Source organism: Dryobates pubescens, chromosome 3 (genome assembly GCF_014839835.1).
Source record: "Dryobates pubescens isolate bDryPub1 chromosome 3, bDryPub1.pri, whole genome shotgun sequence".
Classification (NCBI taxonomy): domain Eukaryota; kingdom Metazoa; phylum Chordata; class Aves; order Piciformes; family Picidae; genus Dryobates; species Dryobates pubescens.
Window position 1 is genome coordinate 28,298,589 of NC_071614.1, and position 288,358 is coordinate 28,586,946.

The 288,358-nt window shown below is 41.3% G+C and overlaps 7 protein-coding genes and 2 long non-coding RNA genes across 11 annotated transcripts; 4 read left to right on the plus strand and 5 right to left on the minus strand.

Moving 5' to 3' along the window:
- Nucleotides 1–33,713: 33,713 nt before the first annotated feature.
- On the minus strand, nt 33,714–188,317 carry LAPTM4A (lysosomal protein transmembrane 4 alpha). 2 transcript variants are annotated; one of them, XR_008463173.1, is made up of 8 exons: nt 188,110–188,317; nt 181,018–181,138; nt 178,809–178,885; nt 178,599–178,721; nt 177,349–177,444; nt 175,758–175,853; nt 174,726–175,334; nt 33,714–33,727 (listed from the first exon to the last, which is right to left on the minus strand). XR_008463173.1 is itself a non-coding variant. In XM_009909455.2 (7 exons), the coding sequence occupies exons 1-7, from the start codon at nt 188,206–188,208 to the stop codon at nt 175,260–175,262; spliced, it is 687 nt and encodes a 228-aa protein (XP_009907757.2). In that variant the 5' UTR covers nt 188,209–188,317; the 3' UTR covers nt 174,521–175,259. The 2 variants fall into 2 exon arrangements, 1 of the variants encoding a protein (XP_009907757.2); XM_009909455.2 differs by lacking the exon at nt 33,714–33,727 and having other exon boundaries at nt 174,521–175,334.
- Nucleotides 86,137–92,116, plus strand: LOC104308313 (uncharacterized). The gene is made up of 6 exons (XM_009909495.2): nt 86,137–86,191; nt 87,784–87,911; nt 89,267–89,413; nt 90,685–90,756; nt 91,736–91,903; nt 91,994–92,116. The coding sequence occupies exons 1-6, from the start codon at nt 86,137–86,139 to the stop codon at nt 92,114–92,116; spliced, it is 693 nt and encodes a 230-aa protein (XP_009907797.2).
- Nucleotides 99,383–101,060, plus strand: LOC128899909 (zona pellucida sperm-binding protein 2-like). The gene is made up of 7 exons (XM_054180168.1): nt 99,383–99,539; nt 99,662–99,762; nt 99,859–99,980; nt 100,236–100,286; nt 100,381–100,564; nt 100,647–100,770; nt 101,025–101,060. The coding sequence occupies exons 1-7, from the start codon at nt 99,396–99,398 to the stop codon at nt 101,058–101,060; spliced, it is 762 nt and encodes a 253-aa protein (XP_054036143.1). The 5' UTR covers nt 99,383–99,395.
- LOC128899897 (uncharacterized) lies at nt 101,768–103,017 on the plus strand. Its single transcript, XR_008463174.1, has 3 exons — nt 101,768–101,857; nt 102,032–102,134; nt 102,909–103,017. It is a non-coding gene; the product is annotated as an uncharacterized LOC128899897 (long non-coding RNA).
- TTC32 (tetratricopeptide repeat domain 32) lies at nt 108,324–110,191 on the minus strand. The gene is made up of 3 exons (XM_009909458.2): nt 110,041–110,191; nt 109,796–109,950; nt 108,324–108,689 (listed from the first exon to the last, which is right to left on the minus strand). The coding sequence occupies exons 1-3, from the start codon at nt 110,175–110,177 to the stop codon at nt 108,562–108,564; spliced, it is 420 nt and encodes a 139-aa protein (XP_009907760.2). The 5' UTR covers nt 110,178–110,191; the 3' UTR covers nt 108,324–108,561.
- On the minus strand, nt 111,259–152,367 carry WDR35 (WD repeat domain 35). 2 transcript variants are annotated; one of them, XM_009909456.2, is made up of 28 exons: nt 152,251–152,367; nt 151,591–151,708; nt 150,721–150,792; nt 147,183–147,275; nt 144,670–144,798; nt 144,318–144,451; nt 143,367–143,532; nt 143,125–143,270; nt 142,016–142,141; nt 138,402–138,587; nt 137,789–137,821; nt 135,631–135,691; nt 127,783–127,927; nt 126,661–126,730; nt 125,457–125,510; nt 124,957–125,066; nt 123,181–123,391; nt 122,523–122,603; nt 122,260–122,396; nt 121,089–121,292; nt 119,264–119,410; nt 117,956–118,088; nt 116,681–116,791; nt 115,475–115,639; nt 114,364–114,504; nt 113,344–113,500; nt 112,481–112,721; nt 111,259–111,435 (listed from the first exon to the last, which is right to left on the minus strand). In XM_009909456.2, exons 1-28 carry the CDS (start codon nt 152,272–152,274, stop codon nt 111,288–111,290), a joined length of 3,543 nt encoding a protein of 1,180 aa, XP_009907758.2. In that variant the 5' UTR covers nt 152,275–152,367; the 3' UTR covers nt 111,259–111,287. The 2 variants fall into 2 exon arrangements, with proteins under 2 accessions (XP_009907758.2, XP_009907759.2); XM_009909457.2 differs by lacking the exon at nt 137,789–137,821.
- On the minus strand, nt 157,025–172,232 carry MATN3 (matrilin 3). Its single transcript, XM_054180169.1, has 8 exons — nt 172,127–172,232; nt 169,843–170,412; nt 165,145–165,267; nt 164,571–164,693; nt 163,160–163,282; nt 161,920–162,042; nt 159,485–159,592; nt 157,025–157,528 (listed from the first exon to the last, which is right to left on the minus strand). The coding sequence occupies exons 1-8, from the start codon at nt 172,230–172,232 to the stop codon at nt 157,473–157,475; spliced, it is 1,332 nt and encodes a 443-aa protein (XP_054036144.1). The 3' UTR covers nt 157,025–157,472.
- A 29,136-nt stretch (nt 188,318–217,453) lies between the features above and the next one.
- On the minus strand, nt 217,454–231,724 carry LOC128899437 (nucleoplasmin-2-like). Its single transcript, XM_054178455.1, has 3 exons — nt 231,293–231,724; nt 218,072–218,131; nt 217,454–217,771 (listed from the first exon to the last, which is right to left on the minus strand). The coding sequence occupies exons 1-3, from the start codon at nt 231,587–231,589 to the stop codon at nt 217,649–217,651; spliced, it is 480 nt and encodes a 159-aa protein (XP_054034430.1). The 5' UTR covers nt 231,590–231,724; the 3' UTR covers nt 217,454–217,648.
- Nucleotides 231,725–260,529: 28,805 nt separating this feature from the next.
- On the plus strand, nt 260,530–264,702 carry LOC128899439 (uncharacterized). The gene is made up of 3 exons (XR_008463104.1): nt 260,530–260,592; nt 261,009–261,093; nt 264,211–264,702. It is a non-coding gene; the product is annotated as an uncharacterized LOC128899439 (long non-coding RNA).
- Nucleotides 264,703–288,358: the final 23,656 nt, after the last annotated feature.

Consider the following 288,358-nt stretch of genomic DNA (forward strand, 5'->3'; position numbering starts at 1 on the left):
CTCACGATGCAGTGAGCCTCACAGAAGGCAGAGGAACCCAATCATGCTGGGGACAAGACATCAATGAGCTGAAAAATGGAGCATGTCTAGTCTCTCCAGGCAGAGATGCTTGACCCAAGACTGTGCTACTAGTTGAACAGCGTTGCTGATTCATCTCAATTCCACTAGCACATGTGAGTCATCTGTCCACCCTGGACTGTTCACTGATGAAAAGTTTATTTTTAACAAGTACTGGCTAAAAATAAATTTATACATCATACAAATGTGTAAAGCACTCAGCCTCAAATTGGTATGAATGTGTCCTGAGAAAAATTAGCTAGCTCCAATGCAATAGGAAACCTGAGAAGTAGTTCTTTTCTTACACTGGCATAAATCAGGAATAACCCCACTGAGATCAGTTACTGTTTCTATAAGGAAGCATTTTTAAAAGGCTCTGATTGAGACCATGCTCCATTAACCTAGTAGGATGACCCCTTCAGAGGTTTTATTATTATCTAGTGTTCACAAAAAGTGGACTCTGACAACAAGGATTTAAATTCAGGGTTTGTATCACTTTTAGTGCTATAAAAGTTAGCAATCTAATCTAAGGTTCTTGCTCAACCGCCCTCTAAAATAAAATGAGATTAACGGTCATGTCCAACCCATTCTACCACAGGTCTCAACAACTGGGAAAAAAAATGCCCCCTGAATGTGCAGATGTATCTACACTGACTACAGACACAATCTGAATAACTCACTTGGACTAGACATCTGAAGTGTGGCTAGATGAACAACACCTCAGATGATCACAGGCTTCACAAAAACTGAGCTCTGCTCCTCTCAGCTCTAATAAGAGGCTGAAGTGGCTGAAGGTTAAAAGATTTGATCTTTAAAATGTCACTAATAGAGCCATATGGGTAAAAGTCTATAGTCTGGGATGCATAGCAGGACAAACCAATAGGCTTGCCTGGCCACCAGTTTCGGAAACAGCACTTCAAGGGCCCCTACTCTGAGCTGCATTATGGGTTACAGGAAAACTGCATGATCTCAGCCACTGTATTTAGTCTGCTTCAGCAAAAAACACATTTGCACCACATGGAACCTGACAACTGCCCTCCCTGGGTTTTGTCATGGACACTGTGGTCCTTTTACATTGGAACACATTCACAAGCAGAGCAGTGCAGCCACATGTGGTCTCCTACCCCAAAAGCTGACATCCCAAGAAGATGTTCCGTGTAAGAAGCATGGAATGGTGGGAAAAAACCTGAAAGTGTCTGCTTCAAAATAAAACAAATAATTGGCACATACATACATTTGGATCACAGAAACAAGGCAGAAGCACCGATAATTTCCCTTGTGCATTTGTAACAAGCAGATGGGATGTGGTAATTTGGTGGTAGGACTTTGAAGTGACCTACTTTTTCAAAACATGATACTGAAACATACATTTAAAAGCAGAGGACTTCCTTCCTGTTGTCTCTAATTTGAGGCAAGCAGGGCTGCAGAGATGTGCTCTTCGTCCTCACCAGCCATTAAAAAAGGCCCAGCTGTGTTGTTCTTTGCATTAAAGCATTAGTGTGGGGAGCTTTTCAGGGCAGGCACTGTCTCCTTGTGAGCTCTGCCTCCTCCCCGGGCACACAGCCCCACAGCACTGTCACACCCAACCTTGCACCGTAACCAACCAACATCAAACACCTCTCACTGCGGGACAGAGTGGCTGGTGCTTCCTGTTGACCCCAGCTGCTTCTGCTTTCCACGCTGGAGGGCAATCCGTTCTCTCCTATCCACTTCTGCTATCTTTTGGCAGCCCCAGGCTGCTTTGAACTGCACACAGGAAGATAGTTCTTCTGGGGACCTGCATGCACAGATGCAAGCACTCCTCTTACCATCAGTGTCCAAGGGAGTAAACTTAACACACAGAAACTATATGAGAGGAAACAAGAAGGTTTGTGATATGGGCAAGGAAAGTCTCACAGGCCCTTGGTATTGGACCTGCTCTTCTCTAAACAGGGGAGAGGGCCACAGTTTTGACGCAGGCTGCAAGTGCAGACATGGCAGGCAGTCTCTTGAACGCTTGCTTCCCTTGACCAAATTGCTCCATATTGGACAATACCTTTTATGTTCCTGATTCCACATATGCAGATATCCACAGAGGTCATTCAAGATTTCTCTTACCACAATACAATGGGTGAATTTCTCCCACAAAGAATATGCCTAGTAAAATGTTTTCTCAATAGAAAACAAACCAATCCCCAGTCTACAAGGTGGTTAGTAAAGGCATATGTCCCTGATCTACAGTACACCAAAGCATTAATTTGCTATTGTTAATTATTTAATTAAACATTTGGTCCTTAACTACCTATGAAGAGTAATAACCAGCAACTACAATGTAAAAGGAGGCAACTCTGGATGAAGAAAAAATGTTCTTTATAAAGCATTTCCTGTGTCCTTTTGAGTGCCTTATCTGATCAGCATCTTTCACTTTTATTTACATTTTATCTTCTTTAAGAACACGTGGTATGGACTGAGTCATCAATAAGAGCACAACATGAAAGGAGGGATGAAAAATAAGCTGTCTTAAGAGCACTACTCTGCAGGAAACTTATTAGCATTTATTGTGCAGTATCAGGTTACCGGAGTTGAATGGAAAGAACAGAGTTTATTTAAGTGGCACAAAACACAACTCTCTGGAAGTCACATTCAGTATTTTGGAAGTACATGGTTGAAAAGGATGTATCAGAAACCTTTTCAATTTTGCAGACGTCAATAACAGGTACAGGTTGAGGAGGGGGAGATGTTAAGGCTCAGGAGAGCCTTAAGAAACAGCTCTTGGATAAGGGAAATGACACGGAATTAGGGAAGAAGGTGTAATTTACAGTGGGAGAAATCCCAGGGCTATCACATTCATAACCTACTTGCACAAAGCCTACATCTTGTCATTCCCCTCAATTCCTACCTCCCCACCCCACCCCCAATAAGCAAAAGAGACGTACTTAAGAAACAGCTTAGTAGATTTCCCAAACTGATTGCTGCATCTGGAAGACCTCTGAGCTTTTTCAATAGCCAAGTCACAAACCTCACTCCCACATTAATAGAATCTGATTGCCACTGGTGTAGACTGTAGGAAAACCTTCGAAGCCTCTCATTAAAGCAGGATATATATTTACAGATGATATGCATGTGCTGCCATAAGCAAGGCACACAATTAGAAATAAGGCTAGATTTGCAGTTTGGAGTTCACCTTTCCTTGGGTGACGATAAAGCATGCACAACTGGCATTTCATTCTGAGACAGCAGAAATATATGCAGAGAAAGGACTTCACCTTGCTGTAGGAGAAGATCTTATTCCTCCCTGACTTTTTTCTCTCAAAACAGAAGGTCATGATTTGAACTGCCATTAAGGCTGTTCAAAAACGCATCAAAGGTTCAATGGATAAAAGAATGTTATTTTCCAAAACCGCTGGGACACTTCCTGTCAGTTCACATAATTGAGTATTACAGTATTTAAATTACAAATTGAAGATTATTTTTACAGGTGTCATTTTAAATATAATATGAAATTTCTTGACATTACCTCAGCCATGCTACACAACCCAGCTGCACTCGGACTTGCATGTGTGATGCACATGGCTGAAATTTTGTCATATTACATCATGGGCTACAAAAACACACAGTATAAATAGACGATGTAATATTTGAGAGAGCAAAAACATATAGTCCTGGCCTCGCTTTATGGAATCCCAGATCTAGTACGGACGTGGAAATGTAAACTGTTATTAAGAGTTCAGATCAAAATCCTTTAAAAGGGGTAGCGCAGAAGCTTAGGCGGGGTCAGATAGACGGTGCTAGATTGCCCTCCAGTGGGCTCCCGCCGGCTCTACTTTCCCATCCTCAACCTGTCCCAGGCAGGAAAACCAACCACACGGTTTCATGAAGCTACACGAATGAGACAGCTGCAGCCCATGAGGAAGACACACGTTATTCATACTGGCAGATCTGCAGACCGACAAGAAAAAATGTTAAATTAATTAAGAAAGGGAACTTTAAAAATCCTTTTGGCTTTCTATCCACAAGTTGGCTTTAGTGGCTGCAAGGAATTTGCCCTCAACTGTTCTCATTTAATGTGGATTTTTTAAATGCTATTATCTCAATTCTGTAATTTGTTATTTCATGTTTATGGTTCCCAGCAAATGCCATGTTTGGAAAGGAAAATTCCACCTTTTCTTGTACTCTGTGGAGACTAGCAATTGGCTTTCATACTGCATGAAAAACTCAGTTCCCATTGAAGAATGCTAAGCAAAACAAGAAAAATAAAGAAAACAAACTGTCAGCAACTTCCTAATGTTGTTAACAAAAAAAATGTCAACGATACTCACTAGATAAATTGAAACTCCCCTGCCCTTTTGCTACCCTCTTCCTAAAGAAACCAACATGAAGCTTTAAGTCAGCTCCAACCTTTTTAAGCAGTTCCAGATCCAACACACAGTGACCATAAACTACGTTGAGTGTCTGGGCACTAAGTCACAGAAACTTCCAAACTCAGAAGCAAGGAGATGACATCTCATCTGTAGGCCTGTCCACACACTTAAAATAAGCGGCTGATAATTGTAGGATTAACTGAACAGCTTTCAGGGGGCTTATGGCTGGCCTGATACACAAAAAATGAGAAAAACTTCAGTGATTCAAGGAATAGATTCATAGTAAATAAAATGGGAAAAGAAGAGTGTTTCCATTCTATACTGAAAGACATTTTCAAGAAAGACTGCATGGCTTGCTGCTAGGCAGTTTGGGTTTTCTCCATAAATGGAGTTTACTCCTTAATTGGAGACAGAAATAAAAACTATGGAATAATAAGAGAGTGAAGTAGTCTCTTGTTGTGAAAGGAAGGTAACTCGAGGCTATCCTGGATCTAACCTGAAAACCGAGTAGACTGAGATGGGTCTGATACTAGGAAAACCCGGCTGGCCAGATGTGGAGGTCACAACCAAGGCCAGAGTCTGAAACAGATTATAACAGGAGGGGGAGCTCTCACCCAGCCTGTCAAGCCAGGAAGGTGCTCCCAGGTACTCCAGACTGGGAAAAAAAAAAAGTCATGAACCCTTTAAACAGGTCAACTGTTTATATCACAAAGCTGAAGCACTGATTTTCTGGGCTTGACAATTCGTTGTCATTAGGCAACTACTGATGTGAACATCTACATCCAGTTGATTTTTTCCCTCAAAACAAGTAAAATTTTGTTGGTTTTTTGTTTGTTTGTTTGTTTGTTCCAGGGATTCCTAACACTGAATCACTGGAGCTAAGTTTGAGCTTTGTGATGTTTGGTTTGTTCACATCTGAAACTCAAAGTAAAAAAATACCAAGGAATGGGAGCTTGCATGGATGAAACCCAAAGCAAATGTTTGCAGGAACCTCTGAGAAATGGAAGTGCTGTGTTCACATAGTTCTAATTATAACGCTGCATTTGCAGGATTCACATGAGCTAGGAACTGTGGAATAGAAACATAAAGGAAAGCTGACTTAAAGGGAAGGCAAAATACCCTATGGAATTTGAATTGGAATCTTGTAATATGTAGGAAATCTACTGCATGAAAGTGGGAACTACTTAAAAAACAGCTGGAGAGACCACAAGTGAAATTCATCCTGGTTATAATATAAACACAGAAAAGAGTAACAAAGGCCAGTTTGGTTAAGCAATGATATAAAGTCTTATACACCGTATGCAAAAAGTCTAATGAAGGGTTTTTAAAACATAAATAGCACTGGGAATTACTTTAAAAGTGCAGGAGCTAGTTAAAAAGAATAATTAAGAGAGGAGGATTCTAATGAAAAGTAAGCTGTAAAGAATACTTCAGCTAATCATAAAAGCTTCTTACATATTCCTATGTCAAAGAGAAGGCAGAAAACCACAAATTTTAAAACTACAATGAAAAAAACCCGCAACCAAACCCAGTGTATTAGACCCACTCTTCATGTTGAAATGACATTTCTCCTAATTTAAAGTAGAATACAGTTTTCAATGGTCTCCTGCACCAATACACTTGTTTTCTGTTCATGGTATGGAGGATTCCTCTCATCAGAATGTCTCCATGTGAAAAAAGGACAGACTGTCTAGCTACTTGTTCAGACACCACAGTCAACGGACGTGGGCAATTCAGCTAAGATGAGGTACTTCTCTTGAGGCACCTGCCTCCTACTATAAGAAACCTAGGAGCCTAAACTTAGGTGTGAGGACATAACACTGTGTCTTCACAGACATAATTTTAACCTAGTTACAAATTTTCAAGGAATGACTTTAAATCAATGAACAAGTTTACAGAACTACAATTGCAGAAGTAAATTGCAGGGGGAAATTTGTCCCCAGATGAAAAAATCAAAAAATTCTTCCTATAAATGGCAACCTTCCACAGCAAACTGATGAATTTCATGTATGAGTCATTTTTCATGGAATGATAAAGGTACCAGGGTTTGTTAGACCGTAGACATACTCAAACAGCACAGCTCAAAGGAAGCTGTTAGTTAGCACCTTTGCAAAGGTAATGGTTAGTTCTGGAGCTTTCTCTCATTATGTTCAACTGTTCAGTGTTAGGCACTTTCACAACACCAGCTACATACATGTCAAAGAATAATAATGCCTTTACATGGTAAAGTTCAGCCTCCATTTTTTTTCTTCTTGTATTTCAGAAGCGCATGTATCAGTTACACGAAGTGCAATCAACACGATTTGCAAAGAGGACCTTGCAATTATCCTCTCAGAGTCCACCAGCAGGAAATGAATCATTAGGAAACACAGGCTAGCACTTAGTCCAAACTCTGATGAAAGTAATATTTTTTTATTAAATTCCTCTATGGCATTTCAGTGTGATAATGAAATGCCTCTTCAAAGCAAAGTTACAAGGGAGTTTGACTTCTGCCCCAAACCAGAGTCCATCCTGCAGGAGTGGACTTCAGTTTTACGGTGAGCCAAAAAGCTTTTATTCTGAATTGATAACACTTGAGATTTTTTACCCTTGGCTTTCAGTGAAATTGAAGGGGTATTTTGCACTTAAGCAGGGTTTCCCACAGAGTTGGATTGGGGCAGAAGTGTCTGCATGGTGTGGGAGGTGACACTTTCCTATCCTCTGTAGAAACTGTGCTGTGGTGTATGGTCAAAATGTTCTCCGAATTAATTGTGGACAATTTTTGTGAGGTTTTATTTGTTAGAACTCACAAATCTCAAACAAACAGTGCAATTAGTTTCACCCAGTGCAGTGAGACCTGAATCTGACCTGGTAATCCAGAACCCAAAAATCCAAATAGAAGTAAAAAAATTCTTAAATATTCTCTTCACAGGCAATCATGGCCTAGCTGGGGAGCTCCCTAAATGTTCAGCAGTGTTCTCAGAAGGTCCTTTCAGAAACACAGCCATTTTCAAACAATGATATTATTGCAATAGATTAACACAAAATTCAGTTGTTTTACTTGTTAGGTGTCCATATCAAAGAATAATAAATATTGCTTATCAAGTACCTGCTACCAAAATTCTCAAGGTTCTTAAAAACACATCTGAAGTAAAAAACCTGGTTTCACAAAAGCTTTATTTCATGACCTACCAAAACAAAATTATTTACTTCCACTAAACAAGAGTTTTGAGAGTCCCTGTGTGTTAGGTCTATCCTCAAGTCCTCAAAGTCTGTGAGAAACTTTCCACTGACATTCAGGTTCCTACCACAGAGCCCGTGGAACAGAAATGTCCTAACTGCACAGGCAAAGCTTGTGCTAAACGAACACAAGAAACAAAATGTGCAGTTATGAAGACAGGAAGAAGAAAGGCAAAATTCAGGGCTACTATGTCACAACTAAGATGATGGTGTCTCAAAATCACTTCAACTAATAAGTCAAACGGGATACATTAGTGGTGTTTGCAGTCCTGTATCTACATCTTCAAATGCACTGTTTGCAGCACAAAATCCTGTAAAAGACCTTTCAGGTGCCATGTGATTTTTCTTTTTATACAGATTTTTTTTGTATTTGTTTTGAACTGCCATCAATCAGATCAATGGAGAGGGGACAGGGAAAGAAAGAAAAAATAAAATAGCAATCCACAAAACCAAACTGCACCAGAAATGAAATATCACTTAACAAGCCTGCAATTAGCAGGCTAAAAAGTTTGTTATTTTTGTACTTTTTCCCACTTTATGACCTAACAGAACACTGGCAAGCATTAAACACGCCACAGCTCTAGGAAGAGCTTTGTGGTCTTTCACAGTGTGCATAACTGTACTGGAAGTCTCTGTGAATTTGGCTGTTGTAGTGCTAAAACACACTTGATGTCTTGTCCATCTCAATTTGTCATGAATTGGATACCAAGAGCTCAGTAGTGATGAAGACAGCATATGAGAAGTCATTTGCTTAGACATATTCCAGAGTTTAAGCATAATAGGAATCTTAAGGAAATTAGTCCTATCTTGATATTGAAGAACAATGCAAATAATATCAAATTTCAGATCCATAAGAAATGCTTAACACCGAGCCAAACCAGAGAAGCGCACAGGTGTCTTTTCCTGAACATTTCCAAAACCACTCTTTCCCTCTGCATTTCTAGTTTTCCCTCACTGGAGAAAAGAGAGGGAGGATGAAGACTTTTTGATTAGCAAAACTAAGAATCTGTGCAACAATGCAAAGGGAAAGTCAGAGTTCAAATTCAACGTGCTGGATTGCTTGTCTCCCTCAATCTTACTCACTAAATCAGCAGTGCTCAATTGCTATGATGACAGGAAACATTTTTAAGGGAAGGGGAGTTGTGCCAGTATTGAAGAAAAAAAAAAAAAGAAAAAAGAATAATCTATAAAATTATTTTCTCAATCTCTTTCCATAGTCAGAAGAATCTGTCCATTAATATTACTATTACTCCCAGTGAAAAAGGAAGAATTTGTGTTTTAAGGATCAACTATGAATATACATTGTTAGGTTTTGTTTGATTCTAACCCCAAATCTCTGATAGGAAAATTTTCCAAGCAATGAAATGTTTCTCACATAAAGTATCCAGTAAAACAAACAAGTATTCTCCCTGAATGTTTGGAATCTGAATAACAACAATACAAAAGCTTGCCACAGAACAATTACAAATTGACTTTTCTCAGTGTTGCTTGTATTGAAAATCAGAAGCTTAAATCCTTCTGAATCCCTGAACTCAAAGAGACTGAAACTGTGCATTTCTTGAAACTATATCAATTTTCAGAAGCCTCAGCAGTCATCAAGTGCTAGAACTCAGTAGTAATGTGTCCTTGAAAATACTAGGTACAGTTTGCAAAAACTTTTTGGGCTTGCAGCCAAGCTGCACACTTAGAGCACTTAACATGGACCTAAAAAACAGACTCCTGAATCAGAAAGAGTTAAGTTAGAAACTGAGGTTTAGCAGAGATACTGAGATTCCTCTGGAGTTTCAGAATGACCTATCTTCTTCCATGAGTCTTAGCAAATGTTACAGCATGTTTTAGTGTACCTGGTCCTGTGTGGGGAGGAGATGGAGACAGGAGCATGGCTAAGTGACCTTTCATTCAAAACTGCAAAATAATGACCGTCCTTCCCATAGAGTGCCTGGTGTAGGACAAATGGTGGTGAAATTGATCTCCTCTTTCTCTCAAAAGTGGCTCAACAGGCAGTGAAGACTGCAAGACCTCTGTTGGTGGGGTAGCAGCTGGTCCTGCCATTAATTGCTCCCATAGGTCCATCATGTAAAGAAAGTTTACTGGTGTGCATGTGGGTGTCCTACGGCAGGGAACAGTGTCAGCACACAGCTAGGCACCTTGGCTGAGATTTACCCCCACTCATTTTAAACTCTTTAAAGTCATATGACTAGTCTCAACCAGACACCAATCTCCCTCCTGAAGTCCCTATGAAGAGATAAACTGTCCAGGGAGGAATTTGCTCCATTTTTCCTAGAGATTTCTCTTAATTTATTTTCTGAGAAATGGGTTGTGTACTGTTTTGCAGGAGTGAGGTCCTATCTGTTACCGCTGCTTCAGCTCCTGCAAATTTTAGAGCATGACTACTGAAAATATGTTTAGCTACAGAATGCACAGTGATGTTTTTAAACCACAAGCCCATGATATTTTTTCTGACTGCCAGCATATTCTTGGTGTAGTCCCACATCTGACCGCACATTGTTTGTGAATTATCAGCAGAATGAACACATATGAACTCATAGCTCTAGAGTTAAATATATTTTCTGTGATCCGTAAGAATCTGTTAAGTTTTAGCAGTCATTGAAAAATCATTCACAGAATCACAGGATATATCCGGTTGGAAGAGACCTTGAAGATCATCCAGTCCAACCTTTGACCCAGCACTGAAGGGTCAACACGAAACCATGTCCCTAAGCACCAAGTCCACAAGCAGCTTGAACACCCTCAGGGACGGTGACTCCACCACTGCCCTGGGCAGACCGTTCTGATGTTTGATAACCCTTTCAGTGGAGAAATATTTCCTAATATGCAGCCCAAACCTCCTCTGGCACAGTTGGTAATTATTTCCTCTGGTCCTGTCGCTTGTCACCAAGGAGAAGAGGCTGGCCCTCTCCTTGCTCCAACCTCCCCTCAGGCAGTTGTAGAGAGAGATGAGGTCTACCCTCAGTGTTCTCTCCTCTAGACTGAACAACCCCAGCTCCCTCAGATGCTCCTCATAGGTCATGGCAAGAAAAGTAAAGCTCCAATTTTTGTGAATAATTGACTGTTTCCTTTCTTCCAGTGAAGACCAGAGAAGAGCTAGAAACCTGGAGATGCTCTTGTCCCCAAGGTTACTAAAAAGCAAAAGAATGCACAAGAAAGCACACTCTAAGAAAAAGAAGTTAAAAAAAAAAAAAAACCTGAAATGGAGCACAAGGGTAATCCAAACAGCATTTTCAGTACAAACCCTGACAACCTTATATTGTCTTACAGTGCAGTCTTTTCTTATATACGCAGCTGATATGCAATTCATAGTGTCGTTTTTTTGGATGTGATAGCAAGAAATTCCAAGAATCGTTCAGCCAAAGGTAACTGTAAGTATAATATCATATGTGGGTATAAAAACTGAAACCCTTTATTTTGTGAAGCACTTCACAGAAGATTTGAAAAATCCACCTTCCGTTGGAGCCAAATTCCAACCTCAGATACATGCTTAGGTTCTCATTAAATGCACTGGAAGCCAGAAGTACTTTGTTGCGGGCAGACTTCAACTGATTTTATTATTCAGCCTTACAGAGCCACCTCTATTGAAACCCTGATTAGCCAAATGGAACGAACATGAAAGCAGTTTAGAGTAACAGTGTTTTGATAAGTAGGGGAGGTTTTAGTGTTTTGCTGTGTACTTCAATAGATGTGACCTTAGGCTACAAATCAGCAAGGCTCCTGGGCACATACAGAACATTAACTGCGTGAGTAGCTGTGCAAAGTCAGTGAACTATTTGTGTTATTAAACATAGGCACATGTGCAAGTACAATGTAAAACTCACCCTAAATTTTGAGTAAAAGGAGGGTGGTGATAACTAAGGATTGTGTGTTGTTCCATTTTACTTTTTACCCTAAACACAAACCTAAACCAAGCACCCTGAGACAGAGGCAAACAAGCAACCTATTCATGCCAGCCAAGTAAATGGAGCTAAATCAGCTAGTTTTTGGCCACAGGTGAGAGAAGTCTTAGACAGAAACTACTCAATATCACTGCCAATAAAGTTAAGAGGGAATATATATATATATATATATATATATATATCAACAGGTCCCAAGGTTTGCGCTGACATGTCCAGAGGAAGTTCATTCTCCTCCTCAACCTTCAGATCAGAGTAGTGAAGTCACAAGGAATTTTATTCCCATTTACAAGGAAAAGGAGCCTATTAGAGGATCTGTCTATATTCCAAACTCACTCCAGTAACCTTTGCACCAAGATGCAGAGACAGCATCACTAAAATCCTGAAAGTTTCATAACAATGTGAAATGCTGTGATGATGGAACAAAAAATTCTTTGCCATTTATTTCAAATTGAAGGAGTCTTTTATCCTACCTCTCCTCCTCCCCACCCCCCCACCCCCCCCCCAACTTGTGATTCATAAATATTTCCCACATTATGAAACATTAAGAAGATGCTGCATGTGCTAGCAAAGGTACATGCCAACCCTATGAAGCCTAAAACAGGGATAATACAGAGCTGCAACAAATCAAGCCTCCTCCTAGCATGGGCAGGTAGATTTTCCATGCAATAATTAATAATTGTTTTTTGTTTGATCACCTGGCTTATTCACATTGACTCTCTCAAATATTTTGTAGGTAAGTGCAGAATCTCTGCATGTCAATTCACAGCAGTGTGCATAGTGGTTCACTCCTCCCCACACCATGCCATGGGATGCACCTACAGTCCCTACCCATACGTAGCACTCAGAATATCATAGATGATCCAGGAGAGCCCATCATGTGGACATGAGACTGGGGTATTACAGGATGGATAATCTTGATTCAGATTTTTTTCAGCTTCATCTGACTGCTAAAAGGGAAAGAGATGAAAACAAAAGGAAAAAAAAAAAAAAAGAGAAGGAAGGAAGGAAGGAAGGACGGGAGGGAGGGAGGGAGGAAAGAAGGAAGGACGGGAGGGAGGGAGGGAGAAAGAGAAAGAAAGAGAAAGAGAGAAAGAGAGAAAGAAAGAGAAAGAGAGAAAGAGAGAAAGAGAGAAAGAGAGAAAGAGAGAAAGAGAGAGAGAGAGAGAGAGAGAGAGAACTCTTTATGGACATTTCCATTTGCTAACAAGATAGATATGTGCAAAAACTAGCACGTCAGAACTTTGGAGAAATGGATTTTTTATTTTTTTTTCCTATTGTATTACTCCAGTAATGCAAAGAAGAAGAATCTTGCATCAGTCTATTTTGGAAGAATAAACATCTGTGCCATATGCGACACATGCATCAAACTTGATTCAGCTGCATGAGAGTGGCATAGTCAATCTGCCTTTTCAATCTTAACTCCCACTGTGGGGCTATTGCTGAAAATGAGCTGGTGAGAAAGGCTGTCCTTTTTTTGAGGGAAGGCAACACTGTGTTTTAACAAATATGGGGAGACAAGAAGTAAAGGGAAGTTCTCTTGTTGAATACCCATGAGTTGAGCCCCTATATAAGGATCTTTTCTTGAAGCAGAAGTGTATCAAGGGAATTGGGTGCACTGCAGCGAAAGCAAGTCAGCTGGGACATGTAACAAATTGATGTTGGTAACAACAGAACCATAACAGAGAGAGTCAATGCATGCCCTGCTTGTGCACAGCCTACATCCCTTACTGTCTTCGGCAGAATCTCCATATGAAAATACACAGGAAAGTGGCATGCCTGAGCTAAGCTGAAAATTGTAAAATATCCAGTGAAAAGTTCCTGAGGTTGCAATGAAGAGAGAATGGTTAAAAAGGCATTAATGTTGTGATGAAGGGGAGAAGCAGATGGCAGGGAACATCATCACCCCAGAAAAACAGTGGTACTTAGAGAAGTGTTCTGGTCCTGCACTGATTTCATTGCTTGTTACTGTCACTGAACTCATACATATTTGTCTGTCACAGGTCTCTATCAGATGTAAATCTGTGACAGGTCAGCAGCCCTGTGTAACTTGCTAGGGAATGAAACTATTGTATCCGCACGTTTGTAATCTTTCTCTCTCCACATCACAGCTCCCCTTGGGTCTATTTGCATTACTGATTCTGCCTCAGGTTTTGGGGAGAGTGACAATGAAAGAAGCAAGAATTGAGTCTCTGGAAGTCCTCTCAGGCTACTGCAAAATCAGTTCTAAGGAAGAAAGGGAGCACTAGGTGAGAGACATGAAAGCAACCCTAACTCAAAAGCCATTTGCATGAAAGGCTGGGAAAACAGCTCATTATTTTTGTCGGAAAAATATTTGCGCTAATCTACACAAAAAGGGTTTAATTTTCTTCATTTTACATATCAGAAAGTACTTTGTGATGGAAAGCGCTGGTTGGGAAAGGCAGAAACTGGGGTTTTTCAACTCTCAGTTTCTAGATAGGGATTCTGAGCAGCAATGTTTGCAAATCTTATGGTGAATCTGCCCTGTGAGGAGAGGCTGAGAGCCCTGGGGCTTTTTACTCTGGAGAAGAGAAGACTGAGAGGGGATTTAATAAATGTTTATAAATATCTGAGGAAAGGGTGTCAAGAGGGAGGGGACAGGCTCTTCTCCGTCACACCCTGTGATAGAGCAAGGTGTAGGGGATATAAACTACAACACAGGAGGTTCCACCTCAACATGAGGAGGAACTCCTTCACTGTGAGGGTCACAGAGCACTAGAACAGGCTCCCCAGAGGGGCTGTGGAGTCTCCTTCTCTGGAAATTTTCAAGACCCATCTGGATGTGTTCCTGTGTAACCTGTGCTAGATTCTATGGTCCTGCTCTGGCAGAGGGGTTGGACTCAATGATTTTGAGAGGTCCCTTCCAAACCCTAACATCCTGTGATCCTGTGATCTGACCTTCTGCTGATGATGATGGTACCTCAAAGAAAAGTCAAATGAAATGTAGGACATCAACCCCATAGACAGCTAACCAAATCTCTCCAAAGCTGGATTTTGGAACAGCCTCATAGAAAATTAGTCAATTATTGGTCCAGATAATTCTGTGACACAATCAAAAAATGCCTGTTAGTTCAAGCATTTATTTCCTAGATAGGAAAAAAATACAGCATGCATATATTTATATAAATATTTAGATATAGATAGATATAAATATAGATATAACCTAAATAGTATTTAAGAAACTGGGGGACTGATAGAATAGTATGCCAAAAAAATATCCAACCTAGGCAAAAATGTCAATGAATTTTTATGATATGTGCATAGCATGCAAGATCTTAGATTTTAAGGCTGCACCTGTAACATTTTACATATTAAAGGTACCCTAGACTGTTTTCTAGCCCAGGGGCCAACGGGCACAGGCTGCTCCATATACATCTTCTCCAGATCTCCTGCCCTCCAGATCAAGATGGCTACTACCAGACTATCTGCTGGGAATAATCCTTTCCTAATTGCTGAAATGCCTGAGAATTGTTCAGGATAGTGCTAGCTGGTATGGGCTGAAAGCATGTGAGATGATACTATGTAATACTAGGAGTGGTAAAGTTCCAATGCACAAAGAAAGTTCCTGGAATGATTTGATTTACTAGTATAGACATATCTAAGGAAAGTTCAAATTCAGGACCATCCATTAACTTCACTGAATAGAGCAGTTTCTAAGAAAGGAAACATCATAAGATTCCTGAATCTCAGACTGAAAAGGCTGCTGTTTCGCTGAGGCTTTTGTGAGCTTCAGGAGGAAAACCAGTTGCACGTTAATGATAAATCTTCTATAACTGGTTCTGTGGCCTCCAGGGTAAAAGCATATTGATGTTTCACATAGCACTGTGTTTCATGGATGTAGTACTGCACACTGCTGACCACTGCTAGTGTAATATGTGTAGCTAAACTACAATTCTTAGACTGGCTATCTACTGCAAACATAAATGTACACCTGTGCTCTTCAGTTCTCTCTCAAGGAAGTGCTGTCAGTTTCATTTCATGGCAGAAGAAACTGAAGAACACACTAAGCTTTGTGCACAGGAATTCAGAGGCCTTGCCTCCATGTCACAAGTGATGTTGGAACCCTCAAACTCCAGTTCCAGTTGAGTCTCTGTCATGGGTTAAGTTGAATCTGCTGCTGATATTCAACACCATGCTGCTGTCATGCCAGCTTCAAAATGAAGGTGTTGTCTGGAGCAAAGTATCATAGAGCTTGAAGCTCAGATTGTAGCACAAGAGGCTTCCTGTTCCAGTTGCTGCTTTTGGATTCTGGGTTTGGAATGTTTTGGGTTTTTTTAATAGGTGAGCCATGGGCTGGGGGGAGGTTATTGGCTTCTGCTGCTGCTTCTGCAAATAGGCTAAGATAATTGTGAATCTTATCATCTCATTAAACTCACTTTATCTCAACACAGAGGGGTTTTTTTGGTGTTATTTTCCCTCCTGTCTGTGTGCAGAGAATGGTGCTTGTGATACTGCACTGTGTTAACCCAGGACAGTCTCCAAAATAACCCTGTTACCCTCAGATGTGTGATTTGCATCACCTGTGTAGAGCATGTCACATACAGAAGCAGTAAAGCCAAACCTCAAGCCTGAGCCTTAGCTATAAGACAAGCTTCCTGCTAGCTTCTTCTCTCCAAGAGATTTCAGAAGGAAACAGGTGTCACAAGTGGTTTGCAAAGACATGTTAAACCTTGTCCTTTCTAGTGTTTTCTACAGCTGAAGCAACGCCCCAGAACTAGCTTCAATCCCTGTCAACTTCCATGAAAGAAATGGCACTATAGAAACACGGTCCTTCACAGCAAGTGTGAAAGTCAGGCTCCCATATATAAGATCCTGTCCAAGTGAAGCCTCATCTTGCCACCTCTCATCCATCTCACCCAAGAACACACAAGCACTGTTTGTTATCCTCCTTTTCAGTCTGCACAGCTATGTTTTTTCTGGCACTGTTTCCACAAAGGGAAAACATAACAAAGAAAAAGTCAAAGACAGATTATAGCTCTGAAGGAGATTTAACAACTAACATATTGGCATTTTTTAATTATTTTTTAACATTTCATTTTACCAGCTTCATTACAGCATTCTTCTAGGTGACATGATGGACTTTGTTTAGTACAGACAAACCCCATGATGTGCTCCTGCAGTACTGTATTGGTCCAATACCTCTCAGTAATTTCCTCCCTACCCTGCCTTGCCATTCCTATTTGACTTTAGAAACAAATGACCAAGCTTTATAAAAGAGTTCATGCTAATTGTTAAAACTCCTTTTTTAGAACAATCTCCTCTTGTCTCCCACTCCAAATGTACTTGGAAGTGTAGTGGGTCTCATTAGTTTACAGGGAAGGTACAGGTAACAGATGTGGCTGAGTTTCTAGGAAAGGTTAGTTCAAGAGGAGATTGGACGTGGCACTTGGTGCCATGGTTTAGTCATGAGGTCTGTGGTGATAGGTTGGACTTGGTCTTTGAGGTCTCATCCAACCTTGGTGATTCTGTGATTCTGTGATCTTGCCTGGGAGGCTGTTCTTTTGTCATGGAAACTAGGATTATAGACTACTCTCCTGCTTCATATTGCATTATTTCAACATTAAAGTGAGATTGGAGATTATTTTTCATCTATAACCAAGAGATGCAGACAGGCACTGTCATTGCTTTATAGAGAGCCGAGAAACCTAGCAAGTTGGTCTGGTGCATAAAGTTAGATGGAATGAATTCAAGTTGAAGGTCTTCATTTTGCTGACCACATTATTTTAATATGATTAAAGCTTCTAAGACAGAGGATACTTATTTTTTTTCTATTTTCCTGAAAATGGGAATAAAAGAATGGAAAGACAATTAAATCTTTTGAGATGTGAACTAGTGGACATGTAAGAAAAGTTCATAAAGTCCTGGTGACACCATCCAAAAAAACTTTGACAAAGTTTTGATAAAGAAAATAAAGTTTAAATAAAAAGAAGGTATGGGTGGGGGGGAACTGTAAGAACATTTGGGGGTCTGGAAAATACATTTTTATTAAAAGACTTCAGAGCTCATCAAGGAGCTATGCTACTACTCATTTATGGCTGATTAAAGCTACAATAAAAGCAGAACAATCAAATCATAGAGTGAATAGATTATATTATACTTAATTAATTTTGGAACTCTCTAAAGAGTATTATGAAGAAAAGAATATGTGATGGCATGGAACTGTATTATGAATAAAAGTATATGTGAAGGCATGGAACAGAAGCTGAATGACAGAATGAAATGCTTGTGATGAATCTGAAGCAGGTTATTACAGACAAAATTCATTATAGAGATTTCAGTAATTTTTAGGTGCATGCTTGTTTAGTTGAAAGTAAGATTATAACTTGGGGGGAAGCAATATGGTGGGGAGAAGGAGGGGAAAGATCCCTTAATTTTATTCGTCCACTGAGCATTCTCAAGGATAAGTCTTGAGACTTGTTTTATTTCCAATATTCATTAACAAGATGAAAGCTGCCTTAGAGTCACAGGCAACAGCATGGGAGATTTCACCAATTTTCCTACAAGGTGACTCTGAGGAATAGCAGAAAAAGGATGAAAGTCATCAGTAGCAAGTTTAAGTCACATATGGGCAAGAGTGCTACTCTTGGTGTACTCAGATTAACCAAAAATTCAGGATTCTGAATCATCTTGGGAGGCTGCATCTTCTCTTCATTCCCTAGATTACACATTCTAGGCCCTAGAAACAATTTAAAGCCATCAGTATGACTACCATTATTGGACTTGTGTAGCAAAATCTCTTGCTTGAAGCTATAGGCCCATTGGCTGGAAATGATTAAGATGAAAAAGGCTTGGATGAATTGTTAAACAGCAATATAAAAAGCCTAGGATGTAGAAGGAGAAGTATTTCATGCAAAGATAGGGAAATATAAACACTGTTGTCAAAAGCAGAAAGAAGACAACATTTACTGTACTGTCTACAGTTCCACTGATCCAAAAACATAGTTTTACTTCTTGACAGTTGATTTATGAGTAGAGGAGAGGAAAGGGGAGTCATTAGGACATTAAGAGGAAAAGAAGAACCTGTCTTAACAGAGGAAATTAAAAGACTTCATTTGTTTAGTCTAGCAAATAAAGTCTGAGAGTGGCCTCCTCCATAGATATATCAAAAGAGTAAATGCCAAAAGGAATAAGTACTTGTTTAACCTGAAAGTCAGGGTTCACACAAGAAATAATTACCAGCAAATGCATTATATTTGGCAAGTAGAAGGTCTGTAACTGGACTAGGATTCTACAATAGTCTTCCAGTAGCAAGAAAGCTAGCTGATTTTAAGATGAACCTTGATACACTTCAGAAAGGTTGGCTAGACTAATGGGGAGTGAGACATCAGGAGCCTGGAGTTTCTTCCAGGCCTAATTCTTTAGTTCCCCACTACCTAAATCCCAAGTGGTTTCTTTAAGATTCTTTGAGTGTGATGGGAAACTAATGGATAAAGAAGAAACAGCTTATATTATATATTTAGATGTTCAAAAAGTTAATGAATGACCCTTACAGAAGGCTACCATGTAAGTTTCATATGTAGAGCAAAAGATTAATAGTAGGATATTCTCAAATTCTGGGTTTCAGAATGTAGTTTCCCATTTATGTTCTTTCTCTTTTCTATCTGAAGTACCTGGCACAGGACATGTTGAGAAACAGGATACCAGACTAGACAGGCCACTACATTTGTAACACTTTGCCTATATGGCAAGTCCTACATTCTTACATTTCCAAAGGTTATACAGCTGAAATGTATTATCTTAGTCTTAGATTCTCTGCTCTCTCTGTTGTGATTTTCTCTGACATAAACCATAGCAAAAGAGCCTACATGATTTCAACACTAAGAGATTGCAAAGTAAACCATTTTTACATACCATGTCTGGTAACACTTTAAAATAATAGCCCAGTTAATTAATGATGAACTACAGTGAATATTCTTATACAAGAACATATGACATTCCTATTAGTGCCAGATGAGTTCATCATGATTAATGTTATTACAGTACATACCAGTGAAATTCATAAAGGCCATTATGCTGAATGGTTCCCCAGCACCAAAAAGCTCTCCCCTCCAGCCAACAGCCCACACTCAGTAAGGATGATGAACAAACTTCTATTCTAAGATTCATGGAGCTGCATTATTATCAGTTCAGTATGAGACACAGGCCTTTAAAGGCGATCTTCAGAGGAACCTTCAGTTTTAGGAATTCATTCACAAGCAGACATGGCAGCGGATGGGCTTAAAATTCATGCAGCTAAAGTTCAGTACTGCAGGGCTTAACACCACCAGTGCAGGCAAAGTCTATGGAGCTGTACATGCTCATCCTCTTTAGATAATGCTCTTTTAATCATAATATTTAAAATAAAGTGTGCCTGACTTAGAGAAGAGGTCATCATAAGACCTGTGTGAAGAAGGATGCTGAGTTTCAATGCCATGTCTTTCTATCAGCTGCATGGCAGGGACAGGCAGCATTGCTTCCTTAGGACTGGATGGTGATTAATGTCCAGATCTCACAACAGAAGCCAAGCCATAGAGGCAATGTATGCATCAATAAATTCAACAGGGACAGTGTATGGCGCAGAAGACTGACACACATTCCTTCATACCACTAGCCAGAACTGCTCCCTGACAGATTATTGGCCTGTGCCAGCTGAGAGTCTCCCAAAGACCACACAAGCATGGCTCATGAATTCGTGTAGCCAAGAACAGGCAGTTTGGATGCAGCAACTCTGTTTTAGGGGAAGATCAGCAGGTGTAACTGTGTTCACACAAGCTATATGGCACCCACTGAACTTTGTGCCAAACTCATTCCTCCACCTCCTGTAGATACAAGGAGAAAGGCTGTCTGTCTTAAGACCCATACCAGCCCTGATCCACTCCTGCTGCAGTGACTACTTTTGGCTTCCCCACACTCCCAGCTCATCGTAGAACTCAAAAGACAACCTCTTCTGGGAGTGGAAATGTGGACAGTACCAATGCTGCTACAGAGAGGAAGGGACAACTACAGGAAGAGCTGAAGCTGTAGGAAACAGGGTGCAGTTGACAAGCAGAAGTGCCAAGTTGCAATGTTAACACCTGAAGGGTATATTCTTTCAGTTAATCTAGTAGGAGGTTGTCTGTTTTACTACATGTCCTGAGCCATAGCTCTCGTGAGTTCAATGTCAGAATAGTTGAGATATGCTCTGTTGGGCTCTAAAGTCACTGATAGAAGATCTACGTATGTAAACTTCTGACATTAAAACTGAATCCATTGTGTTTTAATGATAGTAAAGGTCAATGGTTAAGTTTTTTGAAACCCAGAAGGACTAATTTTCCATCTCAGCATTTCTGAGGCTCAGGAAATTTATTTTTTTTTCCTGTTCTCAAGCCATTATTAAAAGCATTCTGTTAAAGGACTGAAAATGAAGATGGAAGAGCTTGGAAATAAAGATATTTACTTTTGAAATAGCTAGAATTTCACTAAAAAAATTACATTAAGTCTTTGATATTTTAACTGGAAGTGTTGCCAGTGATATTAATTGTCCCCATTATTTAAACTGAAGTGTAATTAAGATAATTATAAGGGTAGTTTTCTCACTATAATAAGCAGAATAAAAAATTTAAAAGTCTCTTGCCGAGTAAAAAAGTAGATGGTCTCAAAATTGTTAAGCACAGAGGCAAAAACAACCTTTAGAAACAAATCTACTACTAAAAATGCTTATTAAAGCAGTCTTGTAAATTGCTGCTCATTACTGCTTGTAGCTTTCTTACCTTGTTTTGCATTCTGAAACACCTGCCATTCATACCCTAAAGTCACTTATCTAATCTAATTTTTTTCCGGTTTAACATAACCTCTGGTCTTGTGCAGAGTGCCCTATACTATCAAACGTTTAAGCATCAGTTTGGCTCTAAGTTTGTGAGTTGTTCCAGTGACATCTCTAGCTTTAATCATGCTAGTTTTGAACACATGCTTAAATACCCAAGTTTTGGTGGTTTCTCTTCAATCTTTTCTGCATTTCCTCTCTTTCCAGGCTGAATCAAGACTTCAGTTTCTCCATACCCTTCAAACTTTCCCTGTAGGCCTAGATGCAATGTTGAGAGTCAAACTCATAAGAAATATCAATATACTTTTTAAATTCCAAGAAACAGTATTCTTTATGTCATAAGCCACTTATCACCAGTTTCAGAACCTCTTATGTTGCAGCTTATTGAAAACACCAAGTGTCCTTGTTAATATCCTGTTAAGTGGAGAAAAAAACATGGTGTCTCAGGTCAGGAGGACCAGCATAACTTAGTGCTTTGTATGTCAAAACCAAGAAGCAACTTGCAACCAAAAGTGAAACCACAAGCCATACAGTTGGCTGTATGCATTCCCAGAGAGGTATTTTAAAATACAGATGTGAACAACCAAACCTTGACATACTCAATGCTGCTGGAGTTGTGCACGGAAAAGCACGACAGCTGGGGAACCTGATCTAAATTTTCATCTTGACGCAGTCACTGATTCATTCTAGCCCATATGTAGCTCAGTTTTCTCAAGGGAAATACATGGGTGATACTTTTCCATTTAAGTAAAGTGCTGGATGATCAGGCAAATGTATTATTTTTAGGATATACAGCAATGGTGGAGTCACAGAATTTTCCACACTAAAAGAAGAATAAAACCCAAAGAATCTCAAAGGAGGGGCACACATTACCGGAGTCAGCTCTGGATTAGAGTCTGACTAGTTGCATGGCTGGTGATAGTGCCTGTTACAAACTTGCTCCCAGATTTGCCATTTTATGCCTCTGTCCAATGGCCCTCAATCACAGTTTAAGAGTTTTGAGTGGCTGTTCTATGTAACAGGTGTCCATCACAAACTTCCTTTAACATTCAGCTAAGATAGTTAGCAGTTCTGGAAAAGGAAAGCATAGGGGGAAGTATCTGGCAACTCTATTTCAATAAAGCAGTAATTCCTTTTTGCATTTAAGAAACTTGAAATTTGGCATGAAAGAGAGCTTTGCACGTTAGCTGCGTGATTTTGCCCTCCCAAAGAATCACAAATGGTTAAAAGAAATAAATAAATTTAAGAACACCCTGTGCATTTGAAGCATACCTAGCAAAATTTAGCCTCACTCTTAGTCTTCATGCTTCATAATTGTCTTAATTTTCTCATAGTTCCCGGATGCAAGAAGCAAGGTCAGGGTGAACTTTCTTCTCACTAGCACAACCATACTTGAATTTTTATGCTATATGTTTTACAAAACATTTTAGCTCTGTGCCTGCTATATGAGGGCTATGTATTCAAACGTTACTTATGCAGTTGCTGTTAGTGTAGTCTTCTTTGTGTGAGTGACCAGATTATTTCAATATCTGCTGAGGACTCACAACTCTCAATAAAAACAACAGGACCTGTATTTTGAACATATACTGTCATATGCAAGGTTGAAATTTGCAATAAATCAAACTCAGGTCCTCTTGAGTTAGGTATATAAATTTTGGCATATCATGCTTTACCTCAGTGCCTCCCCAGAGCCTGGACATACGAAGTCCCAGATTTAAAAGTCACGGACAAGATGGAAAATCCCATGAGGAATGTAATAATTCTGACTCCACGGTTTGAATAGATATGTAGCCATATGATAAAGAGTATTCTTCCCTAAAACAGCAATATCCATTCCTTTCCCTAAAAGTGGCAAAGGTCCCTCTGAAATAAAACGTATTTGACCATGCAATTAGTGACTGCATCATATACACATGAGATTTTAATTCACATTGCATGAACAAGCAATTTCCAAACACTGGGATATTTGACATTACAATCTGAATAATATATTTGTAATACTACTTTGGGCAGCTAATTTGCATTTAAAGACTCTGGAGAACTTGGGAAAATGATGGATTGACAAATTGGTGAGGCTTTTCCTTGCACGAGTGGAATTTTATTTTCTAGTAAATACAGGTTTAGCACTGTGCTAGCATTTATTCTCCATTTTTCCATACTTACACCTTTGTGTTGAACCACTTTCAAATTTATTTCTAAAGGAAAGTAGCCCAAAGTGCAAACACAGCAAGCTTTATGAAAAATTTGTGGAAAGCAGAAATTAATTCTGACACGTCTGATCAGCAATTTGTGGCATCATTCATCTCAAACTCCCCAGACAGCTAAAACCAACAAAAGATGATAATAATTTTTAAGTACAATCTTCAACTGGAAATAATTTTCTATCTTCCCTATCTCCTCTACTCCCCAGCCCCAAAATATAAAGCATTTTACACAGTAACATCTTTAATCTTTTCTTTTGTCTCCCTAGCTCATAACACAGATGGGCTGTGATAGGAAAACCTGGCCACGGTCCACCTCTTTCCTAAAGAATGAGAAACAAAAAATGATTGAAACTAACCCAATTTGCTCAGTGTACTAGTTTCAAAAGAAAAGACTACAAAAACATTAACCTTTCTAATTTTTGGCTGGTTTTGTTTGTGTGTTATTTTTACTTTTGCTATTGACATTATAATAGTATAAGGCCCTGAAATAGATCAGAACAGCTTCAGGCTAGTCTCCATGGGAGAGAGGCTGCCCTCCCCTCAAAGAAATGTGATATACTATAGTCCAGCCAAAGGAATCTTGTAATCACAATCACATTATGGAAATGGAGGGGGTGTGCAGGTGAGAGCAGTGGAGGAAGAAGAGAGGGTAAGGAGAAGTGATGCAGGGCAGAGGTACTTATTTCTTTCCCTTGAGGTTAAATGCATAGGGGGTGATAAATTGGACATAGGTATATACTTCTGAATTCTGAAATCAATGGGATTAACAGTATCTTATCAGCTTTTTGCAAAGAAGGATATGTGATGAAATTATGACTTAAGTAAAAATCAATCACTTGGCAACAGCGAGTAGAATTTCAGAAAGAACACAATCCCCCATGAATACAACAAAGTCCCTTGGTTTTAATTACCTTTATATTTATCTTTAATAAAGAACTCTTTTTATACTGAGCTATTCCTTTCTTCTTGATAGATAGCACAACGATTAACATTCCTTGGCAGTTCTTACAGAAGTTCTGGTGTCAATAAAGTCTTTCTAAATTGAGTTGAGTTCAGATGATAAATGTCTCGTTCTCAGTTCCGTTATCAATCAGGCAGAACTACAGCTGGCAAATAACTTATCTCAGGTCAAGACGCCAAGTTCCCCAGCTCCCTTCACCTTGGAAGGGAGTCCCTGGCAACGTGAGTGAATGTACCCCAAAGTACTGGGATACCTGGTTACTATATGGGACCTCCAAGTTTTAATGTGACTTACGTAGCATAGGCCAGTTGTACAAACAAGCAAGTAAGATTTAAAACATATTCTATTTTGAATACCACAGTTTCCTTAAGGGCAGTTTAATGCAGCATATTTTTCAGATTTCCTGTGTGTTGCATGCCACTGTGATGTAATCTAGCGAGATGCTCCAAACTGTGACAGACATTTTCAAATGTGAAAAATATGTTTCCCAAAAACAAGGTTACTATCACATCAGACTTCAACGACCAAAAAAAGCTGGACTGAGAGGTCTGAACTACATCTTATGCCATCTGCAGCCTCTAAGAGTGTGTAACTCTAGTAACGTTTGAGATATAAGAACTTCATTGTGCTCCAACGGAGACAAATGAATATTCTGAAGAGATCATACCCTGTTTTTAGGAACAGTGGTCACTATCTGAACATGACATTAAAAGGTATGTGTCAATAGGAATACATTCAAAAATTAAGTAATGCTTCATCAGTCTTAGCAAGGCTATAGTTAGTGCGCTTTGGAGAGCTCTAAGGAAAGCTTTTGAGAAGGGGACTTACCAGAGGTCAATCACCTGCAAGGGAAGATTGCCAGACCTATCATTGTTTAGTATAAGGAAGTTTGAAGAAGTCACTAGCTTATGATATGGGAATGTTTGAGGCACAAAGGGCAGTAATAATATGCTCTCCCTATCTTCAGGGAAAAAAGTAAAGGAATTTTAACTGCAGAGAGGAACTTGCACTCTTTCCAAGAAAATACCTATCATTAATTGCTGCTGCCCCACTTGAACTTAAATACTAAAGAATAAATAAATTTTAAAAACTCCTCTTTTATATCAATTCAGTTACCAAATTATTATTTTTTTCCCATCATTCTTATGGCTGCTTTTTGCTCCAAAACCTCCAACTCAGTGTCTCTCTTCTCAGAAACAATAAGCTGGTACTAAGCAGAGGAGAATGAAGAGAAAAAAATATCTTCCTATCTCTGGTTCAGTTACATTATTTTTTATTAGATCAAACAATCTCAATTACCCTGTGTAATCATTATAAGAAATCACTTCTATAGTGTTTGTGTCTTTCATCAGTGCTCACAACGACAGAGCCACACTTGTTTCCACAGCATTGAGGGACATTTTACATGCTTTTGGAGGCAAGAGCCACAATTTTGGAGCTTTACTTAAAAGTATTTCTATTTAATAAATGTACCCACTGACAGGTCATCTCAGATTTTGTCAGATGGATAATGATACACTCAAAGTTCACCTTGCTGGTATCATATAGTGCTGATATTTTAGTCAGAATAACACCTGGTACAGATTAAAACTCTCTGTAACACACACTCTGTCTGTACAATTACCAAAATTGGTTTCATTTGTCATTTTAAAAAGTAGAACCTAGATTATTTCTCCAAATAATTTGCTCAGATTTTGGTTACATTCACATGAAAATTGATTTCTTGTCAATTGAATCCTGTACCAGCCTATTCATTACTTGACTAGAAGGTGATGCCAAGTAAATGAGCCCACAACTGTCTGGATTGGCTCAATTTGGCTATTTGATTGCTGTCACAATATCGCACATCTTCCTCTGTTCCGGAGGTTCCCCAGGATTTCAGGACTTATTAAAAATGATCATCTCTTAAACCGAGATGTCCTCAGACCACGCTTTCAGAACTCTCGGGTACTAGTTAGCCAAGACAGTTGTTATAAAAGTGTTTATCCCTAGCAGGTCTCTATTGCTTTCCTTTGGTACCAATGAGCTAGGAAGGTGATAAAGTATGCCACAGTATAGATTTCCAAATGGAGATGAGAAATCCTTATTACTTCTCTCTTTATTACTTCATTGTTGGTTTTGTCTTGCTCCTCTAGTATACAGTATACAGTATACTCTTTCCAAAGGTTTCTTCTGTTCCTTTCCTTTTGCTGTCACCAGGGATTGTATAACAGGTTAAATTTCTCTTAACAATGTGGTTTAATTTCTCTTTAAAATGTCACAACTTCTACTTCATATAGGTTGCTTTCAACTTTCCTTTTTTTCCTATATGTCAGGTATTGGAGGTGATTCTAGTCTCCACTGGACCAGAATTTGTTTTAGCAAATTAAGTGCTTTAAATGTGGAATCAAGACTTACTAGCCAAACAATAAACTCTTGCTGAGGATCTCCCTGTTTTTATTCAGATTTCTCCATCTCCATTCCTTCTCCAAGGCAAATTTATTCATCACTTCTCCCTAAGTTCCACAAAATTAATTCATCACTCCTCCCTAACTTCCACAAATGTGCTAGTTGTTGAGACTGTTCTCTTTTAATATATTATGTATAAGTTACATATTACTTGCAACCAGATCATGATCATCAGACCCACAGTGACTAAAGGCTGCTGCATAGTGATTAGTTCATCTATATCCATCAGAACAAGATCCAGCATAAAATTACTCATTGTCAAAACCAGTATGTTTTGCATTAGAAAGCCATCATCTATCATTCATCATTTTTAGGAGCCTTACTACCCTCTGCATGAAGTGGAGCTTCCATCGTTATATCCTGGACACAAGTCCCTCATGACAATTATTCTTTCTATGTATTAAAGACAGGTGTTGCTTTGGCTGGATTCAGTGGGCTGGAACTAACTTACATTAGTGCATAGTCCTGGCCTTTGTTAATTGTTCATAGATTCATAGGCATTCAAGGATGCACATTTGAAGTTTTCCTGTACCCTTTCAGATATCAGAAATCCAACTCACCAGATTCAACCTTTCTACTATTTACACTTGTTCCTGTATTTTTCATGTAATTCTATAGACAGCTGTAATCAGAGAGAAAGGAAAATGATCTTGCATTAATGAAAATATTAGCCATTAATTACGGAAAGACACATTGTACACCTCCAAATGAGTTACTTTTAATATACTTCCATTAATACACTTTGAAGCCTTAAAGGACTATTAAGATTCTCTCTCCAACTTGCTGAATAAGACAGACTGTTAAATGCCTATTCTTTGGATCAAGTTTGCTCCAGACTGAAATATTTTAAAAGAACTGATGATCCTGGTATTGATTATGAACACTTTATGCCAGCTATATCTCCATTCTGACATGAAAGATCAGACATGAGATCATCTGGTGAAAGCTTGGCAGCCTTTCTTTAAAATCATTATCAACCAAAAGCCTACCTGATTATTTTAATCTGGAGTTTCTCCCCTCTAAGCACCCTTTGTAACTAGTCTAGATTAAATATATTTGTCTTTCCTTGCATGATTCTAACTGTGAACCATACTTTTTACCTACATTATGATGAGGATTTTGTCCCCTTCTACTATAATGATGGACAACAAAAGAGTTCCATTGTAAATGAGTAATTAAATGTAACCTATGAAAATAATTTCTCACTAAATATCTCCAGTGTTCCTTAACTTGAATTACCATAATTCACATGAACGTTATTTTAGTCATAATATAATTGCACAACAAATGCCTTGGATCCCTACATTCAAAAGAACATATTTTTTTTTAATTCCATGGATCTGTGAATTGGAACAGCATATGTATTTGACAGACTTAATTTAAAAAGCCTGAAAGTCTCCATCATTTCACAACTAAAGAGCAATTTTCATAATTATAATTACACAGAAGCATGCACATAAACTTGGCAATCCCCATCTAAGCAACTAGCTCAGACTAAACTTAAATTGTTAGTATTCCTTTGCTTTGAACCAAGCCAAAGATTGCTGTGAGGCCTGATTTTGCTACTAACCCTATTGTCTGAGATAGCACCCATTGAAACACCAACTTTTGCTGCAGCTACAAAGTTCATTAAGGGCAAGAATATACATAAAAAGTCGCCAGAAACTAGTAATGTTGATTAAGAACATTTTCCCTGTTGGGAACCTATGCCTGAATGGCAACGTACCCAGACCCTTTAAACCCAAGCTAGAATCACTGAGGAAGTAGCAAGAAGTCATCTTGATTTTGCTGATAACAAGCAATGAGGTCTAAACAACCACCATGAGCAATGTTAAGGTGTTCATATCATGAATACATTCCCAACTTGTGCTGCCTAAGAACAGGGAAAGGAATGACACTGAAGACTCCACACCAGTGCTCCATGTCTGAAAGCACTGATGTGATGGGCCCAGATATGCTGGCTTAGAGATGCAGGCTGCACTACAGGTTCTGCACAAAACATCCAGAGCACCCCAGGGAGTCTGGCTGCAGTTATCTTGCTGTGGGACTCAGTCCAAACCCTAATGTTATCCACACTTGTACTGTGGGTATGAGCACGAACTGCCTGCCCCCTCCTCCATGCTAGAATAGGTCAAGTCAAAACCTAAACATCTGCAAAGCTCCAAAGCTCTGCAAACCTGCACAGCTTTGGGGTAAATTAAGAAGTTTAAACTGTTGCCTCTGCATAACAGAGTCTTTGGTAGTGGTAGACTTCAGGTTTGAGTCTTTCTGCTCTAGCACCAGATTATGTTACACCTATCATCTATATGGTATCAATGCAATGTGAAAGCCCCTAGTACTCAGAGGTCACAAGATATGCAGGTACAGGTGTATCACAATATGTAAAACATGCTGGCTGCTCTGAAAAAACAAATAGATTTTCATTTCCCTTCTCACCCATGCAAGGAGTAGGTTTTGGCTCTCTGAGTCCCCAAATTTCCAGTGAACAACAAAAAAACCCCAAAAGTTTAATTTTCAGGAAAAAAAAATCACAGCACTCATTTGGGCCCCGCAAGTAGAGCAAATCAAGGTCATAGAACACTGCCAAATGGGTTTTTTACTTTTTTACAGGTAGAATGGGTTTCAGAACTGATCTTGGAAGGAGAAAGGCTGCCAATGAACCAAATTCACATCAAACAGATATGGAAGCTAAAGATCCTAATTTGCTGTACACAAACTGCACTACCACAGAGAATATCTCAGTCAGATTCTCTCTACAGCAGAACAATCTTCCTAGATGCTTTTCTGGCCCATATGCATGATGCAGCATATCCACTCCTTTGTTTTGCATTGTCTTGCTTCAGGAACAGACAGCCAACCTTTTCATCAGAATTCCCAACCAACACTTGTGTACATTGATTAGTTTTACAGTTTCAAGTTGGCATGTGGTCTGCTTCTAAAACACACATCCTCAGAGGGTTCACAGGGTGAGTAAGCATTGATAGAACTGGTATTTTGTTAGAATATAGGTGTTTGAATATCTCTTATGGTAATACATGCATGCTAACATATTTTAATGACTTTTATTATTTCCAGTATTTGGAATAATTGCACCATACCACAGTTAAAAACTGTACAGTCCACTTTTTGAAGGAGATGATTGTCATGGGATTTTTTGACACAAAGTAATCAAGTCAATCAAGAAAAGGGTCATTTCTATCTCCTGAAACACTAGCCATTATCAATAGCTCAGCAATACCTCACTGATTTTTAAGGCATTCCCTGAAGACTTCATCATTCTGCAAGGATCAATTTTCTCTCAGACAGTACAATTAAGCTCAGTGGGGTGAGCACTTCCTGGGTAGCAAGAAGCCATCAGGTTAGTTAACTTGTAGCTGTACTGTAAAAAGGATGGAGTGGAATATAAAAAATACAATATTGTATGCTCACAGCCCACAAACATACAACAGTGTCATGGGAACACACAGATGGTTGCAGCTGATACAGCATAGCATAGCATAGCATAGCATAGCATAGCATAGCATAGCATAGAATAGAATAGAGTAGAATAGAATTAACCAGGTTGGGAGAGACCTTTGTTATCATTGAGTCCAACCTAACATCCAACACTACCTAATAAACTAAACCATGGCACCAAGCACCACATCCAGTCTCTTCCTAAACACCTCCAGTGACGGTGACTCCACCACCTCCCCGGGCAGCACATTCCAATGGCCAATCACTCTTTCTGTGAAGAACTTCTTCCTAACATCCAGCCTAAACCTCCCCTGGTGCATCTTGAAACCGTGTCCTCTTGTTCTGGTGCAGGTTGCCTGGGAGAAGAGACCAACCCCTGCCTGCCTACAACCTCCCTTCAGGTAGTTGTAGAGAGCAATAAGGTCTTCCCTGAGCCTCCTCTTCTCCAGACTAAGCAACCCCAGCTCCTCCAGCCTCTCCTTACACGTCTTGTGCTCCAAACACCTCACCGGCTTTGTTGCCCTTCTCTGGACACATTCCAGCAAGTTGACCTATAAAGATTCACCTGCATTTCACTGGGCTATTTTGGGTGATGCATGGTTCAAGATCTGGTTGAAGGTCTCTAAAGCTCTTGAGAATCTTTTTATATTAATCATGTACTCGAAATGCAGCAGCAGCAGCATCCTAATCCTGCACGTGACCTAGTTGGGTGATTTGTATTTCTGGTGATTTAACTGAATTTGAGGCAACTGCAGCTTGTGTTTTTTCTGCAGCAGGTTTTTGGGGATTGCAGAAATAAGCCTTCCAAAATCGGATAAAATAATTCAGAAATCTGTTTCTAGTAAATTAGTGTGTCTCATTGCATGAAAAAGACGTTTTAGAAGTTCATGAAGACAGAACTCATTGCAATGCACTGTTGGCTGACCTTCATATGCTTCTTCTATTCTGTGCCCCAAAAGGCATTATATGCATGTAATTTCCAATGTGGGAACAATTTGAGTTGTAATTAGGCAAATCTCAGAAGGTTCCACCACTGATTTGTTCATTCTTTCAATATTATTCTATAGGACACACCAAAAACATTACATTAGGTTCAAGCAGGGGACAATTAAGAAAACTTTAATCCTGTTACAAGGGTATGTAAACATATCATCACTTCATAATGCTGTTATTATACTTTATATATTGGGCAGATGGGGCGCATTGGTGTTCTGGCATTTAGTATTTCACATGCTGTCTCCAGATATAAGTTGTCATACTAAAAGGCACATTTTCCACTATCAGATCCATAGGATGACAGTTTTCTGCTAGAAACTGTAACAACAGGTATGTACCTGCCAAAAGATAGTGACAAAGTGAAGAGACTGGGACAACCTGTTTTCATATAAACCTTTTATTATGATGAAAAAAGTCAACAGACTAATATCATACTGAGAACAGATATTGGCACGGGATAATTTTTATGTTTCAAGTCCTTTCTATCATGAGGGGCAAGTGTCATCTGCCTTCTTTGTCTTGCAATAATTTTTTTCATTTTCTTTTCAGGTTTGCAGTTTATATACCATTTGTATACCATTCATATACATGTAGTGCAGGAATAAAAAAAAAACATATTCATGTGTTCCCACACGTGAATACCTATACAAATGTATACATGTGTATATATACATTTATGTGTGTGTGTATGTGTATACACACATAAGTATGTATATACATATAAGAGATATATAGGATATGCTGAGGGAGCTGAGGTTGCTTAGCCTGGAGAAGAGGATGCTCAGGGGAGACCTTATTGCTCTCTACAACTACCTGAAGGGAGGTTGTAGGCAGGCGGGGGCTGGTCTCTTCTCCCAGGCAACCAGCACCAGAACAAGAGGACACACTCTCAAGCTGCACCAGGGGAGGTTTAGGCTGGATGTTAGGAAGAAATTCTTCATAGAAAGAGTGATTGGCCATTGGAATAGGCTGCCTGGGGAGATGGTGGAGTCACCACCTCTGGAGGTGTTTAGGATGAGGCTTGATGGGGCTCTTGGTGCCATGGTTTAGTTGATTGGATGGTGTTGGATGATGGGTTGGACACGATCTTGAAGGTCTCTTCCAACCTGGTTAATTCTATTCTATTCTATTCTATTCTATTCTATTCTATTCTATTCTATTCTATTCTATTCTATTCTATTCTATTCTAATATATCACTGTATGCACTAGTTGAAGACTAGTTGAAAGTCAGACCTTTTGTATATCAGCTAACATAGTTGATTTTAACTTAAAGATACTGTGAAGCTTTATAATATTTGCATGACATCCATTATTGTAGAATGTTTTCTGTATTCTTTAAACTCAAAAAAAATAAAATAATTTCTTCTTTGAACGGCATATAAGAAAATTACCCTAAACCAATTTCCACAATAATAATGAATTAAAAATAAGTGGCAATCTAATTGCATAAATATTATGTTCTTTTTGTCAGGCAATCACTTACTATAATATCATAGTATCATAGTGTCAGTCAGGATTGGAAGGGACCACAAGGATCATCTAGTTCCAACCCCCCTGCCATGGGCAGGGACACCCCACATGAGATCAGGCTGGACAGAGCCTCATCCAGCTTGGTCTTAAACACCTCCAGGGATGGGGCCTCAACCACCTCCCTGGACAACCCATTCCAGGGCTTCACCACTCTCATGGTGAAGAACTTCTTCCTCACATCTAGCCTGAATCTCCTCACCTCCAGCTTCAGTCCATTCCCCCTAGTCCTATCACTACCTGAGATCCTGAGAAGTCCCTCCCCAGCCTTCTTGGTGGCCCCCTTCAGATACTGGAAAGCCACAATTAGGTCACCTCGGAGTACATGTATTTCCTAGGTTGTTGTTTCTCAAGGTGTGTCTCTTTGCTTAGGGCTGTGGTCAAAGACCAAACTTCTGACAAAACTGATAGCAAAGATATTTAATAGCACCACAGCATGGTTATAATTCCAAGTATATAAGGCAGACCTCTGTTCATTTATACAGCACACTTACATGACAACTGTCAGAACTACTCTTTTAGTAAGAGAACAGGTTGTAGATTCAGCAGCTGAAACCTCCTCTGTAACAATTGTCCTTCAGGCAGAAACCAGCCAGCAATTTAAATGAGACACTCTCCTCCTCCACAAAGTGAATCATGTCACAGAGGTATTATTTGGGCACCACTGGTTAAAATGCATCTGTTTTTCCAACTTGAATCAAAGTCAACGCAATGGTAGCCTTCAGAGAAGGCTAGCACAAAATGGTGAGAACAAAAGAACACATCCTCCCTACCAATCAAAACAAAACACAAACAAACAAACAAAAACCTGTTATTCATTAGGCTGATATGAATCTCAGCATAAAAATAAATAAAAATAATGTACTTCAAATTTCATTGCTGAACTCTGACATGGGCTGTCACATGTTTGAATAAGCATTATTTCTCTCTGCAAAAAGAAAACCCACTATCTCTACAAGCCAGGCTTGGAATTAGTTCTGTGTTTCTCACTTTTTTGCTTTTTAATACACAGCTCCAACTTAAATGTATAGAAAAGTTCTCCACTGCATTGATTGTAAACAAATGGGCTCAGGGTAAAACCTAGACTGGAGCAGACACAGTATGGAAGCGATTAAACTTTTGCTCTTATTCAGCACATAATGTTGAATTACCAGCTTTCAAGAGCAGAAGCAGAAGGGAAAACCTTTATTCCCTGAACTACTTGGGACTGGGGTCCCTTGGGTGCCACAGAAGAGATGTGCCCTGAACTCTGATCAGCAAATTGCAGTTGCTTCCTTTGAGCTCTGCTTCAAGTTAGTTGGTGTGACTAGAGGATGTAGATGCATTAGATGAGCTCTCCCGGAGAATACCTTTGCTGGGAGTCAAACCTGCATGCTTGGAGCCCAGCCTGAACTTCAAATGTGTCCTCTTTCTCATTCTGTGGCTGCAAGTGCCAGAGATGCTCACTGGCCAAGTGAGCATAGACCTCATAATCGTGATGTCCAGCCCATGGCTTGGCTATATCTTTGACATTGTCAGAGTATCAAAGTGGTCCAGTTTTACAAAACTGGAATAATACAACAATGACCAAGTTATGAGAGTATCTTGGTAAACAAAAAATTTCCTGCACTGATAGTCACAGCCACCTGCAAAACCACACTAGTGAAGTCATATCATTGTTTGGTTGATTCTGTGGTTTTTTTCAAACTGAGCAGAATACTGAGTGTTGTGTACACACAGGGCTTGGTCATCAGAGGCATATACCAAAAACAGATCTTAATTAAGACTACACAGAGTGCAAGATTAACAAATGCAAGAGATTTATTGAAGCTGTAGTAATTAAATGATATATTATTTTTTTTTTCTTTAAAGAATTAACAATTACCCTGACTGCCACAACAAACACAAGACTAGTCCTTCAGCATGTATTGTACCCAATTCAGCAGTTTGTCCCATCAATCTGATAGTAGATCTACTCCATTTAAATTTGTGGGGTTACTGGCAGAATACAATGCACATACAGTAGAGCTCAGGAATTAATACCTATTGGATTAACACTTTTAGACATGTTCATATGAATATTGACAACACATTCATTTGTAAAACTGACTTGAAGGTTCAGAAGATCTTCCAGACATGGTGTATCAAACATGCAGACTTTTATACATTGGCTTTCTGTGGTTTCCAATTCTTTGCAGTTTTCTTGAGTATTTTTCACACATGCAAAAGATTAATGGCCTAATGTAGTAGATTCACCTTTCTTTGAATTCCTTGGACATTGAAATTACTTTCCCTTACACACTACTATGCAAAAGTGTAACTTTTAAAGGCTTAACCTCTTTTAAAATGGTGTCAGTGCCCAGCTTGGTCTTATTTCATCTGCTCTTTACATCACAGTAGAAGAAATGAGCCTCACAGTTGTAGGAGGCTCTCAGACGCAATGATTACAACCCTGCCAATAAACCAGGCAGCTCCAGGCCCTGTTCTCTGGCCCTGGGAGCAGAAGCATGTTGTCATAACAGAGCCACATGCGTTTATTAAACTCTCTTGGCCTCTAAAATAAGAAGGCCACATTCAAACTGCCTGTTTGATGGTCTTTGGCCCAGGGCTAACTCCTGAATCAGGACCAGAAATAGTACAAGAGGCTTTCTGTAAGCCAAATCCAAAACCACGCCAAGGATGGTTCCAAATTTAATGACAGAAACAAAGGCACTCAGAGCCAAGGCAAGACCTTTGGCAATGCTAGGTTGTTGGTATAGACACCACAAAGGGATACAGCTAATTGCCTAAGAAAGATAGGTGATACTTGGCTGTACCCTGAAGCCAACACTAACATATGTAGACCTTTGAGTAGTGCAGGTTTCCCTGGAAGCGCTGTACTACAAACCCCAGGATCCTTCTGCCCTTGGCACACTGTGCCTTTAATCCCACCTCAGGTGTGTTGTTGTGCACTCTTCTAAGAAGTGTATAGAAACATCACGAGCTTGTCACTGACCCATTTTATTTCTTGATCAGAACTGCTGTTTCTCCCTGTTTCCTCTGTGCCCCCTCCCCCCCCCCCCAAGCCTATGCCATTACCTGCCATGCTCTTCCAGTACCTCTAAGCCTACAAATTTAGGCTAACAGAGCCATAGCACTGCACAACAATTAACAAAGCTGAACGTATTATTCACAGTATGTGGGCACACATCCCACTGAAGCCAAGAAGAACTACAGGAGAACAACCAAAGAAAGAATTCACTCCAGCAAGATTTGGATCTGCAGCATAGTCTATTATGGCAACATCACTAGATTATGTTACTAAGAGTGCCTAAAATATCTGCTGCTGAAAGATAGATTCATATTAACAGCATGTGCCATTTGCTGGGAGCTTTGTGGTAGAAGCAACTATCATGTTGCTATAAGTTTCATGCTTTGTAAAGGCTGTATGTCATGCAGCAGTCGCATCATCAGTGTGAGAGACTGAAATGATATTTGGATTCGGAGAGGAAAGTTTAGAACTTAAACTGAAAAATGTACAATTTCACCATGTAATATCCACATTTTTTGTCTTCATTCTTCTGTCTTCCCTTGTCTGCTGCTGACACCTGTCCTTTACCAGCTCATGAGAACACACCTGATGAAGCTGAGGTGAATGAACGCATCATTGCTGTCATCTAGGGGTGTCACAAGTCTTGCCAAGTACCTGACATATCTGCATAGCCCCCCCTTTGCTAACATGACAAGTATCTTGAACCCTACAGACCAGTTCACACCCAGGCACTTCGGGGGGGCAGTACCTCATTAGGGGGCAACTGCCAATGGACACTAATCAGAGTGACTCTCTACCCAAGTAAGAAAGGCATTTCTGTGGGAAGAAAAGGTGTCTTCTGAGTCCTGTTCACTGCTTATGGACTTCAGCACAAACTTCTGCAACAGTCCATGAAAGAACAGGATGTGCCACCTGCTCTCTCTCCCACTTTAATCTTTTCCTGTTGCATTCAGCATTTTTCTTTCTGCCTCTAGGTGCAGTCTCAACACAAGCAAATATGACTTTCCCTTCTTTTTCTGCTTTTCCAAGCAGCCTGGTAGGTGGGACGTTTTCAAAGAATGGAGATGTGTGTTCCTCTCTGAAGAAGGAGGTCATGAAACCACAGTCATTCACAGCATGGATAACTTGCTCTTATTGCTGCAACAGACAGCATCACCTTTATTATGTATTCTCTAGTTGAACTGATTGTGAAAACTATATGGGTTTTGTGGCAGATTATGGGCAGACTCTTGAGCATGCCTATGGGAACAAGTATGTCCTCTTGGCCCCAGTATCCAGGCTGGACTGAAGTAGAAGGTTTTCAATGGGCCACTGTGGCATCTGCAGAATGAGCTATTTAAATGCATAGGAGTTTTACTTTTTAAATCCAAGATGAGTACCTCCCACAAATGTTAGATATCCATCTATTTCAGAAGTGGCTTTGAGGCTTACACTTTTAAACTCAGCTCCAAATTTTCTGGCAAGATCTACTCTACATGACCAAGGTCCTTGGCAGTTCTGGCCAAATAAATACAAAGTGCAACAGTTACTCTGTTTACTTTATTGAAAGTAATACTCAGGTGAGTAATTGGATATTTACCAATCAAAATCTTCCAGACAAGTCTAATTTTGGCTAACACAGTATTTCCCCATATTGAAGAAAATCTTTCTCTTTTCTACTTATCATAATTCATATTTATTGTGGTAGTAATAAATAAGAATTCTGGACTCATCACTAAATTATTTTGTTTGTTCTTCTAACACTTTTTTCACAAGATTATTAAATAGTGTTGTGGGTTTATTCATATAGCAAATCCCTTCTCCAATGGTGACCATTTTAGGACTGTCTTCTCTGTAAGAACAGTGCAGATCTAAAATTTAACTCACTGCTATGACTGCAGTTTGGCTTGCATTGAGAATCAACAGCCTTTAACAGCAATCTGATTGGAAAGACAATCTACTGAGACAAAGGCTTTCAAATTAAGCACCCTCCCAAGGACTAGAAAGAATTGCCCGGTGACGTTCTTCAGAAGTATCAAAAAGCTACCATTGACAATGGAAAGCAGTAAGATGCATCAGTTGTCAACAATAAATGAGAACTGCCAAGTCTCTAAAACCCCTTATATTTTTGGTTCTGTTAGCCAGCTTGGATAGTTTGCCAGTCTTCTATTCAGACACCCCTCAGAACCTCGGTTCTCGTTGTTGTTCTTTGCCATGCCACAGTTCTGTACCATACATGATTTCACGGTTCTTTTCCACTAATTAACACAGTACCAAAGGGCAAGGAGTGGTTGTGACTGAAAATTAATGCTATAGCAAAGGCCCATTAATCACAGCTTTCTACAAGCCAAATTAACAACAGAAGGTTGTGCTGATAACCTGACAAAAATTAACTACAGAAAGCTGCTAAAAATATGTAAATACAGCCAAAGCCTTTGGAAATTTTGCCTTAAAAACATTTTGAAAGAACAAAACAATTATTTTGTTTGGTTATAGAAAAACAACTCCTCAGCTTTTTTTTCCTATGCAGTATTAGAAACAGAATATCAGCCCAACAATATCTTAGCAGATTTTATTTTCTGTTTATTGGTTTCTAACCAGGATCTAATCTGTGAAGGGAAAAAAAAAATGCTTTCATTTCTGATGTAATCCTGTGGCCTACAGATGTGCATTTATTAATGAACAATTATTGACTGCTAGACTTAAGAAACTAGAGTAATAAAAGAAACACTTCCCCAGCATAATATAACTGCACTACTTTTGAGTTTAAAATCACAATGTCCTTAACATTTGACATCAGCTTGTACCTTTTGAATAATGGAAAATTTCTCTTTGGGGATTTTATTCTAAAAAAAATCCTAAGCACTTTTTTACCATAGTTCAGAAATTACTGGAGTCAGTGGAAATACTTGGACTTAGGATCATGTTGCAACTTTTCCCAGAAGGATCTCTCTTCCTGAAGTGGAAGAAAGCAAACACCAGGTATCAAACTTGCTTCTAGAGCAGGCATAAAGAGAGTGTGCTTATCTCTGAAAAGAAGCCACAAAGCACAAAGGATCTTAACCCTCCAATTTCATGTTTACAAGAATTTCATATAATAACCAAATAAAAGAAATCAGTTCATCAAGTGGAAGACATAAGCTAATTCTCCCAGGAAGAAAATTAACTGTTCCAAGGACTTTGTGTAAGATTCATCTGCCATAGCTGAGATTTAGTTATCTAAGCCTGAACTAATCCCTAAGTTCCCTTTAGGTTCAAAAAGAGAAGTAGCCACAGAACCTATTTATCTTAACCTACTGTAGACACAGTAGTCAGGGCTAGATCCTGAGGATGCCCAATTCTCTGTCCAGGAGATGGAGGTGAGTATTTAAGTTTTCAGATCCAACTTCAAGTCTGTGCAGCTGGGTTTGAGTCTCATTGTAAGACTGAGCACCATGATAAGATCAATAAACCACAGAAGAATGTATCAGGAAAAAGGCAACAGATCAGTGCTTTTCACTGACATACAAAGTGAGCGAGAAACAAAACCAAAACACTTGAATGCTTACTATTTACATAGGTTACTCTGAGGAAAATGATTAATAAAATGGAAAGAAAATGAAGAAAAACTGAGAAAAACAAAAGCAAGATCTTCTACAGAACATTTTTACTTTTAGAAAGAAACTCAGTAGAAGTCAGTTCTCCACTAAAATTAATTTAACTGCGTAAGAAAGCAAACTAAACTGCAGACATTTAATCAAAACCCCAGCATTCCTTCAACTCTTCAGACATGTTAGCATAAAGCTAATTTCTTAAGTGGGCCAAAGTATTTTTATAAAATTTCTTCAAATTAAAGATAAAAAAACCACCACCAATGTAGTGAAAGTTTCTGAAATCCAAAGTAGATACTGCATGTGCGTGTGAGAGAGAGGGAGAGAAGGTCCATCTGCCTTTATCAAAAATTATGAGAGATTCAAATCAGTCCTTGTCATGAGAGGCAAAAATATGTTTCAACCCACAAAAAGCTTTTCAGAAAATGTTTGAAGCTTTGTTTTACTTCTAACACAAAAACAAAAGTAAAGAGAAATATTTTGAGTTGGGGGGGGAGAGGAAACCGAATCCATAAGAAAGGCTTTTTTTAAAACTGTTTTTCTTCTTGTATCACAGGCACTTAGATCCTAACAAGAACAGGGATGATGAGCAGTGGGAAAAAACAAGCATCACTGGAACCAATGGATTGTTTAACAGCAGTCTTTGCCCAGTGTTATCAAACATGAATAGTGAAAGCAGGAAAAGGAAGGGAAAAACAACCTGGCAGAGTCCTCTGTTGCTCACCCCGGTGTGAATGCAGAACAGCTCTCCTGCCCTCAGAAACATTCCTCTAGATTTACACTGGACTAAATTAGAGAAGAATTCACTGCAATAATATCAAACTGTTTACAGTTTTAATAGGAAAGAAAGTTAAAAATACAGAGGGACCAGTGAAGCATCTTTTTCACATTACCAGTGTTTTTAAAACTTTATCAGACGCAAATTTAGCTTTTAAATGTAGGTCAGAATCAGAACCAGGTTTCAAGTTCACCCACCCGCCCATGTTTTGCACTTTCTGCTACAAAGAGGGGCAAGTTTATTAAATCAGAGTTCATGGAACTGGAATTTATAAACCCAAACTTACATATCCTGGTCATTGTTCAGTGTTGATTTGTTTTGTAATGATTTAGAATCACCACAAGGCAAAACAGTGTCTGAAAAGAAACACTGAGGAAGAGCTTTAAAAAAAAAAAATTAAAAAGCTTACTACTCCCAAATGCTACAGGAGAAAAATGTGTAGAAATTTATCTAACTCAGAGAAGGCTTATTAATCCCTGGAGAAGGGAACACAAGGGCTATATTTCTGCAGAATTTGGAGGTGACTGGATAACCTCATGCTGGACCAAATACAGACCCATTAAAATTGCTGGGAATCTCTCCATTGACTACAATAGGCTTTGGATCAGGTCTCTTTTCCTTTTTTAGGCAAGGCAACACAAGATGGGGTGAAATCCTATCCCCACTGAAGTCAACAGGAGTTTTGCCACTGACTTCATTTGGACCAAGATTTCACTCCTCCTCCATTATCAGAATATAAAATGTGTTTTCCGGATCTAATCTGCTGGTTGTAAAAGAAGACAGGAGCAAAAAAAAAAACCCCAAACAGCAACACCATCCAAAAACACAGCATACATCTTGAAATTACAGTATTACTGTGTTTCTTAGGGATGTGAAGTTCTTAAAAGAAAAATGGCCATGGAATACAAAGCAGCAGTTCTAGGGGCTAAATTACCTGCCAATAATTAATCATATTGCAAACTGTGACTTAGAAACTTTGCTGCAAATAAAAAATCAGGAGTCACACTTCTAAAAAGACTGACCCATCTATCTTGTCCTGCTGGCAGTTCCGTGGTCAGTTATCTTGTTAAAGTTATACAAAAGATCTCAGAAACAAAAGGCTTGTGTCTGATTTTCCATGATTGGTTTTCATTCTCCATGCTCAAATAAAACATATATATAAAACCCCAACCAACCCCTCAAGTTGTTCTTAGACCTGCATACACAAGAAAGAAAAACACAGAGTAGATGCCTATCCAGTTTTACCAGTTGCTAGGTCTGGTGTTTTTTGGGGGGAGAAGTAAGTTTGTGTCTCTTTCAGAGCAGCCCTTGCACAGCCTCCTCACAAGGTCACACACTCTGTTCTGGGATAAGGGAGGCAGCAAACTGGGGCATGTCTATTGGAGCTCCTGTCCCATCAATGTAGTGCTCTTGTGAAAGCACAGGTCAGACCCAGGCACCACTACCAGGAGATGAGGAGTTGCAGCAGTGCCTGCCTCACAGGACACCCACCTCTACCTCCCAAATGAGTTTGAATTTGACCTGCTCATTCACTAGGAGGCAGCCCAAGAAACACACTGGGAAGTGAAAATGGTACATACCAAAATTAATAATTTGAAATTTCTCTCAGTCCAGAGGCAGGCACACAAAATAGGAAACAATAAGGATTGCTGTATTTCTCAGCATAGACTGCATGCAGATCAGAGCCTCAGGACTGGGCCCCAGATGAGAGCGGCAGGATGCAGCTGATGATGTACTGACTCATGTATCCACTGACAAGTAGCAGTATTAAAACAGAGCTTAAAGATGCCACAGCTCTGCGTGAGTGATTCGTCAGCCAAGGCAGACACAAATGAGAGTGTTAGCAAAGCCAGCAGTTCCCTATTGGTAAGGCACGAGCCTAGAGCAGATGCAGGGCTATATTGAAACTGGGTCTATCTCTATACTTGTGAGGGGTTTGGAACACAAGCCCTATGAGGAGAGGCTGAGGGAGGTGGGGTTGCTTAGCCTGGAGAAGAGAAGGCTCAGGGGAGACTTTCTTGCTGTCTACAACTACCTGAAGGGAGGCCGTAGCCAGGTGGGGGTTGGTCTCTTCTCCCAGGCAACTTGTGACAGAACAAGTGGACACAGTCTCAAGCTGCACCAGGGGAGATTTAGGTTGGATGTTAGGAAGAAGTTCTTCATAGAAAGAGTGATTTGCCATTGGATTTCAGGGATCAAGAGAGTCCTGAAGGTGTGGTGGTGACTTCAGTTTTTTGTTGTGGTGTAGTCAGACCCTCAGGGCTCACAGACAAATCAGACTGAAAAAAATCCAGAGGAGAAAAAGCATTAAAAATTTTCTGAGATGGTAAGTGGTACTAGGACAGGCTAGCAAGTACTGTTAACAAGAATTATGTCTTCACAGAAAAATAAACAATGGTTTAAATAACAAGGGCCAGAATATGAGAGATGTCAGTCATCTAGAGGCTGGCCCAGCCCTATCCCTTGACAGATTTAGGAGATGGAGTCTGCAACTGGATTCAGGAACTCAGAGAATGGGATCAATGGCAGAATAGAGAGAGTCATCCTCAGATGCCAGCCACTGAAGAAGAGAGGGGAAGAGAGCTTTATACCAAATATGCTGTATATGGAAGGAATACCTAGTTGGTCAGTTTAAAGTCACCTGGACTATCAGCTCCTCACTGCAGATGGAGCCTTTCACTCTGCATCTCCAGTGTGGTACACAAGACCAATGGGGCTGCACACCCGTCCTTGGTGCTAACTAGAATCACTGAGTGTTAGTGTCTGCAAAAACATGCCATTAACTGCAGAAAGTACAGTTACTTTGAAGAGGCTGAGCTGAAAATTAAAATCACTGAGCAGAATTTGTTCTGTTCTAGCTCAAATCAGGACAATGGGAATGATTCAGACACTGTCTGCAGCCAGCAGACAGTGAGCAGAGCTAAGCACTTCAATTAGGAATCACTCAGGTGTAAAGCAGACACAGATGGACTGGGAATGAGACAGGTGGCACAAGGGGCTGCTGAGAAAGCTGTCAGCACCTGATCCCTCCTCCACCAAGACAGCAGACACAGTGTAGAGCCCTCATCTAGTAGTGCCACAGAACCTGCTGGCCTAAAAGTGCAATGAACAAGCAAGCAGCACAGTATTCCAACAGCTCCAAGGCACAGTAGGACATAGACACCTGACTTGCAGTGCTAGGTTCGGCCTTCCACCAGTCTCATGCCCTGGGCTGTGACAAGGGAGATGTGAGTCAATGTACAAGTGCCTGAGGAACAGAGGACTGCACAAGTCTGTCCAAGGACAAACCAGCAAGCACAGCACTTTGCCAGTATCACTAACCGTGGATTGACAAATATGAAGTCCAGTCAGAAAGCTTTCTTCCCCCTACACTTTTTTCCTGGATGTGATTTTGGCAGCTAGTTTCCTAGTAATCAGATCTCTTAGTCACTGTCACTACTAAGTCAGTGTTCTTTCACACTGTAATTACATGCCATATGTAAAGTTACTCCTAAAAAGCTGCTTTTGATAATTGGGGATTTTTTGGGTTTGGGGTTATTTTTTTGTATCAGGCAATCATTAAAGACAGAGGCACAAGTGAAACAACAGTCTGTTAGGATTTCTTTCTGACGCACTCGTGTGGATGTGATCCAGTTGGCCATTCAAAGTATTTTAAAGACACTGTATATTTACCTACCCAGCTCAGCTCCAAGGTAAGCACCTACACTCATTGCTAGAGTGGTGACAAGCTTTATTTACTTTTGCTGTAATGAAGTGAGTTCTGCCGCAAAAATGACCTTTGCTAACTGCAGGGGTATGCACAGGGGAAAGATTGACATCGCAGAGGTGGACTGTGGATCACAAGAATCTGCAAGAGGGATCATCATGTGGCAGCAAAAAGCAGGGGGTTGAGCTGAGGAGGGGGGCAGAAATTACTTTAATTCAATGCTAAAATAATAATAATGCCTTGGGTTAAACATAGCAGTTTGCCTCCACATATGGTTTGGTAAGAACTCTATGCAATGTGTCCAGCTCTGGAGCTTGCACTTAAGAGGGACGAAAAGTTGGAAAGATTCTGGAAAAAGGATCTTCTAACAAGTTTAAAGAGTTCTATCAGTTCAAGCCCTCAAAGAAGTAGAGACCAATTTATAATGCTTCTGAAGTGGAGAGGCATGTTATGAGCAACTCCCTAACTGTAGGAGAGAAAGGCCCTACAAGATCAATTGGTTGAAAGTGTAAAGCAGAAAAATGTAAACTGAAAATAAGACACGAATTCCTTACAGTGAGAGAGTAATTAATCACTGAAACATATCACCCGGGGAAGTGGTAAATTCATCATCATTTGGAGCCTTTAAATGCAGAGTGGATGTTTAAGTGACATGCTCTAGCAGTTCAACAGCAAGTTAACAGCCACAGTATCATTCACTTGCCCAAGCGTAAAACAATTCCAGTTCTTTGCTTTGCAAAAAAATACTGCCTGGAATTACATGGCCCTTATCACACAGTAGGGCAGACAGTAACAGTGGCCCCTTTTAGCCCAAAATCTATAAACCCCAAATCATATTAGCCTGTGAGCAATTAAAATTCATTATTATTATTCTTATTAATTATTTATTTTGCCATCTCTAACTCAGTTTTATTACATATCATGCACCTTTGATGCATTACAGGTATGCTGTGAGGAAAGTTTGCAGGTAAAGTGAAACTAGAAAATAAGATGCATGTATTCAGGCAAAGAGAGTTCAGTTCCAACGCCAGTTCAAACCATGGAATGGCTTACCTTCTGAGTGTCAGCTACTCAGTGTTAGCAATTCAGTAACTAATTACAGGAAGTTTTTGCTTACTTTATTTTTTAAACCTATAAATCATTTGTTGGTGAATTCATAAATCTCAATGCTTCAGCCAGTAGAATGTAAAGGTTTCTGTACTTCGTTAATCAGAAACACCCAACAGCCTTAACAGAGAAATCTTAAATTTAGCTTTCCCTAGGCTGAGTACATTGCCTTAAATGGGAATTTTCAGTCTGTGAAGCTGCAGTCCCTATTGACCACACCAGAAGAAAGCCATTTTATAATAGAAGTATTGCTGGATAATATTATAAGAGAAATCAGATAAGCTAATGCCAATCTCTGATAGCTCATAACTGAATTTTGATATGTCAGAAATGCAGGATCCTGAACACTGATGGTCCAATGAAATGAGCAAGGTCCGAAGGAAGTTTTTGAGGAGAGAGGGCAGAAGGCTCTGGGCAAGTAGAAATTTCAAAGGTAAAGGGGAACGACAAAGCAGCTGTTAAAGGGAAACAAAGCCATGAGGTTTGTGGTAACTCTTTATGAAGGATAAAGTTAAATTGAATTCTAAACAGTAAAACAATATTTGATTGGGAACTTCAAGGCATGACCAGTTTCTATTTGTTTCACATAGGCAAACTCAGGACAGTCCAACTGAAAATACTTGTGTTTTTCCAAACAGTTATATTCTGACTTTGGGAAAATATGAGAGAAATTTGTTAAGAGGGAAAATGTAAACAAAAATACAAAAGACAGTGAAGAGTTCTTGAAGAATTTGTTAGATCACTAGGCAGCATATGACCAACCAAAAAAAGATAACATTGCCTGAAAACTTCCCTTGGTTCAGTGATATTCTGAATGCTTGGAATTTCAGAAGTGTCATTCAAGAAATGGGAAAAGACACCAAAACCACACCAGACCATACAGATTAGCAACTCTAAAGAGTAAAAGGCGTATAAAAAGAGCAAAAAATCCTGAAGGAAATAGTCAGGGTTGGCAAAACTTGTTGTTAAAAGAAACTTAAATATATTGAGAAAAATAAGATTATGGCAGATTTCTCATTAACAAAGGCAAAATTCTTCATAGCAATAATGAAAACAAAATCACAAAAATGTTCAGGTTGGAAAAGACCCTCAGGACCACCAAGTCCAACCGATAACCCTACTCTACAATGTTCATCCCTAAACCGTATCCCCAAGTACCAATCCAGACAACCCTTAAACACATAGTCTGCCTTCTGTTTGACCATGATGTGTTTTAATCACCTACATATGATTAAACATTTTTGTTGTTGCTGTTATTTCAAAGAGGGGGGGGAAAACATTGAAAAGAGAGATTTAGATAATATGTACCAAGAATGCATATTTTAAAGCCATCAGCTTGGATAATTTAAAAGCTAGAGTCCTAAAAGACTTGCCTAAAGAAATTGCTGCTTGCTTGGTGCTTATTTTCACTAAATCCAAGAATACCAGAGAAGCTTGAGAACGGCAGATGAATGATCACCCTGTGCAAGCAATTGAGAAGAGCAACCTGCACTTACCAGACTTACAAAACTGATTATCCTGACATCAATTCAAACAAAAGAATAAAAAAGCACATATGGAATTTAACTGATAACAAAATAAAGGAGAATAATATAATGAATACCAGACAACATGAAATGCTTTATGGTAACCAGTGTTACTTAAGGAAACTTGGGTTCAATCTCTAAGAAGTTGTTTTGGTTTTTGATAAATGTAACTGTAAATGTAAAAAAATTGTATAGGGTGTTTGACTTGGTACCACCAACCTTCTGAAAAAAAATTCAGCAGTATATAGGATTAGGAAAGTGCATACAAAATGTATTGAGAACTAGATAACTGATGTAACTCAAAGTACTTTTAAGTAATGTCACTGAACAGGGCTGTTTCTAGGAGGGCCACAGAATGATGGCTATAAACCAGAGATTTACATCATACTATCATCAAATATTTGAAAGGAAATATGAAACTCCTGTTGATGATTTTTGTGGGTGATGTAAAGACAGTTGGAATGGAAGACGAAAGTGGGGAGAGGACAACCAGAGTGAACTGAACTGCTGAGTAATTTGGTTCTCCTCAAAGCAAGGGCTTTTCATAAATTCATATGTCTAATGAAAAAAAAAATAGGCAAAAAATGGAAATGATCTTGTGGAAAGCAATACTTCTAAGACAGAATTTAAAGTCAGAATGGGCCAGGTGGAGGTTCTAACATGAAGCTGTGGCAAAAAGTGCTTCTGCACGCCTGAGAAACCTGATGAGGGAATGTTTTCTAAGATTAGACTGGTGACACCAAAGCCACCACACTGAATAATACTCTAACACTTTCAAAGAACACTGCACTACCCTTTTCCCAACTCCTTCCATTCCCAACAGGCACAGGCAGAGACTGAAGAACTCTACTGCATGTATCTTCAAAATAGCGTTAACAACTGTCAAAGTTTTGGTACTTTGGTGACAGCATACCACAACCTTGCAAGAATAAAGTTTAAATCTACCAGAAACAGAAGGACAATTTTTGCCAATAGCTAAATTAAAATACATTTTCACTTAAATATTTAAATAATTTTAATGCTCAGATAGGTAGAATAACAAAAGAAACCACACATGAGAAAGGTGAACAGACTGAAGATACAGTTTAGGCAGTTTACTGATATCTGTGATTCAAGTAATCACAACTTTGGGGCTTAGAAAGGGGTTGACTGAGTTATACATAATGAGGCCAAACTAAATGATCTCATGGTCTCTACTGATTTTAAACACTATGGAAAAGGACTTTGCAGTTGGAATGAGGTGGTCTCAGATGGGCAATCCCAAACAGAGGCATTAAAAATCCATCACTGTAGAGGTCCTAACAAGTATATGAAAAGCTGCTGAATGTTAACATGTTAACTTTTGCAACTTAAAAATTATTGATCCAAATATCTTAGATTTTTATCAGTTTATATTATAGTCCCTTTGAGGCAGAATTATTTCTCACCTTTCTATAAAATACCTCATGCTGAAGCTACTTGGAATTTTATTTTCTCACCATGGAAAATTATGACTTTGAATCAAAAAATGAAAAACACAAAAAAAACCCCATCTGTTTTCAGCCAAAATGCTCTTTTTTTCAGGGGAAACTACTTCCTGAGAGATTTTTTTTTTTTTCACCAAAATAAATTACTTTGTCAAATGCAAAACTTTCATCAAAAAAGAATTTTGACCAAAATTTTTTAGCCCACCATATCTACAACACTGATGTTGCTATAAACAAACACGCTACACCCACGTTGACTTTAATCAGTTATGTGCCAGATCAATGTTTTCTTCACTTTAGCCTGAAGCTTACCAGAGTTGAGATGTGTAGAATGGTTTAAAAAAATAAAATAAAATAAAAAATAAAGGTTCTCTCTGGTTTGTACTTTGTAGGTAGGGAACTGGATCACCTTTTTATCTCCTGTCTGTCTGTAGTGGTGATCAACATTTTGATTTTAGATTAATCTAAAAAAAAAAAAAAAAGGAGTAAATGTGATCTGTTTTCTACACCTCTAAAAGCTACATTGTCTAAGCATGTAAATCTCAGCTGTGATTTCTTGCTGCTATGGTTGGTTTCCTGAAGAGCAGGAAGACTTTAAGTTGTATCCTATGCCATGTGGATGACCACGCAACTTGGTGCCAACTGGAGACTGCTCTTGCAGGCGCTGACATCAACTGCATTCACTGACTATACTGCAGGTTGAAGGTATCTGCTGTCACCTGCAGAATGAAAAGAACAGGACTAATTTCCAAATTTTATTTCCAATTACTTTGCCTTGAATAATTTGTGTCAGAATACATATTACTTACTGTATTCTCAGCCTTGCATTTCAGTCTACACCAGATCATCCAGTCACAACACAGTGTATTTCCAGACCAGTGTTTATAATCATAATTTTTTTCCTCCTAAGCAATACAAATTGCCTTATGATCGTTTCCTCTATATAACAAAAGCCTTTCTAACTTGAAGAGTGGCAAGAATTTTCTAGGACATCAGCTGCTTATCCTAAGGTCACACATTCATCTGTACAAGTGAGTACAAAAGCATACAGGTCATGCGTGGCATAATGCAGTGCACACAACTGTCACCTGTTGGAAGTCAGTTGACCAAACCAGTCTGGATACCACGTTTTGTTGCCATAGAACAAAAGTTAATACCAATCTAAGAATAATTATTCCAGGCTCCAAGAAAAACCCACAGGAAAAATAATTAGAACTTCTGTAGACATCTCAAGATTTCTAGATAATGTGCTGCTAGATTTCATAAGATAAAAGTATTGCAGTTGGCTATCAGGAAGAAGATTTCAATTTAAGTAAATAATAACTCTGGTGGAAATCCAGCTCTTTTCCTACCAAAACACGGTTTGTACTTCAGTGGTGTGTGAGGTCTAGTGATTTAAAACAAATTTCTAAGTAGCCAGGAGAAAATAGGTCTGGGCCTAGGATTTTCAGAGTCCAGTGTGGAAAGGTGAAGAACCAAGCCCTACCTCCAGTGATAACTCCATCCTGCAGGTGTAAGTCATTGTTCCTATGATAGATGAGGGCAGACAGGCTCTGAGGAACTCTGGGACAACTACACTCCCTGAACAGGTGTCTCTGAGTTTGGTCCTCTTCTTTCTTACTCTTCCTCTCTGGTCTTTTCTTCATGATTTCCAAAGCTATCTTATTTTCCACCTGGTGTTCATTGCAGGAGATCCAGGAGCCTGCAGGTTACACCAAAGAAATTATTAACATACCAGACCAAGCTCTTATTGATAGCATTGCCTTTAAGTGTTAGCTACCCATAGCTGACACTATACATGCTGCACTCCCAGAAGTCAGAGCCCACCACAAAATTAATCCCATCCACAAAATTAATTATCCCTGAAAAGGAAAATAAAAAGTTTCAGAAAGGCAGCAGAGAAAGGGTTTCTGAAAGGAGGAGAAAGTATGAGGGGTGAAATCCTGGCCTTCTCATAGTGGGAGCCTTTCTATTAGTTTCATCTCTTTCCTGGGCTGCAGTGAGCAATGCTTGCTGAGCCTTTGCCCTTTTGAGGAAGCAGCTGCCCACAGATGAGCACTGAAAGCCTCAGGAAATCTGGTCACACTGCTCGTTCCAACTGTTTTTTCAGGTGGTAATTTTTTCTTCATGAAAGATGAAGTCCTGAGGACACAGCCAGCCTTCAAACAGTGCATGAGAATATGAAACAATGTGTGGCAGTAAGTGAAAGAAGTGTCTAGGACCTGGGATGGTAAAGCTAGAAGCCAGACTTGCAGAGGCACACCTGGTCAACCACAGTCCTTCCATGCCCCTTGGCTAACAGTCTGGCTATAGGCCCAGCGTACTCCTCCAAATTCAGACTGTCATTGTAAATTCAGAGATGAAAGCTAACCCAGTCACCACCCATGAGAGTCCAACAGCTAGGACAGAAGCATCAGTGTTATCACTGCTACTAGTGCAAAGGTGTGGAGAGGTGTTTTCAAACCAGCCCACACTCGTCCTTCACAAGCAACTTTCACCAACAAACCAGTTTTTCTGCATTACTTCTGTGAGGGATTTCTTTGCTCAAGAAACCAGAATAAAGTTCTTAAAGTTCTCTCTGCAGTTACTCTACTGCCCGTTAATGCTCAATACAAATTACAAAGCTCAGAATTCTGGATTAATGCAAAGACTCAAATTCAAAGTAAGGGGGAAAAAAAGCATTCTGGCAATCGTATAGCCACCAGTGAAACTGGAGGAAACCCTATCATATGAATCATTTAAAAATAAGATCAGTCTGGACACAGCACTGGAAAATGTACCATGGGGAACAGACTTGTATTGGCGGGGGAATGAACAGGATGAGCTAATCCTGTAGGTCTCTTCCATCTCTAGTTTCTGAGGGCCCAGTCCTCAAGGGACCTTGCAGGTTGGGCTCATGCCATGTCAGATTGCTTCAAAGAGTATTAATACCAGAGGTGCATTAAAACTAGGACCAGCATAGATTCGCTGTTAGCACAGATTTACTGTTTAACTTGATGCACAGTAAGCACCTTTTCAAAGATCTCCCAGTCAATAAGACCTAGCCTAAAAGGTCAGAGTGATTTTGGAAACAATTCATGAAGGATATTTGAGAAAGCATCTTTTCTTTGACCAGACCAGAGGCTCAAGGCTCAAAATCCCTATCTGATACTGTTTCTGTTTGGAGCTGGGATTTTGGTACACTGTATTGTTAGAGACAAGGTCCAGCTGTGAAGTTTGGAGCTGGAGTCCGTCTACTATGGTATCTGTTTACATCCAGAAATTTGGGTTGGGATGTTATCTAGTCAGAATATACTGGCAACCTGCCTCATTCTATTCAAAACAAATGCTCTGGATATTCCTAAGACCAAACAACAATAAGGAACCTTTTGGGGAGAAGATGATGGAGTAGAAAAAGACTCTCAGCCTTCTTTCCAGTCACCACTTCAATAAACTGAAGTGTCAAGGGATTGCTGTGATCAGTATTAAAACCTCAGATCTGCCCTTCTCTTCTCTGCTTGTTTTCAGTTCCCTGTGTATAAATTTGACTGGAGAGGTGAGAAAAGGCCTTTATCTACAAAGGCCATGAAACAAGTTAGGTGATGTGAGTGTTGTGCCCGGTTCTAGTCATCACTCACTTTCTCTTCTAGCTCCTTAACTTCTTTTTGCAGTGGCTATGAAGCAAGCAATAGAGTACTTTTTGCAAAAGGCTTTTGCATTCTCAGCTAACTGGTGCTCTAGCAGTGTGGAGTTAGTGCTACTAACGAGGAGGAAGGAGAGGAACTCTTGAGGGTGGTGCAAGTGGGTAATGGGACAAAACTAGCAAATGGATATTTTAGGCTGGAAATCAGGAAAAAATTAACAATGAAGACCATTAGACTGTGGAATAGGCTCCCAGAGGGAACTGCTGGCAGCCCCACCACTTGAGTCATTTCAAATAAGACAGGACAAAGCATTAGAAAATACACTGTAGGGAACAGCCCTGGGCTGACCTTCAGGGAGTGGAGGGGAGGCAGGGGGGAATGCACTGCATGACCTAACGGGTCTTTTCAATCCCTAACTTCTATGAATCTCTTACTGGCTAGTGAAAAAATCTGATGTAAGGGCAGCCCGCAGTGATTGGCAGACTAAATGAAGGTCAGGAGTAATTTTTTGGATGCCTTGAGCACAGTGCATGTCCCAAGCACTGACCACACTCACTCGGCATGTTTAGCCACCTGGCAGCTCCGCTGTAGCCAACCCAAATAGTTCATATAAAATTGAAATGAAATAGCAAACAACCATCATTCTCAGAAATGTTCACTTTTCCTGGGATTTGATTCTTTTTCTCCTTTTTTGTGGTTTTCTTTTTTTCTCCTTTTTGGTTTTGGGTGGGTTTTTTTGGGGGGTGGGGGGTGGGGGTGGGGGGTTTGGAGGTGGGGGTTGGTTGTTTGTTTCAGGCAAACCAAAACCAAGTGACTGAGCTGAGGTACTTGCTGAGGAACTCAGCCCAGTCAAGGCTGATCAATGTCTGATAGAACCATCATTGAAAATAAATAAACAATTACAAGAGGAAAGTCCACCTGCTGCATACTGGATACTTACTCAGCCTACTCTTGGGGCAATGGGCTACTCCTTGAACTTGATAAACAAGCCATGGTAAACATGAACAAGAAAATCGTGCTTTTCCCCCTGCAGACAGACATGCATCACCCTAGGCTAGCCATGTTCCTCCCACAGTGTCTTCTTTTCAAGGAGCCCTTCAAAATAAAGCTGTGTTGCAAGCACCTGGAAAACTCTGACTAGACATCATTCCCCTACACTGCCAAAAACACTTGGTCTCTCATGATTATTTGCACTCTTTCATTTCTGGGGCCAGCATTTGGTGGCAAAACTGTTTAGTGATTCATATGTGCTAGTTTTGTGTGTTTTCTTGGTGCGCTTGGATTGCCATTCCTGATCTTGCCTTGGCCCCTTTCCAGGTTCATCTGCTGGAAGGAGGCAAAATGATTGTTGGGCTGTGCTAATGAAGAGAGCACTCTAACTGGCAAAGGATCTTGGTAAAGCACCAAAGGAAAGAGGGGGTGAACAAACCCATGGGCAAGAGGAGGTGGGGGAAGTGGAATCCACTAATAAAAAGATGAACTGCTCGCTGAGGTAAGCAGAGAGGAAGGAGCAGATAATTGCCAATGAAAGGAGGATCTAGTGAAGCAGTGAAAAAAACATAGGTGTAGAATTAATATACAAGTTGTCACACACAGCTGAAATGCAGTTCTTTGCTTTGCTTTGCCCTTAGTTTGGAAGGTTGCCCACAATTCATGCCAGTTTTTATGGAGGCATTTTTATGGGCAGTAAAAGCTCACTGTACTGGAAGCATTCAGCACTCAAGGGGACCTGAGGGACCTACGTGATCCCTGTATACAGCTTGTCAGGCCCTTGATGTACACTGGAGCCTCTGTGCAGGGAGTCAAACATTACGAGGAAGCAGCAACCCTGAGCTCTCACTGCACAATCTGAGGGCAACCAGGAATGCAGCCCCCGTTTCATTCCCCACCTAAAGCAAACATCACAGCTGGCTTCACATCACATCTGGAAGCTGAGGCACCTCTCACTGATAGTCTTTTTCAGTGGTCCTCAAATATAGGCAGGACAGTGAACATTGCCCCCTTTGATTATGTGCTGTAAGATGCTTCCCCTAAATCACAGGCCTCTGAAAGTTTTTCTTTCAGTTACAAAAAGAGCAGGGATCAGGTCAGCTTTATGTTTCTCCTTTGCTTACATGGCAAAGTATCTGAAAGTTTACTTTCTTTACATGGGGTTTTATTTGTCCATCCAAGTATATCAAATCAAACAGAGGTTTTGGTCAGGACAAATCTTGAAAGGAAAATGATACTTGCTCTCAATATTTTGGTGACAAGAAGAAATTAAACAATGGCTGTAATTTCAGTGGAATAAGCAGCAAGTGATGTGGGAAGAGGGGTCAGATGATGATGGACAAAATTAATTATGTGCAACAAGATCAACAGGCCAGAGGCTCCTACAGGAAGTAATGAGCCAATTTGCAGTGCCACCTACTCTGCAGGATTCTTCAGGAAAAAAAAGTACATAATGGGGCGGTGTGTCTGAGTCTCGACTACCACCTGCCAATGTTTTTAACTATTTGCTTGTCAGAGAGTAGCCAAAACCACTGAAGTCTACATGAAGTCGTGACTTAAAGTATATTCAGTCACTGCTTAAAATTAAAACTGACAGGTTGGACACATGCTGTTAAAAAAGACTTTTCAAATACCCTCACAGGGACAGAGGATGAAGATCTCTTTTTGGTTTGTGTCTTTTATACCTATGCCTCTGAATTACAAGGGGGGGGAAGTCTATAAGCACTTTATTGGTTTTCAAGATTTTGTGACTTGAAGATCTTGAAAACCCTCCCAGCAAAGGCATGGATCCCGTGTAGGAAATATATACCTAATGTGTGACCTCTGGCAGTCTGCAGAGAGGAGGCCAAAACCCACACTGCTTTAGGGTGGGGTAAAATGGCAGCTGTTTCCTCACCAAAGCACACCTTAAGCGTGAGCACACTCAAATACTGCTCTCAGGTTTATTGCCATTCCCAAAGCTGACCTTCATTTTGTCAACATCCTTGGCCCACACCTCAGAAAGCAGCTTGCACCTTCTTTCATGCTCGACATGACTGTTTCCCATGGTGTTCTCTTTATACCTGAAGACAAGACATTTTGATAGCAAAACTCCCCTTTTTCATTTTCAGTCAACTAAATGTAAGCATGTAAGTCTCTTGCTCATCGATGAACTATGTTGATGCAGGCTGTTTTGCATTTGATAATGAATTGCATACCTTCTTTAGATAGAGATCTTTTGGACTCATTTTTGGCATCTCTGAGGAAATATGCTCTCCACCTGCTGCTCTGTCCCATGCCAACATGCTCCCCACAGCACATTTCACTGTCACAGGCAGACCCTGCCACCTAGTGTGCATCCAAATGCATACTGGCCCTACGGCACTCCTAAACCAGCTGGTCAGACTTCCACTCCTCACCTAGTATGACCTGATTTCTCCATACTACCCTTCCCTTCCGTCACTGAAGGAAACACATTGCCAAAAGCAGCAGTCTTCCCAAGAACTGAAACTGAGCAAATATTCTCCCAGGACCTGGATGAGTTTTCAAAAAAAGCCATTTTTATTTTCATTTCCTTTTAGAAAAGTACATCTCTATATTTCTCTGCTATTAAGAAACCAGGTAAACAGACACAGGAACATGTTATTTTGTTCTCTTCTACTGCTTAGGTTATATCCCTGGCTTGCACAATCAAGCATCCAACAAGGAGTAGCATTGTCTAGCTTTACAGCCTCTTCTTGCCACCTTATTCTTTGGGATTTGCTCTGTGTCATGAAATGAACAATCCTTCAGAAGGCCCTCACAGCCCTTCAAAGTGGGTGAGCTGTAATGAAAGTCCAGCGGGAAAGGGTTCCTATAGTGATCCCTGCCTCAGGTGGCAATCACTTCAAACTTCCCATTTCTCAATCCTTCTCCCCACTCATACCTCTCCCAAAAGTTTCATCACTTCCATTTCCTCCCTGGAAGCCATAGGTCACTTCTCCATCTCCCACCTGAAAAGCTTCTACCTCAACTCATCTGACCCTGTGACCTCCTCCTGAATCATACACTTGCCATAAAATAACCTTAATCACGGGCAATATCTTCTCTGCAGTCCTCCATGACTTTTCTTAAGCCTCTTTGACACTTGTGGTCTCTCGTGCTCACTCATCTCACAATTACCAAATGGAGTCCTCCTGATCAATCCCAGGATCCTCACCCTCATCTCTTGAAATCCTCCAACTTCTTCTCACTCTTCTCTTTTTACAACCCATTCTTCTGCTTCCCTGAGAAGAAATTTTGCTTACACTGCCAAAAAGCCTTCAGCCATCTCTGATCATGATGGAAAAGTTTGTTCAAGTACTCTCTCTCCCAGCTGCAGGAAATCCTGTGAGGGCTATTCAGTGACCTCCACAATGAAATAGGTCAGATTAGATAACCACAATAAGCTTTCCTTGCCCTAAAGGCCTCCTGGAAAACAAATTGCATGATCTAGCACACGTAAGGACATGGATTAATAAGGACAATCAGGAGGTAAAAACCCTGTCCCCGAAACTACAATTCTCAACAGCAGTCTAAACCTATATATTTAAAGAGGGAGGAAAACAAGTGTAAGTGCAAAGGAACAATCCATGCAGCCCTGATGGTGCCAGCATTACACTCATATAATTTGTGTTGTACTATTAGACAAGTTACACAGACATCTTGTATTCCCCAGTTTGAACTAGCAAAATGCCAATGGACAAGGGGGGAAAAAAAGCATGAAAGTTTATTTTTTTAGGAATAATGTGATGACACATTTTCAGCAATATATACTATATTGTCAAGCCCTCACTAGACAAGCCAAATATTTTTGTGTAATTTCTGCAATAAAATATGAAAGCAGCAACATTCAGATGGAGAGGCTGGCTTTTGTTAAAGTGAGGCTCCAAGAATAACAGCTTGTGAATTACCAACACCATTGTTTGGAGGAAGAAAGTTGCTTGATATTAACAAACTCATTAAGCCAGAACTGACACGTCTGTTCAAGCAGCCGTTAGCAGTCTCAATCTTCGTGGACTTGCATCCCAAATGTACCAAGCAATGCCAATCATGGGTATTGTGTCAAGTGCTCTCACAGAGTAACCTACAGCCGCTGGGATACAGATATGTTTTCCAGCAGATGTTAATGATGATTTATGACTCACATTTCTTCTGTGTACTATGGCACTCGTACAACTCATTTGTGCTACATGCTTGCAAGAGTCTTTTCACCCATCCATAACACTAGTGAAATGCCTCTAAGGAAAAAAAGCAAGCAAGAGATGGAGTTATTACAGTAGCAGCGTACAGGTGTCTAGAACTGAGGATGAGGAAAACTTTCATCTGCTAAAGCCCACCTCACCAAAGAGACTTCACTCCTCTCTCTATTTAATTCCCTGATCATTCATCCCAAGTTATCAGCCCTGTGGACATCTGACCCACAGAGCATGTCAGTGCTGCCTTTCACAAACAAGGACCGTGCACAGAGGCAGAGAATGAACCCAGAACTAAGTACAGTCTAGGGCCTCAGCAAATGGCAAACCTTTTTTGTTTTTCCAGTAAAACCTGCCAAGCTGATTAAGGAAGATAGACAGTAGTAATTAGCCCAGGAGAAATTTGGCAAGGATGCCAACCCCTCTGATAAACTTTGTACCATATCACAGCTTTAGACACAAAACATCAGTGTCCAGCTATATGAGTGCAAAGTTTATTTACTTGTAGCTTGACTTGCTGTTTTCTTCATCCAAAGGACAGTCTCTCCTTCTCTCCATCCCATCTCCTTGAGAGATCTGATCCCAGATAACATGAGAAAAAAATGGCTTCCACAGAATTTTCAAAGCAAATTACAGCAAAACATGTAGAATGTGAATCAAACCATTTAAGGCTCATGTTATCCTAACTTTAGCACAGTTTGCCAAGATGTCTCTCTTAAAGCTCAGATAAATCTGTTTTAGACAAGGGTTATGCTAATTTTCACCTTCTTCTCTATCCACACACTTTTCATTTCTCTCTGAAATAGCACTTCAGTGTCAAGAGGTCCCATGAGTATTGTAGAGAGGTGCAACTCTCACCGCAGATAACCAGCATCCTACAACACCATTTATGGAGCACTATCATCTGGAAAACGTTGCTTCCCTGCAGGAGTTTATAGCTTATATAGAAGAAAAATGTCAAGTTTGGAGTGATGGAGACCTTTAAGTAAAAAAGAAACTCAAGGTTCACTTTAATCCCTAGACCCCTGTGAAATTCAGCTGCCAAATATCTGTCCTACCCAACAAAAAATCCAAAGAAGCCTTACTCCTACGTGTCACTGTCTTTTACCAGTCAAACGAAACTAAGCTTTAGCTGGATTAAAACAAGACTTTACAAACCACCAGAGACACATTATCAAAAAAATCCTTAGACAGCATGGAGACTACAATGGCAGGATCAGATAGGAGAGGCAGGTCAATGTATGAGGGTTTTATGTAACCAAAGAGCACTACGAAGCAATAGCAAATCATCTGTGTTATTCTTTCACCCTCCTAAGGAAATGCATGTCCCAATGAATCCAAATCCACTTCTTCTGGAGATCCTTCAAACAGCCAAACCTGCTTCCCTTCTGCTTTGTCACCAGTGACATAACTGACATGAAAGCACTGACTTCTCTAGCAGCCTGTGGCAACAGCAGTAGATGAGAAACAGGAACAGCAGGCAGATATCTGTCACATTAAGCCTGCCCTATACCCATACTAACTGATAACCTATGTGATGTGCCTGTGATTTGTATACAGATCCTTGTGCCCACAAAAAACCAGCAGCCTATTTACAACTTCTGCTGTCACCATCAAAAGAATGACATAGCACCAGAACCCAATCCACCGTAGGCACCATTAAAAATCCATCATGTTTTTTTTTTTTTTCCAAGAAGTGCTCTGTTGCAATTGAGAACAGAAAGATGAGTAGATAATAAGCCACAGTCCCTTATGCTACATAACATTACACTGTCAAACAAGGAAAATATTGTCATGGAAGGAAGGTCATGCTACCCCTGACCCTTTCCAGCACTTGTTCTGTGTGCTCATGGCACACAGCTTACGGCAGACAGAAAGCTTGGTCGAGTATACCTCACTAGCATAAACTCCCTCAAAATAACACCATCAGTTACAGTCATACTAGAAACAAATGAGCATAAGAGGAAAGACTTTTATGAAACAACTGAAGATGATGCTCTGGAACTTCTCAAGAGCATACAATGTGTAGCACTGAGCTGAAACAGCCCCAGAAAATTCTATTTGGAAATGTGGGTAGAGTTCCTAGTTTGTCTCCCACTTTACTGAATCCCTCCATTTACTCACTCTCTCTGCTCTCGGTCCCACGTGTGGCCTGCTGAGTTCTGGCACTCTGTCCAAGTCTCCCCATCCTGGGAATACCAACCCCATTGGTTCTGGAATCAGAATGACCACACGGCACTTATAACATTTCCAGACAGACATAAATACACAGATTAGTCTTTTCTGCATTTTTCCTCATAAAAACAACAGCAGCTTCGAAGCACATTGGCACAAGCACTGAGATTAAGTATTGCAACCTGCTATTGTTGGCAGGGTTGCTCTGGCTTCTTCTGCTTTCCCCACCTCCTTGTAATCCTCTCTCCTCTTGGAGAGTAGTTAAATGCTATGTCCATTCATGTCACCACGGAGTAGTCTTGGCAGATACATGCCCCAAGGCTGGGATGTTTTTTTATGAGAACCGTTTTCATATTTCACTGTTTGCCTGGCTGATCCTTTATCTGTTCTAGCAGTTACACAACTAAACATACTGAACCCTCTGTCAGATGATTACATGTTCCATGCTGAATTGGAGGATATGGAAATACTGCCAAACACAGTCCTGATCTAACTGTCGACTTCAGTGCATGGCTAAGAATTAATACAGCCCTTAAATTCCTTCACATTAGCCTTTGAGAATAAATAGAAGAATATCTTCAGTAATATGTCTTGCATTTTGTTCATCTATGCCTTTCTAGACCCAAAGGCTTCTGTGGATACCCCCTAATTTTCAGTGGCACACTTGTATATACTGCTCAGAGGTACATATTTAAAATGTTAGAATCCTCCAATCTAAAGCTGAAGGCATTTGAGTCTAGAAGCAATAGTCATCAGGCTCCTAATGAGAAAGGAAAGATGGCAGTGGATGGAGCCCTTCTCTTCATTCTGCACTGTTGACCTGGCAGAGCTGGGAGGGAGGTGGAGGTGAAAGAGGCAGAAGCAGAGAGGAGCTTGTTTCTTTTCTCCACTTGACAGCAGCCTCCTCATACAGCCTGCTCCCGGCTGCACAGCAAGAGCTCTCCATCCCAGAGGCAGCTGCCTGCAGACAATCATTTGCTTTTTGTAGAAAAATGCAGGGAATTTTTCAGGTTGCTTTTAAACATCCCCAAGCCCAAGAAAAACATGAGGTGTTTTTTTTTTTTCATCTGCAGAAGTTTTCATTACTTTTTAAACTCATGGTTCTCTAGAGAACTCTTTCAGGAGAAAAATGCTGATCTGATCTGTTCCCATATAATTGAGCTATTGCTACTGTACCAAACCATCAATATAGCTTGAGGGTCTGGTTCACACATGATCAGAAATTAAGCAGAAGACAGATGAGTATGAGTTCAGAAAGTGGTTTTCTGCACAAGGGAATCCTAAGAGAGAACTGACAGGTGGAAAGAAGGAAAAGCAAACGTAATGTTCATATGTTTGCAAAATAGGTATCAAAATGTTCTGTACCTTGGATTTCAAGGTATTTTCAAAAAGTCTGTGAGTCCTCCTAATATTGCCACCTGGACACCTCGCAGCCCTTTTAGCCAGTTTTGTCATGCATTTACCTGCTGTTTTCAATGCTGTTACTCTGATCACAGCTGCCCATACATAACCAACATTCTTTTGCATTAAATGCTGGAAGGTTTATTAACTTACTCATGTGTTTATTAACTTATTAATGCATTTTGACAAGAGCAGCAGCCCCATCTCCTGCTAGCAAAAAAAACAGCATAAAAGAATCCAAAGGCAAAACATGATCATAAAAAGGTGGAAATGAAAGTTTTCAACAGAAAAGGACTTCACAAATATCAGAGAGTGGCTGAATAATCATCTTTGGCATCCCTGGGTGACTCATAAACTGAATTTCTGGGTGGGGAGGGGGGAACAGGTCCTGAGGGGTTTGGAGCATAGGCCCTATGAGGAGCAGCTGAGGGAGCTGGGGTTGTTTAGCCTGGAGAAGAGGAGGCTCAGGGCAAACCTTATTGCTGTCTACAACTACCTGGAGGAAGGTTGTAGCCAAGTGGGGGTCGATCTCTTCTCCCAGGCAACCTGTGACAGAATGAGAGGACACAGTCTCAACCTGTGCCAGGGGAGGTTCAGGCTGGATGTTAGGAAGAAATCATTCACAGAAAGAGTGATTGGCCATTGGAATGGGCTGCCCATGGAGGTGGTGAAGTCACCATCACTGGAAGTGTTTAAAAAGAGACTGGATGAAGCACTTAGTGCCACGGTTTAGTTGATTAGATGGTGTTGAGTGATAGGTTGGACTTTATGATCTCCAACCCAGTTAATTCTGTATTCTGCATTCTGTATTACTGTTTCAATTCCTCAGTCCCCACAGATGTACAGCCCCTCACTTCTCTGAACCCTAACAATAAGTTCTGTGCACAGCAGATTTAATGAGGACTGCACGTTGCTGTTTAGTTTGCTGTAGCTATAATTAGAGAGCTGACAAAGACTGGCTTGTTGTGCGCTCTTTTTTGCTGTGATTACGTATCATATTTGGTCTATGTGCAAGAGGAAAGATGATTTTTCTTCTTTGTCACTCTTCAAACTCCTCAAGGGATTTGATAACGGTATTGGCTGGTTTCTGCCACTTACGTCACTAGTAGTAATAAGACATTGTCATCATCAATAAGACATTACTAAGCTGATAAGCGCAATGAAGTGACATGTCGAGGAATTCAGTCAGCCTCCTACCTATGCCAGTGTTTTTCCCACTTTCTGGAAAAGTGTTTCTTTTGGGGGGAAGAAAAACCCAACAACCTGATAAACATTTTAATTTTGAAATGTTATGTTTGGCTTGTTTCCTGGTGATAGCTGGTTGGATTGTGTCTCCCAACACATCATGATGTCCTCCCATGGCAAAGAGAAACAGTGGGATGTCAGGCCTATATGAGAAAGTGAGCACGTGAGGGTGACCTGAAATGGCACTTTCCAATGATGTTTTTCAACCTGCAGTATTTCCTGGTTCTGCTAAAACCTGTGCATTTTTCATACGGGAGACTGAATCTTCCCATAAAGTTAGAGCCTTTTAAGGAAAAAGTCAGTGAAAATGTTTTCAAACCGAACATGCTAGTAGAACATTTGTGAAATTCACTAAACACACTATTTTCAGTAATCACTGACAACAATAACTTTGACTCAAAACAACCCAGAGCAGATACTTTGAGTGCGAAGAAAGCACTTCCAAGACTTACTGACATAGTTCAGGACAATACCAACAATAACATTCTCTGAAAACTATCTCTGTAAATACTTAAAGCCGTTCTTCCTCTGTAACCAACTTAATTTAACCTGCTAAATATTTTCTATCAAGTTGCTGCTGGCAAGTGAGAAACAGAAAGTAACTTACTCGTTTTAGCAGCTGCCACCGACTTCTAACTTTTTTCTCCTGTCAAGAATGTCCTGGTTATATTGCTTAGATAGTACATGAGAAGCTTTCCCACTGTCTCTCCTGCTTCCTTCCCCTGCTCCATAATTCAGCACAGCCCAAGCACCTCGTAACTCTCAGAAGGTGTACCAAGGTATAATTTCTTGCACCTTACCAGTCCCCAAAACTGGCTGCCCCCACTTGCCTTTTGGGCAAACCTCCTCACAAGTCAAGCAGGCTGGTAAAAATAGTTCTCCTTGTCTGTCCCACTTCTGATTCATGGTCCACTTAGGTAACGTCTCTTTCAGTTACAGGGAATGGCTAGGGCCTCCTGGACCCCAGGGACATTACATCTTCATAAATAAGGAGATTTATTTACAGATATAAATCAAGACACAACGTTTAGAACATGCTACAGGGAAACAGTAAAATGTAAGGAGAAAGAAAAAAGAATAATCAAAAGTTGAGGATTCTGGCCAAATTCTTCTTAAAATAGCTCTTCCAAGACATAGTGAACATTGTATCAAACTCATACAGGATCTCTAGCCAGCATCTTGGCTTTTTTCATGACTCATTTCACTCAGGCTGGGGAGTAACAATTTCCTCCCTAGCCACCAACTAAAATGGCTAAGACGAGGTATATAGAGCTCAACCCACAGTGATTTTGATCAGGTCCCTTCTTTAGGGGAAACAATGCATTTCATCAAACGCTACTGTACATCAAAATGTCAGCATTAGGAACATCATCCTCTATCATACACGGCCCCCGCACACCCCACACATATGTGCACAGTTAGCCTGATGGTCAGATCATCACCTGCTAGTGTTAACAAGCACACAAGCAATTACAGAGCAGACATCTGTTCAGGATGTTGCTCATTGGATTAGTATCTTCGCACTGAGATGTCTGCAAGTCTTTGAAGCGTTTCTATTCTCACTCTGTGCTGTCTACTAGTGCAGGATGGTTTGTCTGAAAACGTCCCTCATGTTGGCGCAGCATTCATTGCTATGATTTTTCCTGCTTCAGTGCTAAAGCAATGATGCTAATAAGGGTAAGTCAGCCTGGTGCAGATAGACAATGTAAAGCCCACTTCTTTCAACTATTGCTAAGCGAGAATTGTGGAGTCCTACACGGGTCACCCACATGGGAGAAGGCTTTAATGATTTTCCTATAAGTACTGTATGTACCATGCTGTGTTTGGCAAGATGAACACCATTTCAGAGAAAACAAATAATTAGTTTGGAAATTAAAAAGAAACTTCACAAGTCAGTTACAGGGTCCCATCTCAATTATACTAAAGCTTTAAAAATGTTCTTTGGAATAAATGCCAAAGCACAGTTTGAGTGCTCACTGTGATTACTGAATACATGCTGATGCAACTACCACTGAGGACATTGGTAATATCTTGAGATTGGCCTCAGAGGTAATTAAAAATTAAACTGGACAGTGATTGCCAAGAGGTGGTAAAAGCCTTTGCCAAGTCCCTGATCCTCTGCCCCTAGTGTTGGTAGAAGAGGAACACAGGCCTGGCCAGGACACTGCAGAGATTATCACATCTGGCTTCTCACAGACTCCTACATGTAAGGTAGACATTATCCAGGGCTTCCCCATGCTGAATCTCAGGTGGCCATGAACAATCCACAGGTATGCCAGCATCTTCATACATTAAGCCTAGTGGGCCCATCTTATATGAGCTCAGCTCATATAAGCATCACACAGACACATGTGACTTTCAGCATAGCCTGTCTGTGCTACTTGCTGAGCTGTAGTACCTTCTCCATACCACTCTCACTACACTATTACAGTGCCTTTGTGGGTGATCTTGGGGTGCAGAGAAGTTATTGCAAAAAAAAAAAAGACAGGCTGGGAGGGAGGGAGGGAGGAATGAGGAGAAGAAAAGAAAAGAAAAAAGAAAAAAGAGGAGAGGACAACACACATCTCTACACAGCTGGTTAACTCTGCCCACGGAAGGAATGAAACACAGGTGCTGGGGTGGGATGCAATATTAGGCTACACCATCCTGCAGCACCACCACAGACAATGCAGCCATCAGCAATTCATGTGCCAGGCAGGGCTGGGCAGCACTTCACCCAGCCAGCTGGCACAGGTCCCACAGGAGGATCTAAACATCCCCAGGATGCCCCAGGAAAAGGTTGTTTCCCCACAAGTTCTTGACCAAGCAATTCCCATGCCTGGGAATCCATGCACCAGAGTGTGCAGTTACCACACGTTTGCTCGTACATAGAGACAGAGGCAAAGTCTTGCAGCCAGAGCAAGGGCAGCTGAACTGGCTGCTGCAGAGCACCCAGGGCGCTCTCACATTTATTGCTCATGCTGTATTTTTATGCTGAGAAGATATTTCATGCTTCCTAGCCATGGCCATCACGCTGTGGTGGCTGTGGTTTGCAGCTCACTAGGCTGCTGCGGAGCCGGGAGCACACTGGGAGGAGGGATGGATGGCCGACACTTCATTCAGTGATTGCAGGCTTCCTTCAAGGCCTAGACTTTGAAACAAGACATTGGCAGGCCCTTTTAGAAACATGATTTCATCCATGTATGAATAAAGCCAAAGAACACAGTACTTGTGCCTTTGGTGTTTATTTTAAAATAATTATTACATGATCCTTTTTCTTTCAGGATCATGAAACACAATGCTGCACATTATTTTGTTCAGGAGGGTTGCAAATAACTGTGATGAGGGAAAGTCAGTGGCAAATACTGACATATGCACTATGGCAAGTGCTCAAAAAATAACTTCTCATTCCCTTCAGGAATAATGAAGTCCAATACCATTTGGGGGGAAACTAAGATCAATAACAGCTAGCTGATTTATTTGATTGTTGATTTTTCTAGTGCTGGGCCACCAATCCTGTTGCATTGCTACTCTTTAAATCAAGTGCAGACCTTTACAACAAAGTGCTAGCATTTGGTAGCAAGATAGGCTTCCCTCAAGCAGCTGTCCTCTGAAAAGCATGCAGTGGTTTGAAAATGTGGTTGCAAAATGTGGACAGTATGCACAGGAGTTATTAATGTTTGCAAGAAAATGTGCTGCTTGATCTCCATTCCAGTCATTAACCACAGCTGTGGTTTTCCAAGCATGGAAGACTACTCTCATTCTTAGAGGTCAGATTTGAATGTTCATAAACAGACACACAGGTATTTCCTAGAATTCCTTTCCCAGCTTCAACAAGAACATATACAGACACTGGAAAAAGACTTTCCTTTATCTTAATAGGCCTAGCACGCAGAATGCAGAGGAATTTAAAACAAGGCTTTAATGTCAGATGTTTCATATGGACCACATTTCTCATAGTGAAAAGGGAATAAAAAATATATAATTTTTTTTTATTCTTTAAAATAAAAATAAAATTTTTTGAGAGTAAAATAAAGACAATACACTGTCCAGGAAAACAAAGCAAGCCAGCCAGCTCTACAACCATTTGACTAGGAGACAGCTCCAGAGTCATTCCAGTACTGGCAGTACAGCTAAGCCAGAGTTCTCCTATAAGCCAGATGACACAGTTGGAAAAACATATTCCAGACCTTGTTATCCATCCCCTGGTCCTGCCAGATGTGCCCATATGGGGACACAGGTGTTAACTCAACCCAAGGAGAAAAAGGATGGAAAAAGGCAGCAAGATGAAGAATATCAGGAACTTGAGCAGTATCATCAAACTGGTGCTGAAGTTGCTACAAATGCCAATTTCTGACAGCTTCATAAAGCCCACCCAGTTCAAGTAAGAGTGTGCTTGTAGATAGATGCATGTGCAGCTTTTTAAAAAGTCCAACATGTAACTTACAAACCCAGTCCAAAATGCTCCATTTTTGCACATGTATGAACACAGCAGTTGTCAAACATTTGTCAGCACAGCATGCTAAAAAGAACAGCCTTCAGCTTCAGTCACAAAGGGCCTCTTTTTGGCAGTTTACCATGAAGAAGCAATTCCCTGAGCACTCTTAAGAGAAGTATACTTACATTGGTGCAGACAGGCCAACGCGCTCTACCCCAAATTCCAAGCTGGCCAGATGCAGTCCAGCCCCTGTCTGGGAGTTCTGTGGCTGTATTAGTTCAGCAGAGTGCCCAAACTACCGCACTGAAAACCTGGATATATTAACTGAAGAGCAAGGCTCTGCTAACATGGCTGTGTGGCTTCTGGGGTTGAGACCAAAGGAGTTGAGGTCTCCCATAGTCATGCAGATGTAGCCAGGGAGGAATTTGTGTTGCACCTGCACAGGTTTGATGTTTCTTCCAAAAGAACAAAATAAAGAAGTATTGTCCTTGACTAAGTGCGAAATACCTGGATTTCAGTTTCACAGGCTGGCTGAAGGCTGCTGGCTGCAGATAAGACAAATTTTGAGCAGCATAAAGATCAGCAGTGTATTTGTCATCAGGAGTCAAATGGGAATTCTAGCATCAAAAGTACAAAAGCCCAGCACTTGAGCACGAATAATGTCTCTTACATTGTTAGTTTCAGCCATTCAGAAGTTACAGAAAGATTCCCATACTCTTGAACTTATCTTTACATAACAATAAGAGCATAAGATAGGGTTTTAATAACACATTTGTGGTTGACTGCATTTACTGCCTAGGGTTTTAACCACCAGGATCCACTTCTAAACACTTTCACAACAGGAAGGCTCAGAGTATGTTATTTTATATTATTTTTCAAACGAAAGCTGAGGTTCTTATGCATTCATCTTAACTCCAGGAGCTGTGTTTTGAAAGGCACTCACGAAATGTCGAGGGACCCACAATAAAATCACAAAAATTGGCAAGACTGACTTCGTTGGCTTTGGGGAATGAGCAGGTTGTTGTTGGAGCCACACATTAGAGGGAGACATACTCACATGTTCTTAACCAGTGAATTATGCACAGAGGTATAATGGCAAACTGCCCAGCACTGACATACAGCAACAAGAACAGGATACACAAAATTCCCAGGCCTCTTAAGCTAATGGCGAAGCTTTGTTAATTTCCCTAAGAAGGGAACCAGTGACATAACCTGTCATACACATGTTGGGGCCATCATATACACAGACATGAGATATATTTGAACTATAAAAACCAATTTAATAACCAAAAAGACAGCTGTGCAGTCTGCACATTGCACTCACAAAGAGGAAATAAAAGTAAAATGAACTGGAATGTGGGTGTCTGGAGAGAAAAGAGGTGAGAGACTTTTGAAAACCTCTTGGATAAATTCTTCTAGGACCTGCTCCAGCAGGAAAGCACTCCTACTCTCCTTTCTCTGTGGTGCTCTGTAGAAGGCATGTTTCTTTTTAAAAAAAAAAAAAAATTAATTGAAGGACCCTCACACTAACAACAGGAAAATGTATATGCAAATGAGTATGCATCTTTGTGTCCAAACTAGCCAAGTACCATCACCTGGCAACAAGAAAAAGTCCAATGAAAACAATGAACTCGTCCTTATTTTTCTTGCATTGAAGTGCAAACATTGAATAGGCAGGCACGATGTGGCAGAAAGGAGGGATCTGCTCTCTCTTTCATGTATCTCTGCTTTTGGTCTTAAAGTCACTGCAGATTTATGTGCAACATGAAAACTGACTCAGACCTATCTAACTGGGCCTATGCTTACAATGTGTTTGGGGAGTGAGTACTGCGAGGTATAGATGTTTTTATAAATCACATCACTTCACTTATGTTTTGCCATCTCTACAGAGGACATGTTTATCTGCATAATAATTCATGGAGCTTTTGTCAGGATCAATTTACATTTGTCAGATCCTCTGCAGTCTTCAAACATAAGGCATAAATAATGGCATTGCATTGGTATTTCATCTTCTTAAATGTTATGATTTATAGCCCATAGAAAGGGAAGAAGAGGCAGTGGAATGATGTATTTCTTTCCCAGCTGCAAGCACTGATCTTCTCAAGAGAGGAACCAATGTAGAAGACTCAGCAACATCTATCCCTAATACCAAAATAGAGATTGAAAAACCCCTCCAAGGTGCCTAAATGTCTGTATCTAATTTATGGGTAATTTACAATGGAAATAGCCTATATAAAAATGTATACAAATTTGTAGCCTTGCACATCAGGGCAGATAGATAGTTTAACTACAAAATAATGAACGTGAAGTGCCTCTTGTGAGCTGCCAGGTAGACATTTTGATTGCCCAGATTTCATTAAACTCAAACCAGAGAGAGGTTGAAGTTTTCCAAACATTCTTTAACTCTATCAAGTGTGTCGGTGCTCTACAGTTGATGACAATATGTATCACCAGGGTTGCCAAAAAATTGTTTAATTTTAAGCAATGCCTGTGTTGCATTACTTTTTACAAGTTGAGCCAACATATAGGGCACAATCAACTCCACATAAGGCCATTGCCAATGTTTCCTCCGCATCCCAAAAAACCAATTTCACACAGCCATTCCTTAAAACAAAGAGGAAGACAACGAAAACAACAATAAAACCCCTGTCATGTTCTCCTCTCCTCTAGACCTCAAGTCTGCTCTGCTTTTCCCCACTTTGCCAATCAGGCTCAAGCGAATGAAGAGTTACAGAGAATGTCTGTGCTGCCAAAAGCTATTTCCAGTGGACTTTGATCAAATGATGCTGTAATCCCTAATGGGAAGCATACTTCATTTATAAGGTATTCTTTGGTGTCATTCCCAAGGAGCAGGCATATGGGTTTTTGAGCAGCAAAGTTCTTTCTCTATAGAAAGTGCTACATTTGTGCAAGGGTAGCACTACCATGTTCAATGTGAGTGTACAGGCCTGCCTAGGTAAGTGGGCTTTCAGCACTAGTCATTACTATGGTCAGAAGAGCCAGAGGTGGTGAGAGGCTGTCTCAGCACTAGAGTATCTTCAGCCATAGCCTGTTACCCAACAAAAACAGCTAACAGCTTTTTTGAACTGAAGAGACTCAAGTTATTCAGAACAGTATTTTATTTTCCCTCAAGGTTTATTCCAAGACCAAGGACAATTAGCTCACATTTTAACAAGGAAGCAATTAGAGAGCATGACGTTCATAAAAATGATTTATTGTGCTATTAAATTAGGATGAAAATCATCAAAGATCATAATAGCCAAAGAAAAATAAATATAAATTATCTTCATACTCAGTTTGTGCCCCGATGCTTATCAGCTTGAACCGCATGTATTTGTTCTCTAGGGCTGCTGTGCAGTTTCTGTCATTGTAACTTGCTGTTTGGAAAACTCATCATTTTCATTCCATGCTGAGTAACAGCCCTTTAAATTGGGAAGGTTTAAACAGCCCTTATCTGCTTCAAGCTTCCTCCAGAAATGGATTAAGCTTCCCAACTAAAGGTGTTTTGGGCATCCCCAGGCAAACCTGATGGAGCCAGGTATTCTGTTGGACACGAGGAGAGATTGACCTGAAAAACACTCTTCTTCTTCTACCTGTCCAGTTGCCTACACATTTATGAAGAGGTCTGCTCTCATAAAAACTAAAATTTGTATTATTTTTGTGGATCCTTTACTTTTTACATTAACCTTGCCACTGTTTTTACATGCAAACCAGGAAGATTGAGAGGTTTTTACTGACGTGGCAGCTTGAAACTCTCATGTTCTGATCCCATTTTCTTCTCTAGCATATTTAAAATATCATTGGTTTCCATTTATTACAAGATATAAATATGTTAATAACTTCACAAGAAAAGAAGAAGCAAATAGAATACATCCCAGTGGTAGCAATATGAAACCAGAAATAGGATTCTTTCTGCAACTCTGTAGTACTAGGGAAAAAAGTGTCCTGTGACTGAGTTTTGTTAGTGAAATAACAACATATTAACTCCTTCACATGCCTCTTGCCTGCAAAAACATTTAGGCACTTTCTATAAGTTAGAATTATGTCCTCTTAGTCAGTCAAGGTTTTCCAAACAGTCAGGGTTTTCTTTTCATACCAACATACAAAAATCCCCTTTAGCTCTTCTTCTGCTCTTCACAAGCATCTTTCATAAAAATCCTTCCTGAAACTCACTACTAGCCCCTCAGATTTTGACTAGAAAGCAGATTTGAAAGTCTGACAAAAGCTGCATCCCTGCAAAAAGTTTGGGAAGTTTAGGGATCCTGCCATACTATCAGAGATCACAAGCCTGCTAGCCTTTCTTGATGTTACAAGGTGATGAGAAAAACCACCTGACTGAGAATTGCAAATAAGGCCTCCTGAGCAGTAAAATCATCAAGAAAAATCTGTCCCTGAAGTTAATATGTAAGAGCTGGTTCAGATAACCTGCGCTCCTATCCAGGACCTAAATTTGAAGCATGTGGGAAAGCAGGTCTCTGAAAGTAAGTGCCTTTCTTATTAGTTGCTGGAAAGATTCCTGGTTTAGATGTCTGAACTTCATGACAGCAACGGAGTTCGTTATAGATTTAATGTAAGGGAATTGTTCATCTACATGCTAAATTGAGTTGCTGAATTGGGACCTATAATTTAAAAGTCATAATCAATCTCTGCTGTTCTGGACACTGATTCTCTTACTGTAACTCGGTAAACATTTATTTATCAGAAACTTAAACTTTACATCTTGCAAGTAATTTTTATAAACTCCTTAAAAAGGCTCATTCATGGCTTGGAAAGCATCACACATTATCACATCAATGCAAAGAATATTAGTAAGACCTGAAAAAACAAGTGTGTCGATTTCCCATTTCCTTAGTAAATGATCCTTACTGATTTGAAAAGGGAAAGCATTAAACAGTTTGCTTCTATGATGAGTTTTAAATGTATTTTTTAAATGAATTATCCTGGTTGAGCTGCCTGCCAGGATAATGGTATCAATTGTTCCTTCAATGCACATTTACAAACTGATTTGTAAAAATTAAGGCAAAAGTTAAAGGAATGCAATGCAAACCAACTAGATTAGTGTTCAGATCTCCTTTAACAGGGAGGCTGTGGAACAGCTGAATTGATTCAGTTTCTTTTCTGTTTTCCTTTAACTTTCCCTTTTCAACTCTGCTTAAACTTAAAAAGCATGAGTGACAGTCTGGAAAGAGTGCTCTGAAACAGATAATGAAACATTTCCAAAACTTTGGGTGCCTCACCTTGAAAAATGCATTCATGGAATGAAGGACTGAATTCTACAGGCAAAGAATATGTTGAAATTACAGAAAAATCAGGGTTGTTTTTTTTAAATATGGGGATTTTAGAATGGTTTTCATGTGATATGGACTTAAAAGGCAAAAGTATTATTGACCTTATTAAGAATCTCAGTCTCATATAGAAAAAATGTTTAGCTTTTCACTTCCCTTCTATAGAAAAAAAATATTAACTTTTCTTTGCTGTTTAGTTTATAGTGAACTCAATTTTATTTTGTTTGTAGTTCAGCGGATTAAAATGTTGTAGTCCCTTTTAACATCATGTTCCAATGCTGGTTTACTTTTTCAGTTACCTTACAGCCATTTTTTAGAATAAAAAGGAACAATGATAATTGGATAAAAAATTTTCAGCATTCGCGTTCTGAAAAATTATTAGAAGCCTTGAAAAATGTTGACATACCTCACGATTCTGTTTTGCTCTGTTTTAAATATTGGTGCAATTCTTAAAGCTGGTTGGAAAATTTAATCTTATATAATATTTTTGTTTTTTCATCAGATTTGAATTCTTTCCAGGTTTTTCAGGACTCTCGTTTTTCTACACGTCTCAGAAAATCTGTGTTAAATGAGGTAGGACTCATTCCAAGTTACTCAGTGCATATCTTCAAAGAAGTACGCTATGTATATATCTTTTACAATAACTTATTATGTAAATAGCTATTAATACAGAATAGTTGGGGAAAGATTACTTTTGAAAACGTTAGTCTTTTAAAATGCCGTGTGAGAGACGTTTCAACTAATGTAGTTATAGTACATGCGGTATTTTGTATTCATGGGTTTAACCGTTGAGGGTTTTTTCCCTACTAATTTGCTGTGGCTACATGTTATCTGCTATTTTTCATATATATTCCTGAATGGCAAGATTTTTGCCTTTTTAACTCGCTGTGTGATACATAATTCTTCACTGAAAATAATCTGGTTTGTACGTGTAGTTCAAAACCATCCGCGTGGAGAATGTGGATGCTCAGACTCTGATCTCACAGCTCTGGGCACAGAGGACAGACGGCTGCAGTCACCCACAGCCCCGCTCAAGCCTGTGGCTCAGGACCCACGCAAAGAGCTGCAGCAGAAGTAAGACCAGTTCAATAACCTTGAACAACCAGCTCAAGGTCAGAGGGGGGTTTAGGTGCGAGGGCTTCAATAATAACCTTTTAGGTGGTTCTTAAACATTAAGACCTGAGGGTATTGCCTTCTGCCCCCAGCTTTAGGGACTTAGCCACAGCTAGTTTTAGAGCTCAGACACTTTAAATGTCTAGTAGGGTCCCATAAGAAAGATAGGCTTCATCTCCATTTCCAGAGCAGAGCTAAGCTAAGATTGGACATGATGTCTGGAGGATGTGACCTCTCTCAATTGACTGCTGTGGGAATGTGACCTGAGGAGATGCTTATTTAGACACTTCAAGAAATTTCTTAGAGCTCAGCAGAATGGGGTCAGGAACAGAAGTGCTGCAAGAAAAGTGGCACAGCTGGGTCATGGATTTTGCCAAAGATACTTATTATAAGTGTGTTTATATAACTCAAGCTTGGAAAGAAATCCTGCTAGACATATGCTTCATTATTTTTTTTACCCTCTGAAGAGATTTCTCAACAATATCCGTGGTAACCCAAGGTAAAGCCCAGTCAAGCACTGCAGGCAAATACACGTGGAAGCATGCGAGCAGTCCTTCTGGAGTCAATGGGCTTGGTTTGTAAAAGTGGGATCATTTGGCACCGGTGTAATGAGCAGTACTTAAAATGGTGATGCCCAAGCAAAGGCCAAGGTCTTTAAAAGGATCAAGGAAGGAGGTAGTAGTACTTTGTTTTTTTTCCAGATGAGAGGAGTGAGAAATGGTTGCAATTATCACTTGAAACTATTCCTGCTAAACCTAGAGCCACTCACTACCTGATGCTGCCTGAAGCTGTCCGAATCCCAGAGATAGTGAGAAGTATGGTCATTAATTATAGTGGTTTCTCCCTTGCTAAGGGAACTGAGCTGCTGCAGCTTCACATGGTTTCACTCCAGCAGGGAGAATATTCTCAGACTTCTCCAAAAGTGCCTTTTTTTTTTTTTTTCTTTTGGTGCTGGTTTGGGCACTGGGGTGGGGAGGGGAAGAGTAAATGATACAATAGCAAGGAAAAACAACCTCAAACAACAAAAGGCCAGCTCCGGAGGTGCAAAGAAGGAAACAATGATTAGCAAGCTTTCAAAGTCTGGCCAAGGCAGCTGAAATAGTTTTGATGAAGATCTTGGATTCAAAATGACACTAAGTACAAGTAAGGGCAACCTTGTCTGAGTTAGTAGGAGGTACAGTTTTAGGCATGGTTGCTTCTAAACCCATTTTCCTTACGTTGTGCCATATTGACAATTTCTAAGGTGGGTTGTCCCTGAGCATAGAGCAGGCTCATCCTAGTAAAGCCTGTCCCCCTTTATTTCCTGTGGTTTACTACTTAGATTACATTATGCTGAATATCCCCCTTGACCCCTCTTTATTAGTCTCTTTTCATACATGTCACTTTTGGCCTTTCAGCAGCACAACAACAGCAAAACACTGCTGACAGATTGCTGTCCTCATCTGTGATTTAACATCAGTCCTGCCCAGGCTCTGAACAGTTGCTCTCTGCTCAGAAGCCTAAATCAACTCACTAGGCAATCCTGCTTCCCTCAGCAGCAGGCATCCTCCTTGCTCGAGGTAACAGGAGAACATGTTTAAGCACACCAAGGGGGATAGACTTAAGGACATACTGTAGTGTTTCTCTGATTTGCAGCCTGAGGAAAACAGCTTTCTGTAACAACACAAATCTGCCTACTAGTTCAGACAGTCTGGAATCAGTGGTAAAAATGAAGGCAAAATGAGAACAGACACCACAGGAATAATGAGTGTGTTAAGAGGTAAAGCAAGATCATGAAAACTACAGGGAAAGGCTGTAAATCAAGGAGCTGGTCTAAACACCATCCAAGAGACAAGACAGGCCAAAGCCAGGGATCAGAGGGACACTGAGATCAACACAGAATGCAGTGGGCAGGGACAAACTGTGGGATAGGAGCAAGCAGGGCTGAAGCAATCTGGTGAGAAGGCAGAGGTCAAGGAAGGCATGATCAAGGATGAGGATGAGGGCTAAGGCTCATGGACAAGTAAGGGTAGAAGACAAACACAGAAATGCATCTACTCTAGTAAACTTAAGTTTTTTTCTTGCTGTATCCATACCATTCAACAGTCAACATTCAACTCTCTCTACAGATTTTATACTTTCCTCTGCTACCTATTGGAATGTACCTGGGAAATCTGAAGTGCACAAATTTGCCCATGACAGGTGTGCAAGTCAACTGTGCCTGTGCCTTGGCACAGTTTGAAATACCAATATAGATGTGTCCAGAGACCCTTTGAAGACACAAGCACTCATTTAGTAAGTGTTTGCAGTGCTATCAGACTGATGTAGCCCAGGGTCCATTTCCTGAGCACACAGGAGCCAATGCCACTTACATCCTCGTTCATATTAATGAGAGAATAGAGTGTAATACTGCATCATTGTGAGAGTTTCATTTCACGCACCTTTCTTCTAATACAAAAGGTTCCATGCTGTGTAGAAATTACCTTGTCTTACTTTTCTGGCAGCAGAGCAAGTATGTTTGTCACTTGTTTACAGCTTCTTGTTACTGAAACATGACTGGGGACCATGGGAGAGGAAAGACATCAAGGGCCATCTTAAGGCTACCAACCCCTTTTTGCAGCAACTAGTTTCCTAAACCCACCTTCCTGAAGCCCAAGGGAGGAAACTCAGCTTGACAAATATGTTTCTCATCAAGCTATTGAAATGTTTGTTAAGTGATAAAACCAAACAATCCTTTTTCATGGAGGGTTGTGTTGAAAAGTGACTTTCCTTTTATAAACCAGCCCAAGTCTCTCCCACTCATGTCTGTTTTCTATGTGTGATCATTGCAGGGGAGGGAAGGGAGGCAAAGTGATTCAACACTTGGAGCAGAGCTTGGATGACTGTCATGCTGGGAATCAGGAGAATGACAGGAGACTCTGCTAGCAGAATGCCTCAGATTGTCCTTGCACTTAATCTACTTTATGCTTCTTGTCATGCCAACACTAGCAGCAATCAGCAGCATTGAGACACTATAGTTTTTGTGTAGCTCTTGCACATTATTTTGCTTTTTCCTCTCAGTGTTGGACGTGTTTTTTTTCCCTTCTTTTTTCTCTTTTATGATATATGTCATAATTATGAAAGGTGTGCCTGTGAAAACTATACTGACAAAGGATTCAGTTCAGTTTGCAGGGGAATACAGCAGGAATTATACCAAAGGTATCCAGCCATTGTAGAGTTATGGAATAAATTTTTTTGGAAGAGACCTCTGGAAGCTAACTGGTGAAAACCTATGATCAGAGATTTAAGTTACATCAGATTGCTCAGGCCTTTGTTCAGTCATGTTTTGAAAATCATCTGGGCCATCATTCCAGTGATCATGATTTTTTTTTTTTCCTTGTATCTAGTCAGGATTTCCCTTGCTGTCTATTGCCTCCCACTGTTTTGCTAAGAACGTCTGAGAAGAGCCAAGTTCTGTCTTCTCAGCAACTCTCCTTCAGGCAGCTGAACACAATGGTGAGATGTCCCCTCCACCACTCAGCTTCTCCTCCTATCTCATTGTGTGTCCCTCAACCAGATCAGTGGTCTTGATTGAACTCACTCAAGTTCATCCACATCATTCTTGTACCAAAGGGCCAAAACCAGACACAGTACTCCAGCAAACAGAAATGAATAATCATTTCCTTCATCTTGCTGGCTATGCTTTGGCTAATACAGCCTAGTGAACAGTAGCCTCAATGACACAGGGATACACTGTGGACTTCTGTCTCATATGGTGTCCACTTTTCTGCAAAGCTGCTTCCTAGCAGTCAGTCCTAAGGCAGTACTGGTACATTTGATCACTCCATCCCAGATGCAGGACTTGGCATTCCTTTTGGCTGAGCTTCTGATAAGCTATTTCTTCAGCTTGTTATGCCTCTTTGAATAGCAGGTAAGTCTCCAGTGCACTCAATGCTCCACTCAGCCTGACCTCATCCACTGAGGTGCCTGCCATTCCATGGCCTGGGGCACTGGTGAAGGTGTTGAATAATATCCATTCCAGTATCAGCAAAAAAAGTCACTCAGTATCAACCACCAGCCAAGACCAGGACCAGGTCACTAACCACTCATTAACCAATACCAGCAGTCCAGTCAGCAGTCCAGTCAGCTTGTATGCCATCTTGTATCTCCAGGGCTTGACTAGAGCTATGTTACCTCTCTTGCCTGTGAACGTTAATGTTGCTCTGTGGTGGAGGAAGCAGTTGCAAAAAATTGAGCACAGAGATCAGAGGCAGGAGAGCTGGGCTGTTTCCCAGTCTCTGCTGTATGACCTCCAGTAAGTCACCCAAGCCACAGAAACCAGATGCTGCATGTCGTTTAAACAAGTCAACCTATCCCAAAGATTATAGATGCAGCCGCATCTGGGGCAAAAACTCTGCTTGTGTTACAGCTGAACTTATAGCACTGCCAATAACAGAAGCCAGTGCCCAGAATTAATAAATAAATTTTAAAATCATATTTTTAAAAACACTTCTGTAAAGATGTTCCACTCCATCACCCAAATCTTAGGGTAGTGGCTAAGTTTCAAGCTTAAGTCCTTCTCTCTACAAAATAGTGACAAGGTGATCTAAATTTGTATGCTGCAGGACTGTCAGTGGTGGCACCTTAGCACTGAATGTTAATAAAAAATAAATATAAAATAATGCAATCAGGTATAAAACTTTCAGTGTCATAAAACCAGCCATTAAGGTGGGTGGCTTGCAGATGAGGAGCAGGCAATGGCAGTGACTGGATGATCTCTGTGAACGATGCATCATGCAGGGTGCTGCCCTGATCTTGCCTTCACAAGCTGCTGTATGTTGAGCACCAAATAATATTGGATGTCTAGAAACTTGTGTCAAGATGCACAAAACTTGAATAATTTGAGATATTTCCATTAAGTGTCACAGGGGCTACACAGGAGCCAGATTTGTTAGAACAGAGGTAGGATCAAAAGTCAGCTGCAGGAAGAGAGGCAAAAGCCCCCAAGGCATCCCATCTCCAAAAGGGCTTTTTTCTCCCTACAGGATCCAGGCTGAGGAATATCAATGCCATTGTCTCACATTAGGATTTGGGGCAGGCACACAGCAGCTTTGTACATAGATTGCTATCAGGTGTTCCTTTTTACATGTGTTTTCTTCATGCATCAGCAACACAGGGGAACAACCTAGGTCCCAAACAGGCAAAGCATATAGTACCTGTGTCAAGGCTAGTGTTCTTCTTTAAAGGTGAATTTGATGGAGCTGCAAATAAGTTGTATGGATACTCAGCAGTTTGCCCTTGCCCCCAAACATATCTGCCTTCTCTAGCAGGGATGTCATTCACCCCAAAACTCAAAGACCCCGAGGAGCATGCCATAGGAGCCTGGGAGGTGGGAAAAGGGGGGGCACAAACTTCATTCCCCTGAGGAAAGCTCCTGTGCAAAGATCACACAGCAAACTCTTACAGCGTGGCCTGAGTCAGAAAGTTAGTCCCAGGGGGAAAGGAGGACCCGGAGCCGCGGCGCCCGGCTGGGTGCCCTAGTTCAGGCCAGCGTGTGAAAGGTAACCACAGCCAGAACACACACAGCTCCGGGTTGCTCATAAGGAGGAAAAGGGAGACACCTAATGGGAAGAGTCAAAAAAAGCACCCACAACACAAGGGCACCAGGACGGGAAAGCAAGCGTGAAAGACAGACTTGATTGCAGTTTTTTTCTGTGGCGGCCCAGGCAGGTGTAAAGGCATTTGGGAAGGAGTTGGAAGGCAGCGTCTGCTCAGGCTCTGATGCCAGTGCTACTTCTGTGGCAAAGCTGATGCTTGCCTGCCTGCACTAATGGAGCATAGCTCTGTGTGCAGCACTGCTTTGATGGTGAAGCCCAGGGCACATGGGCAGGGTCTTGCAGTCAGTCTGAGTCCACACTATGGGTGGCCACCCTGGCCAGCTGAGGGGTAGCACTGCTGCTGTGTCACTGCAATTCTGCTCAAGAGTCCCAGTCATACTATGGCTGCACCTCCAGGAGAGCAGAGCGGGCAAAGGACCCTCACAGCCATAGGCAACTATTGCTCTTAATGCTTCTCTTTAAAATATGGACAGCTGAGGCAGCTGTTTTCCTAGCCCTACACCAAAAATGCCATGGCTGCAGGTGACAGCAGTGTCATGCATAAGATCAGCCTGGATAACTGCGGACAGCAGTATCAAGATTGTTTCTGTTAGCAATCAGACTCACATGGGAACAAAAGAGGACACTGCACCTTGCTCTCACCCTCCTTTTGGACCATGAGGGTCAGGGCCCATTGAGAGGAAGAGAAGTCTGACAGGTCCTATGAAAGAGAAACAAAGATTTAATTCCTCTTGTGCAGTACCAATTTAATTGACCAATTTCTGCCCACAGAAAGGGCACATATAGGACAGTAACTCCACAGCTGTGTTAAATCTCATGCCACTGGATTCTGCCCATAAAATCATTTCACCAAACGGACCTCCTGCTCATGGGTAGACGGAGCCTAGTGAGTTATAGCTCATCTCGAGTCACCCTGCAAATATTCACTCCTAATCCCTCATAACTATCCTGGGGAGCAAGCACTGTTCCCACTTCACAGATTTTACATCCCCTGAGGGGATGTGGGGGGCTGCAGCTGATCAGGCTGATGGAAATATCATGCACCCCCGTGATGGTGAAATGATGAGAACAACTAGCCAGTAAAGCTGAGCAGTAGATCACCTCCACAGCCAAACACTCAAGCACGGAATTCTCACCAGTGAAGAGAGCAGCCATGCAAACACCAAATGAAACTGGGAACAAACCTCACAGATCACTGTTAATGACAGCTGCTCAGCAAGGAACAAAGTGCTTCATACTGGTCATGGGCTGAAGCCCATGGCTGTCCATGCCGGACGTCATCTTAGACAGATGTACAGCATTAGCGTGCCAGGGATTTCAAGCTTTTGTAGTTCTAACCCACACTGCAGTAACCCGAGATAGGAAATAAAAAGCAAATTCTTGACAGCATTCCTAGATGCACTTCAGGGTGAGGGCTGTGTGCTCCTCTCCAGCCAAGCTGTGCCTGTAGCTGCATGACTGTTGGGAAGCACGTGAGAGTTTTTATGGTGAAAATGTGAGTCAGCAAGTTCTGCACTCAGCTGGATCTTGGCGGTGTCTGAGACAGAGGTGAAATACCACCAACCAGCTGATGATAGCTGGCCTTCATGGGAGGCAGGCACCTGCCTACCTGGTCTGCAGCCAGTGCTGGTGGCAGTACCTGTTGGGAGCAGAATGGTGGGACACTGCAGTATGGAGCAGAGAGAGAGTAAAGATGCTGTGGAAAGAGTTGAAAATGAGTAATACAGGTGCTAGGGGTAGTTAGGGCAAAGGGTACAGGAGAGGAAGGATTACAGGGCTCCTCTGCAGAAGAACAAGAGCAGAGGATATATTATGATGGGACATCTTAAGAGGGATCAGGTTACACTGATAATAGGTATCTATTGTGGGACTGAGTGCAATAGGCATATCAACAAGATAACTAATTCTTTAACACAGTCACGTTTTTTTACGCAATTATTGCAGTGAAAGGCTTGGCACCAGGCACCAGAGGTAGCAGGAAGTGGAGAAGCAGGTCTGGACTCTGCATGCCCAAGGTCTGGAAATGTTTACTTTTGTTTAAATCATAATTAAATAAATGAGATTTAAGCAAAGGCTTAACTGCTGCACTCAGTAGAGATGCTTTCTTGAATCAGGCCCTTCATCAAGAAATGTTAATTAGACATATTTCCTTCCCAAGATGCCTGCCTATGAGGCCTATTTCATCATCTCCAAGGTGCTCAGGTACGTTAGCAACAAGCCATCTGGGCTTGGCACCCGTCACTATGTAGCCACCTAGGCAGGGAGAGCATAGAACCTCTCAGCCCCTGGTGCTCCTAGACCCAGGTACTTTTAGAGCCACTGTCAATCTTGCCCATCACAAGTAGTATATTGTTTTCATGAAACAATCTTCAACTACCTCAGGAATACTGCTGCTGAATGTAGGACTGCTCCTCATGAGAAAAATAACAGGCTCCCACCTGGGGCTACCAACTGATTCATAGCAGGACTTTACAAGTGACTCTAAAGACCGCCATCACAACAGCATCATAGGCACTACAGAAATGCACAGTGAATGCTTCACCTCCTCCACCTGCACAGAAAAATACTCATGTGCCTTGAGCAGAAAATAAACCCATGCAGTCAGATACCAGAGCAAGGTGGGAGAACAGTCAGACAAGTTAAACGGATCAGATTCCAGCACACCCCAAAGCTCACTGCATGCAGGGACTTGCTGGAGCGAAGGTGGGAGCAGCGTCACTCCTCCAGGGAGGGTGCCAAGCTACCAGTCTCTTGTTGATTAATACTGGGGAGCAGGAGGTGATGGAGAACACCCTGCCAATTGTAAATGTGGCGATGGGGCATTGGGTGCATATATATACATCATTAGTCATCTGCAAGAATTTTGGTTTTGTAACCTCTGCATTTTTATCTGTCACTTCGAGCAATAAATATGCACTCCCGCCAGTGATTTGACATTACACTTGCTTTGGATGGTTGCCTTTCCCAAATATTAATAGTAACTCATTGTGGACACAGCATTGGTATTTAGTTAGATCAGACCAGTTTCTTTTAAAAAACAACTTTTCATATAAAGAGAGCAGATGTTTTTAATTTACACAAAGAACAAAAACAAAGTTCCATTGTTCTGTTACAGTGAACACAAACATTACATGCACACTGAAGTTAACACCAATAGCATGTTAAACTAAAAAAAAAAAAAGTAATAGTAATAATAATTAAAAGCCCATCTTTATACAGGTCTGCTTATTTCTGCTTTTTCCACCACTTGTACAATTCAGTGGCATGCAATGATAGCAAGCGTTGCTTTGGGGAATTTGAGTGCGCCCCTTTTTAAAGATAAAAATGGCATAAACACGAGAACACTTTCTAAACACACTATATGGATGATGATGATGATGATGATGATGATAACAATAATTAATAATGGGGTTATAATAAGAGGCCAGTGGCATCCTGGCCTATATCAGGAACAGTGTGGCCAGCAGGAGCAGGGAGGTCATTCTCCCCCTGTACGCCACGCAGGTTAGGCCACACCTTGAGGACTGTGTCCTGTTCTGGGCCCCTCAGCTTAGGAAAGATGTTGACTTGCTGGAATGTGTCCAGAGAAGGGCAACAAAGCTGGGGAGGGGTTTGGAGCACAAGCCCTATGAGGAGAGGCTGAGGGAGCTGGGGTTGCTTAGACAGGAGAAGAGGAGGCTCAGGGCAGACCTTATTGCTGTCTACAACTACCTGAAGGGAGGTTGTAGCCAGGTGGGGGCTGGTCTCTTCTCCCAGGCAACCAGCACCAGAACAAGAGGACACAGTCTCAAGCTGCACCAAGGGAGGTTCAGGCTGGATGTTAGGAAGAAGTTCTTCATAGAGAGAGTGATTGCCCATTGGAATGTGCTGCCCAGGGAGGTGGTGGAGTCGCCATCACTGGAGGTGTTTAGGAGGAGACTGGATGGGCTGCTTGCTGCCATGGTTTAGTTGATTAGATGGTGTTGGATGATGGGTTGGATGAGATGATCTCAAAGGTCTCTTCCAACCTGGTTTATTCTATTCTATTCTATGACATGAAATGAAATTAAATTAAATGAAATTAAATGAAATTAAATGAGGAATATAAACCCTCACAGTTTAGGGCATAAGCTCATGGGAATAGGAAGAAAATGGCTTTTGGGGCTGATTAGAGTTGTTCCTTATAGGGTATATTTTCCTCTGCATCATCTGCACACAAAAGACCTCTGAAATACAGTTTGTGTATATGAATACAGACTGTGTATATGAATACAGATACATTTCAGCTGTATCACTGAGGTTATCTTGTGGTACAGCATCAAGTTAAATCAGAACAGTCAAGACTCTGGCACATGCAGGTGGGAGCAGAGCTCAGGCAAACACCCATGCCAAGGTGATCACGCCCTTTCCAGAACAGCACATGGAGGACACTTGCACCTCCTTGTATCTCACAGATACACACCCTAAGGAAAATTTCTCAGAGATAAAGCTGAGCATCATTCCTATTTCTCAGCCACTTGACCCATAAGCTTACTCCAAGATGTAGCTCTTCCCATGGTGGAGCATCTCCTCTAGTATCTCACTCTTGAAGATTTCATAGAATCATAGAATCAATAAGCTTGGAAAAGACCTCAAAGGTCATCAAGTCCAACCTGTCACCCAAGACCTCGTAACTACTAAACCATGGCTCCAAGTGCCACATGCAATCGCCTCCTGAGCACCTTCAGGGACAGTGACTCCACCACCTCCCTGGGCAGCACATTCCAATGGATAATAACTCTCTCTGCGAAGAACTTTCTCCTCACCTTGACCCTAAACTTCCCCTGGTGCAGCTTGAGACTGTGTCCTCTTGCTCTTGTGCTGATTGCCTGGGCGAAGAGGCCAACTCCTGGCTACAACCTCCCTTCGGGAAGTGATTTCCTAGAGCTTCTCTCTATTTGGTTGTCACTTCTTAAGTCACCCTCTTGGGCAGCTATTTCTAGGTTTACAAACACTAACATATCAATATTTTTCTCTTGGGTTCAGATTTGCCAGCCCTGCACCTCCCAGGGGACACAAGGGCAGGGATCCCTTCTCTTGGCTTCTCACAACTCTATATATGCAAAGATTCTGGTTTTGGTACAGTAAAACCAGATTTCACTTCATTTCCTTTCCCATTGTTCTCTCATTACTTTTTCATCCCTTAATGTGTGCCATTTTACTCAATCCTGCACTCAGACCAAGTATCAAACTGTGAGACTTATGTAAGATCATTACAGACCTAATAAAAAAAAACCACCACAACTTCCTTATAGTTTCACCACTTTGAAGAATAAAGTTGCAATTAAAGGACTTGGGACAGAAAAGTGAAAAAGTCTTTTCCTGTAGCTTTCAGGTTACCTGGGGATTTCCATGCCCCAGAGCAACAGAAATATAAACACCATGACTCAAAGAGCTGGAGTCTTTTTCCATCACTAAAACCAAGCCTCACTGGAAGAGCTGCTATATGCATGCTGCTCCAAGTGGCCAGTTTTAAACTTCCAGTCACACTATAGAATGCAAACCCAAGTTCCAGACCCATGCATGGGGGGGGAAGAAAGAAAGAAAAAATAAGGGGGGGGGGAGGCGGGAAGAAAAAGAAAAAAGGCGGAAGAAAAGGGGGGGGGGAGGAAAGGAGGAAAAAAAAAAAAGAGAGAGAGAGAAACCAAAACACTACATTCATACAGTACCTTTCAGCTCAAAAGACCCCAAGCCATGAATCATTTTATCCACCACAGAATGCCATCACCTCAACGCTGAAACACAGCAGCTGTTTATTACCCTACAAGAACATTAAGATGGGTGCTCTTATGCAGCCAAAACAGCAAGGAAAACTGAGTAGACAAATATAATAACCTGGAATTCACAAGCTTATCCTCCCTACCTTTATAATGAGTACCAGAGGAACTTTAGGGACCACAAGCAGCTGACGCTTCCAGCCGCCCAATGCTAACAATGCTTTCCACAGCACTTAAGCGATCCTTGGAAGCCAAAAGCATTTGACCTGGACTTGTTTTGCTTTGCTTGGTTGTCAGCAAGGCCAAGAGCTGGCTATCGTACGCTGACCACAATTGCTATGTCACATCCAAAGCCATTTCTGCCACATTTAGAACCATGATTAATGCCAGAAACAGAGCAATCGTAACGTTCTGCGTTGTCCAGAGATCTGGAAATTCATTTCCTCACTGCTTGTGCAAAGGAGGCAGCTAATCGCAGTCATGTACCTGTCCTGATGGTTTGCTGTTCTTTAATAAATTGCAGCCACGCACGCCTAAACATGGCTCCTTCAGACCTTGACTCTCGGTATCTCAGAGAGATGCTACATGGCTCTTGGAAGTGGCTTATCAAAATTGGAACTGTTTGCTATCCAAATATACTGAAGTTTTCACTCAGAATTCAAAATCTCACTGTTACACCACACTCATCACTGTGGTATCTGAGTACCGCCATTTCCAGCCGAATTCCAGCCCCAGCTGGATTTAATGAAGAGTCACTCTGAGTCCGGGGACACGGAGTTAACGCAGGCCAGCATCACGCAGCGAGTCCTGTGTGGGCTCACGAGAAATTTGTTGCAGAAGTTGAACTTCAGCTCCCACTGAACGCAAAAGGGTCTTGTGGCCAAAGGACATCAATTAGGAGATTGCCAAAGCCCAGGGATCTGCTTCAGGGCACCCACACAAGTGTGCCACCGGCACCTTGCTGTATAAAATGAATGTGTCTGGCTGGGTAGATATGGGTTTTGCTGTGACTACAGAGGTCCTCTGAGAGAGGACAGAGGAAGAAATTTCACTGATTGCACTGTGCCTTGTGAGTGGACATGCCCACACATTTTTGTTTACCCCAAAGCAGTGTGAAGTATCCTGTAAAAACAGCCTCCTTGCTTCGGCACGGCTCTGTTCATGCTTGTGAACCAAAGGGAAGAATGGATGGCTAAAGGAGATTGAGCACTGGGTTTCAATGGTTAAAATGGCATCCTAAATTTCCTGTACTTCACACCTCACTGTAGCTCATCCATGCCACATAAGCTGAATATTTAGCTTACTTCTGAAAACAAGATGTTTTCACCAAAACACTCTCCCATAATCAAACAAATCAAAGGGCAACCTAACTGGATCCACAAAAGCAAAGTGTGCAGCTGCCAAAGAACTGCTGTTATCTCTGGCATGGCTGGGTCACTGGGACATTTCACAGAAACAAAAATGTATTTCCTGTGTAGACCAAATTAAAATATGTCCAGGGAAATGTTTCATGTGCTCTTAAGACCTGAAGCCAAAGCTACTCAACTGGCCTGTAAGGAATGAGATTACTTCCCAGGGGCTGATGGAAAGTATCAGGCACCCTTTGGTACAATCATTAAAATTAGGCTCAGCAGCAGCACCTGACCTTGTAAATACCTGGCAGATGGGTGCTCTGCTCTCCCAGTGAGAGGGAGGCTGCCTCCCACTGCCAGGAGCTCAGATAACATTGGAGGGCACTGTAGAATTCAGAGAAGGTATCTGTCCATGGCAGAAGCCACCAGCCTCACCTGATTCACACAGGAGGTTTAGAGAAGAAAGAACAACCTCTATTGTAGAAGGTCAGGTACACCTTTCCTCCTGGGTTTGAACAAGTTCCTTCAAAGGAAAGAGGACTTTACTGCCCATGCACAGGTCTCTGTGGACAGATGGAGACTGCAGGTTACTCTCTATGCAGGTAATGAGACCTTCAGTTGGTGCCTCATTCATTTTCCATCTTGGTCTTCTTTTTTTTTTTCTCTCTGTTCACTCCATCATTTCTTCATGTACTTATGCTGCAGGATCTGGCTGCTTTTCTTGCTGTTCTGGCTGGGACAAGGGAGGCAGATGGCTCCCCCAGGTTGGTGAAGCATGAAAAAAAAAAACAACAAAGAGAGATAGCAGGGAAGAGGCAAGGATAAGAACTTGGTTATTTTGCTTGTAATAAGATGTGCCTTTTCTCTGCCCTCTGCCCACTGGCTCGTCTGCTCTATATGTGCTTCCAATAGGTTTTGTAGAAAGCAGTTGCCACTCCAGGATTTTTTGGATGAAACTGAATAAACTCCTGCTTCAGGGCAAGTTCCTCCAGCTGGAAATCAATGGTGAGTCACAAGTGGCTGCTCTGAGCACCATGAAGGCTGAGGAATCACCTAAGTGATCGTGGTGTCTGTGATCTGGAGGCTGCTGCCATTTATGCAGTAATTGGTAACCGGCCCCAAAGAACTTGCAGAACATCCTTGTCACCTAGACCTGGCCTCTCACACCTCAACTTGGTGGCTGTCCCTACAGATGAGTAAAGCTTGTATCTACAGCCATAATTGCCTTTGTCCTCACAACTAACGTGGTGGGGTAAGGAGGAAGGATTTCTTAGGAGGAAAGACAACCAGCTTTCATTCTCTCCTCTGCTGAGCCTTTATGATGCTTAGCAAGAAAAGCAAAGGTGACATTGCAGGTTTGATATATCCTGGACAACACAAATGTGCAGCAATTAAATGTTGGGGTGGGGGTGGGGGTGTAAATTTCCTTTTTGTTTAACATCACAATGGTAGTTAAATACCCTATTTTAGACTGAACAAAGGGTTTCCATTCTGCTGAGGGGAGAAAAAATCTGCTTAACCAAACCAAAAAACAGAAAATGTTCACATCAGATTGGAAAAAGTACGTGATTTGACTGCAAACCAGATTTGCTTCTGTTCCAATTAGTCCACTTTTTTCTGGGGTTTGTGGTTTTTTGTTTGATTTGGAGGTAAAATTGTAAAAGTCAAGTACAGCAAGGTTGTGGGGAGAAGTGAAAGCATTTATAAGAGCAACTGATATTGCTCAATAAAAAAAAAAAAAACAACATACCAGCCTTTGGGCACAAAAATGTTTTCTCCAGCTCTATCAGTTGGTCTCATAAAAACTATTCCTTCTTCTTCCCAAGCTCTTCTCACTTATCTCTTTAGTCTATCCTGGCTGCAAGAATGTATCTACTAAACAGTACTGCTAGTACTGCTTGATATATAAAGATGACATACAAATCTAGAAATTACAGTGGCAGCTAGTTAAACCCTATCTACTTATACAGATTCTTGTGTCTAACCCAATACTAAAATATTTTCTTAATCAGAGGGAAGATAATTAACAAAATACCACACTATTAACTCTGCCAGCACCAAGAGCTGAGCACAGCCAGCTCTCGTCCTGAATGCTGCTTGGTTCCTCCATGCATTTAAGAGCAGACAGCACTTTGCCAAGAAGAGATAAGCAGCAAACTTGACCACTTTGTAAAAGTGCCCACCCAGAATAGGTCTGTGAGTGCATTCTTTGAACAGAATGAGCAACAGATTATCACGAGTTGAGGATTTTTAGAAATGAATGGGCTTAATAATCCATAACTCTTTTCTAGAGAGTAAAATCTGGGAAGGAGAAGTGCCTTTGAGGACTCTTCATAACACTATTTCTAGGTGGCTGTTGCACAAGCTTCTGGGCACAAAATAAATGGGCACCAAAGTGCATATAATGTGGTTAGCTTGAGGCATGTCAGACTGTGTCATACACTCACTCATATCAGCACAGCTTTGCCAGCTCCCTAACAGCACACATCGCTGGAGAGCATCCAGCCTGGCTGGACATCTTTTCAGAGGAGAGCTGCTTAAGAGACCCTGACTTGCCCTGAGCTTTTCATCTCATTTGTCATTCCCTTTTTCTGTAGATCCTTATTCTGGCCCCATTCTGATAGATGAGAAACTAGCATCTCGCTGTGGCTATGTCCTGTCAGAAGATGTATGGGGCAATCCTGTCTTCCGTGCATCAGTCCTTGGCTGTCATGTGGTCAACGAGGTAAGACCCAGTGATGGACTTGAAAACAGCTCAGAGGGTACGTGCTTTCCAAAAAAAGACAAGACTGAGATATTATGTGGCATTCTAATGGCATGCTTTGAGAACTCAAAAAATAGTGAATTCAAGGAGTAGTGCTGGTGGTGTGTAGAAATGAATAGGCAATGGCTCTCTGTTATGAGGTTTGTTCAGTGTGACTGACATGGGATTTCCTCTCTCCATGAAATGACACTTAACTTAATGCTGCTGACTAGCTGCCAGTTCTCAAGCATATCCTTGTAGCTGCTGATTTGCCAGAGAGTTTCTTGAAAGCCTCTCTGGAAAGAAGTAGGCATCTGCTTGAAAAAGCAACATTTGCAGTGTGATTCTGGCAGATCATTTCCTGGCTTAATTTGTGTGGTAATGTGGCTGTTAACACATGCCTAGGAACGTAGATCACACACATCTATTAGACCCAGATTTGTCTCACGTAACTTTAGCCATCTAAAAGATAATGTCTAGTCTAAACTAGTTGCTTGTGCTTCCACAATAGTCAATGGGGAGAAACAGGCATCGCTGGATTCACCCCTTCCTAAAATGTGTAAAAGTGCAGCCTGGATTTCTAATTTCTAAACGTTACCTGAATTGAAATGTACCTAGAAGCAGAACACATCAGAGTAGAACCTCCTTGCTTGTCCATGTTTAGTCTGGTTGGTCCTGGAAGTCCCACAGAAAAAATAAGGTAAAGCTTTATGGGCAGAAGTTAAGCTAAGGAGATTGGGGGGGAGGGGTGGAGGGTGGGGTGGGGGTGTGTGTAAATTTCTCTGGGATGGTTTTGCCTTTTTCTGTAGAGAGAAAAAAAAAACCTCCATGTCAGATAGAAGCACAATCCATGGCTACACATGTAGCTCCTGGAGAGTTTGAGGACCAAAAGGAGTTCTTGCTTAAGCTAGTCAAGAAAGACACTACAAAGTATTGGTACGTTAGATCTGAACTACCTACATCAAACTAAAACTGGACTTTCTGTCCATGAAGAAGCACATAGCAGTCATGAATGGGAGGAACATGGCCCACGTGCTACGTTAGGTCAGATCTTCCCTTGACTATTCTGCTCCTTAACATTGCAGCAAAAATAGTGCTAAGATGTGATCTGAGGCAAAGTCTGTAAGTACTTGAGGCAATGTCTCTGGCTAAGAAAACCTGTACCCAAAAGGCACCTAAGACAGAGTGGTATATCAGAGGAACTGTCAGGACAGCTCCCAACCTGTTCTTATCATTATAAATCACTCTCCAAAACAGGACACTGGGCTGGATGATCCCATGCAGCCACCCCTGGAACATTTCACGCTATCTTCTGAATTGCTTATTTTATTTCCCAGGCAGATGAGCTGTTTTCACTGACTGTGAACATCAAGGTTTCTTCATTTTCAAATATGAGGGCAGCTGTTACCTACACCTACCCCATGTACTGCTCCTACTCTTCCTGGGCTTCAAGAGAAATTGTGTGTGAAGAAAACTACATGGAGGTAAAAGCTTTCCCACTGAAGGTCAAGTTACATCCAAGCTCCCTGCCAGGCATAACAACCTCCACAAACTCCTGTCAGAAGTTGATTTTATGCTATGTACCAGGCGTAATAGCAACCTGCTGATATTCAGCAGAGTGTAACTGTAGGTGCTTATTAGCAACACATTTACATGTCATAGCTGTTTTGAATGCAGTGAAATTCAGTTAACTGTACAGATGATGCAAGTCAAGCCACTGCAATCAAATAAGCAGACAGACAGGCTAACTTGTTTAGCCCATAGAAGTACCTTTCTGTTCTAAAGTGCTGCAGCAATTGTAAGAATGCCATTCTTGTATTTGAAATAGTAAAACCTAGAGTTCACAGAGCTCCACTGCTGCTGCATCCCGTACCTCATAGAACATCTGTGTAGGACAGACCCTGTCTCCCAACAGGTGCTCTGATTTGTCTGTCCAGCCTGCTACCAGTACCTATGCACCCATGTAGAAGCAAATCACTGGACAAAACAAACCTTTTGGTTTGCCCCATCCCTGGAAACATTCATTGGTCAGGTTGGATAGGGCTCTGAGAAAAGTGATCCAGTTGAAGGTGTCCCTGCTTACTGCAGGGGAATCAGACTAGATGTTCTTTAAAAGTCCCTTCCAACCCAAACCATTCTATGATTCTATGAAACATCACTATCTTTTGTACACACACTATTGGCAGGATGAAGAAAGAGTGTTTCTTCTGTTAGGACAGACTTGAGGCTCTGCAGTCACCTCTGGGTGTTGTAACACACTTGAACCATGCTGCAGATGTTTGAGGAAAACACCAACTCCAAAATCAGCATCCAGAACTTGCCTCACTCTGCAGTGCCTGCTGACAGGACTTACACCATAACATGTACATTAGGTACTGGGGATTTTGCATTTTCAGGTGCCCAGCCTGCATGAGAAGAGGCAACCAGTCCTGTTAAAGCCAACAGACTGCTTCCCTGTACCTCTGATGAAGAGACACAGTCTCTAGAGTGAGCTCTAGTTCACATCCTACAAGATATGAAACAGGATTTTTTATTTACGTGTTTGTTCATAAACAGGAACACAAATTGCTCCCTCTGCTGTCCATGCACCACCATAAATGCTGTGGCTTTAACTGTCATTTTAAGACCACAGAAATTATTACAATGAATGTACATTGCCAAACCCCATCAAACACCAGAGAAGAAATCTGTTTCCTGTGCTTCTAATAATGCCAAACATATGTTTGTTCCCAAACAATCTCTTCTGTGTCCCCAGGTGTCAGTGAAAACTGATGTCCCTTCAGTTTCAAATGACTACACCGTAGCATGGATGTCAGCACTGCCAGAGGTATGGAAATGAGTCTTTCTTAACAGTTCCTAGCCTGCATCTTCTCATCAGTCTTATGAGTCATTCTTGGGGCATAGCTCCATTTCTGTCAAAAAAAAAGAAAAGAAAAAAGAAAAGGGATATGGCAAATATGACATCAGGTACTGAAAAACCTCTCAAGTTTTCTTAGAGCTCTAGACTGAAAACAAGACATTTAGGTGGGAGAACAGAGCCATATGCGTGTTACATTAGTGAAACTGAGTTCAAAACAAACAAAAGTAGGTGGTTCTTCACACAATGGGTAGTGAATCTGTCAAACTCCTTGCCAAAAGATGTTGTGGCTGCTAAAAACTTGCTTGGTCTCAAGGAGAGTCTGGAAAAGTTGACTGAAGAGAAATCCAAAATTATATATAAAATACAAAGAAACTACAGATAGCTTAGGACTCCCTGAGCTGAAAATTGTTTGAGGCTGGAAAGTATTAGGAGGAAATAGATACACTTTCCTATTTTTTTCATGTCTTACTTGCTCCTTATGCACATTTTTCCTTTTGACTGTCCTCTGATACTGTTATCACTTCAGGAAACTCTGCTCTAGACCAGTGCAAACATTCTTATTTTCTTATCTTTGACATAGTATGGCTACACAGTATAAAAGGTAGCCTGTCATTTGGCCTCTGGACTGCTCCAGCAACTGACAGACATGAAGGCAATCATTCTATTAACAGCACAGTTGGTTTATCCAGGAGGATTTGTTCAAGGTCACCAGTCTAAATTTCTTCCAGAGCTACTATAAGACTATCTCTAAAGATGCCTTAAAGAGCTATAGAATTCCTTGCCTTTTTATATAGATAAGGGGTATTTCTTACCTGGGGTGAACTAGCAGTGTCCAGTGTCACTCCAGTTACTTCAGTTTCTAACTGGAAAAGAAGTGCTACAATATCACAGTTCTTACGAGATTCTGGTAGACTTAAAGCTGATGCACCTCATATCTCTCTTGCAGACTCAAAATATTGCATACCAGCTATGGCAACTGATGTTTGTTTCTCCATCAGGGAGAAAGAGAATAACGGTAAGCGATGCAGCAAAGCTAGGCTACAGCTTCAATAATACACTGTATCGAGTGTACCTCCGGGCACCCTACCACAGCAACGAGTCTGACATCACGACGGTGAGTTGTTGCTCTCAGCCAGACACAAAACTGCTGTTTCCACTGACTTTCTAGGACATCAGTTCTCTTTTTCTGTCTCCATCCCAACAGGTCAGTGGTGTAGATATGAACATGGTCACTTCCACTTCCATGTACAGGCAGCGCTGGCTGCTTTTGCTGATTGACACGACTGTCTCCTGTCCTGTTGGTAACCGTTTCTTCCTTGCTCACTAAAATAACTGCCTAGGGAGCCAGTAGAAAACACAGTGTCCCCATTTCCCTAGAACCTGCTCTGTAAGAGAAGAGGTTTACAAGCTGCCCCTGGAGCAACATGAGCTAAGAGTTCATGGCTTTAGTCCCAGAAAAGCATGTTCCTTGCTGTGATGCTACATTACTTGTGTTTCTAGTGCAGCATGGTGCCTTGACTCTGGTTTCTCAAAGCCCCACTTTAGATGCAGGGAACTGGAGACAAGCGAAACTGTTGTAGAAGGGCCTGGGAACCTCCCCTGGACAAATCACACAACCTTGGCTCTTCCCTGTCATGTAAGTCCATGCAGGGGATGCAGCTCTGCATCATTGGGACTCATCTAGTCCTTTTCTCTAAAGCAGCATTAGCCTGGCTTTTTGCAGAACAGTGGTGACTGCACCCTCAGAGAACAGTACTGATGTGAATAATTTATGAGGAGGCTGGAAGTTTAAAGTTGCCATGATCCATGAAATATTTCAAGCACAAGATTCAAACAGGTGGCTCTCTGCTCCATTCCTTCTGCCATTAAGGCAAAACTCCTAGGACCAGAAGAACAGCAGTGCAGGTAGATGGGAGCAGGACTGTTGGTTCTTCTGAATAAACTGATGATTCAAGTCTACTTCCAGCACCAGGGTTTCTGTGACCAAATAGCCATCAGTTTGCAAATATCCTACAAGGTGTTTCATTAGTGAAAGCTGTAAAGGTACCATGGTCAAAAGGAGTCAGGAGAAAAAAAGTCATTGCAGAGTGAAGACTGGCTGGTAATCCAATTACCCTGTCTTGAGAGAGTATCTATCTAACCAAACAGATGGCATCACTTTCACTGAGACTACGCTAACATGGACTGTGCCAAGTATTATCCCCACATTAGTGGTTCAAGAATCCACCTTTCTGTCTAAAAACATTTTAATGGGAGTCGATGATCAGGTCATAGTAAACCCGGAGGAGAAGAACTACTTACTAGAGCACAACAAGACACGCATCAGAATAACGATCCCTATCGGAGCAGAAGGAGGCAAGCTACAGGTTAGTATGAACCTATCACAAACTAACACTTTTGCATCATAGAAGATGTTTCTAAGTCATGACCATTCCAAACTGTGATGAATTGATTGCTGCTTGAAATTCTTAGATATAAGAATTATTTGAAGATCTAGATGCTGCTTCTCTATGATTACAGAACATGACAGAGGCAAGAGACTGTCTTTTGTTTATAAGATATAGTAATAAACCAATAGTGCAGAGATTCCCTGGCACTGAAGTTCAATTGTCTGTGTTGTTAAATTATTAATCTAGTCCTGGTAAACTTCTAGTCTGGGTCAAGGAATACTTTCCCAAACAATTGCCATGTGTCCTGGTTTGAGGCCAGACAGATCCTCTCTTGCGTCTGAGAGGGGCAAAAGGATGACACTGACACAAATGGATTGCAGAAATTATGGAAAGTTTAAATGGAAAAGCAGTGTTTTACAGAAACTTCAAGCACAGTGACAAAAGAATCCCAAAGGGTACAGAGTCCCCTTTAGCACACCCAAAAGCCTCTGAAAACACTTCCCTTCTCCCCACCTGAGGTTAGAAAGAGCCCCAGGGCTCTTTCTTCCCTCCCCCGCTGCTAGGCTAGTCTCAGCTGGCCAGGTCTGAGACTGCCCCTCCCCCTTCTCCTCCTGGCATTAGGCCTAGACAGACCTAAGAGGCCTTGAGATAACTCCCCACCGTTACCCAATAGGGAGCATCTCCCACAAGAGCAGAGAGGGAAGAAAGAGGAAGAGATAGACTTTGCAGATGGATTTATAGGGCGCAGGATATGACGGGTATGAAATACACTGTTTCCTGTGTCCACCTACTGGGCTGGGCACTCGGGACACCAAAGGTGTAACTTGTGTGGCAGCAACAGGAGGCAACCAGCTTAAACTGCCACACCATGTAGGCAGCATGAGTTAGCATGGGACAAGTTCGCAGCATATAGTTTGGGTGCAGACACCTGCTTTGTACACAAAATATTCCTTGCTGATTAATAATTTAGACGTGCAGAGACAATTTTGAAAGAAATGTTCAGTAAAATAGAATAAAGTGGTTTGGGTTGGGAGTCTTCTTTAAAGATCATCTAGTCCAATCTCCCTGCCATAGGCAGGAACATTTTTCACTGGCAGTAATTGTTCAAAACTCCGTCCAACCTGACCTAGAACATTTAGAAAGCAGCTGGCACTATTCTCACAAAGGTCCTCACCAGTTCCATTTGTGAAGATGATATGGGTGTGATTTTTAATTACCCCTTCAGAAGTTCACTTTTTGACACTTACATCACTGTGTATTGCAACACCAGGCAGGCTTGGGCTGAAGAAATGTTGGAAGCACTGACAAGCCTTCAAAGTGAACTGGGACAGAATGAGAGACAGGGATTGTAAAAAATTAAATGTAAATTCAGTTACTTGTCTTTAATGAGGACATCCCCCCAAGCCTCACACTTACTTACAGAGAATCCCAGCAGTATCTGAGCCAAATATAGACCAAATATGAGACAAGCAAACCAACTCCCCTAGCAAAATTGATTCCAAACTGAACCAGAATACCACTTTCTAGTGTAAGAATTCTATCCGGTATTTCGGTATTGAGCTATTGCCAATTAAGACTTAATAACAAATTTTACCTCCTAGAGCTCTGTATCTGATGGAATATATGGAGTCATTTACAGTATTGACTTGTTTTTGGAGCACACGTGGACAGATGTAGATTGGCAAACCACAAAGTACACTGTCTTCAAATCCATCACTACACCTTTCATGCCACAAATACCAAGTGTTATCAACAGTAAGTCATTCCTCTCACTCACTTTTACCAATCTCGTGCTTTTGGTGTGTTACTATATTGTTCCTTGTGACCTCTGCCACAGACCCAGATTCACCAGGTCTTTCCAACTCCCCCTCCCAATTTGCTAGCCAAAGTCAAGATTCAAGGTATTATAAAAAACCCCAAAGTTTTAGCCTTAATGGAAGTACCATTTACCACCTGTCATTATGGGATGAAATGAAATTGTAAGTTGCTGATACGAATGTAAACATTTCTTTCACACTAACATGCAGCTTTTTCCAGTGAGCACTGGGCACCTGGAATAAAGATGTTTTATTGTGCAGTTATCTCACTGGGGAGAAGAACTGTCTGAGGACAGTATTTCTTGGTGGCATTTTCTCCCCCAAACTGCATGCATGTGTTGTCTTGGTAGCACACTGAAATCATTGTGCCATCCAGTGACACAGTAATATTTTTTTAATGATATTGTGCAACGTATTAAGACACTAAAGATCTTTGGAGACATCTGGATAACTGTTAGAAAAAGAAGCTTTTTTGCATTATGATAGTCTTTCCATATTTTATGTGGCTGAATCACATTCTAGATTGCTATATAGGGAAGTCATTTCACATCTTAGCACACCTCTAGAAAGTTACTGAACCCACTTTCTAAAAAGTTGTATGCATTTGTTGTTAATCCCCTGCAGCTTGAAGCAATTCTCATGTGCTCAGAGAATTTCAGATCTGACTAGAACACAAACACTCATTAATCAGAGCCATTAAAGAAATGGTTATTGGCTAAGTTTCCTGGAACTTGAATGGGAGGCCACCCCAACCATCTTTGTTACTTGATCCACATCATCAGTAATTTGATGTTCTCTCCCTACAGATACTCTGCCAGAGGAAAGGCTATTTAATGTTGCACTTGGACACTTTCTTCCCGATGTCTCTCTGGTGGCTATTACAATAGGAAATGTGCCATTTACCCTGAGGGAAGCACAGCACCATGGGTTTAAGATTTATGAAACTCCATTTTCTAATAGAATGAAAGGATTTATCCTTGAAATCTCTTTTGATGATCCATACATTCTAAAGGAGGTAAGATACAGCAGCAGGTCACTTCTGCGGCTGAGTAGAGGAGGTAGGGCAGTCCCATTTCAGAACATGGTCTGGCTTTAATTAATAAACAACTGTTCATTGATCATAAAGGTGTCAATGAGTCTGAGCTCATCTGAATTAAGATTGGAGGTTTGCATACCCCTGCCTTACTCTCCCTAGGTCTCTGGGTGACGTGTAGCACCAAATGTTATTAGATGGTATGAAACATGGCTTCCTTTAGTGTTTGTCAGCACAGCTAATGTCCAAGCACACACCCAGCAGGAAGAGGTTTGTCAAATCTCTGTTAGATGCTGTGCCTTGAAACAGGAGTGTCTTGTAAAAATAAATCAGTTATTGCAACCCTGTGAACATCAGTTACCAACATCCAGTAATCCTGAGCCATTTATGCAGAGCCATTTGACTGCTGGCACCGGCCATGCACCACACAAGAGATTACGGACAGATTCAGGGTGTTCTAAATGTAATTTTGTGAAGCTTCAAACCATTTTTAATCTAAATATTTGTTAAAAGTATAAACTCACAGATGGAATTCAACCTCTCACTTTAGTGGGAAGATGCATAACTTCAATCTCTCGACCACTGTTTCAACCAAATCACACAGAGCTGTGATGCTATTTTCTGTCACAAGGATCAACATTGTGAGCACACAGGATCAGGACTTGCACAAATAATTTTCAGGCTGCAGTTAAACCACAGTTAAATTGCATTAAGGATCAAAGCAAGCCAAAAATTTTCAGAAGTATTTATTTCAGGTTGAACAGCAGGTTTTACTTCAGGGGCACTTTTAAAGAAAAAAAAAATGAGGATACTGAGAGAGCCATCTCATAGCATCTCCTGACACCTTCTATCTTACTAATTACTCACTCTCCTGTGTTCAGACCACACTCTGAGAAAAGAAGAATAAGGATTTGGATCCAGACCTTCCTCTATGAGATCTTTGATCAGTGGAAACACCATTGTGTTCACTTCTGCCTCCATTTTCTGAACAGGCACTACATTCTCCACATTTATGTTTGGCTGAAAGAGTTGTTGAATCCAGTCCAGATTTCTCAATACTTTTAAGCCAACTGAAGCAAAGTTTTTGGAGACTGAGCTATTTGCAGGGGAGAGGAGGGTGTTGGAATAATTATTTAGTGCTGCTCAGGATATACATTCTTGTCTGTGCTGGAAGCCATTGCTACTGCAGACTTATACTTCTCTCTCTTTCAGTATGTGAATACAAATGAAACAAAATATACTCTCCTTGTTAACTATACTCTAAGTGTGGGTCCAGAGATGACACTCTATTACCATTCTGCAGCACTGGAGTGTGTGATTGCTGACATTGGTAAGCATTCCCCTGATATTAGTTGGTTTGCATCAACAGCATTGATCAGATTTTCATTGAATTCAGTGAGAACAGCTTTAGGCTGGGGAGGAGAGCTTTGGGGAAAACCCCACCCTTCACTAGCTCATTATCGCTAACATAGCCAACTTGCTGCTTTTCTGATGGCAGCTCTTCTGCATACTGGCAAGACAGTCTGCCCTCGAGACACTGAGAGCAATAAAAACTAGTGTGTAAAAGAAGTTGGCTTGCAAGCTCAGAGAACAAGATGCCTCATAACTTGAACATACATCTACTGGCAAAACTTTCAGACATTGCTACAAGTTTCAGTTTGTCCTCAAATGCAATTCTGCCTCTGTGTCCAGCACAGAACTCAACTGACTCAAACAAATTCTCATGAACCCCGAAAACAGCATTTCTGTAAGGAGACAATCATTCACTAAAAGCTGTACTTAGCAGATAATTGAATCAGTCACAAAGTCCAACTGGGATTTTCTCAAACTTCTTAGATTTTGGATGCCACAAAGGTGACAGAGTCTCCACACTATCCTACCTTTAAAATAGCTCCGGATTCAACACAGAGAAGGCTGACCTTTAAAAAGAAGTATTTATATACACAGCTCAGCTTGCCCAACTGAAACAGGGAGTAGTCCTGGAAGCAAACTGGCAGGCCACTGCTAAAGCATGAGGATTTCCACTGATTTTAAGCTACAACAACACAGCCAAAGTCCTGCAGATGAAGCCAGTACACATACAACAGCACTGCTGCACTGCCAGTGCAAAATTTACCTGTGAGAGAAATCCCTGCCTGGGCCAAACATCTTTGCTCAAACATTCCTTCATCGCTAACTCTTCATCCCATCTTCTTCCTGCAGAACTACCAAAAGCAGTTGGTTACTGTGATGAAGAAAACCTGTATCTAGTCATCTCTACTTTTGGCTTGCACCGGTACTGGAACCTGTATCTTGGTAACAAGCTCCTGAACCAGCAGGTTGCACATACCAATGGGTATCATGCAGCTACCAATTCTACACACCTGGTCTTGCAAGTACCTCTGTTTGCTGTGGGAGTTGTCTATGAGGTACATGAACTGTATAGCAATGCCTTCTTCAAAGCACGTAGGACTGTTTGCTCATACTGCCACAGTCCTGCAGTCACAGTTTGTAGTGCTGTAGTTTTACACATACTGGAAAACCTCCAGAGGGAAGGACTCCAAACCAAACCAGAGCAAGTAGGACAAGAGGTATCGGACATAGACCCTTCTGGTAATGCCGTGTGTTATGTAATCTGCAGTGTTGAGTTGTCTCTAAAAGATATGTACCAAGTCTTCAAAAACAAACTCCTCAGTATTTTTAGTAAGATGAGGCAAAATGTCCCATCTGCAGTGAGCCAGAAACAATATTTCAGTATAGTTTTTATGAAAAAAGATCTTTTAAAGGAACATTTTGTAGAAATGTTAAAACATGGCAGGGGAAAATGGATGCTGTAATAAACATCTGAACTATTCTGCAACAATCAGCCAAAATTCATGCATTCCTGTGTGGACTACCCTAGGTGATCCTGCTTTTGGCAGGGGGGTTGGACTCAATGGTCTCTGGAGGTCCCTTCCAACTTCTAACATTCCAAGATTCTGTGATTTCTCTCTCTGACAGTGTCCAATTAATTCATACAAGAAAAAGTCTGCCCTCCACATTTCATCAGGCTTGGATCTTTACACTGACTTAACTCTTGTAGCTTGTTAGAATTCAAAGAGCAGAACTTTGTACATATGGATCACGTGCATTAACATCAGGCCTTTTCTGTCACCTCCTTCACAGGAAGTGTCCTTTCAGAAAATTAGAGCAAGGTTTGATGTTGCCCTAAGGAAAGTGAGAACTATGGAGACCTTACAGATCTTCTCTGTTAGCTGCAGTTTTAATATTGATGCATTTATAAGTAAGTTATGCAATGGATCAATCAATAAAAAGATCTGTGATTCTTTCCTTGATTTTATAACCAACTCTCTGATTTTCTCAGTATGCCACCCAGATGGTACCATAATGATATCTGCCCAAATGAAGACAGTTCCTGCCATTGATATGAGTAAAACCAAACTAAGGGATAGCTCTTGCAAACCTAGAGAATATAATGAAGGACATGCCTTCTTCAAGTTCCATGTCACTACCTGTGGCACTTCAGTAAGGGTAAGCCCATGGCCAGAGCAGATACATCTACTCGAAGTCTGTCTCTCCTGTATTTTCTCTTTTGTCCCCTTGCCCCAGCTCCTGAGAAGACTCAATTTTTAATGAACTTCCCATGTGCACAGTTTGAAGGTGATCACATTATTTATGAAAATGAAATTTCGTATGAGAAAGAGACTCTTCCAGAACAGAGCACACCAACAATTACAAGAGATCCAGACTACAGGTAGGAGCAACAACGGCTCACTGACATGGTTCATTTTAATACAGATGCTGGAAAGCAAGCAAGCCAAGACCAAAATTGCCTTTTCTCCTATTACAGATTAACAGTCTTATGCTACTATCGAGCAAAAGAGACAGTAGTGCTAGGTCCCTTTGCTAGTGACCCATCCTTGCCATCGCCCTTTGGCTCTGGAAGGATGGTACCAAGATCAAACATTGCAGGTAGGTAATTTTCCTCCATTTTTAAACTTAGAATAGAATAGACCAGGTTGGAAGAGACCTTCAAGATCATCGTGTCCAACCTATCATCCAACCTACCTAATCAACTAAACCATGCAACAAAGCACCCTGTCAAGTCTCCTCCTGAACACCTCCAATGATGGTGACTCTTACCTGAGACTTCCAATTTTCAATTCCCTTCTTAAGACATGCCCTGCTTCCTACTGAAAAACCTCACTAACATTTCCTTTTCTGCAGTATACAGAAGGATAAGACAAGCCATGAATGTAGTTTCAAGAGTGTCCAAAGGTAAGTCTCCTCCTAAGAAAATGAGAACATTTCCAAGCACGTTTCAAGTTAAATAAAATTAAACAACAATAAAATCCCCTGGTGTTTTATTGAGATGAATCCTTCATGGAATTCTACGAGTCAAATGTGGCAATACTCAAGAGACCTTTTGAGCCTGTGTTTATTGAGATGGAGCTGAAAGATGAGAGCCCTGACACTGCGTTATACCTGGAAAACTGCTGGGTAACTGGGTCTCTAGATTTCAGCAGCGCCCAAAGATGGAACATCACTCTGAATGGGCAAGTAGTTATTGAATGACCAATGCATTCATCAGCAAGGCCCTGATTTCTTCTAGACCTTTTTATCTGTTCTCTCAAATAGGTGTGAGTCTAAAGGCAGTGAGTATGTTGCAGAGTCCTGTCTGGTAGCTGTTAGCTCCAGGGTGAGACACCCTTCCCATTTTAAAAGGCTAGCAGTAAGGACCCTGGCACACCAACTGGAACAGGTAAGATGAAGTGAAAGACTCATCCCCACAAATGCACTCTATCCTCTGAACTTCTTAAGACCATTTGAACAACAGCAGATTTAAACACCTCACAGACTTATGATCTAGCCAGCATTTGATGCAGCTTTAATTTAGTTCTTTTCTCAAATCTGCTCTACAACACAGTTTCAGTGACTTGAGATTGGACTGGCTGGACTAAACAAAAGTTTGGTATGTAAATATGATTTTTATATGGTGTTCCTGACTTTTTATAGGATCAGATTAATAGCACTTCAGCTCAAAATGCCTAGAACAGAAATGTTAGTTTATATGCCATAATGTCCACACGAAGTTCAGCTCTCTCGTCTCACATCTGTCCCAGTCAGTCATCTCCTCAGATGTCAGCCCAATGCACAGAGAAGCAAAATCATGTAGGTTTCATCTCACACTTTTGAGGGTCTGCCCTTCTAAAACAGGTCCAAGAAGCGTAAATGAAACCCCAGGAAAGTCACCTGAGGGTGCTTTGCTGCTAAGGCACCCAACTGAGTAGACTATAGCACAAGTATTGATAGGAGCCATGGCAGTACCCCTGCCTGAGCAGCTGAAGTAACCACATAATTTTTTGATTTGGCCTTTCATAAGCAGTTCAATTCATGAACTTGCTAGAAACGAACATGATGCAATTCTGGCTTGTGCTGCTTCCTAAGTGTGCAGCTGCATCTAGCACTAGATTGAGTTTCTGTCTAGCTTTGATACATAGCCTCACTGAAGCACATGAGGTTTTAACTTCTTCTGTCTCAGCCTCTCAGTTACTAAACTGCCTGAGGGCTTCTTTGACACCAAATCTGAAATTTAAAGCAGGTTCAGCTGGAAGGTGTCACATGCAAGTGCTCAGACAAGCCTAAGTTTAATCAGCTGCAATTTCTGTAAAAGGCAGGCAACAGACAAAACAATGCTCTGCAAAGTAGGATTTGATATGGACCAAGTGATACTTTTTTTTTATCTTCTCAGGTGTATGTGCACTGCTTGGTGGCAGCATGCTCTCCTGCCAGCATAGTACCTGACAGCCTCTGCAGAGGACAGTCCAGCTCAAGCAGAGTGAGGAAGGGTAGGTGTTCAAAAGAAAAAGAGGCACTACAGAGCACCCCTGTCCTGATGACTTTAAGAACAGCTGAAGTGCCTCTAACAAGGACTGTGTAACATTACCTTTAGTTTGCTTTTTAATAAATCAGCACTTAAGTATTCTTTACAACTACACAAGCAGACTGTGTACCATTCTCAGCCTTTCCAGGTCACTGTTCAGTCCATCTCCAGGGCTACGTACTTGCTGGACCAGTCTGGATTGTTGATTCAGATCTAAGATGACATATGTAAACTGAATTTGGGTAAGAGCACCAGGCCCTGCATACTCATCTAGAGTGGCCACCACATGTTGTGGCACAAGCAATGCATAACTTGTCCTTTAAGACCATAGTGAACTGTATGTTCTGGGTCAAGAACTAGGGAACAGGCAGGGTTTGCAGTCTCCTGGTCTAAGCCTGAGCCCATAAGAAATTAGAGCTACCTGCCAAGCCAAACACAGATGGCATAGCTCTGGAGAAGATGCCAGCAGTAGGGTAGGGCATGTTGAAGTTGGGCTGTAGCAGGCAGTTTTAGAGGCAGATAAATTTCAATGAGTTTTCAACCAGAATGACCCAGCCTAGAAGAAAATGGATCCAAAATTTTAGAAGCAAATACTAAGGCACAAAACACAAATCCCTGACATACTCCAAATACTTCTGAAGGGCCCAAATCCTCTAAATGAATAAGGTTTATTCCATAGGCTTTTTTCATCTGCTGTATGTTTCAGCCTCCCTCGTCACTTCACTGTGGTTATATCTCCAACAGCACCTGAAGGCTCTGCAATGCTGGTCATTTTCTGAATGGTGCAACTAGACAGAGGAGCTACCTCTTGCAGTGACCACCAGAAGTATTTTGCTCAAAGTTTAAAGACCAGATGGTGGTAGTCAGGATGGCACCAAACCAGCGGAAAATGCTAGGGATTGCCAACAGGATTAGTAAATTTTGTAACCTGTCACCTCTCTCCCAAGTGGCTACAAAAGAAAAATCTACCAGAGGATAACCCATGGCTGAAAAATGACACTTCTTGTTCCTTCCAGCTGTTGAAACATGGCCTTGCAGATCACTAAAATCATTCCAGCCCTGATTACAGCTGCTTCTTGTAATATTTCATAAAGTGACTGCCAGTCCTCCCATGTGAATGTAAAGTGCAAATCTGAAAAGTCAAATAAAAATGCATACAAAGTAATGTAAGTGCAGAACATCTTCTTGCTAATGTGCAACAGCAACCATCTGGTGTACCAACACTTGCTTCAAGGAGCCAAGGAATCTGCTACTTAGAGCCTCCTCCTCACGCAACACAATGACATACTTTTTTTCCCATTAATGCATATTTTTGTCTACTTTACAATGACCTGAACATCCTGGAAACCTGTTAGCTCCTCACTTTCCTCTCGCCTGCCCCTGTCTTAGAAAGGTTAATTAGGTTAACAGCTAAGGTTACAGGAAAGGTTAACAGCTACTTCAACACTAGTTAAAAGGACATCTTACCTGGTTTTTCATTTTCTGTGCCCACAGAATACTTGTTTTTAATAACTATTTTCTAGAAACCATGAACAAAACAGATATCTGACCATGTGTAACCCCTCTGGGAATGTCCCTACACTGCAACTGAAGGGGTTGCCTCCAGCACAAGGCTGCATTCCGCAGCAGTGGAAAGAAAGCAATCACACTGACACTGCTGCAAACTGATATATGTACATTTCTCCAGTAGGTTTGAACAGCTCCTACAGTTTCCATCTTCACAGGCTGGCTGGTTAGACACACAAGTTAATGCATACACATGGCACACTTCCCAAAAGCTGCAGTCATGCCTGTGATGATTGCTGAACAAATTTTGTCTTAAAGGTGTTATCTACTGACGGACCAAGTGTTGTAAAAAAGGAATCGTAGGGTGCTAGGACGCCAAGACCCACGCCAGCAGCAGCCTGGGAGATGTCTTCCTCTCTGCTGTATGAGCAGTGCACTCTACTGTCCGGAACTAACACTGCAATCAAGCAAGTTTACTGCTCCCACACATTCTGTTTTTAGTATTAATGGTAAAAAACCTCATCAGTTTAGGTTAACATTATGTTAATCTAAAAAGTACTAATTTTGAAATTTGTAAGATGGGATGAAGATTAAACAATGGACTAAATGCTAGGCTATTCTTTTACCAGTGTTCACAGAACACGGTCAGCTTCCATATAGGCAAGCATCAGGTCTGGTGCTGTGTCATGAAGGTTCACTCACTCTTCAGTCTTGCAGAGCAGAATCAGGTAAGTTTGTCTGCAGTAAGTTGGATATCCCAGATCTTTTCCCTTTTGTCCTGGAAAGACAAGGAGGAGTTCACTCACTACCCAGCAGATAGTAAGACCTTCTTTCTGATACCTTAGGAGGAAAACAGAGGTGAAACAGACCCCATTTCAACAAGCTAGTCAGGTTCCTGCATACTCATAGACAAGCCGGAGTAATTCCACATCCTTGGTTTCCTCCTTCCACCTTGGCTGCTGTTCATGGCAGATAATGTTTTTTGCACTGAATCACATGAGTGCATTAGGGTAAAGCATTCATTATTTAGATTTAGATCTGTGTTGGGAAAGACACCCTCAGCCATGCTATTGCATGGTGCATTGCACTGCACTGAGATTCTCCTGGAATTACTATTCTCTCAGGTGCTGGTAGGTGTAACTTCAGCACCTAACTCTCTTCCTAAACCACAGCTTTCAGACCTATCGGCTTAAACTCTACTGGATTAGATTTTCAGGAACCACTCTTGTCATACCACTGTAGTTAAACAAGCCTTCATTATTCAATTGATATAGGGGAAAGGAATTAGGAAGGTGCAAGAGATATGTTAAATGCACAGATACAGGTACACAAGTCCCAGTACAAGCCTGGAAAGTACTGAACTTTGGAACAGCCTTTTCCATATTAACAAGAGTTAAGTTGAAATCTGTTGTTGTGGTATCTATGACAGGGTTGGACCACCTGTTCCTTGATGGGAGACAAAGATACCCTTCATGTGCGTTTCACATGTTTATTGCACAACACAGGCACAAGTGATAAAAAAGCCTGATCGCCATGGGCAGTAGGAAGGCAATGCTGTGGACTGCAGGCAAACCCTCCCTGCTCCTGGACTAAAAGGATCCCGTAAGGAAAAATCTGGTAAATTAATCTTTAAGGTAGGCTACTTTGATCAGATCCCACAGGAAACTTTTTTACAAATCCCAGTCAGCTGTTTCATTACACATTAAAGCCACAGGCTGAAGGTGAGTCTTTTCTAATGATCCAGCCCCTGTCTGTTAAAAGAATTAAACAGATCAGCAATAATCATCTAACAAAAATAACATGAAATATTATATTTCTGCTAGCAATCTTCAGTTTTGAACATCGGTTTTGTTTCTTTTTTCATCTTACCCTTTCTGACAGTCAGGGTAGAGCACAAACTGCATAGCTGAGCTTGACAGATACAGAAGAGTTCATTCCCTACAGAATGTGAGGAGTGCACCTTCCATTGCTGATTTATTTTAACAAAGCTATCTACTAAATGGTACAGTGCCTAGTGCAGTCCTCACATCTGTAAGCCAAAGATTCTCAGGTTTTTAATGCTGGCTTCACCTGTATTGCCCGCCCAGAGGGAAAGCACATGGAAGAGGAACACATTCTGGCCACCTGACAAACAAGCCTTTTCCCCTCCATGTGCCGCAGTTTTCCCTACAGACTGCCTTTCCTTGCTCCCTGCATTACATCTCACGCTAAACACATATGAAACACTTCTCACACTGATCCATGCCCTGCTAACCTGGGATTTTGTCTTTTCCTATCTTTCTGCAAAAGCAAAGGAAAGACCTCGCAACATTTCAAGCAGTGTCACAACTCCTCCTCCTCAGGAGGACAAATAGGGTACTAGGGAAAAGTACAGGGTGATGTTATTGTCTTGTTCCCTGAGCAAGTAATATCTTGGAGACTGTTGTTCCATACACTTAAAAAAAAAAAAAAAAAAGAAAAAAAAAAAAAGAAATAAACTTCTGTTATGTAGTAAGTAAATCACTTTTTTTCCTTTTTTGCAAGTTTAGCCAGGTGAGAACATTCTTATTCATCGCCAGATTAATCCTAGCTACAGTCAACAAACTAAATGGAGGGGCTGCCAGTGAAGGCTGTGTGAAGGAGAATGAAAGGCTTTTGGAGACTAGGTTTATAGGTAGGAAACCTTGGGAAAGCTGCTGTGAATTATTCATGTCTGAAACATTTCTGGCCAAAGAGACAGTCAATGTACATTAGCAGCAACCACCTGTTGGAGTTACTGGCACAATACCATGACTTAACTAGCAAACACTTCTCAAGGGCAACGGAGTAGGCAGCCAGCATTGACCCAGGCACTCTACAGAGATTTGCAATTTTGCAAGAAGAGACAACCCTTAGAAACCCAGTGAAAAGTGTAAAGCCACAGCACCTCCTCCACATTGCAAAGCATCCAAAGCATGTAACCCCTGCTCCTTTTACAAGCTGAGAGGTTGTCTGAACTTCAGGTGGAAATGCTACATAAAATGAATTTTATTACTCTCCATTAGACTTTTAACTCTTGAGGCATTAGGAACAGGAAAACTTGCAGAACATGGAGAGTTACTAAAAACATCCTCTTATTCAAGTTTGGCTTTTTATACTGTTAATGATGGTTTATACCCTCTCAACAGTCCTCAGTTAAACACCAGACAATATAATAATTTCAGATTGAAACTCCCAATTAGTCTTGTGATGGAAAGCCAGAGAACCAAGTGACTCATGCATGCATGTGAAAGCGGAAAATGTGTGCAAGAGCCTTACTGGCCAGAACTACCTTGACAGAATTCCAAATCATGCCAAAATGCACCACGACAGTTCATCCTTTTACAGGAAAGACAGGGAAATACTGCTGAGAATCTACTATAAGACGACTTCAAGCCCTGTGCCAAAAAAGAATGCATTGTAAGTAACTGAGCAACATTCAAAAACCACAATCTGGGCAATGGGAGAGATGTTGTTACCATCATCTTTGTTATCTAAAACTGTATCTGTAACTTGTCATTTAAATAGCACTCTGTGCAGAACCACATCTCTGATCTCTCCTCTCAAACTAAAATTTCACAGACCATATTTAACTGTTAATACCACTTTTTAAATTTTCTTGGCATTTTAAGTCATGAACAGGCTTAGGTCTATCTCACTTCATCATCAACCAGGAGTTAGTGTGACTTCTCAGTTTTGAGAATGAGGTGGCATGGAACATGTCAAGTCCTTAAAATATTGATGTTGTTTTGAAGACAGAGCACTACATTAGAAAAACAGAAGCTAGACACTGTTTAACATATACAGAAAGGTTCAAAATTAACCTTTTGGGGGGGGGAATAATTAATTTTTATGACATCACAGCCTGCTTTCCAAATTCTAAATGGTTTCATACAAATGAGGCGTGTGGTGGTGGAGTAACTTCAGCATTGCTGCTGCCGAGTGTCAGGACCACAAGAGCTAAAATGTAGCATTTTCTCAGCCCTATGTGCCAAGTCCGCTCACTGCAGCCACGGCAGTTTCATCCTACAGCTACTGCAGTTTCATCCTACAGCTGACAGTGATTGCAGGAAGGCTGCTGGGGAAGATGCTTAGAGGCTCAAGTCTGTCCTCATGACTAACTGAAATGGTTCCACACTTGCACAGGCTCCAGGATCATCCACAAAGAAACTCATTGTTAAGAAGCAGAAGTGTCATCAGCTTTATTTATCTTAAAGAACTGACATAATGCTCATGTGAGCAATCAAAGAGTACTTCTTTTATTGGAACCTGTATTGCTAGGACCATGCAAGGGCTTTCACCACTGATGATTTATAGATTGCAGTAGTGGCCCCTCCTATCATGTCAGAAATGAAGCTGCCAGTTCAATCAGATACAGTATACATTACATTTTTTCAAGTAAAAAGGAGAAAGATGCAATTGCTACTGTAAATGGCCAAACTACATTCTCCACCATTAAGTTCTTTATGGACAATCATGAGATAAAAAGTACATGTTGTTATTAACTCAATTATTAATCTTTTACACTAAGATTACCCCAAAAAATATATATAAAAATAGGTATGCTCTGTTCCTGCTTTGGTAACGTAAAGTTACCTCTAGGAGTCAATGAACATACAAAGGACTGAATTTTGACACCACCTTTCTCTTTAGGTGTCATTGTTTCTGTAAAGTGTTTCTTAATAAAATACACTGGAATGAAAAATCAGATACCACAGCATCTTAAAAGACACCGCCTTATGATTAAGCATTGCACTTATAGCTTAAACAATTTACATTTAAATGTGGATAACCACTATCATTATTTAATCACTGCACTTCTCATAAGCTCCAATCGTCAGTATTGAAATGTTTTATAGAGTTTTGATTTCTCTTCCCCACAAACACCTGCTTAAAATAATCTGTGAAAGAGGAAAGAGTTTTAATAGATTTGCTGTTACCAAGCTTCCAACATCTTCATGAACTGTTTCTGTACAAAATCTGTGAAGTGTCTCCCAGAGGTCTAACACTATGCTTTTCCTCAGTTTATTTTGCAATCATAATCCATTTATAACTTATTTACCCAAGAATGAAGTTTCTTCACTATAACAAATGTAAACAATCTTGTCTTTCATCCACCACCAACAAAACAATTAGCAAAACATTTTCACACCACGAGTTGCATTTTCAATAACCCCGCTTTTGTTTTTCTTCTTTATCAAGGATAGCCTGTTTTAGGCTTAATGCAGCATCTTCAAACTGGGGGTTTAACTCTAACACTCTTCTGAAATCTTTCATGGCCTCATCAAAGCATCCTGTTCCAAAAAAAATAAAATAAAAATAAATTATTTCTCTGCAATTACTTGAACTTACAAAACAGAACTGAAGAGGACTCCTCTCACTAACAAAAAGTAGAAGCTACATTTATTTGGATTCTTCAGTGGCCCAAGCAGGAATCAAGGGTCTTCAGAGAAAGCACCAAAGTACCTATTTTTGAATCCATAACAGACTTAAGGCTCAGGTCCAGCAACTGATTCCAAGGAGCCAAAACCCCCACACCAACAGCCAGGCTGCCTTAAACCTGTAACGGCACACCCTGCTGAATTCCCGGGTCAAGCTCCATTCTTCCAGTGCCCTCTCTAGTCCCTCAACTTCTGGGTCTTGACTTTGCAATGGCCAAGTTCCAACAAAAGAACAGAGGTGTTCGTATCTTACAGTACACTCAAAACTCTGTTAGCAAGCTCCTCAGAGACAGCCAACAGCCTACTGTGAGCCGAAAAGGCTGTGCTCACTATGGCTGCACCACCTATGAGATGCTTTATCACAGGTATAATGGCAACATTTGGAACTGGCTAGTTTGACTCCTATGCCAATTTTTTCAAGATCTGAAACTGCACTTTTCCCTATTTTTTCCTGCATGGTATGAAGTGACACAGCAGCAAATCTGTAAATAGGGTCATCTAACTACTGTGTACAGAGAGCAGATCCACAGCTTGTAACATGCTAGTTCAAAAAAAAAGGTCTGTCTGTGCAATTTATTTCTGGCGTGACATCTTCCTCCAGCCGGTGCCAGGCAGGTCTCTCCACTTGTACAACGGAAAGAACTACCCTCTCCCTTCGGGTGCACCGTGGGATAGAGATAAAACAGCACTCCCGGTTGTTACTCAGCTCTGGGAGAGCTCCGTGCCCTGCCCCCGTCCGGGGTGGTTGGCAGGTGACGGTAAGCTGCGGGCAGGCCGTGCCGGGGCAGCCAGGACAGGTCAGAGACCAGTGCTCAGCTCGCGGTACACATGCCCAGGTCACCCTGCCCTGCTCTGCCCCGTGTCACCGGGGCCAGTATCTCCCAGTCGGAGCTGGCATGACCGACTGCCCGGCGGGGCCCGCAGGCCTGGCCCGCGATGAAGCTCGGCGCGGCCCATACCCAGCCGGTAGAGCACCAGGCCCCGGTTGTAGTAGGGCACTTCGAAGCCAGGCTGGTAGGCGATAGCAGCCGTATAGTCCTCCATGGCGGCGGCGAATTCCACTCGCAAGTACTTGATCTGGCCCCGGTCATTGAAGGCGGTGGCGAGGTCGCGGCTGGCACTGCACAGGGACAGAGGGAAAGCGGCCGTTACGTTAGAACCAGCGCTTCTCCTAGTCCCCCTCACCCTCTGCCCCGACACGTACGCGGCAGAGGCGGGTCCCGCGCACAGAGCAATAAAGCGGTTATAAAGCTCCTCTGCCGCCGACAGCCGCCGCGCCGCTAACTGAGCCTGAGCCGCCAGCAGCAGCCCCGCTGCGCCGCCCGCCGCTTCCCGCGCCATGGCGGCTGGCAGAGGGGCGGCGCGGGGCGGCTGCACGTCACGCGGGGCGGCAGCCGTGGTTGGGAGGGACAAAGGCAGCCGGCTCAGCATCGGTCTTGCTGCTGCATCGCTACAACACGGGTGATGTTCTTATCCGAGTTTAACAGAGGCACTACTCACTGTGAAAGATGGTGCAGAAGAGGCCTCGGGGTCTCCTCTCAAATTGGATCCTAACGCATAAGGTGAACGCTAATGCTGCATTTCTGCCAGGCCCTCACTGTTCCTGCGAAAAGCTCATCGCATGGATGGAAGACCTGCACCACTTGCAGAGCAGAGGCTCAAATCCAGCAACAAAACTCAACAGCTCTGTAAAAGAGCTGCCTTTAAAACGTTGTGTGTAACAAGGATGATAGTTCAGCTTTTGAAATCTATTCAGCTGCTTTCTGCAAGCAACTTTAAAAAACAGCTCATTACCAAATTTCAGTTTGAAGATTAATAGAAGTTTCTTTAATATGTTGACATCACCAAAGCTCAAGAACACACAGCAGTGATTGCTAAACATTCAGGAGCCCTTTGTTACATAAACCCGGTAGGTTTTAATATGATTGGCAAAAGAAAACAGTACTAATGAATGCCTAAACTTGTACCATGGCACTAGTAAAACAGAGGTAGGAAAACATACACAATAACAGGATTGTAACTACTGTGGCAACATTTAAACTCAGGAATTGCTTCCAAAAATTGAATTCTGAGAAAATCCAGTATTTCCTATGCAACCTCAGAAATGGGAGCTTGCCCTGAGCGAAATGTATGAAGATGAACCTACATTCAATTCACGTGGTTTTGAAACTAAGCTCGATTTACAAGTAGAAAAGAATGGGTTTACGTTAAACTTCTGTTAAAAAATAGAGTCTGTTCACACAGTCTTCTTCACAGACATGGAAGCAGTAAATGTTTCTCATGTGGGTTTTCTGCTTTTGTTTTGCTGTAGGGTTTTCTAAATGTTTCTCCAACAGCAGCACTATCTGTTACAGTACCCAAGTTGTACTGTCAAACATAGTACATCGAAAACATTTTATAGGATTTTTTTTGAGGCATAACAGATATGAGGACAAAGTCCTTTATTCTCTGCTACACTATGCTGTGGCACAGAGGACAGAACTTATATTTGGTTGCTTCTTTGGTTTTCATACAGTACTTGCATAGACTGCACATCCAGAATTCATACTCCAGGATTTGGTCTCCTGTTGCCACACACACAGGAAGTTTCAAATCTACACTGTTTAAAAGGGAAAAAAAAAAAAAAAAAGAGTAAGTAAAGCTGAAGGGATAAAAGCACAGTTTTAAAATAGCAATAAAGACTTGTTTTGCAGACATTTGCAAACCATCATAAATACTTAATGCGTTCCTACAGCTCGTTACAAAACTTAAGATGCTCATCCATAAGACTGCTTCTTTATTCAGATGTGTACCACTTTTGGATTAGAACACTTCACTGATAACATAGCCAGGTGTGTCACTCTTCACACAGCAGAACATAAATCCCCAGAACAAGAAAGTCAACAAATATGGACCAGTAGATCCAAAAAAATAAGTGAAAAGAAGCAGTGAAGGTTATATGAGGGTAAGGCCCAATTAGACATATGCATTGCTCTTCCTCTGAAGAGTCAAGATGCAAACCACTATTGAGATTCTGGACATCTGTACAGTAAAATCAGGTAGGCTAAAATCCTATTCATTACAAAGAAAACTGAGTCACAGTCAATTTCCATTCTCACAAATTCAGTGCTGTTAACAAGCAATATGTTAAAGGACACCATTGTGGGTACAGCTACTCCAAGGACTTACCTCTTTAGGTGTGCCCTTCATATTCTAATTTTTTCACTTAACATATTCATCTTCTTGTTCCATGCAGATTCAAGCAATTCACAAAACACTGGAGACTTACTGGTTAACAATGGCTAAACATTTACTTGTTAACATTTGCATCACACCAGAATGGTGATGCAAACAGTAATTTTACTTTAATGGCACATGAGGCCTCATCAAAGATCCTAAAACTGTTGTGCGCTCTGTTAATATGTATTTCGGATTAATTTAGATCTTTATGCCCAATTCCTCCAATAGATCCATTGTCAATTCTCCCAATTAAAAGCGGTTTATTAACCTTTCAAACTAGCTAAGATCTGCATCATTCTGAGCAGTATTTGATCTAAGCCACAAAGCACCAAATTAACTTGGTCACACAAAACCTGCTAAACCTGAAACACAGACAACAGGGGGAGAAATGCTGACATTACAGCACCATTCAAATATAAACCCACCTCTGGTGAACATCATCCACATCAAATTTTTTGTTATACTTTGGGCTATGTCTCGTGAATATCTCTAAAGCAAGATCTTCATACTGTTGCCTCTGCTCTGGCCTAAGAGTTTCCAAGGATTCTAGTTTAACAAAGGCTTTTGAACAAATATCAAATGCGCTGTTTGCACATGCACAGAGTGCCAAAAGGGAATAGATTTCAACTGCAGGGATAATGTCTTCATAATCTCGCAAATGAAGAGCTAAGAAATGAAAAAGAAAAAAAAAACAAAAACCAAGGAAATTATTACATGCCTTTTAGAGAAGTGCAAGCATCTGTCTGAAATGTTTGCTACTAATAGACAGCATTAAATCTTACAAACGGGACACAATGAACCAAAATATTTTCATTTACATGACTATGAAGCGTGTGTGGTTCAACACTTTAAAAAAAATAGATAAAAATAAGAGGATTTGACTGGGAAATTAAAAGTGACTTTTGTAAAAAACACATTAGAAGTATCTGAAATGAACCTTCATTACTTGGACAAAATATAAGGCATTATGTGCCTTTCTAACTCCCATACTTTTAGGAAGCTCTCCAGGGAGGTCTGATGTCAATTCAGGCATGTGTTATAATTTAAAGAAAGAAACAAAACATCAACAGAATATCTACAGATATTGTCCCAATTTAACCAACTTAGATTTGCATTGTCAGCAAGAAAATACTTTCCAAGTATTTTGACTGCAGCTATATTCACTTCATTATACGGTTTTGTTTTAAATTCTGTGCATCTTGCAAGAATTTGAAAAAAGTGCCAACTATAAATGAAAGTGTGTATTCTGCAGGTCTCTAAAATTAGAATGGTTTCTTTAGAGTCCTACCTGTTTTAAGTGCTGCATCTACAGAACCTTTATAGAGCTGTCTTTGTGCAAGTATGAAAAAATGGTAAGCCTCAGCTCCTCGCCAAGCATTGTCTGCAAAGCGATTAGTTGAAGAAAGAACATCTTCTTCTAGCAACCCAGCCAAAGCTGAACCAGCCTGAAAACACAGCAGTATCACAAGTAATTTTTTATATGAAACAGATACAGCAGGAAATGGGGTAAATGAAAAAGACTTTTCCATACTCAGTGATTACACCACTGTCTGTGTTAACTAGGGGAAATATAAATACATGGACCTAAAGTGAACATTGTTAGACATTTCATACAGTGCACAGGCAGAATGTACAGTGCAGATTTTTAAAGATAAATATCACATACATGTGTACAAATATATTTTGTGCACATCTGCAGACTGGTTCATAGTTTGGATTAATACTGCATTTCAACACCACATCTCTTAAAACTTTGTTTAAACTATTTCATTTGTGCATATGAAGATGAAAAGTGTAAGCAAACAAAAAAAGAAAATAATTTGCTTCCCCCGTATCTGGAGATGTCTCCCTACTAAATTAATAGCAAGCATAGCTTAATCTAACACAGATCTCTCTTTGGGATTGATACTTACTCCTAAGTGACAGGAAAGTGCAAGTCTTGCAAGGAAAAAAACCCCAGAGTTCCCGAATACAGTTTTCATAGTTACAGTGAAAACACATTAAAAAAAAAAAAACACATTAAAAAAAAAAACACATTAAATTTAGGAAGAAAAATAGCTACTAATACATATGACTTAAATGTTTTTAGATAATACTTTAAACAATATGTTTTCGTGGAAGAACTTGGTTCAAGGAAGGTTTCCTTCTTAGCAGGAAAAAAATCATTTAAAAAAACAAACCATAATAGCCTCACATGAAGATAGCTTCATTTATTCTTGTAGGTAGCATATACAAGAATGCAGAAGCAAATAAGCAAAACCCCTAAAAACAAACAAAACCACCACAACCAAAAAAATCAATGCTCTACCTCTGAACTTTTTTCTTTCAGTTTTCCTCTTTGTGCATTTTGCATTTGTTCGTGGTACTGTTCCATAAGTAAGGCTGATAATACATAAAGTTTTTTAACTCGCAAAGGCTTGGTCCTTTTCTTTGCCTCTTCATCTGCGATCTTAAAAAACAAACCCAAGGAATTTTATGTAGGTTTTTAAAAGAATTAAATAATCAGAAGAAGAGCTGCTTCATGCTTCTGGACAACTGCATGCTTGTAAAAAACTTGGAAATCGTGCCAAAAAAATTATTCTGCATTTGAATGCAATAATTTAGACTACAAACAGAACTATAAACTAAAATGTCAAAGTGAAGAATGCACATTATTCAGTTAATAAGTATATAAAGTTAGATTCTCAGGGGGGAAAAAGTATTTTTTAAAAATCAATGTCACCATGTATATGTCTATTGACTTAATATAGAAACAAGCTAAAACATAGCAACCTTTAAACAGTTTAGTTTAAGAAACCCATAACTTTCAGTAAGGTCTGGTAGTTTTCCCAGAGAAAAAATTTCAAAATAACATATATATTTACTACAAATACTTGCTGCAAAAATTGCATAGTACTCTCAGAGACTTGAGCAACTATGTACAAAAATCTCTGCAGTCAAACAAAACCTAAACTTTTATCTTAAAAGCACACTGCGGCAGTTTCTAATTAAAGGTATCAGTTGAAGAAATAGCAAAGGTTAACTTCTAGTTAGTAACATTGCTGGTTTTTAGAATAAAAAATATATAGGTAATCCAGACAACATACACAATAAGGTGAACATTGCACCCAGGACAGTCTACTATAACTCCTTTACAGCAACAGGACTTTTTCTGAGGTGCAGTTCAGCTCATTCTGAAGTGAAAACTCTCAAATCTGATGGCTTTTGCCCTTTAAATCCCCTCTGTACTGGCTACAGAGGATACCCAGAGTAACTATTTCACATCAAGATATCTAAACTTAGCAGTATCCTTTAAAATGACATCTGCTTATTGCCTGGACACTAAAATCATCCCTGGAAAATAAAAGTAGCATACAAGTAATAATAATAGCTAGTCCAAAGCCCCAGTTATCTGACATAGAAATAAAACCTGCCAGTACCTTGAACATGAGCTTCGCAGCTTCAAAGAAATAATTGGCGTTACGGTAGAGTTCTATAGCATCAAGAATTTTGTTCTTTTCCAGTAAATGACCTGCATATCTGGCTAACAAGGATCCAATCTCTTTCATATTGTGATTTTTAGCCAGCTCCACAGCTTTATTCCACTGGAAATGAAGACAGGCAATTATCAATGTCATTGTTTCAAATACATTCTCAAAACAAGCTGATTATCCATGACTAGTCGGCAACACTTGTGCAATGCTTCATCACCAGTTAGAACTAGGCTACTATAAAATAAAAAGCAAGAGAATACAAATGCCAACAACGTTGACAACCGTGATACAGCAGGCCTGTGAAACAAATGCTGGACCTGTGTCCTAAACCACATACAAAGCCATTCCTTCTGCTTTGGCAAAAGCCTTGAAAAATTACTTCATTTCTGCTCATATGTGTACACATGGATATCACTGAAACCCAGACACTCAAAAGCATGTCTAAAGCAGGACTTCAGCCTCTAAGCTTAAGGCATAAACAGTAACATTACTTATCCTGCTACACACCTCATTTTGTCTGTGAATTTTCCTGCTTTTTGGTCATTTGGTTACTATGTTCGACACAAACGTTCGGCAGGATTGAGAAACTTGGCTGAATCTTATAACTAATAGCCCTTCAGATCCATAAACTAGGAAATCATTTGCATAAAGCCAGCACTAGCCAGTCCTGCCATTCCTACACCAAGTTCCTCACAGCCATCCTCAGTTTCTGGGGAATAGCTCCTGCTGTAAACATACAGGTTCTTTCTCAGCTACACTCTAATGCAGCCACAAATACATTCAGATTTGTATAAGGAAGGGTGGGATGTGGAAAATGAGCAGAGAGAAGCTCTCCAGTCTTCCTCCCATTCCATAAGAAGGCCACATCGCCTGGCTCTACAAAGGCCACAATGTCTGTATACTCAGCATCCTTACCATGCTGAACCCATGACACATGCACACACAGAAATGCACTGCTGCACATGGCTTTGTCCCTCCTAATTGTCTAATCCTAATTTCAGATAACTGCTTTAGGTACTGAAGTATGACTTTTCCAGAAATCATGCTGAATAATCAGACACTTAACAAGGACTTGTATTTAATTGGGCATTAGAATAGAAATCTCACTTTTACACTGATATGGGTAAAGCAGATTATCTACTATTGGTTTACCTGGTTGAGATGTACACAGGTATCTACTGCATCCTTTGGTTGATTACACTTAAGAAAGGCTGACACAGCTTGGTCACACATCCCCACTCTTACAAACATACGAGCTATGTCCTGCAAAAAAGCATCAGCACCATGTCAAATTCATTTCCAGATATTCAGTACATTGCATAGCAACTGCAACACTATTATATTCTTGTTAAATATAATTCCAAGAAGTTGGTAGAATGGGGTGTGGCTTCATGGATTCTGTGAAGATACTGTTGCAAATCTTTAGAACAGCGTGCTGCTTTCACGCAGTGCTTAATTTAAACAAATAAACACAAACAAAAACACACACAAAAAAAGTCTACAGAGTTTTCTTTCAAATCAAATACCAGAAGGACTGCACTCTCACTGTTTAGAGTAGTTCACAGAACTTTGTTATTAGAAAGAAGTTACAAAGAAAGCCTTGCTTTGTTCAGTCAACTAGAAATGGCATTAAATCAGCTAGTTTGGCATTTTCCATGAATTTTTAGATTGATCAATCATGTCATAATTTTAAGTTATCTATTATTTAATCAGTCATTTCAGGCTATATCACCTACTTTCCCTCCTTTCAGTAGAGTATCTTCAGGTTTCATTGTACATTAGTATTCTCACCAGAGCTAGCATGGAAGAATTTAATCCAGTAACCAGGAGGAATTGCGGGGGAAGGGTTGGGGAGTGGTGGTGAAATCCTAGTGTAGACTAGGAAACAAGATAAAAGTAACTGTCCAACCATAAGGAATGAACTATTAGTGAAGCATAGCTATTTTAAAGAGAAATGCTGTGATTTGGGAAGGGGAGCAGTGAATCATCGAATCATAGAATCAATAAGGTTGGAAAAGACCTCAGAGATCATCAAGTCCAACCTATCACCCAACACCTCATGACTAACTAAACCATGGGTTCAAGTGCCACATCCAATCCTTTTTTTGAACACCTCCAGGGACAGGGACTCCACCACCTCCCTGGGCAGCACATTCCAATGGCCAATCTCTCTTTCTGGGAAGAACTTTCTCCTCACCTCAAGCCTAAACTTCCCCTGGCACAGCTTGAGACTGCACCCTCTAAAATGATTGGCCATGTTGCCAAAACATGGAAGAATGATGGAATACAAACCAACAGTAACACTAAAGATTGACACCAAAATAACACCATTGTGCTTTAGTGAGTAGGTCATATAGTGTGTCCTCTCTTAATCCTCAATAAATAGTTAAGCATAAGACAATGACAATTAGGGTGCTCTTTGCTTACAGGAAGCAATTTATTATTCTCCGGAAGAGAGTTAGCTAGATTCTCTAGTCCTTGATAGTCCTCTAGCATGTAGTAACATTCAGCTAAACGTTCCTGGTTTCGTCCTTGTACGTAATACTGTACAGCATTGGACCTAATAATAAAAGAAAGAAAATAATTTTTAAAAGAATGTGGTGGCTCCTGATATATAAACACAATGAGAAGTACAGCTTCTCATTGTGTAAGCCTTTGTATCTGTAAATTTACATTATTTTAAACGGGTAACCGCTTGAGGAAGCTTTCACAGATTTCTACTGATTTCCTAAAAAGTTTACTTAAAGTAGTAACATAATGTTAGGAAGTCAACAAATCTTAAAACTTCATTCTATATCTGCACAGACCATGGCTGACAATGCACAACAACTTAAAACTAAATTTTCAGAAAAGGCCTTTACTGTTGTGCCTCTGTTATTTAAAACAAACAAACAAAATTAAAAACCCCAAGCATTAAAGTCTCAAGACCGTTCTCTAAAGTTACCTAAAGCATCTAAAAATCACATTTCAAAAACTAATCATAAGTTTTCAACTGCTACAGGACCCAAGTTCTTTATGGTAATATAGTCTGGGTGATTGCAGTATGTAAGTGGAGCTGTGGAACTCTACAGGATGCTAACAGTTTAGACTGTCTTAGAAGGTAACCAGAAAAAAATCCTGAAAGAAAATAATTTCTCTGCAATTTATTAACTATGAAGATGTCACATCTGGCTCAGTAAGTACCTCACTGTACAATGTGCTCTGGAGAAATACCATTATGTGCATTCACTGTTCTTAAAATCTTCCTTGGATGCCCAATTTCAGCAATAGCTGGAGACAGATCCAGGTCAGAAAGAACTCTGGACCTTTTCAAATATTTTTTTGGTTTAAGCATTCTAGAAAACTTGTGGTTAGTTTTGAAATTCACTGATATTTAATAGTTCTCTCCTACTTTTAACAGATTTGTTTTTTGCTTGATACTTTCTGTATCCAGCCTAGTATAACCGCATAGATATTTCTCTTCCCCTCCCCCTCCTCCTCTGAAGCAGACAGACTTCTGGCAAAACAGATTTTTATCACCTTCATTCTTTAGACAGTTGATCAACAGTTCTGTTTAAAGGTACATGCCAGGATGGAAATACAACAGTCTGAGCTAAACTTTGTAATTCCAGAATTATCCCATGTATTGAACCCTGACATCACCAATGTCTGTCCTTCCCCATAAACTAAGTCTTGCCTTCAGTCTTGTAATTTCCTTTGTAATTTCCTTCTCTCTAGTTCCTCTATAGAACATACCACTTCTGACGGTCTGCAAAGTAATCTCCAATAGCATTGTGTGCTTGTTCAAGAAGGGCATCATCTGAATCACCTGAGCCACTTTTCAATAGCTGCAATACTCGAAACCAATCTCCCAGTTTTATCCGTAGTCCAATGGCAAGATCTCTAGTACACATAGGAAATAGCAGGAAAAAGTCAAAGAGACTAAAATAGCTAACAAAACATCAAAGAAAAGCACCCAAAAGTATTTTCATGTTCATAGCCTGTATTGCAGGCATCACAGTGATCCCAGATATCTCATTTACATATACAGTATTCCATAAAAGCAAATATTCAGATTGCTTACAGGTTCTATCACACATATGCCCTGCCCTATCAGACATACTCCTGTGTGAGCAGCTGGAAAGACAGTTGGGCTGATGTTACTGCAGGATCCTCTTACTGTGTACACCATTCTTTATCTTTCCTCTTTATTATTCATGCATACATATGAGCCACCTTGTGTTTGTCTAGCACATTTATTCCACCTTATAGACTGATTCTATGTTACTTCTCTATGAAGCTAAGTCTGCAGGTGCATAGAAAATAAATGACAGAGCTAGATGTACTTCTTTTAAAAATGCTCATTTCTTACAAGTGAATTAAGGAAGGCAATAATAAGTCAGTGCAGTCAGGGCATGTGTGTAATTTTTTTTTAAATTGTATTTGAAAAATAGATTTCTTTCAGCCTGATTCATGGCAGGTCTTTATCAAGGTGTTTGTAGTGATGGGGAGACACCTACGGTCAATACAGAATTCCCATATTGTAGCCGGGGAATATTGTAAAAAGAAGTAAGTCTTTGTCTTCTTCAGTCTCATAAAGGGCAAATTTCTCTTCATCCATGTGCAAAGGAATATGCCTTATGTAAAAATTACTGTTGCAATACGACTGAAGTGCTTATAAGCCAATCCACCTCTCCAAACCAGCATACTTCTATCAGCTACTTACTTAATTATGAAATAGAAAATGCTTTAGCAACAGGCTCTAATGTGCATCTCTCCCCAGCTCCTGCCTCTTCTTCCCCATCCCCATCTTACTGGGGAAATGAAAGGTTTCTCATTCTTATAGCATGAAAGAAGAAATGCTTTTTTCCCCCCACCATTCTCTCCTCTTCCTCAGATCCATTAATCAAACCTTAAAAATTTCATATGTGCATATGTGATTTATTCTTCCCCAAGTTTGATCACCACCTACAGGCTACATTGTACAATTGCTGCCTATTATTTCTCATCCTTTTTCAATACAAACAATTCTCTAGCTAATTACTTAGTGTTAATTTCTATTCCCCAGTAATACTGTTATTTTGCTTTGTCTGTTCTCATTCCTGAGCAAAAATTCCATTGATTGGTCCCCAGTTTCATCCAGAGTCCTTTCTGTCTCTCCAGAGATTACAGTTCATTAAAAACTCTGTTGTTTGTGTATGTAATTGGAAAGAATGTCTACTTGGCTACTAGCTCAGAGCAACAGTACATAAATTAAACATTAGTTAAGATTGTTTGTATTTTTGGAATCTCAGTTAAAATACTGACAAAATCCTTGCAAAAATAATCTATGAAAACCAGCACAGCCTAGAGCCCCTAGGGTTTTGCAAACAGTTTGGAATGTGCTGATTTACATATAGAACTGGTTATCTATGGATATAGCAAAATTCTCTCCTATCTGATCCTCTTCTGTCTTTCCAGCAACTAGTAAAGTGTCTCCAGTGCTAAAAGAGCAATTCCTTATTAAGGCAAGCTTTTTTTTTCCCTTCTCTTCTAGGCTTTTTCTTTCTTTGCTGCTGCTGAGATGACTCCAAGCAATTACCTTCTGTCCATATCCAGGTACATTCTTTCAGCTTCTTCAAACCTGCTGAAATAGGCTGCCACTTCTGCTTGCTTCATTGACTCACTCTGCAGGTTGCCTAGACGCTTAACAAATTTAATACCTTGATAGTCTTTACAACGTACAAAAGCTTGTTCAGCAGTCTGCAGATCCAGCTTCTGAAGAGCAGCTTCAGCCAGGAGACGCCTGTGTGAAAAACAAGCTTAACAGATGAAAAAGCAGCTGTAAAGTAAATTAAGTGAGGATCCATTTAGCTAGTTATTATTTAAGGAAGACCCTCAAGTTCATCTGACATTCTGTGATTCTGTGATCTTTGTTGGCAACATGGACAGTTGTATCAAGCACACCCTCAGCAACTTATCCTGACAACATTAAGCTGTGTGGTGTGGTTGACACACTGGAGGGACAGGATACCATCCAGAGGGGCCTTGACAGGCTTGAGAGGTGGGCCAGTGCCAGCCTCATGAAGTTCAACAAAGCCAAGTGCAAGGTCCAGCACCTGGGTGGGGGCAATCCCAAGCACAAATACAGGCTAGGTGGAGAATGGATAGAGAGCAGTCCTGAGAAGAACTTGGGACTGTTGGTTGATGAGAAGCTCAGCATGAGCCAGCAACAGTATCCTGGGCTTGTGGTTAGTTTCGAAATTCACAAATGTTTAGTAATCCTCTCCTATTTTCAACTGACTTCTCTACTCTGCTGAGACCCCACCCAGAGTACTGTGTCCACCTGTGGAGCCTCCAATACAGGGAGGCCATGGAACTGTTAGAGGGCTCCAGAAGAGAGACACAAATATTATCAGAGGGCTGCCACACATCTTGAAACAGTCCAAACAAATAAACTCTAAAAAAGGTGAGGAGCTAGGCTAGCAGGGGACTGCAAAGCCTCTTTGGGCCTTCCCTCCACGCTGTAATGCTCTTTTGGAGGTGACTCAGACCAATGAGGACATGTTCTTAGAGGAGCAGCCTTCGGTTTGCAGCTGAGCAGTTACTTTGTTCCCCTCCTCCTTTTTCTTAGATGATTCTGTTTAAAGTGTATATTGCTTTTGCTGGTCGCAGTTGCAGTTTTATACTGTAACATGAGATTCATTTGAACAAGGGAAAAAAAACCTAAACAACACAAATTTAAACAAACTTGGCTTATAAAGAGATGTTACCAAAGTCTGGGATGTGGATTGTCTTCTATGAATTGGGAAGACTCCTCAATGCCAACTTTTTCAATCAATGCTCGACTGTCTCGTAATGACCGAATCTCAAAGTTGATGATGTAATCCTTGTTCGGATGTTCAGGATCCTAACATAATGCATAAAGAAACAATTTTATTTCACATCACCTTTATTTCCACTCAATGTATCTATAGTCTCCCTCATTAAGAGAGACTTCAACTTTTCCTATCAAAGTCGTATTAATTATACTTACCTTTAATACTTCATCCAGAAGAACAGATTTGATTTCCAAATCTTCAAAGTTGCAAATATACCCAGAAGTTTGTATAGGTTCCTTAAAGTTAAATAAGTTACAGAGGAATGAACTTGTATTCTGTCTGATTATATCAGAACCAAATCTGTTACATATACATAAAGAGACCTTCTTCTTCTGCAAACTAGGATTTAATTGCATTTCCAACAGGAAACAAATACTAAAATCATTAACATGATTATAATTCCATATACACAGAACTAATTAAAAATCCTCATGTTTTCTATAACTAAATCATGAGAAAGAGATAAAGGAACACCTGCCAATATTTAGACTTAACTGAACTGTGTTTTACAAATATCTTTACTAAAAATGTGTTTATATTTTCCAAAGCATACAAATATATGCTCCTAAAAATATCTCATATAGTTAAGGAAAATATTACAGTCTTTCCATATTCCCAGGACTGATAGTTCATTTTACTTATTCATACCTAAAAGACACTCCCACATTTCAGTTTAGAAACTTTGAAATTTCCAGAAGCAAGTTTATTTATATAAACACTTGCTTAATTGACCGGTAAGCACAGTAATAACACAAAGCCATTAATTCATGAGTGAATCTGTAAACTGAGTAGTTTGCCTATGATAATATTTACCTCTGGATCCAAGTTTCTGAAAACATACATTCTTGTTTTCTCCATCATTGCGAACAAATCCGGGTTGTCTTTGGCCCATTTCATATCCCAGACATCTTTGCGTTCCAGTTTCAGCTGCTCACCTATCACTTGTGCTCCTGTACTGTCTACTGCCCGTGTATCCAAGTCAAGGAAAGTCAAAACTCCTGACACGTCTATGATAGCAACACGACTGCAGAACAACAAAGGAATTAAAAATAAGATAGCTAAACAGTACTATTCAAAGCTGTAAATCTGAGACAGTTTCCTACACTCAAACTAGACTTCTCATCTAAGCTAATGCCATTATAATTCCATAGGTTTTCATTCATCTGCGCAGCAGAGAGAGACTAGAGACATGGAAAGAAGTTTTTCATCTGCTCATATAGGATCTGGTCCTGCAAAGGCTCTGAAATGTGCCCATTTTTCATCCACCATTTTGAAGATCCTTAGTACACTGCATCTGTAGTGCATTTGTAGTACTTGAGTAAATTGCAAGTTCTGCCCCTTGCCAAACTTTTCTTGACAGAACTTACAATTAATAACCAAATAGAACTGGCTTCCATTATTTTCTAGGAGGCAATGAAGCAGATTCTTAAATTAAATATACAGCATGATGCTGCAGATGGTTAATCCCCAGAACAGGACTTCTTCTAGTTCTACAAAGTTAGCTTTTTTGTTTTGTTTTGTTTTTCCAGACAATATGAAGTCTTATCTAATTAATCTTTGAAGTCATTTAAAATGTAGGAAAATACAGTCTCTAGAGGGTTACTTTTGAAAATTTCCAGTTACATAGGTCTTCAGTGAATCACAGTAGCCTGTATTTACTACAATGCCATTTTAAAAGCATTTCTAAATATTGAAAAGTATTTAGACACCCTTAATCCTTACTAAAATTCCAAAAGCAATTTAGATAATTAACTTCTAAATGCTTACAGATCTGAGCCTTTTCCACTGGCACAGAATCGTTTAGAAAGAAAAGAGCTTGGGTTCAAAACAAAACTAATGTGGCTCTGACTAGATCACATTGCCTTTTAAGTGAAGCAATCTATTTTTGGATGCTACCTAAAAAGGTAAGCAATCTACACATGTATTATGAATTTTGTTTCAAGTTTTAAAGTTATTTTGAAGTGATTCAAATGTCTTACAAGTCCTTTTCAGTCAGCATGTTTTTGCCTTTTTTGCCAAGACTCCTGCAAAAAAATAGCTGTTAAGGAGAAAGCAACCTCAGTGTTGGTACAGCTGAAGCTTAGGAACATCGGTCTTGCTAGCAGCATTGCCACCAGCTACAGCTTGTAACAACAGAAAATTTACATGGGATGAAAAGTTTCCAGGCATTAGAAGGATATAGAAATAGAAGCCTCAGAGATATAAATTTTCAGGTTATGACAATTTCATCAATTAATGTCACGATGACAGGTAACTTATGTTTGGTTCATCTAATATACATGAAAATATCTTTGTTCTAAGTATCCCTAAATTTCCTGCACACACTCCAAAGAGTTTAAAACAAGAGAGCTTTACTAACACAGTCTCTCGGAGAAATCTGATGATTGTCCAGATGTAATAAATGGTTAAGCAACCATTAATAACAACTAAAATTAATAAACAGTTTATATTAAAGTAAAAATTGTACATTATTATTATGGCATAATATAATTATATAATAAGAGAATTAATGAAAATTGGAATTTTCACAAATTGCAGTGGTTTATTTTAAAATTAGACCACTTCCTTAGAAGCAGACCTATAACTTACCTGGAGTTGCAGTTCAAAGACAGCTGATATGCACGACAGTTCAGGGTATACTTCTGTACTACACCAACACTAGGAAGGCTGTATCTCTGAATAGTGCCAGATTCTCTTCCCTAGAGAAAAGAAGTGCTTGTTTATTGAGAGAATTTGTCCATCAATAAGGTCTTTTAAAAGGCTTTATTTATATGTTGTCCTACGCAAAAGAGTTTTTGGATAAATGACAGAGCAGAAGTGGGAACAGGGAATGTGATCACCAAAAAGAGTTCTGAGTTATGCTATGTGAATAAGATATTTTCTTAAGATCTTCCAGTTTACAGATCTGCTTCAATCAGGGATGTTAAAATGAACAGCCATAGTCCACACACAGAACAGTTTCAGGAGCCCATGAACGTCCAGGCATGGTCCACATAACAAAATATGACTGCTTCTGAATACGCTGTAGAAAAATCTCCTCCCCGTAAGCACAAGAGGCAATTAGGACTTATTTTATTCATGTAACTTACTATAAGTAGTATCTTATCAGATGCTGTTATTGCACAGATTGGATCTCTTGTTCCCTGAAAATATATAAGCAATATCATTTAGCAGTTTTAATGCAACAGTAAGAAGGCGCTGCTAAAGAAAAGTTTTACTTAAGTATACAAGAAAGTTGCTAAGTATCCATGTGAAAAGGGGCTATTCAAACCTTGTCAGTATAACATATTTGGATGGTTTATGATATTAGAATCCTGTGTTGTAGGAATCATGTCAATAATAACAGTTCCTTTCTTCTCCTACCCCTTCAGAAAAATAGGAAGCCCAGAACATGACAGGTGCTTTAACAGAAAACACATAGAGGGCAACTATCCCTGACTTGTAAGGCCTGTAATAACTTTCAGGTATACCACAAAGCACAAAAACAACCACGTGCCTGTGTGTTCAGAAAGTGAAAAAGGCTGAAAATACCAGAAGAGATCATGAGGGTTACAGAGTTTCAACATCTTTATACATTGTTGAAATAAGGGGAGCTGCCTCTCACCAAGAAGATAGGATGTGTCTACATACTGCGCCCCAGATACACTTTTTCTGCGTTCCCTACAGTTCAGTGAATATTTCCAATAATACAGTAACAACACACTAACCAGAGGGAATAAAACCACTCGTGTACAAAAAGTATAAGTAGAAGAAAGTTTAAGCATTGTGCTAAGTTACCACAGTCTTTTCCCTACAACCCAGAAATGAAGGAAAGTAACACACACAAAAATTCTGCATTGAGATAAGGAGTTGAGATAAAAGTTTAACGTAAATGAGATAACACAATGCACAACTATCTTGGCCTGTTTGAAGAAAAAGCACAGCAGAAAGCAGCAGCAAGCAGTAATCAGCAAGCTAAAAAAACATACCAGGGAGCTACTTCCCTATCCCTTCCCATCCGGCTGCCATCCCAGCAGAAAAGAGCCAACACCCAAAACCCGCAAGTAGCAACCAGAGCAGGAAGCCTCCCATGTTACAATCTGAACTTCAAGCTCCATAATACTTTGCTCCAGCCAGTACTTTTATTTTGAAGCTGGCATGACAGCAGCATGGTATTGAATATCAGCAGCAAATTCAACTTAACCCATGACAGGTATGGCCACTTCTACTGATGAAAATCTATGAAAATAAAGGAATGCTAACTAGTTCTCCTTCAAGCCACACCACAATAAACTAGTTAAACACATCACTCACTTCAATAGTTTTACTGTAATCAAGGTGTCCATCTGCAGACCCTGAAGGGGTGTCATCAATATGATAAATCCTGTAGAAAAGCAAAGTTAGAAGACAAAGTGAGTCCAAAGAAAGCATCATTTTTGATAGCATATAGGTATCTTCAGTCCATGGAGAAGAAACCATTGCAACTGGAAAAGAGAATAACAGCTATGCCTGCTCATATGTTCCAGTAGCATCCCCTCTGATAATGCTGCATTGTATTAATATAAAGATATGGTATTTGCATTGACTTTTGCAGCCCCTGATAGTCTATTCCCATTTGATCTATAAACTTTCATTCAGCAGTAAGAAATTCCTGCAAACCATCAACCACCCCAACTGCCTCTTTTCAAAAGGGCACATCCATATTTCATCAGGGTCTTCTCCACTCACATACTAAAAAATGTAAGTTATTACACCAACTACAAATAATTACTCATTATTACAGATACATGGCAATAGGACATGGTGGATTTATAGAAAAACACTACCACATCTCTATGGAAGCAAACATAAAAGAACACAAAAGAAAATCATAACAAAGTTGCAAGCTTGTTGAGGCAACAGAGAAATTAATGCCATTAATGAGCACCTAGGAAGGAAATATTTTGAAGGTAAGATGATGTTGACTGGCTTGTTTAGTTTGAGAAGATGAAAGTCCATATAGGTTTGGACATTGATGATACAACCAGACACAAGTGTATTTAGAGAACTAGCTGCAGAGACTATGTTCTTACAGCCATTCAGCTGAAGTTACCGGTGGCAAACTACCTACAAACTGAGAGTATGGAGTAGAAAAAGGGGAGGGGGAAGAAAAAAAAAAAGGCATCAAGACACAGAGCTGCATAAGAGAAGCAGGTGGCAAGCAAATGGGAGACACTGACCAGGAACTAACCCAAAGTCTAAGAGATGTGCATAACAAACACATGCTCGTTATGAAAAACTGTTATGAAAAAGTAGTTAATATTGCAGGCCTGCAAAGTCAACGGATCCAAGCACAAAAATGAGAAGACAAGAGTTCAGATTTTAAGCATGGGAGAATCCATCTCTATCAATGATGCTAATGCAAAGGAAGAAAAATGACAAAGCTTGAAAACAAACCTTTCTCTGCCTTCTTTTCTGGTCCGTGATACCTGGTTAATTTCCATTGCTGTGAGCTTCTTGGCCACACGATACTGCCAGATGTAAAATGCTTCTTTGGAAGCTGCTATCACATGTGTTTTGGTCATTGTAGCAAACAATGGCTCTGTTTTGAAAAACAAATGAAAAATAGGAGCAGCAAGTACTAGACTAGTTGCCAATTTGTAAACCTTTTCCCAGATACAAGATACCACATTTCTATTGGTTAAAAGCTAAAAAACAACAACAAAAAAGCCCAAGCCAAACAAACCAAACAAAAAAATCCCCACACAACCTTGCAGCAGTTGTCATTATCTGCTAAGAAATTATTACTGAGGCATTTTGGCCTTATTCATTCAGAAGAACAGAGAAATTCCTTCCAAGTTATGAATGATATGCACTCAAACCATTAAATTATTCTTTGTAATACCCAGTCTTGACTGTATTGTGGCTTTTTTTTTTTTCCCTCCCTTTTACAATACTTCGGTTCATCTTTTTGAAAACCAGTGAATGCACATAAAAAGGCATAGAAGAATGTAGAAACCTTTCAAGTATATCTCCTTATGTCTTCAAATCCTACAAGCAAATCATTATACTACCAGACAAAACACGCTAATTCAAAAGATTTGTGTAGCCCAGCCTGTTAGTAAAACACCGAGTCACAGAGATAACAAGCTGTGAGCACAAGAATCTGATTCTTTTGGATTGTAGCACAGAACAGAACTCTGGAGGGAGCTATAAGACTGCCAAAAAGAAGAGTGGTGCTATGAGAGACAGATGGGGGAAGACTGGATGAACAGATTTTACTTCTTTGAAACCAAGAGAATTATATAAGCTACCTGACGGCTGTAGAATAATTTTTAGTATAAATGTAAATGCTGGATAAGCAGGCTTAAGGACGGTGAGCAGTGAGGAGTAGAGTTCTTTGCATTAGATGCAACTCAGTGTATTTCACATACTTGTAACACAATAATTAGTCACGTACAACTGAAAGATACAGTCTCCTCTGTTTCATTAACAGTATTCATAAGTTCTATGCATTGGCTTTGTTCTTTTATTACCTTGCAGCTGTACATGCCGTAGTAATGCTTTTATCCTTTAAAAATGAAACATGACGATCTCTTATAAGGGAATAAAGTTTTCTCTTTCTTAGATCACACAACTGTAGTACTAAGCCCATACTTGAACTTAGTTTAGTCAATGTTTAAATACTTTACTCTAAGACAATGCTAAACCAATCCCACAAACAAAAGCCATGGCCACTCACCAGGTGGCTCCCCATTTGACTTACTTATGCACACCTCAAAGTACTCCAATATGGGGGGGAAAAAAGGATGTTCACATGAGCTCTGTTGTGATCCAGAAACAAGATGGCATCTATGCTTTATCCAGAGGAATGCAATCAGGTAGGTGTTTTATGAACATACTTAAGATTCAAACTGATTGTTGCTATCAAAAAACCCCACATACCAACCCCTGACATATTTTCCTGCCACTTCTTTTCTATCATCTCTAGCAGCAGATTGACCACGGAGTAAGTTGGATCAGTTCATTCATCTAACTGACCTCAAAATTAAATAAATAAAAGATTAGTTTAAGTTGGATTAAAGGGGAAAATCACAAATGCTGGAGAGGGTAGGAATGAGCAGCGAGTATGGAGGGCAGGGCCTTCCCTCTTTGCAATGGCAGGGTAAACGATGACTGAATTTAAGCCAAATGTGAAATTGCAGGGAGAGGGATATATAGAATGCAGACACCATCATCAGGATCAGATCCATTCAAAAACTCATCTGGAGGAGCAGTATCTGTATGTGGGAACCACTGCTTTTACAAAATTGCCTATATAGTTTAAACAATTGCATAGGACATGAGTAGGACACGAGGGATTGTTTTTGAGAATTGCTTTAGCATTTCATACTGGACAGTCATTAATGAAGCAAGCACACACAAAAACTTACAAACCTTAATCACTGGGCTACACTAAAATGCTCCTAAAATACTTGCCTTCTTGGGTGCATAACAGCATAGATTCAACATGAGGAAAGGATGTCTTCAGTTTTGGCTATTGCTGAGGCAGAGTAAAAAAGAATGAGATTTGTCCTTTCCTGGGAATGGAAAGATGCTCATTTTGATCCCTTCAGGCTGAGGAAGATCTAAAATCCCTATCTAGTCTAACTACTTTGTTTCCTTTAGTGTAATTAAATATCATCTTATACAGTGGCCTTGATTTAATAGAATAGAATAACAGAATAAGCCAGGTTGGAAGAGACCTTCAAGATCATCGTGTCCAACCCATCAACCAATCCAACTCACCTAAACAACTAAACCATGGCACCAAGCACCCCATCAAGTCTCCTCCTGAACACCTTCAATGACAGTGACTCCACCACCCCCCTGGGCAGTCCATTCCAATAGGCAATCACTCTCTGTATAGAACTTCTTCCTAACATCCAGCCTAAACCTCCCCTGGTGCAGCCTGAAACTGTGTCCTCTTGTTCTGGTACTGGCTGCCTGGGAGAGGAGACCAACATCCATCTGTCTACAACCTCCCTTCAGGTAGTTGTAGAGAGCAATAAGGTCACCCCTGAGCCTCCTCTTCTCCAGGCTAAGCAGCCCCAGCTCCCTCAGCCTCTTCTCATAGGGCTTGTGTTCCAAACCCCTCACCAGCTTTGTTGCCCTTCTCTGGACTTGTTCCAGCAAGTCAACATATTTAGTATATTCAGCATCAGTGTCCTTCAAATACTTTGTGTTCTCACTATTTAGTAGACAGAAAAGTCAGGACCTTTAGTCAGCAAGAGGCAAGAGATATGGACATTCCTCAGATCAGCATTTCCACTTCATAGAAGCTTACCATGCTAAACACATGAACTTCAGAGACTGTCTAGTTCTTCCCATTGATTTTGCTGATAGCTACCTTCAGTATTAATGTCTTAATACTTAATTTTCAGGCTTTAAAAATATGTACAGAAGATATCTAAACAGGTGCCTTTACTCTTCAATGATGAAATACGGGAAAGGATTAAAAGACACCATCCCATCAAAACAAACCCAATGTGAAATAGCTGCCCTTCAAGTTTTCTCTAACCATTCTTTTTCTTCTCACCTCATTTCTCTTCACTGTTCCCTCATAAGACCTCCCCCCAGAAGGAGAGAAACTTTATTTCTCACATATACAGGAATTTCAAACAACTTTCTGCGATGTCTGTGTTTCATCCACACTCACTTCATCTCACTTTAGAAGTTACAAAACACCTGCTTTCATGTTTAATATTCTTTTTTACAAATACTAGATGGAAAACAAATTTAATTCATTACTATATTTTTATATATATATATATTTATATATTATGTTGACTTGCTGGAACGTGTCCAGAGAAGGGCAACAAAGTTGGTGAGGGGTTTGGAGCACAAGCCCTATGAGAAGAGGCTGAGGGAGCTAGGGCTGCTTAGCCTGGAGAAGAGGAGGATCAGAGGAGACCTTATTGCTCTCTCCAACTACCTGAAGGGAGGTTGTAGGCAGGCGGGGGTTGATTTCTTCTCCCAGGCAACCAGCACCAGACCAAGAGGACACAGTCACAAGCTGCGCCAGAGGAGGTTTAGGCTGGAGGTTAGGAAGAAATTCTACAGAGAGAGAGTGATTGCCCATTGGAATGGGCTGCCTGGGGAGGTCATGAATTCATCATCATTGGAGGTGTTCAGGAGGGGACTTGATAGGGTGCTTGGTTGCATGGTTTAGTTGATTAGGTGGTGTTGGATAATAGGTTGGACGCAATGATCTTGAAGGTCTCTTCCAATCTGGTTTATTCTATTCTATTTTATACTATGCTGCATGAAAAAGCTGAGACATTTTATAGTATATTAAATAGGATACACAAACACAAGAGAAACAAGTAATCTGACCTAAATCTGATGGAAAGGAAGGAAACAATTTGACAGACAGACACAAGGCTAAACTATTGTTTTCATACAAGCCTGCCATAGGCTGCTCCTGAGAAACTGGGACAAACTTAGTCTGACATCTGTGTAATTGTAGGTCTTAATTCAAATGTCTCTAGACATTGTTAGCTCATAAATATAGGGAAACATCAGACAGCAGCAGGACAACTGAACTGTACATAGGACAACTTGGACACACATAGGACAACAACATAGGACCACAGTTTAGAGAACATGAAGGTAAACTATAACTGCTTTTTAATATATTTTTAAATTATCAGCTGTACATTGCAGCAATTCAAGAACTGTTTCACATGTAGTTCAGTCATCCTTGTTAAGGTGTCCAAGAGGGAGATAGAGGACTGAAACATGACTCCAACACTCTGCTTTTAATACATCCACCTGTATGTTGATCAGGCCATTATATTCATTTCCCTGGGCACTGACACACATGTGGAAGATAACTCAACACTTCACTATGTCAGGGCTCCTAAGCACATGTAAGAAGAAGATATAATCCAGCTGGAGTGACATTTTCTTAGCAGATACCATCTGTTGTGTTTCCATTAAAAAGATATTATATAACAAGATATTTTAACCTTCTGTAGTTTATTTTTAGTTACTCATGAGAGAACTTTGACAGAAAGCCTGTGAGCCTGTGAAACAAGCACAGAAGAAATGATGTTGGTAAATTTTTGTAGGATGGGACATAATAATGCTAAACAATGAAGAAAAGACCAATTCATGAGCTAGCAAACACTGAGGAAGAGCTTTAAGATGTAACTATCATCAATGTCAAAAGGAAGTTAATCAATGGCCTGTCACCACAAAAAGACTAACTAATCCTTTTTTGCCACCATTAGTAGAAGAAGCATTAGAAGGCCAATGACATAATTCAAAATTCAATAGAGCAAATATTTATATTTTTCTTTAACCTTTCTTGAACTGTTGGCTTAGAGCCCTAAAGCATAAGATTTGTATCTTCTGCTGGTGAATCAAGCATCGAGCACCATCACAATTACTTTGCCATTAGGAGTTTAATAAAGAGCCCTCTGCCTCCCTGCAAGGTGCTGAGCACAGGGTCAGGCCTGCCACGTGGTCCTGGCTTACCTCCACCTGTCAGGGCCTACATCCAAAGAATCCATTGCCATCTGTGATCTGATTCTGTATATGTCTGTATTTATTCCCTTGGCCTTTATCTCCACACATCCTTTTCCCCTAAATACCTTTTATTCTTTTGCAAAAATTACTTTCTTAACTCCTGATTTCTGTTCAAGTCTTTTGTTCACCCCTTTTAATTCCCTTGCCTACCTTTTCCCTGTGGGGGCAGTGGGAAGGGGAAGAGGAGGGTAACCTACATTCTGTCTGGTGGGTTTTAGCCCTGGAAACCCAAAAGGTGACAATTCTTCATAGGCTACATCCCTCCAACTATGTTGAGTAGGAGTGCATTAATTTTGGTTTTGTACTGCTTATATCTTAAACTACAATTACTCTCCCCTGGTAACTGATTTAAAGTTGTCTTTTTTTAATTCATAAACAGGACAAAGGGATCTTGATTTTGTTACAAATGATGCCTCAAATGGAATCTTACAAGAATTTGCAGAAAGGTCTTCTGTCTTAAGGCCTTCTTTCTCTGTTGACCTGAGCAAAGCCAGCCAGCTGCTTAAATTCAGTGTGCTGTCAAATTGAAACAATTACAGCTTCCACTGCAAAGAAGCTCCAACAGCATGATACACTGTATATTAAAAACTTGATTGTGTCCACACCTCACACAAACTGACCCTTATGCTATAAAGATTTCAAATTGTTGTACAAAGTTTTATCTTCAGTGGTTACAGCAAAGGAGCATGACTGCACAATGTGTTCTGTAGATCTTGCATTTCCTTCTGCAAGTTTGGCAGGCTAACTTTAAAGGTGTCTTACAAGATACATTTTTTTAAATGTTGAATTTTTGGCAGTGTTTACTATACAGCAACAAAAGACTTTCTTGTTATATTTGAATCTGAGACTACATAAATCTTTCAGGACTCAAAAAGACAGATGTTCTAAACTGAAGTATTTGCATGTCGATGAGGTTGAGGTTGCAGTGCCTGGTGTTTTCACAAACGAACTGGCACTAGGAAAGAGCATTGTAAATCTCTGCACTAAGCTGATCCTCTGACACTGGAGGGAACAGAAACAGACTGCAGAAAGCTTACTTAAGCTAAAGGAAGAGGAGCTTTTGCAGATTGTTTAATCTCCTAAGTACAATTCAAACACAGCTGGAACAACAACAGCATTTTTCAATTAATTAGTATTTCTCTGTTTTCAGCCATTGGAGAAGATTCTTTTCTTGTATACAGACAGCTGCAGAAAATTAATTTTAATGGGAGAATCATAAAGAAATCACAGAATGTTAGGGGTTAGAAGGGACCTTGAAATATCATTTAGTTCAACCCCCCTGCCAGAGCAGGATCACCTATGCCAGATCACACAGGAGCACATCCAGGCAGGTTTTCAGTATCTCTAGAGAAGGAGACTCCACAACCCCCCTGGGCAGCCTTTTCCAGTGTTCTGTCATTCTCACAGTGAAAAAAATTCTTCCTCACATTTATGTTGAACTTCCTATACCTTGACTTCCACATATTGCCCCTTGTCCTGTTACTGGGCATTACCAAGAGGAGCTTGACTTCATGCTCTTGGCACTCATCCTTTACATATTTATAACATTAATGAGGTCACCCCTTATTCTCCTCTTGTCCAAGCTAAAGAGACATAGCTACCTCAGTCTCTCCTCATAAGGAAATTGATACCTTTGTTTATAATGTAAATAAATAAAACCAATACAGATAGATTTAGAAAGTTCACATAAACAGAACACTAGAAAAATACAAATAAAAGAGTTTAAATGTAAAGTTAGAGGTATACATGCAAAGCTAATTTTGACCATTTGAGTGGGATTCATCTCACAGAATTTTAGACATTTCTGACAGAGATGAGCTGATTGCGCTGGGCTTCTGTGCACCCAACGGAGAACAAAAAGACCCCTTTCAGGAATGATTCACTGAACTTATTTTAGATGTCAGCTGCAGAAATGAGATTAACTATTCCCTGTAACTCCCTGAATCCTCCTCTCACCACCCCAATCCCACCTGTCAACTAAATCCAGGAGACTAGTAGGCACATACAGTGTAGATGTCTGATCCAGAGTGAAAACAGGAGAGGGGGAACACAAGAGACACCCCACCCACCCATCACATCATCTTACTTCAGTGCTTAGTTTGGGCTTGTTGTTTTTGCCTCCATTGGTATTGCATTTTCAGGGAACTTAAGATTCTGATGTACCACCCCTATTGTAAAAGGTAGCAAGAGGGCATCAAATTGACATAAACAGAAATCACAAGACTAAAAAGTAGCAGAATATTTCATGCATGTTCTGTAAGAAAAGAACTCAAACTCGACCAACTTCATTTTAATTATGATCTACAATGTAAGGCATTGATTTCACAATCTGTGATTTTCTCCTGTTTGTAAATAGTTGGTATCAACTGGAACAATCCATTTATGTTTAGCCAATATTCACAAGACTGGGACTGCTTTTATAAGCCACTGTTTTTAGTAACAAAGCATTTAATAGGTCATTTCCAACACAAATTACAGTTCATTACATGAGAACCTCTGATTATGAGAACCTCCGATTATATGTTCATTACATTCAGGGAGAGTCCAAGTAGAAGTGAAAAGCCAATATAAAAATCATAGTTAAAACCATGTAAAGAATGGAAGGTGACAACATCTGGATGCACGTGGTACTACCACACAGTGATTGCTTCACTGAACAACAGGCTTGTGTAAGAAATTAATTATAAAGACTACAGAAAACCCAACAGAATGAGACCATTTCGAGTTTCTTACCAATATCAATGTATTTTGGGTCCAAGGGAGTGCCAATAGAGTTGCAGAGAACCAGCACATACTGTAAAGAAATGAAAGCAAGTGTCATTACTACCAATTTTCTGTAAATTTGTAACCTGTACAAGTTTCTCTGTGAGGGTGTATCTCATAACCCATGTTTTATACAATCTAATGCTGCTCAGCAACAGAAAACAGAGAGACCATGAATTCAGTAAATATAAAGCAGCATAAGCATGAGAATAATGAGGTATTTGTCAATTAGCACTATGAATGAAGACCAGTACAAAACAGGAAAATGACCAGCTGTTTTAGGCAAAGAAGCAAATCCACCACACAAAATACAATACATAGGATGTACCAACAGCAGGGTCCACAGATAATTTGCAGGCGATCAGCCAGTGTCTCACCCCCTGCTCTCTAGGGCATACACAGTACTGCAGTTATTTACCAGCGATTGCTCAGTGACTCAACTCTCCCCTACTGCTAAATGCCAAATCTAATGAACTGCACCAGATCCGCTCACTAGCTCCCCCCAGATGTTGGGACTATTGTTCTATGCCTTGCAGACTTTGATCTTGAGCATCCAAGAGAGCTACAGCGTGGGGAGAAATGTGAATAAGGCTGTCCCTCCAGCCAGTGGAACTGCAGATGCTACAAAACTGGTGATTTTGTTAGTTCTGGCCTTCTTACTATTCTGCTTGGGAAAGCTTTGATAGGACAGATACCTCAGACTGGTCTGTTAAACTCAGGAAGATGCAAATAGATGCTAATGTTTCCCTGTCATTACTGATGTAATTATTTTTCAAGACCTAAATCAAGGATTTCATATCTTTATGATGACTGCACAGGGAAATAAGAATGTACTGAATGAGAAGTGTGGAAATTAAGTAGTAACTTCTACTGTAAAGTCTTAAGGTTTCAGGGCTGCCAAAACTTGAATCACCTAGTAGCTGTTATCCTAGCTCTCCAGGAAATGAAAAATATTTAGTTCTTCATAGCTTTTTCATGTCCTGAACAATTAATGTAACTGTGGTATCAGACTACTGCAGCTGTACAGTTTACCACTTTACACCAACGGATTGAAAGTTTGTGAATCACAGGAGAGTGGAAGAATTTAGGTTTTCGGCTACTATATAAACTTAATTCTTTCAAAGAAAAAGACCTGAATAAGCATTTCTTTTTATTAAACAATTTATTCTGCAGGTTCTGCCACCAATAAACACCTCTCAAAAATAGTATTGTTTCTTTGTTCATGAGTTAAACTTTCCACCAGCATTCTCAAATTCCTGTTTTCCAAAAACTACATTTCACCTCCACCTCTGCAGGAAAGCACACCTGGCCTTTTAAGTTACTCACTGTTTGTTTCCATTATGTTTATATTAATTGTTCTTTGGTAAACTATCCCAATATGCACTCTTAATTTGTCTTTCATGCACTTTTTACTTACTTCTGAGGCTCTAAGTCAGTAGTGTCAGGGACTTAAAAGGGGTGATGGAGTAACAGTATCCAAGACAGAAGCTGCATGATCTACACAGGCTAGTGCCAGGAGCAGGGAATTTGCATTGTCTGATTTGATCAAAGCAGAAAGCTCAAGCCTTGCTATGGGTATCAACAGTTAAGTTGTATGGGTATCAACATTTGTAACTCACTGACATTCACATTCACACACACCTTCAAACAGTTCCTGCTGAAATTAGTCTCTTTTGCCCCATCAGCTAACTGCTGCACATTTTACCATCTTGAAATCACAATTCTAGTGACTGCAATCTCTTGTAAAACAAATCTGTCTTTCAGAAGGCAACTCTAAGGAACTGCTACCCAAAGGGACAAGTTTGTTCATTTCATCTCCTAAAAGCTGACCCCTCACAGTGTTAATAATTATTATACTGGCTTCCAATCCTTTTGAAAGGATTGGAAGATGACTATCTGTAATTTTCAGGTGCTAAAATTAGATCTCTTATTTATGCTCAAGAAAGTTACATTAGGCTCCTGTACTGTTTGTTTTCTCCTATAAAAAATACAACCCAGAAAAATCTCACTTTATTGCACTCTATTTCAGGCAAATGTTGTTTGCCATGTATACCACATTTTCAGTCCATAAGACAGTACACCATTTCTTGCACAATCAAGCAAAGTAGCACTAAAGCATATTTTTTACCGTTGCACCAAATGACTCCATCTCATGCTCCTCCTTTGTAAGCAACATACAAGTGATACAGAAGGTAATTCAGAAGTGAACACAGTAAGAAAAACTGTGACAGTTAACATCACACTGAACTAAACATACATTAGCTAAAAGATATATTTATATTTTATTTTAAATGTAGTGACAAATGAAACAATCAAATTAAGCCATTTGCAGTAATGTAATTTATATCAACTAGAAAACTGCCATTTTGCCCACTTCTGACTGATGAAGTATTTGTTACCATTCTCATGATCTCCTGCTTCTAGCCTGACTTTGGAGAATCTTTCAAAATATTTCTAAAGAAACATTAATTTGGACGGCTGCAGTTCTAATGAAATTATCGATGGCTACAAGGAGTTAAAATAAAGGCAGTTAATCAATTCTGCACATTATTGCTACTACTCTGCTGTTTCTTGGGGTTCTCTGTTTTTAATCAGCCCACTCAAGTGCCATTCTGCCAAATGACAACTGCATGGCTCACTCCAAGGCAGATTGAGAATTTTACATTTATCTTACTCTAACTGTAAAGAACTAACATGTGTAACAGTTCGTTTTCAAGTGAAAATTAAAAGGAAGACTTTACCTGAGGTTGATTTTCATCTGCTTTAGTTGCTAACACACAGAAGTCTCCATATGTTGTTATGGAAATCAAGCTCTTGACATATTTCACATACTTCTCATTGTTTTTTGTGTCCCAAAAGACTACACAGTATTCTGGACGGTTGGGTCGGGTATACGCATAAACAACCGTATTGGAGCAGTAACCCCACTGCCAAGAGAAAGTTTTGATAAAACCTATTAGAAGTTGTAAGAATTCAATAACAATCTGTTCACAGCTGTCAAAGAAAGTCTTTATTTCACATATACAATCAGTACTCAATATTCTTGTTAAGTGATTAACTGATTTATTTAAACTATGTGAACACAGCTCTGGCAGTAAGTTATTTGCATAATATTGAGCTGGCAAAGGAAGTCTTCCAATCACACAATAACCTAGCATAATCAGGGCTGGAGGATCAACCTCAAAATGTGACAAGATCTCACTTCCCTTTGTTTCTTGTTCAGCAGGTACACAGAAATACTCATTGCAATTATGGTTATTTCCATGAAAATGTTTGTTCTATGACTATTGATTTGGAAAACCAAAGGTCATTTCCCAAGGGAAATTAAATACATACCTCAAACAATACAACTAATGAAACAGCCAAAAAAAAGCAATTATGTTAGAGCACTATGGTAACTCACATCATCTCTTCCATGTTAGTAACATGAGAAAAAACCCTCCCTCCCCCCCAGAATAATTATTCATCTAACAAACAGGATAAAGGGCAAGAAGGCAAAAGAACTGTAAACACTGTAAATAGCATCATGATTTCTTTCATTGCATTGAACTGATCAAATTCATAGAAATTATATTGAAAACCTTTCTAACACAGCAACATCAGAAAATACCTCAAAAAGGAGGTAAAGCTGATGAATAAACAAGATATAAAGCAAACCACTTAGGAATGATGATGCAGTTGTAGAAAAACTATTAGAATTCTCTGCATCAGCATTTGCTAGAGAAAGCAGAGTGCTTATCAGAGAGCTGGCAAGAAGGGCTCCCACACTCTATAGCAAATGAAACAAAGACAAACTAAAGTATTCAGCAAAAAACTTTTAGAATGGATACATAAACTGAATGGCAATAAAGTATCCAAACCCAAAGGTTTTCACTCAGGTAGAGTTTATGGGAATTCAAATACAAAGCTATGGAGCATAGACATAGCTATATGAGAGGGCACATAGACACAGCTATATGAGAGGGCACATAGACATAGCTACATGAGGGGTCACAGTTATGGGAATCACAAATCAATAAATTCAGCTTTTGCATAAGGTGAAGATGCAGAAAAAAAAAAAGGTAAATAAAACAAATGGAATTATATAGACCTGGATAAAAAGAGCACAATGGACAGTCATGTTTTTAACCCTGGAAGCTGTACCTCATGTATTATCATTTACTATTACGTTTCAAAGACACAACAGGCATGTGAATTTATACTATTCTGAATATTCAAAATTAGTATGAAAGTAGTTAAGAGGTAATAAGTTGGTAAACTGTAAATCATGTTTATCAACTCTTAAATTGATTCCATAAAGTGGCAAAGAACTCCAGAACGCTGAATGATGAGGATACAAATTGAAATCTAACACATACTTGAACAAGGTTACAGTAGCCAGAGCTATAGACTTTAAATTAGTATTACAGCTCCAGAAAGATATTGTGTGAACTTTGAATGGTTTAAAACAACCAAACAACTCTTTTAAAAATTACATCAATTAATAATTTTTACTATCATATTCATTTAGAAACTCCTTTCTCTTACTATGGTAATACTAGAAATCATGAAACTGGATTATGTAGTAGATAGGTAATGTGATACTAACACATCATCTCCAGATCATTAATGCCAATCCAATCTAAGTTAACGACAGCTTTGAATCGCTACCATTTAATGACTGTCACCTTTTAGAATATCTGGTTTGTAAAGGGGAGTTACTGATCTCATCAGGAAGAAGATAGCAGTAGTAACACGCTCTATTTTTTAGACAACATATATCAACCCCATCAAAATATTGGTGTTTTAGACAACACCATCAAAATATTTAATATTGAAACTGAGCATACTACCAATAGGTTAAGAGATTATTTGCTGCAGAAATAAATCAGTTTGAAGACACCTCTTTTGCACTTTAACTATACAGCAACAAAAAAAGAGCTTACACATGCAGTTTCTAATACTCAGGCTTCAAAACGTAATTCAGTCACAAACTGCCAAATCTTGAAATATACATGGCCTCACAGATACTGATGAGTTTAAAAACAAAGCAATAGGCCTGTCTTCCAGCTGTTACACATTTCCCACAAGAAACGTTAGGTAGCATTTCCTGCAAGACTAATTTCCAGCTCAAATTTCCAAAGGCTTTTCCAGCAGATTTACAACAAACTATTTGAGATTGCTTCCTAGCAGATATGTATTTTTAAGTCCCTGACCAATGACTTTTCACAGCTGAGTGGAACGACACATTCCAGTATAGCTGCAGTATGTTCCTCTCAGTACACTCTCTCTGTCATCACAACGATTACACACTGATGACTGAAGAACATATCCTGTGCTGGGAAAAAAAAAGTATACAATATTATATACTGGGCAGTAGATAATCAGGGAGAGGAAAGACTTTCCCTATGAGGACAGGCTGAGAGAGTTGGGATTGTTCAGCCTGGAGAAAAGAGAGCTTATATTGGCCATCGAGTAGTTTAAGGGGGGTGCTACAGGAAAGATGGGGCGGAACTCTTTATCAGGGAGTGTAGTGATAGGACATGAGGTAAGGGTTTTAAACTGAAAGAAGATAGATTTAGATTAGATATTAGGAATAAATTCTTCACTGTGAGGGTGGCAAGGTACCGGAACAGGCTGCCCAGAGAAGTTGTGCATATCCACAAGGTCAGGCTGGATGGGGCTCTGAGCAACCTGGTCTAAAGGGAGGTGTCCCTGGCTGTCTCCTCAAACCCAAACAATTGTATGAGTCTATAACAGCAACCAATATTTTTTGTTGAACTGTAAATTTAAAGTTGATTAGTCCTAACTCTTTGAAAAAGAATCAGATAAATGGCAGACGAAATTCAAACATTCTTTAAAATTCAGTGGATGCATACTTGTAGAAAGTGTTTTAGGAACTGAAATATAAATAAGAAATACATCTAATCAGGTTGCATGATTTCTAGCCAACTCTCCTGGTTCAAAACAATATTTCACCACCAAAAGAACTGACACTAGAAGTAAGGCTCAAACAAGTCTCACTGTATCACTTAGCTCACTCAGTTTGACCAAAAAAGCAGTGAAAACCCTGAAGTCTTACCTACATGATAGTCTCAACTACTATGAAATTTAGAACCATGCCCAAGTCTGTTAATATTAACAAAAGCATCTGTTTCCTTATTATGAAAATAAAATCACAAATTCATCATAAAAGCAATGGCTAAGTTATTCCATCAGCAAGACAGACATACACATCCCAGCAGTAGTGCTGATCAAACAGTTATCTTCAGCTAACCACTGATTTACGTATTAGAGCTTCTTTTGCAACCCATTCAGAAAGCTAGTAAGTAACAGGAAATTTATTAATACAGTTAGGTGCCAGGTTACTACATACCTTGTAGTCTGGACGAATGTTTGCAAAATATATGTAAGAATCAACAGCTAGTGCAATTTTCAGTCCACTTCCTTCCCAAGACAAGGCAGAGATCTGTTTGCCAGGAACTTTCAGTGTGCGCAAATGCTTGTTTAAAAGAAGGAAACAAAAAGAGTCTGAATTTGTCAAAGGAAAACTACTCTAAAATACTTTAAAAACAGTTTTGATAGCTGATGAAAACCAAACAGTACCTTGAAATGACTCTCCAATTACAATACACATCCAGATAGAGATATTTAACATGCATCACCATAAAGTGTTCTTTTGCCTCAATTCTTTTTTTTCTTTTTTTGGCAGGGAGAAAGGAAATAACAATAGTTCAAACTCACAAACCCAAATATTAGATGGGAAAATTACAATATAGACATTTTTCCTGTGGTTGGCAATTTCAGTAGTATTAGTCACTAGCAAAATAAAGGCAACAATAGTACTGACGACACCTGACATGCCTCAGAAATTTCATTTATGCTGGAAGCTGATGTACAACACCCTTAACTACAGCTGATAGTTTAAACAAATAAAAGCATATAGCTAATATACATCAAGAGCATACAATGAACTTGCCACGTAGGTACACAATTTGCAGTCAGGCAACAGACATTTTCCTCTTCTTTATTCTCTTTCAAAAGAAGCATAGGGCAGGCAAACAGATGTCCACTTTCAACTAAAGAGCTAGTAAAGAAATATACTTTCCATCTTTTTTCTTTTATATATCTTTATTTTGCGGTAGAATTTGAAGTTGAATGAAGGAAACAACTGAGAAAAGAACCCAAACTTTTTCAAAACCTATAATCTTAGCTACACAGAGCACTTGTTTGTGGGAAGCTTTTTAGTTGCATCATTTAGTGTTTTATGAGATGCACTCAAATTTTTGCCCTGGCCACCAACTTGCTGTTCTAAACCAGGAACTGGTCCTGTGTCATCTTTCCAGATTGACATCCTAGATACCTTCAAACACGTTAAACACACCAAACACCTACATTTTGGCACTCAAATTCCACAGGTAATGACCACATAGCCAAAACATACTAAGACAGAAAAACCTATTTAAGTGTATTGAATATTTTTACCTCGCCAAACGGGGTATAGAACTGCACAATGTTGACATCTTTATCTTGAGAAGTTGCTTTTAGGGAGCCTGCCACCGCCAATACACTTCCACAGTGGTTCCACTGAATACATACCACATTCATACCAGTGTCAATCAAAACAGGATCTAGTTTTTAAGAGATAAACATTAAGAATATAAACACAAGTAGATGTTTTGGGTCAAAAGTAGCTCAGAAATTACTGCTCCGTATTTTCTACTTACTGCGGTCATTCTCATCTCTCATTATCTGGCATCTTCCATTGTCATAACAGATAGCAAGACAAGGACAGTCTGGTTCAATATAGCCTTCTGTACCATGATACCAATGTATTCCAGCAATAGTGAATGCTCCAGTTAAGTTCACCAGGCAACTCAGTTTCATTTTCACCTAGACACAAGTGGTTAATTATTTAAAGTCATACGCAACATACTATATAGAAGAACCAATACCTTTCCTGTCCCAAGAAAAAGGTTTTCTCATTTTCCAAATTGTAAACTTCCTTATTCAAAGCCAGATCAGACACATGAAGACATATTTGAGAAGTACTTTAATGTCAGCATTTTCATTCTTTCAAAATAACTTAAAAACAAAGGGGAAACTCTGCTGGAACTTTGGGGAGAAAAAATGAAACCACTTCTAACCACAGGATGTTTATTTTTTATAAACTTATCCTCTTTTTTTAATGAAAGCCTCTTGAACAATAAATTAAAAATAGTTGGAAAAAAATAAGTGTCTAAATTAGAACACCCATTCTTCTGTAATAATTAGGACTACCAGAGAAGTTAATGGAAGAGGTAGAAGGGAATGACACAAGCAATAGAAAAATAAACAACTGCTATATTTTAAAAGTACATCAGTACTTTCAACATGAGCTTCCTTTCATTTAATTAATATCACCATACACATTCTTACATTTTCAATAACCATTGTAAGGCAAAAAGGCACTAGTTGATGTAATATTCATTTAGCTACCAAGAAATAAATATTTCTATTATGAATCTGTAGCTACATAGATCTTGAATAAAAACTTTGTGCACAAGACCTTGTCCAGTTCTCAGTACTGAAGTCCACTAACTATGAAGTCAGCCAACTAAACAAATGAACTTGAAATAAATTAAGAAGTTTTTATGCCTGTTGAAGTTAATACCTTTGTTATACCATCATAAACTTACAATAAAGTTTCCCTCATTGTCATAAATGTGAATCTCTCCATTTGCCATTCCAAAGAGAAGAATTTTGCTATCAGAGGACCAGGCCACATGGCACAGGTGGGTTCCTTTCAAGTCCTTTCCCCAGATGCGATTGCCTGGAAGAGAACTTTGATTGTACTCAACAAATACAGCACAAAATTAAAAACAGAAATAGGATTCAAGTTACCAAAGTAAAAACCAAACCAGCTAAAGAAATGCACAACAACCACAAAGTAACTATTTAATTGTATCTATCTCAAGAAACAACGTCATTATGTACATAATGTCAAAATGAAAGCTAATATTGCAACAACTAGTAAAGCTTAAATTTTACCATCCACTGATCCAACGATCACAGCTCCATCTTCATATACAATACAAATCTTTTGTCCATCAGCATTCCAGCTCATACTTCGCACAACGGATTTATTTCTGTTGTTAATCATCTCTTCATACCAAGCACCTATTAGCAGTGAGTGAAAAAAAACAAGTTATACTTCTGGTTGACAATCCTCTAGTGGATTCAGGGTACATGATAATCGCTGAGTAGAATTACTGTCAACTAAAAATATATGCAAATAGAATGATCATGACATTTCTTAGCAATATGAATTCCTGAAGTTGTTAAAAAACTTACACAGACACATAAAAAGTTCAGAAAAGGTGCCAAGAAATCAAATTAGGTGTTCAAAGAAATGGAGAAAATTGAGAATGGTCTCCTAAGTAAACATGAGAAAGTAAGCCACATATGACTCTGCAATGTATACACAACAAAAAGCTACAGAAGCAAGTTTTGGAAAGTTGTTCAGTCCTTTCAGTAAAACTGATAGCAAGACTACACTATAGTGTACCCCAGACAGCACAGACATCATTATTCTAAAACTCAGTGTTCAGATGTCAGCTACTTATTTCAAAAAATAGAACCTGACAACTAAGTATTTGGGGAGAGGAACCAAAGTCCAAGGGAGACCCTGCAAGAAAAGGTCTGTGCTTACTTTATTTCAGAACTGACACAAATACACTAGGAACCAAAGAAAGGAAACAACTGTCATTTGCAGCAATATGGATTAAGTAACTTATTGGTTCTTTTCCAAAACTATGAGATGACTTATGTGACAGTAGTCACCACATGCCAGGCAGAAAGACTTATCAAGTGATGTTCCTTATTCCATAAATACATAGCTGAGCTGAGATTTTATGTGTTTCCATTTTTGATTAAACATCCACAAGGGCAAAAGGAAACTCTTTATTTCCTTTTTCTTTCCTGTGCGTTGAAAAGCAGTTAATTTCCAAGACATCTTCTGGCTTTTAGGCTAATTTAAGTATACCACAGAAGTGGTATACTGTATGCCTGAAAAGGTCAGGAACAATCACAGCTAATTATATCAATCCACTGGTTAGTCATATTATTTCACTGCCTTAATTAATCATTTCTAAAGACTGTTTTTATGAAAGTACTTAATTGAAGTTCTAAGCAGGATTGCTAAGTTCTTGTAGTTCTACCAGCATGTTTGTGCTTGATGCACTTAGCAGAACTGTTTAAATATTATGATGCTATTTTATACCAAGAGTATCTGTTCATTATCTTCATCAAGGATACAGACAGTGTGATTTGAATTTGCTAACGATACCAAGCTGAGGGGTGCAGTTGACATGACTGAGGGACAGGGTGCCATCTGGAGAGATCAAGACAAACTGAAGAATTTGGCTCAGGTGAACCTCATGAATTTCAATAAGGAGAAGCGCAAGGTGCTAAATCTGTGTCAGGGCAATTCTCAGTATTAATACAGGCTGGGGGAAGATGAGATCATGAGCAGCCCTGCATAAAAGGACTTGGGGTTACTGTTAATGAGAAGCTAGACATGAGCCAGCAATGTGCACCTGCAGCCCAAAAGGCAAGCCATATCTTGAGCTGCATCAAAAGAAGCATGTCCAGCAGGTTGAGAGAGGTGATTCTACCACTCTGCTCTAGTAAGAACTCACCTATAGCAATGCATCCAGCTCTGGAGTCCTCAACACAGGAAGGGCATGGACCTCATGGAGTAGGTCCAGAGGAGGGCCACAAAAATTGATCAGAGGGCTGGAGCACAAAGACAGGCTTGGTGGTGTTCAGCCTGGAGAAGACAAGGCTCCAGGGAGACCTTACAGCAGCATTTCAATGCCTGAAGTAGAATTAGGGACTCTTTACAAGGGCAGGTATCAATAGGACAAGAGGCAATGGTTTGAAACCAGAGGAGGGTAGATGTAGGTTGGACATTAGGAGGAAGTCCTTTACAGTGAGAGTCATGCAATACTGGAACAGGTTGCCCAGATATGTGGTGGAGGCCCCATCCCTGGAGACATTCAAGGTCAAACTTGATGGGCCCTGAGCAACCTGATGTAGTTAAAGACATCCCTGCTCACCACAGGGCTGTTGGACAGGATGACCTTTGAGAGTCCCTTCCAACCCAATGCATTCTATGATTCCATATCCAGAACAGAACAAAGAAGCATTGATGGTTTTTTTGTTCAATATACTATTTTGCTCCAAGGGAATAAAGTGACAGACACAAGAAAATAAGAAATGTAAAGTAGTTTACCGAGAATATGGTTAAGAATTGATACCTTACCCTAAGGTAGCTCTGCAAGACAATTGCCTTTTTATATGTGAAAAATGTGAAGAATTTTTTAAAAATCCCATTTTTATTGTAAACCTATTTTGAGCTTTACAGTCTGCCAAAGAAAATGCCTGAAAAAGAACTGTAAAAATTGCTGAGGAAAAAAAAAAAACACCACAAGGTAAGGAAAAAAAAAAAAATTCTCATAACAGGGAGTATTTTCTCATGTCAAATTTATCCTCTTGCATACCTCTATAAAGCATCCACACAATGATGAGTCCATTTTGATCACTGGTAGTCAGTTTTTGATAGTGCTCATTCCAGGTCACCACTTGCACAGAACCTAGGAAATGGTAGAAGTTTTTTATTTACACCATTTAAATAAAGTTAATAGAATCCACTACATCCAACTTAATTAACCTGGAGCTTTTCAGAATTTTGCAGCTAACTCTGATTTCACTTTAGACATTCTTTCTGTATCACTTGTTTCCTTTTGAAAAGTTCTGCCCAAACCATAGTTTTGCAGTTTCTAACTCCTCTGACATGTTAGTCTGAGAGGTTGACAAAACGTTCCTAACACAAGAAGTTTTATGTTTTCCACTTAGTAGTTTGGTTCTAAGTAGTACTGGACTTTTAAAACAATTACCAAAAAGAACACTCTACACACAATTCATTCAGACCCTCACATCTCATATGGAATTCCACTCAAAGATTTGACTTGACTTGAAACAACTTCAAACCACTTCTAAGCAGCATTGTATTTCATCAGTCCAGCACTGGATATGAACTTGGCCACTTCAAACATCACATGCTTTCATGTTCTTACTCTAGGCATCCATTTCCTCTGCATCCACAGAATCACAGAATTAACCAGGTTGGAAAAGACCTTCAAGATCATCAATTCCAACCTATCACCCAATACCATTTAATCAACTAAACCATGGCACTAAGTGCCTCATCCAGTCTTCTTTTAAACACTTCCAGGGACAGTGACTCCACCACCTCCCTGGGCAGCCCATTCCAATGGCCAGTCACTCTTTCTGTGAAGAATTTCTTCCTAACATCCACCCTAAACTGCAAAATTGCTTTAGAATCATAGAATTGTTGGGGTTGGAGGGGACCACAAGGATCATCTATTTCCAACCACCCTGCCATGGGCAAGGACACCTCACATTAGATCAGACTGCCCGGGGCCACATCCAGCATGGCCTCAAAAAAATCACAGGGATGGGGCCTCTACCACCTCCCTGGGCAAACCATTCTAGTGTCTAACCACCCTCATGGTGAAAAATTTCTTCCCAACATCCAATCTGAATCTACCCATTTCTATTTTTTTTCTGTTCCCCCTAGTCCTATCATTACCTGACAGCCTGAAAGTCCCTCACCTGCCCCATTTCCCCCCTTTTTTCCCTCAAATCCCAGAGCACCTGGGCTCTATTAGAGTCTCCTCCCACCCCAGGTGTGGCCACTTGGTCCTCCCCGCCCACTCCCCTTTTTAATCCCCAGCAGGAAAGGCAGAAGCCCCAAGCTGAGCCCATCTGGGCTGAGGATCCTCCTCTCATCACTGGTGAGTCCCCATGGTGCACACTGGGTGATGGTGGTGGTGACAACAAAGGCCGGGGGGCCTGGTGGCCCCCCGGTCAGGTAGGACTAGGTTTGACTGCTACTCCAATATCATACATGAGTGCTGCCTGGGCCTCCTTACTGGGGCTGAGCTTCTCTGCATGCTCTCTTGGCTGGTAAGGGTCTTGCCCCTGGGTCTGGGATGGATGCAAAAATGGTGGTGGTGGAGCAGGAGCTGTTTAGGCATATGATATGATGCTAATTACACTATTTTACCTGGAGGCCCCTTGAGTCTGCTCTCATCAATAAATCTCTGCTTTTGTGCCTCATCTACAGACCACTTCTTCCCCCTCACTGCTTCTTTTCAGAAATAAGGAAGGAAAGGAAGGGAAAAAAGCAATAAAGCATATCTGGAGAATGCATTCACTTATCAATCAACTCTGAACAGGAAGCCTTCAGGAAGAGGGACAGGTTGGAAAGTGAGAATCACTTTTTATGAATCACAAGACAAATTTCATAAAGAACAGACAGAAAAGACTGCATCTTCTCCATTGTGGTTATGTTTCATAGTGGGAAATGCAGAGGAATAAAAAGTTCAAGGTTTTGGAAATCTCAGTCACCCTTCTCTACAGAAATAACCACTGAGAAAGGGACATTGTGACAAGTGAATACCCATCCTTCACACAGAAATACAGAATTAACAAGGTTGGAAAAGACCCTTTGAGATTAATGAGTCCAACCTATTACCCAATACCATCTAATCAACTAAACCATGGTACTAAGTGCCTCATCCAGTTTTATTTTAAATCTTTCCAGTGATGGGGACTCCACCACCTCCCTGGGCTGCATGTGGCACCATTCACCAGTACTCTCTGGGCTTGGCCCTCCAGCCAGTTCCTAACCCAGCATAGAGTGCTTCTGTCCAAGCTATGGGCTGACAGCTTGGCCAGGAGATTGCTATGGGGGATGGTGTCAAAAGTCTTGCTGAAGTCCAGGTAGAGCCTACAGCCTTCCCCACATCCACCAGATGGGTCACCTGATCATAGAAGGAGATCAGGTTGGTCAGCAGGACCTCCCCCTCCTAAATCCATGCTGGCTGGGCCTGATCCCTTGGCCATCCTGCAAGTGCTGTGTGACTGCACTCAAGATGACCTGTTCCATAATCTTGCCTGGCACTGAGGTCAGGCTGACAGGTCTGTAATTCCCTGGCTGCTCCTTCTGGCCTTTCTTGTGGATGGGCATCATGTTGGCCAGCTTCCAGTCATCTGGGACCACTTTTCAGCATTTCAGTCACAAACTTGATCAACAGATGCAACCAGATACTCTGAATGTCAGGGATTTTTTTAAGGTAACAGCAATACATTTTCAGAATTGAAGACATTCACTCAAAATACCCACTAAATCAATCTCTCACAATTTTTTTTTTAATTATATTTAACAAGGTCCCTAAAATAACCTATTGGCAAGTGTCAACTGCAAATCTGCATTTAAAAAAAAAATAAAAATGATGTAAGCATTTTAGCGTTCTCTCCATATCCCACTGTGCATAGATGATGACCATTTAACATGTCCTCACAGGAGAGTTTAATTCCTCCCTCCTCATTTCCCTGAATTCAACCTTTGCTTTCATACACTATCCTCCTCTAGCCTCTTTTCTAAGTACATCAGCAACAGCACTGCACAATTACTGAAAAGGAAAAAGAAAGTCCTTCTGCAATGTTATGCTTAAAACAGCATCATCCACTTAAGATAGAAATCAATATTTCCTTCTCAGGATAAGGAATGGGGGAACAAATAATTTGGAAAAAGCAAAACCTGAGATATAACAAAAGACAAGCTAGAATGTAACATCAAACTTCACATACGTAATTAACCTTGTACTATCCACAAGCAAACTTTAAATCCTAACAGGGAAAGCAGAGTTTGGTTTGTGCAACATGCATTGAGCATCACATATACTGTATCAGCCAGAAGTGAGGAAAGGCTGGATCAGTTTGATTCTCAACCAAGTTATTTACTCACAGATCATAAAAGATTGATTGAAGGTCTCCAATCAGATAACTTGGGGAAAAATAGACAGCCAAGTTCAAATGATGATAATCTTTATTTCAGGCTCATAATAAAAAGTTACAGCAAAATTACTCTATTGGCTTCACAAAATCTGTTTTGTTGGTTTTTTTAATTTTAATAAAAAATACATTAAATGCCCCAAGACATAAACTTACCACTATGACCTTCAAGAGTTTGATTCACAGAAAGATTGCTAGGAGCTGCAAGTCCCTTTATTTTTGCTTCATCTAAAAATAACAAAAATAGCTATTAAAATAAACCTAAAAAAGCATACATATATCTATATATCTCTGTCAATACTGCAGCGCTAACTACTGTTTACATAGATAAAACTATTGACCCAGAAGTATGCAGACTGTAACCATGGGGTGAATTTTCCACCCCTCAGTTCAGTGTGTTTGCTGTCCAATTTCTTTGCTGTCATCAAAATTCATATACTCTTTATAGTCTAGCAGTTTATCAGGGGAAAAAAACAACAAAACAACAAGCAAACTACACACCAAAAAAACCCTCCACCAAATCCAGCAAGAACAAAACCCACGACTATATCACATTTCTTTACATTCACAAAAAGGTTTACAAGAATTTGAAAGTACATTACATTGCACTATACTTTTAACATTTATTTATATATTAAAAAAAAGCAAACATACTTTTCTCTCTAAAATAACAAAAATGGAAGAGAACTTCCACATTAAAAATCAATAATGAAATAAGTTCCAAAATATACTCAAAGCCTATACAAAAAGGACAGGAATGAAACCCATACCCTGAAAAAAATAAAACAAAACAAAAGACAGTAGTTAAGAAAACTTCAGCATGTGTAACAGGTATGTGTGTCATGTAAGACAAGCTGGAGGAGTAGTGTTCAAAAGAAAGTGACCGTACATTCAATATTTATGCAAACATACAGAACATTATCAACTAACTTGCAATATTATCAACTAACTTGTGGAAGGAGTCATACTCACAGAATTCTATAGTGTGACTTATTTTGTTCTTAAAAAAAAAAGTGTCTCATTTACCTGTCTGTGTTTCTAATTTTAAAACTTTCAATAATCCATCCTCTCCACCACATGCTATGAAACCTTGGTCCTTATTCCAAGAAATACATCTTAACCGAACATTACCAGGAACTGCAATCTGAAAAAGAAATATTTTGCACCTGTATGTCATTCTAAGAAGTATATTTTATTTTAAAAGACTTTATTTGAACACGTCAAAGATCAGTACATGCAAAATTAGATGGAAGACAGCAAGAATTAGCAAGCATTACTGAAGTTATGCTTAAAAGAAAGGGGGGGGGGGGGGGGGTGCGGAAGATTCAGTAAATAATAAGGCATTTCCAAAGGTGTGCAGAGAAGATGCTATGCCACGAGCTGATCTTCAGCTGAAAAGCCACGTCCAAAGTTGCATAGGAGACAGCCGACGAACAACAAAACGCCAAACCCAAGCCGAGAGAAAGCTGGCAGGGCAGAGCAGGGCAGCACACCGTGGAGGGACTCAACCTACGGCCGCATCACTGGAGCTGCAGTGGCCGCAGACAGCGGGAAAAAGCCCCGAGGCCCCCCGCCACTCCCCAACCCACAGGGACTCCCAGCCGTCGGGGGACAGCAAGGAACTCCGCCTTTCCAAAGGACTGCCTGCCCCCCGCCGCCCCAGCTTTCCTCCGTGACCCAGAGCACCTTCTTGCACAAGTAGATGAACATCCTGAAGGAGGTCCGGGCAGCGGTACGGCGGGTTAGAGGTGCGAGCCCACAGCGCACCTCACGGCGGGGAAGCCTCCCTACCACACGCGTCACCCTGGCAACCGCCGCCGGAAGTCCGCTCCTAGCGCGCCCTCCCCTACTTCCGGGAGCTGGAAAGGAAGGCTACCCTGCCGTGCCGCCGCGCTCCCGCCTTTGAGGCGGAGCCAAGGGCTGGGGCCCCCCGAGAGGCTGCGTCTGAGGAGGCGGGAGGCCCTGCGTCTGCTTGGGCTAGTGCGGAGCCTGGGCCCTTGAGCGAGGAGAGGAGTCGAGTGTTGCCCGCCGCGGCACAGCCCTTAAACGGTTCTTGTCGTGTAGAAAGCACTGGCAATTCATTAATAAAGGTCACGCTGCTTTTACATAAAGAAAAAGCTAGGTTGGAACTGGAGTCAGATGCAAAACTAAGTATTTTTCATTCTGGAAATGGGAGAAGGATCAAGCCTGGATCTGTGCTCACATGAGGGGGGCAGGGTGCTTCCAGGTGCTTTGCAGCACTGACTCCAAGCTAGGTTGGAACTGGAGTCAGATGCAAAATTAAGTATTTTCCATTCTGGAGCTGCTTTGTAGCTGATCGACAGAAAAGGGGAACATGGAAGATGCACAGAGGATGGCCTGTCCTTTATCATCTGTATCCTACTCTAAAACCTTGCCTGCTTGATGCAGGAGGAATAGAATATGCATAGAATACATATACATGGAATACACCAGGTTGGAAGAGACCTTCAAGATCAACATGTCCAACCCATCGACCAATCCAACCCACCTAAACAACTAACCCATGGCACCAAGCACCCCATCAAGTCTCCTCCTGAGCACCTTCAATGATGGCGACTCCACCACCTCCCCAGGCAGCCCATTCCAATGGGCAATCACTCTCTCTGTATAGAACTTTTCCTAACATCCAACCTAAACCTCCCCTGGCGCAGCCTGAAACTGTGTCCTCTTGTTCTGGTACTGCTTGCCTGGGAGAAGAGACCAACATCCGTCTGTCTACAACCTGCCTTCAGGTAGTTGTAGAGAGTAATAAGGTCACCCCTGAGTCTCCTCTTCTCCAGGCTAAGCAACCCCAGCTCCCTCAGCCTCTCCTCGTAGGGCTTATGTTCCAAACCCCTCACCAACTTTGTTGCTCTTCTCTGGACTCGTTCCAGCAAGTCAACATCCTTCCTAAACTGAGGGGCCCAGAACTGGACACAGTACTCGAGGTGCGGCCTAACCAGTGCAGTGTACAGGGGCAGAATGACCTCCCTGCTCCTGCTGGCCACACTGTTCCTGATGCAGACCAGGATGCCATTGGCCTTCTTGGCTGCCTGGGCACACTGCAGGCTCATGTTCAGCCTACCATCGACCAGCACCCCCAGGTCCCTCTCTACCTGACTGCTCTCCAGCCACTCTGACCCCAGCCTGTAGCTCTGCATGGGGTTGTTGTGGCCAATGTGCAGAACCCGGCACTTGGATGTGTTAAATCTCATGCCGTTGGACTCTGCCCATCTGTCCAGCCTGTTGATGTCCCTCTGCAGAGCCTCCCTCCAGCAGATCAACTCCTGCGCCCAGCTTGGTGTCATCAGCAAATTTACTGATGATGGACTCAATGCCCTCGTCCAGATCATCAATAAAGATGTTAAAGAGCATGGTGCCCAGCACTGATCCCTGGGGCACACCACTAGTGACTGGCTGCCAGCTGGATGTGGCACCATTCACCACCACTCTCGGGGCTTGGCCCTCCAGAAGTGCCATGTCTCCCAGGGAGCATCCCTCCTTGCTTTCATGGCAGCAAAGTACTTCACAGTGCAATTACCCACAGCACAATCACTGAAATAGAAGCGATTTGTTCAGGACCATAACAAAGCTATGTTCTCAAGCCTGAATCTTGTCAAGTTTAGTATATTCCTCTCAGAGAAGCTGGCTGGAAATGCAGAGAAAGAGAACCATCCACTCAGAAGTACAGATGTAAGGGAGAATTGTAAAGCAGAGCTGGCTGCACTCCTCTAAGCATCTTATATCTAAATAAGAGTTAAAGGTAATTGAGAAAATTGTCTTGTAGGTCTCTTCCAAAGAACATTTTCCATTATTCCATTCCATTCCATTCCATTTCATTCCATTCCATTCCATTCCATTCCATTCCATTCCATTCCTTGTTGTATGTCTATTGAAACTGAGATATTCTATTGTATTCTTTTCATAGAATCATAGAATCAATAAGGTTGGAAAAGACCTCAAAGATCATCAAGTCCAACCTGTCACCCAAGACCTCATGACTACTAAACCATGGCTTCAAGTGCCGCATCCAATCCCTTTTTGATACCTCCAGGGACTCCACTACCTCCCTGGGCAGCCCATTCCAATGGCTAACAACTCTCTCTGTGAAGAACTTTCTCCTCACCTCAAGCCTAAATTTCCCCCAGTGCAGAATCAGGATAAAATATTTAATCAGAAACAATATTCAGTATTTAATCAGAATAAAATATTTAATCAGAATAAAAATAATTGTAAAATATCCAAAAGATCAGCTCTTTTCATAACCATTCTCAACATTAGTCTTCATGTTCTACTGCCTCAATACTTAAAACAGTATAATTGCTCATTCCATATCAGCAAGCATATCTATATTTAATATTTCAGGCAATAGTATATATTGCTATTCAAACTGATTTTAAAGAAATCCCTTGTATTACCTTGGAACTTTATAAAGTGCTTGCAAGCACAAAGTGAGACAAGATAATTGCATCAGAGAATTGAATGTGAAAACTGCCATTTGTAACATAAAAAGGAGTTATGAATATTAATGCATGAAACAACACCTGCCCAGATGGCAGCTTGCAAGACATATCTGGCCTCCAGGACATATCTGGCCTCCAGTAAAATTTTCCACTCTTGTATAAATTAATGCATTTCATCGAACAACTGACCTTAGTGTAAATGGGACTGATGTCATCCACTCCCAATTACCAAAATGTCAAAAAGTATTGCATTAGATTTACAACTTTATTCTTAACAGTTATGGAGGCTGAGGCATATTCTGGCACTATAAATTCCTGTATAATACCAATGTCTAAGCGGATGACATGAAAGTAAGCAAAGTGCTGGGTGTAAAACTCTTCATGATTTACAGTACAAATATCCATACACAGCACTTTGAGGAAGCAAGTGTAGCACAGTTAGATTGTCCCATGCTAACTTTAATTGAACTACATCAAGAGAAATGTGGCTAGCACACCTTGAGAGAGGTGATTCAGCTCCTCTACACTGCTCTCATGAGACCCCGTCTGGAGTACTGTGTCCAGTTCTGGAATCCGTATTACAAGAAAGATGTGGACATGCTGGAACCTGTCCAGAGAAGGGCCAGGAGGATGATCAAAGGGCTGGAGCACTTCTCCTATGAGGACAGACCGGGGGAGTTGGGGCTATTCAGTCTGGAGAAGAGAAGGCTCCAAGGAGACCTAATTGTGGCCTTCCAGTATCTTAAGGGGGCCTACAAGAAAGTTGGTGAGGGACTTTTTAGGGTGTCAGGTAGTGATAGGACTAGAGGGAATGCATCCTAGCTAGAGGAGGGGAGAGTTAGCTAAGATGGCAGGAAGTTGTTCTCCACCATAAGGGTGGTGAGACACTGGCACAGGTTGCCCAGGGAGGTGGTGGAAGCCCCATCAATGGAGGTTTTTAAGGCCAGGCTTTATGTGGCTCTGAGCAACCTTGTATAGTGTGAGGTGTCCCTGCCCATGGCGGGGGGGTCGGAACTAGATGATCCTTGAGATCCCCTCCAATCCCAACAATTCTTTGATCATCTAGTTCTAACCCTGACAATTCTGTGATGCTCTAATAGCAGTAGGGACACATCACAAAATATCAAGTACAGACCAATTCAGCAGTTCTGGAGAGTTTGTAGTGTCATTTTTAGCCCTTGCTGAGGTTCTGTCCCATGTTTATCTGTGCTATTTACTATTCTAACTTAATTACTGTAGACATACCTGAAGCCTCAGTTGCATGTACAGTGAATGGAATAATTGAACTTCAGCCCATCCATTTTCCTTGAACTTGTATCTATGACGTGCAAGGTATGAAGCACAGATGCCATTACAATACCTTTGGCATAGCAGCTACTGATAGAATATTTTGTGCAACTGTATTGTAAAGCTCTACAATATAGGTAGGATTTTGCAGTTCTGTGAAATACAAAAAAAAGTGTCATGGTTTTGGCTCTATCTTCACATATATTTAAATATAGTTTCTAAAACATTTGGACGATTATCAATACCAAGTGTGCAAAACAAAACTCCTTTAACAAATAAATTTGTTAATTGCTGGCTTGTGTGTTTTATCCTACAAGCCCAACTGACGTGAGTAGTCGCAATAAAGTCCATGGTATGACAACAGGAATGACTGACTGAAAAGATAAGTAAGTGGTGCAGAATAAAAACCTCAATTTGGAGGACATATTTCATCCTTCTGTGTATTAAACAATATTATTAACACTTGAAATTGCAATTAAACCTTTTATTTATATTAATAAGGACTTGTAGATTTTAAAATCAAGTGGTTCTTTTTCCAGCTGTGTGAATGGGGATAGAATCCTGTTTCATTCTGTGGATTTCTTCCTTTTGTGCTTCATCTTTAAGATTTTGATTCCTTGTTTTTCTTAAAGTCTTTATTTCCTAACACACATCCTTTAAGTTGTATACAAAAAAACCCCAAATTTCCAACATCAGTGTCCATATCATACTTTATTTTATTAAAATACATTACAAGACCTCAACTTAGTTTTCCATTAATGGACAGAAGACAGGTACATTTTTCATTCTGCCTTGCCATTTCACAGTTTTATATAATGTCATATGCTGTATTCTTCTTTTTCTTTTTTCTTTTTCCCTGTATTTCCTATTAAATGAGCTAATTAAAATGAGCTTACTGCAGCAAAGCAATACCTGCTGTATTACTTGTAGTACAACCTGAAGCACAGCAGGTATAGGTAGCTTTATGGTTATAAAGTGAATGTACAGAAGATCCTCAGGATTGCTGTATTTTCAAAACTTGTCTTCCTGAGTCTTCTCAACATTTGTCAGTAATGCCAAATGCTGTTTTGCAAGCTGTGCAACAAAATAAAGCTTGCTGGACACAATATAAAAAGATTGATTGGGAAAGATTAGTTTAAAATTAAGTAGAATGATGGTTTAGACAACCTGCTGTCTGCTTTGATATGCCTGCAGCTTCTCGAACACTTCATCTAGTGGTCAGTTGTTAAGGGCAATAAAATAGATGGTGGTAAGGTTTGTTTTATAATGTTTCTCATTGCTGCATTTTCAACAAACAATGTTTTGTAGATGAGGTAAACACATGCACAGGAGTTGAACCAAGTGACATTCAGGGCTGAAGAGCAGCAGGTGATTGTCTCAGCTGCTTTTTCCACGTTGTCTTGAAAGGATTCTAGGAATACAAGTTGTGCACCAAAAAATAACTCTGAAGGCAAGACTCAGTTCTTTGTGATAAAGTCTATTCCTAACTTGAAAACACTGCATTTTCTTGCTTAACACTAGCTCTTTGGGTCAGAAAGCTTGTCCTCGAAGGATGTTAGATTTAGACTGGACATTAGGAAGAAATTCTTCACCATGAGGGTGGTGAGACCCTGGAACAGGTTGCCCAGGAAGGTGGTAGAAGCCCCATCCCTGGAGGTTTTTAAGGCCAGGCTGGATGTGGCTCTGAGCAACCTTACCTAGTGTGAGTGGTCCCTGCCCATGGCAGGAGGGTTGACACAAGATGATCCTTGAGGTCCCCTTCAACCCTAACAATTCTATGATTCTATTCCATGTGCTACTATTGAGATAACATTAGAGGTTTAATTGTCTTGATGTTCAGTTCTAACTACTTGGATTCCCTAGAATCATATATTATAATCCAAGGAAAGACAGAATCTTCCTTTCACCTTTCCTAGGCAGATAAACTGAACTCCAAGCACACTGCAAGAAAAGTTACGCCTTATAAAAATAACTTCTAGTTTATTCAATAAGTGGTAAAGTGTTGTATTCTTGGCAGAACTTTTCATTTGGCTCTCAGAAACTTTGGCAAATTGAAAAATTCATTTATCTGTATGAATTGTGAGTTCACACACAAAACTTATTTGTTTGCTGTCCTTCTTCAGTTAATCCTAAACACCCCCCTCCTTCCTTGATTTTCATGCCCCAGGGATCAGGATGACAACCACAGAGGCAGTGCTCCTCTAAATCAATTCCTATTTGAACAAGAGCACCTTTTACAGAAAAATAAGCATGCAGTCTCAAAAATGGCCAGTGATGAAAATCTACCACAGCCTTTTGGTAAATTCAACAGTGATCAACCACTTCTAAAAATAATGCCCTATGATGAATCACAGTTTGCCCAACTTTAACTCCAGTTATTAGCTCCTGCTGTGCCATATGAGGGCATTTATTTCAGCATTCAGGTTTGCTGTGGTACGTCAGAGTTCACCACTTTCTCCTTTTTATTGTGTGGTTTTTTTCCTCTCCCACATTTGTGAAATGTTTAATCCAAGGGCTGACTACAATTTCTTTTTACTGCTGCTTGTGTGCCATGCTGCAGCAAATGACGCTGGCAAATTCCAGCACAGCATAGCTGGCACCCACCAGCCTACACCTTGGATACCCCATGGACCTGAGGCTTGCTCACTGCCTCCAGCCTCAGCACCCTCCCTTGCAGTCCCATTCTCATATATCCCAGCAGCTGGATATTAATAGGCTAGCGCATTTTCATGGAAAAGAAGGTAGTGCAGGAAAATTATGTGGGACAGTGCCTGCCTGTAGAGGTGGGATACAGAGGAATACCATAGCTAATAGAACTCTTGTCACACTGTCTGTGAAGTTGTCTTAAAAAATTTGGGACATAATTAAAGGGTTCAAAACTGAACATGTGCTATAGAAGCCATCTGGAAGAATTACGAATAGAGCCACGTTCTGCACAGCATATTTAACTTCAGGGATGTGAGCATATGCATTTTATCTGCATCTTGATACTAAAGCCCCTCAATGAAATGTGAAAACATAGTGGTACTTGCACCAGCCAAGATTTTGCTCCATTTCTATAATCACTCTGAAAATACTATTTTGAGGGATGCACTTTCCCTGGCTTATTTCAAAACCGCTACCTCTAAAATACCAGTAAAGAGCTGAATGCCAAACAAGAAAAAGGATATATTTTGTGGACAGAGCTTCAAGGTGTGAAGTGACTGAGTCCTGCAGGGCAGCTATGGCTTCACATTTACAGGATTCTTCAGTTGTTACAAGACTGCTTGTTATGGCTCCTAAGAGAGAAAACAGCATTTAGAATATTTATGACAATTATTGAACATTTAAACCCCAGGAAACACTTGATTCTGCAATGAGAGTTGAACTCATGCTGTTAGACTACAGCAAACACTGCAGCCTAGGGCAGACGAGAAGGAGGGATGGCAATGAGTAGGGACCAGTGTGTAGCCAGAGACATGAGTGTTGCAGTCCAGAAACACCATGGGCAAGAGAGAGCTTGACTCTCACCAATAAGGAGGCAAAGCAGGGTGTTCTTCACCTGCCTACCTAGATCCTCTGCATTCTTTCAATCAGGCCATGACTGAACAAAATATGAAAAGGAGCCTGGGTGCAGGGGCCAGCCACCCTCCCTCATCAATTCTAATTGCTAGACTGGAGTGAATCCTACTTTTGCCTGTTATCTCTCCCTCTCATCCACAATATCCCTCATCTAAAAAGGAAGGTGAAATACTGAGGCCTGAACAATAGGCCCTGAACCAACGCTGACCTCTAGATTAACATCACAACCAAACATTATCTATTATTGGTATCTGCTCATTAGTGAAATATGTATTATCATTAGTGTTTATTGCCAGCATCTGATTATTGGTGAAAGATGTAGCTTAGACAAAATATAATCATTAGTGGAGATGAAATGTAATGAGGATGTATTTAGCTTCCCTTGTTTAGAGGCAGAATGTCAAGGCCATGCAGTCAGATGGCCAGCCTTGTTTGGAGCTATGTGGTCAAAGCCAAATAGATAAAGACACTCTGTTGGTTCCTCCCTGAGACCTGGCCAGGCCATGGGAGGAATCTAAGAGGAGAATGAAACCAGATGTCTCTGCATTTGAAGCCACATAAACTTGTTTATTCAACAATATAAAAAGTTGGACGTTGGAGACCTCACCTACAAGGGGACACACTGTGTAGGACCTCCCAGTTGCTGGGAAAGGTTCTCCAAATCCTCACTGTAACTGGGGCTCCCTAGTGACTGCAGATCTGGATGATGGAGAGTTTTTTCCTGAATTGTTTTGATTTCCTTTATTTTTCCTTTTTGTTCATCAATCATGCCATTGATACTTCCATTTTGCAGGGAAAGTACAAAATCTATGAACAGATTCATGTCTAGCAGTGCAGAAATTCATTTGTCTTAGAGCCAATGTGGAAACTGATGCCTCCTTGATTCCACTGAAGCTGTATTTGTTCAGCTCCCCTCTTTGGAATGTTCTAACAGCTTTATGGTCAATATACAAAGAAGAGCTGTTCAGGAGTCAGCTGAAGAAAGGTCAATTCAAAATATCACACCAACATGGTTGGTTTTCAACCAACTGACAGTTATTTTTTTATGTTTGCATTTAATTTCTCTAGTGGCAGATACAGATTATATCTGTTTTAACAAAATTACTTTTCCAACCAACTTTGGCAACTGCCCAATGGCACCCAAAAGTCTTCTACAGTCCCAGTCTTCCAGTATTTAATATTCAAAATCTTGGACACTCCTGTTGCCACTCAAATGCCACACAAGTCATATAAAACATGCTAGAGTTTTGTTTGTACAGTGCATTTATGTTGAAGCCCAGACCTACAGGAAATTACTATTATTGCTGATGGTGTTTTGCTAAATCTAACTATTTCATAACTGCTCTTACATGGAGTCCTTAGCTACTCAATGTAAGTTATTCCTGCTGTGAACCAGAGATCAAACTAGGTAACTTTTGAGGTCCCTTCCAACCGAAATTCACCTATGATTCTACATCAAATGGTGCAAACATTCTGCCAATATTTGACACCATTGGACAAGAACTTATGGTTTAGTGTTACAGCAGTTCTTCCGATACCAGTTCGATTCCCTTCTGTCCCCCACCCCTCACCCCCCCCCTCCAAATGCTGGTACATAATTGAGTCCCATGCCCCAGAGAAACCTTGTCTTGCCAATCCCCCCAGTTATTCCAATTTCATAAGGAAATGCAGATTAAAACTTGCTTTTTCTTTCTTTTAATGTGTGGCAATAGGTAAGAGTCAACATTCTTTTTAAATACCATAACTACTACAACTAAACAAGAAGGATCAGACTGGCCCAAAACACTAGTGGAAACAGGCAGAAAATAATTAACAGGGATTATACTTTCAGGGAGTTTGTGAGTTGATAGAACATATCTCAAACAGATTAGAAGGATTTAATATAAAGAGAGGTGCTTCAGTAAATATATTCAGGAAAAAAAACACAAAAAACACTTCAATGCATGTGTTTCTCAAATGCATTTACTGCTAATGAGAGCTATTTCAATACATGTACTTAGCTGGGGAAGGTATGAGGGGACAGGAGACAGAAATCTGCTCTTACTTGAGCAAGTCTTCTTGTCTGGATTCAGGGTATAGCCCTGGTAGCAGTCACAAGTATAGGAAAGATCATCCCTCAGACAGACCTGCTCACAGTCATGCCTTCCAGGGGCACACATGTCGACAGCTGAGGAAGGCATTACAGAAGAGAGTATTAATCAATACCCCAAGTTCAGTTTAGTTGATGTTAGTCATTCCCATTTGCAAACAGGCCATCATCTGGATTCAAACCAGGATGTTTTCATTGCATGTCAGCATGCCATTAGCTGTGATTAGACATGGAGTGTGTTTTCATCTGGCTATCAACATCACAAAATTAATACAATTTCTGGAACACTGGCAGCACTTTTTTTGCAGTCGTAACAGATTGCAAAAGGAACTGAACTAGAAGTGACCCAGTTACAAAATAATTATCCCAAGGAATTTCAGAGAACAAATATCTGGATTTTAAGGGAGTATTTAGCATTATTTCAGCTCTAATTGTGTTGGATAAGGTACTGTTTTGTGGAAAGAAAAGACCATAAACAGAAGAGTATACATGGCTGTGAAAATAAGAGACATGGCACTGGCTGCCAGTTACAAAGTGGGCACTTGATGTGTGAAGCTGATATTTTCTGCCAAATTTAACACATCAACTCCGAAAGGCCAAGCTGAAGAGGAGTTCCTATATTTGGATATCTTTGCAGTAAGGCACAAAAAAGGACCTGGACCTAGACTATTTTTATTATGTAATGAAGATCTGCATGGTTGAGAAATCTTTAGCAGCCTATTATAAAATGAGATTCAAGAAAGAAAAAAAAAAAAAAACCAACAAAAAGTATGGTAGAGAAATAATCTGAAATTTGACTATGCAGAAGAATAAGTCCTATGAAAGAACGTTCAGGATGGAACTCTGAATTTGCATTCCCTCAAGGATGTTTATTGCTGCCTGTATAGTGCCAGGTGAGTTAATCACAGGAACTATATTTGCAAAATCAGCTCCTAAAATAGGCAGGAAGAAATATTGAGGCCCTCTGGCTACACCTCTTTGAGATGTGAGACATATGACTTAATTGGAGAGAAAAGTCATGTGTCATGTGTCTCAAATTTTTGCTGGACATACAAAGAAATAAAGTCGCACTGTGTTTTCAGGAGGTATACAGAAACTCTTGGATAATTTATCAGAAAAGATAGCATAAATTAACCTCATTTTTAAAAGCCTCTTGCTTTTAGCTGAACACAGTATTTCCTTAATCAGGTTTTACCTGAGCAAGTCTTCTTATCTGCATTCAGAGTGTATCCTTCGTAGCAGTCACAGCTGTAAGATCCATCATTACTCAGACAGACTTGTTCACAATCATGCCTCCCAGGTGCACACATGTCCATGGCTGTGGTGAACCAGGTTTTAGAAAGGAAACTTACTGATCTCTCCCAGACACTCAAGCATTTTAAATGTTTTAACATTTATAAATGCATTTTAATAAGTATTCAAATTATGATTTGACCAGTGCTACATTATTATATTATACTTCAAACAACTGAATTTGGTTACTAATTATTTCGTGCTGAAGGCAAATATCAGGACTGCAAGACATTACTGTCTCACACAGTTATGATTTTCATTAGGAATCCTAATAATCCTGAATACTCCCACTAAGGATGAAGCTAAAACATCACACAGATGAGCAGTAACCTGCCACATGCTGAGGAAGAAGCTGTTTCTTGCAACATTAGCAGTAACTATGGTGAATCCAAATTTAACCTCATACTTTCACCTGTGAGCTGAAGTCAGTCTCAAAAAGCCAGGCATGAATTGTAGAAATGCTATTAAATGGCAAAGAGATATAAACAAACATACAAAGAGTATGAGCACTAGAAGATTATGTTTTCAGAAATAACAAGAGTGAAAACTTGAGTGATAAGAATGCTTATGTGTTCTCAAAGGGAATGATGAACTTACCAGCTATAAAATAACTATCCTAAGGCTAGTGCTACTCAAAACTTCTGGATTTAAAGAAATAATTCCAGGAAAGTATTTGGAGGAAAAAAAGTTTTTATAACAGGCTAACTTCAGGTGCCAGGGGTAGCAAAGGAAGAACCTGCTGCTAGTGTTAAGACTGGGGATGCTACAGAGCAAAGCCCTGCACAGCTTTGGAAGCCGAAGCAGCAAATTGTAAAAACAAACCCTGAGTTTCAAGAGGAAAGATGAAGAGGATGTGGGAAAATCAGGGTTTAAGCACTCTGTGGTCTAGTGGCACTCACTCTCCAGTGGAGACACAGTGCTGATGAACATCTCTGAAAGAGGATCATCCTCTCCCATGGACTAAGTGATGTTTATGAAGTATTGTGAATAGCATAAAAGGGTAGGTAAGTGCCAAATTGCATCTTTTTAATATAATCATAGAATCATTTAGTTTGGAAAAGACCTTTAAGATCACTGAGTCCAACCATGAACCTCACACTACCAAATTCACCACTATACCATGTTCCTAAAACACAGGTTTAAAGAAAATACATTTTAAGATAAATGCAATTTTACTGTTACTGGAACCAAGGTGAAGGTGCACAGGTGAGTTCTCATTTTAAGAGTGGATGTCTGTAAGCAGTTTCTCAAGTAGAAATAATGAGGGCAACTCATCGAGAACATATCCATGTCTCCATGAGTTTTATTCTTACCTGAGCAAGTCTTCTTATCTGGATTCAGGGTGTAGCCTTCATAGCATTCACAGGCATAGGATCCATTGTTACTCACACAGATCTGGTCACAGTTGTGCCTTCCAGGTTCACACATGTCCACCGCTGCAAGGTGCGTGTTAGAGAAACATTTCATGGTGAATAAAAAAGCAGTTTGGGAAGGAGTTCATACTCACATTTTCAAATATATTTTCATTTGGAATCAGATCAGAAATGGCAATAATAATTGAAGGAATCAGAATAAATGGTAGGAAACAAAGTTGATACAATGTCTGCATCTGAAGACTTGTTTTTGGCATCTGACCCTAAGGAATGGATCTGTAGGCATAAAAAATAATAATAACTTTAAAAAAAAAAAAAAAAAAAAAAGATAATGATGGAACCAAATTTCTCACCATAACTTGCAGCAAACTTTTATTTATTATTAGAAGAAGATACAGATGCTCACTGTTTCAACAGAAGTACAAAAGTAGCCTCTCAAATCCAATTATGGTGTCAAAATGGTGATTGGGTTTTTTTTCCTCCTAGATGAATACATTTAATGAAGGAGTAATACCTAAGCAGGTTCTCTTATCTGGGTTCAAAGTGTAGCCTTCATAGCAATCACAAAGGTAGGATTTGCTGTTCCTTACAGAGACTTGCTCACAGTCATGGGTCCCAAGTGCACACATATTTGCAGCTACAAGGGGCATTTTCAGAAAAGGCATTTCAGTCATCCCAAAGCAAAGAAACAGTCATTAATAATTCATGCTTACAAAAGTACATCTTGCACTGTTTGCTGGATTAGCAGTAGCAAATATCAGTGCTGTGACACTGTCATAAGAATTTACAGGCATCCTCTGATTATTCTGTAGCCAGAAGAAAGAGGTCATAAATGACACCGGCACAACTGCACTGGAACAGCTGCCACCTGGGGTGGCAGAAAGACAAGATTAATTGAAAAGGGTGCAACAGGGAGAAAATTTTAAGCTTTCAGTAACATTACACTGAAAATGAGAACTTGGCAATGAAAAGGACCTTCTGGCTTTTTGCATCCAGTCCCTTTCTATTACAGACAACCAGTTGAAATTATCCCAAAATATATCCATCATTGCCTGGCAGCTTACTACCTTCTCCTCACTGACATACAACCTGACTTTATGGGTTCCTGCTGCACTGTAAAAAAACTCTCATGTAAAATGAAATGCAAGAGAAAGCAACATAAAGTAAATAAAATTAAAATGAAATTAAATTGAAGAAAACCAAAGCCAAAAAAAAAAAAAGCACTACAACACAATAGAATCACATACATAGAATCACTATGGTTGGAAAAGACTCAATATCAGCCACTGTCTAAATCTACCAGGGCCACAACTACACCATATTCTTGAACACCATATCCAGACAGGTTATAAATGTATCCAGAGATAGCAATTCAACCACTTCCCCAGACATCCTGTTTCAGTCTTTGATAACACTTTCAGTAAAGAAGTTTTTTCTAAACCTCTTATGGCATAACTTGAGGCTATTTTGTCTTGTCCTATCAGTTGTGACTTGTGAGAAGAGACCAACACCCACCTCTCTACAACATCCTTTCGGGTAGTTGTAGAGAGCAGTAAGATCTCACTCCAGCCTCCTTTACTTCAGACTAAACAACTCCAGTTCCCTCAGCCGCTCCTTGTAAGACCTGTTCTCAAGACCATTCACCAGCTTTGTTGCTCTTCTCTGGACCTGCTCCAGCACCTCAATGTCCTTCTTACACTGCAACGCCTTTACGCTGAACATAGTACTTATACTATGTTCTTAAACTCACATATATACTACACATAGTACTCAAAGTGTGGCCTCAACCCTGGAACAATCACCTCTCTAGTCCTGCTGGCCACACTTCCTGATACAGGCCAGGATGCTGTTGGCCACCTGGGCACACTTCTGGCTCATGTGTCACCACCCGACAACAAGAGCATCAAGAGCAAGAGGATGAGAAAAATTACTCAAAAGCACTAAGATAACACAATGTCTTCTCAGGGATTAAAAGATGTATAATAATAGTCCAGATGTAGAATAGAATAGAATAGACCAGGTTGGAAGAGACCTTTGCGTCCAACCTATCAACTAATTCAACCCACCTAATCAACTAACCCATGGCACCAAGCACCCTATCAAGTCTCCTCCTGAACACCTCCAAAGATGGTGACTCCACCACCTCCCCGGGCAGGCCATTCCAATGGGCAATCACTCTCTCTGTGTAGAACTTTTTCCTAACATCCAGCTTAAACCTCCCCTGGTGCAGCTTGAGACTGTGTCCTCTTGTTCTGGTGCTGGCTGCCTGGGAGAAGAGACCAACATCTGCCTGGCTACAACCTCCCTTAATCCACCTGTACAATATGAGTATGTAAGAGCTGCAGCTGCCTTGATCTGTGAGATTTTTAAAATTCAAGATAAAAAGTGGATAAGGAGGACAATTTCTACAGTAAGGTAACTTTACAGACATGTAATGTCTGTCCTAAATGAAGGACAGTATAGAAATAACCCCCAAACCTTAGAGTACTGAGAAGCTGAAACTAGAAACTACAAAATGAGATGCAATTTTGGGGGACCAGCTAATTCTCTCATCAGAAAACAGAGTGACAAGAAAAGCAGTGTGATGAATGACAGTTAATCTAAGTGTTTTGTGGTGACAGGGCAGATGAAATGATTGTTGTAATGCTGGGCAGCAATGCACTATGTGTGCTGACAGTCTTTGCCTTCACAGATGGTTTGACTGCATAACTAATTACCTTCTGACCAATTTTTCTCAACTGTATTTAGCTTTAGATCTGCTGATTTGTTGGTCATCTCAAGATGCTCCTGTTTCTCTCCACAGACTGTAGAGGAAACCTAGGTATTCACTGAAACTTAGATAATTTAGATGAGGGGAAAGGGAAGGGGAAAGGGAAGGGGGTGAGGAAAAAAAAAAGAAAGGTAGAGGAAAAAAGTGTGAAGTGGAAAAAAGGCGGAGAGGGGGGAAAAAAAGGAAGAAATTAAAAGGAAAAGGAGAAAAATTGGAAAACAAGTCTTTTATAATTTGAGATTTTACTTAAATAAGTAGTTGCAATATGGGTATGGACTATGGGTAAAATCAAACTGCAAAGCAATAGTGATGAAATAAGAAATGAGAAGTGAGAGTGCTTGAATCCTCTCATGTTTTTCTGAATGCAAGGCAACATTTCCCATTTTCCAAAATATGGAAGTTTTAGATGTTCCCTAATAAGGCTAATAGAAATTCTGTCTTGTTTTTCCATTGGTAAAGCAAATCGCAGACCAAGTCTGTATCTTTTCATTATGCTACACCCTTGGGAATAAGATAATTCATCTCTCCATGGTTTATGAGCAAAATCTGTGAGTGATATTTTCAAGCATAATTGAGAAGCTCAGATTCAAATGGCCAGATTTTTGTGGTAGGAAAGTTAAGTCTCCACTGACTTGGACACCAACTCAAGACTTAAGATACTAGGATTTTTCCATCTCTAGGATGGTCTCATGTTGAATGATACTCTCAGTGCAAAAGAAATTGATCTTAGCCAACTATTTTGCCCCTGAACATTAGTTTTCCTGTTTTCAGTTCACCTTACAAACAAATATATTTACCTTGGCCAATGCAATGAAAATCATAATTGTCACTGGTGAGTGTAGATTTCTGACCCAAAACCATCTTGGAGCTGGAAAAGACCCAGTTTACCCACACTGTCTTACAAGGCGCTCTTAGATTCTTTTGATTTGTAGGAATACTTTTAGAAATTATTGCCTTCACCCTGTTCTTGTTCATGAATCCCTCAGACTCTGGCCAATTGCATGCAGGCGACTCACATACACACTGCAAGTGTGTATGTGTGAACTCTGGTTTATCCTCCGACTTAGTAGGGGCATCATTTCTGTGCTTCAGCACAAACCAGTAAGTCTACTCTTAAGACCAAGAGATTTTTCTTTGGCACTATGAAAGGACTTGCTTTGGCAAAAACATAGGTGGAAAACTAGTGCTGTGTTCATACTTGTGCACCTAGGTGGGCACTTGTGCTACCAGAGAGAGAATCTGGTCACATTGGCAACACAACATGATGTGAAGTGCCAAACCTCAAGGCATTTCCTATGTTAACTATTAGGCAAAGTGTCCTGTCTGAAGATGGTCCTACGTATTTCACAGACTGTTAGAATCACAGAATGTTAGGGGCTGGAAGGGACCTCAAAAGATCATCTAGTCCAACCCCCAATATTTATTTCGTACCTAGAAAAAGAGGTCTATTCATTTCAACCATATTCAAAGGGTATGGTGGTCATTTTTAGTATAGCTCTGAAATATCAAAGTAATACCTTGCTAACCAAGCTCCCAAGGCAATGGCTGTTATTTTAATTCTCTTACAGTGTTCTTTACACTGGATTTTACAGATTATTTGCTGGAGATTTATTTTACAAGTAATTTCCTTAGAAATTTACTAGAAAAAATTTACTTTGTTTCAATTTTTCCATTGTCAAAAAGTCAGTGCTTGATTTTTGTGGGTGGGGCTGTGTCATAGCTATTTAAAGGCAGTTCTACATATTCCAGATAGATTACTTATTACTTATTCTTTTATTTTTCTTTCTTTTCTTTCTTTTTTTCCCTCCTGTAAATGGCAGTAACAACCCACACTGGCCTAGCATTGCTAGGGGTGTTCTAGCCCAAACCAAATAGACATCCATCATTTTTTCCAAAACCAGCTCTGAATGAACAGAGCTAAATGAACCCATTCTCAGTTCCCTGTCTAAATAAGGTTGCAGAGAACAGAGAAAGGTGTCAGTCTGAGACACTGAAAAAGCTGAGAACTGCTTGCCCGTCCTGAGATGACCTGCTATTGTGTTTGGGCTCTTCATCCTGCAGCAAATTTCTCAAGCTGGTGTGGCTGCTCACTTGCCATATTGATTTTCCTACTCTGGATGCACAAGGAGTCATACACCACCACACTTCTACCCTTCCTTTTGTCTGTTTTATCTTGCACTAAATTGGACCAACTGGACAAGAAGGTCCACTGAAATCAGGTCTGTTAATTGCATGGTAAGATTGCAATTCAAAATGAAAAGTAATTTTTTGGTCTGCAATGAATAAAAGGGTTGGCTTGTTTGCCTAACGGGTGGCAAAGGAAATATTTACATGTGATACATAACACTTCTCAAAAAGAGAAACTTCTTTCTTAGGGAGTGGAACCACAGTAGAAGTCAAAAGCAGCCAAATTACACTATACTGTTGGACTGACCAGCTTACCACAGAAAGTCTCTCTGAATTTGGATGTCAGCTTTTCGATCACGCCATAGGTCTCTACATAAAAGATGTGTTCATCCAGTGGTTCACTGGCCATGATTCTCAGAGACTGCATGTCTGCCCGGTCTACCCCAACTGCATAGATCTCAATGCCAGCTGTCTGGGCACTTGCTGCCACATCTTGAACCTGGTCTTGTGGCCTCCCATCTGTCACAACAATGACAACCTTGGGAATATTGAAGCTTGCTGGCCGTGTGCCCATTTCCTCAGTGAAGACTTCATCCATGGCAGTTTGGATGGCAAGGCCAGTCATTGTGCCAGAAGACAAGGGCTCAATGTGAGATATTGCCTCCTTCATAGATGCTTTATCGAAGTACGTCTGGAGGGGAAACTCTACTTTGACAGTGCTAGCATAATTCATGACTGCCACATGGGTTGTTCTTTCACCAACATCCAGAGTATCAATCATTTCCGACAAAAAGATTTTCACTTTCTCAAACTCTTCAGGTCGGACGCTACGGGAACTGTCTATGATGAAGACAAGGTCTAGGGGACGGTTCTTGCAGGCAATGTCTGTCAAAAAGGAAAGAAAACACTTCAGTTTTCTCCTGCAGATGACCAGAGCTCTCACTCTAGGACAGTGAGACCTGTCATGGCAAACTACTTCTGCCAGCCAAATGTTGGCACTCTTGACTCTTTAGGAAAAGGCATAAATTATCAGTGTTCACAGGTAAAAACAATTTAATTTCTCTAAGGATTAACAGAAAGGTCCACATTTGAGTCCAGAAAATGCCTACCAATCCTTGAAACTAAGGGTTGTGGTTCACACATAACAGCCAATGTGGAAATCTAGCAATGAGATGTAAATGTACTCACTTTTCATGTAGTAGAGATAAAGCCTGAATTCCATTATTCTAAGCTACAGAAATTAAATGGCAAATCAATTGGTTATATTTCACAGTGAACAAATCCTAACAATAGTTTTTAGGGTAGTAGCAATATACATTAGGAATTAATTCTTGCTTGTAATTCACAATCCAAAGTACACATCAAGAAGAAATAAAGGCCAACACGAAAAAGATGCAAATGATGCTGTGATAAAGGCTTCTTTAGAAGTTATTGCTGTTTTAAAGCAGACAAAAAATAATCAAGATGGTGACAGTGATTATAGTCACTGTCCTGATATCCTGATATGATGTTGACAATCTCACACTGTTTATGAAAAGCAGGCAAAAGCAGAACGTTTTCTTAAAAGAGACATTCCAGCTCAACTGCACATTAAATAGCAAAATATGAGGTGTTCAGTTTGAATACACTCCTTGAGAGCTGTTTTGGGAGCCTGACACACCTCTCCCTGGCTACTGTAAAGTTCACCTTTTGTATTCCATTCCAGTTGCAATAAAGAATAAAAAGTCTTCACAAATCTCTTAAAAGTACAGGTGAAAACAGCCACCTTCCCCCTCCCCCCCACACTGTGCATTAAAAAAACTTTTTTTTCCCCTTGTGCAAGGGAAAGGGGAGTGGAAAATCACAGGCAGATTTTACTTCCCTCAGGAATCACAGTAGCAGAGTTGATTTTGCCTTTGAAGAGTAACAGACTGGACAAATCTTTGATCTTGTCCAGGTATATAATATATATGAGTCTACATACAGTGCATCACTCAGCTTTTGCATATGGATTTAGAAGGACGGCTTTGAGCTTGTTGGAAAGCTGAGACAACATGAAGAAATATTTGTGCATACACATGTAGCTTAGGAGATAAAAAGAAAAGAGGGGGGAAAAAAGGCACAGTATTTGTCAAATAATAATAATTTTTAAAAAAGAGAGACCAAAAATTGAAGACACAAAATTTCTTGGGTTTAGATGAAGAAAGAACAAACACACACAAACCCAAAAACTTTTTTCAGCAGCCTGATTATTCTGTAAGTCTGAAATAGAGATGTTTTGAGAAATGAACACAGGAAGGAAAGAGATATGTAGGTTTTAGAGATTAGCAAGGCCAGCTTTGCATAAAGAAAGAGTAGTTGTACTTCTGCCTACATGCGAATGGTCTACGGACCATTCCAGGTGCAGCAAGACGGCCCTAGGGCATAACTTTCCTGTAACTTGGTAAAACCATGGATGTCAAGAAACCTCCTAGGAGAAGCAGTGCTAACCGGAGCAGCGAGGTAGCAGCAAGAGAAGCGCGGCGAGACAGCAGGAGAGCATCGGTCGGGGAGTGGGAAGGGCTGGCCGTCCCCGCAGCCCCGAGGCAGGAGGAGGCAGCACACGGCGACAGTACTGTACCTGCCACTGCCCGGGTTCCGGAGATGCGCCCGGCCGGGGAGCCCGGCACCGCGGGCAACAGCAGCAGCAGCAGGGAGCAGCCGAGAGCACCGAGAGCCCGCCCCATGGTGTAGTCGCCTGCCCCGCTGGCCGCGGGTCCGCAGTTAAAAGCTGCCGGCCGCAGCGGGCGGGGAACAGCGGTGGCATCAGGGGGTGGCATGGACGACTTCCCCTGCCACCTCCTCTCCGGGGTGGGCAGCGGTGAAGAAGGCGCGGGCTGCCAGCCCCGCCACCCCGCCCCGGCGGGGCCGTCAGAGAAGGGCTGTGTGGGTCAGAACTAAAGCCGAGCAAGGACAGGGCTCCAACCTGGGAGCAGGGGAGCCGAAATAACTTCATCCACTGGAATAATTTGATCCAGGTCTGCTAACTGTGCACCTCCAGTCTCAAGGTTTCATGTCCAAGGCTGTATTTGCAAAGCTCGGCATTATTGCCCAGATAAAAGAAACTGCCTTCCCTCTTATCAAACTTAACTGAGGCCATTTTGTCTCATCCCTAGCACTGTGCAAATCCTCCCATTTCCCATGGGAAATGCAAGCAAGCTTTCACAGAAAGCGTGACTAAGGGCACAAATCCACCACAATCTTCAGCACAGGCTTTTAGAAGACACCTTTGCTGAACCTCCATTTGTTATTGGATTGCTGGATCATTTCTACTCCCTCTTCCTCCATAAGGGCAACAGGAAGCCCTGATTTAGAACATGAACCACCACACCCTCACAACCCACTAGCTGCATTGTCTCAGGCAGGTATTGACTCACTTCAACAGGTAGCTGTTCTGACTGCACAGTGGAAGAGGTCTTCATTGCCATTTACAAAGCCTACAAATACAATCAAGGCAAAGGGAACATCATCCCTTGTATAGAGGAAGGCCACAGGACCAGTGGAGTACAGTGGCTTTCCTCTCCTACAGGGCTGATCTCCATTTGACCAATCACACACACACACATGCGCACACCCCCCACACCTCCCCAAACTTCAAGTAGCACCAGCTGCTGCCAAATACAGCTCACCCATACAGTCACCCACCCCCATTTTGTGGCCAGAGCTCTCTGCCCACATTAACACCTTCAGGTTCCTTTGGTGCCCACTCATGGTCAGACAGCTAACAAAGCAGCACACCATGTCTCCCTCTGTGCAGCTGGATGTCAGAGCATATGTCTGGGACCATTAATTTGAGTATCACACAACTCCCTGGTAGTTTGAGCTGTGTGTTTCTTAGACCACTTGAGCTTCATGTAGGCTTTCAGGTCCCCCTAAAAGTCCCAGTTAAGCAATCCTTGCCACCACTTAAAAGATTCACTATTTTTGGAGGCTGCCAGTCCAGTTCACATGCAGAACTTGGAGACTGAGTGCAGTTGCCACCACACCTGGGTGCATAGGGTGACTGGAAGGGCAGGGCCCTGCCAGAACAGTGGCAAGACAAGTTCTTACACTGCCAGTTTAAAGGTGCTCTTGCAGATGGCACTTTGAAGAGAAAACTAAGGGAACTACTACCCATAGCATGGCAATAATGACAGAGGGCACACATTAGGAGAACAGGAAGGAGGGAAATACTTTGCTACAGCATACAAGTATTGGTTGTTCTAGTCTGTAATCTGAATCCTTTTCTCCAGAGTTTAATTGCAGATTCCTTTTGTCTTCCAAAGTAAAAGCCATTTTATCTTCACATGTATTAGCAGATCATTAAATTATTTTTTACCTCTTACTACAGAGGAGGAACTGTAGGAAGTTGATTGTTCATAGTGTGGGGGAGGTTTGTTTTTGTTGTTTGGGGTGGTGTTTTGGGGGGGTGGGGTTTTTTTTGTTGTTGTTTGGGTTTTGTGTGGTGGGTTTTGAGTAGGTTTTTTTTTTGGTTGTTTCCAGGTTTTTGTTGTTGTTTCCTTGTTGGTTTTTTTTGTTTGTTTCTTTAGTCTTGTAGGGTTTTTTTGCTTGGTTCTTTTTTCCCCTCAGAAGAAACATTTATTCTAAGTCATGGCATACATCCAGCAACTTTGGATACTTTCCAATGTAAATAATGTTGTAGTCCTACTGGGTCTGCCCTGCTCTTAACACCTGAGCACATCAGACATTTGCCCCAAGGGCTAGAATACTCCAGTACAATTCTCCTTTCCCAGCTTATACATAAGTAGCAAGCAGACAAGTAGAAGACAACCAAGTACTTGAAATGCGAAGGCTGCAATACAAGCTTACACATGAAAGGGAATCCACGTTCTCCGCCCACAGGAGGACTTCTGATGAAGGTCACAGACCAGCCACTAAACAACCTGTAGGAAGCCAGTGTTTACTGAGCTGCAGATATGTGGGACTATCCACACTACACCAAAGCATTTAAAACAAAAGACCAAGGCTACCGGTAAACATTTCGTAAAAGATTTATTTAAGTGTCATTTATCACAAAGAGGAAAATACATACAAGATTAGAAGCATGCAACCATCTTACACATTTCTGTTTATTTTTCTTGCACTTGCAGCACATTGTAATACAACAAATTGTGCCACACACTTCTTCCTGAAAAATACTGTTTCAAGACAGGGTAATGAAAAAAAAACAAACAACCAACCAAAACCAACAAAACAACCAACCACAGTAAAGGTAAGATAACATGAGGAAAGTGCAAAGTAATAAAAGTCGTGTATATACCACATTCAGACCCCCTCCCCTTCCAAAAACTGGATAAAGGCAAACTGTCATATTGCTGCACGATCAGATTGTCTTTATGAACTACTTTACAAAAGAAAAAAAATTAATATAAATTAAGGGCACGATCCTGCAGACACTTGTAATTGTAGCTAACTTCAATCACAGGTTGGCTCAATTGGTATTATTAAAAGCCACAAGTTAGTCACATGCCTAAGTTCTTGCAGTATAAGGCCCCAAGGCAACAAAATGTTTAAGAGCATTAGGGAGAACAAAAATTAAAGCAAACAAAATCATTCCCAGACGTGTTTTGCTTAGTAAGTTTATATCAAACATTTTAAACCAGAACAGTTTCATCCTAAAGCCCTGAATATTTCTATTACTTAAGCAGTTTTGCAAAATTAAAAGACAAAACCCCTGGAAGCTGGTATAGATGTTAATTAACATAAAAATTGTTTCAGGCAGGTATGTAGGGCGGGGGAGGTTCCTTCTCCGGCATCTTCACTGCCATTTCATAGGTTGGCAGCATATACTAGAAAGAAGACATTTTGAAGAGATTAAGGTAGAAAGCTTATGGAAAAAACACCACCAAACAACCAAAAAACCCCTAGAACAAACCCATACATACTGCCATCAGCAATTTAATTGTCTGTTGCAGGCAGGTATTTTAAAGAACTTAACTGCTGTTCCCAGTAAGCTAGTGCAGAAGTGAAAGAAGGTGCAGCAATAGGTTACAACTCTCCTGAACCTAACCCTAGGTCATTTGTTCCACCCACTGCCTCCCATTTTGGGCACTACAGGAATGTAAATAATAACCCACTACAACATTGGCTGCTTTAACTTTTAATATTTACAGTCTTTGTTCAGAAAGCTGGAGAAGGTTTGTAAGCGTATCTATAAATGGTTTCTACTTCAAGCAATGCTGGTTCCTTTCATCTCAAAGAGAGGGTTTTACCTGTGGAGGAGCTTCAAATGCAGGATACACAGCTACCTCTGTATTTCTGCTGCTGATATATTTATAGCAGTTCCATACACAGTTAATTAGATATGCCTGAAAGAAGAGAAATTTCTCATTTTACAGACCTCGCATACATTACCTGATTCAGAAGTTAGACACTGAATTACATTCATATGACAGAAAGGCAAATAAAACAACTCAGTCAATACCTATGGCCTCAAGTTGGCCCAGGGGAATTTAGGTTGGATAGTAGGAAAAAAATGTGTTCAATGAAAGACTACCTAGGGAAGTGGTTGAGTCACCATCCCTAGAGGTATTTTTTAAAAGTGTGTCAATGTGGTACTAAGGAACAGTTTAGGGGTGGACCTGACATTGCTGGGTTAATGGATGCACTGGATCTTAAAGGTCTTTTCCAACCAAAATAATTGTATGATTCTGTATCTGAGGAATGGTTTGTTGTTCCTCATTTAGCTTTGCTGTCACAGTAACTCAGAGAGGACAAACCACACAGGTTTTAGCAAAAGAATTCACAGATCCATTCAACTAGTCTATCTGCCTCAGTAGTACTAATCAATTGGTTTATGCTTCTGTGGATCTCCATCCAAATTTGCCAGAGGGAGGTGGTGGTGGTGAGGCCAACCGCAGAAACCCACTCATCCCTGAGTTAATGTTACTGTGCGGCCGAATATCTGTGCAAATGAGAGGGCACAAACACATTCTGGGCAAGGAGAATATAGGAGAGAAAAATCACCTGGACTAAACCAACATTAACTGGTGTAGGAAGACATATCATGCACTGATGAGGATTAGATTTATTTTCATTGGCAAGTTAGCACAGTTATACGTGAGAGTGAATTTCCCAATCAATACAAAAATATCATCTACTATATGAGGCTTCCACTCTCCCCAAACCAGGCTTTCCACATTTTCCCTTAGAGAAAGTATGGAAAACAAGTAAAATTGTTCTGTTACTTCATTGTTTCTTACATTTAATTCAAGTACAATGAAGGAAAATTGTCATGGCCAAAGTGTATTATCAAATAATTTCTCTGATATGCTTTGTCTGCACAACAGGTTTTTTTAATTCAATTCAATGCCTCTGTTATTTAGATCTTCAAAAACAAAAGATCTGGCAATATTGCATTTCAGCAGGAAGATGCAGCTCCAAATTAATCCGTGCATTTCCTCATTTCATAACATGCAGGCCAGTTTGCTAGGCACAGCAAGAGATTTCAGTATGCAGTAACTCAGTATTGCTTCACTACAAGGTTAACTGCAAATATGAAACAATCTCCAGATATGCAAAAAGATGGCACCTGAAGTCTTTGTGTATTCCTACTTAAGAAGGGCAGAGCTGTATAAACACGCCCCACTACATAGGAACAAGTTAATTGTAGACAGCAATACACAAAAGACCTCAGTCATACCATAACTGAATGTCTTGTAAGAACATATTTGAGCAGAATTTTTAACTCAGCATTAAGAAGTCAGCCAAGTTCTCAATTCAGCATTGAGAATTAACTTGGATTGACAGCATCTTAATATAGTAAACTCACAAAAAAAGACATATGCTAAAGTTCTGACTTACCTTTAAAATTATAAATAAAGCAAAAAACACCAGAACAATAAACAAGAGGCAGCTGGAGTCCAAGGCAAGGAGATCATTTTTGTAAGGGAAATCCGGCTAGTTAAAAAAACAGGGAGAAGATAAGCATGAACACTGCACAGTCACAAATATGAGAAGAAGATCCAAACCATACCAAAGGAAACAAAATTATTGCGTAAACTACTCCTCCAGAAAATCATCAAGCTACATTTCTCACTGGATTCTTTATTCTCCTACAGAGCATAATGCTGATCTTGCCCTTGTCCTGCAAAAACAAGTCACTATAGAAAAGGGCTACTTTTAAAAACTCTATCTATATACACAGTACAGCCTTGTACTGTCTATGTCCTTAGTCACTTCCTCAATCTGATGCCAATACAAATACCCATGAAATTTCCTTTTTAACAATCGCAGCACAACATTTGTACTTAGGGTCATAATGAGAGGATTAATTGCTTCCAGGTAGTCTAACCAGTAACATATACATGTGCAGAATATAAAGGAATAAAGCTGCCCCCAAAGAAAGGCCAAAACCACAAAATTCAGACCATTCTCTTTCCCTGATCACAGTAACACAGCCTCTCTCAACACCAACTTTTTAAAAAATCTGTTTTAAACAAGATGTATTTTAAACATCTACTTGAACAGGTATAGGCACTAGCCAGAAAGAGCTTTTGATCCCTATTAACTGACAGCACATTCTATCCATCGAGTCTTGAAGTTAAAACACCTGGCAGTGCTAATGAAAACTCCATTACAGTTTCCTTAGAGGGCAGTGTTGCAAAATGAGAAGAATTGCATAGAACGTGAAAAGGAAGCCTCAGAATCTCAGATTTCAGCCCAAAATGCACCATATCAGTCCTTACATATACTCTTCTTCCCCTCCCCCACCAAGCAAGGGTCAATGCACTTTTAATCTGTGGTAGCAAACCTGCCACAGAACCACACTTCTTAAAGGGTTAAAACCAAATTGTTTCAAGTGCAAATGTAGCAAAGACAGTTTGAACCAACAATTCCCATCAGAATTCTTCCCTGGCTTTCCTTCTACAGAGAATGACCCCTTTGGCCCTTCAACCTCTGATAAATTTTCCTTCTCAAACATCCTAGCAGTCCTTCCCTATGGCTACTCCAGTCTGAATTCCGCTTTCTTACACACAGGAAAGTAACTATCAGATTAAACCAAAGTTTAATTTCAAATGTAAAATATCAGCCTGAGCTGAACAAACACTTACCAACTGATCCAGGTAATCCTTAATTCTGGGCACGTAGGTTAGAGAACTGATGGCAACCAGACAACTGAGCACAAAGTCAAAGAGTTGGTAACAGAAAAATGGGATCAGCCAGCCAACACGATGCTAAGAAGAGAAAAACAGCAGCCTGTAAGGTATTTAGTTAAAAAATAAAGTAGCAAGTTTAAAACCACAGACTATAAATATACTTACAGCAATAGCGCCATACACCATCATTGCACTGATTGTGAACATGAGGAGGGAGATAGCAAACAGAACACAGGCATTTTCTGCATTAGAAAAAAAACAGTTAGCAGTCATGTCCTGAAGTTGCTACAATGCGTCTGACTGGTATGCAACCTCTATCCATTACTGTGATTTGTTCTCAGCTGTTCCATCTGTATAAACTAGCAGCAGATCTTTTCTCCCAAGAGGAAAAAAACTGGTTCAAGAAAGCCAACAAGCATTTGGAAAAATCCCTCTGCCTTAATCAAAATCCTGAAATAAAGATCAGGCACACCAATTAGAAGCCTGACATAGTTTGATAGTAATGCAACATAATGATACTGCTTTGCAATGTATGTCAGTGCTAAAAGTATGTGGATGATTAACTTTACAACTGGAAAGAATTTTAAATGAAGCTAGCACAGTATCAACCTTTACACTTAAAAATGGTTTGATTATATAATTTGGTCAATTGGCAGTGGGAGCAGCACTGCTCCTTCAGTAACACTAAGGAAAACAGGAAGTCACTGTGGAAGGTATCCCATTATTTACAAGAAAGGCAGCTGAAGAGAAGCCAAATGGTAGCAGAATCCAGGACGCTCACGGAAACTTAATGATACCGATTCCCCTTGTACATCACACCTCCTTAAAACAGAAGTACAGCTGCTTTCCATGAGTTAATTACACTCGTTCTCCTACAGCAATCAGAGTTTACATGCTTAAACAGAAAGAAACCAGCTAAAGTTAACGTTTTTAGCAACACTGAAGCCAAACTTGTGCTTCCCATGTTTCAAAGATGGCTTGAGAATCCTAACTTTCTAGTCTGCAACTGATCCGGAAAGATACACTACAGAAGCACGAGGTACACAATTCAGTACAATACCTACATATATAGATGGCATCAAGGAGACCCTCCAATGTCTGAAACACACTGCATTCAGAGTGCCCTAAGTAGTCAGCAATAACCAATAAATGTGCGTTTCTTCTGAGGATTTCTTAGTATCTATACGCACAAAGCTGTAACATTGCCTTCACACACACAAAAGCCTCCAGCTCATCCCAACATAGGAAATAAGAATCTTTGTCAAAAGCATGTGATAGCCATTTTACAACAGCAGTGGAGAAAGTACCTCCAGCTTCAGAAGTATCTTTCTGACATAAACTTAAAGCTACTATGTACACCAACATTCATTATGGAAGATAAGACATTTTAGAGATACCTGCTGTAACTTCGTAAAGCCAAGATATAAAGTGAAGAATTTGGTCCTTGTCTCACTCTCATTTCTTTACTAACAAACATTAGTTAGTCACAGGCCAGAACTGACAGTTTCTCAACTCAGGTCATGAACAACGAACACAGACTGTAAACCAGCATGCTCAAAAGCCACATTTGTGCTGCAGTATTTCTCTTCACTCCATACTGGATCTGACCCTCCCTAAATTTGAGTGTAATACAACAGAATGAGAAGAAAAACAGTACAAGTGCCACACTAAACATACTTCTGCACATCTGAAAAACAGAAAACCAAAGACTGTGCCCAAGTTTACACATCAGTTTACAGTTAAACCTTGCTCATTGCAGACAAGTTTTGCCACCAATTACACTTACATAAATCATACATGATCTGTAACAATTAAGTGGAAACTTGATTGAATTCTGCTCATGATGCTTCTGTGTCAAACTCTTTAGACAAATACTTTGGTTTCACTCAAGTACTTTCCATCCCAATTCATCTGCTCTTCCTACAAAAATAGCATGGTCTTCCTCTTCATAATCACATGCACAATAGTTGTAGGATCTTTCCTTACATCTATGATGATTGCTCAGAAATGCAAAAAAAGTCTTTAAAATTTGTTTTCTGCTTTTTCCTTTACTGACACAGCAAAACCACTACATGTTTATGGAGAAAATTAAATAGACGTGTTCCACACATGCTTCAACACCAAGAAAACTCCAGAAGTTTTATTAAGATGCTTAGGAGTAATACAAGGCAAGAATAATATTCCTATGAAGGTGGTTGGGGTTTTTTCTAATTCTTGTAGAACAACTCAATCCTGGAACAGTTAAAGAGAAATTCAGAAAACAAACCAATGGTATTTTAAAGCTATATGCATACATTGCACACTAGGGTAAGGCAAATACACCACAACACTGCATGCTTTATTTTCTAAGCAGACAGCAGAGTTATACACCTACCAGCCATTCTCTCAGAAGCATAGTAATTCCCAATGACTTCATACTGGATATCAACAGTTGGCACTATATTCGGATGAGTCACTTCTACTGTCAACAAGATGCCCATCAGCAAGTTCACCACCTGAGAAAGATCAACAGTTACATAAAGGTTATTTACATTGCAACACCTATGAACTTTTTAACCACACTAATAAATCTTTTATTTTAGTTAGAGAAACTCATTGCTTTGCCTATATGCAGAAGAAAATAAGAAGTCAACTTATTATTAAATTTCAAGCTATCCACTTGAAACTATCCAAACAATCAGAAGAGCACTGGGCATTTGCTAGTTTTACTGAATCACAACTAAGTAACTTTGTGAACTGAAAGGATGGATAGGGTCTGTAGGGATTCAAATGCCATTTAAACTGATGCTGCAGGATGAATGCACAGAATAGTTTGTGAACTGGAAACAGCTAAAATAGGCCAGGAAGAAAAAGGTACAACAGACAGTGAGGAATATTTGGAAAGAGTTTCTGCTATCGACAGTAAATTCAAAGTTAGTGTTAATTTAATGTACAAGACAAGATGCTGCCCCCTATTGTCAAACAGTGCGGGGGCGGGGGGGGAACAGTAGAAGGGAAGGTGTAAGTGTCACATAGTAAATACTGAGCACACGAGGGAAAACTTTCGCTACACTCTTCAGTGCAGGGAAGGGAGGAACGTAGGAGGAGATCCTCCTGGTTTCTCCCATGTTACAGTTTTAATACAAGCAGGGGAGAACTGTCTTCCTTCCTCTTCCTAGATCATTTATTAAAACCTCATCAGTCCTTATCAAAAAGGCTGCACAAACACAGGTGATGTTAAATTCTCACAAGCAGATTGAAACCAAAATTTGTAAGCATTCAGCATTGGCTATATTCTTACCAGTTCTTCCCCTCACACTGCCATTGAAAACTACTTCTGTTCCCTCTTGTGGTCCAGAAATACTTTCACAAAGAGCTCATAGACAAAAGTAGCTCAAGCCTCTATAAAATTGCCTTCACAGCATTTATAACATATTCAAGATTTACAGGAGCATAGTTTCTATCATTAATATGTGGAGAGATTGGATGTGGCACTTGGTGCCATGGTCTAGTCATGAGGTCGGTGGTGACAGGTTGGACTCAATGATCCTTGAGGTCTCTTCCAGCCTTGGTGATACTGTGATACTGTGAGAGACATGCCAAAAAAGGTTGCATAACCAAAGAAGTTGTGATATTTTCAAGCTGCAGTATTCACTACAGTCACCACCACCATAAGGATCATGGCCTCAAAAGAAAAAAAAAAAAAACCAAACCATAGAAAACAAAACAACACAAAAGCAAAACCCCAAACCACCACAAACCGGTTTGCAATTTCTCAGAACTTTTGAGTATTTGCTAAATTTCTTATTTTACTGCCCTGGTTTCAGAAGTCAATGATAGTAACAGTGGCAAGTCTACACACAACTTTTTCAGTAAGGAAAGAGAGCTTTTGAATGTTTAAAAGGAAAAGGGTTTTGTTATGGTTGGTTGGTTTGTTCCCCTTTTCCCCCGCTCAGGTATAGAGATAGTATTGATAAGCTTGCTTACATCTTCTGCTAAAAAGAAGCCTTCAGTGAAATCAAAGATGGTGGTTTTGTACAAATGCTGCCATGTCATCATCTATTATACAAACATATTGGCAATTCCAGCTACTTTAGGTCACCTGTATCTTCAATTTTATACCTTGGAATGCAAAACCAAAACAAAACCCAGTAACTGATACAGCTGGAAGTAAAGAAATAAGTTTAGCCACCAGTATCTTCAGCCTTTAAATGAGCATATTGCCCCTGGCTCCAACAAGACACTTCCTACAGGGCAAACTGTCAAGCTGTTTATCAGCCACTTGTCTAAATTTCTTCATTTTCCTTCTCTCACCACTCCTGCTTCATCCTTCTCTACTTTTGCTTTCTGTCCTCTGTGTATTTTAAAGCCTTCTGCTTCCTTCTTTGTGAGTGAGCCAGGAGTATCAACCAATACTTTGGAAAGTAACTTCCTGCTCTGTATTTGTGTTGAAAAGCCCAATGTCAAGATTCACATCTGTGGCACTTGAAACCAATTTCTATTTCATAAAACAAATATTCAAATTATAGCTAAATCCCTTGTTGTTTATACACAGTTGTAATTTTTAACTTAAATAGTGATAAAGTTCAGGATGAAAGATATTACTTCAATACCAAGCTAAGCACCCATGATAGGCTATCTGCCTCAACATAAAGAGCAAGCAGCTCTTGAATAGATATAGAAGTACTGAAGAACTTGAATGCCTTGGAGTTGTTAGACTAGTTCTATGTCTGTCACTTTTTAAATTTTAATTCTATCCATCATCTTAGATATTTCACTAGTTAGTGAGCAAAGTTTAAACTATTAAAGCTTTGTTTTCTCAACCTGAAATGGCAGGCAAGGAAAATATGAGAGAGTAACTCAAAAAACAATTAGTTTATTTTCCCTAACTTTAAAGGCCAACCAAGCAAAACCAAAAACAGAACAACAACAACAACAAAAAATTAAACCCCTAACAAATAGCAAACCTAAAGCTCTGCCAATTAACACCCCAGGGTTTCCAGTAATCATTACTGCTATTTCTGAATTATATCACAGCACTGAGCAATTCTTCATATTCAATATATGGATTTCAATTATGAGTTACCAGCCGCTCCAGATTAGGAGTCCTAAGCACAAGCCAGAGTTTATTTTAACTGCTACCATTCTAATTTCACAGAAGCTTGATAACAGCAAGACCACAAAGCTTCTTTAGCTGATAGTCAATGTGATTGGCAGCAAGAGAATGGTTTGGACTGCACGGCATCACCAGAGCTTGTGTTTTATTCCCAGTGAGTATATTTTGTGTTTACAAAAAGTCTACATGGATAAAAACTCAAAAAATATAGAACACTAATACAGTGTAATCTGGAGATTAAAATTACCCCATCCTCTAGATCTCCCTACCAACCCTGACAAGCCAGCTCTCAAGTGGCTAGAACATTATTCCAAGGTAAAACCTTGGAAATCCAAGCAGCTATCCCATCCTAGTCTTTTCTGATAGGAAGTAAAATAAAAAGAAAATGTAAAACTACAAAATGTTCTAATTATAATTCAAGAGACGGTTCCAGTAAGATGAAAGAAAAACAATTTAGTTTTGTAGTAGTTGAAGAAGGCATTTGACTGTTATAACTGCGATAAATCAACTTAATGAAAGTTTGGTGTAGCTTTTATCAAAATTAAAAATCCAATAACTGGTATTAAGGTAGAAGGTCAGGACTTATTACAAACTACTAACAGAAGTATTAGCTCCCCATATGATCAGAACTCAAGAGACTGCAGGACTATGCCAAGAATTTTTTTTTTAATTACTGAGTTTTATCTCCATGGTATACATTTAATGCCTAATCACACAAGTACTTCATTTCTCTGTAGGCCTGAACATGAAGCCCGTATTTGCCCAAGCACTCAGTGACTAAAAGCCTTGGGCATGAACAGGAATTCCTATGTATCATTTGCTTATTTCTTTTTATGAGGGGAAAAGGAGGGCAATTGACATGCATTATTACACTTTCTCATCCTGCTCTCACTTTTCCAGTGTTCTTCCTTAAAGGTGTTTCTGAAAAAAACGAGTCAAGATGAGGTTTTTGTACCGGTGTTTTGGTGTGTGGGTTTGTTTGTTTGTTTGTTTTGGGGTTGTTGTTGGTGGTGGTTGGTTGGGTTTGGTTTTATTACAACGAAATAATAAAACCTGAAAAAAGAAGAGTAATTGCAACTAGTGTACTTCAGAGCTTCTAGCATGTCAAGAGTAGATTATGACCAGTTACATTTTTCTTTTCTGGAAAACTTTATTCAGTGAACAAATTACTCCAGAGATCACCCTCATAGTTAGTCTCCTGCTAACTAGCACCAGTTGTACCCCTTTGACTCCATCGAACTTTGTTGCCAGAACGAAACAGCCACTCCCTCTGAAACAATGCTATTACTTTTAGACTGTTTATTGAACTCTGATCTGAATTTTGCCCGTGCAGCATTCATGCTTCCGGCTTCTGGCGAGCACTGTGCCCAACAAGAAAGTTGACAGGAAGAAACAAACTTCAAAGCCACACATTTGCAATTACGGAGCTAGGAATAGGAGTTTTCTTTTTCCTTCCTGCACAGAACAGCAGTGGGTGTTGCAGAATGAACCAAACTATATTAGTTCTGGAACTCAAGTACAAGTCTGCTAGAAATGATCTTAACTCGTCTTTTTGCAAGTACAGTTTTATCCTTTTATCAGAACCAGCAGCAGCATGTGGACTGATGCAGTTTGATCACACAGCATCAACATTTTAGAAGATAACGTCCTTGCTCTCTTTGGACTCACAGAACTACGCAACAAGGACAGTGATATAACTGTTTTAGGCAGGAGATAAGTTAGTTAATTAGATGCAAGATTTAAGAGTATACAAATAAGCAAGGAAAATGAAAATACCTAAAGAAATGGTTACGTAACATATTAAACAGCTGAAACTCTTATCTTACTAAAACATCTGGAGCAGATTGCTACAAGACTCCATTTTATATTTGGTATCAAATTCCTTCAGGACTGCACAGCCAGAGAACAGAGTCTATCCCATAAATACAGGCTTACAGGCTGCCCAAGATCCTCAGTAACACAAAGCTATTGTTGAACTAAGCATTCTCCCCCACTAAAATGCTACCTCCCTCGCAAAAAACCCAAACAACAAAACCAACCCTCACCCCACACAAAGTTATTACTATTTGTCTCACTGTAGCTCCCAAGTGTAGATTATGACATCTATTTAGAAATATTTATCACAAGCTAGTGTGTGAAAGACTGAAAGTTAGTGGTATACTTAAATGGTGCATTATTTAGCACGTCTAAACAACCAGAGTTTTTTTACTTTTCGGTTCCTCGGCAGAAAGAAGTTTAATTCTCACTGTTCAAATTTTACTTTACTGCCAAAAAGGCCCGAATTATAATTATATTCTGATTTCAACCATTAGGCAAGACCACCTAAATACTTCATGGTAAGGCCTTACTTTGCCTTAAACAGCTAACAGTTACCAGCCTTAAGAGTTATCATCTTCTTCCAGCTGACAGCTGGGAGGAACAGTATAAAAAATTCCAATGCATAGTTTAACAAAGCATTTGATACAGTTCATAGAAAAAAATGCAGCTGTGAAATACTTTGCATGCACCCCACTACCCTGAACTCAACGACATTTTCTCCTTCCAGCAGCCTGGATCTGTTGCAGTTACAGTTCAAAGGAATGCTTTGCTCAGACACCACTCCACATCTGAAGCAACTGGCGACTTTTCACCATCCACAAGCTATAGATATTTGCATGCAGTCAGAACGAAGGAACAGGTGCTGCATCCAGGCAACAAGAGTAAAACAGAAGCACAGTGAGGCAGGTAGAAGCTAGAAGTACTACTGTTCTGTGACCAGGGAAACCACAATATCCCCACCAAGTTAGTGGGTTTTCAGATACTCTTATGAACAGGACACAAAAGTGGGGAAGGTATTAAGATGCACTTGTGTCATAAGAAAGATGAGCATCTCCTTATGGTTAAAGATTTATGCTTCTACTTGAGGCACCAGAAGAATATTTTTGATCTTCTTCCATCAGCACATGGTAAAACTGGAAGTTTTGCAGGTTTCTGTAATAAGTCTGACATTCATTACTGCAATGGACTTTACTTTTTTATTTTACATGAATTGATAGTTGAATTTAATCATCACCAAGACATTTTTTCCAATTTCTTTTTCCTAGAGTTTTGCTACATTCCCCACTCCCCTACTTTGCTTTTTCTTCCATGTGTGTACATTTTTTTGTCAATGGAAGGGCCAGTAATAAAGAAAAAAACAAAACCACATGATTATCCCATACTTGCTTAAGTTAAAACCATAAATTCTCCAAACTTAAACCCCCATGTCTGTAAAAGCAGTTTCTGTGCATGACTCCTTCACATCAAGGCATAAAAATTCATCACTCTTTATTTTCACAATCTGGGGGAAGGTAAAAAGGATTACAGGCCTTGGTTACGGCTTCAGGAGAACATAAAAGCTATGATGCAACACTTTTAAGCTATCCTCACACTTTTACGGCTCATGAGCGTATCAGGAAGGAAAGAAGGAAATTGCTTCACTAAAAGGGAACTCAGTTCCCCTTTAAGGGAACTAGAGGAAGTTAAGACTCCAGGCCTGAGCTTGCTGGTACTGTTTTCACATTTCTATTTCACTCTAGTTTAAAACGATCTCAAATATTTCAGTTTCGCCACTGAAAAAGCGCTCACTGGTAAGAGAACGAGAGGTGTTTTGGAAGCCAAATCTGTTTGTGTTGTTCCTCAACCACTGTGCTGAGAACACAGAGTACCAAATAACCAAATAACTTCCCATCCCACAAAGCTCTTTAGCGAGCAGAAGCCATGCTCGTTTTGGAAACTCGCCTTCCTCTCAAGAGGCTACAAACTACTCCCGGAAACCAAATCTTACCTTCCTATTCTCAACATACCCCATCTTTCAGTCTCCTCGAATGTTAGTATCTCCTTTCTTTCCAGGAGACGGGAGATCGGTGCTTGAAACACATGGAAGCCCCTATCCCTCCAATCCAAGACAGGGACAAGTAACAGAACCCCAAGAGACCTAGACTAAAATACCCTGAACTTTCACTTTGCTTTCTCTTGCTAACCACAAAGGAGGCCTTCAGGGAACAACTCGATCTAGCAAGCCAAAAAGAGACCCTGGAAAGGAAGGGGGGCCCAAACCACGATGGGCGACTCAAAAAAACTCGATCAGTTTCCCTCGCACGACGCAGCACAGGGAGCTAACCAAGGACTGGCAAAACAGCAACAGACTCCCGAAGGAGAAGCCTGTCCGGGGAGGAAGGGAGTTGCATCCCAAAAGCCCTGGCTCGGGCCGGGGCCCACCACTGGCGCGCGCACACGGCCCACTCCGCACCCAGGCTGGGCACCCGCCGAACTGCCACGCGTGCGCGCTCCGCGCCACCCAAATCACCGCCCCCTCAGCGGCGCCGGCTGCCCCCCGCGCCAGTCTCTCACCATGTACCAGGTGCCCAGGATAATGGTGCCGGTCCGCACGTGGCAGCAGCCGCAACAGCGGGTGCTGTGTAAGCGGTCCCGGCTCCGCTTGAACGTCATGATAGCAGCGGCAGCACCGATCTCCCGTCTCCAAGCCTGCTGCTCAACCTCTCCAGCCACTTCCCCCAAAGCCGCGGGCCGTAAAACCCCCGCGATCGCGTCAACACCTCTCTGGCCAATCCGCTGCCGAAAGGAGGGACGCGAGGGGGGTGTGTGCTGGAGGGCGTGTGCGTTACCGCAGCAACAAGCGATTGGCGGCAGCATCGGCCAATCATAGCAACTCTGGGTGCAACGCCCTGTGATCCACCTGCAGCGGTGGTGGGGCGGTACTCACCTGAGGGGCGAGGCCCGCGGTGGGCGTCGTCGCTCCTGTCCGCCATGTTGGGGCGGGGCCCCGCCCCCCCGCGGCTTCCCCTAGGGCGGGTGCTGCACTGTGTGGTGCGGCCTGTAGAGGTGGATTGCGGTCGCGCTTGCTTGGCGTGTGGTCTCAGCTTCGCTGCTGGCCCAGACAGTGTCGGTGAATCACACAGAATCTCTGAATCACTATGGTTGGAAAAGACCCTCGCGATCATCAAGTCCAACTACTAACTAACTTTACCAGGGCTGCCACTATATTCTTGAGCACCACGTCTGGATGGCTTTTAAAATATATCCAGGGATAACAATTCAACCAATTCCCCGGGCAGCCTGTTGCAGGTTTTGATAACCTTTTCAGTATAGAAGCTTTTCGTAATGTCTATCCTAAACCTCCATTTTGTGACATCAGGGTTGACCAGGGCAAAGAGACAGTGCTTGGCCTTTGAACAGGCAGCCAGAACCTTGTGGGGAAAAAAAAACTAACCACCAAACACGACGATTAAACAAAACAACAAAACATCAGCAACTGTTTCTTCCAAGAAGAAAAAAAAATGGAGCAGTTTTCTTCTTAGTAGAGCCCAAAGTGGCCTGCTTTGAGATACTGCCAGTACCCCACAGCTTTTGCTGAAATTCAGGCACTACTGTAGAGTTTCCTAAGCCATTTGAGTATCCATTTGGATTAAGTTAATGAGATTGTGTGTTACATGCTAAGAAGATATGTGCTATGAGTGGATTCTACTCCATGGGAATGCTTGGCTTTTTTGTCAGTCAAAGCCCCTGTTCATGAGTGGGTAATAATACTAATTCTTTAGTCCCTCTGAAGATTGCTGCTAGATATATGTGTTAATTAGAAATAACGTGTATAAATTCAAGTGCCACTTCCATATGCGTATGTAATAAGAGCTTGCTCCACCATTTAGATACAAGTCTCTTGTTCCCATGTGGAGCAGGACCTATAAACTTCCTCTGACCCAAGGGCAGTTGTTGGTTTTTGCAGATCTGAGCTGTTAATACAGATATGCACACAGTTTATTTTAACCCTGGTGCAGCTGCAAGTATTTCTTCTTGGCCATGTACAACCAATTTGGAACACTCATAGAAGTATAAATATTTGCTGTGCATATATACACCATGATGTATGTCATATGTCAATATTAATACTAAGGTTTTTTTCAATCTCAACAATGAGAAGGTAATGAGGATGACTGTATTTGTCATTTTGATATATTCCAGATCCTACAATTAACACATTTTATTGTTTTAGCTACTTAGTCTATTTTTAAACATTAGCTGTTGCTGAGTTGCTTGAAATTATTTACTTAAAGTCTTTAAACCTGACCTTTTTGTTTTAAACCCCCAGTGTTCCATAGTTGGTGTTTTTCTCCCTTGGGACGTGTTTAATTTTTGAATAAACATGTTGTAAGTGCTGCTAAGACTGCTCTAATCATCCTATTACAAACTATTGTTTGCTTCTTTAATGCTCTTAATGTCCTCAGCCCTGTGCACAGATGCTTAATTATCAACACTGTGATTTAATGTAGCAAAACCAAACCAATTTTAATCAATACACAAGCATACATGTAAATAAATAGAAAAGGAATGTGCATTTTGTTGTAATCAGTCATTTAAAAAAATACCACTTTTCTCACAGATGGTACATTGGGAATCCTGAGCTCTTTCTGCAGCATGCACGCCTGAATTGAATACATTGTTCCTTCAGAGTCAAGAGAGACTCTCCTTCCTGTTGTCTTTCTCTGTGTTTCAGGGCTAAAGTAACTCAGAAGAGAAAGCAGGAGCTTCTCACTAGTTAGGACATCCATTTGGAAACACCTAGATTCCGTTTTCAAGTCAACTGGTTGTTTTGAGGGCAACTGTTCCAGCTAAGATCTTGCAATTGGATGTTCTGCCTTCACTAGCATCACTCTCATGTCAGCCTCAGATCTTCAGGGCTATTTTCATGAGATGAAAGAAATCTTAATTAAGCATTGGTATCTTTGTCAGCCAGGCTCAGAGTAAGAATTGATGTGATTCCCTTGAGCTTCACTGCTTGTTATACCCTGCAGACAACAAAGCTACTGGGAAGAATAATGTGAATGTCATTTAACATCACAAAGCAGCTTTCCACAGCAGGATATACTGATGTGGAACTATTGGGTGTGCATTCAAAAAACTCTTCACTTTCTCCTCCCCTAATAAAAAAACCCAAAACAAAACAAAACAAAAAAAGGACCATTTTGAGAATGATTGCATTGTTTCCTGTACTTGAGGGAAGAAAGTTTAGGTTAATGATTTTAGTCTGACACTCTGTGAAAGATTCCATTTCTTCCACACTACAAGCAAGTCTAGATGACCTCAGGCATGACAGTTCCTTCTCTCTGAGTCTTAATTCTCTCCTTTGAGTTCAGAGAGGATTTGTGAGGCTAAATACATTAAAAATTCTGAAGGGCTCAGCTTACAGTCGTGGCAGCCAGAGCAGAATCTCAGAGAGACAGAGTACTGGTGATAAACTTTTCTTCCTAAATACCAAAAAGACCTTGACATTGCAGGGGCAAGTCATCCACTTCCTCAACGGCAAGAGCAGAAAGCCCTGCACATATCTGCAAGTCAGAAGCAATTGCAAAAGAATGATTCACATTCCTTTACCAGCATGACACTTAACTCCTTCCCTCTCTGCAGGTAGGGAGGGAAGGAGTTTTGATATCATAGTGTTTGTCATTAGCCAGACTAGGTTGGTCTTTCAAAATCCATGTCTAGATAGAAGATTTGAACTTCTGTCTTAAGAGGGACTGGCAATGTTTTACCAAACATAAATTAGTTTTGAATAATCATGTTTCAAAACAATACGTATGACAGCAGAGTGGCTAGGATCAGGTACATGAGAGGCCAAGTTGCATTCCCCTTCTGCTTCTTCAAAACATCAAGTTCAACACCTGCAAGATGTCAAAACAATAGAGCACTAAGACTGTTTTATGATGATTTGTATAATTCCAGTCTCCCTTTTGCACCATTCTTCAGTCTATCATTTGCTAAAAGATGTTGGTTCAGACTTATGGTATAATCATTACTTCCACTCTACATGCACTGAACTACTGCCAGTTTGCTCATGAAAGATGAGATGCTTCAGCATTTGCTGTGTGTGTGTGAAAACCTACAGACTATGAGCTGGTGTTTGTATGTGACCTGTGCAGGCAGGGTTCCCATCATTTAATAATGAAAATACTGCCCTGAGGGTTGGAGAAACTGAGGCACAGTGAAGTTGACTGATACGACAAACACCACAATGACTAGTGAACGTGATAGGAACATCAGGCAAGTCTCCTGTCCAGTGGCTTCTTTTCCAGGAAATAAAAGAGGCAGTGCAGAACAGGTTAGAGCTCTTCCTGATCTTCTTTCCCAAGTAGGAGGCTCTTGACTATGTGGGCAGTAACAAGCTACTACTAATTTTTTCTTTTTTAGAACTTTATTCTATGTGTCCATCTGCTGCTCTACATTGTAAAATTAAACAAAAAAAAAAAAAAAGAAAATGAAAAGAAGATGACTTTGCTTCTCAGACTTATTTTCCACACAGAACAAAAAAAATTTAAATCAAAAAAGCAGGGCTTTTCAACAGCACAGGGAAATGAATGTCTTTACACAGATACTGCAGTATATAACCCTGGACCCCTTTAATGGAATTTTTAAAAGTCAACAGAACTGCTGCAGAAGGCGTGAAAAATATCTGGGCTGAGAGAACGGATTTGCTTTTTGCTTCCTTAAAAAAAGATAAGACTCTTTTTGAGTAAAAGCAAATCATTAACATGTAAATGGGGGGGGGGGGGGGGGGGGAGGGGGGAAGAAAGAAAATGTCAGAGGGGAAATGTTCCTGTTGGTGACTCACACGGTGAAATCTTAGATATCCTGAAGTCAGCATTAACAAATTTTATCCCTTTTTTTGCTCCAAGATGGATCCTGCTAGATTACAACAAGCTAATTTGGAGATTCAGTGGTTTCTTGTAAAAGAGATAAGAAAGCAATGAGAATGTATTGCGATGAGTTGGGCCTGTGGTGTGGCTCAGTTGGTAGCACATAAGACCCTTAATGGGAAGCTTGTGAGTTCAAGCCTGCAGTGGGCACTATTGTCCTCCCTACTCTAGTCATGGGGTCTGTGGTGACAGGTTGGACTCGATGATCTTTGAGGTCTCTTCCAACCTTGGTGATACTGATACTTCCAACCTTAGTGATACTGAATACTGAATACCTCTGATTCCTGCAGAGGGGGTTGGACTGAGTGACCTTTGGAGGTCCCTTCCTACCCAGATTCTATACTTAATCTAGTAGTATGACTGATGTATGCTCTACCACTATTACTTGTCTTTCTAGCCCCCTGGTGTGGCTCAGTTGGTAGCACATAAGACCCTAATGGGGAAGGTCGTGAGTTCAAGCCTGCAGTGGGCACTAGTGTCCTCCCTACTCTAGTCATGAGGTCTGTGGTGACAGGTTGGAGTTCAAGCCTGCAGTGGGCACTAGTGTCCTCTCTAGTCATGAGGTCTGTGGTGACAGGTTGGACTCGATGATCTTTGAGGTCTCTTCCAACCTTAGTGATACTGAATATTACAAACTTTCTAATTGGACTCTCTCCAGTAGTTCCCTGTCCCTTTTGTGTCCAGTTCTGGGCCCCTCAGTTTAGGAAGGATGTTGACTTGCTGGAACGAGTCCAGAGAAGAGCAACAAAGTTGGTGAGGGGTTTGGAACACAAGCCCTACGAGGAGAGGCTGAGGGAGCTGGGGTTGCTTAGCCTGGAGAAGAGGAGACTCAGGGGTGACCTTATTACTCTCTACAACTACCTGAAGGGAGGTTGTAGACAGACAGATGTTGGTCTCTTCTCCCAGGCAAGCAGTACCAGAACAAGAGGACACAGTCTCAGGCTGCGCCAGGGGAGGTTCAGGCTGGATGTTAGAAAAAAGTTCTATACAGAAAGAGTGATTGCACATTGGAATGGGCTGCCTGGGGAGGTGGTGGAGTCGCCATCACTGGAGGTTTTTAGGAGAAGACTTGACAGGGTGCTTGGTGCTGTGGGTTAGTTGCTTGGGTGGTGTTGGATTGGTGATGGGTTGGACGCGATGATCTTGAAGGTCTCTTCCAACCTGGTTTATTCTATGTATTCTATGTATTCTATGAGTTTTGCGGTTATTGGGTTTTATTTTTGTTTATTGAATTAATCAACATCCCTTTGGGATTCCTAATGTAGTGTTCCAAGCTTCTGTACTTTTTGTTCTAGTTGATTGCTGTTAACAATATGAATTACCTTTTACCAGCAGGACTCAATTTAACTCAGTTCCAAAACTTTTAACTCATAACAGATGGATCAGAAAGTCAGGGTTAGAAAAGCAGCTAAAATATGACAGCATGACGCAAAACTTTCATTAGCACAAGACTGTGTTTCTGGGTTACTTGCTGTATGCTTGGGTTTTCTGACTATCAGACACTGAGAAAAAAATCTTGTGTTCGTTTAGACACTCAAGATGCACTAAAATAAAAGAGCCATGGTTCGTTTACATCTATCTGCCTTCATACAGCTGAGGAGATATACGAATATCTAAAATTAATGTCATCTAAAATGGTACTTGCAATTTCAGATATCTCAGTACTCTCACATGACCAAAAATGAGCTCTGGAATGGGAAATGTCCTATATTTACTGGCAGCCTCCTCCTTCCAGCCTTCAGCCTGCACTTATCTCTCCATGAGCAGTGGCAGGGTGAACAGGAGGAGCCTGAGGACCTGAACGCTACCTGCTCAGGGAAGCAGGAAGAGTTACCATCTGGTGAGTGTTATTTCTTTACACATTGGCTCTTTAAATGGGTTTGAAGCTTCAGGTGTTGGCAGATACTTCCAGGAGGAACATTGGGGCTGGCAGCTGATGCTGCCAGAAGTGCTTGATAGAGTCATTTATCATGTCTCTGAAACTTGAACTACACATAACAACCACAAAAGGAATAGTGCATACAAAGAGAAATCAAAGTTTGACAGGAAATATCGTTTACTAAGGTTGCAATATTCTTTGGATGGGACAGTACAAGGGACAATTACTGTTACAGTGGCTTTTGTCCAAGACACAGGGAATTTATTTCTGAGACCAATGCATTACAGTGTGTTTTCAATACTGGAGGATGATTTCTTTGCAAGCAAGAACATCTGCAGAGATGAATGGCAGGAACGGCACTTACTAGAAAGTTTGATTTGCCTTAGAAAGATCCCTGGGTCTGATTCAGTATGATCACAGAAGGACATTTCCTACATCTAATCTTTGTAGCCCACAACTTAAAATCCCTCTCTCATCACAAAGGGCCAGCTACCCTTAGAAAATGTACGGTATTATGGACCAGGCCTGTGTCATTAGCACAATAAATAAATTATTTTTTCCAAGCAATTAGCATGTCTAGATGATACTCAATTCATGCAGATATATCAGCTATGCCACTGATCTGCACACTGGGTGGAACTTTGATAATTACAGATGATTACGATGATCAGTTACAGATAATTATGGAACAGCAGGCCAAATTCCTCTCTGTGGTTGCACCACTTAACCCTGATGGAGCTACACCACGTTTTAAGTGTGAAACAAATCTTGAGACTGCATCTGCCTACTTTAGTCTGTCTATGAGTAAACACAGCTTTGTAGGTCAGGAGTTCATCAATTACAGCATTAGCCACATCTTAATGCTTGAGATACCATTTCACACACCCATCACTTGTGGATATGGCCCTATTATTAGGGATGTAGTCAACCTTCCACCTTCAAAAGAATGCCCCCACAAAAAAGTATCATTACAAAAATAGAAGACCGAGTTTAAGAGAAAGTTGAAACTTAAAGGAGTGTATTTCACCACTTGCAGCTGCTGCTGTGACAATTAATTGCTTGCTCCTAACCTGATCATAGATGTTTTCCCAGCCACTTCATCCCACCTCCCATGCTATGGCTGCACCAGAGGCTTGATTTCCAGCCACCAAGCTGTCTGCAGGCACAGGGAGAGCTTTCTGCTATTCCTGAGGCATGTGCCACTCAACTAATAAATTGCTTAGGAAAAAGGCAGAGGGAGCCAGCTGGATCATGCCAGCATGAGCTAGCAATTAGACTACACTATGTTCGTGAATGACAAGAGAGTCTACTGTAGATTTACCCTTCAAAGGGATAAGTTATGCATAGGATAAAAACATTCAACCTATTGCACAACTTCTTGGAGGGATGCTGAATGTTCTGTCTGAGGACGTAGGCTAGTCTCCAGATAATGAAGTTCAGAGGCTAAGAGAATGAGCATATACATCCCATTTGTTTAACACTCACCATGCCAGAACAAGCATAGCAGGCTGATGATCTGTGCAGAATGGTTAATTCTCGCACAAGAGAAGAGAAGACATATCTTAAAAGCCTACAATTCAGGCAGTAGTCTGAACAGGCGGTGAAGAAAGGGAAGGTAAAATTCCTAAGGGGCTCAAAGATCTGCTTTTCAAAGGTGCTGGCTACCTGCAAAGACTGTTTAAGTTGAGCAATGGTTTTTCATCCTCTGAGGACTAGGAAGTGAAAGAATGAAGGTTAACAGCAGTTGCTGAGTGTGTTGTGTTTTGGTTTGGTTATTTTTTTAAACTTGACCCAGTCACTAGTCACATCTTTCCCATCCCTGGGAGCCTGTGCAGCAGTACTGGGCGATGCAGCACATAAAGGGCTACTGGCACTATCACACCTATATCAACCAACAGTAGAATCATTGTTAGGGTTGGAAGGGACCTCAAGGATCATCTAGTTCCAACCCCCCTGCCATGGGCAGGGACACCTCACACTAGATGAGATTGCCCAGAGCCACATCCAGCCTGGCCTTAAAAACCTCCAGGGATGGAGCCTCTACCACCTTCCTGGGCAACCTGTTCCAGTGTCTCACCACCCTCATGGTGAAGAATTTCTTCCTAACATCCAATTTGAATCTACACATGTCTATTTTTTTTTCCATTTTCCCTAGTCCTATCACTACCTGACATCCTAAAAAGTACCTTACCAGCTTTCTTATAGGCCCCCTTATGATACTGGAAGGCGACCATTAGGTCTTGTTAGAGCCTTCTCTTCTCCAGACTGAATAGCCACAACTACCTCAGTCTGTCCTCACAGGAGAGGTGATCCAGCCCTTTGATCATCCTCGTGGCCCTTCTCTGGACACGCTCCAGCACCTCCAGATCCTTCCTGTAACAGGGGCTCCAGAACTGAATGCAGTACTCCAGATGGGATCTCACCAGAGCGGAGTAGAGGGGGAGAATCATCTCCTTCGACCTGCTGGCTATGCTTCCCTTGATGCAGCCTAGGATGTGATTGGCTTTCTGGGCTGCAAGTACCCAGCATGCCCTTCCTAACTGCAAGCAGTGATGGTACTGGTACAGCAGAAGTCTCACACACAGTACATTGTCACTAGATTTGTGCTGAAGAGAGCTTTGCAGTTACTTAGGAAAGCCTATGGTCAACAATATTTAGTGGTAGTAGTACATTTTCTTTGCCTACATTAGAATGTGATATTAAATAATGTGTGCTATAAAACACTCAGCCCATCTGTATTGCAGTGGTGACTTCCCATCTGTGAAAGAGTGGAGCCAGAAGAAAAATACAGATCTTCTGATATTGCTGATGTCAGAAGAGTGGTACTGATGAATTTGACAGAAAAACTGACTAATGTAATTTGCTGCTGCTTGTCATCAGCACCACAGTCAGCCTGTCAGTGTTACAGGGTTTGATTGTTCTTTTATCCCAACAACAGAAGAATGTCATGAGGATTTCCTAAACATAAAAGGTTTGGGATGAAGGAAATATCATTACAAACATTTGCAGTGCCTCCTTGGAAGCATTCAAATGAAATGTTTTTAGCCAAACCCACACACTTTTACTCAAACACATGCAAACTAATTAAAGAAAACTGTTCATGAGTGCTGGGCTTTGGGCAAAAGGTTTTGTATATTTGGTTTTGTTTTTTTTTTAATTGTAAAAACAATAAATATTTGAAATATTTTAATATGTTGAAATAAAACATAATTACACAGACATCAAAAAGTTTGCAAGCAGATAACAGAGAACAAAGCAGAATCAATAACGAATCTAGCAATCTTGTGAGCTCCTCTTTATCTCCTTTTTTTCTTTTCTTCTTTTTTCTTTTTCTTGGATGATAGAGGTTATCTTCAATGCTAAACAAATACCTTGGGCAACATCATGGCCCCAATGAGGTCAATGAATGTTTTCCATTGGCTTCAGAGATAGCAGAACTTTACCCACATACTCATTAACACATCTTCTAAATCCTTGAACTTGCTGTACTTGTTTCTCCAGCAAAGCCATGTATTTTCTTGTTATGCATCTGCTCCAAACCAGTTACTTTCCAGATAAAAGCTCTTTGGTCTATTTAGTCAATTCATAAACTGTCTTTTATTTCCCTTACACTGACACACAAACACTAAGATATGCAGATTCTAGACAATGGGCTGCTAAGTGGCATTAGTTAAGATCCACCCCCCCACTTGTCTGTCTGAATAAATTGTCTGTCTGTGATAAATTTTAGGGCACAATGTACAGACAGTTACCCCAAAAATGGCAACACAGGGGAACTGCCCTTTACTAGCTAAATTTCAAGCACAAATACATTGCTGCAATTAATTACTTCTCTAAAAGATATAGCCATTCTGACAGCTATGCAACAGATGAAGGCTCTCAGGTAAAAGTGCTGAGGTGCAGGAAAAACTCAGACAAGCCAGCATCAGGGACTGCATGGCTGTGATGACAGAAGCACAGATCTCTGCTGTAGTGCTTTAAAGCAGTTAACATCCCTGGTTACTCAGTGTCCTATGTGAAAGGAGTTTCACAGCATCAGCCCAATGCCTACAAAGGGAACATGCATACATTTAACATTCATTAGTAACGTCATCTTCCCACACAATCTCCAAAGGCACAAAGTTGAATGCAGATGGAGATCTGACTATCACTATCTCATTCTTCGAGGCAGCACTACTAGGATGGGTCAGGTGGGGGCATAGTCTCAGGGCCCTCTGAAGAAATCCTCACAGCTACCACCAGAGCTACAGATCCTCAGGGATAAAGGGCCTCAGCTTTTAGTGGTGTTAGCTCAGTGTTACTTATAAACCACAGTATTCAATTGCAACACATTCCCTCCTCCATATTATAGGCTCTCTTACAATGAGAAATACACACTGTTCAATAAATACTAAAATTACATTTACAAAAATTTCATTCACAAATGTCATTTATATTAGAATAGTTAACAAAATGATAAAAACTTCCAAACTTCAGATTAAGAAAAATTATTTCAAAAAGCTGATTCAGTCTACTATAAGTACAAATGCAACATGCTTTGGACATACAGACTTTAAATTTAGCCCACCATGAAATATGAGGAGAATAAAAGGCTTTAGATCATCTTTCCAAATAACTTTAAAACCTCCTTTAAAATTTTCCCTTGTGGAACAAGGTAGCCTAATGTGGGGTGAAAAGTATTAATATGTCAAGATATGAGGCAAAAAGATGACTGCAGCAGCCAACAAGGATTTAAAAGATTTAGGAGGTTTGAGAACAATCCATGGTATTCTCCCTTGGTCTCTGAACAATGCTTCCTTCTGTACATTACTAGCCTCTTGATGAGTACCTCTGCAAAACTACCAGAGGAGACCAGACTAGCTGGTGGACCCTCTGTGGAAATGAAGTACAATCATGGTCAGGTATGTCCCAACCATTTCTACAATGGCATATAACATTACAAGCTGACAAACAACATGACAGTGAAAAACTGAACTTAATGCAACCAGTCAAAACCCATTCAACAGCTTTTAATCAAGGGCAGCAGTTTGTAATGAACAGCCACACTGTTTCAATGCCATCTTCTGTGCACAGTGTGCTCATTCTCACTGTCCTCTCACACACTCATGCTCTCTGGCTCACTGCTCCTCTTCTCCTCTTCCTCTCACTGGGAGGTCTCCTAGAGCCTCTTTACTTTGGGCTCAGCACCGCATCGCAGAAAGCAGAATCCTTGCAGCTCATTGGCACGCCTGCCCCTTTGGGTTGTCACTCTGGCAGCTGCACGGCTCCCTCAAGTCTCCTTCTTCATTTTCTTCCTCTTCCTTCTCTCCTTTTTTCCAGATACATCTGCCATACAAACAATAGAGGCTAGTACACAAACCTTCCACATGCCATCACATCCCTGGGAACTGCTGGCTTTTTGCCTGAAGAGGATTTTGGGGTTTTTAGATGTATTTTACGAGGGCCACCTACTTACAAGGGTAATCCATGGAGAGGGCTCTGAATGGTTTATAAGTGGGCTCTGACTCACATACCTTGCTTTAATTTCACATTTAAAAGCACTGTGCAAAAATAACTCCCACTAAATGCAATAGCAGTTTTGCTCATTAATTCTGGCAGGATCAGGAACAGAGCCTCTCTAAGAATTGACACATACAGTTAAAGGAGAAGCATTTTTCATATTCCCTTAAAAAGGCATTTGTTAACACTTCTCAGCTTACACATTATTCTGAAAACAATCACTTACCATTACTGGGTGAATTATTAGTGATGTCCAAGGACTTTTTGAAGGAAGCACAGACTCCATCATTGCCATGTTTTGTAGGTATCAAGTCCCTTGGGCCTTCTTCCATTCTTGTTTCCAAACCTTGCTGGGGCTTAATTGAAACAATATGCTTCACTAAGCATATGAGTTAAACCAAGCATGTGTGAGTACAAAATATGAAATGAAATGTCATTATTGGAGGGAATTAGGGTATTGAAAGAAACTTCAGGACAACTTAGTTTTTACATATTTACAATATTCTGGCATGTCATCTATGTACCTCCTATTTATTTGTTTTAGAATGGATTAAAGTGTTAACATGGTCTTCCATTACCCTTGTTTTCCCCCATGATCAGAAGAACAGCAAAATATATTAAGGTGAAAGTACTGTAATTTTAGTGAGGCTGAAGACTAAGATGTGCCCAGTGACTGCTACATGACCAGAGTCCACAGAAATTCTCGAGGCAGCAGTGTATAAAGTGAGCAATTTTGTATATTTGACTTCATAAGTAATTTCATTTTTTAATGTCCATCTCTGAAGGATGAGTTTGTACAGCAGCAACACCAGCATTTGGAGCTGACATGCAGCAAAAATTCCTTCTGGCTCAGAAGAAACAAATGCTGCCTTGAGGAGCCTGAACAGCACTATGAAGATTATTCATTAAGATACATACAACGCTAATGCAACTAATTGGATGTGCAAGAAGAAAGAGAGTGACCTGGCAGAACTCTGGTGACTCATGGGCCATCCTAATGACCATTGAAGGATTGTGATTGATGAGTTAGTTAAAATGGAAACATCAGGAGTTCCAAGGATCAGGAGAGACCACAGTGAGTGCAAGGTAAAGACAGACATACAAATCATGAGAACACAGTGTCAAATGAAGAACAATTAGGACATCTTGGGGTCCCCTCTCCCATTTCCCATTTGTCTGAGCAGCAAGGGCATCACAGCCAAGGACTGGTCCAAAACCAAGTCAACACTCTGTTCCTTTGTACTTCCCATCCCAAATTATCTGACATTTTCTATATCCTTTCTCTGTTGTACCCCGAGATATTTTTCTCTCAATAAACTTTTTACTGGTATAACATTAGTCCTGCTTTATCTTCACTGGCTTTTAGGAACCACCTCTGCATTACTGTTAATATCTCCAGGTGACCTTCAGCCATAGATGAAATACAACCCACGAAACTTGGAGTGCATTTGCCTGAGAGAGCATTTTTTTAGTTCCATGATTAACGTCATCTGCTCCTCTCCACACTGCAAAATCCAATTGTTTTGTAAATATTTTAGGGAATACCATGTTGAGAAAACCCAGTGGTCCCTGTGGTCTCCCTTCTTTTATGGGAGGGCAGGGAGAAAAGAGAAGAGGAAGCCAGAGGATGGAAGAAAAGCCCCTGCCCAGGTCATATCACCCTAATAGAGAAGGCATCCTCATCTGCTCTTCGAAAACCAGATGCTACTCTGGGAACACAAAATACTCACAAGCCTCAGCCCGGCTCCACCCCTTGCTTCCTTCACTTCAGTTTTCTTCTTCTTCCGTTGTGCTTTGCTTTCAGGTCCAGAAAGGCAGAAATGAATGTCTGCTTTGCCTTTTGGCAAATCCTGAAAGCATCAGACATTTTATAAGAGAAGGCCTGGGATGGCTGATTACCCTCAGGAGTATGTGCTGACAGCACACAAGCAGAGCATCTCTCTGGATAAGGTACACAGCTCAGCTTAAGACACGCTCTTCCTGTTGCTGCCAAAGAGGGACATTTCACTGGGCTTCTACAAAGCAGCTAAACATTAAGCCTCTGCTTCTGCCTCTCCACCCAAGCTATAACTGTATCACTACCAGCAAACCCTCTTACTTAAAGAAAGATGTCTCAGATGCCTGTGATAGTGTCAAGGCTGGTGTCAGCTGTAGATTCTACATCTCTTTTAAGGTCAAAGTATTCAGGAAGGTCACTGACAGCCAAAAGAGTTCATTCATGTAGGGTGGCAAATACCTAATGTTTACTGCTCAAAACAGCAATGCCATGCTCCCACAACTAGCCAACTCCCCCAGCCATCTCACACCTCCTGCAAGTGTGTCACCTGGCTGCAGCTATCTCAGACAGGTCATGCCAAGTGCCTTCTCCCAGCATGAGAAAATCTCCATGACTGGAGAAGCCCAGCTCTAAGGCTGGACTGGACACCTCAGTCTAGCTGAGACTAACCCCAGTTAAGCAGGTCTCCCTGGATCATCAGTTCTACCATAGAATCTTACCTTCTCCTTTTTGTCTCCTGTCTGATGCTCTTCATCTCCTGTCCAGTTTCCCCATTCTTCTGTGGGGGCCTTCCAGTCAGAGTCTAGGTCAATTGCTGAAGGATCATCTGTTAGGAAAAGCATAAGAATGAATTATGTTCAAATGCATGTAACTTCCCAGGCTCACACAAAGTTAACACAAATGCCACAAAGAATATGTCATTTTCCTGCTTTCCAGTGGGATTTCTGGTTGTGCATGTATGCATGTGTGTCTTAAGCATATTTTTAAAGGTATACATTGACTGCTAATTCACAATTAGTGACTCTTCAGGATGGGAGGTAAATTAAAGAAGGGCAGAAAAACACATAGTGGAACAAAAGCCCTTCCAGCCCCAAGCTTTACAAAACTAATAGCAGAGTTTGTCAAACATTTTCTTTTAATTTCATAGAGAAGGATTCAGGCCTATCCAGAAACATTGGCAGACACAGCAGGCCCTTCCACTCACTGCAACACACCATCCTCAGGGCAATTATTTGTATGAAAGAGTAATGTTAGCAAAAGATTATTTGTCTATTTGTTAATGCTATCATTGGTGCTTTCTTTCCTATAAAAAATAGACCCAAGTGCATTCTTGACTTCATCTTCCTTTTCCTTTTCTTGAATGTAAGCCAGAAGAAGCATCACAGCATAGATTCCAAAGCTCCCTAACATGCAACTCTAAATATGCATGAAATAGATAACACCTACGCTACATCAGTTTCGATTATTTTGTGGGAGCTAGGCAAAAAACTTTTCAAAAGCTTAGGTTTCTGTATCTGCCAGCATCTGGTACCTTTGAAAATCTGGCTGCAAGCCCACAGTTGATTTTCCACAAAGCACTGGCAAATGATCCTCCATCAAGAAAGCGAAACAGACCAGTCTAATTCATTTGCCCAAATTGAATGAGGTGCAAAAAAGGAGGTAAATCAGCCGAAGATGTTGAAAGGACTACTTGATTATTTTGTAATGGTTTGATTGTAACAATCCTAAGTCTTATCCTAACAGGGAGAAAGACTTTGAAAACACAGCATATAACTCTTAGCTGCTCATGTCTCTTAAAATAAAAACGAATATAAAAAACATCTCAAGCTGGATGGAAAAACTTCTACTTGAAGCAGGGCCAAAACCAAAAGCATGCTGGAGAAGATAAAAGAAAACTGTTTCCAAAAAGTTGCTCTGTCCAGTTTGCTGCCAAATGTTATAAACATGAGTAAAAACACTGCTCAAGTTTCTCAGTTTAAAATCCATGCCTTGTACATAGACAGTATTTCTTTCCTTCTTTTAAAGGAATAGGAACAAGTATTTTCAAATGCATTCCCCAATAAAACTCCAGTCTAAGTATTTTTGGCAAATTAATGCATTTAGATCTGAGAGATGCACAATAAAGGTGAATGAGTTAGATGTCTGAAGAAGTGTTTGTGTAAGCTGCAGCATGGGATGCCGCCACCACCTAAAGGCTTCTGCTGCTTGTCCCCAGCTAGATTACCTGAGGGTCAACAGTTCTGGAGGATGTAGCTGGCAATATCAATGCAGACACAATGGAAGCTACGACTCTTGCTTTCATTTATTTAACTTCTGATATCTCACAAAGTACATACTTATTTTTAAGCATGAAAATCATTTCAATGGCTAACTTCCCACAACAGGCAATTCACGCTTTGCCTTTGTCGTGTGAGTATGCATGAAGCTTGGCTAGTCTCATCTCAGACTTAATCTTTCAAAGCATTATGTCCTGGGGTGTTTACAACAAACTCAGAGTAAAATTAAGTGCAGTATAAGATTCTTTACAATTTACTGTATTTGATAGGAAAAATAAGACTAAATGTGTTTATCCCAGAAGTCTGGTTTAAAACCTCCTATTGCATAGCATGTTTCCCTTCTACAGTGACATCTCCTGGAATAACTTTAAACTTTGAATAGTTTCTAATATCTTTAAATCAGCAGCTTGGGTCATAAATCCTCTCAGAGTCTAAAACTGTTCAGAAATTCCTTTAGTAGGAGAAAACTATGAACACAAAAAGGAAAGTACTATGCAGCAAGTACCCTTGTTCTTCTGGTGGGTTTAGCTCTAAAGGAGGTGATCTCTCCTAGTGCAGCTACAGCCCAGCATCTTGATAATTCATGCTGTTCATTTTCACAAAAGCAGTGCTGTTAAATGCCATTTTCCAGCTAAGTTCTTGCCTGCAACCCATTTCAGTCCCCTAGTAGCTCCACCCAGACAATTTTGTGTTCTGTGCTGGCAGGAAGTATTTCGGGGCCAAGGTAATTTCCACATATCCTGTGTAATGAAGATACTTTGAGATCCTGAATGGCACTACGCTGAAGGTGTCAGGGAGGCTGCAAGCACCTCTGCGGGCAGAAAGTCCATTGCAGCAGTGATCACCCAAACATCCTTGGTCTCTAGTTGCCTGTGTAATGACAGGGAGCAACCAGTTGAGCCCTGGAAGGTGTTGGGGAGCAGGCAAACGCACAGCAGCAGGATCTGGTGAAAGTGGACAGTCAGCAAGGTCTCTGTGCCAGCTAACAGAGTAGAGAACTCTACAGGCTGAACCTAATTATCTGGCCAGGAAAACAAAACCAGAAAGTATGGAAGCAGAAGTCAGTTTGTGTCACTGAGAAGGGGATCTAGAAAATTCTAGTCCAGACTTGAAAGTTTGGATCCTGTATTATCAACATCCCTCTTTGGCATGCTCTCCCTCAATGTGGTCAGCAGAAACCTAAGGGATAGCAACCCTTCACGTGGTAGGGCAAAATCCTCAGTGCATATTGGAGCTGAGCCTTCTATGGCTGCTCCAGAAAACCCACCCCTTTGCAAAGGGGCTGTGCAGTGAACACAGTCCTAATTGAAATCCTTGCCAAGCCCTCACTTGTAAACCCAGTGGAATCCATTCAGTGGAAATTGATCAATAATTTCCATTCTAAAGGTTGCATTTGTGCATTATGGGTCAAAGTTACTGCTCCCAACAGCTGGGTATAAGAGTCTCTCATTTGGCACCTTGCTTTAGTATAATTTTGTAGATGCAAAAATACCAAATAAATTCCAGCCTGAAGACTTATTTTAATTGAAAGAGGCTGCTTGTTCCCACGAAACAAAGGAATTAAAATTCATTTTAACCCCAGGACATAAGGAAGGATGGGAGATGGGAGACACAGGAGCTTTCTGAAGGTTCCAGGGAAAATCTGCCTTGGCAATCATGAAGGATTCATTGGGAAGATGCCAAGTCATGGGTAAAAAGACTGCCCTCATGGTCATGAGACAGACTGTGTTTGTGAGCAGAATGTGGGTCTTCTGAGACTGCCCTGCACGGTTGCCAAAGCCCAGGTCCATTGCACTTGGAAGCAGACACATGAGATAAAATTAGTATTTGCTTGCCTTGGAACCAGAGGCAAGTGCTCTAAAACAGCCCGTCTGGCCACGCTGCGTGGGTTACACATTTTGAAACAGCAAAACCTCCCACAGCCTATAATGGTTTGTAAGACAGCTGAGCATAAGTACAAAAATGTCAGCAAAGTGGCAGTGGCAGATGTGTGCTATAGGTGCACAAAGGCAGAACTGGGAAACACATGCAAGCAGTAAAGCCATTGAGGAGACAGAGCAGGAGCATCTAGAACAACTCTGCATAACAAGGGAGGAAGGCAGAACTAGAGGAGTTCCCAGGATCAAAAAATAAAGTGAATTATGCCAGAAGCAGAGGAAATTCACCCTCCCCTTTCATTCTCTTTGTGGCAGGAATGAAAATTATGTAAACACTAAGGATGAGCAGCAAAAAATGAAGATCAAAGAAGTTGCCCACTTTGGGGCCCATTTCCCTCATGGAAGAGTCCTGGTCACCTCAACATCCTGGTGGGACTGCAGGGACTGCAGACCTAAGTGCTAACCATAGAATCATAGAATCAATAAGGTTGGAAAAGACCTCACAGATCATCAAGTCCAATCCACCACCTAACACCTCACGACTAACTAAACCATGACTTCAAGTGCCACATCCAATCCTTTTTTGAAGACCTCCAGGGACGGTGACTCCACCACCACCCTGGGCAGCATATTCCAATGGCAAATCACTCTTTCTCTGAAGAACTTTCTCCTCACCTCAAGCCTAAATTTACCCTGGTGCAGCTTGAGACTCTGTTCTCTTGTTCTGGTGCTGGTTGCCTGGAAGAAGAGTGGTCGGTGATTGAGCAGTTGGTGTCCAGCTTCTTAGAGGGACAAGCAGCATTCAGCCACCCGAGACTGAGCAACCATATGGCTTCAGCCCCAGGGTACTGAATACAGCTAGCTGACAACGGCTGATTGCTAAAGACTAATTGTTTGAATATGCAAAGGCAGTGACTGATGACAGAATCACTGAGCTTGGAAGGGACTTCTGGAGATTGTCTAGTTCTACCCTGCTGCTCACAGCAGGCTCAGCTACAGCAGGTTGCTCAGGGATGTAGCCATCTGAGATTTGAATATGTCCAAGGGTGGAGACTTCGCAGCCTCTCTGGACAACCTATTCTGCTGCCTGACCACCATTTAAAAGAAACATTTTTATGTATAAGTGTAATTTCCTGTACTTTGCTTTATACAAGTTGCCTCTTGCCCACTCTCTCAGCAGACCAAAGGCTAACATCTTATCAGGTGTTCACACAAATGCATCGACTCTGCTGGATCTGCTCCAGTATGTCCATGTCTATCTTACACTGGGGAGATACTGGGGAGCCCGGAAATGGGCACAGCACTCCTGACGTGACACTGATTAAGAATTAACCATCAGCAGCCTGTATCATTAATGAATGCCATCTGAGCAGTGTGTCATTTTGAAATCAGCATGATGTATCAGTCTTTTAAATTCTCCAATACCACAATGACCACTCAGTTCTCTAACTAACTCCCTCTCTTCCTCTATTTATCTGCGCTTTCAGTTGTGGCAACATTATGCCTCAAATATTTAGTGAGTTAGGGTGTTAACTTCACAAAAAGATAACCTGATGCAGAGCAGGGAGCCAGCCAAGGCTGCTCTGCAAGCCAGGGCAGAGGCAGAAGTCCAGCACTCAGCTCCTTCTTCTGTACCAGCCTGACACAGAACAAAGAGTCTCATTAAATGTACTGATCTGGATTCGATAAAATGACTCAAGCTCATATTCAGGTTATGAATGGCATTTCTTTTTAGTTCACAGGCCTACAAGAGCTAACAGGCCTTGTTTAACTGTCAAAGAGCTCATTTTGCCTGCAGCACAGACCTTAATGCCAACCATTACCTCATCCAAACTCAGGGAATAGCATGCTCGTGACACTCCCTTCTGCATCAGTATCAAGGCTGATGATTCCAATGAAAAAAACCTATTACTAAGAAGCAAGCTGTAAGTCAGGCAGAAAGCCTTCCATTTCTGCTTTCAATCAAAATGCTTCTGCTCCAACGTTTGCAAGTGCAAGCTGATGAATTTGCTCCTCTCTGTTCTACTCTCAGGCAGACATGGCACCAAAAAAGCAGAGCTCTGCTTGACTCGGCAACTGTAGATCAAATCCACAGTGTGCCAAGTGTGACATGTGCTAAATGCAAGGAAAGGAAAGGCTAATGAAGAGCTGCCTACATTGTCACCCTCCTTCCTGCATGAGCAAGCCCGGGCTGAGCGGTCACAAAGAGCTGAGCACTCCCCAACAGCAACGTAGGGGTAAACAAACAAAACACTGAGGGAAGGGAATACTCAGGCTTGGGTTTTATTTGGTTGTGTTTTTTTTTAACGCAAACTGTGCTATTTATAAAATCTTCTGATGGTCAAGCTGATGCATCTGCTGCAGAGTCTCTGTTACCACTGGGCAGAGAAACAAGATGACAGTAGCCTTTTCTCCTCAATGTAGTCAACCACTGTGGGTTCTCCTGTACTTAAGGTAATCCAATAGCTACAGCAAGAAGGGGTTTTCTCAGCTCGTCAGCCATCATTCTTGCAAGAGTAGAGTAAGGTCTCCCAGCATCAGGGGTATAAATAGATACTTCACTTAATCCTGACCAAAAGGTCAAATCTATCTAATACCCACACTGTCCATGCTAAATTATTCCAGCCATTCAGGATCCATATCAGCTTTTCAAGCAGATTTTGTAAAATTTAAAAAAATACAAATTACTAGCCATAAAAAGACTGAAATCTTGATTGCCACAGTCCACTGGAGCTTGATTCTGCATCTGGGTTCTAGGTACTACAGAGGAAATTTTAGGTTTTGGCAAAGATACTCCTTGCTCTAGCAGCATTCTGTCCTCTCCACAGCTCTTCCCTGGACACCCCACCAAGCCCAGGCTGTGGGCTGCCTGGAAAGAGGTTACTCAGCCCCACCTTCCCCACCCAGAGATGAGAGGGAGGGAAACACAATGCTTCACTTGTGAAAACCAAACCCAACTTTGAATTCTTGTCACAGATTTAGTAATCTGATATGATTGCTAATGTGGGAATTTTTTTAAGCACAGAACCCAATACTGTTGCCGCTGACTCAGGAGGCACTCTCTGCTGAGTGCAGGGAGGGATTGCCCTGTGCTTGACCTGTTCCTGTGCATATCTGCCAGCAACTGCTGTGTGCAACTGCTAGAGAGTGAATGCAAGGCTGCAGGAGCCCTCAGACAGCCTCCCTACAGCTGGTCTTGCTGCCCAGAAGCTCTGATTACACTTTGCACAGCAGTATGTGTGCACAGAGCAACATTGTATGTACACCATCTTTTTTTTATTATTATTTGGTTAACTTCTCCATAAAAATACAAATCAATTGCAGCTTCTTACCCTTCTCAAAGGTTCCACACAGACAGCCTGCAGCTCTGACCAAACTCACAGCAGCTCTAGACACCTGTCCAAAACCTGACCCAAACTCGATTTCTTCCTTACCTATACCAGCCTTGTGCAAACGAGCCACAGAGGAAGTAGAATAGAACAGAATAGAATAGAATAGAATAGAATAGAATAGAATAGAATAGAATAGAATAGAACAGAACAGAACAGAACAGAATAGAATAGAATAGAATAGAATAGAATAGAATAGAATAGAATAGAATAGAATAGAATAGAATAAACCAGGTTGGAAGAGACCTTCAAGATCATCACATCCAACCCATCATCCAATACCACCTAATCAACTAAACCATGCAACCAAGCACCCCATCAAGTCTCCTCCTAAACACCTCCAATGATGGTGACTCCACCACCTCCCTGGGCAGCACATTCCAATGGGCAATTACTCTCTCTGTGAAGAATTTCTTCCTAACATCCAGTCTGAACCTCCCCTGGCACAGCTTGAGAGTGTGTCCTCTTGTTTTGGTGCTAGTTGCCTGGGAGAAGAGATCAGCCCCCGCCCACCTACAACCTGCCTTCAGGTAGTTGTAGACAGCAATAAGGTCTCCCCTGAGCCTCCTCTTCTCCAGGCTAAGCAACCCCAGTTCCCTCAGTTTCTCTTCATAGGGCTTGTGCTCCAAACCCCTCACCAGCTTTGTTGCCCTTCTCTGGACACCTTCCAGCAACTCAACATCTTTCCTAAACTGAGGGGCCCAGAACTGGACACAGGACTCAAGGCGTGGCCTAACCAGTGTACAGGGGCAGAATGACCTCCCTGCTCCTGCTGGCCACACTGTTCCTGATGCAGGCCAGGATGCCATTGGCCCTCTTGGCTGCCTGGGCACACTGCTGGCTCATGTTCAGCCTACCATCAACCAGTACCCCCAGGTCCCTGTCTGAATGGCCACTTTCCAGCTGCTCTGACGCCAGCCTGTAGCTCTGCATGGGGTTGCTGTGGCCAATGTGCAGAACCCAGCACTTGGATGTGTTAAATCTCATGCCGTTGGATTCTGCCCATCTGTCCAGCCTGTTGAGGTCCCTCTGCAGAGCCTCTCTACCCTCTAGAAGATCAACACCTGCCCCCAGCTTGGTTTTGTCTGCAAATTTACTCATGATGGACTCAATGCCCTCATCCAGATCATCAATACAGATTTTATTAAAGAGCATGGGGCCAGACTCTGATTTTTGAGGCTCAGACTTAAAGGGTGTCAGCATTATAAGGCTTGTGTTTCAATAGAAAAAGGGTGAAGAGACATACCCCGCCCCTGCCATGCATCGTCTGTGGGGAGGAAAGTTGAGCTGGTGTGCCAACAGCATCTGGAAGGACTGTCCTCAGATGACTTAGTCTTCACATTATCTGTATATAAAAAAAAAAAGCTTATTTTTTAAAAAGAAAAACAAACAAACCCCCCCTCATACCTAAAAGATAATCACAGAGGTATATTCACATTATTAAAACCAATTAATCATGCTTTTATCTGCTTGCTATGTCACGATGCCTGAATGTTATGTAATTTAAGCCACACATTAATCCATACTGCTCATCACAGTGGATTCATTAATGAAGGCTGGACAAGGACACTACATGCATAAGTTATTTAAAACAACCCACTCAGGAGTGGCTACAGTAACAATATTCAGAGATGTAAACTGCTGACACAGTTCTGCTGGAGACATGAGAAGGGAGCTATAGTTCCTGCAGAACAAAAGCCATATCCAGTGTATCCAGCTCCAACTCCCACCACCTCCAGAGAGAAAGCTTCTGCTCATTCTAACACAAATCCATAATTACCAAATGAATTACTTCAGGAAAGAACACAGCTGACAGAGAGTTGATGAAGTGAAAAAGAAGAGTTAAAGTTTTTTTAAAGATTACTTTTAACAACTAAAGCAACCAGTAGGATTCAGGTGCCTGCCTGAATGACTCCCCGAATGACTCCCCTTATCCCCTTTCTGTGGTCTGCATTTCTTGGTTTCTTTCATACACATTGTTTTTCCACATCTCTAATTCTTCCTTTCCCCTTGATTTTTTTTTCTTCTGTATAAATGCAGTGTTAACAGATATTTCTCCCTGTTGAGTACTTGTGCATTATTATTAGAAGGGATGTGGTTAGTAGGTCAAGAGAGGTTGTCCTCTTTTCTCTGCCCTGGTGAGGCCACAACTGGAATAATGTGTCCAATTCTGGGCCGCTCAGTTCAGGAAGGAGAGGGAAGTCCTTGAAAGAGTCCAGCACAGAATTGCAAAAATGATAAAGGGAGTGGAACATCTTCCTTATGAGGAGAGACTGAGGGAGCTGGGGCTCTTTAGCTTGGAGGAGACTGAGGGGTGACCTCATTAATGTTTATAGATACGTAAAGGGTGAGTGCCAAGATGATGGAGCCAGGCTCTTTTTGGTGATGCCCAATAACAGGACAAGGGGCAATGGGTGGAAGTTGAAGCATAGGAAGTTCCATGGAAAGATGAGGAAAAAATTTTTCAGTGTGAAGGTGACAAAACACTGGAATAGGGGGTTGTGGATTCTCCCTCTCTGGAGGTATTCAAAACCCACCTGGATGTGTTCCTGTGTGATCTGTTATAGGTGATCTTGCCCTGGCAGGGGTGTTGGACTAGATGATCTTTTGCGGTCCCTTCCAGCCCCTAGCATTCAGTGATTGTGTAATTAGGAACTGCTTCAATCCACTGATGCAGTGTTGGAAAACAGATGTTTAAATATGGCATGTATTATATTGACTACCATGTCTAGCTTTAGAAGTGAATGTCAGCATTCTGACTTATACTACACACACTATTTTGGGTGCAGGTGTTCCTCGATATGTACATTTGCTTGCCTTTAGCAGCTCTAAAAGATTCAGGGCCACACATTCATTAGCCAGTTGGACCTCCAGATAAATTTGTGTTTCTGGTAGGCAGAGAGTGTATGAATCAGGAGTGCCCAGAGCCAGGCAGTGAGGAGAACTGGAAGTTGCAGGGAGAGGAAAAGTGAAAGCCAGAAAAGAAGCTCAAGGTTTAATGCAAAACCAGGAGATGCTCCACCCTTCTCAAGGCAAAGTATGTAGAGGCTCAAGCTGAAAGCCTGTCTCTGTGCTGGAGAGAAAGCTGTTGGCTAGGCAGCCTCTAACAGAGGCTCTCCAACCTGGACATTTGCTCCCTCCCTCATCTGGAAATTCTCTGAATTTGTTGCTCATCAGAACATAACAAAAGTCTTCTGTGGAAGTAAACCTAACACAGAATTTGCTGGGGAGGCAATGTTTCTTTTTATTTATTCCAAGATGAGATACACATTTATAAAGTGCTAAATAAATGTTATGAAGTGTGCCGGACTGCAGATGCAAACAATCTCCTCAAGGGAGAGTGACTAATGAAATGTGGCAACAAGGGAAAAGACCCATATGTGAGCAATGACAGTACTTTTAAGCCAATCATCTAAGAAAACAATAGAAGAATCCACATAGAAGTCCAAAGAGAGACCACTCACCTAATTCCCTAGACAACTCAGATAATGTCCCAAAGGTCACAGGACAGGATTTTACTTCTGCAATATCCCATGTTCCTGCATTTAAAAAGCAAACAAACAACAATCCAAAGTGTGATGTCCCATTCATAGGTGGCAACTGTAGTTTCTACCTGACACTCCCAATGTCATTACAGCCCTTCTGTGTTCTTTCCATCTCAAGTCTGCAGACAGTGCTGTTGCTGGAGGAGAATTAAGAAAGGAGAAACTATCTTCTATGGGAAGACAGAGTCTAGCACAGTCACCATGAACACCTTCTCAGTCCTTCAAAGTGCACATCACACTGGCATGGCCCTTCTCTTAATCAAATTCCTCACCCATCTGAACTGAAGTGCCCTTTATGCACAACTGGCACAATATGTCATCATGTATCAGCTTGGAATTTGACCTTTTGATAGCATTAGAGTGAAAAATGATAGTAATGTTTTTCCCTAGTCAACCCTGTACTTTGCAAAAAGAAAAAAAGAACTCTAGCAGAGCAAGCAAGTCATGTAAGAGCAGCCTAAGACCATCCTCTGGATCACCAGGCTGGGTTACTGCTACTGAAGGTGAGTCATCATGTGGCCTTATATGCCAATTGATCCAGCCATTAAGAGTTGATTGATCAGTCAGGTTGTAATGTAAATAAAATGTTTTTAAAAAATAACCAAAAAGAAGCAATAACCACTATAAATTCAAACTCATGACTCACCCACCCTACCAGAAAATCAAGAAGAGTGTTACAAAGACAGACATAAAGGTCCAATTATTGTCTAGTTATTAATTGCTAGTATTGATCTAGAATCTATAGTCTCATTCACCATAGAAAAACAATATAGAACATAACTTTGCCATAAAAACTAAACCATGATGGAAATGAAAAGTCCTCAAATACTAGTGAGAGAGCTGATATGGCCTAGCAGTCCATCCCTTCACTGCTTTGAAAGTGTCTGAGGTTTTAGAGATGCAGCTTCCCATCTGCAGCTTGTTACACACAGAGTGTCCCAACAGCACACCTGAGACCCAAAGTAGTTCTAAATTACCTCATTTGGACACCAACAATCCAGTCAGCTGGGAAGCTGAGCAAACTGTGTAGGTGCAGCACACCTCCGGCATGAACAGACTACTTCCGACTATCAAATACCTAAATTGACTTAGGAATATCCTGCTTCATATTGCTCTGAAATGCACAGATATACCTTAGCTTCAGCCTAACTCTGACCATGTGTGAGTATCCTCAATCAGAAAGATTTTGGTTGCAAAGGAACTGAACAGTAAATAACTGTGGATAGAAACCAACTTGCACCCAGCAGGGATTCCACAACAGAGAAAAAATTCCTCTGATAAAGACACCTCTTTTCACATTGATGGAATATAAATGACAGTTAACAGGATTCAAAGAGGGTGGACAACACTGTGTGTGTGCAGGACAGATGTTGGTGAGGCTGTACTCTGCTGGGTGCAGTAATTCACAAAGCTTTCCCTCTGCAATGCTTGAATGATGACACTCACCTATGTTGGAGAAAACATCCTCTTCTAACTGGGAGGGCGACGATTCTTCCCATGTGTTTCCTGAGGCCTTCAGTACAGTCCCACACTCTGTCTTGGCAACAGGAGCACCTTTTCCACCACCACTAGTGTCCTTTGTGAGTGGCCACACTGCTCCCTTCCCATCCCAGTCAAACGCTGGCTCAACTGCTGAGCTACCCAGGAGTGCTCTGCCGGGGTCTTCTCGGGAATAAACATTGTGAGTCATCATTATTTTTAATTGCAGTGAAGAATTGGTACAGGGGAAACAACAGAGCAATGCCCGATCTAAACCCTTCAAATGTAACGGCTATATTATAATTCAAATTATTTACAGCTACAATGACAACAAGAAGAGCCCCTGGAACAGGACACTGAGGCAGCACACAGAAGGAAGGCACCACACAGTTCAGCAATGAGTTCCACAGGAGATGCCACTGCACCAGAAAGGCCTTGGGCATCCTTCCCTCAATGCAAGGGTGGTTCAAGACCTCCAGAGTCCAGCTGGGAATGACAGCAGTAAAAGGAAAGAAAGAACAGCGAGTTCTCCAAGGAGAAAGAAAGCAAACCTCTTGGATGTTGGTAGTTCAAGGCTGCTAGAGAAATCAGTGCCAGGCATATGGATATTATAAATAACAACAACAACTATCTCTAACTTCTAAAGCACTTTGTGACTTCAGCCTTCAGAATAGCAAAGCGTTTTCCTGGGGCTCCGGTAGGGAGGAGAAAACTGCCAACATCAATCTCACCTTCACACAATTTAATGCTGCTGCCGCTTCTTTCCTGCTAGGAAACAGCAATCAGTATTTGGCAGGCTTAGGGCTTCTTCTGGGAAGATCACATTTCACTGGTCTGTAAACATCTGCACTAAACAGGGCCACCATGATAACCTAGTTCATCCTGCTGCACAACCCAGGCTTCAGGAGTGCACTAAGGACTTCTGGTGCTTCATATGTGGCTTGGTCCACTGAGCTCCCTTCCCTTAGGTCAGAAAAGCATTTAATGCCTGCATGGGCTTAGTGTTAACCATACATTCTAAACATGCAGCTTGCACATGCAGCTGGCACCAACAATGCCAACAGGCAAACTTACATAAAGAGAGCTAAAGATGGACCCATCCACTTTGCTGGAAAGCAAGTAGAGACCTCAGCAAATTAAGCCTTTAGAGACCATCATGCAGATATTTAACTTCAAGAGTAAACAATCCAAGAGTTAAAATAACAAACTCTTGATATTTAGCTCTGTATGATTCAGACAAAGTGATCCCTGAATGTCAGCATATTTTCAGATTAAAATTTGCTGATTATTTGTCCTTCAATTTTAGTAGCACATCTGTGAGCACTTTTAAGTGCAGACAGTGCACAAATACCCACATTTTTTTGGCCCTGTCCCCCAAATCACAACTTCTATCTTAGCTTCTAAGTTACTCTAATATACTAAACTTGGAGGTTTCTCTATTATATTGATCATTTTATCACAGATAATTAAAACATTTCCAACTGCCTTAATTCCATGACCTGATTTCATATGACAATTATAATAAGATAATAATGATAACATGGTGATTGACACCACTACAGGAAAAATGGAGTGGAGTGAGCACAATCGTTGTTTTATTCTATCTTATTGGGGTAAGAGTATATGTTCCTTTTACAACTGTTTGGGCAGACCTCTATTAAAGAACTTGTTTGGAACTTGGCCATTTGCACAAGTTTTTATGCATCCATTAGCAGAAAACTTCTGTTAAGTCACACAAAAGTAACTAATCCACACTGCACCAGGCCTTTAGCAGATCTCAGAGCTAACAGGCATTTACTTTCAAAGTCCTATGGGTAATACTATGTAGTTTAATGAAAGCCTGAAGTAAAAGGCAAGCTCCCAACTAAGAGCTCCCAAAGATGCCTTTTCCTAAGTAAATAGCCTAAGTAAGTGCAAAGATTTTGCTGCTGAGTGATGAACAGAACAAACAGAAAGATGCTGGGAAGTGAGAAGGGGTGACAAGCCCAGACAGATCAAGTGTGTGAACTGAGCCTGTACATTTACCTTTTTGTTTCAGCCTTTCCTTCCTTAAGTGTCTCTTTTCTCGGCTGCTGATCTTGGTCTGCCAAACTCCTGCAACACAGAGCAAAGTTAATTTTTAAGCTAACAAGAAACTTCCTTTATTGCTTTCATTGCGTAGCACCAAGGCTAAATAGTTTCTGGTAGTACCTGATGCTGTCTCTAGAAGTGTGAAGGCAGTGAGTGCTGGCTTGGTCTTGTGCAGCATCTGCCCTATGTGCAGCATTTGCTGTCTGCAGAAAATGCATTACATAAGAAATCCCCATCACAAACCTGTCTGTTGTGTGTCCTGACTCATGTAACTCTTCTGTCCTTCGTGTCAGGCTGATGTAACACTCCATTACATCAGGAGAGATGTCACAACAGCCTATCAACTGCCTTCTACATCTGACATTCATGAAAATCTTTACTGTCAAATGAGGTTTCAATGTACTGGCTTTCTCTAGCCCTGAACATACTCTAGGACTTGTTCTGCAATGTGGAGGCCCTCTGATGTGCAGCTGAATTCCACAAACTTCCATTCACACTGATGTAGCCAAATTCTGACTGCATGAACCAAGAAGTCAGGGGAGGGCCTGGCACAAATGGTTACAAGGGGAAAAACAGTCTCTGGATTTCACTGAGACAAACGCTTTCTTTCTCCAAAGCATCCCTGAATAAAGCGCCAAAGAGTTCAGCTGATTCATCTGTTCAAAAACCTAAACATCCATTTGAAGGAAGCCTCTGCTGTTTCCCCTCCTTCCCTAGCAGCCTCAAAGGCACCCTGCTCCTGACACCAGGGCCACAGGGAGAACTCTGGTCCAACAGCAGTGAGGGCTTCTCTTGCTCTCACCACCACACTAATCACATTATAATCTTTTAAGCCCAGAAAAGCTTCGTGTGTTGTTTTCAGTATGACCCTTGGTGGGAGGAGGCAGAGAGGGGCTCATGGGATGCAGTGTGTTTTTCAGTGAAATTCAAGCTCCCTGAGCCTTGCTGGCCTCTGCCAGATTTCTTTGTAGACTTGCTTGTAACCAAAGATTTTTGGGTCTATTCATGAATGTGTGAGAAATTGGCTGCATATTACCCCAGTGCCTTTACCAGCCTCAGTCATAGGCATAACAAAATGCTGCCTGGGAAAGACCACAGCTTCAGCTGGGTATCAGCATGGCAGAGGCTACCCAATTAGACAGGACCCCACTACCCAGTGAACCCCTGGGCACTTCATCTGCAGATCGGCCATTCCTGTGAATAGGGCAAGGACCTGAGAAGTGTGGCAGGAAAGCAAATGGTCCCTGTCCATGTAGTTACAGGCAGTAAGGAGCAGATAATGCACGTGGCTCTCAGACTGGCAATTTTTCCCAATAATGCAGAACTCTTAGAATTGTAGAGAAGGCTACCCTTTTGAGATATTTCACCTCATGTTATTTGCTAATATAAATCAGATAACAGAAGAACCAGGTCTTTTATTACCTTCTTCCTCTTGCACTTTGTCTCTTTCCACAGAAAGCAAATCTTTTGGCACCTTTTTGTCTGAGTACTGGGCTTTTCTCTTCTTCTTAGGCTACAGGAGATCCATGACACAAAGATAAAATAGATTATTTGTTACATTTCATCATGAATCAAAAAAGAGTCCAGGCGACAGTTTTGAAATGGGGACCACACAGTGTTAACCTTTTGAATGTTCTAATTTTAACACAGCGGTTCTTGACTTTTCCAGGACAGGACACCCCTGCCAGGAAAAGGCTTCCCTGCCCAGGCTGTGGGGCCGCTCCTCACTTGGAATTGGTTGTAAAGTACAGACGCTTTCCTCCACACTAGCACAAGTGCTCAATACCCAAGAGAAAACCCTTGAGGATGATACCTTGAGGAGCTTTTTCTCTTTGGTGTTGGCTGATGTTATGAGCTGGCCATTCACTGGAACCTGGAAAATGGACAGAAAAAATGCATTATGAAATTTGTATGTGTGTACATATGATATACATACACACACACACACATATATGAATGCAACTATTTTAATACATTTCTGTAATACATATGATAGACTGAAAGATACAGCAAAATAAACCACGGTACAAATCTGGGCTAGAATTTATGCCCTTGTTTCAATCTGAGTTAATTTATTCCAAATTAATTAGTGTTAGATAAGCCTTTATTAATGTAAATCCAGAAACCCTGCGTAGATTTATTCCAAAGCAGACATATTTGTGGTTTATCCTAAGATTTGTCTAGGATCAAAGATGTTTTTCAAATAGGGTAAGCCTGTCTTTAAAAAAGCAGCACGGACAAGAGAAGGCCTATTTTAATTCTTGTTTACTGGTTGGGGTGGACCTTATGTTCCCCCTCAAGTCTGCCTGACCAGCTACAAGAATAGCTTTCATCCTACCTGGATCATGTAAACTAAACCATGAAAGTTTAAGGACTTTTCAAATTACAGTCAAATTAATGCCTTGGTTGTCTCAGAATTCACTGGCAATGGGTGACCTCCAGTTACAGGGGTGGGAGGGTGCAGATCTGCAGCTGAGACAACAAGATCCGTGCCAGTGAGGGCCACTGAGGTGGCAGCAGGATCCAAGAAAAGGCAGACCCCAGCTGCCTCCATTTCTCCCTGACGCTTGTGCATCTTGTCATCCTTATGCAATGCAACTGTTTGATGCTACCCAGGATTCCTTCAGTATCATTAGACCTGTTGGGCTGCCAAGCTGAACCCGAAAGCATAGAGCGTGACCCAGGCTGTCACCCTAGTCCCAGATTCAACCTCCACCTCTGCCTGGGACAAGGATGACAGGGAGCCTGGATGCCTGGCAGATGAACGCAGCCCTACAGGGGGCAAAACAGCCTAGAGCTGTCGCCTCACATTGTTAAACAGTGGACACTCTCTCACAAGATGGTGAAGGTGCCTACAGTCCTCTTGAGGAAGGGAAGACTGATGATACATTCCAGCATCTACTCCTCCTTCCCACCCTTACAAGTTATCTTGTTCCCTGAGACATTTTGACAAGAGTTTGACTGCAGGCATGCTGGAAGATGAAACCTGCCCTAGTTCAAGTGCAGAGGAGCAGTACTTGCTGTGTGCTGTCACAAATGTAATTAGCAGGGTGAAGAATAATGTGCAATTAATGAAAAAGAGAGAGAGAAATCATCACACTCCACAAAAAACTGTATGGTAAATCAGCAAAGCCTTAAACCTCGGGCTCACTAGATGGCCATATCCCTTGAGGCAACAGGGACACCACCCCACATGCGAGAGGCAAAGCCTCAGAGCCACCTTGTGACCGGCAAGATTACTGCTCTCACACAGGGGGACGGAAGGAAAGTTCCCCAGAGCACGTTTTTTTCTGTTATCCCAAAGGCACTCCAAAACATCCTCGGGACTTGAAGCAGTTTCTTTCAAGAGAAGGAACAGAATTATTTCTTAGACACCAAAAAAAGTATCTCTGCGCTCATCTGCAATGATTAGTTAGCAGTAAATAAAGCCCCGTGAGTGATTATTCATGCTCATCCTCATCAAATCCAGTGGGGCAGCAGTCCTTCAGCCTGATAATGTTTAGTCATTTGGTATTCTGGAGATTTTAGAGCTATTTTTCACAAGTCTCAGAAAGACCTGAGTTGGAATGCACTTAAAGATAGCACAGCAGGCACCTGCATGCTAGCAAGTGCTTCATCTCTGGCGATGCTTGCTTGGAAACGCCAAATAGTTACAGGCTTGTGGTGGACAAAGGTGTAGCACGCATGTAGTAAGCTGGCATTCAACTGACTGTCATGATAGGGCTGAATGAGCCCAGCACAAACATAGACAGGCCCTGATGTGTCTAGACATGGTCCCACTCTCTCTCTCCTTCCTGCACAAAGTTGGGGTAATACAGGAAAAGGAAAAAAGGGACAGGACCTAATGTGTCTGGTAAGCAACTTTCCTTCTGGGGTAAGAGCATGTGTACTGGCCACTGCTTCTTCCAGACCAGGCCTGTTTCTGCCTTTTATGGCCACAGCCTGGCAGAACCCCTTTTCATTGGGTAACTATTTGCTGGCTTCAGTTGCCTTGTTGGCCCAGTTGAATCTCAGGCAAGATATATATGCAAGTCAATTTCTAGTTGCCTTTGTCTTGCTTGATCCTGCATTACCTGCTTGGACCTGCCTTGCTTGAAGCTGCCTTGTGTTGCCTCACCTTGAGTTGCCCAGTCCAGAGTCTGGGATAAAGCCGCAAGCCTACTTACTGCAAGCTAGAGAAGCCACAAACCTTGGAGCCGGAGACAAGCCTTGCTTCCCCTTGCAACTAGAATTTTGCCATGCCTCAGTTTACCCAGGAAGATGCAAGAGCCCATCACGAGAAGCATTGTAAGCAGCCCACTGTCTTGCTGAAGCCTGACCAGCCCCAAGACTGCAGCCTTCCTGCCAGCAACCATCCATGCCTGGCACACGAGAGTGCCTCAAAAAGCCTCAATGGCTAATACACAGCAGCAGCACTCTCCGCTTGGGTGGAATCAGCTGTGAGTAATTAATTCATTGCCTCTTTGGCTTAATGGTTCTTGTCAAGTCTCCCCCTCCTGTGGTCAAGCGCCATTTTGTGCTGGGGAATTCTCTCTTTCTATTACTATTCCTCCTGGTTTGCTTAAATTGTTAAAGTTGTTATATTTGACTAAATACTGTACATTCCCACTGTAAATATATATTCTAACTGCCCATCTAATCTCTTTGATGCACTTGGGCAATTTTTTTCATATTAATAAAAAGTTATTGATGTTTTTATTAAGATCCATATTTGCCATATCTTAATTATAAATTCAATAAATTCCTTCATGCTGACACACCACAATTATCTGAAGAGGAAGCCCCCAAACAGCAGATGTTGCTGCATACCACAGAGACAACACTGAATCTGGATCCTACCATAAAATTTCACAGCAACAGGAGCCAAAATCCCTGCCTGATTGCATCAGTAATTCTGCTCACTTCAAATTATAGGCTTAAACCAAATGGTTCCCCATCTCTTTTCTCTCCCTTAGCTGTCATTTGTAAACAATATAATTGTTCACAACTATATTCTTCTGAACACTCAGAATAACAAATAACACAAATTAATTACTTCTGTGTGAAAACCTGGCCATCTTTGGTTTTTCCCATGAGCAGTCATCCCTCTTCTGAGACTCTCCAGTTCATTTACTCCTCAACAAACTCCACAAACTCCTCAACAAAACAGACTATTTTCCATATACTGCTCTGCTCAAGGAAAAAAAAAAATCTCACTCTGCCTGGAGCAAGGAGAGAAACACCATCTCATTTAGCATGGGAAACATAAAATACAAAACATGGGGAATTTTAGTAAAAATTTGAACCACTTAGATAGGGAAGATCTTGAGCTTACACCATTCTTCCATTCTTAGCATATGATTCTGTCCAATTGAATGTGTGGAAACAGAAATAGACTGTGTCTTAGTGAACAACAATTCCTATGCAATATAAAATGTTGGGGGTGGGGGGTGTAATTTTCCACTGGAGGACACAGGACTTCAGAAAAAAATGCATTTTATGGGATGAATACAAGAAGAGATGACTAAGGAAAAGCACACATGTTAAGTGCTATATTCCTTTCAAATCTCAACAAACCCTGGTGATTTCCCAGTTCTTGTCACAAAATCTTCACCAGTTTCTAAAGGCTTTGCAGATGGACCTCCCAAGTTAAGGAACCTTCAGCAAGACTGCCACCACTAGCAACAGAAACAGCAGTGCCAACTTAGGAGGTGAGGAGGAGGATGGGTTTTTGCCTTCTTTTAGACACACACATAGGATAAAAGACATCCCACCTCCTGTTAGCTTTTCTTTACATCAAGATGCTTCTGAAAGCATGAGGGACTACAGGCAGAGAAGAGGAGGTGTCAAGATTAAGGATGTGCAACTGTCTTCCTCCCCCAGGCTGCCATAAGCAAGCACAGCCTGAGGCTATACAGAGCCCTCACAGAGACAGAGAGAACTCCAGAGGGAAAATGTTGAGTCCAAAAGAGAATTAGGAAAGATGCAAACTATATTGTCTCTGACAGACGTCTCAGCTGGGGCAGGATCACGTTCCTGGACCTTCTCTTCATATAAATGACAGCAAGCAAGAAGCTGGAATTGCTACAGCACTTTGCCAGTCTGCTGTATACTTTCACCAGACAAGCACAACATTTCCTACTTAAATGGTATTTCATCTGCTAGGCAAACATCCCTCTCACTCTCCATCAATGATGAAGAGGTTAAAAATATACTGTTGACAACCTTTTACTACATCCCAGGGGCCTTCTTGCTGACTGACTGGCTATTTGGTCCTAAATACACACCTGGGACTCCTGAACCTTGTTCCATTCTTCCTAATGAGCAGCTGAGTGCAAGAAAAATACCGAACCTGACCACTGACTGATGATCATCAAATAGCTCACGCCTCTGGTGATGTTCTTCCTTCAAAACTGAAATATCTGTTGCTTCTCCACTATCCTTCAGTAACAGCAGCCATTCCATTCCTTTCATCACCCAGTATTTTTACAGAGTTCAACTTCATTTCAGTGGAAAGGTATTATTCTAGCCTGACCTAGTAAATCCTGCCTTTATCCAACCCCTTTTCATGCAGTAAGCCAGCTGTATGGCTGAGGAACTCCACCCTAACCCTATTCTTCCCTTTCCAAGCCCTTAGGATATGAGATTAGTCATGCTTCTATATCATGCCTTTTGGCCATTCTGAAAAGGAAAAATGAAAGTTCATTATTTTATTGCACTTAGTCTAATGGACTCATTAAAGAGAAATTAATTTTGTCTGGGTAAATTATTTTTTACATGAAAAATGTAGTTTTGTAGAAAGAGAACACATCTAAACCCACAGCATTAAGGGACTGTATACAGTCATCAGTGCAATTCCCAATACATTAAATATATGCAGAGAAACAGAATTGGGACTTTTAGTGGAATCAGACCTAGCATATTAATTTCCACTCACATTCTGTGGAACAACAGGATGATTATTTTTAGTTCATGGCCATTTGGTTTGTGACCCAGTGGAACAGGATTTCCCCCCCTCCCCTTTTTTTTTTTCTTTATATGTAATCTGAGGTTATATTTCTGATGATTGCTCTGAAACCTTCATTCTCTTAAGCTAGTGTTTCCTTTATTTCATGCTGTTAATATAGATTTATCTAAGTCACAAATAAAGAGGGCAAAGGGATAGGTCTTCCAATGTGAAAAAAATACTGGGTTTGCTATTTATAATATTTATCAATATTCTTTAGTATAAATAATGTTTAATAATTATTATTTCAAATCTTATCACTATTTGTTATTAATATTTATTAATACATAAACCATGTATTCAAAGCCATAAAACCATACCCCATGATGCATTTCAACAGTTTCATAAGACTAGTCATTTTAGCAAAACCAAGCACCTTTGTAAGTGTCTATCACTCCAGGAAGCCTGCTCTCAAATCTCAGTGCCACAGACTGGTTACAGGATTAATTAAAAATTATGTGAACATTAGCTTCAAGCTTCCTAACTGCCCTTTGTGCCACTTGGGGAATGTGCTTAAAATTGCCTTCCTCAAGGCAGCATTGCAAAGGTTTCCCCAGTAGAGGGATACTAGGACAGAATAAATGCCATGTATGAAACCCAAGGGGAGCTATTTTATGCTTCACACATTGGAAATCAGGGAATTCATTTAAGAACATGCATAAAGATTCATAAAATTGTTTTCAGCTACCTCTTTCAGAAAACTCAAATTAAGTGGGTTAGACATGTAAAATGGAAGGAAGCAAAACTACCCTATTCTGGCAGGGGATCTGCAAACACAAAACCATTTCCAGATTTAAGAAACACTTCCATTAAATTGTTTCCTAGCGCTCACTTCCAGGGCAAAATGAAACTATTTCACCTTGTGTTACACTGTAAGACAAAAGTGGTAGACTTAAGGCCACAAGGCTACACTGGTACAGCAAAACCAATGCCAACATACACTAAATTAGAAGGAGAAAAAGAAAAAAGGGGGAAAAAAAGTGGGGGGAAGGAAAAAAAGGAAAAGAGGAAGCAAAAACCTCCTCTTTTTAATCAGGGCATTCACTTCCCTGAAACTGTATTACTACTAAACAACATCACTGTGGTGGTCAGCTTTCTCAGTACACCTTCAACAAGCTGAGAACTGAGCAGAAAGTCTTCATTTAGCTCAGCATCCTCTGGAAGATCTGATCTTTGCTCCCTACACTGCACACTATGAGTCAGACGTTTGCAATACTGCTTGCAGACCAATGTTTGCTCTCTAAAGATCTGCGCACAGAAGCACAGGCTCAGGCACAGGGTAAGCAAAATAGAGTGCTGCTGTGGCTGGCCAGCAGCTTGCATTGCTCCATCAGCAGACAATGAGCAATCTGCATGACAAACACATTGGGAAATAATGCAGCACACCCAGTTTCGTTTATTCTGAATCAGATTTTTATAAAATCTGATGTCTGGAAACAGACATCCTGGCCAGTCTGGCTTTGCCACATGGTCCTGTGCTGATAGAATCAGAATCATAGAATGGTCTGGCTTGGAAGGGACCTCCGAAGGTCATCTAGTCCAACCCCATGTGCAGTAAGCAGGGGCATCCCCAGCTACTAGATCAGGTTTCCCAGAGCCCTGTTGAGCCTCACTTTGAGTATCTCCAGGGATGGGGCCCCAGCTGCCTCCCTGGGCAACCTGTTCCAGTGTTCCACCACCCTCATGGTAAAAACCTGTTCTTAACACCCAATCTAAATCTGTTCTTCTCTAGTTTGAAGCCACTGCCCCTCATCCTGTCGCTGCAGGCCTTTGTAAATAGTCTCTCTCCATCCTTCTTGTAGTCCCCCTTCAGGTACTGAAAGGCCACTATTAGGTCTCCCTGGAGTCTTCTCCTCCAGGCTGAACAACCCCAGCTCCTTCAGCCTGTCATTGTAGCAGAGGTGCTCCAACCCCCTAATCATTTTTGTGGCCCTCTTCTGGACCCTTCCATCAGGTCTGTATCCTTCCTATATTGAGGGCTCCAGACCTGTACAAAGTACTCCAGGTGAGGTCTCACCAGAGCAGGTGGTAGAATCACCTCTCTGGATCTGGATTGCCAGAAGGCAATGCATCTTTGAATGCAGCCCAGGATGTGATTTGCCTTCTAGGCTGCAAGTGCACACTGCCTACTCATGTCCAGCTTCTCATCCATCAGCACCCCCAAGTCCTTTTCCACAGGGCCACTTTCTATCACCTCACCCCCCAGTCTGTATTGATAGTAAGGAGTGTTCTGGCCCAGCACTTGCTCTTGTTGAACATCATGAGATTCACCTGGGTCCACCTCTCCAGCTTGTCCAGGTCCCTCTGGATGACATCCTGTCCCTCTGGTGTATTGACAGCACCACTCAGTGTGGTGTCATCTGCAGACTTGCTGACGGGGCACTTGATACAGCTATATCACTGATAAAAAATATTAAACTGCACAGGTCCCAGTATGGGCCCCTGATGGACTTCATCCTGGATGGCTTACTTCCCAAACCAATGGGAACCAGGTGAATGGCAAAGGACAAGCCTGCATCTGTCAGAGGAAAAAAGATGGGGTTGAAGTTGATCTAGAGTCCACCAGAGAGACAGGAAGGCACCAGCTTCAAAGAAAATTACTCAGTCCTAATAGCTTGAGAAATAATAACACAATGTCAGTTTCTGCTAAGGTGACAGTGGGAAGCTACAAAAACATTCTGGGTTCATTAGCAAAGGAAACAGGCTCTTCATGCATGGCAGAAGAACATACAGGCACTTCTCTGGGTCATGCTCACTCATGCAAAACATACATGTGCCTGCAAAGGAGAGAGAATAAAGAGCGCAATCTTGGTTTGTGATCAGTATTGTAGATATTAACCACTTTATGAATTTTCCCTGACAAATTAAAAATGTGTTCCCAGTAGGAAAATGGGAGGAAAATTACATGGGAAACACATGCAATGAATAGAGAGAATCATATGGGCAATACAAACTGGGAATATGTGAAATCTGTCCCTTCATTTAAGGTGCCTGGCAGAGGGAAGAAAGAGGTGGTGGTGCTCCCATCAAATGGGTTCTCTGAGAACCTTGGGGAAAAAGATCTGAGCCATCAGGACAGAAAACCTGTTTCTGTGCATATATTCCCAGGGATGAAGTTGCCCATAACAACCCCTTGGACACCAATAGGTAGCAAATACAGGCTGCTGACGAGTAGCTAATGACAAGTAGCCAGAAATGCAGTAGCAGCCATTCTTACCCAAAGGCAATTCCAAGAGAAAAATTAGAGAGGCAGCCCTAAGATGCTGCAGCTAACATTACACATCCTCCCATTGAGGGCCAGCCTACCCAGGATATGCAGGAGGCCATATACAGAAGCCGTAAACATAGGGAGCAGACAGGTACCTGCCTCAGCTCAGCTGCTCCTACTATCTGACAAGACATCTGAGGAAAGCCAGATTTTCCCTAGCATGAGTGGAGAGAAAGAAATCAGTTACCTGGGATTTGTTGTTCTAACTAATTAGAGCAGCATTACAACAAGGGATCATGGCTCCATTTTAAGAAGGCAATTACCAAACTCCATCACCTTCAAGGATACTTCTGAAATCAGTTCTCATCCAAGACATCTGTATGAAAATAATTGTGGCACTGCAATGCGTTGACATGAAGAGTACCATATAACAAGAAAAGGCAGGAGCAAAGGTTTCTCTTTATACCTCTGGTGCTGTGAGGATTGATCTACAATTCTGGTACTGTTAAGCCATCACTGCAAGAGGTGAAAACTATCTCCAGTTTTGAAAAGATAATTCTGAAAAGCAGAAAGCTTTCTTTTGGGATGCATCAGATAATACTCACTTTTATAAATAGCCTAGGGAAGATGGTATTGCTGCATTTAGAATAGAATAGAATAGAATAGAATAGAATAGAATAGAATAGAATAGAATAGAATAGAATAGAATCATAGAATCAATAAGGTTGGAAAATACCCCAAAGATCATCAAGTCCAACCAGTCACCCAAAAACTCATGACTACTAAATCATGGCACCAAGTCCCATGTCCAATCCCCTCTTGAACACCTCCAGGGATGGTGACTCCACCACATCCCTGGGCAGCACATTCCAATGGATAACAACTCTCTCTGTTAAGAACTTTCTCCTCTCCTTGAGCCTAAACTTCCCCTGGCACAGCTTGAGACTGTGTCCTCTCGTTCTGGTGCTGACTGCGTGGGAGAAGAGACCAACCCCCTCCTGGCTACAACCTCCCTTCAGGTAGTTGGAGACAACAATAAGGTCTCCCCTGAGCCTCCTCTTGTCCAGGCTAAACAATCCCAGCTCTCTCAGCCTCTCCTCATAGGGCTTGTGCTCGAGGCCTCTCCCCAGCCTCGTTGCCCTTCTCTGGACACCTTCAAGAGTTTCAATGTCCTCCTTAAACTGAGGGGCTCAGCACTGGACACAGTACTCAAGGTGTGGCCTAACCAGTGCTGAGCACAGGGGCACAATGACTTTCTTGCTCCTGCTGGCCACACTATTTCTGATGCAGGCCAGAATGCCATTGGCCTTCTTGGCCCCCTGGGCAAACTGCTGGCTCATGTTCAGCCTACTATCAACCAGTACCCCTTTCTGCCTGGCTGCTCTCCAGCCACTCTGACCCCAGCCTGTAGCTCTGCATGGGGTTGTTGTGGCCAATGTATAGAACCCGGCACTCAGATGTGTTCAATCTCATGCCGTTGGACTCTGCCCATCTGTCCAGCCCGTCAAGGTCCCTCTGCCGAGCTCTCCTACCCTCTAACAGATCAACTCCTGCCCCCATCTTGGTGTCATCTGCAAATTTACTGATGATGGACTCAATGCCCTCATCCAGATCATCAATAAAGATATTGAACGGGATGGGGCCCAACAATGATCCCTGGGGCACACCACTAGTGACTGGCTGCCAGCTGGATGTGGCACCATCCACCAGTACTCTGTGGGCTCGGCCCTCCAGCCAGTTCCTAACCCAGAGCAGAGTGCTGCTGTCCAAGCCGCATGCTGACAGATTGGCCAGGAGTTTGCTGTGGGGGACGGTGCTTCATGATTGAACTGACCAGTTTGCAGAACAACTCCAGAACTCTGAATAAACACAACCCCCAAAACTCAACAGTAATCTTGTTCAGATCAGTTGCCTTCCAGCAAGTCTTGTTAGCAATTTCCTGAAAGAATCTTTATTAGGGAAAAGGCTGTCCTGAAAAAGACTAAACACCCTGCAGCATCATTCCTAGAGATTTGTGTGTGTACAACATATAGAATGTAACTTGTTATGTGTGATGCATAATGAGATTACATTCAAAATGTGTGTTTTATGATGGTGTTGAGGCCATGCGGCCATCTGAACAAAGTTTGTTCAACAGGCTTATTTCACATGGGCTGTGAAAGCAATTCAGAGTGGGTCTTACAGTGCACAGCCTGCTCTGAGACTAGAAATCACTCTGCTATACATAAAGTTAGCAAGTAGTGAAATGAAAGGCTTGAAAGGTGCTTGCCAGCAGCACTGGCACTGGGAGACACCAGCACAGTCATGCACTGTATTGACATGGATTTGGGAAGGATTTGGATGGAGGTGGCTGCAAGGGCTGGGAGATGCAAGCCTGGGAGGAGCCCTGCTGAGGCTATATTGCATTCTAGTGAAAGCACCCTGGGCAGGCACTGACTGCCTATTCCTGTGAGGTATAAGAAACAGAGGTCAGTCCTACATCAGAGGAAATGCAGCCATGTACAAGCGGATTCCCCAGGGAAGGCAGTCTTAAAGCCCACCCATGGGCAGCAGCTGGGAATCACCGGCAAACACGCATTCCCTAAATTGAAACAATAATGAACTGTTTAGGTTCTTTTAATTAAGATCTTGAATTCTCCACCACTTCAGGATATGCAGATGTTTGGCTGCTGGGATGTATCAACACACCTGAGCGCTGGAGGCAGTTTGTCTCTTGGCTTCATACCTCAACAGGCAGGAGAGAGGGGCTCCCATCTGTGCACCATGGCTTATGGCATTGGCCATGTCTATGGATGGAAGACTGTTATCAATAGTACCTGTGATGCTGCTTTGCATCTTCATATGCAAATTTTGCCATATGAAAGGTGTGCTGCTGTTCTGGCATCCTTGCACTGGCTATGTGCCAAAGCAGCATGCAGCATTTTACACTTATGCAAGGAGATAAAGTTTTTGCCTCAAGGATATGATGTTCCAAAGACAGAGATAACATGATGGGAAATGACAAGGAGCAGTGGAGAATGGGAAAAGAAAACAAAGGAGACAAACACAAAAGAGAAAGGGCAGGGTATTGTCATGGGAAGAACCTGTCTGATTTTTTCATTTCAGCATGTTAAGATGTTTTCCCTGGGTTATCTTTCTTTAGGATCTTTTAAGTAATTTTCCTTCTTCCCATCCCCCACCTCCTTAGGACCATATTTTGCCTCCTCTAGACCTACAGAATGATCAGTGGGTCTCATATAGAGGATGATGCTACTCTGTGTAAATGTGACTGTCAAAGTCCAGCCTATAAAGAGAAGGAATTGCTCAGAGCAGCAAAGGATGAGATTAAGGATAGAAATTTCACATGACTGTAAACAAATTTATCCCTTCAGTTTATCTCTTCCTCCGCTTCTTTGGTTTCTGTTATTCAGGCCTGTGAGATACAGCATCTCTGAGCACAAAATATCTATTCAAATTGACGTTTTTAGCTTGAACTAATAACCCCCACCACCATTACAGCATCAGGCCTGCCTCTGTCAACAATGTAGTGTCTGCCCCTTTCTGTCCCATGCTGCCTCAAATAATTGGTGGCTGTGCATAATTTAACTGCATTCTGAAACCAAGTCAGGTTATCTAGTATTGATGATTACAAAGCTATAAAATAATTGTTGCTGAAATCCCTCTTCATCCCTTGACATGGGCAGTTCTGTTCAGGTTGCTTTTTGACATAATTGTTCCTTACTAATTCAGGAACACTTATGCTGTCAGATCAAGATTCTGCTCTCACTGATGAGAAGAAAAAAAAAATACCCTGAAATAGAATAGCCTATTAAAATATAACTATAATACATCTAGAAGTTAAAATTTCCATGGCAAAATAATAAAACCCTGAAAACTATGCTATGATGGAAAGCGTGACACATTTGTGCTAATGAAGAACAAAAAAACCTTATTTTATAGCCCACCTAAGAAGAAAATAATAAAAATACTAAACACAACTCAAATTCAGTTTGTCCTTCTCCTAAGTGAAAGCTAGGAGGTATTAGTAGCAGATTTTAAAAAAATCAGAAATGCTTGACATACTAATTTTAAGTGCTTGCTCATGTTCAGTATGGTCTCCTGAAAGCTTTACTTTCCATACTGCAACACCTTGGTGAAATTGTTTTCTGTAATTTATGCTGAGCTGTTCTTCTACAGACAGCTTACAGTGACACAATCATGACAATGTCAAACAGAAACTTCATGGCAGTGCTTCATACCAGACTCGACATATATTCAGCAAGGTGGCCATGGTCATCAGCTCACTGCTACTAGCACAAATTAATGCAAGAACAGATAGTGAAGCTTTGACTCAGTGTAAATATAAATAAAATATAAATATAAATAATTGGCACATTGTTATCAACATCATAGCAGAGACACATGTCCTCCTCCACATGGACACTATGTGGAGCTTTCTTAATTCTCTGCAAACAGGATCATGCCCAGATAAAGTTATGATGTTAGACAAAGTGGCAGAAGAAAGGCCAATCAAACCAGCAATCCCAGGCCAGGTGCTCTAGCAACCTGCTGTCTTGCACTGGGATCTCGATGCCACCACGGGGCTCAGAGAGGAATGCTGAGTCCCCTAACCTAAATCACCCAAAGAGGTTTGGGACGCTGCATCTGTAGGCTGGACAGGCTGCCCGGCCATGAGGGATGAGATGGGATTGAGATGGAATGGGATGGCTGTAGTCCTGGAGGGTCTGCAGAGTACAAGACAGGCAGGGGGAAAAAATGCTGGGGAGGATGAAGGATGCTCATCCTGGGGAGACCCCCGTTCGGGGGATCGGTCAGGGAGCGAACCTTCCCGCCGCCCTTACCTGCACCATGCGCCTTTGTTCCTCCAGCTGCCGCGCCGGCAGCGCCCCGGCAGCCCGAGCGCCGGCAGAGCCATCATCCTCCTCCTCCTCCTCTTCCTCTTCTTCCTCCTCCTCCTCCTCCTCTTCTCGCGCCTGCCCGGCGGCCCGGCCGCGTCGCAGCCGGCGCCGGAGCAGCAGCGCGGCCGCCCCCAGCACCAGTGCCGGCCACAGCAGGGCCAGCAACCGGCCCGGCAGCCCCGCGGCCGTCGGTACCAGTTCCCCCGCGCCCAGCGCCAGCCGCACCGCCGGACCTAGCATGGCCGGCCCCGTTTCCCGCGGCCGGGGCGGAGGATGCTCCGCTCCGCCACGCACGGAAAGTTGGTGCCGGAGCCGCGCTGGCTGCCGCAGCTAGAACCAAGCACCAGAGCGGCTGCGGAGCCGTGCCGGGCAGCGGGACCGTCTGGTCGAGGCGGGGAGTGGAGGGGGGGACGGAGGGGGAAGCACAGGGGGGTGCAGGCACGTCTCTGCTTACGGGGAGGCTCGTTGCGAAGGGTTTGGCCGCGAGGGCGGTTGCGCGGTGCGGGGGGTGGGGAGCCGCGGGCGCTGCCGATCGCCCCGTGGGCGGAGGAAGGAGTTAATGCACCGAGCGAATTTTCGCTCTGGGAGAACGCAAGCGGCACATGGAACACGACGGCGGCGCGGTGCGGAGCTACGGGCATCAGCATCCCTCGGAGAGCAGGTGTTTGGTGGAGGATGGGGACACGCAGGGATGCTCACAAGTGGTGCATTGTTGCACAGTTCGCCAGTCTAGACAGAAGACTTTTTAGGAATGTGCTTCTGTTCGCAGGCGCCGTGACAAATGTGTCATTATCGAGCAGCATCCCTGCGCTGATGGCAGGAACAGCCTGTGTAATGCAGCGCCTGACGCTCTCTCGTCTGCTGCTGAGCCGCTAACAGTTGGTCACCGCCAGCAGAAGGCTAAACAGGGCGCCTCAAACCACAAACCGCTTTGCTTTGCTGGATGGAAAATTTCTCCAACCATCTGATGAGTAAGTGCAGGTGATTTCATCTTGGCCATTCTAGGGGGACAGTCACTGAGAATAAGCAGTGAATAGCAACAAAGGGAAGGAACAATCTCCTGATTCAGTAGTGTCTCTCACCTGACACAAACTCAGTGGGATTTGCTAGTGCTGGAGAACATTGCTACAAAGAAGATAGTAGGTAAAGCTTGTTTAAATAGAAAAAGCATGTTTGTAGTAAACTCAGCACAGAGAAGGTATTGGTAAGGGAATGGACTCTTTTATAGGGACAGGATACCATCCAGAGGAACCTGGACAAGACTGAGAAGCTGAACCGGTTCAACAAGGTGTAGGTCCTGCACCTGGGTGAGGGCAATTTCTGGTATCAAAGCAGGCTGGGGTATGAAGGGATTGAGACCAGTCCTGTGGAGAAGGACTTAGGGGTACAGGTGAATGAAAAGCTGGATGTGAGCCAGTAATGTGTGCTCACAGCTCTGAAGGCTAACTGTGTCAAAAGAGGGCTGCATCATAAGAAGGATACATCAAAAGAAGCATGGCCCAGAGGTCAAGGGAAGTGATTCTGCTGCTCTATTCTGTTCTGATAGGACTCCACCTGCAGTACTGTATCCAGCTCTGGAGTCCTCAGCACAAGGAAAACATTGACCTGTTGGAGCAGGTCCAGAGCATGGCCACAAAAAAAGATCAGAGTGCGAGAACACCTCACCCATGAAGAAAGGCTGAAAGAGTTGGGTTTCTTCAGCCTGGAGAAGAGAAGGCTCCAGAGGGGCACTATAGCAACATTTCTGTGTTTAAAGGGAGCTGCCAGGAAAGACGGGGCAGACTTTTTAGTAGGGACTGTTGTTACGGGACAAAGGATAATGGTTTTAAGCTAAAGGAGAGTAGGTTCAGACTAGATATAAGGATGAGATTTTTTTTATAATGAGGGTGGTAGAAACACTGGTACAGGTTTCTCAGGGAGGTAGTAGATGCCTCATCTCTGTTAACATTCCAGGCCAGGCTAGATGGGGTTCTGAGCAGTCTGATCTAGTTAAAGATCATAGAATTATTTCAATTGGAAGAGACCTTTAAGGTCATCAATTCCAACAGTTGACCTAGCAGTACCAAGCCATCACTAAAGCATAGCGTATGCCTCAGCACCAGATCTATACAACTTTTAAATACCTCCAGGGGTGATACTCCACCACTGGGTAGACTGTTCCAGTGCCTCACAAACCTTTTGGTGAAGATATTTCCCCTAATATCCAAACTAAACCTTCCCTGGTGCAACTTGTGGCTATTTCCTCTTGTCCTGTCCTATCCTGTCCTATCCGATCCCTCTTGTCCCATATGTCTCTGCTCACTGGAGGGGCATTTGACTAGATGAGATTTGAATGTCCCTTCCAACCCAAAGCATTCTATGATTGTTTTCTGTCATGGCTTTATTTCACACCGAGTGGGGCCTGCTCTCTTCAATGTGGAGCTCAAACCCAAACACCCATCCATGCAAAAGACAGCAATGGAGAAGGCTCATTCTTGTATTACCAGCTCTTAAGAGGTGAAAGGTTTATTGTTCTTGTGTCCCGGAAATTACAGTTCATCCCAAACACAATATTATAGCACTCTAGAGACTTCCAGACAAAAACCAGCAAGATTGTCATTAAAATGATGTACTGGATGACTTTGTTGGGAGAAGCAGTTTTTGGAAGGGAGAAATGCTTGATATATAGATGACGACCAAGGAGATAGGGTGGTACTTCAAATGCAGTTGTGTTGGAAAGCTTCCAAACATGGATCCACAAATTTCTGTCTGCCTGTCTCATCTTGCTGATCTTCTAAAGTTCAACACTGAGAAATTCTGTGCTTTGAATGTCAGAGTTTCTGTTCCTAGCCCTTAATCTGATTTCTTATGACAACATGCCTATCTTGTACCTGTCTGGAACCATAAACTGGTAGGTAGTCATGTGCAAATGTCAGAAGCAGGGAGGCTTCCCCTGAAGTTAAAAAATGGCACTTATGTGATTAGTTTTATGACATTCTAATTTGATAATTGTCCTTTTCTGGATTTCTCTCTTCATAAAATGAAGATACAGCTCTCTAGGTCTGAGCTGTTGAAAAGCATACAATCTGTATCTCATAGAATAAATAAAAATCACTAGTTTGAGCTCATCTAACTTAGTTCACTTTTGTTTTTCCCTGGGAAACATAAGCTGAAAGGCAATTCAGGAGTCATCATTGCTTAGTTGACTATGAGATTATTATTTTGCTCTATTCTTTTCTTTTCTTTTTTTTTCTTTTTCTTTTTTTTTTTCACCTCCACAGAATAAAGGCAATTACTGTGGCTGGCCAGTGTTTATTTTCAAATATAAACATCACTATATTAAACCTTTTTCTAGTATTAATACAGGCTTCTTTAACAACATATCACTTACAGTATTGGTCTGTGAAAGCAGCACAAACTATCAAGGTGTCATGTTATATGGAAAGTCCAAAATCTTATTGCAAGCCTGAGAAGATATTTTTTCTGTTTATGAGTGACATAAACTAACTGAAAATACCTGATGGGGAGTTGTTCTCCATTCAGACTCAGAAGAAAAATAGAATAATTTGAAGCTGGAACCATCTATTTGTTGCAGATCAAAATGCAGTTATTGTACACTGACAAAATAGTTCAGTTGTTGAACCTTCTGACTGCTGATGGTAGGCTTTGGGAGATTTTTCTGGGGAAAAGTCCAGTCTTATTAGATGTTTCATGAAAACGGTTTGACAAAACCAGACCACAACTGAAGGGGAAAAAAGAAAGGGGGGGGGGGGCAAAAAAAAAAAAAAAAAAAAAAATATCTCCCCTAAAGCAGTTTTCATGGTAAAAGCAAACCAGACTCTTCTAGCTGAAATAAAAGCTTAAACTTTTATTTTGCTTTTCTATTGACATTTCAATTTCCTATTTCTTTCTGAAAAAGCAGGGAATAAAATAATTGTTTTAATAGCATTTGGCTGAAATGGTAAGATCTCGTACTAGCAGTAGAGTTAAGAATTCATCCACAGCAGCTAAGAGAAGTTCCCATCCTTGACACTGCTCATGTTTAACCAACAACAACAGATGCGATTTAAAAAAAATGCTATTTGAAACAAGTCAAAGACGTAAAGGGGAATCTTTTGAACTACCTCAGTTTTTGAGAGGCAGCAGGAAGGCCTCTTGGCAATCTTTAATCAGCTTCCCTCAACTGGCATTTGAGAAAAGTGTAGCTGAAGAGTTTTGTTTCTAACAGCTGCTCAGAAAGCCTTGAGTAAAGGGAGGGAAGGATCTGTGTCTCCCTTTCTAGGAGCAACTGATGCTTAACAAGTTGTTTAGAGCAGACCCTTCTCATAAAATTGCAAGGCTTCGTCCTCTCCTCTCTGAGACTATGGAGATTCAGGGTAGCTACATGGAAATGAGGGGGGTTTTCTACCAGTTTAAGCAACAGAGAGAAGCTCTGCTTTTTGTATGGGTTTCTGAGCCCTCAGTCAGGAGCAGTTTCTGGCAAGCACTGTGCAGATACAGGCCAGAGGATGTTCAGACGTGGCCAAGATCAAAGCACAGGTCTCCGTTTCAGGCATTTGTGGGTAATGAAATGCAGAGCAAGGCTGTGTCCCCCTGAGCAGAGCCTCCTGCCGTGGGGCCCTGCTCCTGGCTGCAACCAGCTTGTTCTGCTGTAATTAAGCTAATTTACAGGCTGAGATGATCTCACAACCCATGGCTGGTTTACAGGCTCAAAGGGGCACTCACACTGAATCCTGAGGCTCATCTGCTGTCATGTTGGAGATGTATTCATAAGGTGTGTGTGTAATTCACAGAATTTCCCCTTTTTTTCCTCTGCTGTCTAAAGCCCTGATGCATCAGTGACACAAGAAACTGATAAACTACCAAGTTTGCTTAGCCTGTCGATGAGGAAGTTGAAGAACGTGCAAGCTGCATGCCTGGCAAAAACAAGAGAGGAGTACTCCATCTGTTCAGCTCTTTGCATGGCTGCCCACATGGCCAGGTATTTGCCACCAAATGACATGATAAATTATTTGACAAGTTGATATCTGGCCTAGCGGTCCGGCATTTCCTTTCAGTATCCATGGCTGCTTTGAAGGATGCAGATTTGTTGATTTTTACTAATCATCTAATAGCTTTTCAATCCCTTGTTTCAGTACATGGAGCTGGTGTTAATTAATTGCAGATCTTCAGCATACCATTCTTAACTGATTCCTCTAGTAAATATGTTTAACACTTGCCTTGGTTTCCTGTACATGATTCATTCGGTTGGTAAGTGATCCATCTTCGTTTGCTGTCAAAGTCTTTGAGCTGGAAGAAGACTTTAATCATCTTACTTGGCTTTTCTGAGCAGGGAGAAGAAATGGAGTCAAATAAGTACACAATGGTAATGCAGTCAAAGAAGCGCCATGGCCTGGCTTTCTTTCACCAATAAAAAAGTTGTGTAAGATTCAATTTCCCTTTCATTTTCATAAAGAACATACTGGAAACATCTATTCAGCCAAAGACGTGAAATTAAAACAAAGAAACAAAGACATCTTGAAAGGAGGAAAGAAGGCACTTTCCCAGCTTATGCATTAATTAAGACCAGTCAAAGAAAACTGCTTCAAAAGGAAGGAGGAAGCCAGTGGTAAGCATGGCTGCAACTGCTTTTAATAGACTATAGCCATGGCATGCATGGTAGACAAAGTCATAGCAGGCATTAATGCAACAATGTCAGTTCAAAGGGTACAGCAAAAAAGTTGGAGGCAAAACTGAAGTTACTGAATAGTAAAATTGTTTCACTAGCACATTTGTCAGCAACATCGTGGGACAAAGGAGCTTGTTTAGCAGAACACAATCGTCTTGAGAACTATAAATGGTGCTGGTTTAAAGATAAAATCAAAGGCCTTGAAAGCAAAGCAGAATTTGACATCAAAATGTGCATAGTTGGCTTTCCTAAAGGCAAAGAGGTTTGCATCCCTGTCAAATGATTCAGAAGGAAGATGTTAAGTGCCCCAGGTCACTCTTGCACCCTTAGCACTCACTCTTTCACTGGATGAAAGCCTGTGCAGAGCTGCAGGAACATACAGCAGTGCTGGTAGGTTTTCTGCACATCCTATCAGTGGTAGAAGTCTGGGAACCTGGTAGGAGAATTTATTCTCTCTCTCCACAAAAAAAAGCCATGTACCACCTACAGACTATTATAAATATATTATGCAGTTAAGAAAGAAGGATTTGTCCAGCAGCAGAAGGCAGAACTGTTATGTTCTTTACATTCATGTTTGTTCTTGGTGCTGTTCAGGCTGTGTGTTTGATCAGCTGTCTGGGAAACCAGCTGGTACTTTTCTATTTCTTTTGACAGGCAGTTCAAGCTCTTGTTTTAAACACTTCCTAGTCCCTTCATCAGAGATCAGCAGCAAGCATACATTTTTTTCAAGATAAGGATGACTACAAGGAAGTCTCCTAAAATCAACATAAGTGCCTGTCCTTGCTTTCTTCTGAACTGGCACATGACACAGTGAACACAGAATAAATTAGTGATAACACACAGTTTACTGCTATCAAAACCAGCATTCAGATTGATGTGGCTGACATACTGGAAGGATGCAATCATTGCCCTCAGGGAGGCTTAAGTGTCAAAAATGTATGAATGTGTATCCATTGATACAAGTGTGGCTTAGGCTGCAGTGTTCACACAATATTATATTTCCATGTGATCTAGGTACCAAAGGTCAGAAAATTTTCCCTAAATATGCTTACATAGCCTCTGTATCTGAAGAGCATCTTCCACTTTCATCTGGAGACATGACGGTCTGGAAAACACACCATATCCACCACATCCTTCATGGCTTCATGTTCAGTCACCATCATGTGAAAAAACCTACCTCTTGCTGCCAATTTAATGTTATCTAGTTTCAATTTCCCAGCACTAATTTCTGTGACTTTCTGACAGAGTTGTTACTCTCATAGCTGTTGTATTTTTCCTGAGAAAGTGCTTCAGTGCCACAAGTACATTATCTCTTAAACTAACTTCTGATAAAGACAAGATATTAAATTTCTATAGTTCTCACCAAAACCCCATTTCCACCAGGCCTCATGCTATTTTTGAAGGCTCTTATTTTGCCCATCCACTTGACATCCTTTTTCCGTGTTGTCACATGGAGAGGTAATGTTCAGCCCCCTGAACCTCTTCACTTACTCTTAGAATATAAATTTTAGCATCATTTTAGCTCTCTTTTCTGCACCAGCTCCAGAGGAGCTGCTACTTAACTTTTCCCTGCTTCCTAACCAGTTTACTAATTGAAATACAAAAATACTTATTAGATTACTAGACCAAAGGACATCTACAAACTAGCAGGGCTTGTTGGTTGCCAGCTGGTGATTGCCCTTTACTTGGTTCCTTCCTCTGTGAAGGAGGAATAACATTTCTACAACACTTAGTCTACCTTGTCAGCTCAGACAAATCTCATCACAATGCTGGAAAGAAGAGGTAGTTTAATCTTTTTTGTGATTAACAGGGAATCTGGAGCACATGAAGATGAATAGACTAGACTAGACTAGACTAGAACAGAATAGAATAGCATTAATGAGGTTGGAAGAGACCTTTGAGATCATCAAGTCCAACCTATCGTCCAACACCATTTAATCAACTAAATCATGGCACCAAGCACCCCATCCAGTCTCTTCCTAAACATCTCAAGTGATGGTGACTACACCACCTCCCCAGGCAGCACATTCCAATGGGCAATCACTCTTTCTATGAAGAACTTCTTCCTAACATCCAGCTTAAACCTCCCCTGGTGCAGCTTGAGACTGTGTCCCCTTGTTCTGGTGCTGGTTGCCTGGGAGAAGAGACCAACCCCCACCTGCCTACAACCTGCCTTCAGGTAGTTGTAGAGAGCAATAAGGTCTCTCCTGAGCCTCTTCTCCAGGCTAAGCAACCCCAGCTCCCTCAGCCTCTCCTCATAGGGCTTGTGCTCCAAACCCCTCACCAGCTCTGTTGCCCTTCTCTGGACACGTTCCAGCAAGTCAACATCTTTCCTAAGCTAAGAGGCCCCGAACTGGACACAGGACTCAAGGTGTGGCCTAACCAGTGCTGAGTCCAGGGGCAGAATGACCTCCCTGCTCCTGCTGGCCACACTATTCCTGATACAGGCCAAGATGCCATTGGCCTTCCTGGCCACCTGGGCACACTGCTGGCTCATGTTCAGCCTCCTATCAACCAGCACCCCTGGGTCCCTTTCTGCCTGGCCATTCTCCAGCCACTCTGTCCCCAGCTTGTAGCACTGCATGGGGTTGTTGTGGCCAAAGATAGATCTTTCTGAGGATACCAAAGAGATTTGCAGTTGTTGCATAGGCTGGTAGCCTTGGTCAGTATGACATCAGCAGACAAAACATGCGTTAGTGTTGCATTCAGATGGTCTGTCACATTGCATCTATACAGCAGCTGTGGTCAGTGAGTTAAAATTCCTGTCTGCACTGTTTACAGCATCACTTTCTATAAAGAAGGATTATTGTAAGTGCATTTGATTTCTTATATTCTCGGCAGGCCTCCTGAGAATAAAAGTAGCTCACGGAGGCTGTTGTTTACATGGTGCTCTGTAGGTACATGCCTATTTGTTCTGTCCACAGTTGGTAGTTGCTGGTGCAGCTGGTTTCTCAGACCTGATTCATTTAACATTAGAGGCAAAGAAGTTGTTGAGTTTGGCTGCAAAAGATTATGGCATTGTAGTCAGAGCTGGCCCATCAACAGAGCTCATCCTCCAGAGGGATGGTGAGGAGAGTCAGTGTGAATCATCTTGGCATGGGTAGTCAGACCTGAGACTTATGGGGCACCTGTGCCCCACATGTAATTTGTTTGTAGAAGATGTATTGAGCTGTCTTCTTTTTCTTTAATCCCATGTACCTTTATACCTGAAGGTGACCATCTTTTTTGGTCCCTGCTGTTGAAACAAGCCCCAAAAATTCAGACATTGTAGACTCCTGCAGTCAACTGGATGTGCAGAAAGGAGTGCCCAGTTCCTAAATGTCCTTTGAGTGAACCTGTAAGCCCAGGGATCTTGTTGGCCTTTGCATAAGACAAAACACTTGACCTTGGTTCCTTCAAAGGACAAGTCACAGCAAAGGGCTTGGGATGTGAGAATTAGCACAATGGTTTGGTTTATTGAAGGCTCTGTCCTGTGAGCAGCCAGATTGAAGGCCTGGAGTCATCACAAAGAAGCTTCTGGATGTGGCTCTACAGAAGTAATCTCTATTAATGCCTAAGCTCTGAGGATTTTCATACTCCTGTTTTGTCTAGATCTCAGGCTTGTATCCCTGAGTTGTCCCCCAAGAATCCAGCCAGTCAGAACAACCTGCAGGATTTTTTGGGCTTGCTGTTTCTCTCCTCAGCCTGCCCCAAAAAATGCAGCCTCTTGGGATGAACCCAACAATTTTTGTTTCCTTTTATAACCCAGAGAGCCATGATTTGATCAGAACGCATGTGGCACTGCAAGCAGTGATGGCAATGGTTTCCCATTTTATAATTGCCATGGCAACTATATTATAACTTAGACCAGCAACTTTTATTTTCTGGGGTTGTCTCTCTTGAAACATAATTCATCATTCAAAGCCATCCCACCACCCTGTTCTCAGACCACCCTGCCAGTTACTCTCTACAACATTTTGTTGGAGCAGTGCTATTGGAGACTCTCATGTGTAGGGTTAGTAATTCCTCCACATTTCTTCCCAAATAATGAAACATTTCAGAAGGGAGGGCTCTGTTTGGCAAACGTTTTTCAGAGGGGTGTTTCTTGTAATTTTCCAGGCTACTGTAGGAGCAAGAGTGTGTGTTCCAGGCAAGCCAAGCCCAAGTCCTGTAGCTGTTCCCTACACCCTGGGTTCCTTTCATATAACTTTTTCCTTATATTAGGGTACTGGGCTTAAATACACTGTATAAGCATCTCCAGAGATGAGATTACTTTTTTCTCAGCTACCAAAAACTGTGCTGCCAGCAGCTTACTGAGATCTTTATATACTTTGTAAAACGTGCAATACAGCACATGCAAACCAGGGAGCTAAAATCTGTTTACCCAGCATAGACCAGAGGCAGTCCTATTTTTAAGCCTAACTTGCAAATATGGGTATCAATATGTCTCAGGGGGAGGAAATCCAGGCTGGAGATTGTAGGCAGCCACAGCAAGGCAGGACTATCTTTTTGCCTGAGCCATAGTGCAGCTGGGCAGAACAGGAGAGGAGCAGGTGGCTCTCAGCCTGGGTCCCCCAGCTGAGAAGAAATTAGCAGCAATAACTGGACTTCAAAACCTCTCTTCAGGAGAAGCTTGCTTTCTGTTGTGGCTTGCTCTGCCTGAAGTCCTCATGGTCAAAAAGTCACGGCTAATTCCTCCTCCTGTTTTCAGCCCTTCTGTTTAATTTGTAGTCCTATCATTGATCCAAGGCCCAGGCTGAAATCTTCCGAAGTCAGGGAAACTGGGAAAGGTCTTCAGCATGGTGTAATCTCTCAACAACTCTCCACTTATTAGCCTCAGGTTACAGGCAGCACTGGAGAAGGCAGATTCCATAGAAAAAGGGGTTGGAGTGGAAGGCATGTCCTGTGGGAAAAGCTCAAATCCTGGAAGGAAATTATGTCAAGGGTCTCAGCTGGCACTTCATCATATTTCTGTCTGAAGATGAATAATTTGCTGTTACAAGCAAGGCCTAAGATGTTTAAATGAAGTGGAGGAAGGACAGCAATATTAGCCACATTTTCAGTCTGCAAAAGGCATTTTTGAAATATTCTTGATAATTTCTGCTTTACTTCTCAACTAGAAAGCATGGTATTCTGGCTTACATGCCCCTTGGGGGCCACATTCACCTCCCAGTTCTGCTGGGGAACTCTGGCCAAGCTATTTCAGATCAGGAGTTAATGGATTTGCATTCACATCTTTCATCTGCTTGTCTCCTGATGTCATCATTCCCCAAACTTCACTAGCGCATGGGCTACACATAGGTAACAGGTTTTCCAGACAACATCATTCTTTGCTCTCCATGTGATCCTCAGTTTAACATCTGAATTTTCTGTGAGTAGCATTATCATAGGATCCCACAACCTGTGGGCTAGTGTGGTCAGTGTGCTGACATTTCACTGCAGGAACTGTTGATGTTATGGTGGACAACAAAAGCCTTGAGGCCAGGTACTTGGCAAAGCTCTAGTGTGATGCCATCTGTATTAATGATTCTTATTTTTCTGGGAATTCTTCATGCTATAGAGAGAAAAACAAGCCTTAAACACCTTAAACTGCCTAAATCCTGATGCAAAAGGGGATTTTGCACCTCAAGTACTGTGTCCAGTTCTGGGCCCCTCAGTTTAGGAAGGATGTTGACTTGCTGGAACAAGTCCAGAGAAGGGCAACGAAGTTGGTGAGGGGTTTGGAACACAAGCGCTATGAGGAGAGGCTGAGGGAGCTGGGGTTGCTTAGCCTGGAGAAGAGGAGACTCAGGGGTGACCTTATTACTCTTACTACTCTTTAGTTTGGATGTTAGGAGGAAGTTCTATACACAGAGAGTGATTGCCCATTGGAATGGGCTGCCCGGGGAGGTGGTGGAGTCACCATCATTGGAGGTCTTCAGGAAGAGACTTGATGGGGTGCTTGGTGCCATGGTTTAGTTGTTTAGGTGGGTTGGACTGGTTGATGGGTTGGACGTGATGATCTTGAAGGCCTCGTCCAACCTGGTCTGGTCTATTCTATTCTATTCTATTCTATTCTATTCTGGCATATATTCCTAGAATTTCTAACCAGCTTATTTAAACAGCTTCTTGCATGATGTGATGGCCATTCTCAGTTTGATGCTGAGGCAAGTACCTACCGCTTATTATACAATCCAGATGCCAAAGATGCCATGTTCCACCACTTTGGTAACAAAATTCCATTATCTATCTGCTAAATAGAATAGAATAGAATAGACTAGACTAGACTAGACTAGACTAGACTAGACTAGAATAGAATAGAATAGAATAGAACAGAATAGAATAGAATTAACCAGGTTGGAAGAGACCTGTGAGATCATCGAGTCCAACCTATCATCCAACACTATCTAATTAACTAAACCATGGCAACAAGCACCCCATCCAATCTCTTCCTAAACACCTCCAGTGATGGTGACTCCACCACCTCCCCAGGCAGCACATTCCAATGGGCAATCACTCTCTCTATGAAGAACTTCTTCCTAACATCCAGCTGAAACCTCTCCTGGTGCAGCTTGAGACTGTGTCCTCTTGTTCTGGTGCTGGTTGCCTGGGAGAAGAGACCAACCCCCACCTGGCTGCAACCTCCCTTCATGTAGTTGTAGACAGCAATAAGGTCACCCCTGAGCCTCCTCTTCTCCAGGCTAAGCAACCCCAGTTCCCTCAGCCTCTCCTCACAGGGTTTGTGCTCCACACCCCTCCCCAGCTTTTTTGCCCTTCTCTGGACACATTCCAGCAACTCAACATCTTTCCTAAGCTGCGGGGCCCAGAACTGGACACAGGACTCAAGGTGTGGCCCAACCAGTGCTGAGTCCAGGGGCAGAATGACCTCCCTGCTCCTGCTGGCCACACTGTTCCTGAACATAACTCTGTATCTGAAGTGTAAGATATTTCCTTTCCTAATAGTGTCAGTAGATAAATATGCTACTGATGTGAGGCACTTGGATGTAATTATACCAAGAGCCAGGAGAGGGATAAACAATTTCCATGTACATTGTGTCTCTTGAGATAATACTTTGTCCCTCTGCAGAGCTCATCTGTATACTGACCACCTGATATCCTGACCTGCCATAGAGAGGTATGGGGCACCGTGTGCCTTTTCTGCAGTACCTGCCAGGAAGATGTTTCTCATCAAAGTTTTTAAATTGAAAATGTGTTTGGGATGATTTCTCTGACCAGTCCTCCCTGGTGGGAGGTGGATCCTTGAACTTAGAAGTGGTCCTGCAGAGGATGTGGGTTACTTCTGTGAGGGATCCATCTATCCAAATGCATGGTTGTTTTTAGTTTTCTCAACGTGGTAGTGCTTTCATGTTGTCAGATAAGAGATTCTTGTGGCTAAGGGTGTAATGCAGTTTCAGTAATAAATGTTTCTAATTTTCAGTCTAGTTTTTAATAGCCTTGTAATCCCAGTAGTATATAAACAGGAACTAAAGTAGAATATGAGACAGTGGTTGGAGCTCATTCCTTTGTCTTTATCCTCTCATTCTCATGCATAAACAGCCCCTCTGAGAGGCAAATCTATCAATACTGAGAGTCTTTAACAAGCTTCAAGAACAGAAACCAGTACTTTATTTCAATTCTCACCAGGTGATGTTCAGACACGTTTATCACACTGCTGACCAAACCACCACTGCCAAGTTAGCGCTTAGGGGAGGGCACCTGAATGTGGTTAGAGATGGCACTAACCTAAGCCCCAACTATAGTAATATTCACCTGAGCAGAGTCTTTATTACAATACCTAATTTTATTTGAAACTGATGGCATTTTGAACTTTACTATCATAGCTTGCTCCAAGTGCACCTATGTGGTATCTATACCGGAGGGTGAAATGCTGATCTGAGATACTGCGCTGGTAGTCTTGACTGTACAACTGCACCAGCTCTGCACAATATATAAACCATAATATAATCTGCCTTCCCACAGGACCAATTAGATTGCTTGTAGTACTATGGTGATGTGCCTGTGCAGTTTACACAGCAAGAAATGGCTTGTCTGGTCTTAGTGAGGACTGGCTGAAGAGGGCTTAGTGCTATGTGAAGCCACCAGCAGACATTACTTACTGCATGTCCCTTGGGGCTTGGCCATGTAATACATTCATTACATGGCTCTGTGTGGATGCACATTGCAAGAGTCTGGAAATAATTCTTTGAAAGATTGGACCTTAAAAGCAGAGCATCTCCTGCAGCCACAGTCCCACCATGGCCCAAATAACAGCCTGAAGTCATACAAAAGTTTTAGAGCCCTGAGCAGAGGACTGCTGTGTGTGACCTAATAGAGTCCATCTGGGTGATTAGAAATACAGCTGGAATAACTGTTACTAACTCATATACTAAGAGAGATTCCAGACAAAAGGAGATGGGGCTAGAGAAATCCAGAGGGCCATATTTTCCTCACCTTAGGAAAACACTTCTGTGAGCAAGTGAATTTTTTGAGTCTCAGGGACAGCAGTATCCCCAACATGAGAATCAGGCAGAGGCACTGACAGACTAAGCTGTGGAACATCCTAAGAAGAAGAAATTTGGTTTTAAATCACTTTTTAAGACTCAGTGTCTTCACTTTGTTGAGGCATGCTCCCCATTGTCTTTGAGAAGCTGTGGTGTCCTTTGCCCCTTGTTTTGTGGGGCAGCTTCTTCCTTCATGCTCAATTCACCAGGAGCTACAGCCTCACTCAATAGCAATTGCATTGGTACCTAGTGCTAGCAAATACACTGGGAAGGCAAAATTGCCCATTCCTTAGCTGTCTGTGTATCTTCTCTGCTCATGGAACTGGAGATCAGAAAGGAGGTTCATTTTTCTGTTAAAATTCAATGTTGCACAATATGGCCCTGCACCTAGCTTATATGTGTCCTACTACCTTTGATAAAATTACTTCTGAGCAACAAGGCAAAGGGCAGCCCTTACCTGTCTTTGCCAAAGCAAACGCCTTCAAAACAGTGGAATAAACAATCCTGGGAAAGTTGAAGCCTCCAATGGGGACGGCAGACAGAGTTGCTTACATGGGAACACATCACAGACATTCAGGGCCAGGCTGTCCGAGCTGTTGATTGCAACTGTGCAATCCCAGGGAAATCTGCAATTCTAACAGCAGATGGCACAGTCCTAAAACTAAAATCAACCTCAAGGCTGCCATGGAGCGCACTGCCTGGGCTACGAACATGACAGACCCTTGGAGAGGATCCTGTGGAGTGAGATTGCTGATTTGTCAACATAACTTGCTTGAAAATGGTGTCTTTTCTCTTTAAGAGGAATATTTTTTAGAAAGAAACTGCATATATAAGCCAAACTGGTAACAGTGCAGTTTAGTGTAAGACTCTCAAGTACAGCTGACAGCTTAAAGGTATTTAAAGGATTTTGACACCCATGCCTCATAAAGCACCCTTTTAATTATCCTTGTATGATCCAGAAACATATTATAGTGGCCATAGATAAAAATACATTGTATTTAATGGAAGGGAATGAAACTCGAGAATGATTTAATTGAGTAATAACGTGTTAAATTTGGTTTCATGCAGACCTAATTATTTTGTGTTTCTTAGCCATCATCCAGAATCTAACAGAATTAGGCATGAAAAAAGCATATTCTGTTATGTTTGGAATTTTATGAACTAAGTGATAGGAGTACATCAACCCCAAAGCCCCCAGCCCTGTACATACGAGAAAACCAGTGCAGCAGACTTGACACATTGGTTCCATTATCATCAAGGGGATTGTTGGGCAAATACACCTATTTTGGCACTTTTCCTACAACCCTGAAGGAAGAAAAAACAAACCATAGAGATCCTCCCTCAACAGGCAGCATGGTAAGCCTGGATGTATAATCCAGACAACCATTTCATGATGCTTAAAACATTAAGAAACTAATCCATCTTTTTGATGCACTAAGGAATTGCTAGAGGAATTGTCTAGTGGTTAGATCAGGAAACTGTGAGTCAAGGCACCAGTTCCCCCCTTTGTCAGTGAATCATTTCCTCTATTTCAAGTCCCACAAAACACCCAGACAGACTCTGTCCCCAAGAGAAATAAACTCTTTACCAGATTCAATCCCCATGTAGCTCCCACAATACTGCTTGTGGTAGGAGCTCTAACATGTTAGGGTTGAAAAGTTTTAAATGTGAAAAGAGACAGATGTCTTGTCCTGCATGTGAATTTTCCTTCTGCAGGTTTCATAGAGTTCAGATCTCTGTTATCAGCTGCCCTGTGATAGCACATAGAAGCAGCAATCTCAGTACAGTCCTCATTTTCATAGATGTCATAGAGGAGCAGAGAAAAATACTTCTACTGTGCTAAAAAGCATGCCATTTGTATTTGTAACATTTAAGGAGTGGGCTATCCACCTTGACTATCCGCCTGGTGACTTTCTTGCAGTTACAGGTAGCTGTATTCATTGAGCCATTCAACCCACAAATTTCACATCTTTTCCTTGGGATAAGATGAACTGTTTTCTGGAGTTGTCTGTCTCCACTGTTCATAGATGAAAATGTCAATTTTATTTCTATCTTATTGCCTCCGTTCAGTGCTTTAAGGGGTCCTTGAGTCGTGCTGTAGGCATCAGACCACGTTTGGTACCAGAATTGTGCTTTCCACTGTGCTGTACTTTCAACAGCTACAGTTGCTGCTGCTGGTTTTGCAGTTGCCACACATTCCCTGAGCCCTACCACTGCACTCCCAAGAACTGCTGCTGCTCTTTGGCTCAGTAGTGTTTGCCCAGGAACCAGCATTTTCCCAGAGGCAGTCTGCATTGGGCAAACATAGAATCATAGAATGGCAGGGGTTGGAAGGGACCCCCGGAGATCGTTGAGTCCAACCCCCCCTGCCAAAGCAGGATCACCTAGGGCAGGTCACACAGGAATGCACCCAGACAGTTTCTCTCCACAGAGGAACAGTGCAATGTTTTACTGTACAACACAGTGATTGGTCATCCTCTCCCACTGCTAATCAAGCTAACAAAACTATGTGCTCTCAGAGATAACAAGGATTAAAGGTTTTGCAGTTATTTCCCACAGGGATTCCAGGCATTCCCATATTTGCAGTAATTCCCAGAAGTTTACATCCCAGTTGCTACACAGGGAAAGATATCTTGAACATTCAGAGAAACACAAGTACTGAGTAAAAGAACCCTGCAGAAATGTCTTGAATATTTGGGATTCCTCCTCCAAAAATATCTGTCTGACACAAGAGGAGATTAATCTCACCTAGCTGCAGCCTTCTAAAAGTTGGACTGGTGAGCAGGAACACTTGGTAATTAATTGAGGCAGAGGAGCAATTTCAAACAATGGAAGCATGAAAGAAATAATGCTTTAAACAAGGGGATCACAATGGTCTATTCTTTTCTTCTGCTGTTTGTCTTCAAAGCAATTAGAGCTGTAACTTCCTCACTGAAAAAAATAGTTTTCCGTTTCAGTTGCCTGTACAAATTTTGTTTGCATTTGCCTGATAACCTTCCAGTTGGTATGGGCTTTTCTACTTAGCTGTCATCAGAGGTCGTTGTGGTTCAGGTATGTGGAGGTAGGTGCCTGCATTGTAGATCTTTACATCTGATCTAGCTATTTTAAGCTCTGCTTGCAAACACTTCTACTGAATGGCATTTCTCATTCTGAGGTAAAGCAGGCCTAATAAAGAGTAAGCCAGAAATACTTATTTCTCCTCATTAATGATGACAAAACCATGGGGTCACTAGGTCTGGTGTTTGCAAATGTCCAAAGTTAGGTGGGATAAATCTCATGCAGCAAGCTTGATACTTTAAGCCCCTGTTCAGCAAAGCACTTACTGACAGCATAAAATGAAGCCTGAGCTTAAATGCTTTGCTGTACTGAAGTCTCAATTACTTAAGGAATGAGAAGACAGTCATGGGGGATCATAACAGGAGGTTTGTATTGGATTTACACCATGCAGTCCTACATACCATTCCAGTCCCCTACAGAAAAAAAGACTTCTTCCTTCAGTTTCCTCCTCCAAATATACTCATTTCCAATCCAGCACCCTCCAAGTCACACCTATGGTGTAACTCAGAACTGGGGCAACAAGGAAAAAGCACTGCAGAGTGCTGAGATTTGCACCTCTTTCCCACTGGCTTTATTTTCATTTCTACAGCATTTAGCACCAAATTCCTCACCACTTGGCTGAAAACTTTACTTGAGAGTGGCAAGACTGCAGAAATATATGTTGGTGGGATGAGTGATCTTTGTGTAATTTTGGGCTTGATTTGCAAACTACTAGGAGTAGGTGGCCAGACTGAAAGCCTGGCTTCATTGGGCATGTTTGCACTAGCAAATTCCATGCTTGCAGGGTGCAGATCCAAGCATAGGTGCCAGTACCCATGTTGTGGTGTTGGCTTGGGTTGCTGTGCCATCCCACATGGCACCTGGGTGCAACCAGCCCAAAACATCCTCTGTGTCCTGTCAGCTCCTCTTGGCTACCAGGAGAACCTGGCTACATAACTTGAAGTTATGTTAATTACTTTTTATAGTCATCTTGCACCTTGGAGACAGAGAACTAATCATCAGTTTTATGCAGAAATAAACTACTACAGTCACCTCCTGAACTTGGCCAAGGCTTTTGGGTGCAAATAACAACTAATCGTAGTGATTTATAATTGTTGTGCCCAGGATGTAAAGACGTTAGAGGACATATTAAAAATATCAAATTGACATGCTAGCTTTACATGTGCCATCACTGTGCTACTTGAAAAGTGGAGAAATGAAGTTATTAAATTGAGATCAGCCATCAGCAAGAATTGCTGCACACTCTGAGAATGTACAGAGTGCAGACTAAATGGAAAACAGTAATTGTAAAAAGTACAGGGACACCAATGTGACACTTTTTACCCTATTACCACCATTCAGTCTCTGTAATCCCTAGTGGCCAATAAAGTCAATGGAGATGCAATCCCAAGTACTGAGCAACACTGGTATTGACAATCACAGACACCTCAATTCCGCTCCTTGTTCCACACGATAAGTTGACTACTTAATAAACCAAATAAGTGCATTAAACCCAATGGAAGCAACACAAACGTCATTCAGAATTTGGTTAAGTCAATGGCATCCTGGCATGTATCAGGAACAGTGTGGCCAGCAGGAGCAGGGAGGTCATTCTGCCCCTGGATTCAGCACTGGTTAGGCCACACTTTGAGTCCTATGTCCAGTTCTGGGCCCTTCAGTTTAGGAAAGATGTTGACTTGCTGGAACGTGTCCAGAGAAGGGCAACAAAGCTGGGGAGGGATTTGGAGCACAAGCCCTATGAGGAGAGGCTGAGGGAGCTGGGGTTGCTTAGCCCGGAGAAGAGGAGGCTCAGGAGAGACCTTATTGCTCTCTACAAGTACCTGAAGGGAGGTTGTAGCCAGGTGGGGGTTGGTCTCTTCTCCCAGGCAACCAGCACCAGAAGAAGAAGACACAGTCTCAAGCTGCACCAGGGGAGGTTGAGGCTGGATGTTAGGAAGAAGTTCTTCATAGAAAGAGTGATTGCCCATTGGAATGTGCTGCCTGGGGAGGTGGTGGAGTCACCATTACTGGAGGTGTTTAGGAAGAGACTGGATGGGGTGCTTGGTGCCATGATTTAGTTGATTAGATAGTGTTGGATGATAGGTTGGACTCAATGATCTCAAAGGTCTCTTCCAACCTGATTAATTCTATTCTATTCTATTCTATTCTATTCTATTCTATTCTATTCTATTCTATTCTATTCTATTCTAAGTCCAGTGACTGTCATTGCCATGGGCCAGATGATTATGCTAAGGGATGAGGGATGCTGAGGTCAGCACTACTTGAAATAATTAGCAGTTTTCTGGGATAAAGTACTTTATGTTTCTTTCCATGACTCCTCCCATCTGACTTCCATTTCCTTGTGTCGAGTGCTTATGCCATGTTTACAAATGGAAGTATGAGTCATAACAAATACACTTTCACTTGTTTTCCTTATGGTGTTTTCTATAAAATGAATGGTTGCAGATGTTGATGCAAAGCAATTCAAATAATTGCATTTTTCACTCCATTAACACTGAACAGCTTTGGAAGATAATGAAGCATACTTAAGTTTCTGATTTGCCTCTTGATGATAAATTTAGGATTTCTAAATGTTAAAAAAAAAAAAAAAAGAAAAATTAGCTTTTCCTTTCAACTAGTCCATGTATCAAGCTTTTATTATGAAATTTTTACACATTTAGCAATAAATGTTGCATTTTTATCTTTCCACCTCCTTTATTTGCAAGAAATTATGTCAGTATTCCCAGTAAACTGCAGGTTGGGAAATAGATGTGTATGAGATACATCATTCCGAAATGCTCCTTGGTAACATGAATAAATACTTTTGGAGTGGAAGCAAATACTTCCAGTGAAAGCAAAAATGCTGTAACAAGACTGAGAGAAATGTTTGCTTAATCTTTTGGACATGTTCTTCAGAAGAAATTAATTAACAGAATTTTTTTTTGTTGTTCCTTTGTTTTTCTCCATTCTACTATGCATGAATGAAAATGTTACTATAAAATAACCTGTACAGATAGGTTTGATTTTTCATTACTCTTAAAGTGGTAACAAGCACAAATTTACCTGCAGTTCTTATTTCTGATTTTCAAGCAGTTAGAAATCTAATGAGTAAAAGCTACTAGCAGTGGGGGGAAAAAAAATCTATAAATGCAATAAATGTAATTAAACTCTCTCCTTGCATAATTCACAAGGTTTCACAATTCCCTAACATTTCTGTTTTATATAAGACAACAAGTGAGTCACAGACTTCAGCACGTTTTATTATAAGCTCATTTGGTGCAGAGTCCCTGTTTGTTTTCTGGCCATGGTCATAAGATGGTCTCCAACCAATTAAATCTCTCAGGCTGTGAATTAGATATTCATTACACGCCCCACATGACTGCGTACAGCAGCATTGCATAACGTCTTCCCATATCTCATTTAAATGAATGAGTTGCTGAATTAAAAAATGATGTAAAGCTTAGTCCTGCCCTTTCATAACTTACACTTCACTACACATTTTTGAAACCTAGCAGCTGGGAAGGTGAGCTTCCACTTTCCCCACGACACCCAGGGAGGTAATGACTGAGCATTCAGGATCATACTGTGACTCAGTGGTTATTATGCAAGCAAGGTACCAGTCAAGGAGCCAGAATTTAAGCAGTTTATAGTGAAGACGGTACTCCCTTGGTATTATTTATTTTGGTTTCATAGTATTTATTTTGAGGCCACAAGGTTTCTTCTCACAGAAGGGATTTGTTATAAAACCTGAAAATGGAATGGTGTACGTGGCAACATCATGGCCCTATAAACATAGGGAAAGCCTGTGTTTTGGTGTGAATTAATGGCATGTGCATTGGCTGTGAAACTGGAGTTCCCATGTCCTTCGGTGCATCTTGCTGCTATTGAAAACCAGCATGTCTGATGCTGAGATTGCATAAAACTTTTTGGCTCAATGATACTATAGAGGCAGGAGTGAGCTTTAATAAAGTAATCTTGCTTCTTCATGCTGGTCTAAAACCCGAGCTCCAGTAAATTGCCTGTGGAGTGCTGTATCACATTGCTTTGTTACATAAAATATCATCCCTTGCATTTCTCAGTGCATTTCCAAGGGAAGTGAAAACAATGCTCCTTGACCTGCCTTTGGGTGTGGACTGTGCCAAAAGCAGTTATGTTTGTTGACAATGAGCCCTCAAAAACCTGTCCCACTTGCAAACGTGTCCTTCTCTTCTCACAAGAGCAATCAGGCAGAACAGATAAGGGCAACACTTTCAGCTTGCTCTCATGAGTCGGTAGGAGTGGCAAAATAGTCATAATCCAGCTGATATTACTCACAGTAGTGTACCTGACACCCAGCTCAAGAAATTAAACACGTGTTCAGCTGCATGCCCTGATACTTAGCTCACCAAAAGTCACTTGTTAGTGGGGTTTTTCTCTTGGACAGTACAACCCTCAGACCTGGAAGATAATTTTATCTTGCTTTTCTCTGAAATTAGTCCACAAGAGGCTGTGCTGCTGCCTTAGATAATTCCACTGCCACTTTTTTCTCTGTCAGCAGCCTGGTGAGATGCCAGAGGACTGGGAAGTGCATGTGGACTTGCTGACAGCATTCCTGTTCATAAACTGCTTCTTTGCTTTAGTCAGGCACTTAATGGGAAAGTAGGTTGTAATAGAGTTCACACCCCCTGGGAAGTAGGGCACAGCCCTGGCAAGAACTCTGACCAGAAAACTGATTTTTTGTTTCACTAGAGGAGGAAACCACTATTTTTAGAGAAGGAAAAAGAACATGAATTAGAAAGAAGTGCCTCACTTACTCCAGCACTGCCACATGGGCAAGGTCCTTATTCCAGGTGTGGTGAGAGAATGTGGAAGCATTTTGTACTCAGTTCTGCACAGTACTTGTTTTTCCCGAAGAACCAAACAAACAAGCCTCCCCCCCAAACCTTTAGAAGGAACACATTTATTTATAGATCTGGGTTAAGTTTGATAAAAAATATTGACCCTGAAAATGGTGGCATATTTTTTTAAGTTGTTACTTTGATATTTCTTCCTGGCATTTGCCAAACATAACTTTTCACTTTTCATAGCAGAAAAGCTTCTTGAATTTTAAAATTATCCTAAATCTACCAAAGAAAGTCTTTCAAGGGTTAAGCTCTATCTCTCACCCAAGAGTCTTAAAACATTTTGGTTTATGTAAAAATAGATGGTAACGGAAGTATTTCTCTTCTCCAGAAAGCCCACACTTATGTTTCTTGGCTCAATGCAAGCCAAAATTGTGCCTCTAACTGTTCATTCAACCTCTGACTAAACAGGAACTATTTTTTAAATACTCAGATCTGGATGAGAGACCAAAGGTTGAATCCCTGTCCTCATGTCCAGCTATCTGTAGAGAGGATATTTGAACCTTGGTCTAAGCAAAGGTCCTTGACACTGACCTGTTAGCTACCTTGGTGGAATACATTTCTCCTTTTTTAAGCAAAGAATCTCTCCTGTTTTGTTCCCCTCCAGAATGGATACGTGTGTCCTAACAAATAATTGTAGTTCATACTAACCAAAATCTTCAGATACAGAAGGTTTCTAGTGGAAACTTTTAACCCTCTCTAGCTGCCAAGGTACTTGAAAGGTGGTCTTTTGGGTTTTTTTCCTAAAAGGTCTCACCAAGAGGAGAAGCTGTCTCAGAGGTTCATAAATAAAGAAACTGCTCCTCAAAAAGCAGGCTTGCTGGGGAAGGCAGGGATTCGAGTCACCCTTACTCCATGAGAAGGGGAACAAGGGGCATTCTCAGGAATGGCAACATACCTGCTGTCCATCTGTCCTCACAGCAATGTAACCAGGACTGTCAGGGAATAGAATTTCTTGAAGCCCCTGGAATTAAAAAAAAAAAAAAAAAAGGCTTAATGTAATAGGTATTCCCATGGGAGTGTTTTCCAAAGGTAGCACAATGTGGGAGTTAGGGAGCTCATGCAGTGATAACACATTGTATTTATCAGAGGTTTTGAGAAGCAGTGGGAGATGCAGAAGACAGCCTGTGTGGAAGTTAAACCATTTAAGGCACACAATTAAAAACAGGAATTAATTGCCTCACAGCCAGAAAGAAAGCAAAAGATCTCATTTGCTCTCTTCCTATGTAGATAACAAAGACATCAAGAAATGAGAATCAGAGAGAGAAATGTCTAAAAGGCTAATTCTATTTCACTAAATTCTTTGCTATTTACTTTAAGCAATATAAAACCAGTGCACAGGAGTGAGCTCATCTGAGTCATTTACAGAAGAAAGAGAGATAGAATTTGCCCAGAGTGGTTCTTCTGGTGATCGAGAAGCAGATTTAAGTAGAATCTATTTAATTAAGATCTCAGGGGAGACCTTATTACTGTCTACAGCTTCCTGAAGTGTGGTTGTAGCCAGATGGGGGTTGGTCTCTTCTCCCAGGGAACCAGCAACAGAACAAGAGGACAAAGTCTCAAGCTGCGCAGGGGGAAGTTTAGGCTTGATCTTAGAAACAAGTTCTTCACAGAGTGATTGCCCTTTGGAATGGGCTGCCCAGGGAGGTGGTGGGGTCAATGTCCCTGGAGGTGTTTGAGGTGTTTTAAAAAAAAAGACTGGGTGAGACACTTAGTGCCATGGTCTAGTTGATTAGTTAGCATTGGGTGATTGGTTGGACTTGATGATTTTGGAGTTCTCTTCCAAGCTGGTTGATTCTGTGATTCTATGTTTCTGTGATCTGTTGAAACGGGATCCGAAACTGCCTGGCTGATACTGCAAAGTCCCAAAATCTCATCTCCACCTGAAGGAGAGTCTTTCACTACATAACCAGTTTAGGTTTTTGTGCTGTTGGTGTTGGTGGGGGTTTCTGTTTGTTGATTGTTTGTTTGGTTTTTTTTTATAAAAGCATTTTCTGTCATGCAATGCATTTGAATCCTTGGGTTCTTTGCCCTTCCTGTAAAGTAAGGATGAGTAAAAATCAGGTGTGTGTGGTACAGAGAGGACAGAGGATGGAAAATCAAAGACAAGACATCCTTCAATTTGTTCCTAAGCACAAAATGGCTGATGCCTCTCCAGCCATGATGTAGCCAAGTTATGTGTGTGGCAGCAGATTGATTCCATTCATTATTTTTTTTAATGTGAACCCAGGAATTTCTACAGAGATGGCCTCTGAGTCCTCACTGTCAGCTGCAGGGAATACGGCACCATCACTTCAGCCTGATGCCCCTCAGGCTGCCAGGATATCACAGGCCTGAGGATGGCCTCTCCCAGAACTGAGTGCTGAGGACTGGCTTTACTCCTTCTCATTCCACATTGTCCACAGCACCATTCAGGTGTTTTTCTTCTCTGGTGAAGCCACTGGTAGTTTCTCTGCTCTGAGGAACACATGATGTATTTGAGCAAGGTGTCTGCAGGAAATGAAAGCAAACACATTTTTTGCTGTGAGAGGTTAGGGAAAATGTCAAATATTTCATGTTTGCCTTGATTACTGCATCTTCCTCAATCCCATCTGTAATGGGTTGGGGCAGACCCCCTCCCCATCACAGGCAGAAATAACGACTCAGACAAACTGATTGCAAAAGTAGTGGAGAGTTTAAATAGAGAACAGTGAGTGTGCGCAAAAGGAAACATGGTGACAAGAAAGGAACCAAAGTAAACCCAGAAAGACCCCAAACCCCACCTGAGGGTGCATCCAAAACCCCCAGGGCTCCTTCTTCCCCCTCCCTCTGCTGGGCTAGTCTCAGCTGGCCAGGCCTGAGACTGCCCATCCCCCTGTGGCCTTGGGCCCAATCAGGCCCATGGCCGGGAGATCTCTCCCCCAGTTACCAAGTCTCGGAGAGGGAAGGAAAGAGGAAGTGCCAGACCCCACCGCAAAATTTATAGTGGTGCAAGGGATTATGGTAGAAATACCTAATTTCCTGAGTCCACCCACTGGGCTGGACTTCTGGCCACAGGAAACACCCCTGTAGCAGAGGGCACCCAGCCCAAACTACGACAACATCCTCTAGAGCAAGGCAGCAAGGGTAGGTGGGGGGGCAGGCACTGGAAGGTAAGTGTTTGAGGGTCCTGAAAACCATTTGGTCTTTTATGGCTTTCACTTCCCATCACTACTCAGACTCCATTAGCATATTCAGCATAGACACTTCTACTCCCAGGCTGAGCCAGTGCCATTGCCTATAGCTCAGCTGCAGCTTCAGCTGAGTCAGACCAGCCAGAACATTGTACCATGTCACTCATGTCTGCCACCCACTGTGTGCTCCAGCTCCATGCCTCCACACAGGAGGAAGCATGATGAAAGCCACAGTGCCCATGCCCCATTTCTCAAAAATTTGAATGCCATGAAGAGCTCAGTTAACCCTTTGTGTGCTGGTCTGTGTGTAGGGGGAGGAAAGATAGCTTGAAGAAAGTGAGGGATTTCATTTAACACACAGTAAGAAGAAGAACACATCCTGGGACCTGGTGGGATGGATTGGAGAAGTATAAATATAGATTTGTATCTTTTCTCCACTTAATGGTAGTCAAATTTCTCTGCCTGATCACAAGACTGAGCATACAGTGGATATGTACATGTCCTGACAGAAGCCAGTTCATGTGTTAGGCTCAGTTTGGCAAGTCTGATTATGGTCAGTAAAGTCTCTTACTCAGCTATTTGAAAAGCATCTCTCTTCTTGCTTTCATCTCTTTGTTTCTTCTGTAGGACATTCTCACCTCCATCTGAGAAGACTCACTGTCACTGTCATAGAGGAGGCAGTAGCAGGACAGATATGACTGGGGAATTTATTATGATCTTTGCTTTCTATGCTCTGTAAAAAATGTTAAAAAACATTAGGGACCAGTGCTGCGTTGTGGTAGGTTGAAAGGAAAGGCTCTGCTTTCCCTCCCCCACTGAGAAAGAAACCACGGCTAAAACCCAGTCGGAGAAATGAGATTATATTTTACAAGGAAACAGATTATACGTAACACAACAAATACAGGTATTTTACAATATATACAGAAATATACAGCAAATAAACACAGTCAGAAACCAGACCCCCAACAGAGGGGGCTTCCCCCTGTGCCCCCTTCACCCCCCTACCTCCCTTCTCCCCCCAAAGAGGTAGAAAAAGAGAAAAAAGGGGAGTTAGCACAGCAGACAGAGGCCTAATCACAGGGAGTGAGTTAGTTCTTATCTCTCTGGCAAAAAGCCCAGAAGCAGTCCAGCTGATAGGGACAGCGAAGGAAGAGGAACTGAGAGAAAGTTCCAGCCGCGCTGGGACTAACAATCTCACCTCTCCCCCTTAATTAGCCAATGAAATTTGTTTAGAATACAAAATATTTTATAAACATTTAGCCAGCGTGCCCCTTCCTTAAAGGCACAGCCTCAAACGGTCACATGCATCCACAGACATAATCCATCCATGACCTTCTCTAAAAATGCACTACCACTTCACACAGACAAAGTTTTAGTACCTTCAATGGTAGAATGATGAGTAACATAAAGTATGGAAATCAACATTGGTAGCTTTGGATCTCTGTACTTCTCTGTGCCTTGATTAGAACAAATAAGTGTAGCATTCTATTTTTTTGTTCTTGTTGTTTAGAATAATCTTAAGTAATACAAGATTTCACATGTCTGTCTTTAAATTAATGAAATTTATGGTCAATGTCAAGGTTAATCCTTTAGAAAGCTGAGGTAGGTTTCAAATCTGTTTTAAGATTCCTGAACTTTGGTGTCCACATGCAAACCACACCTAGTAGGTGTTTTCCATATAAGACCATGATGGTCAGTGGAGAGCCTGTCAGTACAGCCAGTGAAGCCCAGAAAGCAACTGAGGTCACCAATCCCCAAGGCTATGAGCTCAGCTTGGTTCACCAGACACATGTCCTCAGATGCACAAGAGTTTTACATGATGCTGTGAGAAATTACACAGCACAGAAAAGACCCAAAGTTTTTTGCACTATTGTTCAGAAGCTACAGAGCACACCAAGAGGGTATCAGGTTACTAAACTGTGCCTTTATGTCACGCCTTGAAGTCTAGATATAGGTACCTCAACTTAGTGTCCTAAGTTGATCTTGGGGTTCTTTTTACAGTAGCTCACTTGCCTCTTGCTAAGTCCTGATGTCTGAAATGTTGATGAGAGCCCCATTTGCTCTTGTTCTCTTGTGTCCTGGCAAGATAAATCCTAAGATGGCACTTATGTGACTACAAAATTAAATCAAGGACTGCTTTCTGTCCTCTAGTCTAGAGTTGTGGCATGCCTCATGGCAATGCAGGCAAGCAACCTTCTCCCTGGAAACTGAGTGGCCACATCCAAAATGCCTGTTGTCCAGCTCCTGAACTGTGGCTGCAAGAGTGCAAGCTGCCCTGGGCTGGGGATGAGTGATGTCTAGCCCAGAGGCCTTTCTACACTTTGTTAGCATATTTGTATCCTCTTTTCAGTGCTCTGCTTTTTGCTGTTACATGCACTTTTATGACAAACTATTGTTTTTGGTGTGTTTTTTTTAAGGCCAGTATGTAATGTGAGTGAGATTTTCTAAAATATGGGTGTTCTGCATAATGAAGAGAAAATCACAACCACAATGTTGCTTCACTTAAACCAGAAGCTTTTCACTGATACCTTGCAAATGACAGCTTTACTCAGCTAAGGCAAACTTGCAGAGGCAGGAGTGCCAGGTTTTCTGAGAGCTGACTGGCTTTTGCCCTTTCATCCCACCTTAGCTTCACATTGTAAAAATGCAGATGCTTAGGAAATTGCCTGCGGGTGTTGAGTGATCTGACTTTCACAAAAATAATAAACCTTGATTTGAGATAGATGACCTTGTTGTTAGCATAGAATCTTTAGGCTTTCAGAAGAGAACTGGGTAGTGTCTTTCTGCATTCCCTTGCTGCAGCTGTGGTGCTCTTTCAGACAGACTCAGAACTATTCCATTTTCTTGGGCAAGAGTCTTGTAATACACACAGAGCACAGGTCTGGTTTAGGTGTAATGAACTAATGATAAACATCCTCATTCAGATACTGTCTGTTAAGTTAGTCCTGTCACTGGGGTACTCAGTGTGGATGAAAATACCTGTTTTGGAGTTATGCAGTGCTCATAAAGCTATATGGTATCTCTGCACAGCAACCTGCAATGGAGACATGCCCTTCAGTTCTCTTTGGACATCTTGTGATTCAAAAGCACATAGCCTTTCTGTCTTGATTTCCTCAACCAGAAGAAAGGATAATACTATTTCGTGTACTCCTGGGGGTTCTGTGTTGGTTGATTTATGAAGGAACATGAAGTCTGGCAGTCTTTACATAGAGGTTCACTGTAATGTCAGTCTTTTGTCACAAGTCTCTCACACATTAGGAACATCTGAAGCACATGGTGGTAGCCCAGCAACTACTGCCTAACTCTCTTGATGTCCCATACAATATTTACTATGCTGCCAGGTTCAGCAGTGCTGGAAAACCTGCACTGTAGCTGTAATTTCACTGTAGAAAATTGTTTAGAGCCAGGTAAATCTTTAGTCAGAGTATATGGGATTTTTTTCTTCTATGAAAAGCTTGAGGATTAGTTTTTCTTTAGCATTCAGGAAGCAAAAAAATGTGTCCAGCATTTGGAAACAGTGAAGAGCACCCTTCTGGGATCTCTGAGATCACAGTATCACAGTATCACTAAGGTTGGAAGAGACCTCAAAGATCATCAAGTCCAACCTGAGATGGAGATGAGATACTAAAACTTGTCATGAAGTTGAACTTCTTGTTTTCCTATTGCAGCAGACATGGAGGGGTAGCAGCTGGGTCCCTGTACATCATCACCATCAGCAACAAAACACATTAAGTCAATGTTGCTAATCAGCACCAAGTGGGCACTTGATGCTTGGAATAGGAAGCTGTGTTGACATTCGAAAGATCCCAGTTATGAAGATCCATGTTGCCTAATTGCAAGGATTGTGTGGGAAGCACTGCTTCAACGGCTCTATCTAGTACGGACATGACTGGCAGGAATACACTACTCCTGTGGAATGTCAGTTACTGCAGGAAACAATTATCCTTTCTGAATATTCAAAATATGTCAAAACATTCTTCCTTTTTTCCTTTTAGAGCTCATCAAAGCTATGAGTATGTCAACATCATTCCACCTACTCAGAGGCAGCTCTGGAATATCTGATTCACAGGTGATTGATTCTCCTGCTCAGTGTTGAAGCTTGAGCAGCCATAGACAATTCAAGACTTTGCAAGTAATGCAGACCAAAATGGATTTTGCCAAGCCAGGGGTGACCTGGTCAGCATTTACCACCATTTTCTTTCCTCTCCAAAATAGGGTGTCCATATTCCAATTTCCTGTAGCCCTGGACTATGCTTATTCCCAAACTGTGCTAAGTGCATCTAGGAGAAGGCTAGTTTATCCAGGCAAACAGTACTTGTGAGCATATCCTAACAATTTTATAGCATAGGTAATCATGTTCTAGAGTCTAGGCCTAGTCCTGAGACTTTAATTTACTAGCAGAGATAGAGCCAGTGTAACAACAGGATCATCCAGTCAACTGGTATATCATGGACTATTATGTCTTGTTTTGCTTCCCTTTCATAGGGGTTTGCCTAGGGCATCTCTACTAGGAAGACTTCCAATCTTGATCTGAAAACATCAAGAGACAGAAAATCCAACCCTACTTTTGGTAAGTAGTTCCCAGGATTAATTGCTTTTACTATTAGTAATGCATGCTTGGGTTTCTTTGTATGAATGTGTTTGGCATGAGCTTCTAGTTGTTGATTCCTGCTATGCTTTCTCCACTAGATGAAGGAGCTCTTTTGCATATAGTATTATCTCGTGGTGGTACTTGTACACTTTAGACAGGTCATGTCTCCGTCTTTTTGATAAAGCAAGCAGAGAGATCCCTTCCAGGCTTTCACTAGAGAGAGACATTTTCTCATTCCCTTTCTGACTTGTTTCCAACTTTTCACACTTAAAATTCAAGCACCAGAACTTTTTGCACTGTGCCACTATTAGTCTTACCAGAGCAGTGGGGAAAAACTGCTACTCACTGCTTCCTTTTTCATGAATTGCATTACACCCTTTTGCTTTACACTGAGAAGTTCATGTTGCTGCCCATAAATTTAGTCTGCAGGCCTTGATCTCCATGGCTGCCTGCTGTTACACAATAGTCTCTATTCCCTGTTCTCCTGTTCCTTCAAGAGTGTCTATACTAAGACAGAACTTTAAAATGAGGTTTGTTCTAATGTTCCAGAAGCATGTTGCAAAAGTAAATCCCTGTGTTGTTCTGGTAAAATTCTTGGGTACAGAATAAAAACAAAACAACCAAGAATTATTCCTTAGAATGTGAATGACAAAATTCCTCCTAATGTCTATAGGAGTAGGATCAGCTCATGGCATTTGTTCACCAATACAAATGTGTAACTAAGTTTTCCAGGTCTACAAAAGGTGAAATCCATGCTGCTCTAATCCTTCTCTCATACATAAGATCTAGCAAGAGCTGCAGCCAGTGAACATGTTGACTCTTCCCACTGCTACTGACTGTATTTTCTCATCTTAAAAAGAAAAAAAATAAATCAAGTCTAACCTGTCTTTCCAACAAAGATTTTCTGCTCATTAAAATCTGAGAACTACTGTATGGATTTCAGTTTGATAGGTAGAAAGTATCTCATTCATCCCAGAGGCAAGTATAGTCTACGTGGCAAAGCCAGTATAATGAAGTTTTTTAAGTCAAATCAGAGTTATTCTTTGAAGGACTGTGGTTGTGCAATCATCAAGGCATTTTTCATGTTGGCAAGAAAAGATACAAAACAAACCCATCTGATGCATTTTAACAGGTTTTTCTTTTTTTAAGATATGTAGATTGAAAAACCAGCCCTTAAACTTTTCTTTGGTCCTACTGATTTAGAGGAGAGTTTCTGCTCAGGAAATTATTTCATTATTTGACCTATTGTGATATTTTCTGCCTTTTCCTTTTTTTTTTTTTTTTCATGTAAATATGATATTGCACTGATATCATAACATCAAGAAAGAGGTTTTGTAGCTCATTAACAGGGAATAAGCATCTAAAAGTCTACAGGTTTTAGTAGGCAGCCAAGGATTACAGTGTAAACTCAACTGTAATACATGTTAATGCTTGGCTGAAAAAAGAAAATACATTTAAGTTTATGCATAGATGTTGATCCCTGTGCAGCACACACTTTACATTATAGTGCCAGAGCTCCCAACCTCTGCCATAAAATGGAACTTGACAATTCTGAGCAATACTGCAATTTGTGTCTGAAGCTACTTTTAGAGACTACTAGAGCTGCCATTGTTGGGAGGCCACATGAAACTATATGGTTATTATTTCTGAAGAACAGGTATGATCCCAAAAGTACCTGGAAGAAGGAATGATTCCCCAAGCACCATGAGGAGAAGGCTGTTAATGGCTGAGTATAAGGTTGGGATGTTTTTGGAGACTTGTATCTCTGCAGTATGCATCTCACTGTGGTTTATTTATGCTGCCCCAGGTCCCTGTAGCACATCCAGTATATGAATGCCTCTCAGCGATATACTGTGCTAATCATCTACCTGCCACATGCAGTTCTGCATTCAAAGAGAAGGGCTTCTTTGATTGCCAGTCCAACATGCTCCCATAGAAGAACATTCTCTCTGCACTTCCTACAAGTTTTTAAAAAAGCAAATAAAATCTATTCTGGTTTATATAAACACAGCGGACATGAAAATGTGTGTTAATAATAGTCTGGCCACAAAGTATTCCATAATCAAAGGGTGTTTTTTCGTTCTGTCAGTGCAGTCATAGCTGTCCCAGTGGCTGGGTGGCGTGGCTGGGTGTCAGGAAGGTGTGTTAGCCCGTGGGAAACCTGACCCAGGTGGTTCCCAAGCACAAGAGTGAAACGAGGCCATGCTGACTGGGTATCTGTTGGGAGACCGGTCATATACCTCACTCCACCAGATAGCATCCTCCGAAACACTGATGTCTGCTCAGAAATAGCAGAAAAGTTAGAAATAGTGTCTGGATTCCTCAGTTGCTTAAATACTTGGTGTAGAGAGAAGAATCAGCCATATAAAAAATATCATCCACCAGCCTCAGCCATGCCTGTGAAGCTGGCATGTGGTGTTCTGTAAATGCATCATATAAAGAGGCTAGAAAAACCTGGCCAGCAGAGGTCAGATAGAGGTTTGAAGAGTTTGAGAGCAAAAATTGCTCAGAAATCTTAATTTGGCTTGATGTTGTCTCTCAATATTCAGGGATGGAGTGCTGATGGTGCTAGTATTCAGTTTACTCCTGTCTGTGATTATATTTCCATCATTTTGGTATTTGATGTGTTTCACTTCCTAAGTATATTTTAAATTTTAAATATCATATTTTATTTTAGTGATCAAAATTAGGCTATGTAGAATGTCATAATTTATAAACAACATGTTTAATTTTCCCTTCCTTCTCCATCATCTTCCCCTTCCCCTTCCCCTTTCCCTTCCCTTTCCCCTTCCCCTACCCCTTCCCCTTCCCCTACCCCTTCCCCTACCCCTTCCCCTTCCCCTACCCCTTCCCCTTCCCCTACCCCTTCCCCTTTCTTTCCTTCCCTCTTTCTCTCTCCCCTCTCTCCCTCTTACTTTCTCCCACTCACTTTCCTTGACTCTTACTCTCTGTATCTTGGTTCCTCTACACTTTTTTCTCAGGCTTATATGCCTGTTTCTGCATTTGGGTATACTGGATGACTTAGTTACACCCACAGATTCACCCAGCCTAAAACCATTCACAGACTTGTTGATGCATGTTTTTCTCCTTTCTCAGGCTGAACAAATTGCACAGGAAGAATCGAAACAGCTTAGATCTCCTTTCTATCATCTTTTGGCTGCTACAATAACTGAGGATAAGTTGTTCTTGACTTAGATATTCTGCAGACACAGAGAACAGCAAACATTGCACAGAGGTGGGAAACTACAAGTAATAAACAGCCTGTGATTGTTTCAGAGGGACCAGGAATCAAACAGGGTGATGCTGGCATCCTGACCAGAGCTGAGGACAGGCTGAGAGCCTGGACACCAACCAAGAGTGCTCAGCCACAGCTTAAGGTGCATCTCAAATGTTTGCTTGAAAATTGACCTGAAGGAAATTAATCCAACCTGGCTAGCCCAAGCATCCACTTTTATATGTATGTGGCAGGTACTGGTAAATATTGTAGCAAAGTCATTTACTTCTTCTACCCCTGATGACAGAAGTGAAAATGCTTCTAATCCACAGGGTGCTTTTGTTCCATTGTACCTTCAATTCTCTTTAGAATTATTTATCAGCAATTGTAAAAATCACATGGCACATTTGTACAGCAGCTATTTCCTTCCTACTTCAGTTTTAGAATATTTTGTAAGGTATAGGTAAACTGCTTTTTAGGAGAAGAGTACTCAGGCCAGGAAAGAAATTTCAGCCTTGAGTGAAGGGCTGCCCTTGACAACCATGTGCTGTTTTCATCATGAGCCACCCAACAGGAAAGATATTTGTTCAATCTCAGTCTCCCCTTTAAACCATGTTTTGTTTGTGTTAAATAATTTCCTGACCTGAAGAATTAAGAGGAATTAATCTGAAAGTATAAATCTCCTGCTGTGAGTCATGCTTTTGGAGTACCCAGGTTTGTATCTCTCGGAAAGCAAGGTTCAATACAATTAGGAGTATCACATCTTGACATTTTAGAGCTGCTTCAAGGTGAGAGGGGAAAAAAATGGATGACAAGGCCTGTTGGTTCTTGGCAAGTTGGTAAGTAGCTCTGTTTGCAGGATGCTTTAAGAGGAAAAGCAGGTAATTCCTGCTTCCAAATGTCTTGTTATCCCTCTGGAAATGTTATATTTGTGTATATTAGAGCACTGCTCACAGACCTCAATCTACACTGGGATTACTTTTGTGTCAGTGAGTGAAGGGGAGTCCCTTCTCTGGAGAACCTGCAATCCAGATAACAAGAGGGATGAAGGCTAACAGAGGAAGCAAAGTCACCAGCAAAATGATGTGCAGGGCAGCCCTGCTATTTTGCACTTTCATGTTGGTCTTTTATAAGCCATGCCTGAAGAACATGTGAAGTCCAATGGACCTGGATAGTAATAAACAACTCCTGGTTGCATGTAGAGGTCTGAAAGCTGCATTTCTAATCAATGTTTGAATTACTGGCTTTACTAATCCTTCAGTTAAAATGTAGATTGAATATTTCAATAGGGCTTATTCCTCCACTAATAGAGACTGTAAACGTGTGAAAAACAGGGCATGTAATTTGCAGAAAGAAACATCTCAGTAAATGCCTAAATAAACCATTTAAACTATGCTTTACAGAGCCCTGGGCTATACTCCACCGCTTGAATTTTTATAAATCCTTGGCATTACAACAGCTTAAATCCTTGCCAGGAGCAGCACTGGATCTGTCATCCAGAAAGTGAAGATTCATTGTCCAAAATTAAGGATGCATGGAGTTTCAAAAAGCTTTTCACTTTCAGTTGATCCACCTTGGTGCTGGAGAACCAGTGTGAGAGATAAAAAGCCCACTTGTAGGATCATACCCTTTACCTGTTGTAGTGGTGAGAGAAAAGTTCAGTTCTCCCTCCCCCACAAAGAAACCACAGCTAACTCAGTTGGAGAAGCAAAGCTATATTTACAAGCAGGATGAAATGCAAATGGATGTATACACAATATACAGTATTTACAATATATACAGAAATGTACAGCAAAGAAAGTAATACAGAACAGAACTCCCTCTGGAGGAGGAGGAGGGTTCCCCCCCCTGTACCCTCTCTCTCCCCCTACCTCCCTTTTTTCCCAAAAAGAGGTTAGAGAGAGAGAAAAGGGTAATTATTAAGGATGAAATTTTGTTAGGCTCCAAGCGCATGCAAGGATTAGCCTTTATCTGTTATTCAAGGTCAGCTCCGGCAAGTTGCTCACAGAGGGACAGAAGCAGACAGGCTGAACAGAACAGACTGGAACTAAGAAAAATTCCAACTGAACTAAAACTTAAAGTTGCATTCTACCAATCTACCAATGAAATTCATTTAGACCTATCTTTGTTTTCAAAATATTCAGCCAGAGTGTTCCAACACTGTCCCTTTCTTAAAGGCACAGCCTAAAACGGTCACAATCCACCCCTTCTAATGGTCACACTTGTGCAATGCGTGCAATAGGTATCACTAGTACAGCGTTTCTAGGTCATGCAGATGCAGCAAAGAGCCACTCTGCTTGTAATCTTCTTCATGTTTTGAGGGCTGTGGAGGTGGCCCTGCACCCTGAACAAACCCAGGAAGCACTGACAACCCAGGCCAGTGTCTGAGCTTCAGCTAAATCAATTGCAAATTTTTCCAGTACAATGCTAAATGTATTATCTGTATAATCATGTAGATATCCTTTGTAGTGCAATTCTCAGCATAATTCTGACTCTTTAACACAACTGGGAGAACAGCTTCTTTTCATCATTACATAAATAGTCCTAAGGTATCTTCAGGCTGGGAATATATTTTCTTGAAAATAATCACATGAGAACGACCATTCTACCTTCTTCTGGGAGAGAAGAAATTGACTGCAGAGAAGGCATTCAAGAAATGTGTTGACAATAGAGTTAGAAATGGCCATAAACAAAAGGGGCTCTCCCCAGAACTCCATAAAAACATTTTAATCTTCTCTACATTTTTAGAGAGATTAGGAAAAAAAATAAAATTCAAAACATTCTATTTTTTTTCCAGTAGTCCCGTTACCATTAAATGATGCTTTCTCACTTGCTTGTTCTCAGTTTATCAAATCTGAGATGAAAAGTAAATATTGCTCCTTCCATGAGGCTTGGAATGGTGTACCTTTGCTTTGGTGGTCATTAAACGAAGAAGTTAAATATGCTTGGCATATTTATGTCAGAAGAGATGTAGTATTTTGGAGGTGCAAAGTAATTTCAACTGTCTTCCTACAATTCCTTGTAGATGGGGAATAATGATAAATGTCTCCACTTCCTTCCATGGTTTAGGGTTGCTGCATGCTGTTTGAACAGCTGCACTTGTTCCATCCCTGAAGGTGGCTGCAAGTCAGTGGAGGAGGAAGCAAACCAAGTATATATAATTCTAAAGTGACAGGCAGAATGAGTTATTGTTTTGATTTTTTTTCCCCCACTGATAAATCCCTCATTTCTGTTAGTGATACCGAATATGCTGTCATGACTGAAGAGTTTCAGCAACTCGTTGTAGTACCCACTGTGTCTGTAATGTAACAGAAAGGTTTCTCTTCCTGTCTCAGCTCAAATTTCCTAAGATACACACCTCTCTAAACTCCCTTTAACCTCCCAAAAAGGAGCATCTCATGGAGTGAGCTCCACTGTTCCATGGCTTGGGTGACTTACCAGTTACAGCTTTCCTGCAATTTCCTGACTAGAAAATTCCTGTAAAATAATTCAATAAATATGTGATTTGTAACCCCTTCTCAGAGGTTTTGCATAGAGCAAACACTCTGTGTTTGCAATTCCCCCCTACATTTAGTAGCCTTAAAGGTGCAATGTTCAAAACCATTACTTATTGCCAAATGCCTCAAATTATCCAAGAAAGCATGATTTCATACAAGAGGGAGAAATGTCTTCAGTCTACCATCATGTTGCTACAAGACTGAAGTCTGAGTAATTCCCCACACAACAAATGCAGCTCCATGCTAAATATTTTTTCAGAGGAACCTTTAAAACACACTGCTTATTTGCTCCAAGAGACTTCACTGATTTACAGTGAATATCTCCGTGGAGCTGCATTTAGTTTGATCTGTGGCTGCCACATGACAGTGAATTTAAATAAGTTTGGTTGGGTGTGATGGTGCCACTGATCTGGTCAATATCTCCACATTCAAACACTTTGTAGCCCACTGTCCTGAGTCTCAGCTCACTGCTCACCAGCTTTCAGCTTTGCTGCATCTCACTAGGACTCCTTCTGGAACACATCATGTGCAATGAGCTTCCCCTAAGTTTCAGTGTATAAAAGCTGATTTTAGGCTCTCTTTGCCAATCACTAATGTCTTTAAGTGACACCCAGAAATACAGCTGAGACTTGGCTGACAGATTTTATGTATCTGAATTTTAGTGGTATGAGATCCACTGTCTCTGTTTCTTAGTCCATCAAGGAACAAGAAGCCCACAATCACCTTACTGTTGGCCCTTAAAACCCTCACAGCTCCCAGTGAGGACATCTTAAACATTTAAATACAGAGAGCTATCCAAGGAAGGTGGTGAGTTTGTGGAGCCAAGAGGAGGCTCAGGGGAGACCTTATTGCTCTCTACAACTACCTGAAGGGAGGTTGTAGGTAGGTGGGGCCTGGTCTCTTCTCCCAGGCAACCAGCACCAGAACAAGAGGACACACTCTCAAGCTGCACCAGGGGAGGTCTAGACTGGATGTTAGGAAGAAAGTGATTGCCCATTGGAATGGGCTGTCCAGGGAGGTGGTGGAGTCACCATCACTGGAGGTGTTTAGGAGGAGATTTGATGGGGTGCTTGGTGCCATGGTTTAGTTGGTTAGATGGTGTTGGATAATGGGTTGGACATGATGATCTCGAAGGTTTCTTCCAACCTGGTTTATTCTATCCTATTCTATTCATTTCTGTTCTATTCTATTCGTTTCTATTCTATTCTATTCATTTCTATTCTATTCTACCCGTCTACAGCAAGACAGCAAGTTACACATCGACATTGGCAAGCTTTGCATGGGTTTTGTGACTTTTCATCTCAAAGACTAAAATAAAGAGATTCATAGGGTTTAGGCCAGCAGATGCAACAGTCCCAGATGAGAGTAATTCCTTTCATTCACTTTCTGCTTCTCGTCAATCAGCTCCAAGAGGCAACCACAGCCCTTTCTTTTCCAGTTCCCCCACAGAAATTCACATCTGAAGAACTAGTTTGCATCGAACACCTTTTCTCTCATTGCCCTTTATTCTAAAACAACAGAGGATCCGCAGTCCCCAGTGGCTGGTCCTGTGGCTTCACATTTTCCCTCCTCCTGGAAAAGTGTCTCAAAACTGTGGATAAAGAAGGCAAGAATCTCCTGTCCCCTAACATTTATAAAGTGACATGTATGATGGAGAGAGTTTGTAGACTCCAAGATAATTTCCACCAGCAGAGGGAACAGAGGGAGCCGCACAGGCTCCTGGGACAAAGGTGAACTAGAGAGTTAGAAATCTCATCATAGCATTTGTTGTTTTATGAAGACAATATAGACTATTGAGTCTTGGTTTTAATACAGTCATCTGCAAAAAAAGTAATCTTTCTGTAAAACCCCTTTGGTCAGATATAAATTGAATTTTCTAGATATATAGTTCATATTTCACAGAATCACAGAATCACAGAATTAACCAGGTTGGAAAAGACCTTCAAGATCATCAAGTCCAACCTATCACCCAACACCATCTAATCAACTAAACCATGGCACCAAGTGCCTCGTCCGGTCTTATTTTAAACACCTCCAGTGATGGTGACTCCACCACCTCCCTGGGCAGCACATTCCAATGGCCAATCTCTCTTTCTGTGAAGAATTTCTTCCTAACATCCAGCCTAAAGTGCAAAATTGTTTTAGAATCACAGAATTGTTAGGGTTGGATGGAACCTCAAGGATCATCCAGTTCCAACCCCTCTGACATGGGCAGGGACACTCACACTAGATCAGGTTGCTCACAGCCACATCCAGAATGGCCTTAAAAACCTCCAGGGCTGAGGCTTCCACCATCTCCCTGAGCAACCTGTTCCAGTGTCTCACCACCTTCATGGGGAAGAACTTCTTCCTAACATTCAATCTGAATCTACCCATTTCTAGTCTTTTTTCCATTCCCCCCAGTCCTATCATTACCTGACACCCTAAAAAGTCCCTCACCCACCCCATTTTCCCCTCAAACCCAGAGCACCTGGGCTCTCAGAGGCTCCTCCCACCCCAGGTGTGGCCACTTTGCCCTCCCCGCCCACTCCTCTATTTAATCCCCACCAGGAGAGGCAGAAGCCCTAAGATGAGCCCGTCTGGGCTGAGGATCCTCCTCTCATCGCTGGTGAGTGCCCATGGTGCACACTGGGTGATGGTGGTGGTGACAACAAAGGCCGGGGGGCCTGGTGGCCCCCCGGTTGTTAGGACCAGGATTGATGGCTCCTCCAATATCATCCACGGGTGCTGGCTGGGGCTTCTTACTGGGGCTGAGCCCCACTGTGTGGAGCTCTGAGCTCCTCCTTAATATTAAGTGAATCATTTACCTGTTGTAGCTGGCACTGTGGTATAGAATAGAATTAACCAGGTTGGAAAAAACCTTTGAGATCATCCTCCCCTATCACCCAACTCCATCTAATCAACTAAACCATGGCACCAGTTTAAAGATACTGTGAATGTAGAGGCTACAAGAGAAGATGTGCAGAGGCTTTACTCTAAAAACTTACCTGAGGATCACCAAAAAAAGGAGAAAAATTCTAGTTTTAAGAAAGGAATTGAAGTAAGATAATAATACAACTGTGCAGTCTGATGTACAGTGCATTTCACTTATTTTAGAAGTCCCCAACAAGCTAACAATTCTCCAGAGACTTCATAGCCATCTATGGTGTAATCTGCTAGGTAATGGCAGTGTAAATATTATGAATGTTTAGTTTCTTGCACCTTAATTTACATATTGGATCATAAGTCAATGACATTTCTAAACTGAAACCCTTAATTCAATCACATTTCAATGGTGTTTAAAATCCAAATCTGTATTCAGATCTGAAGCATGACACTATACCACCATGGTGGACTTGCTACACCTCCCAGCATACATACCTCATACACCGTGGAATATACTGCAATTTAATTCAGCAACTAGAAGGCAAAACAAATGGTATTTCTCAGGTCACTAACATACATATATTTGATGCATTTTGTATATTTTGCAATATTTTATTTAACAAGTAAAAGGCTATTTTGCATCATAAAAGAAAGCTAAAAAGACAAAAGCTAACCAAAGCTGAAAACCAGGAAAGCCACTAGTGAAAGAGGGGGAAAAAGGAATTCTAGTTATTTTACATAACAGATGGCAGCATAACAGAAAGCAGCTGATGTTGGTAGCCTGAGGGAGTTTTCCTGTGTCAGAAGTAAAATAAAATTTAGGCTATATAGAACCCTCTATTAAATAAGTTTCATAAAGAGAGTCTTATATTTACATATACATGTATGGACATAGACATACAGATGACTACAAACTTGCACGTAGTTGCATAGACATCTGTGTTTGGAGGGGAAAGAGACTGAAAACAATGACAGAATTATATTGTCCTTATCTGCTACAGTGTTTATTGCTCCTTTATTTGGAGCACCTTGTTGGTCCAATGTCAGCCTTTCTGTTCTCCCCTCCAGGGCTCTCTATGTTTTCATCTATATACTCGTTTGGGTTCCATTTCCCTGTACTCCCTCCTTCCTACACCTTCATTTATTCTGTCTGTGTTCTGCATATGTTGCATCCTTCTGTTACTCTCCTAAAACTTTTCTCCGTGTTACTCTTCTGCTTGGAAATACAGCCTGCCCTGGAAAGTAAACCTCAGCCAGCACATAGATCCCACCAAGCCTGCTAGGGCAGACCCATCAAACAAAACATGCAGCACCCACCTCTCCAAGCAGCCTCTGCATATGCAAAGAGCTTTCAGGATGATTTCATAGGAGCCCAGTATGTTAGGGGTTGGAAGTGACCTCTGGAGATCTTTGAGTCCAACCCCCTGCTGTGGTAATGGTTGCAATAAGCAGTGTGAGTGATCTGGCAGTGTAGGCCTAGAGCCTGACATGGTGGTAGGCAGTGTCCAGCATGGGTACGGAAGTGGCTAGCAGTGTAGCAGAATAGTGCTGTGCCTGCACCGTGTAACTAAAGCAGGACGCTGGTAGCTATAAACACAGAGGGTTATCTTGGAATAACAGGGTACACAACATGCATCAACAACCTCGCGTGTTATTACTAGTTTAACCAATAATCAATAGTAGTACAGTGTGTGGTCACTCGTGAGGAACCAATGAAGCTGTGCCAGCAATGCCCTCCAAGTTCATATAAGTTGTAGAGGTTTTCTTAGTATGCACTTCTACGCACTTCTTGCTAGCCTGTCAACTCTACTGTCTGCTCTGTACTATGCTTGCATTATAATTGAACAACACTGAAGCAATAAAGGAACAATACCAGATCATATTGATCAGCTGTATTGATTCCAATCTCCATCATCCATACCCTGCCAGAGCAGGGCCAGAGAATCTAGTGCAGGTTGCACAGGAACGCATCCAGACAGGTCTTGAAAGTCTCCAGAGAAAGAGACTCCACAACCTCGCTGGGAAACCTGTTCTGTAACCCTTACAATAAAGAAGTTCTTCCTCATGTTGAGGTAGATCTTCCTGTGCTGTAGCTTACATCCATTGCCCCTGGTCCTATCAAGTGAAAAGAAGCTGTCCCTTCCTTCTTCACTCCCAGCCCTCATATATTTATAAACATTTATTAAATCCCCTCTCAGTTTTCTCTTTTTCAGACTAAACAGCCCCAGGTCTCTCAGCCTTTCCTCATAAGGCAGTGCTCCAGTCCCCTAATCATCCTCATAGCCATCTGTCAGACTCTCTCAAATAGATTCCTGTTCCTCCTGAACTGGGGAGCCCAAAACTGGATGCAATAGTCCAGGTGAGGTCTCACTAGGGCAGAGTAGAGGGGGGGGACACTCGCTTTTCTTCCCTTTTATTTCACGTCTTTGTTATTTTTATTTGGTTGATTTCAGTTCAACTGATATTAAGGGAAGACCACTTGAAAACAACATTTTGGTAGTTTTTGACAGTTTTTGAATTATATTCCTGAAAAAAATATATTCTGGAAACTTGCAATTCCAATAAATCTTACTCAATGAGTAGCTTGTGAGCAACAAAGTGATCAGACAAAGGTCTCAGACATTTTTAATTACTGAAACCTAAAAGTTCAGTGTGGAGCAGAAAGGGCTAAAGTTGCTTTGACATGCTGTGTCTCAATGTACATTTCCAGCTATTCTCTTCTTGCTAGATCCACAAAATCTTCCTGAAGGCATTTTCTATAACTGAGGCCAAAAAGAGATCAAAGAAAGCCCTGTGAAGACCAGTAAGGAGCAGGGAGGCCATGCCCATTCTGTGCGAGATGGTTAGGCTGTTTCTAAGCTTGTATTATTCTGGTACAGGATGGTAGTCTTTGGGGAGTTTGATTCAGGATCATCAGAAAAGACAGGAAAAGTGATGACAGAGAACTCCTTGGTTATTATGAAACCACAACAACCTGTATTACCTCAGTATTAAAAATTTTGGGAAAGATGGATGAAAATAGTGTTAATTTACTGGAAAGGAGGAGCCATGGCTCATTCTACTTCTGTGCAAATAAATGAGACCGTTTACATCTAGCTAGGCATATTAAGATAGTAAATGCCTAGGACCTTGCAATGCCACAAGATCAACGGCATGGAATATTCATCATATTAGGATCTGGTAGCTACTAAAACAAGGTGTCACAACCAAAGTGCTTGCTGAGAGCCCAGACAGGCTCCTGAGTTATGGGCCTGGTCAAAGCTGTGCCAAAGACCTTTTGAACAGTTTCATGAAGAAATATTCCCTGGAACTACTCACTTACAGAGTTAGCCTCTCTCTTTGTCTGTGTATCACAAATCAATTGGTGAGGTTTAACACATAGCAGATTTTAACTCCACCCCACATTGTTGCTCACTAATGGGCATTAGATATTTCATTTTTCCAGAGTATGTACCACACATGAACCCCCTCAGGTTCAAAGTCAGTAGGTAGTTCTCTGCATGTCAAATACATGAACTTACAATTGGTGTATGGCAGTTAACAGAGGATCACATGCAGAATGCTTTGTTCAGGGGTGCTGTGTGGATTTCTGACTTCTGGGAAACTCTGGTCCATACAGCAATGCAGGGCATAGACCTTTTCATAGGAGCTAAATCTTATTTCTGACATTTAGAGCAGCACAATTCAGACGTGCTTTTCTTCAGCCGTTTCAGAAAATGCAGTCAAGAAGAAATTAGTGGTTTGATCTTCTGTGAGATGGAAATGTGAAGTATGTTCTGCATCATAATATGAGGACTGTTCAGATGTTACATATCATAGTATAGTATCAGTCAGGGTTGGAAGGGACCACAAGGATCATCTAGTTCTAACCCCACTGCCATGGGCAGGGACACCCCACACTAGATCAGGCTGGCCAGAGCCTCATCCAGCCTGGTCTTAAACACCTCCAGGGACAGCACCCCAACCACCTCCCTGGACAACCCATTCCAGGGCTTCACCACTCTCATGGGGAAGAACTTCCTCCTCACGTCCAGCCTGAATCTCCCCACCTCCAGCTTCATTCCATTCCCCCTAGTCCTATCACTACCTGAGATCCTGAGAAGTCCCTCCCCAGCCTTCTTGTAGGCCCCCTTCAGATACTGGAAGGCCACAATTAGGTCACCTCGGAGCCTTCTCTTCTCCAGACTGAACAGCTCCAGTTCCTTCAGTCTGTCCTCATAGGAGAGGTGCTCCAGCCCCCTGATCATCCTCGTGATAGCTAAGATGGCAAACCTCCACTGCAATAAGAGACATGCTAGCAATTGCAGACTTAACTATTAAGAACTGCAGTATTCACTGATGTGCTCTATGGTCTCCATTCTACCCTTAAAGCAATCCCCTACAAGATGAGAGAGGTTAGACCAAATACATGAAACTTAAGTTCAGATTATTTTACCCCAAATGTCCCATGCTGTTTTAGGCTGTTTCACAGAATCACTGGGGCTAGAAGGGACCTCTGGAGAACATCTTGTCCAACATCCCTGCTCAGAACAGAGTCAGGATTTCCCCATCAGAGCTGCAAGCTCAATGTTCGTTTGTTTTGGCAGTTCACCAACATCTACAAGGATTCCTGAGATTCTTGAAAGGAAAGTGGTACATAGGTAAAATGCATGTGACAACTATCTAGATATTTATCTATGCAACTTTGGTACCTGTAGGCTCAAGTCTGTGTGTATGCATGCATGTATATACACATTCTGAGGATGTTTGCATGAATTGACACCCTTATCCGGTGCTCAACATTCTTTATGGTTGCTGTTATTTATTTGTGCTATCATAGTAGAATTCTAAGTTATAAAGTTAAGCTCTTTTGTTTACTCCTACCTGCATCCTCAGCACTTATCATGCTATATACCTTTGGGTCCCTTTTGAGATCACTAAGCAAAAAGGTACCTTCTCCTCCTCTTCACTACTCCACCAGCACCTCCTCACATTTACTGGGGAAGGATGCCATGAGTCCTTGATGCAGCCTGAATTATGTGTAGCCTGAGTACCTTGTTGGTTTGGGCAATCAGATACACAGAGATAACAGACCAGACCTTAATGAAAATAAGATTAGGCAACAGCACAGTGTCTGTCTTCTCAAACTGGGAGCAGCTGAACAGATGAAAGACCCTTTGCTCAGTTACCTCAGGGGTGTGGGGATCTAGCATTGTGTTAGATTGTCCAAGCCAATGAAATCCTCAGTAATCCGCAGGAACCAACCTGTGGAATAGAGAAAAATGGAGTTTTTCTGAGTTTTGACCCAGGTTTTGGGGGTGTAGACTAATAGAGAATGAGGTGCCTGCATGCCGTTTGGTTTAACCCCATTCAAGGCAGAGACAGGTCCTGAACTTTGGTCACAGGGCCACATTTATGTAAGGTACTGTGATGTTTGGGTCACGTTTTTGTTTTACTCTCACTTAGAAAAAGATATTGGGAACGTGACTTCCATATAGGAAGAGACCACTTGGGACAGCAGTCTGTGCAACTGTGGAGGAGCTGGTGTCTGTGATACTGCTGAACATAGGGATGAAAACAAAGCAAGAACACATGGAAAAGGACAAACAGGAGGAAAACCTTCCAACCAGGAAGGTGTGTGAGGGTGATGGCTTCCAAATCTAGTCAACAGATCATTGGAGGTTACAGAGCTATCACATGAAGTCAGTTGAACCAAAGCTCTTGATTTTGTTTTTAGTGAAAGACTTGGTGAGAAGATCATTATGAAATAGCAATTGCTGACTCTGGTAAATCAATGAAGTAGAGATGGAGCATATTTTAGGGGTAATGAGCTAAGAAACAGCAAAGATAACAGAAACTGCCTGGTTCTGAAGTAACAACAGCTCTTTCTCTTTTTCTGCTGTATCACTTTCTTCCTGATTTCTGTTTCCCTTCCCTTTCCTCAGCTTTAATGAGTGATTCTGAATTATTTCCACTATGTCACAATTGCCACATATAATGTCTTCTAGTTTGCTTCTAATATCTATTATTATACCCACTACTTACATGCATTAGAATGATTGCTCAGATAAATATCTTGCAACCTTCTGTATAGATTGGATACTAAAATCCTTGCTTTATTTAACATATTTACACATATCTATATTCTATATCTATATTCTATATCTATATTCTATATCTATATTCTATATCTATATTCTATATCTATATTCTATATCTATATTCTATATCTATATTCTATATCTATATTCTATATCTATATTCTATATCTATATTCTATATCTATATTCTATATCTATATTCTATATCTATATTCTTCCTGAGAAATCACACTACAACAGTTTTATCTCTTAGTAAAAGATCCCTTCCATCAGCTTAAACAAACAGTAGTGGAAAATGGAGGCACTGGATTAGGCCTGTATAGAAAGTGGAGAAAGTCTAATCTGAAATCTGAATTCTCATGTCACATCTCATTTCCAGTGCTCCCTGTTTGGGAACTGTTCTCAGAAATAGGAGCTGCACTGGCAGAAAAATAAAGAAGACAGAAACATCCTAATTTCAAAATTTCATGAACAGCTAGGGAAAAAAAAAGAAAAACAAACAAACAAAATCCACAAAAGAGCAAACAGGTGTAGTTCTCCCTAAGACCATAATTTCTCTGCCCCAATATTGCCATAATGTAGTGTAGTCATCGGCTGCCACTACCAAATGCCAAAGCCACTTGGGAACAGACAACTTCATCTGTCATTCAGGGTTATCTACGTGGTCATCTTGTGTTGGACCACTCTGTGGCCAGCCTCCTAATGCCAAAATCCCCAAATTTGCAGTTTAAGCATGTATTTCAGCCTACACTTCAGTCACTTGAGACATCCTGTGGGGTTTAAGCCAGGATGAGTAACTGGATGTCTCTGCATCCTGCCTCTGCTTTGGTGCAGTGTTTATAGAAACATCCCTCCTCTCAGAAAATATTGCTCTGGGGCACACACAGCCTGAGGACAGTAGGTCTGACATGCTGGCAAGATAACTGGAGCTCCTCTGTGTCAGTGTGGCTGAGTCATGTTCCCTGTCCTCCAAGCAGCAGAACAAGAAGTTGAACCCACACCACACAAGACGAAGCATTTTAGAGCAGGGTGTTAAGGCGAAATATGGGAAAGTGTGATCCTCGCTTAAGATCACACAGCCACACACTATTTGGTTCCTTCCCAGCCAGGAGCATGAGGGAGGTGAAGTTATACCTTGAGTGTGTAGGTTCAACTTTGTATTTGGATGCAACCATACCAAGGTCTGTTGCTACCAAGCAGGTAACTAGTACCTCCTTTTAGCTTCCAGCCCAAAGCTCTCCCCTGCACCTCCTGCTTTTCCAATCACTGCTCAGCTATTTCAAGGCCTTGCACAGAGGTTTGCTTTTAAGCAGCTGCACTTTGTTACTGCTTTTGTTGTGATAGCACCCAAACTCCTGGCCACAGAAAAGGTCTCTGCTGTCACAAACTGCTTCACTGGTTTTGCATTTCCAGGACTCATCCAGGTACTGTAAAGCTGAATGGCCTGCAGAGTTTCTGAAGGAAACCCAGTCCAGGATACCACTAGCCCTTTCAATATTTTGCATGTTTCATAAAAACCATGTGAGATGAAATTATTTATGGTCCTGGACACTCCTTGCTTTTGGTTTTGACCTTATCCTTCCAGTTTGCCTCTGCCACGAGGTTTGGTGGTTTCAACAGTTAAGAGCCAGAGCTTCCTGATTCCAGCTGTGGTACTAACCCCTTGTGTGGCCCTGGGTAAAGCAATGAACCTCTCATTGTGCCAGCCTCCCCATCAGCAAAATGGACTTTTTGTGCCACCTGCTCAGCCTCATCCTATGGCTGTTGAAAAGGCTGATTAATTTACATTTGTCAGGAGCTTTGATGAAGTGTGATTAGGATGATTAGGACCATCTATGAAGTTTGTGTATGAGGTTGTTACTTGAGAGTTTTTAGGAAAGAGGAAAAGGTCATGAACATGAAACAAAAAGCATCCTTTTCCTTGTGGGGGAGGGGTGGTGGCAGGGATGGGGGGAGTAAGGCAAACCGAAGGAAAAAGAACATTCCCAGGGCTGCCACTAAGCTGGAAGTGCCATTTTGGGACCTTTCAGCCCCAAAGCTGCCTGATCCACAGGCTCTGTGCAAGTATGGGAGCTTGCACAGGTACAAAACACTTCATTGGCTAGAGGCCTGAGAAGTGACTGAAGAGGCTCTGGAGCTGGCCCAGGAGGTGTCCAAGTGTACCTGGAAGGGGGACAGCGTGAGCCTCTTGCCTGTGGCAGAGCAGCAGACTCAGATTTCATGGAGGCTGTAATTTTGCCTGCTGCCGCCGCTAGATCCTAATAACCAAACCAAGAAGGGAATTTTTACGCCATCCGAGGCATTCTTGATCCCCCTCCGCATCTAGTGAAAACTTAATAGCGTGAGAAAATGCCTTCCTGTAGCGTGTTGTAAACCACATGCAAAACGGGAGCAGATGGAGGGTGCCTGTCCTCTGCCTGACTGAGGAGCTCCACTGAGATGCCCCTTGCTGAAGGATGGAAGCAGAAAGAAACAGCATCTTTGCAGGGTGCAGTCTTCAGGCAACGAAGGCAATGCCAGCAGAGACTGTAAAGGCCATGGTGTAATAACTCTTGCTGCTTGGAGGAACATGAGTAAAGGAAGAGGCAGAGCTGCTTTTCCAAAGCCTTTCCCCAAAACAGATGGTAGCAGTTAAGATTCCTGCAGGAGCCAGGAGCTGCAAAGTTAACACATCTGGAAGTTTCTTGATGCCTGAAGTCAGGCTGTGGCAAACAATGCTCGCTGGGCTGAGCAGGCTCTGCTTGGGTGCTTTTATTGCACTTGGACTCATTTCAAGCTCTGCTCTGTGATTAACTGCACTTTAAAAAATAAAGTTCAAAACACTTCCCAGGAAGTTCAGGAAAGGCAGAGTACTTCAGTGGTACCAGAAGCTCAGTGCAGTTTTCATTACAGTGGCCCCAGATGCAGCTTGCATTAGCAACAGCTTCATTTGACACAGGATCTTGCAATCTAATTTCATTGTGAAAAGGGTGCTGAGTGATATGGTGTCCCTCCTCTTCCCAAGCCTCTCCAACATCAGCCAGACATGACAGGATGGCAGCAGGTGTTGGCCAGGCTCTCTGCTCCAATCTTGTTTGTGCAGTTAAGTTTGGTGTCAGGCTGGGATTGTAACTGTCATCTGCCCAATGGAAACTATGGTAAGGAAGAGCCTTGCACCTTCTCAGTATTCTCCTGCTCATCTGCCTCAGGGTCAGCCTCACTCAAACCTACAATTTAAAGAAACAAAGAGAATCTTTCAAGAGAGGGGAAATTAGAAGAGCCACACTTGTGGGGCAGAAGACATTTTGGAGGACTGAAGCTATGGTCAGAGAAGTTCTTGTTGCCATATGCTGATGGTGGAGAGGCCAGAGGCAAGAGTGAGAAGGATGTTGAATACTTTTCATCTCTGCAGTAGGATGGAAAAAGGCTTGATCTCTTTGCTATAAAAACAAATATATTTCTGGTAGAGATGCTGTTATTAATGATGGAGGGACACAAATTATGCTGCCTCAGAGGAACTGGTGTGGATTGAGCAGAGACCTGGAAACCAGGGTCATGGTAACTCATTAACACGTAATGAAAGGGTCTATGAAGGGTTGGTGCACATCCCTCACAATCCTCACATGCAGGGCATCTGCATGTGATAGTGTGGACTAAAACTCACATCCACAGAAAAATTCCTCTGCAGCCAGTCACTCATAAACAAGGTGTGCACAAGGCTGTTCAGCACTGCCTTAGCATCCAAAGCTACTGCAGGAGCTGGAGAGGTACCTGCCTCACAATGTTAGCTTTGTGCTAACTCTCTCTCTGCTGCAAAAGACAGAGGTTGGTTTTGGTGCAAAGGTCAGCAGAATAAACAACAGAAGATGTGCTGAACCACTGGAAAATATCAAGCAGGGGAGCAGGGGGCTGCAGGCGCCATGTATTTATCTTGGCAGTCTCCAGATGTGTAGAACAGCACAGCACACTCAGACCTCTAGGCTGGTCACCATACAAAACCCATGGGGCCCTGACACCATGAGGCATTGCTGCACACCATGTGCTGAAATGGAACACGTCTGAAAACACCACCCAGATGGGTAACCATCAAGCTGGGCATGCTGCTAGCTTATTTTACAACACATCCAGAGTGCTGTTACCTTTATTCTCTGCTCTGTTTGCTTCCTTTTTAGACTGATTTTGCATCATGTCTCAAGTTAGGACGTGATTCTACAAATAGTTTAACTACTTGCTAAATTTCAATACACTGCAAGTCATTGTGTTGCAACCACAGCTTGCTGTTTGTAAAGCTTTTCACGTGTGCTGACACTGGCAGCAAGGATGCACACTCTGAAAAGCTGGGACGAGGGCCATGTCTCCCCTGCAGCAGCTGGTTGAGAGCAAGCTCTTCCAAACTCTTGCCTTGCACAAGAGATTTCACTGGGGGAGCTCTGGGCTGCTGTTTAGAATGCTGCTGTATTATTGCAGCCTTTGCACCTCCCCTCTCTTTTGTAATCTCAGCTTGGCTCTTCAGTTCATCCACAAACTCACAGAGCACCAAGCACCCTGAGGATGGGCATAGGGTTAGTGTCCCAGTGGGTGCCTGTAGGTCAGTGCAGCTGACTGAAAACTCATCATGAGAGCATGACACAGCATGTATGGCAGTGTGCTTACTGCTTGAAAAGAATAGCTCCTTCAATACAGAGTAGTTTATTTTTAGCTATGTAACCTTCATGCACAGATGCTTTACTAAGGTGAGGTGTGGAGCATACAGACTCTTGGACAATGCTCCTTCAGAAGTGGTCTCCTGATGCAAAGGGTCTAGAAGGAGGGACTCAGAAGAACTTACCCAGTTCAGTGCCACTGTAGGATCTGATTCCTGTTATTTTTCTCTGAAAATCCTCAGGCTGAATTTTTGTATGTTTGTCCAGCAGCAGGGCCACACTGCCAAGGAAAGCCACCACAGGTACTTTCTATGAGTAGCTACAGCACCATGCACAGCTGAGCCTGTGGGTGCTACCACAGTGCTGATAACCATGGCAGAAATAACATCAGGTACTGCTCTGAAACTGAGGTGCTCATTTGTAGCCTTTTCTCTCTCTGGCTCATCCCTCGTGTGTTCTTTCTTTTACCTGAAGCCCTGAAGGCATGAGTCTCTGCAGACTGAGGCTATATTGTATGCTGATGTTGCTTTACGTATATATCAAATAATAAATTAACAAGGACAGGATTTTCCTGAGATAGATCAAGCCTTTTACCAGAGGCATATATCAGCAATCACTATACACATGTAAAATTGCAGGTGGAGCAAGCCTGCACATGGGAATATTGTTCTTTGCAAGCAAGAAATTACCATGTTGTTTTGTTTTTCTGTTTCACTTTCCTCCTAGGAATTCATTTCTCCTTCCATGCTTTATCTTCTGAGCAAATTTCCTAGTGCATGGAGTAGAGGAATGTGCGTGGGAAACAGTGGGCTGGCAGCACCCCAGCTCTGCTGCACACCCTTGCACCGCCCAGGCGTAAAGCCCTTCCTGGCACTCACCAAAGTCGCTGTCACACATTTCACCTGTGAGTCACTAATGCATATGGCTGTTCATGTTGTGGCTTGTAGGTGATTAGTGTTTGTTCAGGTAGCTTTCTGGTTTTTATTCTTTCCCCTGCTTCTGATTCAGCTGATTTAGGTGGCTGATGGCTTCTTTGCTTGCTCACACTGCTGTTAGTCACAGTCCTGCTGTTAATCCACCATCCTTCCAGGGGTGGAGAAAGGACACGCAGAGACTGAGTGGTAATCAAGGACAGGGAAGTTGCTTTGTGGGGAGTCAGTCACCATGTGATTTCATGGCATCTCAAGCCCTGCTGGTGCCATCTGCCCAGGCATTTCACACCATGAGGTGCTAAAAAGGAGTCAAGGAGCTTTAGGGGTAAGATTGAGTTGCAAGAGAGCACCAATGCATCAAGGAAACAGGCTCTACTAGTTGTGTTGCAAGGTGAGGGATTACTGAGCAGGAGATATTCACAGAGCTGTTAAATAAAGTTCTGCTGCTTAGGCTGATTGGAGAGAGCAACTGCTGCTTTCCATATTGTGACCTTCAGATTCAAGGGCCATCCACAGCATGAGTAGACACCATTCCTGGTCTGATTGCTGAGGGAGCACTGGCTGCAGGGAGACAAAACAGGCAGTAAAACTTGTTTGGTCTCTCTGGGGGGCTGGTATGGGCACATTGGGTGAGATGGAATCCCTTCTCCAGCAGGAGCTGAATTGCCCAGAGGAGAGTCTGAGAATGGAGCAAACAGGCATTGCCCATTGCAAATGGTTTACATCTCTGGGGCTCATCACGCCATAGGCAGTTTCACTGTATTTAACCAAGTTTGAGGCATTTGGGAACCCTGCTACAGCAGTGGGAACTGCCCACATGTATACACAGGCAATGCTGGGAAAGTCCCATGTTGACCAGCCAACACTTACCCTAAAAAGCCCCCCCAATGTATACTTATAGTGTTTCTTGTCTCCTGTTTTCAGGAAGGGCTGGTGACTGTTTACCGACAGCCATGAGAGTCCTTCCACCACAGCACACAGACACAAGATACCCTAACGGTATGCCTGAGTTTTTCTTTTGATGTTTACCTGGGATTGCAGCCAGATGGGCAGTGCAAACTGGTTTCCAAAACCAGAATTTGGGACAGCACTAATCTAATCTGACCTCCTGTAAAACCCAGGTCAGGGAGTTTAACATGGTAATTCCTGCAAGGGAAGGAATTTGTCTTCCTGGCTGTGCTGTGAACTCTGCTCTGCCCAGCAATTTGTGGTTGAATTAGGTATATTTGGTCATGGATCTGGAGCAATGATGAGTTTTCTTCTCCCCTTGTAGAAAAAGGTCTGGTTTGTTGCATTATATTTTCTCTACAGTTGCACTCATGAGATGTTAACAGTTAAATTAGACTAGAGGAACCATACCCCAAGATAGAGGTGTAATTTGAATGTGTACAAATACATTATGCTACTAATAGTGCAACCTGCAAACTCTTAAGCAAAAAGGACAACAGTAACAGTTGTCGTGATTTCCTTCAGATGACCGAGTTATTTGTGCACACAGTTGTGATTCAGAAGCTGTGGGAGTTGGGTGCAGATGATACAAAAGGAAGTTTATAACTTCCTCCTTCACTTCACCCCTCTGACCCTGCTTCTCTCCTGCCTCCACTTCTGATATTATTTTGGTGATATGAAGAGTTGTGAGGAGTTGATGGCTCTGTTTCATGGGGTATCCACTTCTGAAAACCTTGTCATGTTCTCCCACAAGAAAATGTTTTTATCAAAGTATCTCATCTCTCACATAGTATAAGAAAGGCAAACAGGTTGGAGAAAGGAGAAGGCTAAATTTTCAGTGTCAGAGATCTCAGTTTGATCCCACTGCTTGTTAAATGACTGAAGGGGGATCACTCTTGGTCAAGTCTTTCCAGCACAAAGCCGCTCCAGAGACTGCTTCTTGCCTCTCAAGGCAAATAAGTTCATATGGAAATACATCACCTTGACTATACAGCTGTATGTGCATATTTTGTATATATCTAAATGCATATTTACTAGATTAATATATATATAAACCAATCCTTGCATATACCTGAGGCTCTTCAGTTTCAAGTAAGAGCTGTCAGTGCCTCATAGCTTCCAGTAGAGGTGATACACGTGTATACATACACATACACACACATACATGCATCAACTTCCCCTGTTTTCTCTTCCAAAACCTCCATGCCTTGTGTCTTTGAGCAGCAGGAAACAGTCATTTCCATCATGTTGGGGCTGGACAGACCAGAGAGAGGTGCAGACATAAAATAAAACCATCCTAATCACTTAAGAACAAGGAAAATGTCTACTTAAGCAAATATACACACAGTGCAGACCCTAGTAGAGCCTTACTCTATTTTAGTGTTAGTGGCAGAGTTTAGTTCATAGAGTAAGCTTATGTATTTTCTTGTCTTTTCTGGTTCCAAACTCAGACACTTATGCTCATAAACCTATTCTCCTTCCCATAAAACTATGGTTGCATTTTACTTAGGTCAGGAGTGCTCATTCTGTGGCCTTCAACACCTGTGCAAGCATCTGAGAAAACTAACCTATGACCAGTTTGTTTAAGTTACTAAAGGAGAGTTTTTCTTTCCACCAAGGCCAGTGAATTGAAAAAGGCTGAAGCCCTCCGGATTGGTTTTAAATTTACAGGTCAAAGAGCCAGAGAAAGAGTCTGAAACAGAAGTCAGGTGAGGAATGAACAGCAGATGCCATCTCCTCTCCTATTCATCCTCTTGCTCCTTCTTCTAACTCTTAATCTCATTTCCATTTCCATGGGCAAATGAAATGAGTGGGTCTCATCTGTGTCTAACAGAGTTATGAGGAAATCCTGTTGCAATATGTATCCCTTATGGTACATTTTGGCTGTGCAGGTTTTGTGACATTAAAGGATGGAAGAGTTGTTTTATTGAGAGCTGAAACATCCCAAATAAAATGAGGCTGTGCTATCTCCCTGCAGTAGCTGCTTGTGGCTCACTAAATATGAAACTCTCCCTAAAATGACAGGCTCAGCCTGGAGACTAGTGATCAGCTGGACTGGGTAAAAACAAAAACAAGGTTGTTGGTTTTAAGTTTTGTTGGTTTTTTCCTTGGCATCTGATGAATTTGGCCCCATGTAGAACATTTTGGAGCCAAGATTTTTTCCAAAGCTCTGAGATCACTACGTTGCCTCTTCATATATTTTCTTTTCTTAACAGACAGACTTTTTTTCTTTTAATATCAAACCCATAAGCTTGTGGAGACCTGCTCACATGCTCAACCTGGAGAATGGAGGGGAAAACCCAAACCAGTATTGCTGCATCGCTAATGGCACAGAGGCGCAGATAACAGCTATGGCTGCTGGATATTTAGGTTCTGCATTTAACCCACCTTTCCTGGTTCTCTTTACAGCTCACATTTAAACAGCAAGCACTTTCACTTTCCCAAGGTTTTTCCTCAACTGGGTTTTTGCTGTGCCTTTTTTTCTTTTTCTTTTTTTTTCTTCACCCCTTCTCATTTATGGCTTCAGAAACTGGGAGGTGGGGGGTGGGGGGGCGAAGCTTGGAGGAACCCAACAGAACCAAATATTTTTGGGCAGGAATTACATAGCTTCCCTAAAAAGCCATCTTGCTTCCTACTAAGAGGATGGGGAGGTAACAGAAATGGGAGGTGTTTTGTTCTGCAAAAGTTGGTAATGAACGTAGAATGTGAGTATAAGTCAGGAACTGGGACAAATTTCCTTGTTGTAGCCACTACTCTTTGAGGTGGGTCAAGTCGCCATCACTGGAGGTGTTCAGGAGGAGAGTTGGTAGGGTGCTTGGTTGCATGGTTTAGTTGATTAGGTGGTGTTGGATGATAGGTTGGACACGATGATCTTGAGGGTCTCTTCCAACCTGGTCTATTCTATTCTAATATTATTATCCCAGCTTTATATATGGATGTGAAATAAAGCATTTCTGAGAAAAGGAAGGACTTTTCAAAGGAGTTGACTGTTTCCTCTCTACATGCTTTTCCTAGGGCCTTGCTAGTCCCACAGGGTAGCAGAGCTGGAACTGTCACAGAGTATTCTTGACCTCTGCTCCTGGTGGCTGAGCAATCACTGTCCAAAACAACTCCACTACTGTAGGCTAGACTGTGGTCTTCACACCAGGTTGTGTTGTGCTTTATCTCAATGATCGGCTGTGTCACCTGCAGCAGTGGGACCTGCCCTCCTCAAAAAGGGTGAGGGAGCACATTAGTGACTAAAAATCCTCTTAACACAGCATCAAAAAGCCATGGCTGGTTTTATAACCAATTTACAGGAGAATAAAAAATATGAAAGCTTAATTATCTAGCATGCTTCCTTCAGCAGCAAACCAGGTGTAAAAGTTCCTGGCCCACCATCCTCTGGCTTCTGCTTGTTCATATTTGCTATCTTTTTCAGGTTAGCAGCCCAGCTGCAAGGCTATGCTTATCCACAGCCTCACTGACAGCATCCCCACTGGAGGCTCTGTACATAAAGCGGATGCAAAAGCCCCCTGGCTGTTCCCAGCACTTTCATGAGGGCAAAACCCAGGAAGCTAGAGTGCTTGTTCTCTCTGTTTCTTATGTTGGTAGCCTTTTAACTCAAGATTCTGAAAAAGGCCAATGACTCACTTCAAACGATAATCCCACCATGGGTTCATTGTTCCTGATAGTCAGAGATTCTTTAATCTGAACATCATGGTGCATCTGCTGAGAGGTTAAATCCATGAATACTGTCCAGGTTTCTATTTAACATTCAGAGGACAAACATCACATCTGAAAACATGACACTGCCTCTGTCCTTGCTCCTGTACCGGCTTACACAATTAAGACATCCATATGTGTTTGTACAATGCCCAAGACAAATAAGGGCTGCATTTCCCAAACTGCAGCCACAGCAGAGTTCAATGAATTTATAAACATCAGTGGAAAATTGCTCCACATCAATGGATTTCTCGCTTATGGGGGATCACAGGCATGTCTGGATTTCCTACTGCTATGAAGAATTATGGTTGTAATCCTACATGAATTGTTTTTTAGTGTTTTAACTGCATCTAACCATCAGGAAGGCAAGATAGTGCAAGCCGCACAGACCACGCTAGTCTGTGATCTCACTCCATTACACAATAGTTTTAGGAGCACCAGTCGTGTAACATTGCACAGAACAAGCTCCAAGGAGTTTGGGGGTTACAGACAGTCTGGAGGACTTATTTTATGTCGTGAGAGAGGGAAATAGAAGTGAACAGGATTTCAAAGTCCAGATTACCACAAGGCCAGCAAAACACATTCCTATAGCCTGCAAATGTATGAAGACATCATACTTGGCTCATTTTCTTTTCTCTTGCCTGTAGCAGCCACAGCTTCGGCCCTGCTTTATTTGCACTACATCAATGTCTCAATAAAACGTGACTGTGGGGCCTGATCCTCAACTAGAAGGTAACTTTCCTGCTGCCAGCACATCTGTGTGAATGCCAGCCAGGGCTCAGGCCAGCAGCTATATCCTGGGTGGGGGAGACACTATTTCCATTACATTATCTCTTTTGTTTATTGGCCTTTTTTTATTTCCCCTTCCCTTAGAGGCATTTACATTTCAGCCATAAAAAAATGCACAGATTCAGACTTGTTCTAGACTGAGTCTCCTCCAAAAAGTGTTTTAAGTTTCTACTCAATTTTGCATTAAAATGGATATGTATGTTTGTAGGGAAGCACTGTGAAGGTCAGACTGGGTGTAAATCCATTAAATTCAGTTGGGGTTGATAGCAGCACTGAATGGCTGCCAGGGGTAAGGCAATGGCAGACTGAAGGCTGTGGGAAGAATTGAAGATCTGGAGTAGGTGGGGTGACACTGAAAGGGTAAGAGAGAAAACAGGACTCTGAAAAATGGGTTTTCCACCCTAATCACAGGAAAGGGAAGAAGGAACAGTACAGTTCTCAAAGGGACTGCTTCCCAAGACACATAAAAGATACTTTGCTCTCCAAGCCTTTGCCAGTCCTTGCATTTCAGAACTTCTCTGCTGTTTCAGGGCTGACTCTTGGGCCTCATGCTGCTGCCGAGGATGGGGCTGGCTTGGCTGCCCTGGCTGAT

What these genes read in the sequence shown, in the direction of transcription:
- LOC104308313 (XM_009909495.2), top strand. Translation starts at nt 86,137, where the DNA reads ATGAAACTGAATAAACTCCTGCTTCAGGGCAAGTTCCTCCAGCTGGAA. An exon ending in GGATGTCAGCACTGCCAGAG is followed by an intron (nt 90,757 to 91,735) that starts GTATGGAAATGA and finishes TCTCTCTTGCAG; the next exon opens with ACTCAAAATATTGCATACCA. An exon ending in ACGAGTCTGACATCACGACG is followed by an intron (nt 91,904 to 91,993) that starts GTGAGTTGTTGC and finishes CCATCCCAACAG; the next exon opens with GTCAGTGGTGTAGATATGAA.
- LOC128899909 (XM_054180168.1), top strand. Translation starts at nt 99,396, where the DNA reads ATGATATCTGCCCAAATGAAGACAGTTCCTGCCATTGATATGAGTAAA. An exon ending in ACCAAGATCAAACATTGCAG is followed by an intron (nt 99,981 to 100,235) that starts GTAGGTAATTTT and finishes CCTTTTCTGCAG; the next exon opens with TATACAGAAGGATAAGACAA. An exon ending in AGTTTCAAGAGTGTCCAAAG is followed by an intron (nt 100,287 to 100,380) that starts GTAAGTCTCCTC and finishes TGTTTTATTGAG; the next exon opens with ATGAATCCTTCATGGAATTC.
- TTC32 (XM_009909458.2), bottom strand. Translation starts at nt 110,177, where the DNA reads ATGGCGCGGGAAGCGGCGGGCGGCGCAGCGGGGCTGCTGCTGGCGGCT. An exon ending in GCGGGACCCGCCTCTGCCGC is followed by an intron (nt 109,951 to 110,040) that starts GTACGTGTCGGG and finishes GTGCAGTGCCAG; the next exon opens with CCGCGACCTCGCCACCGCCT. An exon ending in CCTGGTGCTCTACCGGCTGG is followed by an intron (nt 108,690 to 109,795) that starts GTATGGGCCGCG and finishes TTTTTGGAACAG; the next exon opens with GATGCTTTGATGAGGCCATG.
- WDR35 (XM_009909456.2), bottom strand. Translation starts at nt 152,274, where the DNA reads ATGTTCATCTACTTGTGCAAGAAG. An exon ending in TCTTTGAACTGCAACTCCAG is followed by an intron (nt 123,392 to 124,956) that starts GTAAGTTATAGG and finishes GTTGTTCTGCAG; the next exon opens with TCGTGTTGCTATCATAGACG. An exon ending in GTGGATGATGTTCACCAGAG is followed by an intron (nt 111,436 to 112,480) that starts GTGGGTTTATAT and finishes CCTTTTAAACAG; the next exon opens with TGTAGATTTGAAACTTCCTG.
- MATN3 (XM_054180169.1), bottom strand. Translation starts at nt 172,232, where the DNA reads ATGGGGCGGGCTCTCGGTGCTCTCGGCTGCTCCCTGCTGCTGCTGCTG. An exon ending in AGATAAGAGAACCTGCTTAG is followed by an intron (nt 164,694 to 165,144) that starts GTATTACTCCTT and finishes CGCACCTTGCAG; the next exon opens with CGGTGGACATGTGTGAACCT. An exon ending in TGAAGCTCTGTCCACAAAAT is followed by an intron (nt 157,529 to 159,484) that starts ATATCCTTTTTC and finishes ACAACTGACCAC; the next exon opens with TAGATGAAGTGTTCGAGAAG.
- LAPTM4A (XM_009909455.2), bottom strand. Translation starts at nt 188,208, where the DNA reads ATGACGTTCAAGCGGAGCCGGGACCGCTTACACAGCACCCGCTGTTGC. An exon ending in TCCTGGGCACCTGGTACATG is followed by an intron (nt 181,139 to 188,109) that starts GTGAGAGACTGG and finishes GATCTTTCTCAG; the next exon opens with GTGGTGAACTTGCTGATGGG. An exon ending in TGCTTCTGAGAGAATGGCTG is followed by an intron (nt 178,886 to 181,017) that starts GTAGGTGTATAA and finishes TTTCTAATGCAG; the next exon opens with AAAATGCCTGTGTTCTGTTT.
- LOC128899437 (XM_054178455.1), bottom strand. Translation starts at nt 231,589, where the DNA reads ATGCTAGGTCCGGCGGTGCGGCTGGCGCTGGGCGCGGGGGAACTGGTA. An exon ending in AACAAAGGCGCATGGTGCAG is followed by an intron (nt 218,132 to 231,292) that starts GTAAGGGCGGCG and finishes TCCATTTTCCAG; the next exon opens with GTTCCAGTGAATGGCCAGCT. An exon ending in AAGAGAAAAAGCTCCTCAAG is followed by an intron (nt 217,772 to 218,071) that starts GTATCATCCTCA and finishes GATCTCCTGTAG; the next exon opens with CCTAAGAAGAAGAGAAAAGC.